Source organism: Dreissena polymorpha, chromosome 1, assembly GCF_020536995.1.
Source record: "Dreissena polymorpha isolate Duluth1 chromosome 1, UMN_Dpol_1.0, whole genome shotgun sequence".
In the NCBI taxonomy this organism is placed as follows: domain Eukaryota; kingdom Metazoa; phylum Mollusca; class Bivalvia; order Myida; family Dreissenidae; genus Dreissena; species Dreissena polymorpha.
In genome coordinates this window covers 169,804,203-170,068,589 of record NC_068355.1, presented here as the reverse complement: position 1 = coordinate 170,068,589, position 264,387 = coordinate 169,804,203, and the positions used below count along the sequence as shown (strand labels likewise).

General features: G+C 34.9%; 3 protein-coding genes and 6 long non-coding RNA genes across 17 annotated transcripts in view; 6 read left to right on the top strand and 3 right to left on the bottom strand.

The window, feature by feature from the left end:
• Nucleotides 1–11,051: 11,051 nt before the first annotated feature.
• On the bottom strand, nucleotides 11,052–123,698 carry LOC127860323 (uncharacterized). Of its 2 annotated transcripts, XR_008039704.1 has the most exons (5): nucleotides 123,624–123,698; nucleotides 117,698–118,502; nucleotides 47,765–47,915; nucleotides 31,124–31,190; nucleotides 11,052–12,317 (listed from the first exon to the last, which is right to left on the bottom strand). It is a non-coding gene; the product is annotated as an uncharacterized LOC127860323 (long non-coding RNA). The 2 variants fall into 2 exon arrangements; XR_008039700.1 differs by lacking the exon at nucleotides 31,124–31,190.
• On the top strand, nucleotides 67,825–73,986 carry LOC127860307 (uncharacterized). Of its 5 annotated transcripts, none has more exons than XR_008039694.1 (4): nucleotides 67,825–69,570; nucleotides 69,779–69,856; nucleotides 69,987–71,094; nucleotides 71,533–73,986. It is a non-coding gene; the product is annotated as an uncharacterized LOC127860307 (long non-coding RNA). The 5 variants fall into 5 exon arrangements; XR_008039693.1 differs by having other exon boundaries at nucleotides 69,779–69,908; XR_008039698.1 differs by having other exon boundaries at nucleotides 67,825–69,466; nucleotides 69,779–71,094.
• Nucleotides 85,562–99,391, bottom strand: LOC127860297 (uncharacterized). 2 transcript variants are annotated; one of them, XR_008039687.1, is made up of 8 exons: nucleotides 99,296–99,391; nucleotides 98,970–99,024; nucleotides 98,280–98,375; nucleotides 92,049–92,385; nucleotides 91,685–91,791; nucleotides 90,850–90,930; nucleotides 88,781–88,825; nucleotides 85,562–86,466 (listed from the first exon to the last, which is right to left on the bottom strand). It is a non-coding gene; the product is annotated as an uncharacterized LOC127860297 (long non-coding RNA). The 2 variants fall into 2 exon arrangements; XR_008039684.1 differs by lacking the exons at nucleotides 85,562–86,466; nucleotides 88,781–88,825; nucleotides 90,850–90,930 and adding an exon at nucleotides 91,252–91,304.
• LOC127860267 (uncharacterized) lies at nucleotides 92,866–96,409 on the top strand. The gene is made up of 5 exons (XR_008039661.1): nucleotides 92,866–93,022; nucleotides 95,043–95,109; nucleotides 95,284–95,476; nucleotides 95,781–95,872; nucleotides 96,209–96,409. It is a non-coding gene; the product is annotated as an uncharacterized LOC127860267 (long non-coding RNA).
• A 9,644-nt stretch (nucleotides 123,699–133,342) lies between the features above and the next one.
• On the top strand, nucleotides 133,343–257,332 carry LOC127860081 (uncharacterized). Its single transcript, XM_052397875.1, has 60 exons — nucleotides 133,343–133,582; nucleotides 139,404–139,440; nucleotides 141,981–142,062; nucleotides 153,035–153,135; nucleotides 154,400–154,615; nucleotides 155,172–155,273; nucleotides 155,707–155,828; nucleotides 156,291–156,501; nucleotides 156,830–156,974; nucleotides 157,589–157,701; nucleotides 158,120–158,265; nucleotides 159,010–159,196; nucleotides 160,280–160,452; nucleotides 161,085–161,229; nucleotides 161,679–161,864; nucleotides 163,887–164,060; nucleotides 167,261–167,458; nucleotides 169,345–169,506; nucleotides 170,998–171,186; nucleotides 176,912–177,112; nucleotides 178,086–178,301; nucleotides 185,063–185,320; nucleotides 185,555–185,806; nucleotides 187,277–187,468; nucleotides 188,025–188,108; nucleotides 189,693–189,850; nucleotides 191,858–192,134; nucleotides 192,466–192,654; nucleotides 193,467–193,655; nucleotides 196,119–196,220; nucleotides 197,091–197,207; nucleotides 198,367–198,502; nucleotides 199,549–199,563; nucleotides 202,169–202,305; nucleotides 202,708–202,824; nucleotides 203,665–203,798; nucleotides 204,552–204,751; nucleotides 205,385–205,518; nucleotides 205,888–206,004; nucleotides 206,472–206,612; nucleotides 207,600–207,777; nucleotides 208,473–208,575; nucleotides 210,859–210,995; nucleotides 218,406–218,423; nucleotides 233,628–233,759; nucleotides 234,715–234,851; nucleotides 239,707–239,841; nucleotides 241,193–241,288; nucleotides 241,957–242,157; nucleotides 242,622–242,853; nucleotides 244,268–244,376; nucleotides 245,175–245,259; nucleotides 246,283–246,444; nucleotides 248,161–248,328; nucleotides 249,135–249,179; nucleotides 250,616–250,808; nucleotides 251,251–251,424; nucleotides 251,957–252,094; nucleotides 254,484–254,694; nucleotides 254,952–257,332. Exons 1-60 carry the CDS (start codon nucleotides 133,517–133,519, stop codon nucleotides 255,537–255,539), a joined length of 9,363 nt encoding a protein of 3,120 aa, XP_052253835.1. The 5' UTR covers nucleotides 133,343–133,516; the 3' UTR covers nucleotides 255,540–257,332.
• Nucleotides 172,392–173,754, top strand: LOC127860332 (uncharacterized). Its single transcript, XR_008039709.1, has 2 exons — nucleotides 172,392–172,812; nucleotides 173,629–173,754. It is a non-coding gene; the product is annotated as an uncharacterized LOC127860332 (long non-coding RNA).
• Nucleotides 223,820–225,912, top strand: LOC127860170 (carbohydrate sulfotransferase 1-like). The gene is made up of 2 exons (XM_052398066.1): nucleotides 223,820–223,968; nucleotides 224,291–225,912. Exon 2 carries the CDS (start codon nucleotides 224,405–224,407, stop codon nucleotides 225,596–225,598), a length of 1,194 nt encoding a protein of 397 aa, XP_052254026.1. The 5' UTR covers nucleotides 223,820–223,968; nucleotides 224,291–224,404; the 3' UTR covers nucleotides 225,599–225,912.
• Nucleotides 230,221–231,308, top strand: LOC127860372 (uncharacterized). Its single transcript, XR_008039731.1, has 3 exons — nucleotides 230,221–230,274; nucleotides 230,593–230,752; nucleotides 231,285–231,308. It is a non-coding gene; the product is annotated as an uncharacterized LOC127860372 (long non-coding RNA).
• Nucleotides 257,333–260,009: 2,677 nt separating the features above from the next.
• LOC127860231 (chromobox protein homolog 1-like) overlaps nucleotides 260,010–264,387 on the bottom strand; it is a 17,182-nt gene continuing 12,804 nt past the window's right edge. For all 3 annotated transcript variants that reach the window (XM_052398172.1, XM_052398166.1, XM_052398181.1), the window contains exon 5: nucleotides 260,010–261,942. In XM_052398172.1, the coding sequence (XP_052254132.1) occupies nucleotides 261,804–261,942 (139 nt within the window). In that variant the 3' untranslated portion in view covers nucleotides 260,010–261,803. The remainder of the gene's footprint in view (nucleotides 261,943–264,387) is intronic.

The window sequence follows — 264,387 nt, the reverse complement described above, 5'->3', positions numbered from 1 at the left end:
GAATGAAGGAATAAAAAGTGCTCTTACATTTGATGTAATCTCTTGCTTTGTATTAACAAAGAATAGTTTTTAGATCACCCGAGTAGATTGTGCTCATGGTGAGCTTTTGTGATCACCTTCTGTCCATTGTGAATCTTCAACATTAACCTTAAGAATACTCTAAGAGTTCACACTTATTGTCCAATCAACATGAGACTTGGTCAGAACATTTGTCCCAATGATATCACGACCACATTCAAAACTGTATAAGTCAAAGATTTTGCCCTTTCAGCATGAAACTATTTAAACATGTGTTCTAATAATATCTCAGCTGCGTTAAACAATTGTTCTGTGTAAAAAGCAAGATCAGACGAGACATTTAATATACAAACCTCACTCATCAAATTTTTTTAACCAATAATTGGTACAGTTCTTTAAAAAGATTATAATTATCATGTTCATTTTAATATCAGTTGAAAAAGAAAAACAAAATTTTTAATTAAGTTCTTCCATTACACATTATTGTAGTGTTCAATTTCTATAAGTAGTAAGTACTTTGGCAGGTGTTTTTATGTCCCCGTGGGCATTTAGAAGGTGGGCATATAGTTATCGCATTTCCATCTGTCTCTCTGTCTGTCTGTCCGTTACACTTTTGAAAAATGCTCATAAATTCTATCGCGTCAGATGTAACCTTGATATTTGGTATGCATGTGTATATGGACAAGGCCTTTCCATACACACACAAATTTTTACCCCTTTGCTCTTGACCTTGAACTTAGGGTCTGCGTATAGGTTTTGAAATCTGTGTTTAGGTTTAAAAAAATGCTCATAACTTCTATGTAGCTTCAGATGTAACCCTCGAGGCCTTTCCATACGCACACAAATTTTGACCTTCAACTTAGGGTCTGCGTTTAGGTTTCGAAATCTGTGTTTAGGTTTCGAAACATGCTCATAACTTCTGTGTCGCTTCACATGTAACCTTTATATTTGATATGCATGTGGATATGGACAAGGCCTTTCCATACGCACACAAACTGAGACCCCTTTGACCTTCATCAAACTTAAGTCATATAGTTTTCGCACCTCTCAAAAACATTTACACAGTTATGCTTTTATGTAGTGACAAAGTCTCAGTTGGGGGCATCCGTGTCGTGTGGACACATTTCTTGTTATATTTTATGACGCATATTTGTACGTATTTTAGAAAACAATATTAATGTCCTGTTGATAAATTAAATTAAATTATAACCATACATACTGATGACATTAATAACCTTTCGGAATCTTAAATACAAGAAATCAAAGAACTGTTAATTTTTTTTATAAATAATTAAAGAACGAATAAAGAAATAACACTACTACTACTACTACTACTACTACTACTACTACGACTACGACTACGACGACGACGACGACGACAACGACGACGACGACTACTACTACTACTACTACTACTACTACTACTACTACTACTACTACTACAACTACTACTACTACTACTACTACTACTACTACTACTACTACTACTACTACTACTACTACTACTACTACTACTACTTCAATACTACTACTACTACTACTACTACTACTACTACTACTACTACTATTACTACCAATACTACTACTACTACTACTTCTACTTCTACTACTACTACTACTACTACTACTACTACTACTACTACTACTACTATTACTACAACTACTACTACTACTACTACTACTACTACTACTACTGCTACTACTGCTACTACTGCTACTTCTTCTACCCAAATTTATAATCGTTATCATTTTTATTATTAGCGTCATAAATTTCAGTATCAGCACTTAGTAATAATTGTCATCCTAGTTATTTGTATCATTGTTTTTCAATAAAGGGCGGACGGACTTACACATGAACAAACCTCCAGTATGTGTAAAAGATGATATTCCTATTATTATTAACCCGTATTACGCATGCAGTTTGAATAGCAAACTAATCGGTGGCGGTTGCTAAAATGGCCCAATGTTTTACTTTAAAAGTAAGCTTGCATACTCTAATGTTGTATTTATAATACCAATATTGAAACACAGAACAGGACCAAAGGAGAATAAATAAAAAATTGTTTAAATCTCATGGAATGGGAGAGTGAAAGGTGTCTCATACATAGCTTTGAAATCGAGAGAGAATTTGAAAATTGAAGAGAAATGCTACCTTGAACAAAGATATTTTATTGTGCCATGATTATCGAAATGCATATTATACGTGAACTCTAATCCAATGATTTTAAACAAAAACAGACATGTACATTCGTTTCGTAATTCGATGTTTCTAGATCAATTCATGTTAGCATTAGACTAGCCAACGATAGCTGTACCAAACCTCGACTATTCTTCTTCTGTAAGTGTGTACATTTATGTATTCAAAATAATAACATCTAAGGAAGAAATCTGCGAAACAAATATCAATCATGACATATCTCTCGAATATAGCAGCACTACTCTTTTTTTTCTTTTTTCGTTTTGCCAAACCACGAACGGTAAACGGGACCAAATTCTTCGCTTCAATTTTTTTAATATTGATTTTTGTAAAATTAAAATTATAACGAAATATGAATAGGGAAATACGTTCCTTGTTTTGTTTTATAATAAGTACAACGAAAAAACGATATCAGAATATAATTTTGTTTTCGTATGTTGTTTTTGTTTCGGTTTTTAGAAAATCGGCATATGAACTAATATGCGTTGATTTTCATGTTTTCTTGCGTCAAATCCCAAACGAAAAACGAAAAGACGGTATATACACGGACATTAGCTGATTTGTGAGATCATTTGGTATAAACCAAACGTCGCCTTTCTTAAGTTATAAATTTGCTTTCAATGTAATATTATAACGAAATGACGTTATATTGATCAAGAAACATATTTATAGGGCAATGTAAACGTCAAAACACGGTAAGACAAAATTAAATATTAAATATACGAATAGATGAACTGGTATCACTTTTACAGTGCATTTCAAGCAGATATTGTATTTCGACTATTCATACAATAATATTAGCCCATTGAAAGCGAAATAAAATTACCGCTTCAGATAAATATTGCGTTACCTTTACTTGCATAGGACACAATTAATGTCCTCATTGATGTTTTAAACACGTAATAATATAACTGTCTTAAGCTTGACAACTGATGATCTTTTAAAATTATAAATTTCATGAATATCAACGTGGATACATCTCAACGTTCAACTATAGCTCACGTGTTCTGCTGTGTGTGTTCTACATCCATACCGATGGAATTAACAACGGGTATTAAATCCCTTTTACATACATTGACATAAAAGTACTGGAGATAGCAACAATAACATGGTGCATATATATTATGACAGTAAATAATACATTTGTCCTGCACATGAAAGTGTGCGAACTGCTACACACATACATTTGGTTGACGCTTGAAATATGAAGAGATCATAATGAAACTTCACCAGAAGAGAAACACTTCTAAACACTTTCGCTGCTTTATTTGAGACAGGTGACCAAACTACTATACAATCCCGCACCCAATGCATAAATAATCAAAACTCAAAGTAATGCATGATAGCGTTCTCAATTCAAACATAAAAAAGCAGACTCTAAACAAGCATACAGTTATTACGAAATAGCAAACATTTGAAACTCCAGAAATTAATTAATATATTATCACTGCATTGAAACTGTCAATGTATACACTCTTTATATTGTAGCAAATTGCAAAAATACTAACTTAACCAGACGTCAAATCACATTAACATTAATTTCGTTGCAAAAACATATTCTTGACCTCGTCAAATGACCCGTGTACAAATTCAAAGACTGTTCAATACTTACAATCAAAATATATACTGTCAAGAATAAATAGTACGAGAAATCTAGTTCTTTAACATGTAGTGGATCTAGTTCTTTAACATGTAGTTGACAATAAAACATATGTTGTAAACAATTTTTATTCCATTAAATATTGACTATACTAGGTGAAAACACTTCGAATAATATGTTAATGTAAATTACATAAAAATGTGAATATTAATTTCAACTGCTCCGCGTGTTTTGTTTGAGGATACATACCTAATCACCGCAAATTATAACCATTTCCATAGGGTATGTGTCTTATCACAAACAAAATGACCTTTTGCTTAACCCGAAAGCCGTTATATGCAAGTGACGTGAAACAATTGCAGATTAATGACATTTGGGGAAGCGTCTATTGCGCAGCCTACACCGGCAGCATTTATTCCGTTCTTAAAGAAGTGTCATGAATATTGCAACCACGTTTGCCGTATTTTCGGTTAGGTTAGGCTAACCCTAACCCTGGCCGAAAAACAGGCTTGATTCACAGAATGAAGGATATATGCATTTAAACATAAATGTCTACAAAGACTGCTCCGCATCTCCTAGACGGAGCACAAGACCAACGAGTACGTCCGGAACATGACTGCAACACGTGTTTGTCCACAAGAGCCCCTAATGGCGACCGTCAAACGACGACAGCTGGCTTTGCTTGGACACGTCACCAGGAATGACTCTCAAATAAGATATGTTCAAGACTGTTCTCCAGGGCACGCTAGATGGAGGTCGATGTCGAGGCCGTCAGAATAAAATGGTGGTGGTGGTGGTGGTGATGGAAGTGGTGATGATGATGATAATGACGAAGACGGTGGTGGCGACGGTGATGATGATGATGATGATGATGATGATGATGATGATGATGATGATGATGAGATCATGATGATGATGAGGGTGGTGGTGATGTTGATGATGATGATGATGATGATGATGGTGATGGTGATGATGATGATGATGATAATGATGATGATGATGATGATGCTAATGATGATGATGATGATGATGATGATGATTATGATGATGATGATGATGATGATGATGATGATGATGATGATGATGATGATGATGATGATGATGATGATGATGATGATGAAGATGATGATGATGCTGCTGATGATGATGATGATGATGATGATGATGATGATGATGATGATGATGATGATGATGATGATGATGATGATGATGATGATGATGGTGATGATGATGATGATGATGATGATGATGATGATGATGATGATGATGATGATTCGCGCCATGTGAAATTCGTATATGCACCACTTGCTCTTAATAAGGCGTCTGACAAGATGACAACCGTATTTCTGTTTCTCTTGATGATAAATGATGTTTTCTGAGATTGCGTAACTAGGAAGAAAGAAAGTATCTTTAGTGATTACAGAATTAAGCAATACCCGTGTTTAGACGAGAATGACATTCTTAAGTATACTGTCGTCTGCATACGATTTAAATGCGTCGTATTTATAGTTTTGTATAACTGTGTAATCAGGAAGCTTTTGAAATTTCAAAAGTCTATTTTTTGACATGTTCACAAAGAATCGTATTGTCCAGCGATGCTTGTATATCACACCGAAAGTGATTAATTACATGATTGTTGCAAAGGCTAGTTTTTTAATGTATTAAGTAGTACTTTATACTTTGTAATAAACGTTTATATATGTTTTGTCAATTAATGAATATACATGCTCCATTTTTTTCTGTGAGAAATTGCCTACCTACAGTATACATGTAGATGTATTTTTCTTACAAATATATAAAACACGTTTATGTGTTTTATGTAAATACAAATGCCGTTCTGATCTTCAAAATAATGTATTTTAAACTTGTTATCATAGACGTTTTCTGGTTATTGCACCTACAACACTTGCAAGATATTCGCACACCCAGGCGATAATCGGCGTCGCTATTTTTTCACAGCCATTAAGGTTTATGTAGAGGCTTCAGTTTGAAAAATGTGGGACCTCTAGAATTGAACTCAAATTTGACTAAACGAAGAGTGCCACATTGAAAATATTTGCTTGAAAGGGTGGTTTTTCTTCAAACTGCTACAAATTTTTTGCAGCAAAATCTTATACCATCGACAAAATCAATCAAAATACAAAGCGATTTTCACACAACAATAGACATTATTTTCACAAATCTGAATGATGTTTATCCAACGTATTTCGGCGGAAAATTATATAACTAGTTAATAATATCGACATTGATGAGGGCAAGTTACGCTTAAATAGCAAAAAACAAAATACGTATCTAGAAATATCAAAACTCGAACACATGTCATTTCATGACGATGGGGGCAGCCATTTGTAGATTAATAAAATTGAAAGAAACATGCTAAAAACTCACTCATCGCGTAATTGACATTCAAAACGGTTGACGATGACAAATGCATTGGATTGTTATCTTTCCGTTGATGTGTGCAAACTGCATGGTCAGACCTCATAAACGCTCCAAAAAATACCTTTGTAAGAAGCATTTCGCCAATGTTTACAATTGTTGTCGAATCACATGTACTTGTATTATTACGCACAAAATAGTACGCTTACAGACTGACAGAAATATCTGTACGAAACTCCGTTCAATTCATCACGGAATACTATTTTATTGATAATATATAATAAAAATTCGCTTCAACAACCTAAATGTAAAAATAATTCTTTTAAACGAAGTTTAAATAACGAAAGTAAAATCAACGGAAGTCGGATGGATATTATGTGAGATGCACTTCGGCTCCAAAAAAACAATACAAATACACTAAAAAAAAGACGTGAGCGGGAAAATTTTCAGCTGGAAAATATTTGAAATGGGGTAAGTGATTATATCTCTGTGTGATCATTTCTGTTATTAAGCGCGATCTCTTCCTGATTAATGTTAAGAGTTGTTTTAGAAGTCGCGACCAACTGTCAAAATAATGATGTGTTTTCTCAGGTATGTGTTTACACATACCAGGTTTTCTTACTACTTCACGTGATTTCGACCGATTTGTAATGCACGTTTTTTCTACGGAGCTCAGCGAGTGCCACGCTTTCAAAATGTGTAGAAGGAATCGATATAAAAATGTATGCCAAAAAGAACCCATTATTCAAAACGGTACAAGGACAGTAGTTGTTAAGGAAGGAAGAAAGAAAAAAAACTATGATACCTAGCTGTGTATTTCTATGTAAAACTATGATTTCTAGAGTCGTCTGCACAAAACTCATAAAATCTTGTTATTGATTTTGATGTTATTGATGAGCAATGTCTCCTTTTATCACAATGATTTCTACCCAGCCAAACCTATTTCTTTATATTTATTTACAATTTTATATGTCGTCTGCAATTTCTTTCAATTTGAGATGGTTTAAAATTGTCCATTTGGTTATAGCAAAATTGTTAAGCCCTTGAAATAGAATGGTAACTCATTTGTTGTTTTCTGACAATAATTTTCTGTGAAATGTTGCTTACTTGACCTTCTGTATGTATATAGCTTTGCATTTATTCAAATTACGATAGTGCATATCCTTCCTAACTTTAGATTGAGATTTTGTAAATTAGTGTCCAAATGTATTGGTTTTAAACAAAAATATGAATAAAGCAAAAAATATTGAATGTCAAAAATGTGTTTATGTTAATCTATCCGTCTTTACCTTTAAAATGATAAATAGTTTGACCATATTGTACCACATTGAATGAAGAAAAACCAAATCAAAGTTTTAATGATTTGTATCCCTCCCATGAACCTTAAATATGAGACAAAGACCGTTTATTGTCGCGGATAATAGACATGCCGATGGATTGAATGTTCCTGTAGAAGCGCGATTGTCCAAGTACAGGTGCAGCGGAATTGATGATAGTCTATTAATTTTGGGGCGGAGCTACGTCTCTTGCCGCCCAATTACCGCCGCCCATTTAAAGCATTCGTTTAACCAATTAAGACTTTCTTTATAAATGTTTTAATGGTGTATGCATGTTAGGCTCATTTGAAAAATGTTGATTGTCCAGATAACACTGATTGTTTGCATGTTTGCAACAGTCATGAGTTTACATGTTATGACCGTGTATCCGTGTGGACCAAACAATATGTGCGCATGCAAATATGATTTACAGGAAAGGATTACAATGGACTGTGAAGGAAGGGGAAATCTTACTTTCCGAAATATGTGTGTTTATTGGAAATGTCATGTAACCCAGCCAGAAAATTCCCCGACCGCTATGGGGATCGAACCCGGGACCTCCCGGTTCCAAATCAGGCAGACACTCTACCGCGTCGCTATAAAAGCTAGCTCATATAGCAAGGCAGTATAAGTTCCCCTTATACCGAACCCTGCAACATACACCCCCTCTAATTATGAAATTCTTCCACGAATTTCTCATTGCCATGGTGGTCGGGGATTTTTCTAGCTGGGTTACATTGATGTCCAACGTAAAAAACCACCATGTGTGTCAGACGTCCCACAGATGTCATGGCAATGAGAAATTCGTGGAAGAATTTCATAATTAGAGGGGGTGTATGTAGCAGGGTTCGGTATAAGGGGAACTTATACTGCCTTGCTATATGAGCTAGCTTTTATAGCGACGCGGTAGAGTGTCTGCCTGATTTGGAACCGGGAGGTCCCGGGTTCGATCCCCATAGCGGTCGGGGAATTTTCTGGCTGGGTTACAGTAACACAACCTTTGCACACCCTTATGTGTTGTAATGAATGCCATTTTTTCTTATGAAATAAATCCATTTTCTTTTATGAACAATTATTTTCTTTCAAAGTTTGTTGTTTTCGGAGAAAAATATAAAATAAGAAATATCTTTAATTAGATGTGATAATCTTCAATATATAAAAATTGTTTACAGGTGTATGGCAAGCGGTTCGACGCATAATCCCAAGAAACTAGGTTTCTCATGAGAACCTAGGTTCTCAGAATGAGAACCTAGGTTCTCAGAATGAAAACCTAGGTTCTCATGAGAACTATGGTTCCCAAACGAAATCTTGGGCTCTCATGAAAACCTAGGTTATCAAAGAGAACGACGCGAAAAGCTGTCGAGAAACTAGGTTCTTCTGAAAACATTGGATATCAAACGAGAACTTAAGTTCTCAGAATGAAAACCTAAGTTCTCATGAAAACCTAAGTTCTCATGAGAACCTAAGTTCTATGTGTCTATGAGAACCTAGGTTCTCATGAAAACCTAGGTTCTCATGAGAAACCTAGTTTCTTGGGATTATACGTCAAACTGCTTGCCATACAGGTGTTATCAAACCAATAAGCAGATACGCTTTAAATCAGTCCAGACTTAAATTAGTTTGATAACACAACAGTTTGTTGTCAGGATTTATTAATCATCTCTTTTACCAAACTATAAGCGGATTAAACTTGATAAGCTTTATCAATTGCCTTTAATTGGTGCTGATTGTCTTGGTGGACGAATAAATGCAGGGAGCAAAATGTCTGGATGCCGTTTGTCCGGATACCAATATTAAAGTATACAATTCCAAAAATAATAACAAGAATTGTGACTAGAAAAGGTTTATTTTTAAGGCATTTGAATTCATTTTGTTTTAAATTTAAGCTTCAAATTTTAATTAATTAAATGTATTTATAAGCTGGACATATGTCTGTTCAAACATAAAACTGATGTTTGTTGCTACCATTCCTGTAGTATCATAAAATGATAGGACAGTAGGACAAACGACACCAGGACAATTGGCTTTGTGCGTCTTTTTGCATTCATGGAAAATTGGCACCTTGTTAATTTGTCTGGAAAATCAACACCCAATTAAATATTCAACCTGGACAATCAGCACCTGATTAATTTTTCAAATTATTTTTGTGTAGAAATATATAGGGGCAAGCAAAATGCATGCCAGCTTTTATTTCGGTTTTTAAATGTATTTTGTATGCACCCATTTAAGAACCAAATATTTTTTTCTGACGACACATTAACCTATTAAAATTTAAAGCCTGAGGTAGCACATGCAGAAATACCAGTAACTCTGTTTGACAAAATCAGAAATGAATTACATTCAATTTTTATTACAAATAAAGCACATGTATGAATCCAGAAAATGTTCATGTACACAAAAATGACCTTCCAATTTCTAACAGCATACCCGTATTCTAAATTTTCTTTAAAAAAGACCATAATGTCAGTTTGTCATATGCTGAAGTTACCATTTTAACTCTTTCAGTGCTAGAACCTTATTTTGAAGACCTTTGCAAACAGTTTGGATCCAGATGAGACGCCACATAATGTAGCGTCTCATCAGGATCCAAACTATTTGCTATTCTATTAGTATTCTTTGAAAAAAAATCAAAGATGCTAATTTTGGAAATTCAGCAGACAACATTTCAGCAGACGACAAATTTCCCAGCATGCAAAGGTGAAAAAGAAAGTCAACTAAAGATGTCAGCAGCAGACTCTTTAAACCAGCACTTAACTGCGCTATTTTTCACAAAAACGTTATCAGTAATTATTGCAATTAAATTAAGCTAACCAAACACATGCATTTCTTGGCGAAAACCCCCCATTAAATTTCATATCCTTTAAAGGCAGTACAATTTTGTTTATACACAAAATTATATAAAAGCAAAAATAAAAAATGTATTGTAATTGAATACATATGGTTGCGTACGTACGGCATGAATGAATTAAGTGATTGTCCGGGGCTGCAAATTATGGTATGTGGGCAGATGAAAAAATAGCAAAAATTAGGAAAAAAAGGTTGGTAGGCAATTGTCTGGGAAGACAAATCATCAGGTGCCAATTGTCTTTATGGACAATAGAATCAGGTTCCAATTGTCCCGGCAGACAAAGAGTTTACTAGTCAAATTAATTATCTTTAATTTTTGTTTTCTTAGTCTCCTATTGTGTAACATTAGAAATATTAGCTAGCACCATTAGTAAAAGGGGGGTTATCCCATAAAGGGTCTAATACAAATGTTTTTTATAACTGATGATTACACTCAAATCTTAATAAATAATTATAACAATGCACATCATACAACCTCATAAGAAATAGCTCTTCTAAGAAATAGATCAATACATAAAATGATTAAAATTAGTATAAGCATAATTCGTATTCCGTAACAAGATAATATATTAAAAAAAACATTTGTATACAAAAACAGCCGTAATCAAATCATACATAAAGTATTTAAACATTATTAAATAAAATAATATTTCTGCTTTGTGGTTAGCAAAACAAATATCATGTTGTTGTTGTTTTTTTTTGTTTTTTTTTATTTATACTTCAATTTTTGTGATTTATAAGTAATTGTAATTTCACATCATATTGCACTTTCACAATTTTACATTACCGTAATATTTATATTTTTGTGTTGTTAAATATATGGCAATTATCCAATCATATGTGATTAGTTTTTTTTCTATCCCTATTGGCAGCATTTTTCAACAATATCTATATTGGCTGCAAAGCTGCATACATTATATATATGTAACCGCTCAATTTTTTGGTATTGATATATTTGTACTCTATAATCATCATTACTTAATCAATAAACTTTTAAAAAGAGAAAATAGGCAAATGTTAATATTAGTCTACATTTAGTTGAAATACTGTCAATTGACTAATATCCCGGAAAAGCACACGTTTAGAAAAACCCACTAATCACCACGGTACATTTTTAACAAAGCTGGTCCATTATATCAACCAATGATAGCTTACTTTGAATCATAACGGTTGATACGATGTGTGATTTTGAAAGGATTATAAATGGGTCAGCTTTATTTGTATCAGCAGATAAGTGGGTTTTTCAAAAAAGTATTTTTTTCCGGGATACATTAGGAGCCAAATGGTATTAGTACAATCAGCAACATGCGTTTTAGTGCTTTCCCAAACAATTGGCACCTTGTGAATGTATTGTCCAGGATAATCTGATTTTATCGTGCTAAAGGACAATCGGCACCGATTATGGACGATTGATTAAGTCTGTCAACACTTTGCTGGACTGATTAAGTCTCATCAGCTAATTGATTTGGTAAAAGAGATCATTGATAAAACACGTCAATTTACTGTTTAAAAAAAATTGTTATGTGTAGGCTGATTAAGCTAATCTGCTTATTAGTTTGATAACACCTGTCAACAATTTATATATATCAAAGATTATCGAAGATAAATATATACTATAAGGCATTTTCTAAACTTATGATTTTTGCCAAAAACAACAAACTTCGTAAGAAAAAAAGTTTTAATTGAAGGACAATGGATTTCTTTCATAAGAAACAAAAGATGTATTTGTCAGAAACACTATGCCTCCTTATGCCACGCTTTTATTATTTTTATTTTTTATTTTTTTACCTTTGACCAGTTGAAAGATTCCCTTTACCTTTCACCACTCAAAATGTGCAGCTCCGTTGATGCACATGCATGCCAAATATTAAGTTGCTATCTTCAATGCATATTTGGCTTGGGGAATGGGTCCGACTATCGGACCTGTAAGATAGGCAGAAAAAGGCCTGGCTGGAGACATCTAAAACAAATTAAAAAGTATCACAAGTTTAATAATCTTTACATATAAATAACATTTCCATATTTGCTTGATTAGTATGGCAATAATTGTGTGGTAACATAAAACTTTCTTCCAATGCCAAGTAGTTTTAAAATGCAATGTGTTTGCAAACCTTAGTGTAACAGGAATATTAATGAGTTATAATGGTTAATATTTTCAGATTACAAATCAAGCGGTTACAGACAAATCAATGTGTATTATTTGTGTTGAGCGTCAATTTTTATGATACAATTTGCTTATAAAAACTCAAGTTATATTTCAGAAATGTTCCGATCAGAGCCCAATTTAGTTTTGCTGCCAGTGGGCAAAAAAATCATTTTTATGTATTCATTGACAAAAAAGTATTTAATGTAAACCAAATGAAAATCCAGATTCAAATCCAGCTCCTGACAAAAATACCATATACTGATGTATTATGTTGATTGACCAACACTTTCATACACAAGTTCTTTTCAAACGCCTGAACACATTTTTGTTATATACTGGAGTTATCAACAGAGTGACACACATTATTTATTTTTCTTAAACTCCAAACTTGTTTTAACAAATACTAGTCTTCGTTGGGCTTTTTACATTCTTGTTTTTGGGTCACCAATAAGAAGAGACCCTTTCTATCTACATTCCTACACATTAACATGTACTTGGATGTAGAAGGGCAAAGAATTGTTCAGAAAAACATCTGCAACCTTATTTATAACTCTTTGATTTAATTGGCGATCGTTTTCAACAATTAAAACCAATGAACATCAACCCTGTATATCTTCAAGATATTTTTTCTTGTTTTACTGATAATTTGGCATCTTGTTTACATTATCAATAGAACCACCTTCCATATGAGGAATTTTTCTTAACTTCCAGAATATAAATATTCTTAACAGTATTTTATCTATTTCCAGATGTCACACATGGAAAGGTCACCCCTGGGAGAAGATGTAGCCATCATGCTCACAGAGCAAAAAGAGTAAGTCTGATACTACTCCATAAATAACAAGCATGTAGTGGGCAAAACAAAAGTTGTTTGATTACACATACATATAGTTCTCAAATAAATAGGTTGGCTATTTAACTTTTGAACAATACAAAAATGTGTGACCACTCAATTAAAAAATCTTCCAAATCAGACTTGTATTAAAAACATCTTCTTTACATTCAAAGTTTATTTTTCTATTATGGCCTACTGAAGAAGAAAAAGATACAAATCTGAACAAGGAATACAAAAACAATGTTGTGCACCAAAATTCAGATTTTTGGGATGAGTTGAAACACAAAACTTGTTATGCCTCTTTGTAAATCCCAAACAAGTCACCAGACCGAAAATAAATATCAGGCAAGTTGAATTGTGATACCGGTACTGCTGGTAGGAAGACGTACCTTGTACATCAATCATATAGCAACCTTATAAATTATAAATGAGCCCTTGTAATAAAATAATCATTTTGGTGCTTTGCTTCCACAAAACTATACATTTTATTTAGTTTTTGTATGTTTGTAATGTGTAATCTGAGATTTTTGGCACAAAAGAAATTTAATGTCATTGTTACTCAATGATGTTAATGACGTTAAAATAGCCTTTTTAAGGCTAATAGTCAATAATGCTGTAATTGGGAATGTTTTCTTCAGCTTTCACTTCTAAAATATTTAGTACCACTTTGTATGTTTGTGCTTTGTAACCTTGAAATTTTTCCGCATTGTAACCAATATGAGGATAATGTGTCCTTTCATTTTAACCCTTTGCATGCTGGGTAATTTGTCATCTGCTAAAATGTTGTCAGCTGAATTTCTAAAATTAGCATTTTCTTTGATTTTTTTCAAAGAATACTATCAGAATTATATAGAAAAGTTTGGATCACGATGAGACGCCACATTCTGTGGCGTTTCATCTGGATCCAAACTGTTTGCAAAAACCTTCAAAATCCGGTTCAAGCACTCAAAGGGCTAATAAAAGAACTTCCCTAATTTTTTTCACATAAATGAACGGTGCGTTTCAAGCACAAATGTGCATTTTGCTGTGCAGCATTTTCCATCAGTTTAGTGACAGGATCATGGATTTACCAACCAAGGTAAGTAATTTTGGGCATTCTTCTTTTTTGTGGTTTTTCCTAAATGCCAATTCTGTAAGAGTATTTTGATTCCATTATCTAATGACAGTGAATGCATGGCAGTAGCACACCTTTGAGGAAGACTGCAATGTGTCCTTGAGTCTTAACCATGTCAAATTATGAAACTATCGGTCAAACATTTTTTGGCCCCTGGTTGAGTGGCACATAGCAGTTGAACTGTCCGTCAGTCTGTCCATCTGTCTGAAACCTTTAACATTGGCCATAGCTTTTGCAATATTGAAGATAGCAACTTGATATTTGGCATGCATGTGTATCTCCTGGAGCTGCACATTTTGAGTGGTGAAAAATCAAGGTCAAGATCAAAGCGGCGCAGTAGGGGGCATTGTGTTTCTCACAAACACATCTCTTGTTATCTCATCAACGAGTATAAATTCATACAATATTATATTTGACGACCATATAAAAACAAATAAACCAAAAATACAAAATGAAAAAACTGTCATCAAAAGCAGAGTTTATTTAAAGATCTTGAAATTTTTAAAAACAATTGTTGCTGACAAATTAAAATCCAATAATATCCATCTACCTGAGCAATCTTGTACCACCAACAGTTATCAGTGTACCTTAAACATCCGCCTTGAATGCTATTAGATATCATATAGCAAAATATTGTAATACAGTTTATGAAAATAGTAATATAAACTTATTTTGGTCAATAAAAAACTCCTTAGAAGTTATTGATAAAATTAAAATTAGAAAATATAAGGTGTCACAAGTAAGTACTTATGATTTTTCTACACTATATACAACGCTCCCTCACATTTGAATAAAATCCAAACTCATTTCACTGATTGAAAAAACATTTGCAAGAGAGAAGTGTTCTTTAATCTTGCTTTAAACTCTAAAATATCTTTTTTTACTAATCAGATATTGGATAAATACATCATCTGGACTTGTCTTGAATTTTGTGAAGCACTTACTTTTCTTCTGGAAAACTTGTCTGTTGAATTTAATGTTAAATATTTCAACAAATTATTGGTGTTCCTATGGGTACTTAAATTGTGCCCTGCTTATTGCTGATCTATTTTTATATTGTTATGAAAGGGATTTTATGTAAGAATTATCAATAACTAAACAACTAGATTTGATTCAACGTTTTAACCTAACAAGTAGATACATTGATGACATACTGAACTTAGATAATCCATACTTTGAACAATATATTCACAATATCTATCCAAAAGAACTAGTCTTAAATAAATCGTGTCAATCAAATATAGATGCTGCATTTTTAGACTTACATCTAACTATTAATAATAATATGATAAAAACAAGTTTATTCGACAAACGGGACGACTTTAACTTTGAAATTGTGAATTTTCCTTTCCTAGATGGTAACATCCCTAAAGGTCCTTCCTATGGTATTTACATTTTGCAGTTGGTACGACACGCTAGAGCATGTTCTTGTGTTGAAGATTTTAATGATCGTAATTGTTTATTAACTAAGAAATTGTTAAAACAAGGTTTTTTGTATCATAACCTTTGGCGTAAATTCGCTAAATTTCACTCACAATATAGTGATTTAATTTCAAAATATAATGTTTCTTTAAAATGGCATTTAACTAATGGAATTTCACAACCATCATTTTATGGAGATGTTTTGAAGCGTGTTCACAAATGTAAATATTTTAAAGCATATGCTAGTAATACACTTTTTAATTTAATGAGCTCCTTTTTATCAAAGGGATAATTGATACTGATGTACTTAAACACACATGCTTGTTAGTGTTTGATTCACTATATCTTTCTTCTTAAAATTTGGGATAATTAATGTAATGACAATTTTATATGTTTGCTTCTATATTGTTTGATAAGCATAGCTGGTTTTATAAGTAAGTCTAGTATACAGTACAGTCGCTTTAATTATATTTAATTTCGTTGATAATTCGATTATTTAGTACAGTACAATAAAGCTTAAATTTGGTACTGGTGACGTCATCGTGTCTTCCCTCCTAAATACGTCATCGCTACGAACAACCAACACTGTTTTACCCCTGCGAAATGTTGTTCTGCAGTTCACAAATAATTTGTGAACAGTTCATGAACTGTTCGTGAACTGAGTTCATGAATTGTTCATGAATAGTTCGTGAACAGAAAATGAGCCATGTCTGTGAAAAGTTCTTGAAATTTTAGTTCATGAACTGTTCATGAACACTAATGGCATGAAGTGTTCATGAAATATTCTTGAAACCTAATGGCATGAAGTGTTCATGAACTATTCTTGAAACCTTATGGCATGAAGTGTTCATGAACTATTCTTGAATCTGTGTGGCATGAAGTGTTCATGAACTTTTCTTGAACCATTATGGCATGAAATGTTCATGAACTATTCATGAACATCAATGTCATGAAGTGTTCTTGAACAGTTCATGAACAACACAATTCTTGAAAAATTCTTCAGGGTTTTGCTGTTCACGAACAGTTCATGAACATTTTCCTTCTATTTTTCAATGGCTCATTTTCTGTTCACGAACTGTAAGTGAATAGTTCATGAACCATAGTTCTTCAAGAGTTCATGAACTGAGGTGGCATGAAGTGTTCATGAACTATTCATGAACAAGAATTTGTCAATTTATGCAAAGGTTATCATAAGTGTTACTAAAGCTCAACAAACAGGTCAGGGTAAGAAGAAACAAGTCTTGTATTAGCACTTAACATATTGATAGCAACATATAACAATAATTTAAATATAACACTAATAACTGAGATACAAGTGGTTTGATAATACTCTTTAAATTTCATAATACAACTTTGCACTATATGTTCATGAATAATTCATGTATTGAAAAGATTATGAATAGTCTCATTTTCAGTTCAAGAATCATTTACTAATCAATGGTTTCCCTGAAATGGTTACACTTACAGTGCCAAAGAACTTGAAATGGAACCAATGGCTGATCAGTTTAGCCGGTAATTTATTAAAGACTTACATTTTCAAATATAACATAAACCATGTGCCTTCCGTTTCAACTTCCTGTGCACACAATATTCTTTCTTTGTAAAAACAGCAATGCAATGTACATTGAGTTCTTGATATCATCTTAAACTGTTCTTGAAATAAGATGTCCTTAAAACGTTCTTAAACTTGTCTTTTAAGTCTTCCAAGAACAATGACAGATCCTTTTAAGAACATATTGGATTCTTAAAAAGTCCATCATACGTTCAAAAACATTGTGTAGACCTGTTTAAGAACATCAGAAGGAAACATGTTGTTCAAAAAAGTTCTTAAAGTGTTCAAGAATAGTTTAAGAATAATTCAAGAACAGGAAAGGTCCTTAAAAAGTTATTGAAGTGTTCCTGAAGGCAGTTCTTGAACAGTTCTTGTACAAATGTTCTTAAAATTCTCTAGAACAGGTCAAGAACTCTAACTTACAGTGGTGAAAGTACTATGCATATTCATACTAACTTCACAGGTTTCACAAATCTACAAGATTTGTATGCTAGACATTTCAATATTACTTTCAAAAATATGTATGAAACATCTAGCAAAAAGGAATTCATGAATTATTCATGATGGATCCTTAAAGTCTGTCTCAGAAAAGTCATTACAAATACTAGTGCATGAAATGTTCATCACTAAGTATTTATGGTTAGATGAAGAACTGTTCATGAACTTTGAAATGTTCAACAATAATTCATAAACAGTTCATGAACATGTCTTAAGAACAGTTCATGTCCAAAAGTTCATGAACCAAGCTCAGGAACTTTTTCAGAACCGTTCATGAACAGTTCTTGATTGGCTTGAAGTGTTCATGAAATAATGAACAACATTTCGCCGGGGTAGCTACATGATAGGTACAATGTACTCCCGTTTATATCGGTCAACTTTATTCATAATTATTTTTTCTCTGATGGTAGTTTCTTGATCAATTTATTTTTAAGCTCCGTTTTATTTATTTTGAATTAGTCACATAAACAATCAAGTAGGTAATTTGGATCTTTTACACCCAATATTGTTGCTTCTTCCTGTAGGTGCGCGATGATGATCTGAAATATTAACTATATGATGCTATATTCTGAAATCTTTTTTGTATAAAGAAGGGATGTAGTTGATGCGTGTTAGTAATTTCATTTCATCATGCCTCAAAAAGTTGTAACTCTGTTGCTCTGGTCTCCTTTCAACCATTGAGTAATAAAATAGTAATTAAATTGAATGCATTTTAATTCCCTTTTATAACTGTTTATTTTGAGTTGCAATGCTATGAGGTTAAATTTTATTTACACTTATATGTTTCATGAATATTGCTGGGCCAAATGTGAGGTTGAGCGCTCATTAACTGGTTTAAACCCCCAATGCTTAGCAATGACCGTTCCAAGGCAGTGACCCCAGCTTTATTCTACTATGTGTATATGTTGTTTCGTTTTGTGCCGTACTGTACCGTTTTGGCAATTGGTTCCTTGCCTTAAATAAAGGCCCACAGAGGTGTGTATGATAGAACTGCAATACTCCTGCAGCTTCTGGAGTTTCACTTCTTTATATTGGGACAGACAGACAGAATGAAAGACAGACAGGCCAAAAACAATATACCCCCTCTTCTTCGAAGAAGGGGGCATGCAAATCTTGTAATTGTGATAATTTTAAATACCTCCATTAGTACTTATATAAATTTAAACATCAATGTGTAATGTTTGATATGATCTGCATCTAAAGAATTTGACAATTAAACATTGAATGTAAGATCAAAATTCATTCAAAAGACTCTCTTAAGCACCCATTTTCAAATTGGCTAACAGGTTAAGCTGACGTTCAAAATGTCCAATGAAAGAGTGAAATATAATAATGGTAGTTACGAACGTTGTCAAAATTAACTCATAATGTTCGGAAATCACAGGACCTGGTAACTGCCTGATACTGCCAAATAATGTTGTGAAAACTGCACGAGGATTGCAGCCTTTGAAAGCAAAAATAACCTGACAATCCTTTATTTCACCATCGGCCTTTAGAGACGTTGTTGTCAATGTCTGGTGAACGGACGTTCTTTCGCAGTGTCTGACAATAAATAACATATTAATCTGGTGAATGTTCATGTTTAGCCATGCTTTATAACAGTCTTTACAGCATCTATTTTAATAGTTTTGATTGACACTTGCCTTTCCATTTCGACAAACAACATGCTGCTAATTTATATAGAACTCTTTTATGAATACTAGTAAAATACAAAATAAGGTGCCTTTTAAGGCTTTGAAACGGACCCTTTAAAACTGTGAATTCTAGTTCTGTCATGGCCATATTTCAATCAGTAAACCATCTAAGTAACTGTTTTCAAATATTGATGCAAATTGATGACCTTTTGGAAAGTGTTATCCTGAAAAATAGCTGCAATTGTTGAGAGTGGCATCAGTTTTGAGATGCTATTGTTTGACATTTTTCTATGAATGCGTAGCTGTAAACATAAAAATTGCTATTCTGTTACTTTCTTATTTCCAAAAGCATAAAACAGGTATGTAATAAATGAAATAACATTTTGACTTGTGTATTATTCAGGTACATGAGGCTGTTGAAAGCATGGTGAACACAGTTGGATATAGTGAGGCATTCTTAAAGAGAAGGCTACAGCATCCTGCCGCTGGTTGAGGACCAAGCAACCAAAGTCGATTTGTATGATTGGCCAGTTATATGAAGCCGCTAATAATACTGAAGACAATTGCTCTCATCAAGCAGTACTGATAGTTGCATATGAGCCATTGCACTCATCAAGCAGTACTGATAGTTCCATATGAGCCATTGCACTCATCAAGCAGTACTGATAGTTTCATATGAGCCATGGCACTCATCAAGCAGTACTTATAGTTCCATATGAGCCATTGCACTCATTAAGCAGTACTGATAGTTCCATATGAGCCATTGCACTCATCAAGCAGTACTGATAGTTCGATATGAGCCATTGCATCATCAAGCAGTACTTATAGTTCCATATGAGCCATTGCATCATCAAGCAGTACTTATAGTTCCATATGAGCCATTGCATCATCAAGCAGTACTGATAGTTCCATGTGAGCCATTGCTCTCATCAAGCAGTACTGATAGTTCAATATGAGCCATTGCACTCATCAAGCAGTACTGATAGTTCAATATGAGCCATTGCATCATCAAGCAGTACTGATAGTTCCATATGAGCCATTGCACTCATCAAGCAGTACTGATAGGTTTCATATGAGCCATTGCACCCCCTGCGAAATGTTGTTCTGCAGTTCATGAATAATTCGTGAACAGTTCATGAACTGTTCGTGAACTGAGTTCATGAATTGTTCACGAATAGTTCGTGAACAGAAAATGAGCCACGTCTGTGAAAAGTTCTTGAAATTTTAGTTCATGAACTGTTCATGAACACTAATGGCATGAAGTGTTCATGAAATATTCTTGAAACCTAATGGCATGAAGTGTTCATGAACTATTCTTGAACCCGTGTGGCATGAAGTGTTCATGAACTATTCTTGAACCATTATGGCATGAAATGTTCATGAACTATTCATGAACATCAATGGCATGAAGTGTTCTTGAACAGTTCATGAACAACACAGTTCTTGAAAAATTCTTCAGGGTTTTGCTGTTCACGAACAGTTCATGAACATTTTCCTTCTATTTTTCAATGGCTCATTTTCTGTTCACGAACTGTAAGTGAATAGTTCATGAACCATAGTTCTTCAAGAGTTCATGAACTGAGGTGGCATGAAGTGTTCATGAACTATTCATGAACAAGAATTTGTCAATTTATGCAAAGGTTATCATAAGTGTTACTAAAGCTCAACAAACAGGTCAGGGTAAGAAGAAACAAGTCTTGTATTAGCACTTAACATATTGATAGCAACATATAACAATAATTTAAATATAACACTTATAACTAAGATACAATTGGTTTGATAATACTCTTTAAATTTCATAATACAACTTTGCACTATATGTTCATGAATAATTCATGTATTGAAAAGATTATGAATAGTCTCATTTTCAGTTCAAGAATCATTTACTAATCAATGGTTTCCCTGAAATGGTTACACTTACAGTGCCAAAGAACTTGAAATGGAACCAATGGCTGATCAGTTCAGCCGGTAAAGACTTACATTTTCAAATATAACATAAACCATGTGCCTTCCGTTTCAACTTCCTGTGCACACAATATTCTTTCTTTGTAAAAACAGCAATGCAATGTACATTGAGTTCTTGATTACATCTTAAACTGTTCTTGAAATAAGATGTCCTTAAAACATTCTTAAACTTGTCTTTTAAGTCTTCCAAGAACAATGACAGATCCTTTTAAGAACATATTGGATTCTTAAAAAGTCCATCATACGTTCAAAAACATTGTGTAGACCTGTTTAAGAACATCAGAAGGAAACATGTTGTTCAAAAAAGTTCTTAAAGTGTTCAAGAATAGTTTAAGAATAATTCAAGAACAGGAAAGGTCCTTTAAAAGTTATAGAAGTGTTCCTGAGGGCAGTTCTTGAACAGTTCTTGTACAAATGTTCTTAAAATTCTCTAGAACAGGTCAAGAACTCTAACTTACAGTGGTGAAAGTACTATGCATATTCATACTAACTTCACAGGTTTCACAAATCTACAAGATTTTTATGCTAGACATTTCAATATTACTTTCAAAAATATGTATGAAACATCTAGCACAAAGGAATTCATGAATTATTCATGATGGATCCTTAAAGTCTGTCTCAGAAAAGTCATTAGAAATACTTGTGCATTAAATGTTCATCACTAAGTATTTATGGTTAGATGAAGAACTGTTCATGAACTTTGAAATGTTCAACAATAATTCATAAACAGTTCATGAACATGTCTTAAGAACAGTTCATGTCCAAAAGTTCATGAACCAAGCTAAGGAACTTTTTCAGAACCGTTCATGAACAGTTCTTGATTGGCTTGAAGTGTTCATGAAATCATGAACAACATTTCGCCGGGGACGCATCAAGCAGTACTGATAGTTCCATGTGAGCGATTGCTCTCATCAAGCAGTACTGATAGTTCCATATGAACCATTGCACTCATCAAGCAGTACTAATAGTTCCATATGAGCCATGGCACTCATCAAGCAGTACTAATAGTTCCATGTGAGCGATTGCTCTCATCAAGCAGTACTGATAGTTCCATATGAACCATTGCACTCATCAAGCAGTACTTATAGTTCCATATGAGCCATTGCACTCATCAAGCAGTACTGATAGTTCCATGTGAGCCATTGCACTCATCAAGCAGTACTGATAGTTCCATATGAGCCATTGCACTCATCAAGCAGTACTGATAGTTTCATATGAGCCATTGCATCATCAAGCAGTACTGATAGTTCCATATGAGCCATTGCACTCATCAAGCAGTACTGATAGTTCCATGTGAGCCATTGCACTCATCAAGCAGTACTGATAGTTCCATATGAGCCATTGCACTCATCAAGCAGTACTGATAGTTTCATATGAGCCATTGCATCATCAAGCAGTACTGATAGTTCCATGTGAGCCATTGCACTCATCAAGCAGTACTGATAGTTCCATATGAGCCATTGCACTCATCAAGCAGTACTGATAGTTCCATATGAGCCATTGCACTCATCAAGCAGTACTGATAGTTCCATATGAACCATTGCACTCATCAAGCAGTACTGATAGTTCAATATGAGCCATTGCACTCATCAAGCAGTACTGATAGTCAATCCACAAAAGCTGCTTGGATCAAAAGATTTATCACTTTGACAATACATGAATTAGTTTGATGCCAAACACATCCGTTAAGGGATTTCCTAACCAATTGAGTTTCCTGGTTTAGATGCAGCTAGAACAGTGCCCGTGCCTGTCCAAGCCAAGGGTTGAAAAATGCTAAGAAACTACTCATATTTATATTATTATTTGAATCATTATAATTACATACACCTCATGCTATGTGTGCTGACTTTTTATATGTAACATATTGCTGCATTCATGTCCTCATGTGTACAAAAACTTAGCATCACTTTGGATTACAAAAGTTAACAAAATGTGTGTTTTTTTTTTTAATCTACGGTCACCTTAATACAAAGTGCTCAGGGTAGGCTTTTGTCGTCACGTGTGTGTGTCATTTTTATACAGAAGTTTGTTTTGCCCCTGCAATAGTACATAACTGGTGTCATTTTGCAATGATGTTTCCACATTTGATTTGGCTTATTTCCACTATATAATGATCAACAGCAATGATAAATGCACTTGGTTCTCTTAGATAGTATGTATACCTGGGAAATCTGTTTCTGTTACTGTATACATGTATAACTAAAGTTTGTTGTTTTTATGATTTATAGCTCATTTGTACAGAGCAACTGTGTAACTTGATAGCTTGATTAATTCACTTGATTAATTATTCCATTTACAAATTCCTATTAATATTATTTTAGATAATATGTCTTAAAGAAAATGAAATCTATTTTTTAATTATTATTTGTGTAAATCAGTTACCATGACAATGTACATATTAGAGCTTTGATGCATCTTTGTTGTTTACATGTTAAGCATGTTGGATATGATTATATATGTGCTCTGTGCATTCCAATATTTGAACATTATGAAGACCAATCAGAATAAAAACCTGGAAAACTGAATTAAGGTTGTTATGTTGATGTAACTAATGTGAGTCGCGTTCTGAGAAAACTGGGCATAATGCTTCTGCATAAAGTGTTGTCTCAGATTAGCCTGTGCAGTCCGCACAGGCTAATCAGATATGACACTTTCCGCCTCAACTGGATTTTCTCAAAGAGACATCATTTAAACAAAAAATTACATAAAATGGAAAAGTGTCGTCCCTGATTAGCCTATGCGGACTGCACAAGCTAATCTGGGATGACAATTAACGCACAAGGATTATGCCCAGTTTTCTCAGAACATGACACATGTTGCCGGATGGTTAACGTGTGGTTCTATCATGGAGGAAAACTCGTTTGGCTGTAATATATTTATAAATTATAATATATATATCATTAATACATCAAAGAAGTGTAGACTCTTTGAATGTAAAGAATGGCATCATATAAATATAGCAATAATAATTACCAATACAAAAATACAAGTTATGCATGATCCGACTGTGATCCTTAAAATACAAGCAATACAAAATACAGTTTAAAGCAACAAACCATGATAGTGAAAAATACTAAAACAAAGTTACCTGTAATATATTTATTAATGATAATATATATCATTAATACATCAAAGAGATGTAGACTCTTTGAATGTGAAGAATCAAATGACTTTAACAATCATTCGATGCATGAGATCACCATTGAACAGTAACCATTGACAATTTTGGTCACATTAATAAATTGCATATTGTTAATTTTTCTCACAATTTTATGGATCTTATTTAATCATTTTCCCATTAATTAAAAAATTTCTCATCCCTGCACAAGGTGATAAACAAAAGCTCACCATGAAAAAATTCTTAAAAAAACTCATAAATTCATTTACGAGTTTGTTTCTATGAATAACTTACATTTAGGCATATTATCGTTAAATCATTGGTTTAAGTATGCAGTTATAAATTCCCAGTTCAGATATTAATGTCTAAAATTTGCCAAATTTATTGTGGTTCAAATAAGTTTTCTAATGGTGTTTAAAGGAACCTAGGGTCCAAGATGTTGTCTTAGTGGTGATCAAACTATATTTGGTCAGATAGTCAGGACACAACATTTACTGTTCTTTTTGCAAACAATCATTATTTAAGTGCAAAACTTACATCTCAATACCAAACAAATGTCTGTGCGTATGTTGGCTACTGACAATAACACGCCAAAAATTAAGAAATAATTTGTGTACATTATAGTTTGTTGTCAAATAACCCACGGCCGATAGTTTAGATGCGTAGGGATTTAATCACGAGAGAGAAACATTTGAAACCACGCATCTAATTTTCGGGTCGTGAGTTATTTAACAACAAAGTATAAAGTACACAAATTATTTTGATTCTAACACGCTTTTACTAAAGATTTATACAATGTATATTATTTTCTGGTGTACTATATAAATGTGAAGTTCCGCCCATAAAAATAGCTTTCGGCTGTTCTGTAGATCAGATCCGCGACTTGTTTCAATGCATTTAAAAAACATATCTTGTTTATATACATTTGGGATCTCTAATGATCTCTGATGTACAATACAATTACTTATGGGTTGTTTCAGAGAGTTGGAGAAGCTTGTACAAGCAACCAGGATGTTAAGCAGGTAGGTTACAGTCTATTAGTTGTTGTTTCATGTAGGTACAGTTAATTTCCTTATTTGACCAGCGTCATAAGAAAATGGATCGTAGGCCATACGCGGCCAGCGTAGATGCAGACCAGCCTGCACTTCTCGGCAATCTTGTCAGGAGCTTCCCAGTCATGCAGCTATTAAGTCATGAAAGGTTTTGCGGACATGGTGGCTCCTGACCAGAATGCATTGATGCGCAGGTTTGTCTGAATATACACTAGCAGCATATAGCATAAAAACAATTTTCTCATGACAATAGTCATATGCATAATTATGTGTCATGCAAATGAATTTAATAATTCAAAATTCGATAAAATGTTGTTTCAATGTCTGTTCAATTTTCTTTTCCCTTCTTTTATAGAATAAACCAAGCAAAAAAAATACCATTCATAAATGAGTGTTGACACATATTGCTCTAAAATATTTGTATTAATTAACCAAACTTACAAAAACACTTCAGCACTTTCTCTACTTAAAATTCCTATCACTCTTAACATATACTAATCAGTATAACCCTAATAGAGTATTTGTACAAATAATTTGATACACTCACTGTACTTTGGAAAGTAAGCCTTTAAAATGACAATGCACCATTCACCCTACCATTAATTGATCATTACAATGATCACAAATAAGGAAAACTAACACAACTATTTACTAAACTTTTCTGAGTTAAATAGACTGATCCTGGAAAAGCATGAGATTAGAAAAATTCCACTAATCACCCTGTACAAACAAAGCTTTTCCATAATATATCAACCAATGATAGTTTACTTTATATAATAACGTTATGATACAGTGTGTGATTTTTTAAGGATTATAAATGGGTCATGTTTATTTGTACCAGCAAATTAGTGGTTAGCGGGGGTACATATATTGATTGAACATTTTTTAAATCTATTTTGGGTCAGTTTTTTTTATTACACTATTTAACTAGTTTATCTAGTAAGATTCCCTTAGTACATGTAGTGGGAAATTATAAATAATAATTTGTAATTTTTACATGTATGTGATTATTACTCACTCATTTCCCATTTAACTATAATTTTGCATTATTAACTTTTAATTCCAATTTTAATTATATATTATTTTCATAGTGTTTCTTTTTAAATATTATTATTTCATGAAATTGAAGCTTAAGTGATATTAGACGCATCTAACAGTTTATAGGTGTCTATTACAACTTTTGTTTATTTGTGGTGTTTTCACTTCATATACACTTATATTTGTTAATGCAGCATCAACATACTAAAACACTATCCCAGAAAGAGAAAAATAATGCGTTTGAATATCAACCGTACTTTCGTTTTGACAACTGACAAAAGGAATGATTCGATGTACGATGTGTATCTAAATTGAGTTTTAGCGCAGATTCGCTCAAACGACACTAAGACACAATTTTTTTAAGGATCATTTCAATTTCCTGCAACGATATCTTTCATACGACACTCTTACACTAACTCCGATCCTAATAAAAGAAAGCCTAGAGGACTGGGTTAGTCATGTTAATTATTGAATATAATATATATTTTTTATAAACAACTGGTAGCAAGATAAGTTGTAGATAATTGGTCAGTTACCACATTTTAACTAACTCTTCTGACCTGTTGACCTATCTATCTATCTATCTATCTATCTATCTATCTATCTATCTATCTATCTATCTATCTATCTATCTATCTATCTATCTATCTATCTATATCTATCTATCTATCTATCTATCTATCTATCTATCTATCTATCTATCTATCTATCTATCTATCTATCTATCTATCTATCTCTCTATCTATCTCTCTATCTCTCTCTATCTATCTCTATCTTATCTCTATCTTATCTCTATCTTATCTCTATCTTATCTCTATCTATCTCTATCTATCTCTATCTTCTCTATCTTCTCTATCTTCTCTATCTTATCTATCTTATCTATCTTATCTATCTATACGCAACACCCTTTTTGCAGTATTATGTGCAGGTACACTTAGGTGAAGTAAATGTGAATGTGCCCTAAAATATTTTCACCATGTTTCATAATTATCTGATTAAAACTCTATTTCAAGTGCCAAAATTAAGAGGTTCTACAATCCATCAAACTTACCATTGGTTGTCAAACTAATATATCATCCAATATTAAATATATATGTACATGTTTCTGCATTGAAATAGTGTTTAATAGATAATAGATTATCACGCTTACAAATAACATTGTCAATAATATGTATACACAGTGAAACAAATTTAAGACTTAAAAAAAATACAATTGACACAATTAATCTGATAATGTTGCCACTTCAGCATGTTTACATTGCATGTTGAACAAAATACTTTTAATAACAAACCATACTCTTGTTTTCCTTTGAAATATATTTGCTGAATATTTCAAAAATATTTGCCACCAAGAAAATGAGTAGCAGGTTTTTGCAAACTATTTGTACAAATTATCTGCAAATATTTTGAAAACATTACTTTTCTCTAAGCAAACAAATAAACAAACAAATGCTGATTATTAAAGGACCACAAAGCTTTTGTGTTTCCAAACAGCAAGAACTTATAATCTGAGGTGTGCTTTACAAGGCAACACCAAAATGTTTAACTAACCTTGCAAAGTGTTTGCAAACGGGTAATGAATGTTAATAAATGGTCAATTTTAAATATTTGCGTAGATGTAGGGAAAAGGGAATTTGACAGTATGGTGCTATGAATAACTGGATTATTTAATTACTTCTCTACAGCTTTTACAAAATTTCAATTTTAGTACAATCATTTAGTTTTTTGTTTTATAATAAGTTCAGTTTTTTTCTGTAAAATTGTTTTTATCAAATGAAAATTCCAGAAACATTTTTTAAATAAAATTAAAACCGCATTGAAATGTCTAAATTTTGCGGACAAACATTTAGGACAAAGTACTTATTGTAAGAAACGGACAACAACTAAAATTCTTGCAAATACAACAACAACACTGATAGTTTACATTAGGTATAAAAATGCTAAATTTTTATAAGTTAAAGAACACATTCACTTTGAGGAATCATATTTTTTAGACTGGATCTGTGCTGTATTTGGATATTTGTTATGGAAACATTTTAAAAAATCATTGCTTTATACATATAGTTGCAGGGTCCTCTTCAAAGCGTGTGCAGTCCTTTTGATTACTTTTTTTACAAATGCCTGGACATGTTCTTTTTTAAAGTGTTTAAATAATGTATTTGCAGAGTATTAAAAAGTACTATCCTGTTACAGGACTGTGAACATCCGATTTATAAATCTGCTGAAAATCTTGAAAGGACTGGTTATTGACTAATTACATTAGCTATCACTTAATATTACACTTCTTTTTAATGTGTGCATTAAAAACAAACGATTGACCATTTAAATGGTAATTAGTTGTGTTCTGACCAATTTTTATTGACAACTTTGTTTCAAAAATGCTCATATCTGCATGCTCTTTTTACAGTTTGTCAGTTTGTCTTATATGTAATATTGTGCTATTGAAAAGCGAAGAATCATCAACAGTTTTAAAACTTAGAAAAACTTTGCACTAGACCAGCTAGAGCAACATTGATATCCAATCAAAACTTCATATTTCATATTGCTTTTGAATTGATACTGATTCTTTACAATAAAATATAAATGAATTTTGTATACCTGTGTCCATTTCTTTTAAATTGAGAGCGTCTTTTACTGCTTGAACATTCATTTTTCGAAATGTCTGTGTACACTTTCTGTCATTTGGCAAGTCTGACAAACTTTTATGAAATTGCATTACATTGTTGTATAAGCATATATGTGTCGCGTTCTAAGAAAACTGGGCATAATGCATCTGCGTAACATGTTGTACCAGATTAGCCTGTGCAGTCTGCACAGGCTAATCAGGGACGACAATTTCTGCTTTTATGGAATTTTTCAATTAAATGATGTCCTTTTTTAACGATAATCCAGTTAAGACGGAAAGTGTTGTCCAGGATTACCCTGTGCGGACTGCAAAGGCTAATCTAGGACGACACTTTACGCACATGCATTATGCCCAGTTTTCTCAGAACACAACTCATATTTGCAAACTGTTGCAAATCAGTGGCTTAACTGTGGTTCTGGTTTCCTTTATGCAGAGTATATTTTGTGAAAATATGGGCTCCAAATGTTTGCAACTTAATGGAAATTAATTGGTATATTTGCATAGTGTTTGCATTGTTCTATCAGCAGGTATTTGCAATTTTGCAAATCTCATTCCATTTTTTTTTTCATGCAGAATATATTCAGCACATATATGCTGTTAATATTACGCAAATACCAGAAAACTACATTCAAAATTACCATTTTGTTTAACTCCAGCTGATCAAGTTTTACTCATTGAAAGATGTCTGTCTACTTTAGAATCTTCATTGATGAGGGGAAGTTATGTAGCCAGCCACTCTGGGGGCAAATAGTTGAGGTATGTATTTGTGTTATTACATGAATTAGTGTATAAAGGCTTAAAGGGGCCTTTTCACAGATTTTGGCATTTTTTTAACTTATTCATTAAATGCTATATATTGATAAATGTAAACATTGGATCATAAAAGCTCCAGTAAAAAATCAAGAAAAAAATTTAAAAAAGGAAAAGAACATTGCCCGGAGCAGGTTTCGAACCAGTGACCCCTGGAGTCCTGCCAGAGTCCTGAAGTAAAAACGCTTTAGCCTACTGAGCTATTCCGCCAAGTACACATTCTTGACGTATTTTATACCTTATATAAGCAATCTTCGTAGTTTCACAAAATTTAACGACAAAAACAGAACTCTCCAAATTATTCAATCGTTCGCGTTGCAATGCTTTATAATTTTTAGGTTTTAAAATCGTCAAAAGATGCATATAATGGCTATATTAGAGCATGGTTAATGTTCAGTATTACTGTTTCCTCACAAATATCATAACTAAAATGAAAACTTACGAATCTGAAACAACTTTTTTCAATTTTGTCAATTTACCAAAGCGTGAAAAGATCCCTTTAATACAAAAAGCATTACCAAACCAATATTTCTCTATGTCAACATAGCATTCATGTACAGATTTTTTTTCCTTTTACTAAAAATTGTTTATTCCAAAATGTAGAATGTGCAAGTCAACCAACTTTTATTATTTCAAAAGGGGATATCATAAGCTTTGAAATCTAGTGAAAAAAGGAAATTAAGTCTTTGGTCATGTATATGCCTACCTCAGGTAACAAACATATCAAGTTATTTTTAAAGGACATATATCTGATTATTTCAAGAAAGAAACCTGAACCAAATACCTTGATGTACATGTTCACACACTTGTTAAGATCTATATATTTGTAGTGTCATCACTTCAGCATCATTATAGCTTCTGAATGAATGTCACATTAATCATATGGATGGACATAACTACAGACACATGTATATATATTGACCATGAAAGAAAATGAGTCTGGTCACATAGCTTACTTGCATTCTTTGTTTTAATTTAGCTATGCAGATCCGCATGCAGCAATCGAGTCCCGTGCTGTTGGCTCTGTGAATAGAAGAGGTAGGCACAAACTCACCTCCTAAAAAATGACCTTATCCGATTGGCTTAGAGTAGTCACATGCTCATGGTGTATTTTCCATACACCCTGAGTAATTTCTTTACAACCTGAGTAATTTCCATACACCTATCAAAGTAAAAAAAATGGCATGCTTGTGTATCTCATGGAGCTGCACATTTTGAGTGGTGAAAGGTCAAGGTCATCCTTCAAGGTCAAATGTAACAAAATAATAATAAAAGAGAAGCATTAGGGGGCATTGTGTTTCTGATAAACACATCTCTTGTTGTTTTGTGTGGCACAATATATTCCATTTTAATTTCGCGCAACAATATCATTCTGTTCAAACGACACATAAACATAAAATTGGTGCATGTACATGTGTTAAATATATTTTACCACAAAAAATAAAAAAGAGCATTTTTTATTGTGTTAAATCTATGTTACCAGAGCACATCTAACATTGAAATTTTGGGCATTGCTATATAAGAACACTGATTATTTATGTTAACTTTATTTTACAAAATATATTACAAAATTTTCATTGATTTTGAGAGTTATAGGCCTTGACCTTGAAGGATAACCTTGACCTTTCACTACTCAAAATGTGCAGCTCCATTAGATACACATGCATTTTCAAATATGAAGTTGCTATCTTCAATATTGCAAAGTTATGACCAAGGTTAAAGTTTTGACAGGTATTGGATTTAAGCAGGTGTAACAAATTAAGCAACAAACTTTGGATTAAACAAAAGTTTTTTTTCAGCATTGTTGTGATTTACCATATAAGCTCTGAGTATAAAAGATAACAACATTATATGGGAAAGGTGATTTAGAGTTTTATATATTCCAGTACTATTATACATTTCAATTTTTTTCAGCTTTTGTAATACTATAATTACATTTTTCATTTATTCACCAGAAAATGGGATAGAATCCCGCAGGGACGACAACAACTTCACCCCTGGACCGTTAAGTAAGTTACAGTCACATGAACATGTCTTCACTTCTTTCATGTTATAACAGACTTGGAGAAGCAAAGGTCACACGAGCTCTTGTGGTTTAAAATTGACATTTTGTGTTGTGTTCTGAGAAAACTGGGCAAAATGCTTGTGCGTAAAGTGTTATCCCAGATTAGCCTGTGAAGTCCACACAGGCTAATCAGGGACGACACTTTCCACCTTTACTAGATTTTCGCTTAGAAGAGACATCATTTAAACCAAAAATTCCATAAAAGCAGAAATTGTCGTCCCTGATTAGCCTGTGCGGACTGCACATTTATTGAATTTTAGCATCAGGTCTGTTAAGTCTATATAGTTACTTTCATAGGGTGACAGCATTAAGTTTTAGTAAGACGGCCAGTGACTATCAAATAAAAAACTAAATACTAATTAGAAAATCAAGACTAGGTAAGTTAAACAATCCAGAAAGCAGTGTATAGTCTTGAAAATAATGACATCATCATACCAAGGCACGTTTATTGTTCACAATGTTTAATAGAATCCTCAAATATATCTTAATGTCCACAATTTATTGTTCCCCTTGAATAAAAAAATGGCCTTGTTAACACGTAAATTATTTTCAATATTAGTCTATAAATGCAAACAATTTTAAACTTTGATACAATATTTAAATACTGGTTATTAAATGCTTTGTGATAACATGTTGCAAATATAAAAAAATCATCTATTGAAACAGTTCTCAGGATGAACGAGAGTGGAGATGGGGATGACATGATAGCACCTGGTAAGAAAACAGGATGTTTTTTTGCCAATTTTTTACATGAATTACTTTGGTATTTAAATCTGTACAATTATTACACTTCAAAGTTGTTGTTGACAAAAACAGGGATATGATCAAATGAAAAATAGAAAGAAAAATGCATCTGTTCAATTAAGCTGGAGCTGACCTACCAAATTATGTCCCTACCTTTGAACCATTGAATGAGATTGTTTAAAAATCGAGTTTGTTAGATGTAAAAAAAACAACGGTGAACCATTAATTTAATAAAAGCACTATTTTTTAGTGCAATTTTACCATCTTTAATTTAGTAATATTGCAGATTTATTACCCCTTTGAAGGATTCATGAACACAGTCAGCAGATATATAGAGAATAACAGGTTACTGCCTGATCTTTTTGAAATATATCAGGCAAGACTTAGAATAATAACGGCCAAGCTTGCTGAACCATTATTTTATTCGTGCTGAGCCTGATATATTACAAAAAGATCAGGCAGTTACTGGTTTGTCTGTTTATCATACCTCTCTCTAATTTTAAAAGAAATAATGAAATAAAATAAAAAGGACGCTGCATTTTTTGCGGGAATGAATGTGATCTTTAACAAATGATTTACAGGGGTTTTCGCTGCCAATTGTTTCTACCACGTTTCTAAGCCTCGCATGATTAACAAAATAGTCTATTTATCCTATTACTTCGCCCCTTTTCCATTAATTATTATCAAATATAACATTTTTTTATGATTTTGTTTTTATGTAAATTGTTTGAAAAACCCGAGTGTGATCTTAAAATAGCGATAGTATAGAGCTTAAGTTTATATGATTTTTGTTATATTATCAATATTCATCTGGTAAAATATATTACATCTTGGTATCGTATTGTTTATTTGTTAAATCTGATGTAATTTTACTAAAAATGATGATTGTATAGATCATACCGAGTAAAATGACTAACATCCAAACATTGACTGATTTAAAAACTTCCTTGTCATCAGCATTTACTTATTCATTTTTAATATTCACTGTTTGTGTTGCTTTCTGTGGTTTAAATGTCATACATCTTGTTAGCAAATTGTTTGTTTTAATGAATCTGATTCATTGCTACAATAAAATATTGCTTATTTATTAAGTCTTAGTAAAATAACACATCAACTGATATAAGAACTTCCTATCAAACATGATATAAAAAATATATCATACAGCGTTATATCTGGCAGATATCAATGTAGCGGTATGATGAATGATTTCATAAACTAAAAGATTGTGTACCAGTTCACAAACAGCCGGATTTAGAAACAGACTAATTAACCTAACTTGAATTCAATACTCTTGTGTATGAATCTTGGTTTCAGTTTAGGTTTCATTTTTCATCGAAGGCCATAGTGTTGACTTTTGCAACATATTAACATTTTGCTGTTGATGAATGACAAGCAATGTTGTTAAGGTTCCTGCACAGCAATGAAGACATTTGACATCTGTTTTGCAAAAAAAGAAGCACCGACATGAGTATTTATGTTTAAATTTACATGGGAAGAGTCTGTTCATTGGGAAATTAAAAAAGGGGTCATGTGTGCAGATTATCCAATCAGAATGCAGCGTTGATATGACAATGAAAGAAGTTGTAAATATTTAACCTTATATATTCTTTCCCAAATAATGACAACAATTGACATGCAGCAATAATTTTACTTGTCTTTTAAAAGCACAACAAAATCACAGGAATAACTGAGCAGGCAGTTTATGTGTACTGTGTTGGTTCTTAAAGTCAGAGCAACATTTCTCATCATATCATGCAGACTCATAAATAAAGTTATGACCAGGATTTAATTTTTTGATTTTCACAAACTCAGAAGAAGATGAGGCTTCATCACCCCGGCCTTCCACACCGCAGGGACAGCCACTAAGATCACAGCAGATTAGCCCGCAAGGGTAAGTATTGAGCAAAAAATAAACTTGACAGTCGTAAGAACAAGTAAGATTTAAAAGACAAAATTTTAGTCTGAGCCCCTTTTATTTAATTCACTAATGTTATATGTCACTAACATACTCCTTGCTTCTTATTTTGGATTGTTACTCATTAAGTTCAACCATTCATAAGTATCACAAAGAAATATTAAACTGTACCACATGTAAATAATAAAATCGGCGGATTCAACTTTTGAAACAATTTGATGAATCCTTAGCTTTTTTCATATTCATGCTCACCCTGTTTTAAAATTTCATAATGTGAAAACTCCCCACCTTTAAAATGCCCTTTCTTAGCTTAAACTATAGACATTGTCTAATAAAACACCTTTCTACTGAGTTTAAGTTAGGATTGAATGTTTAAACACAACCAAACAGACATTTATGAAAAATATGTTCCTCAAATAAAGGACATGTTCAAGATTGTAAGGAAATAGAAGACTTAAAATTAATTGAACATTATGTTGGTGATTATCAAGTAATTTCTTCAAAAATAACATCTAACTAACAATTGGGAAGAGGCTTTAATAGGACACGTAACAAAATGATATATTACAAGTCTTTCCTTTAATGTTGCAAGTTATGAGAAAACTGGACATAATGCATGTGCTTAAAGTGGCGTCCCAGATTAGCCTGTGCAGTCCACACAGGCTAATCAGGGACAACACTTTCTGCCTAAATTGAATTTTTGCTAAGAAGAGACATCATTTAAACAAAAAATTCCATTTAAGCGGAAATTGTCGTCCCTGATTAGCCTGTGCGGAATGCACAGGCTAGTCTGGGATGACAATTTAGGCACAAGCATTTTGCCCAGTTTTCTCAGAATGAGACTCTTATGTTTTACTTTTGGCTTGGGTATTTCATTCATTTTAATTGATCCTTAATATTTTGGCAGAAATGTCAGATGTTTGTAAACTTTACATTCATTTTGAAAAAGTACAACATATGCTAGGAAAAAGTAAATCTATTTGTGTGATAGTACTCATTTCTGCATGTCTTCTTATTGTAGGCAACCCGTGTACCTTGCGCTAGGTGAGATATTAAATTTTGATTTATATTATGAACACGAGATAAGCCTCGCATGATAAACAAAATATTCTATTTATTCTATTACTTCTTCCCTTTTTCCATTAATTATTATCAAATATAACATTTTATTTTATGATTTTGTTCTTCTGTGAATTTTTTGAACAACCCAAGTGTGATCTTAAAATAGCGATACTATACTGAGCTTTAGTTTATTCGATTTTTGTTATACTATCGATATTCATCTGGTAAAATATATTACATCTTGGTATCCAATTGTTTATTTGTTAGATCTGATGTAATTTTACTAAAAATGATGATTGTATAGATCATACTGAGTAAAATGACTAACATCCAAACATCGACTGATTAAAAAACTTCCTTGTCATCAGCATTTACTTATTCATTTTTAATATTTACTGTTTGTGTTGCTTTCTGTGGTTTGAATGTCATACATCTTGTTAGCAAATTGTTTGTTTTAATGAATCTGATTCATTGCTACAATAAAATATTGCTTATTTATTAAGTCTTAGTAAAATAACACATCAACTGATAATTAAGAACTTTCTATCGAACATAATATAAAAAATATATCATACAGCGTTTTATCTGGCAGATATCAATGTAGCTGTATGATGAATGATTTCATAAACTAAAAGATTGTGTACCAGTTCACAAACAACCGGATTTAGAAACAGACTAATTAACCTAACTTGAATTCAATACTCTTGTGTATGAATCTTGGTTTCAGTTTAGGTTTCATTTTTCATCGAAGCCCATAGTGTTGACTTTTGCATCAAACTTACATTTTGCTGTTGATGAATGACAAGCAATGTTGTTAAGGTTCCTGCACAGCAATGAAGGCATTTGACATCTGTTTTGCAAAAAAAAAAAGCACGGACATGAGTAGTTATGTTTAATACATGGGAAGAGTCGGTTCATTGGGAAATGAAAAAGGGGATGATGTGTGCAGATTATCCAATCCGAATGCAGCATTGATATGACAATGAAAGAAGTTGTAAATATTTACTAGTAACCTTATATATTCTTTCCCAAATAATGACAACGATTGACATGCAGCAATAATTTTACTTGCCTTTTAAAAGCACAACAAAATCACAGGAATAACTGAGCAGGCAGTTTATGTGTACTGTGTTGGTTCTTAAAGTCAGAGCAACATTTCTCATCATATCATGCAGACTCATAAATAAAGTTATGACCAGGATTTAATTTTTTGATTTTCACAAACTCAGAAGATGATGAGGCTTCGTCACCCCGGCCTTCCACACCGCAGGGACAGCCACTTAGACGATCACAGCGGATTAGCCCGCAAGGGTAAGTATTGAGCAAAAAATAAACTTGACAGTCGTAAGAACAAGTAAGATTTAAAAGACAAAATTTTAGTCTGAGCCCCTTTTATTTAATTCACTAATGTTATATGTCACTAACATACTCCTTGCTTCTTATTTTGGATTGTTACTGATTAAGTTCAACCATTCATAAGTATCACAAAGAAATATTAAACTGTACCACATGTAAATAATAAAATCGGCGGATTCAACTTTTGAAACAATTTGATGAATCCTTAGCACTTTTCATATTCATGCTCACCCTGTTTTAAAATTTCATAATGTGAAAACTCCCCACCTTTAAAATGCCCTTTCTTAGTTTAAACTATGGACATTGTCTTAGAAAACACCTTTCTACTGAGTTTAAGTTAGGATTGAATGTTTAAACACAACCAAACAGACATTTATGAAAAATATGTTCCTCAAATAAAGGACATGTTCAAGATTGTAAGGAAATAGAAGACTTAAAATTAATTGAACATTATGTTGGTGATTATCAAGTAATTTCTTCAAAAATAACATCTAACAATTGGGAAGAGGCTTTAATAGGACACGTAACAAAATGATATATTACAAGTCTTTCCTTTAATGTTGCAAGTTATGAGAAAACTGGACATAATGCATGTGCTTAAAGTGGCGTCCCAGATTAGCCTGTGCAGTCCACACAGGCTAATCAGGGACAACACTTTCTGCCTAAATTGAATTTTTGCTAAGAAGAGACATCATTTAAACGAAAAATTCCATTAAAGCGGAAATTGTCGTCCCTGATTAGCCTATGCGGAATGCACAGGCTAGTCTGGGATGACAATTTAGGCACAAGCATTTTGCCCAGTTTTCTCAGAATGAGACTCTTATGTTTTACTTTTGGCTTGGGTATTTCATTCATTTTAATTGATCCTTAATATTTTGGCAGAAATGTCAGATGTTTGTAAACTTAACATTCATTTTGAAAAAGTACAACATATGCTAGGAAATAGTACATCTATTTTGTGTGATAGTACTCATTTCTGCATGTCTTCTTATTGTAGGCAGCCTGTGTACAGAGGACAAGGTGAGATATTTAATTTTGATTTATAATATGAACACGAGATAGAATATCTGAATCCCAGTAATATTGTTCAAGAATGTAATATGTTTTTGTTTTTTTATATAGAATTCACAAGTGTCTGGTTTATGTTTGCAAGTTTTAACAAAATCATTGGCCTTCATCTAGCCAATAATTTGTATTAATATTTAATACTTAAACAATGTAATTTGGTTTTCCAACCATGCTTTGTTTTGATTTATTTAAATGTTCCATACTCCCAACCTCTCCATAGCATACACAATTCTTGAAAATTCGGTTGATATTAATCTTTAAGATTGTTTTTTTATTTTATTCAATCTTGTACTGACTTTTTGCCTATGTTTTTTACAGACGGACCTGCACCCAAAAAAAAAAGAAATGCGAAAAGAAAAGCTAGAGATGAGGAAAGTATGTATACAATAACAATATGTAATATTCACATTGTTTAGATTCATACAAAACCACGAAGTCAGTCAGCTAGATTATGAAAAAGTAATAGTCATGAATTATATTAAAACTTTTATTTGCATAATAAGCAGTTTCACAAGTAAATGAAAAAAGGGTTATGGGGGTTCAATATCCAATTAGATGCAGCATTTACATAAAACTTTAAAACTTGCCTAATTTCAAAATGAACACATGATACCTCAGACTGAAATGTTATTATATTATGCAAGTTTTTCCTTGTTGACCTGACCATCATTGCCTACGTATGTATGCCTTTTTGTCTGTCTGTCCCATAGCAAAAACAAATCTTAAACTAAAACAAGGTCTGTTTGTAAAACATGCATGCCCCCCATATGGGCTCTCCGTTGTAGTGACAGCCATTGTGTGAATATGTTTTTTGTCACTGTGACCTTGACCTTTGACCTAGTGACCTGAAAATCAATAGGGGTCATCTGCCAGTCATGATCAATGTACCTATGAAGTTTCATGATCCTAGCCATAAGCGTTCTTGAGTTATCATCCGGACACAATTTTACTATTTCGGTTCATCGTGACCTTGACCTTTGACCTAGTGACCTCAAAATCAATAGGGGTCAATAGGGGTCATCTGCGAGTCATGATCAATCTACCTGTCAAGTTCATGATCCTAGGAATAAGCGTTCTTCAGTTATCATCCGGAAACCATTTTACTATTTCTGGTCATCGTGACCTTGACCTTTGACCTAGTGACCTGAAAATTAATAGGGGTCATCTGCGAGTCATGATCAATCTACCTATCAAGTTTCATGATCCTAGGCCTAAGCGTTCTTGAGTTATCATCCGGAAACCATTTTACTATTTCAGGTCACTGTGACCTTGACCTTTGACCTAGTGACCTGAAAATCAATAGGGGTCATCTGCAAGTCATGATCAATCAACCTGTCAAGTTTCATGATCCTAGGCCTAAGCGTTCTTCAGTTATCATCCGGAAACCATTTTACTATTTTGGGTCACTGTGACCTTGACCTTTGACCTAGTGACCTGAAAATCAATAGGGGTCATCTGCAAGTCATGATCAATCCACATATCAAGTTTCATGATCCTAGGCCCAAGCGTTCTTGAGTTATCATCCAGATACCATTTTACTATTTCGGGTCACCGTGATCTTGACCTTTGACCTAGTGACCTCAAAATCAATAGGGGTCATCTGCGAGTCATGATCAATGTACCTATGAAGTTTCATGATCCTAGGCCCAAGCGTTCTTGAGTTATCGTCTGACAACCACCTGGTGGACGGACCGACAGACCGACCGACAGACCGACAAGAGCAAAGCAATATACCCCCTCTTCTTCAAAGGGGGGAATAAAAGTAAGCTAGAAGCTAAACTTCTTAAAAACTATGTCACATGGTAGGTTCATGTGTCTGCTTACTCTTGTGATTGTCAGACACACAAACATACCTTCCTCAACACAAATGTGATTGTATGGCAAGCTTTGATATTCTGAGTGGTCTAAAAATGAATTTCAGGTATAAAGTATAAAGTATAAATAATTAAGTTTTTATCATTATTTAATTTTTCACAGGTGACGAACTGATGTACTCCCCGCAACCCATGGCCAGGCAGGGTAACCCCGCCAGCCTATCGACCCAGTCGCAGGACCGACGATTAGGCGCAACAAGGGAGGCCTTCAGATGGAAAGAGAGGGCCTATTTTTTGGAGCAGCTGGTATGTATATCAACAGTTTTAAAGTATTGATAAGAGATAACTAGTATGTATATCAACAGTTTTAAAGTATTGATAATGGGAAACTAGTATGTATATCAACAGTTTTAAAGTATTGATAATGGATAACTAGTATGTATATCAACAGTTTTAAAGTATTAATAATGGATAACTAGTATGTATATCAACAGTTTTAAAGTATTGATAAGAGGAAACTGTGTGGCAAGCGGTTTGCTGCATAATCCCAAGAAACTAGGTTCTCATGAGAACTATGGTTCCCAAATAAAATCTTGGGTTCTCATGAAAACCCAGGTTATCAGAGAGAACCTAAGTTCTATGTGTCTATGAGAACCTAGGTTCTCGTGAAAAACCTAGTTCCTCACAAGAACCTAGGTTCTCTAGCGTTCACCAACGTTTTCAAATGAGAACCTAGGTTCTCATGAGAAACATGGTTTCTTGGGATTTCAAAAACCTAGTTTCTCATGAGAACCTAGGTTCTCATGAAAACCTAGGTTGTCATGTGAACCAAGGTTGTCATGAGAAACCTGGTTTCTTGGGATCGCTTGCCATAATACTAGTATGTATATCAACAGTTTTAAAGCATTGATAAGAGGAAACTAGAATTTATATAAACAGTTTAAAAGCATTGATAAGAGGAAACTAAGTATGTATATCAACAGTTTTAAAGTGATAAGGCCAATAAAAAAAAGTTGTGTCCACTAGCGCTCCAAAACATAAGGTAAGGTAGGTCGGTTAGGCATTTTTTTGTTAATGTAATTTTAACTATACTTATTCTTAGTTATCAATTCAAAAAGGATGATTAATCTCCTTACAAAATATCTATCCTTTTTTCTGAATATGATAAAATCCAGCAAACATTAATGAAAACTAAACCTGTAATAAACCAATGGAAGACAGAACCCCAATTCATTTAAGAGAGGCATTATGTGCCATAACAAAAGCTGAGCATTGGCACTTTGGTCAGAGCTTACATTACATAGCTGGAATGATTTTTTGTTTAATTTTTTCAGCTAAATGCAACACTGCAGGAACTGGGGCAATGTGTGGCCCAGTTAAGAGGGGGGATGTCGGAGGAGGTATGAAATACAGATGGTTAGGATGCAGCTCGATCTCTGTTACTGATAGGAGCATACCAATATTTACAACACAAATGTGGCGTGTTCTGAGACAACTAGGCAAAATGCTTGTGCGTAAAGTGTCATCTCCGATAAGCCTGTGCAGTCCCCACAGGCTAATCAGGGACGACACTTTCCGCCTAAACTGGATTTTCGCTAAGAAGAGACATCATTTAAACAAAATATTCCATAAAAGCGGAAATTGTCGTCCCATGTGATTAGCCTGTGCAGATTGCACAGGCTTATCTGGGATGACAATTTACGCACAAGCATTTCGCCCAGTTTTCTCAGAACACGCCACAAATGCACTCACACACCCGCATGGTTTTGAACGACCATATGCTGATTCTTATGGTAAAATAAATTAAAAAATAAATTTTGAAATATGTAATTATAAAAACACGTTTAGAATGCATAGTCCCAGAGATTCCAAAAACAAACATAACAATTTGCTCTGCAGCCTATAGTATCATAATTGTATGATAGGTAAAACAACAAATATCTTTAACAAATATATTTGGGATATATCCTGATTTTTAAATAAAGGAAGAAAATTTGCTTTTCTAAGTTATTAAATAAAAACCAAAGGTTTAAGTATTGTTGTGTTCTTTTTTTCACTTAAAAGTCGCATATCCACCCCATGAAATATTTATCATGAAGTGAATGTATATATAACCACATAATAGTGTTCACAGATTCAAATTCTACTAATATATTGTGATCCCATATGTTTCCTAACGTAGCTTATTATGAATTTATTACTTTATCATCGAAACCTTTGATATTTTATTAAGAAACAGTTTTCTTTCCACACTTTTAAATAACACTATTACATCTGCAAAAATTGGTCTTACGGTATATGCGGCCTGCACACTTGCACATTCTGGTCAAGGGCTACATTTTCTTTATAAAAATGCATGCAAAGTTTTGTGGTATCTCCTGAGTATCCTCCTCAGTATGCATATCCTCAGAAGACTGCACGGATGCACAGGCTGGACTGGAGCTTTGTTGGCTGCATATTGCATTAGTCCTATCTTTGCATGACACAGTTTTTTATTCTAATTGCGTCTTGTAATTGGAATATCGAACCACACTTATTTCCTATAGAAAATTGAAGTCACACTGTGTTATTTATAGCAAACTGGCAAATGTCGGTAGCCTATTTTGGCTTGCAGGAAAGATTTTCAGACAGACTGACCGCATATGTCACACATGTGTGGCTAGATAATTAAATGATTTCCCTTCTATCATGGACACTGCTATTTTCGGTAGTTATGTCCCACAATGCAAAACAAATGGTATTTAAGGATAGGTTTGCATTCATGTTTTTCCCCAAAATTTGTGTATTTTATATCTTGAAAGTAATACTATGTTATCACTAAAAGGCGTTTAATAATAGTACATTCCGTCTTTGCCTGACAATTTACTGACCCTGAGCACTGACCCTGAATGTCTTGGGGATGAAATTTACTGTAATGCGAAATTGTAGCTCACAAATAATGCAGACGCAATTGAGCGTATAAGTATGCCTTAGCTACGGTAGGGCCCTTAACCCATGACTGCCTGCATGGATAACTCCAGTCAAATTTAGCAAACGACAAATGCTTAAAGCGTTTCTGTTCATACTTAACTCAGGTACTATGAAGCAGACCACAGCCTGTAATTATGTAAACAATAGGTTTAAGTAAATTAAGAGCTGGTGGGACATATTATAATATTGGCCAATCTAGTGTTTAACCCTTTGCATGCTGGGTAATTTGTCTTCTGCTAAAATGTCGTCTGCTGAATTTCTAAAATTAGCATTTTCTTCGATTTTTTTCACAGAATACTATCAGAATAGCAAACAGTTTGGGTCTTGATGAGACGCCACATTCTGTGGCGTCTCATCTGGATCCAAACTGTTTGCACAGGCCTTCAAAATTCGGTTCCTGCACTGAAAGGGTTAAATCAGCTTGTGCATGACATTGGTAAGTTTATGACTGATATCTGTACATATTGGCTGCTTTCAGGGCAAATGGTGCTTACTACTTCATTAAAAGTCTGTCAAGTGGGCAAAATTGTTTCTCAATAATTTAACCCTTTGCATGCTGGGAAATTTGTTGTCTGCTAAAATGTCGTCTGCTTAATTGCTAAAATTAGCATTTTCTTCGATTTTTTTTCAAATAATATCAGAATAGCAAATAGTTTGGATCCTGATGAGACGCCACGTTCTGTGGCGTCTCGTCTGGATCCAATCTGTTTGCAAAGGTCTTCAAAATTCGGTTCCCGCACTGAAAGGGTTAAAGAAAACAGATAAAGTATCAGATACACATATCGCAACATGTACATGATTATGGGCTTGTTATTCTTTAGCCTTAAGGCAACTACAATTCTGAAGATGGTTGCCACTGCAGCGACCAATTGTGAAAATAAAGACATATTGTTGTTATTTTGTCTGAGTTATCTCTATAACATAAATAGAAGGATAAACAGTCAGTGACACATCTCGACCTGTGCTCTAAGACACACTCTTTGAAATTTGAATGGGTTGTGTTCATTTCAAACTTGCGATATTAAAAGCTATATCATAAGTTTGAAAACTGAGTTGCTTTTAAGATTATGCAATAGCGAACAAATTCAGTGCCTTCAGAGTCTAGACAGTAATTCTTACTTCCTAGTCAAATAATGAAGCCTTTTGCCAAATGATAAATGGGTCTGTTTTAACAGATTATTATGGAATGTTTTGATAAATGATTCATTTTATTTAGTTATATGACAAACTTTGCATGCAATAAAAATGTTTTTTCCTTTAAAGTAAAATTTCAAATAACTGTGCCACTAGACCCGCATTAAACTTGAAAACTGTCATCCTGGATTTTCTGCCACACCCTTCAATTCCTTTTGTTTTCAACAAGAGCGGATGCATGTGTTGTATATAAGATTAACATGAAAAATTATTCAAACTTTTGAAACTTTTCTTGCAAAATTACCAAATATATATATATATATATATATATACTCACACTTTTCATTATATTTCAGGAGGCCGCAGAGCACCTCCATAGCCTCTTGGAAAAGATGCAGTGCAAACTAGACATACCGGTAAGTACATTTGTAGCAACAATTGCAGCAATTATATTTAATTTCAGTAAGGAGGTTAAGCTACACATGTATTACAAGTTGATCAAGTTTCTTTGTTATTTTGTAAAAGTATCTTCTTTGTGATATAATAAATGTCTCAGAGCAAGAAAGTATTAATACTGAAACAGTTAATTAAAGGGAAAATGCTCCAAAAGCATTCCATTTGAACAGAGTTGAATAAAAAAAGTAATCACACCACATGCATGGTCATGAAATGTGTTTGATCTACATTTCATGATTTTTCTCATGTGTTTTGTCTAAATGTTTCATTTAATGTCAACACAAGATGTTATTTGCAGACTTAATAGTTGAAAGATAACTCAGGATGCTGATTAACCTTTTGCATGCTGGGAAATTTGTCGTCTGCTAAAATATCTTCTGCTGAATTTCTAAAATTAGCATTTTCTTCGAATTTTTTCAAAGAATACTATCAGAATAGCAAACAGTTTGGATCCTGATGAGACGCCACGTTCTGTGGCATCTCATCTGGATCCAAACTGTTTGCAAAGGCCTTCAAAATTCGGTTCCCGCACTGAAAGGGTTAAATATATCATTGTTTCTGTATAAACATTGCATACATGTTCATTTTCAGATGGATGTTTGATACTGCCCCTCATAATCTACTGCCACTGCTACAAGAGATACAAGAGATACCAACTGCTACACCCAACCACCAGAGCCAACATGCCAGTCATTAATAGCCTCCACACCACCATAGTTCATAAGTAATATATAAAAATTGAGAAACTGTTATATGTTATTTAGCCTCTACACTCAAATATTATGACAATGATAAATTTATTTTAAGTTGTATTTATGATTCAACCAGCGAATATCATGTAGTTTACATTTTTTATCCCCCACCAAAGGCAGAGGGATATTGTTTGGCGTTGTCCGTCTGTCCGTCCTTCCCTCCGTCCGTCCGCACTTTTGTGTCTAGAGCCATATCTTCGAAGTGCTTTGGCGGATTCCATTGAAACTTGGTATGAGTATATATATGAATAAGAGGATGATGCATGCCAAATGGCATTGTACACCATCTGTTAATAACGAAGTTATGGCCCTTTGTATGTTGAAAACATGCTTTTTTCTGTGACAAAGCTATAGTTTGGCGGGAGATATCACAAATTCTTCGCATTTACTTGTTGTAAATATATTGTCTCTAAATTAGTTTCAAGGTTTTTACATGGTTAAGTATTTTTCGCCGTTTTACACTCTTTATGACATGTATTTTTTTTTTAAATGCTGCTCACTTTCCAGCCATATAAGCAAGAAAGCTACAAGTGTTTTATTCATATTAATATTCGCTTTAAATCTCGACTTTACTCACTGCATAATTTCTTAGCCGGATGACCTTATTACAACTCCACTTGGAAAATTTGCAGCGAGTAAAGTCAAGATATAAAGCAAATTTTAATATGAAATAAATGCTTATCACTTTCATACTGATATGGCAGGGAGGTGAGTGTCATTTAAAAATTAAACAAGAGAAATAAAGGATATAAATCTGCGAAAAATACCTGTGTTATCATGGACGTTGTCATCTTGACTATCACATGAGTGAACCCCCTTTGTCTTTCATGTTATTCTTCTTAAGTCAGAAGGTGGTCTGTTTTTTTTCATTAGTTCAATACAAGGACACTGAATATTATAAATGTTTTGTTTCTCTTTCATTGGGAAATTATAATTGTCATATGATTTACTTCTTCATACAAATGTGTCCCATGATTTTCTTTAACTTTTTATTTGCACAAACATAAATTACAAGACTAAAATGTACAAGGTATATATAATGTTCCTGATGATATGAAGTGGGGAAAAAATTACCAAAGTTATGCCCCTTTTTTCAAATAAAAATTTCAGTGACATGATTTATAACTACATGTAACAGAAATGGACATGCAATATTTGGGATATTATTCACTACCATAACAGCGTATTAAAGAAGACTGTGTAACAGCATTTCTGGTTTGGATAGAGATCTTGCTATGTTTTTCAATTTTTGGTTTTAAATAGCTATTCCTGGTTAATATGCTTGTGGATTGCTGGTTTTGAATAGCTATTCTTGGTAAATATGCAAGTGGATTTCTGGTTTTGAATATATATTCCTGGTTAATATGCTAGTGGATTACTGGTTTTAAAAAGCTATTCCTGGTTAATATGCTAGCGGATTTTTAGTTTTGAATAGCTATTTCCTGGTTAATATGCCAGTGGATTTCTGGTTTTGAATATCTATTCCTGGTAAATATGCTAGTGGATTTCTGGTTTTAATAAGAGCATTACTTTGAAAAATTGGGAAAATATTTCTGTTTATTTCAGCATGTTTATACTTTCTGGAAAAGTAAATATACTTTTATGGGCAGTAATCATGGTTTAATTGAATTAAAAAACAATGAAAATATTTGTTGTGTGCATGGGAAATGGAAATTCATTACTAGACAACAATCTTATTACTCCTATGCAACTTATCTCAGAAAGGTATAATTAATTAACAATAAAGTAAAAGGTGTCCTATATTCATTTTCAGTCACCCTGTTGTTTTTTGTGTGTGTTTTTTTTTTAAACAAATAATAATACATGTGTTAAAATATTGAATGCTTATATTGGAATACTAAAACAAAAGTTTTTACGGACTTTAACACATTTATAATCCTAACTGTAATTGAGGAAGCAGTCATTCTAGGTCTTAAATTAATTCAATATGCACTATGGGAAAACTTGTGTAATGATCATGACAGACAACTGTTAGTAGCAGTACCGGTATGTGAAAACGTGTCTGTCATTGTTGATATTGACTTTGATTTCCAAGTGCAGAGATTAAAGGCATCCAACTGTTTGCATTTCCAAAATTTAATAATATATATAATTATCTTATAAGTATTCCAGTAAATTTGGCATTAAATATTTAAAACATTAAATGTGGCTATTAATAAAAACTGAACATCAAAATATCTTCAGTACATGTTACAAATTATTATTTAATATCCTACACAGAAGCAATAAGCTGAACTTACTGTAAGCTATGGAATTTGGAAGTCTCTGGTCCCAGTGTGAGTTGAGTATTAGAAAGTCCAGCAGTCCAAGCTGGTCTGTAAGGCACCCTCGCTGTTAGCCCTTTGCATGCTGGGAAATTTATCTTCTGCTAATATGTCGTCTGCTGAATTTCTGAAATGAACAATTTCTTCAATTTTTTAAAGAATACTATCATTATAGCAAACAGTTTGGATCCTGATGAGACGCCACGTTCTGTGGCGTCTCATCTGGATCAAAACGGTTTGCAAAGGCCTTCAAAATTTGGTTCCAGCACTGAAAGAGTTAGGCCGCATGCCCTGACAATCTTACAGCTCTTGAGATTTTCCATGCCTACAAATTTCAAAGGTATACATTTACTTTATTGAAAGTACATGATTTGAAAACAATTATTAAATAGGATTTTTGTTCTTTTGAACTTAATCATCAATTTCATAGTAACCTCAACAAGAAATATCTTTAAAAAAGATATACGGCGTTGATTGTGGTTGGAGTTGGTGAAAGGTTAAGAGTTTAAAGAATGAAATCAAAGATAGCATATGTCTTTTTCTGTGCAGTTCTTAGCTGCATTTCACGCAGTACGGGATATTTACGCGTAGTTTTCGCGATTTATTTTACACAATTACATACTGCTGATCATATATCTATAGATACACAAAAAGAAGAATGGAAGTATAAATTAAAACATGTTAGTCAACCGGCCACACAGGAAGTATCTGTACATATTTTAAATATTAATTTGCTCGTTCTTTGGACAAACCTGTTTAGTGGTGTGTCGGGCATTGCTTTTTGATTTGATTATTAACAGTATCGGGAATCATCTCGCTCATGCTCAATACATTGTTCAATATGGTGGGGTAACTATTGTTGAATTAATCAAACATAATATTTATCATGGTTTTGTTGAAAACACATTAAGAATCTTTTATTGAGGTACCATAATTATATCGGCGAATATCTTCATTTAACATCTGGTCTAAATAAAATCCCAGTACACCTAGTTCACGCGATGCCGTCTGTATTATATAACGATCCCTGTACTATCCGCGAAAACTCACCCTGATACCTTGCGGCTTGGAATGCAATGCTTGGGGTGAGGTCTCTATGTCACGGCTTGAACGACGGCTTGTTTAAAACTTTAAACTTTTACATGTTTAATGTTCAATTTCGAAAACAATCAAATATAGTTTGACCAAAACTAATATCAGGATATCGAAAAACGATACTTTTATGCACTAAAATATACTAGTACCCAGACAGCAATATGTTAATAATAAGTAAATATGAGAACATAGCCTTTAAGTAAAAACACTCTAGCGCTGACAATCCTCTGAATATAAAGGGGCAAACACAAACTGTATTGTTGTCGAGAATTAAGTCTGAAACTGCTCTATTTTAAAAACTTTATCATTAGAGATACAATTGTTTCATGCTGAATACGCAGTTAACATTGTTGCTAAACGAACTGCAGTATCCCTTTTCATACCCAATACTTCCCAAAAAATGTAAGTCGATGTCATAACATATTAATATTAATGTGAAATCTGTTTGTAGATTGCACGTTTCTTCTGCGAACAGTTTCAGGCCCACCGATGGGAAAATTTATATTCTAATAGATTGGTCGCTTACAAAGGTCAGGCTAAGGTGAAAACGCCGAAAAATACCAAGAATTTTTTTAGCGTAATTGCTTGTTCATCCTTAAGTTATTACTCTTTAAAAAATAAAAAGTGGAAATTAGGCTCACACTCAAGACAATAAATCTAAGAGTAATTGCGCAATTATTATCGTAAATAAAAAGCCATGGTCATTGTCATTATAATCATCACCACTGTAAATGTTATTTTTGTCACTGATTCATAATTATTTAGTTTGGTTTTATTATTTTATGTGTTAATTGATTTATCATTCCCACTGGTCTGCATGTTTTACTCATTTGTGGGCATGTGTGGGAGACAAAGCATGTAACATTATTTTTCTATATTTCATGAAAGTCCATTCATATTATGTTGTAACCTTGGTTAGTTAAGGGGCCAGGTGGTCAGTCTGGCTAAAAAAACAACATTTGTGGGCATGTCTGGGAGACAAAGCATGTTTAACATTATTTTTATATATTTCATGAACAGCCACCCTTATTCTGTTGTAACCTTGGTTAGTAAAGGGTCCAGGTGGTCAGTCTGGTTAAGCACACTGTAGCATGTTACTGTTACATGCATGCACTGTTCCAAACTGTGAAATGGTGAATCTACAACCATTGCTACATGGTTATTATTTGAGGCATTGCATTATGGAAGTCATTAATGTGTAAAATTCTAGTTTTCTATTAAAACATATTTGGTACTGCAATCTGAGTCAGATATATTAACATCTTATATATTGTCTTTCTCAGAGTCTGTTGAAGTTTTTTCTTTCAGGTTGATTTTTTATGATAGTGTTATTTTAAGTCATCTGAGCTGTGACTTATAACACTACTTTCTCCTAACAGTAAAGAGACTACAACAACCAATCTCTGTGCATGTTTGTTTCTTGTACTTGAGAGTGGTTAAAAACTACAAAATAATCATATAAATCGAAAGAATAATTTGTAAGATAACAATTAAAATATACATATAGTAACATTATATAATTACTGAAAGAAAATAAATAATAATGAAAGAATAAAAACATATTGTATCACTCCTTATCAGTTCTTGCATATATACAATGTACAAAAGAGCGCATGACATTGTTTACTTAGACTGCGTGGAAGTTTATTTGTTGCTTTCTTGTAGTTGATTAGTGCACAATTACTTAAGTTTGTTCAAAAGCTCTCTGTGCACAATAGTTGAAAGCTTTTTTTTGTCTGAAATCCAATGCAGGAATGTCCTTAAGCGTATGGAGTTCTTGCCATTTGTTTATTTTGATACTAAATATGACTTCTCCTGTATGTATTATATCTAAACTTCAGGAGTAGGTATATCGGATTGCAGGGCACACTCTTGAACAGTAATTGACCTATGTTTATGTTGCCTTTCGAAGTCTTCTTAGTGTTGTTCTAAAGATGCTTTAACCCTTTGCATGCTGGGAAATTTGTCTTCTGCTAAAATGTCGTCTGCTGAATTTCTAAAATTAGCATTTTCTTCGATTTTTTTTCAAAAAATACTATCAGAATAGCAAACAGTTTGGATCCTGATGAGACGCCATGTTCTGTGGCGTCTCATCTGGATCCAAACTGTTTGCAAAGGCCTTCAAAATTCGGTTCCCGCACTGAAAGTGTTAAGACCTTATTGCCCAAATTTCATGTAAGTGTCTATGCATTTTTTTTATTCAATGATATTAAATTAAAAAATTAAATACTGCTTTATCAAATGCTTTATAGATTGTCCTCAAAATGACTTGTACACGTGAAATGCATGTTGAGATTTCATTATTCAAATTAATCATAAAATCCACAGTCAAGAATCAAAACAACATTAGTCCTAAAATTGTTTTATTTTGTTATATGATGGAATAATTTGTGATAAAATATTATTGCTTATGAAATAATTTTGTAACACAAATCATTGAGATAATAGAAAATGTTAACATACAGTTATTTTAATCAAAATCAAGATAAAACATCATTGTTGGGGCATGAAATTATAATTTATATCTAAAACATAGATATTTGTTATTTCCTAACCTGCTCTTGCAACCCCCCCCCCCCATCGGTCAGTCTGTCAGTAGACCAGTTAAATTCCGATCAAAAACTTGTGAACCAATCGACCGATTGATTTAATAGTTCACAAGTACATTGGCCTTGAACAGTAGATGACCCCTATTGAAATTGGAGTCACTAGATCAAAGGTCAAGGTCACAATAAGTGTGAAAATCGTTTCTGTCCAAGCCGCAAAACCCTGTACATTTTGTGACCAGAATGTGCCATGTATGTTGCCATGGTGAGTGTATAGTTTATCATATCCTTCAGCATTACATGTACATAAACCCTATCGTATCGATTTCGGCATAAATTCCTTTTTGTGAATATGCAGATACCCAATAATCCCATATGTGCTGAAACTCTCGAATTTCCCACGACTGTCATCTGCTTTATCAGAGTATGATTGCCTCCTTAAGGCCCGAAGTCAGCAGGCAATGGCTAACATGTAGCACTAGTAGTAGTAGTAGTAGTAGCAGTAGTAGTAGTAGTAGTAGCAGTAGTAGTAGTAGCAGTAGTAGTAGTAGTAGTAGTAGCAGCAGTTGTAGCAGCAGCAGTAGTAGCAGCATTAGAAGCAGAAGTAGTAGCAGCAGCAGTAGTAGTAGTAGTAGTAGCAGCAGCAACAATAGCAGCAGTTGAAGCAGCAGAAGTAGCAGCAGTAGCAGCAGCAGCAGTAGTAGCAGCAGAAGTAGTAGAAGTAGTAGTAGCAGCAGCATTTGTAGTAGCAGTAGTTGTAGTAGTAGTAGCAGTAGTGGCAGCAGTAGGAGTAGCAGTAGTAGCAGAAGTTACTAAGCAGCAGTTGTAGTAATAGTAGTAGCAGCAGCAGCAGTAGCAGAAGCAGAAATAGAAGCACTAGCAGCAGCAGTAACTGCAGCAGTAGTAGCAGCAGCAGCAGTTATAGCAGCAGCAGTGGTATAAGCAGCAGCAGTAGAAGCATCAGTAGTAGCAGCAGTAGTAGCAGCAGCAGTAGCAGCAGTAGCAGCAGAAGTAGTAGCAGCAGTAGCAGCAGCAGTAGTAGCAGTGGTAGCAGTACTAGCGCTCATTTGGTCATTGTTAAGGCGACTTGAAGTCACCCTAAGCGGCTTCAAGTCACCCTACAGTGACAAGCATCGGCTTGAAGTCACCCTAGGGTGACATGAATCACCTTCTAGTCACCCCTGGATGACTTCAAGCCATTTCAGGTCAACAATGACCCAATGGGTCAAGAAGGCGATTCATGTCACCCTAGGGTGACCTCAAGCCAATGCTAGTCACTCTAGGGTGACTTGAAGCCACTTCATGTCACCTAAGGGTGATATGAATCAGCTTGAAGTCACCCTAGGGTGACTTCAAGCCAATGCTAGTCACTCTAGGGTGACTTGAAGCCACTTCATGTCACCTAAGGGTGATAAAAAAAAAAAAGTAGGTGACAGGATTCGGCTTGAAGTCACCCTAGGGTGACATGAAGCAGCTTCTAGTCACCCCCAGGTGACTTCAAGTCATTTCGGGTTGACAACAACCCAATGAGCGCAGCGCATTGGGTCATTGTCGACTTGAAATGGCTTGAAGTCACCCTAAGGCAGGGGTGGCGAAATCTAAAAAAACTATACTTGTCCATGGACAACCATTTAGGAAATTTAACTTGTCCGTTGCTGAACTACACTTGTCCGTTAATTTTTATTTAAATATAAACGCATTTATTTTTATACCTACCATTCTAATCAACCCTAAGGTGTACACCTTCACGATAAAATCATGGCGAGTTACTTAGAAAACTGTTGATGGCAACCGGGTGTAATAATCATGGAAATTGTGCATTTCATGCGTAGTATTGTCAAAACATTTTTTCATCGCTTCAAGCGTCTAAACAAAGACTCGTTGAATTAATTACACACAACTGTAAACATTTTGTTTTATTCTCAAATGAGCATAAGTAAATGTGTAATCCGACAAACACTTCGGAATTTTAAAGACATTCATTGCCATATGCAGCGTAACTATCCGGCTATGCTCGAATTTGTATGAAGTAAACCATGAGAAAAAACTGATGCTAGAATTTAGCGAACATTTGGTATAAATGCATTTTAAATTTTAAGACAAACGTTCAATATTTATGCCCCCCTTCGAAGAAGAGGGGGTATATTGCTTTGCTCATGTCGGTCGATCTGTCGGTCTGTAGGTCGGTCTGTCGGTTTGTCGGTCCGTCCACCAGGTGGTTGTCAGACGATAACTCAAGAACGCTTGGGCCTAGGATCATGAAACTTCATAGGTACATTGATCATGACTCGCAGATGACCCCTATTGATTTTGAGGTCACAAGGTCAAAGGTCAAGGTCACGGTGTTCCGAAATAGTAAAATGGTTTTTGAATGATAACTCAAGAACGCATACGCCTAGGATCATGAAACTTCATGGGTACATTGATCATGACTCGCAGATGACCCCTATTGATTTTGAGATCACTAGGTCAAAGGTCAAGGTCACGGTGACCCGAAATAGTAAAATGGTTTCCGGATGATAACTCAAGAATGCATACGCCTAGGATCATGAAACTTCATGGGTAGATTGATCATGACTCGCAGATGACCCCTATTGATTTTGAGGTCACTAGGTAAAAGGTCAAGGTCACGGTGACCCGAAATAGTAAAATGGTTTTTCGGATGATAACTCAAGAACGCATGTGCCTAGGATCATGAAACTTCACAGGTAGATTGATCATGACTCGCAGATGACCCCTAATGATTTTGAGGTCACAAGGTCAAAGATCAAGGTCACGGTGACCCAAAATAGTAAAATGATTTTCGGATGATAACTCAAGAACGCTTTTGCCTAGGATCATGACACTTCATAGGTACATTGATCGTGACTCGCAGATGACCCCTATTGATTTTCAGGTCACTAGGTCAAAGGTCAAGGTCAGTGACAAAAAACGTATTCACACAATGGCTGCCACTACAACCGACAGCCCATATGGGGGGCATGCATGTTTTACAATCAGCCCTTGTTAGATACAGAATTGACGAACAAACGAATCTGTTCACTGTCTAACAGTCGGGCCGAATAATGAAAATGGGGATGCTCCCGGTTTCAAATAGAATAAGGGAGATCACCGCACAGGAGAGTGCCCGAGTTTTAGCTTGATTTGCTTCGCAAATAGCACTGACAATGTAACCGCGTGTCAACATTCCGTTATGTAAAACTTAATTACAATGTATTTTATTGTATTCCTCGACCCGACTGGTTGTCCACGGACAACTTAATTGAAAAAAATCAGTTGCCCAGACAAGCAAATGTAAGACTCTGGCAACTCGGACATTTGATTTCGCCACCCCTGTCGGGTGACTTCAAGCTGCCTCATGTCACCCAAGGGTGACTTCAAGCCGATTCATGTTACCCTTGGGTGACATGAAGCGGCTTCAAGTCACCATAGAGTGACTAGTATCGGCTTGAAGTCACTCAAGGGTGACATGAATCGCCTTCTAGTCACCCTCGGGTGACTACAAGCCATTTCAGATCAACAATGACCCAATGAGCAGTAGTGGCAGTAGTAGCAGTAGCAGCAGTAGCAGCTTTAGGTGTAGGGCATAAGGTGACGCGATTAGAAGCCCTGATAAAGACAATGATGACAGCGATGGGTCATTTGAGGGTTTCAGCGCATATGGGATATGGGTATCTGTATATTCACAAAAAAAGGTCTGCATGCCAATATCTCTATGATAGGGTTAATATACAATTCATGTATTGCCGAATTATATGATAAACTATAAACACAAAATTGCAACATATATGGCACATTTCAGTCACAAAACAGGGCCCTCAATCGGTAAAATTCACTGCTGAAATTCGGCCGCATTCGTCCACCTGAAAAGTACACTTTTTTCCCCTTTTGGTTGGAAAGTTTTTCCCTATATTTTTTTTTTTTTTTTTTTTTAGAAAGAAGAAAGATGTGTGTCATGATTACTATGTCTCAATTCTATTTTAATTTTATCTTGTCAAATATATTTAATTATGAAACAAGTAATGAATAGTGCAATTATGTACAAATGCAATAATTAGAGAGTAAGAAAAAAAAAGGGGGGAAACGCTGCAAAAATTCCCCCTCATGAGGGCCCTGGGTACCTTCCCCTGATTGCCAGCAAGTGCCCTGCAAAACTTTTAAAACAAATCCCTTTATATCTTGGTTTTGCGGCTTGGTCCCCATTGACTGCTTTATATTTTATTTACAGTGTAGTTAAAAAATTATTTAGTATTTAAAAGTTCCAAAAAAATAGTGCGAGAAAATAAACAAACAAGTCGTATTTAATTGCAACAAACAGCAGAAAACACGTTCCTATACATCAGCATTACACTGTTGAAAAATCCACATAATGTCGGTTCTACAACAAAAACAGTAAATAGGTCACTATTGGCATCAAAATGCTCATTATAACTTTCATTTCGTTACAAGTATACATTATGTGATTTATGGTGCCATTGGGAACCGTGGAACAGTCTGACCAGTTAACACTGCAGTGAACAGGGCACTTTCCTTGAAGGAAGAAAATTTGGCAACAAAGAGGTGTGGCTAACTTTCCAATCATCCAATGATCTTTGGTCAGCTTTTGTATCATGCCACTTGTGTAATTTCCATATTTGTGTGGTTGTGCAAGGTTCCAGGATGTCTGGAACACCGAGTTGTTCCTTTTAAATGTCCATTTGTAAATTGGAGTTATACTACTTGTTTTGCTAAGTACTTGTCTGCTTCTCTTGCTCTGTAAGTTTACCTTACCTTTAATTAAAAATAACTTGAAGAACGCATATACTCTCAATATCGTGTATTTTAATGATTATGTTCTTCACTTTCTTTTATAAGAAGAATGAGGCCAGGGGACCTTTCATACATATTATGACATCAAACACATAATCTCATGTTTAATAAATCCTATAATACACCATCCTACAGTCTATTTCATTCCCTTCTATTTCACTACAAAATCAATAAGCTGTACATGGACATACTCACCTTTATTTGAAATGGACTTTATGTGACTTGATTCTTGCTCTAACCAATAACTGAAGCTCATACCCAAAGTATTAAAGTTTTTTCCGTTTTTTTTTATTGCTTGTTATATGAGAGGCAGGGAATCACATACCAAAATAATTTAAAGTTCACCAAAAAAATTCAAGTTCTTTTTTACTTTCTCTTCTAGTAAATTATGTATGAAGCAATGATGCTCATACCAAAAGAATTCAAGTTCTTGTAGACTTTCTCTTATTGTATGTTACTATATGTATGAGGCAATAAATTGATTTTGGTTCAAATGACTATATGTTAACATTTTCATCATACCAAAACTATTTTAAGTTCTTTCTGTTTTTCCCTAAATGTTCATTATATGTGAGGAGGAAATGAGGCTCTGTTTAATCTAGTTGAACACTGATTAAGTTTCTAATCTGTATTTGTCTACAAAACATGTGCTCTATAAAACTAACTCAAGTTCTCTCCCCTGCATTCTTAACAAGACTGGAGGAGTATTTCCCCTTACATTGTGAATATTAATATTAAGCTGTACAAAGTTAACATTAATTATACTTTCTTTTTTTTTTCTTTCTTTAAAGAAAATTTCTAAGATCAACAACTAAAAAATATCAACATGAATTGATTTATATCAAAATTGATAAATAAAGTAACTTTAAACAAAGATATAAAATTATCTTTTACAATGTAACAGAAAGTCTCTATCAATTTTCAAATGTTGTCAACGTTAACATGCTCTGATTCTAGTCTTTAAAGTTATCATTCTGGTCACTAGTCCATGTTGTCTATCAAATGTTTTATCGTCCTGAAATACAGCAATTGAATTAACCATTTAATTTCTCCATGGCTATTTTCACAATTTGATCAGTCATTTTCCCTGATTGTAGGACTTCCAATAATGTGAAACTGGCAGCTCCCTGTTTGGTCATAATGTTGGCCAATTGTAAAGAGCCAGGGATCCATTTCAACGATTTGACTTCACCTGTCTTAAGTTCTTCCTGAATTGCGGCAATGTCTATTTTCAATCGTTTATTACGAACAAGTCTTGTGGACTGCCTCCATTACACTTCTATTGTCAATGAATACTTGTATGTCAATATCAGTATCTTCTAACCCGAGTATCTTCTTCAACATATGTCTAAAGTAAATACCCGCTTCTAGTCCTTCTTGAAGTCCTAGTGCCTCTGCGGCAATAGTGGAACACACTACTATGCATATTTTATTCGCTTTAGATCTTATGGGACAACAGTGTCCAAATTTATCCATCAACCAAACAATATGTGCTAAGGTGCTCCCACTGCCGTCATTAATGTTCACTAACAAAGCATCAGAAAATACTACTACACAGACTTTACCCTTCAACTTTGAATTTGCATTGTTAATTTCCTTATGGTTTTATTTGCCCTTAACAAGTCTTTTTCAGACCCATTTTAAAGTTTTGTGCTTAATGCAATCATCTCAAACGCCATGTCTGGCCTAGAACCCTGTACAACCCAATTCAGCTGCCCAAATATTTTTCTCAAAACTGTTTGTTCAGACTCATTTATTGGGTCTTGGCTGAGTACAATATGACTTCTACCAGGTTCATGCCACTTGTGTAATTTCCAAGTTTATGTGGCTGTGCAAGGTTCCAGGATGTCTGGAACACTGAGTTGTTCCTTTTAAATGTACATTTGTATACTGGAGTTAAACTACTTGTTCTGCTAAGTGCTTGTCTGCTTCTCTTGCTCTGTTGGTTTACCTTTAATTAAAAATTACTTGAAGAACGCATATACTCTCAATCCTGTGTATTTTAATGTTTATGTTCTTCACTTCTTTTATAAGAAGTATGAGGCAAGGGGACCTTTAATACTTAGTATGACATCAAACACATAATCTCATGTTTAATACATACTATAATACCACATCCTACAGTATATTTCAATCCATTCTATTCACTACAAAATCAATAAGTTGTATAAGGATACTATAACACACCTTTATTTGAAATAAACTTTATTTGACTTGATTCTTGACCTTGCCTATTTTTTTTATAAAGGAGCCGGGGGCAAAGACCTGAAGGAGGACTAGTACCCCTTGCCCGCCCCACTAACAGCCATGACATCAAAGTGCATATCAAAATAATTACCAGCATTATCATATATTTAAACTATATCTGTCCTCTATGCTTCCACCTCTGCTCCCGTCCCTCTTCCAACAATGGGCTGAGACCACTATCACCTATGGACCATTAACATTCTGCTTGGCAAATGCTGGGTTAGCAGAGCCACCCGCAGAAGTTAACCTATCTGACCATCTTTAGACAAAGGAGTGAGACCATTATCCACCTTCCGACCTTAAGCATTTTGCTTTGTGATTCTTCAGAGTTGTCTTCAATAAAATCTTCTGCTGGTGATTGTCGCCCCGGTCACTCCAGCTGCTGACTAAGCACCATCACTCAATGGCCAAGGGGCAAATACATATAGCCCCACCTGCTGCCCCCCCAACCTTTGCCAACCCATCCATCTTTAAACTAAGGCATCAAACATTTCTAGATGGCATCTACTTTAGTGCCAGAAAATAAACAAAAAAGTGGTATTCAATAGCAACCAACAGCAGAAAATACCTTTTTGTAAACCAGCATTTACACTGTTGAAAAATCTCCACTAATATGTGCAGATTTATTTATTCAACACACGCACACAATGTCTGTTCTATAAGAAATTCGAGTTAATGTGTTGCAATTGGCATAAACATGCTTATTATAAATTTCATTTCATTTGAAGTAAACAATATGTGATTGTGCTAAGTACTTTTCTGCTTCTCTTGCTTTGCTAGTTATACTTTAATTAAAAATAACTTGATCAACCCATATACTCTCAACACAATACTTGCCACAATCTCACATTAGCCAAGGAACAAAACATCTCTAGCCACCGTAACTCCATGTTGTTTAAATCAGTTTATTTTACAGGTCATCACTGAGTCTTCACAACTACTTTATGTACTGATCTGCCCCTCTGACCTTTCAGGGGAAAACATTTAATTTTGAGCCAAAGTAGGTCAAATTTACCCTGGCTGCCCAGGTATTCGCCTCCTTTAAGGCTGCTCTAGACATCAACAGTGTCGACCCGAACTTCAGAAGGGTTTTTCCCAGCAGGTTGAGCGCACTAAGTACCACTGTCCTGGGACACTTCAATTATCTTCATAAGGCCATCCCCATGAAAATACTTGTTTGCATCGCTGCTCCAGGTCTGCCCCTGTCGTCCTCCTTGTTGCCACTTCTGTTGCCCCGCTGCTCCCGTACTAATCACCGACATATAAGATCACTTTTTTTTGTACTATTTGGGATGTTGTCTTTTCTAACAAAAATCGTTAAGAGTGCATTAAAAGCAGAATCAAAGGTGCTCATTACAGTCTCTTGTTCCTATTCTGTGTATGAGGGAATGAATCTATTTCAGTCCCTTCAGTCTTCCTTTTATAAGAAGTATGAGGCAAGGGGACCTTCAATACTTATTATGACATCAAACATTATCTCATGTTTAATGAATCCTTTGAAATCACAACCCCATTCTATTTCATTAGATTCTATTTCACTACAAAATCAATAAGCTGTATATGGATACTAACACACCTTTATTTAAAATGAATTTTATTTGACTTGATTCTTGACCTTGCCTATTTTTTTTAATAAAAGAGCCGGGGACCAAGACCTGAAGGAGGACTAGTACCCCTTGCCCGTCCCACTAACAGCCCTGACATCAAAGTGCATATCAAAATAATTACCAGCATTATCATATATTTAAAGTAAATCTGTCCTCTATCCTGCCATCTCTGCTCCCGTCTCTCTCCCGACGATGGGCTGACACCACTATCAGCTACAGACCATAAGCCTTCCGCTTGGCAATTTCTGGGTTAGCAGAGCCACCCGCAGAAGTAAACCTATCCGACCATCTTCGGACAAAGTAGTGAGACCATTATCCACCTTCCTACCATTAGCCTTTTGCTTGGTGGCATCTGCTTTAGCCAAGGGCCAAACATCTTGTTAACCACCATACCTCCTTAGCCAATGGGCTTACATATCTAGCCTCCCTTTCATCCACTGCCTTAATTAAAGTCGAAACCCGATGGCTCAAACTCGCCGGGACCGACACAATTGTTTGAGCCTTCAATAATTCCAGCCATCCGATTTCTAATATACTTTTGTTTTCTACCAGAAGTCTGCAATACATTTGCACCTCCTGTTGAATAGTATTCATACTGCCTTAACTATGTACTACTTTGTTCTACATTCCTCTTTTGAATTAATAAGAACCAAATAAATACTTAATAATGTGATTCAACAATATGAACAACAGTTACACATTCAATCAAACAAATATCATATGGTAAATTATATCAGCACATTTTAACGTAGCACATATACAGGTTCAAGTAACAGCGAATTAAGAAACACACAATAAATCATCAGCACTATTTAGTATTTACACATCAATTAAATATAAAACAGCACTACATTTATAAATTTATGTTGTTGTTTTTTTTAGAATGACATTATGCCAGTCTGGTCTGCACTCCTTAGTGGCCTTCAAGAAACTTTCTATTCCACCTGGATTGGGTACTGGGGCCTTCTCTAGATTGCTCAGCAAGAATATATTTAACTGTTTCATCCATAATAATCTATACAAATTGTTAACTTTTACTCAAAACAATTAACGATTGAGTTATTGACATGTTTGCAACCGATGTGATATCAATAACAGCGTGCCTTTTATCAAAAGGTCCTTATCGATTAACAGTTCTATACGACCCAAAGCGAGTTCGAGCAAACAGAACAAAAGAACACGTGAACACAGTGACTGGGACTGTGAAAACAGTTCGAGCCGTCCGACAAAAATCTATATAAACATATAGCAAAAAAAAACAGTGCTTCAAGGAGAGTTCGAGCCAACTGGAAATTCAAGCAAAGTGAGTTCGAGCCATCTGGTTTCGACGTTATATCACAAAGCCAAAGATGTATGGTCTCCATCTGCCTTGATCACTATTCTTGTTTTCTTATCGCTTTGTTTTCATTATAAACCAAAGATGTAACAATGATATATTTATACTTATATTAGAACAACAAAACTTTACATTTAAATCGCCCTGTTCAGATTTTTTAAGACCGAGCACAGTGGCAAGACATAAAATAAGACTTATACTCCTTCATTCATCTCATCTTCCGCTGTGGTCTCGTCTCTGGGACATAGGTCGCCAGCTTCTTCCAGGCGTCTCGGTTCTGGGCGAGTCTTTTCAGCTGTCCCCACGTTTTGCCCATGTGACCAGCATCTGCATCCAGGTCGCTGCGCCAGGTGTTTCTGGGCCACCCTCTCCTATTCCCTTGGGGGTTCCAGGTGAGTGATTATCTTGTTCTCTTATGCATCGCCAATGTCTCTGAAGGATGTCTTCTTCAACGGGCTACTGCTCTGTTCTTCTCCATAATACTTCGTTGGAATCTTGAGGATCTTACTGAGGAAGTTGTTGATGAAGACCTGTATTTTGTTTATGGTGGTGACAGTGGTTTGCCAAGTCTCAGCTCCATAAAGGAGTATTTGCTTCAGAAAAGTATTGAAGAGCCTTATCTTGGTGATGTGCCAATTGCGCTGGATCCCCAGATGTTCTTCAGCTGCTGGAAGGCTGTTCGTTCTTTACCGATGGGGTTCTGACTTCTTCATCCTTTTCTTCATAGTTGTACAGAATGCTGCTGAGATAGGTGAGGCTCAGTCTACCCTCTCCAGCGTCTCGCCTTGGACTGTGATGGGTGTGTTGTTGGATGCGTTAGTCTTGCCCTTCCCTCTGTTGATGGTGAGGCCCAGTCTAGCTGAGTTGTCCGCAACCATGTTTGTCTTTTCCTGCATCTGTTGTTGGGTGTGGGAGAGAAGTTGGCAAAGTTTAGGTTGTCCAACTGTTGTCCACTGGATTATGTTCCGTTGTATTCTGTTGAGGTCTTCATTACCAAGTCTTTGGCCAGCAAGAACAAGAAAGGACTCTGGTTTTCACTTTGAAGGCGTCGGTGATCTCTGTTGGCCATCTTTCATGGCACTCTGTAGTGTCTCAGAAGTCTCCATGGGGACTCCATGCAATACTCATTACCAGTCTCATTTGTAGACTTTTGACCAAATTGCATATCAAAATAATTACAAGCCAATTTATGATTGAGTCTGAACCAATTACATTGTAAACATAAAGAGTTTAACATTATCTTAAAGCCAAAACAACCCCAGCCATCCATACATAATATACTTAACAGTTACGTAAAAGTTATATATTAATATATTTATTTAAAAAAAAAAACACAATGTGTTGATTTTGTCTTGTCATGATTAACTGCAATTCTATTAGTTTAAATAGTATTTGCCATAAACTTTGAAAGTCATTTTGAGGGCTATCTATGACACATGTGTACAGCATTTTGTTTGAAGTAAGTCAGTTACATACATCAATTTACCAACTAAACATCAATTGGTGAATTACAGACCATTCATAAAAAAAAAACCATGGTATCAAGACAACCAAGTCACATTATTATAAATCCCTAGTATGTTTTCTCAATATGTTGTGCACTTGACTTTTTCATGTCTTGACACCAGTGTTTGTTTACTGCCTGTAACCATTTTACTGTCACTAACAATACAATAACAGTATTTTTCCCATGAAAAAATCACGCACACCGTTTATATCCTTTAGTTCTTTGGAAGGAAAATAAACATAATAGTTTCTGAATTTAGAACAGCAAGTGGGAAAATATATTGTTTATAGTAAAAAAATAATTAGAGCAACTGCAAGCAATTAAATATAATTACCCAAATATAATAAATATTGCATATTGAGAATAATAAATCTTACAATTAATTCATAAAAGCAGAACTAACCAACCAAGCATATGTCTGTATGTTTTCAATGAATGTTGGCTGATGATGAAAATTGTTGTGCAAAAGAATAACACCTACATTGTAGGTATTGCTTGCGCATTACTGAGGCAAACATCTAATATCTATACAGTGCATAATTATCCCTCGCCGGCAGAGGGATATTGTTTTTGCATGGTCCGTACGTCCGTCCTTCCGTCTGTCCGGCACTTTTGTGTCCAGAGCCATATCTTGGAAGTGCTTTGGCAGATTTCATTGAAACTTGGTATGAGTATATATATGGATAAGAGGATGATGCAAGCCAAATGGCATTGTACACCATCTGTTAATAACAGAGTTATAGCACTTTATATATATATATTCTGTGCCAATGGAGCATATAGGGGTATACGTCACGTCTGTGACAAAGCTCTAGTTTGGCGGGGCATATCAATTCAACAAATTTTCTTGTTTATTCTTTAATCCTCTTTCATTCTTGAAACCAATAATGCTTATCATGGCCTTACATGTCGGTAAAGGCTGGTGTGTACACAAGGAGGGATTCGCAACGTGTTCTTATGCCCCTGAAGATGGGCATATAGTGATTGCACTGTCCGTCTGTCTGTCAGTCCGTCCGTCTGTCTGTCTGAAATTCTGTCACACCTTGCGCGTAAGTTTTGTGTTTAGGTTTCGAAAAATGTGGAAAAGGGGACATTAGTCATTGTATGGTGACAAGCCTTGTTGATGATGGTGTTGTTGAAGAGATTTGTTGGGCGTCAAAATAAAACAAATAAAAATAAAAAATATAATAAATAAATAAATAACATTATAAAAACACAAAGAGGCAAATTACATAATTATAGAAGTTGATCATTACTGGCATACATTTCATTTAAATTGAACATTAAGGTCATTTATGATCGCTTTAATTAACAATTAAAATATCTTCACAAGTATATTGTGATGGGCTATTTAAGTTGTATTATTGTGTTGGACTTGACGATTGTTTTTAAAAGGTATGTTCAAGAACATGTAAACTGATAAAGACTGTAAATAAATGCAACCAATCAGCATGTTCCTTAAACTGTTGAAACAGTTTTCATGATTTGGAGAACCAAATTCTCCTAACTGACATACCCAGTTGTGATAATGTTGGTATTGATGATACTTATGTTATGAATGTAATATTGCATTTTTTATTTTTCGGCGTGCAATCTACAAACAGATTTCACATTTGCATTATATGTTATTCCATCGACTTTCATTTTTTGGGAAGTATTTGGTATGAAAAGGGATACTACAGCTCGTTTAGCATCGATGTTTACTGCGTATTCAGCATGAAACAATTGTATCTCTAATGAAAAGGCTTGAGAGATAGAGCAGTTTCATACTTAATTCTCAACATCAATACAGTTTGTGTGTGCCCTTTATATTCAGAGGATTTTCAGCGCCCGAGCGTTTGAACTTAAAGGCTATGTTATCATATTTAGTTATTATTACCATATTGCTGTCTGTGTACTAGTATATTTTAGTTCATAAAAGTATCGTTTTTTGATATCCTGATTTTAGTTTTTGCCAAACCATATTTAATTGTTTTCGAAATTGAACATTAAACATGTAAAAGCATAAAGTTTTAAACAAGCTGTCGTTCAAGCCATTAAATCGTGACCACACTTTTAGCATTGCATTCCAAGCCCCAAGGTATCAGGGTGAGTTCGCGCAGTCAGTACAGGGATCTTTATATAATATAGACGGTATCGCGTGAACTAGGTGTACTGGGATTTTATTTAGACCAGATGTTAAATGAAGATATTCGCCGATATAATTATGGTATCTCAATAAAAGATTCTTAATGTGTTTTCAACAAAACCATGATAAATATTATGTTTGATTAATTCAACAAGAGTTACCCCACCATATTGAACAATGTATTGAGCATGAGCTAGATGATTCCCGATACTGTTAATAATCGAATCAAAAAGCAATGCCTGACAAACCACAAAATAGGTTTGTCCACAGAACGAGCAAATTAATATTTAAAATATGTACAGATACTTCCTGTGTGGCCGGTTGACTAACATGTTTTAATTTAAACTTCCATTCTTCTTTTTTTTTATATCTATAGATATATGATTAGCAGTATGTAATCATGTAAAGTAAAACGTGTAAATATCCCGTACTGCGTGAAATGCAGCTAAAAACTGCACAGAAAAAGATATATGCTAATCTTTGATTTCATTCTTTAAATTCTTTACCTTTCACCAAGTCCAACCACAATTAAACGCCGTATATCTTTTTTAAAGATATTTCTTGTATTTCTTTATAGGATGATGATGATGATGATGATGATGATGATGATGATTATGATGATGCATATGATGATGAAGATAATTAAACAAATAATTTGATTTCTTAATTCGATAGATGATGGTAATGGTGATGATGACAAAGATAATAATAATGATGAAATGAAGGAAACAATGCGGATGATAATAAGACTCCTGATTCATTTCTTGTGTTAAATGGAAAAAAAATGCATTTAATTATTTTTTTCTATTAACAAATGCATAGCAAGTCATAACAACTTGAACAAAGTTGCTGTGAACAAAGTTCACATAATAAAGTACGTAGCCATGTTTTATGGCTTTCAATTTATTTTTCCACAACATAGAAATATAATATTTTTATACAAACATTAAATCTTTTATTAAAGTATGATTTTATAATCAAAATTACAAGATTATTCAGTTTATTTCTTGTTTTATCCCAGTCAAAGAATTATTAACTTATGTTTAGAAAGTCATTAATCAGTTTATAAGTAAAAATACAAATTCCATCAGGTATTTATATTTCAAGTTCTTATTTTATTTTAAAACACAAAGGTCATTACTATTTATTTGTTTATGGTATATCTTATCCAACTTCACCTACTCCATTGCCGTTAATCACAGGCACCACCTCTTTTTTGAGATGCACTCATACACAAGCCAATGATATTTCCAAGGGGTTGCTAATGAATGAAAGTTTTTTTTAAATACATGCAGAAATCTACAAGGTTAATAGGTTTTATATGTTTTTTCAACATATTTCGTATAAGTTTCAAAATCAGACAATTTAGTGCCATTCAACGAAGATTTGTTGAACCACAAAATAAATGTACAGAAACATATAATCACAACCCATTTGGAAATGTTTGGGAAATGTATAAGTTATGACAAGGTGGAGATTTTAAAAGCAAATCTATGTTTTTTCGCCTGTGTTTCCAGCAGTTTTCCACCCAATTAAATCGCTAACAACATCAAATGATTGCTAATAACATAAACAAATTGCTGCATTAACAACAACTAAGTCTTTTTTCCGATCTTAAATATACTTTTGCATTCTTCCAATAGAGATGAAGCCCTTATGCCAAGGAGGTGTCACCAATGCACAATACATGGGTCAACAGTCGTATCATAATATATTATCTCATGACTTTCTGTAATTTGAAAGATAATGTTCCTATTTAATTTAATTTTTTATTTTTCAATGTTAATGCTTGAACCTAAATCTTTACTGAACATACATGTACACACTAGTTATTAAATAGTTGGTTCCTTATGTATTTAAATATTAACATCATCATATTTTCCATTATACAACGTTCGTTTGATCTGAAAAAATTTGGGTTAACGTATTTATACTGAAAAAAAAATCATATTTAAAAGAAACAATATCTATCAAATTAAAGTCATGTGATGATATAATTGTGATACAACTGTCAAAGCATATAGTGCATTGGCACCACCTCCTGTTCTCAGCGCCACCTCCTTGGCATTGGCTCCATCTCTTTTGGAAGAATGCACAAGTACCGATTACATGGGCAATGACAATCGCACATTCTCGGCCCTTTCCGTCAAACATCGGATAAGTACCTCGAAGGAGATAGTATGAATACACATTTTGGAAGCGGTATTGCGGTCTACCTACGCGGGCCTACGCGAATCAAAATTATATAGTAAAAACAAACATGGCCGGTTTTGCGAGTTGTTTACATTTTGCAAAGATGAAAATGGGGATTTTCTATGCTCTGAAGCCAGAGCAAGTACAAACTCTACAGGAATTATGGACGCCGTCGTTGTTATTGTTTTTGTTGTTGTAACATTCTTAGAATGGTATCACGTGGGCGGACTACTTTCAACCCGTATTTCTCCCGAGTCCGATTATGATAATCTGCGAGGGGTACCGAATAGGGCAATGAGCCTATGTTTTTGTTAATGAAGCAACTTGTTTACTTTATAAGCAATCGTTTGATGTTGTAAGCGATTTAATTGGAAGGAAATTTTCTTGTCACACAGGCAAAAATATATTTGCTTTTAAAATCTCCACCTCATCATTATGTATACATTTCCCTCATGTTTCCAATGGGTTGAGATTGTATGATTCTGTACATTTGTAGATGAATTAATCTTTTCCAAATCGCCCTTAATTGACAAATTTCGAAACTTATTCGAAATATGTTGAAAACATGTAAAACCTACTAAACCAGTGAAATTGTCCATGTATTCTTAAAACTTCGGGACGTAAGCGCCACCTCAGAAGTATCATTGGATCGTTTATTAGTGCATTACAAAAAAAGCGGTGGCACCCATGATTATAAATGGCAGTGTACTTATGAAGTCCATTTAAGCACAAATATGGTGCTTGAATTGTTTCCCATATCCCTATTTGGTTTTGTCTGTACATGTATGTCACAAGATCAACCCTTTCAGTGCTGGAACCGAATTTTGGCGTTTCATCAGGATCGCAACTGTTTGCTATTATGATGGTAGTCTTTAAAAAAAAAAACGAAGAAAATGACAGTTTTAAAAATTATGCAGACGGTATTTTAGCAGACGACAAAAATCCCAGCATGCAAATGCTAAATGAATCTATAACAGTAAATGAATCCATAACAGTATTCTCATTTTGATAAGCTTTGATAGATTTGATTGCAGTGCAAAACCTAATATATTTATCAATATAATTTTAATTTATTCATGCTTGAAGGTTTGCTACTAAATGTCGGTTAAATAGTAAGGATCTAACATGAGTTGTGACATTTCTTACAATCTTTTATGAAACAAGTTTAGGAATTAATTTTAAAAAGAAACATTCTTTATAAATGTCTTATACAAAACATGTTGATAAATACAAGTATAATACTTACACCACACAACTATTTAAAGTTTGCCAAGTATATCTGCATTTGATTTGGTGAAGTAAAATAAGCCAATAAGAATGCTATGAAAAAATTATGTTGACAAATATTTTGAAACTTACACCAGTAAAGAAGCTTGAAGTGTCATATGCATTGTGCAATGATGTGTACTTTTAGCTGTTTTACAGATGTGGTCCATGTTGCCCTGCATTATCCCTTTCAGTGCGGGAACCGAATTTTGAAGGCCTTTGCAAACAGTTTGGATCCAGATGAGACGCCACAGAACATGGCGTCTCATCAGGATCCAAACTGTTTGCTATTCTGATAGTATTCTGTGAAAAAAATCGAAGAAAATGCTAATTTTAGAAATTCAGCAGACGACATTTTAGCAGACGACAAATTTCCCAGCATGCAAAGGGTTAATACCAGAATGTGTCATCATAAGCTCATAAATTGCACAAAACCTTAACATTAATACAAATATGTTGCTAATTATATGTTGGGAAATAGCTACACATACACAACATTTACTTTGTGTTGCTTTTTTTTCTTCTTCTACAAAGAACACATTTTGGGTCATCATTTGTTTTATACCTTTATACTAATATATTTAATGAATTCACAATTGAACTTATGGTAAAAAAAGTCACGGTGCAAATTTAAAGGCTGTATGCATTACAGGCATATACATCAGCATAAATTAAAGTTTCATGTTCCTTCATTTAGTTTTCGTATGGTCGAAAATTTCTGTTAAGTAGCGACTTTATTGTTTTTATGATTAAATTTCTTCATGTGGTCATCAGTCTAAGTGTTGGGGATTTCAGTTCAGTCTGAGTATTAGAGGTTTCAGTTCAGTCTAAGTGTTGGGGGTTTCAGTTCAGTCTAAGTGTTGGGGGTTTCAGTTCAGTCTGAGTGTTGGGGGTTTCAGTTCAGTCTGAGTGTTGGGGGTTTCAGTTCAGTCTAAGTGTTGGGGGTTTCAGTTCAGTCTAAGTGTTGGGGGTTTCAGTTCAGTCTGAGTGTTGGGGGTTTCAGTTCAGTCTGAGTGTTGGGGGTTTCAGTTCAGTCTAAGTGTTGGGGGTTTCAGTTCAGTCTGAGTGTTAGAGGTTTCAGTTCAGTCTAAGTGTTCGGGGTTTCAGTTCAGTCTAAGTGTTGGGGGTTTCAGTTTAGTCTGAGTGTTGGGGGTTTCAGTTCAGTCTAAGTGTTGGGGGTTTCAGTTCAGTCTGAGTGTTGGGGGTTTCAGTTCAGTCTAAGTGTTGGGGGTTTCAGTTCAGTCTAAGTGTTGGAGGTTTCAGTTCAGTCTAAGTGTTGGGGGTTTCAGTTCAGTCTAAGTGTTGGGGGTTTCAGTTCAGTCTGAGTGTTGGGGGTTTCAGTTCAATCTGAGTGTTGGGGGTTTCAGTTCAGTCTGAGTGTTGGGGGTTTCAGTTCAGTCTAAGTGTTGGGGGTTTCAGTTCAGTCTGAGTGTTGGGGGTTTCAGTTCAGTCTGAGTGTTAGAGGTTTCAGTTCAGTCTAAGTGTTCGGGGTTTCAGTTCAGTCTAAGTGTTGGGGGTTTCAGTTCAGTCTGAGTGTTGGGAGTTTCAGTTCATTGTGTTGGGGGTTTCAGTTCATTGTGTTGGGGGTTTCAGTTCATTGTGTTGGGGGTTTCAGTTCATTGTGTAGGGGGTTTCAGTTCAGTCTGAGTGTTGGGGGTTTCAGTTCATTGTGTTGGGAGTTTCAGTTCATTGTGTTGGGGGTTTCAGTTCATTGTGTTGGGGGTTTCAGTTCATTGTGTATTATTTTGAAAGGTGTTGATACTAAAAACATAGTGGTTGTTTTTTTTCTTCTTCTAGTTTTCTCTCCGTGATTGATTTCCTATTCTTTAAATTTGTGTATTTATTTTCTTTACAATTATAGATATGAATCATTCACATTTCTTCCCTTTGATATGGCAAGTATTGTAATCCGTTGTCTCTTAACTTTTGTATTTGATATTTGATTCCTGGGCAGCAAAATTTCAATACTGTGTCAACTGTGTGTGTTTTTGTTTGTTTACTACTTATAGTGAACTAGAAAATTTCTATAATGATATCCTTCTATGGTCAATTATTCTGGATATCCCTTTATAAGGCACAATTTGAGTTGTGTTTTGACTTATTAATAAAAAATAAAAATCGTGCAATATTATGAGTATTCAGTGTCCTTGAGATGTTTGTGTCGTTTTAATTCTTTTTGGCCCATAAATGGGGTTGATGGAGGGAACAGAAATTTGGATATGTTAATAATGTTTGGGAGGGAAAGGAATCTGGGATTTGCCAATTAATAACAATTCTTTAGTTTTATCCACAGAACCAAGTAATTTACCAAGTATTATACCTTATAAAAAAATAGTTCTTTTTTCAATTACTCAATCAATAGGTAATTTGATTTATTACATTATCAATCCAAATTTATCAAATTTTTGTCATAGTGTAATTTCATCACTATTTTGGTAATAATTTTTTTTATTATCATATAAAGGCAACTTATTTGTTAATCTGTAACTCAATACTGAGGTAGGATCAGTTAATCTGTAACTCAATACTGAAGTAGGATCAGTTATTTGTTAATCTGTAACTCAATACTGAGGTAGGATCAGTTAATCTGTAACTCAATACTGAAGTAGGATCAGTTATTTGTTAATCTGTACCTCAATACTGAGGAAGGATCAGTTAATCTGTAACTCAATACTGAAGTAGGATCAGTTATTTGTTAATCTGTAACTCAATACTGAGGAAGGATCAGTTAATCTGTAACTCAATACTGAGGAAGGATCAGTTATTTGTTAATCTGTTACTCAATACTGAGGAAGGATCAGTTAATCTGTACCTCAATACTGAAGTAGGATCAGTTATTTGTTAATCTGTAACTCAATACTGAGGAAGGATCAGTTAATCTGTAACTCAATACTGAGGAAGGATCAGTTATTTGTTAATCTGTACCTCAATACTGAGGAAGGATCAGTTATTTGTTAATCTGTACCTCAATACTGAGGAAGGATCAGTTAATCTGTAACTCAATACTGAGGAAGGATCAGTTAATCTGTACCTCAATACTGAGGTAGGATCAGTTATTTGTTAATCTGTACCTCAATACTGAGGTAGGATCAGTTATTTAAGATATTTCACATTGGTGTAGGCTTATAACAACAAGCTTTTATTTCATTTGTTAATTTCTTATACACTACTTATTATCTGATGTTTTGAATATGATAAGAATATTTATTTTTTATGCCCCCGGTAGGATGGCATATAGTGATCGCACTGTCCGTCTGTCTGTCTGAAATTCCATCACACTTTGCATTTAGGTTTTGCGTTTAGGTTTTGCGTGAAGGTTTCGATTTCTTTTCTTTCTTTTTTTTTTCAAAGCAGCGCAGTAGGGGGCATTGTGTTTCTGACAAAAACATCTCTTGTTCAAATAATTTTGGTATTCAATAATTTTATTAATGTGAACATTTAAACTTATTGTTTCATAATTGTTAATTCAGTGTGTGGTGTGGAGGCTGAGTATATTTATTTATAATATTGTTAAGAAACTATGTCAAATCTAAACTTTTTGTGATTTTGTTTGAAAATGTTGGAAATGATAAGAATATTAAGTTTATCAAAACATGTTGGTATTCAATCATTTAAGTAACTCTGTTAATAATTTGGTGGCTCTGGTGTGTTGGGTATAGTTCAGGTTGTATGTACAAATTTAGAAGCTGAGTATATTTATTCATAATATTGTTAAGAAACTATGTCAAATGTAAACTTTTTGTGATTTTGTTTGGAAATGATAAGAATATTAAGTTTATCAAAACATGTTGGTATTCAATCATTTAAGTAACTCTGTTAATAATTTGGTGGCTCTGGTGTGTTGGGTATAGTTTAGGTTTTATGTACAAATTTAGAAGCTGAGTATATTTATTCATAATATTGTTAAGAAACTATGTCAAATGTAAAATTTTTGTGATTTTGCTTGGGAATGTTAGAAATGATAAGAATATTCAATTTTTCAAAACATTTTGGTATTCAATCATTTTAGTAACTCTGTTAATAATTTGGTGGCTCTGGTGTGTTGGGTATAGTTTAGGTTTTATGTACAAATTTAGAAGCTGAGTATATTTATTCATAATATTGTTAAGAAACTATGTCAAATGTAAACTTTTTGTGATTTTGCTTGGGAATGTTAGAAATGATAAGAATATTTAGTTTTTCAAAACATTTTGGTATTCAATCATTTAAGTAACTCTGTTAATAATTTGGTGGCTCTGGTTTGTTGGGTATAGTTTATGTTTTATGTACCAATTTATTTATGAAACTATGTGGAAATTGAGAATGAAGTTGCATTTGTCCCAATTTCTGGATTGAATGGAGACAACATGATTGAATCAACAGATAAGATGCCCTGTTACAAGGGATGGGCCGTTGAGAGGAAGGAAGGCAATGTGTCTTGAAAGACCCTGTTTGAGGCTTTCGCCTTGACCATACTAGAAGCGACTGCTCTGCCACTCCAGGACGCCTACAAAATTGGAGGTATTGTAACAGTGCCAAGTGGGGACAGGTATCCTCAAGCCCGGCATGGTGGTCACATTCTCCCCTGCCAACATCACCACTGATGTTGGATTCAATGTCAACAACATCTCTGTCAAGGAAATCAGAACAGGAAACGTCACTGGCGACTCCAAGAACGTATTTTTTGCTTACCAAACACTTTTTGTATATAAATTGTTACAGCATTTTTTGTTATGTCTTTCATGTAAATATATTTTGCTTGTCTTGTGATGTAGATGTCAGAGATACCATGGTAAGAAATCTTGTTGGCCTGAACCACCATAGAGATTTCTTCCATGGTATCTCTGACATTTACATTGCAGACATTTTTTGTTATGTGTAAAGTCAGTTTGTATTTTGTTTGTCTTGTGATGTAAATGTCAGAGATACCATGGTAAGAAATCTTGTTGGCCTGAACCACCATAGAGATTTCTTCCATGGTATCTCTGACATTTACATTGCAGACATTTTTTGTTATGTGTAAAGTCAGTTTGTATTTTGTTTGTCTTGTGATGTAGATGTCAGAGATACCATGGTAAGAAATCTTGTTGGCCTGACCAACCATAGAGATTTCTTCCATGATATCTCTGACATTTAAATTGCAGACATTTTTTGTTATGTGTTAAGTCAGTTTGTATTTTGCTTGTCTTGTGATGTAGATGTCAGAGATACCATGGTAAGAAATCTTGTTGGCCTGACCAACCATAGAGATTTCTTTCATGATATCTCTGACATTTACATCGCAGACTTTATAACTTACTGACTATAAAACATTTGTCAAAAGCTTAACTCTTTTTTTTATATCTTTAAACTTTAACACCAACAACAAATTGACTCATTTATTTATTTTTTGCAAATTAGACATCTCCCATTATTCAAATCATTATGTAGAAAAAAGTACCTGTTTTTTTTTGTTTTTTTTTAATTAAGCTGTGGGTTTTTACAAGTTGTAATTTTTTTTTGGTATGAAATAAAAGATTTTGACAAAAAACAGCTTTGTTCTTATTTTCATTGGAAAAATTATTCCAACAAATAAACTGCTTTATTATCCTGTGGTCTAGCTAAGAAATCAGTGGTACAAAAGAAGCCTTACTTCTTACATGCAGATGTATGACTACATTGTAACTCCAATTTAACCCTTTGCATGCTGGGAAATCTGTCATCTTCTAAAATGTCGTCTGCTGAATTTCTAAAATCATAATTTTCTTCATTTTTTTCAAAGACCACTATCAGAATAGCAAAGAGTTTGGATCCTGATGAGACGCCACGTTGTTTGACATCTCATCTGGATCCAAACTGTTTGCAAAGGCCTTCAAAACTCGGTTCAAGCACTGAAAGAGTTAATGGATCAGGGGATTCAAGGCATGAAACTGGTTATACACTTGTTTTAAACTGACTGTGTTATTACTTCAGTGCAAATATATTGCCATGATGTGCTGACATATTGTCAGGTGCAAATACATACGGAATATTACGCTAGTCAATTGTTCCAAGAATTTGTATCACTCGAGTGGCTTGTGTGATGACGTATCACACGAGAGGCGGAGTCTCGAGTGTGATGCGAAATAGCACAAGCCACGAGAGTGATACAAACTCTTGGAACAATTGACTAGCGTAATATTCCTTTTATTATATACAACAACTAACGAAAACAGTTAACAAATGTATTTTTTACTTTAACAAAACAATGACTAAAACGGTATGCCATAGTTTATTTAAGACATGTATGAATACAGTTTATGTAAATTAACGTGTAAACACAGGTTTCCGACACGCTTACCTTATTGCCATCGTTAATCCAATTTTTATAACAATTAAGTTGACAACTTTAATCCGATTTGCAAAAACGTTAAAACGATATGCACTTCCACTTCTAACTTTCATGTCTTTATCGAAACTTACTTTAAACCACACTATTTTATTGTATTCCTATCGAAATATACATTTATGCATGATAAACACACACTCCAAAATACGTTTTTAACACATAGTTTACTGTTAAAAAACACCACGTCCATAATGTCCTTACAGAGTTCAGATAAAACTATTGTGTTTTGTCACAGAAATGATGTCACACAGTGTACTTCGTAATATATTTCGTAATGTAAAATATTTCTATTTTCGGTGCGTGTAATGTGACGTCATTAAATGGGTCAAAGCAGTCCGTCTAGTATGGTAATACGGAATTGGAAACAGCGAGTAGCGTAATACGGGATTTTTCATTTCAACGATTGATACAACCTGTATTTTGTTAAAAACATTAAACAGGTATATAATAAATGCATATAAGCCTAAGCCTTTAAATATCTGGATAAATACTCCCTTTCTAGTTAATATGTATATATTCTTTATTTATCTGATAATCCTATATAATCACAACTTCAAAATAAAAATAATCTACCTGGCCAATACTGACCATAAGTGTATTTAAGAATTTTATAAACACAAACATATACCATTTTTCAGAAGTGCAAAATTGTAAAATGAATTATGGGATGGGGTATTTCTAATTAAACATGTGCAATTCAGGTAACATGATTTGCACACATCGGGCAACCCTCAGATAAAAAATTATAACAACCAATTGAAAAGTTGATTTTATTATAATTAAATGCAACATGTAGAAATTATTTTCTGAAACCAGGTGAAAGTCAATTCTGCATACGATATTAAAACCTGCATTTGAATGTTTCTTAATTGTCTGAATTTGATTTCCCTTTGCTGGTTATGTTAACACTTGCATTTGAGCATACTTTTTAAAAATAAATATTGTTTACACATTTGAATGAGATGAAACCGAGTAAAAGTGAATTTACAGTTACATTTAAGCAAACTATATTAAAATATTGTTTACAAATAAGAATGAAATGAAACATGACTACATAAACTTGTAAAAAGCTGTCAATGATCAAACGAACGATAGCATATAAATAGTAACACCGTAAGAATGTAAAACACTCATAATTAAACACATGCTTTTTTTATCTCCTTTATTTGCCTCAAACAATAGTTAATCACACTTTGACTGTCAAATGCCCCAGTGCAAGTTAACTCTTTTAGTTCTGGAACTGACTTTTGAAGGCCTTTGCAAACAGTTTGGATCCAGATGCGAGGCCACAGAACGTAGCGTCTCATCGGGATCCAAACTGTTTGATATTCTGAAAGTATTCTTTAAAACAAATCGAAGAAATTGCTAATTTTAGAAATTCAGCAGACAATATTTGAGCAGCCAACAAATTTCCCAGCATGCAAAGGGTTAATCAATTATAATATGGCAACAATCAATCACAGCGATTGGCGCCTCCATGTTTGAATTCCAGAAAACATGTGCAACGGAAATGGAAGGTAATAGGAAAAAGAGATTTGTTTGTCAGAAACACAATGCCCCCTTCTGCACCGCTTTGAAGCCATAAATTTGACCTTCAACCTTGAAGGATGACCTTGACCTTTCACCACTCAAAATGCGCAGCTCCATGAGGATACTCATGCATGCCAAATATCAAGTTGCTACCTTCAATATTTTAAAAGTTATGACTAATGTTAAAGTTTTCGGAAGGACAGAGAGACTGACTGATGGACAGTTCATAAACTATATGCCACCCTTCGGGGGGCATAAAAAAGGAACTAAGAAACACCTGTGTTATATTGGACTCAACATTTTATCTGATTGATTTACATGTCATTGGATTTACTGTGTAATTGCCTTAAAATGCTTTTAATGGTAAATAAGAATAATGTTTAAGGAATACATTTTCATAAATTATTATTTTATTAAAAAAGAAAATTAATATATAATTATTGGACATATTGGACTGCATGTGATAGGCCTTCCAAAACATTTTAGAAAACAGCTGAGCACTTAAGACTTACAAGCCCAGTACAATGTACATGTCATGTCATTCGTATGTAATACTTTCCTTATAAATAAAACAATAGATAATTAAACAACAACATTGTTAACATGACACACTTTCTGTGCATTATGTCTTACTATGAGTCTGAATTGAATCTTTTCCGAGCCTAAATAAATGAATTTTATTTAACTATTTATCATCCACAGTCGCCAATTTTTATTTAAATGTTTAATTGCACTGAATTGTTTCAAGCTTAAAAAAGTTAGCTGCCCAGCCGGACTACCAACTTTTGAAATATAGTTGCCCGGGCCAAAATCTACTCACCCTGGGCTCACGGCGAACCACTAATTTCCATCCCTGCATGCATTTTTGTGTTGTTTCAAATTAGTGACACAGTCAAACTCAAAATTCTTTTTTAGCAATATTAATGAAACAAAATGAGAAATAGATAAATTGTTATCCCATGATGATCAACTCATTAATGAAATTACACCCTATCTGATAGAGGTTGTTAACTTTTAACCGTGCTGTTTACAGCAAACAAGCTCAATTTATCAGTGTCATGTAACAAGGTGCTTCAAGCCTTTTTCTTTTGTCAACTTATGAAAGGTTAGAAAAAATGCAAAAAATGATGGGATAAATTGACTACAAGCAGGGAATTATGGCATGTTGCAATACCAACACCCCTTTTTTATCCAGCTTGATCTAGCTCCAAGAATTAAGAAATTTCAAAATTGGAATTCTCTATGGCAGCAATGATGATAGAAAAGTTCAAAGGCACAGGACTCAGGAAAAAGTGGATAACTGAGCATGAACTTAAGTATTGCATCATCAAATTTCATGGTGATTACTAATTTATAGTTACAAATAAATCACTAGAGAAATGTGGAAAAAGTTTCCTTCACAAATGCAAAACATTATATGCAGAAAAATGGCCAGACTGACAGACAAACTGAATGAGTGACAGTCCAATATAACCCCTCTTAAATCTTTGTTTACAGGGCTATAAATATGTGTAGACTTAAAAACAAACTCAACAAGATGTGTTTGTGAAACACTATGTCCCCCTATATGATGTTTGACCTTGTAGGATGACCTTGACCTTGTGAAGGATGACCTTGACCTTTCACCACTCAAAATGTGCAGCTCCATGAGATACACATGCATGCCAAATATCAAATTGCTATCTTCAATATTGCAAAAGTATTCATAAAATAAGCAATTTGGGCCACATATATTTGACCTCTGACCTTGAAGGATGACCTTGACCTTGACCTTTCACCACTTAAAATGTGCAGCTCCATGAAATGCACATGCATGCCAAATATCAAGTTGCTATCTTCAATATTGCAAAAGTATTTATAAAATAAGCGATTTGGGCCACATATATTTGACCTCTGACCTTGAAGGATGACCTTGACCTTGACCTTTCACCACTCAAAATGTGCAGCTCCATGAGATACACATGTATGCCAAATATCAAGTTGCTATCTTCAATATTGCAAAAGTATTCATAAAATGAGCGATTTTGGCCACATATATTTGACCTTTGACCTTGAAGAATGACCTTGACCTTGACCTTTCACCACTCAAAATGTGCAGCTTCATAAGATACACATGCATGCCAAATATGAAGTTGCTATCTTCAATATAGCAAAAGTTATTGCAAAATGTTAAAGTTGGCGCAAACAGACCAACAGACAGACAGACAGGGCAAAAACAATATGTCCCCCACTACTATAGTGGGGGACATAAGATTAAACCTATTTATTTTAGTTTGATTGCATTGAAAGCCTAAGGCTTATTTGAAACGCACTTGAGTCTGTTACCTGGGACTAGAACCAGTACTTGGTGTCTTTGAGGGAGATCGAAAGAAACGCTCCCACTATGGGGATTGAACCTGTGACCTCCCGATCGCTGGGCGGACACAATATCCACATACGTTAAGACTCTTAACCCTTTGCATGCTGGGAAATTTGTCGTCTGCTAAAATGTTGTCTGCTAAATTTCTAAAATTAGCATTTTCTTCGATTTTTTTCAAAGAATACTATCAGAATAGCAAACAGTTTGGATCCTGATGAGACGCCACGTTTTGTGGCGTCTCATCTGGATCCAAACTGTTTGCACAGGCCTTCAAAATTCGGTTCCCGCACTGAAAGAGTTAATCTTGTCAGTCCTCATATTTAAGCCCTAGCTTGTCAAAGTTGTCACAAATAGGTAATGATTAGCAAGATTTTAATATAACAAGATCATGAACATTCCAAATGTGCAGCTTCAATGAACTTCAAGGATAAGTGAATGCAGGGTTGAATGTTGTATGCAGGATTACTTTGTTGTAAAAGTTTGTGACTGTTGATATACAGAGGCACATACATCCTTGGTGTATAAATGATGTGAAGCTAAAACTAACCACAGATCTAGACACTAATTTTACATAAGTTTTGATTAATCTGAGTCTGAGAGCTTCAGGTACTCAGCTTCTATGCTTCAGCCTGCAGGAGTCCTGTAACAATTTCTAATAGTTTACTTACCAAAACCTTTGGTCAGTAATTTGATCTTACACTAAATGTTAATCCATCAGAATTACACACACTTGTGACAATAGTCTCCCATGTTGACTGCTAAATGCAATAGGAACATGAAAATCATGAGATTTAAATGCTGATGAATTTAAATGAAGACTGGCAGATAATTATAATAGAAATTACCTGGAGCGTTAAAGGGATGTTTTTGTAAACCTGATCAGACCGTAATTACTTCGAGTTTTGGGCCACTCTCAATTTTCTGACACCCTCTTTTTTGGCCACAATAATAAATGTTTGTGACTCTAAATTGTCGGGCATTCAGGTTTCCATCCATAATTAATGACTCAAAAGTTTTGGACAGTAGATTTAATAGCGCTATTTTACCAGAGTTTGACCCTGTTTTTGCTTATCTGATGTCACATTGATCATGTGGTTTACTACCAGATTAGTTTAAACATTTTAATTTTAGCTTAATTGCATCGAAAGGCTTAGGCTTAAAATGAAAAGCTCTCGAGTCCGTTTCCTGGAACTAGAACCAGTACTTGATGTCTTTGAGGGAAATCTGAAGAGCGCTCTCACTATGGGGATTTAACCCATGACCTCTCGATGGCTAAGCGGACACCATATCCATAACGCCACGGCCACCTTATTAATTATTATTATTACGAATGGATTAAGATGATAAAACCCGGCGGAAGAATACTCATGTGCAATTGACCATTATATTTGCCTTAATGGGTGAATGACCATGTTAAACGGTAACAAACAATGGTTTCACACCAGAAAGATAACTGTGACTAATACTAAACATTTGAAACGTAGTGCACCCTATTGTGAGTTATACAAACAATTAAAGGTGTAAGACAACAACTCTATGCGTTCATTACAGCTTCATACTTGAGTATCGGTAAAACAATGCTCGACTTTGAACCCGTTGGTCATTAGCCTTGGAATAACTTACTGTAAAAAAAAAATTAAGCATATGAAATTTAAAAAAAAATCATAAAGTGCAAACATATTTAAACGTTAATTATACTATACAGCATGGTATTTTACAAGCACATGATATTAGTTGTTGATACAATGGGCGCTATATATATTGCCTACCTGTATCAGATTTTTAATGCAATATATATAGTGTCTCTAAATTTTCGGACACCTATTTTTTTTATCATTATTTGTTTCTTAATTTTTGGACACGTTTTTTTTAAATTTCTTTTAAGTGTCAAAAAACTATGAGTAATTAAAGTAATTCTAAATTGTAAAGTACAACAAAACAAGATAAATAAAAATATTGAAAAAAAACCAACTAGATATATGTCACAGACAAGGACAAATCCACTACATATTCTACGTCAGACAAGAAGACTAAGGCCCAAAACTGGTCGAATTCAGAATCTGCCAAGCATTAAGAGGAGTTTAACACACATTGTTCTCCATAAATATTTTATAGTAGAAAACTAGACAGAGGTCCATAATTCTGCCAAAACTTTACTGAACCGCCTAAATATTCAGGTCATTCAACAGTGAAAGTTTGATCTAGATCCAACCAGTAGAGGGTTGTTCAGTTGGCAGTATTGCTAGGTCGTTATCCCACCAATTCATTTGCACACATTTTCATGTAGACAAAAGGCTTATTGCCATTAACAAAAAGTGTAACATAAAAAATATCTTTAATAATACATATTAATATCTAATTATTTGACTTAAAGTCATACCTCATAATGGTTAAACTTATGCATTTATCAATGATAATATTGTTGTTTACTCCTGCATCTCATTAATTCACAAAATCTGCCAGTTCATATTACGTTCTATGAAAGATATTTCTTGATAATGATAGTTAGCTGTAAATGTGGCAATTAAATAACCGTTTTGCCAAAATAAACAATCACTTATTTGAGCAAGAAACAAACCAGCTTTTAAAGAGGAGTTGAAAACAAAAGCGTCAAGCCACTATATGTTGGAAAAAACAGAGGAGGGACCACAATTCTACCAAAAATTTTCACCGCCCCAAATCCTTTTTTCTACAATCATATGCATATTAAGGGCATTTGCACTTAGTGGCAAATGGGGTCAGCTGACCCCCCCCCCCCCCCCCCTAGAACATCAGCGAACAATATATTTTTTTTTGAAATATTGAAAACTCCTAACTTGTTAAATTATGATTCCTGAATTGAATGTGGGTCAGAATGACCCCTGATTAGTTTCACACGAACATAAACTCCCATCCACATGAAAACAAATCATGGATGCGGTTATTGCACAATTTATTAACTCAAAAACTATAGTTTTAAACATGATTCATTCATGCGAAATCGAGGGGAGATTTCAATCAATTAACATTTATTCAGTCCCTGAATAGGAAGTGAAGGCGACAAGAGTCTCTGCAGAATGTCTCGATTTTTTTGTATGAACATATTCTTGTCAGTGTTGATCCGATCCCTGTGAAACCTCATCATGCATTATCCTGAGAGCCAGTCGTCGGTCATGGTGGGTCTTGTCCCAGCCAGCTAAATGATCATTCCACCATACAAGTGGTGGGAATTCGGGTTAGTAATATGATCATCACCTCACGCATGGCTGGAAACAAAACCATTTTGTGTAACAAGTCAACAAAATCTTTCTCATTTTGTTCGACAGATTCCTTTTAGCTCATGTCATACCATGAAATTGCGCCTTGTTCAAAATTATCAATTGGATAAAATTTGTTGATTGTTCTGACTGTTCCGTTCGATCTGACCGATCGTAATTGATTTTTTTGTGTGGTTCGGATGGAGTTGATATTACATGAACACAGGCATATTAGATTCTGAAAATCAGTCCATGTATGCAATATAAATTGTGCGTTGATAGCACGTTAACAATTCTATATAAATATGATGACACTGAACGTTTGATAAACTTTGCCAATGAATAACTATTATGTTATAAAATTGAGGTATGGCAGGATATGACTAAGTTAGTGAAAAAAACAAAACAATGTGACAGATAAATTTTACTATGGATCCAATGGGATTTGAACACACAAATTCTTGCTTATGAGTTAAGTGCAGTTACCACTGGGCTGATGCACACCATGTTATTAGGCGTATTTGTACTTTACACAACTACACAATTGAACTGTTTTGCTTAAACAATAAAGGTAAAATAAGGATTATGACATACTTAAATTAACAGTAACAGTAATTGGTTCTATGACTGCCTATTATATGCAAGAACATTTGTATGTGTTGTTATAGTTTACAGACAAAAATGGTAGAAACAGATGTAATAACTCTGAGCTCCTTGATGGGTAACTCACAACTGACTATTCATAGAATCACACAGATAACCTCAATACAAGTATCTCATGACTGCATGCTTTAACAAGACAATAAGAGTTGTGTCCCTTAGAATACAATACACAACAGTGAAGTTAAAAATTAGGTAAAATGCAAGACATTTCTCGCAGTTAAAGGGAAGCAACCTCAATAATTTTGTGTGACCACTTTTCATATGCTAAAGCTAAAATGAGTGTATTCCCCAGGAACTTTAAAACAACTGACCAAACTGAATTTTGATAAACATTCTGACAATGTTTTGTGTAAAAACATGTTGTTCGATGCCTTGAAAAAAGAGGAAATCAAGAACAAGGATGCCATATTTGAATAAATATACTTGTACATTTATGTCTGCAATTATCTTAGCCTAGTGATTATTTTTTTAATATAATTATTATTAAAATGTAAAACATTATTTGTGTATTTTATGTTTTGTCGATTCAACCCAAAGAAAATGAGACAATTTACATTATAGAAACAACAACTACTAGGATGTTATACAAACAACACAATGATTATGTATTCCCATCATACAAAATAACGGAGTATTAAAATCAACTGTTGCTGTCCTCTTGTTTTGTCTTCTTTATTCAATGTATAAAGGAATATGCAAACAAACGATTTATTGATCAGATGAGAATTAAATACATGTGAAAATGATGTTGGTAAACATATTGAAAAATAATTCTCACTAACCGGTATTTGAGGAGCAACGAACAAAATTTGTGTTGCATAATACAGATTTAAACCTGTAAGTTTGGACAGTTTAAACAATGAAAGGGATTTCATTATATTGGCCAATTCTAACACAACCAAATTCACCATGCTATACAATCAAATCATATTTGTAAACTGCTAAAAGTAGTGTATGTTTATAAAAATAATTGCTGAAAATATATATATAATTACATCCTGATATTTGCACTTATACTGTTATGTCAGATACACAGTTATATGATGAGTTCAATTTTAGATCAATGCTTAATAATATAGAAAAAAAGTGAAGATACATATCATTTTTCCTAAGATGCGATGCACAGTTATTGTTATTTAACAAATAATTGCAACAATCTGGTGATATTTTGTATTTCTGATCTAAATGTGAATGGTATTGGCACCATATTTTTTGATTATACCAAGCATTTTTTTATGTTAAAAAACACACTTTACTAGTGTATTACTACACATAAGATTATAGTTTTGCTTAATATTTGTACACATCTTGTCAAAAGTAGACAGTAAGTGTATTTTATTAGTGAACTTAAGTGCTTGTTTTTTTTCATGAAATACGCTTAATATTAAAGCGCATTTCCAGTGCCTTTTAAGCAGATTTTTTCAAGCACATTTATACACATGAGTGTATTTGAAACGTCAATGAAATAAGGAATATTGCATCATATAAAATGAACTGAAGAAAAATAGGTTGCATTAACTCTTTCTATAACACCAATAACCATCAATATGTAAGAATTTAGAAATTATATTGATATGAATATATAACGTTGAAAGACATGGGCTTAATAATATGTTAGGTCAAAAAGCATCTTCCACATTATATAATGACATGAAATATCACAGATAGCTACCATCAGAGATAATAATACATATATTTATGGTTCATACTCTATCACAATTTATCACACTTATTGGGTCAATATTAAATTATATTTAGTTAAAGATATAAAAGTGCACTGGATTACCCGTAAAAGTTTGACAAAAAATCATACAAAACTTATATCCAACAGGGTCCAAAGCCGTCACATGAAGATATACATATATAAGTGATGCAACAGTATACCATAAATACGTCATAAATGATGGAAGAAAGTGACAACGGTCTTACAATGTCATATGATCATATTATAGTGTTAATAAAAAAATCTTGTTGTTAAATAAGAAAACATGTTGTATGATGATGAAATTTACATGATTGCACAAAAAACAGTTTAAAAATGCATAAAAATATGGTTTACAGTTTAAAAATGTATTACATTATGGTTTACAGATCTAAAAGTGATAAAAAAGCTTACAATATAGATACCCTTGTTTCTGAACTTTTCTCATTTCTTATAATAAATGCTTCTTAGCAAGTTTTTAGAGCGTATTCTTAGACTATGTACATCATTTATTTTTTTGTCAAGTTATTCCAGTCTTTTATTGCATTATGGTAAAAAGATTTGGAAGTAAAAGTATCAACTGGATGTACGTGATAATCACCCTTATTGTATCTAGTCCCGTACGAGTGGATACTTACATTTAGTGAAGTTGTTGTGCATATGACTGGGTGCTATATTGTTTCGAAATCTTATAATACATGATTAAGTCACAATTGTTAACATCTATTTTCAATATTCAAAAATTTAAGATCCTTAAAATCTGCAATACGAAGTGATGTTCTACAATGGTAGTAATAAATAATACATACCACTTTGTTTTGAGCTACCTGCAGTTTTTTTTTTATAGTTTGTGTAAGACCACAGAACTAGGAAGATGATGCGTAGTCTAGATGGCATTCACAGAACCAGGAAGATGATGCGTAGTCTAGATGGCATTCACAGAACCAGGAAGATGATGCGTAGTCTAGATGGCATTCACAGCACCAGGAAGATGATGCGTAGTCTAGATGGCATTGTATTAAGGAATTACAAAGAGTCTTCCTAAGGGACTTATTTAAAAAAACTTTGCTGACGATATAACAATTTAATTCTTGAATTAACTTTACTTAAAGTACTATCTTAAATAGATGTTCCTGACAAATCTGTATCTAGAAATGAACCGAGATATTTTAAAACTGTAATTGTAGATGTTATTTCCTGGTCATGTGCGAGTGATGACATGAATAAGTAAAATTTAGGACTTTGCTTAACTTTCTCTTGGATCCAAAAAGAATAATTCTGTTTTCCCCAAGATGCAAAGAAAGTATGTTATCAATAAGCAATTTACTACAATTTGCTAGTTCTTTGCCTAGAACCTGACTGATATAAGATGGATCTTTGTGAGAGAACAAAATGGCACTATCGTCTGCATAAAAAATAAGTTTGCAAAACAAACTCATGCTTGTGCTCATATCATTTACATATTCCAGGAACAAAAAAGGCCCAAAAATAACTGCCCTGTGAGAAACCGCACACAACCAACCGAAAGTCAGACTTTGCATCATTAACTTGAACAGACAGTCCTATCAGACAAATATGAGTGGAACTACTCCATCGACTCCACGCCCATCTCCAGGAGCTTTTGACAAATGATATCATGATCCATGGTGTCGAAAGCCTTCTGGAGGTCAAGCATAATCATACCCGTGAACATACTCCTAGAGGTCTGTGCATGTGATCTGTAAGATGGATAAGGCATGTGTCGGTACAGTACCTCCCCCTAAACCCACTCTAATATTTGTACAAAATGTTGTTTTTGATGAAAAAAGACTCCAACTGGTTGCATACGGCGCTAAAAAAAATTCAGTTTCTTTGTTTGAGGCCCAAGGCCTTAAATGTCTTTGTTTGCCTAAAATATAACAATCTACAAAGCACTAGAAAGTTTTAGAACATAACAATTTGAAAAAATTCAATAACACTGTGGTTCTTATATCACATTTCCATATTCACACATTTAAATTTTTACAAGGTCATACACTTATTTATGCACTTAACAGAATCAGTGCAAAGCACCCCTCATCTTTTGTTCCAGCATGGCTTGTCCACATGGAAGTGTCTGGAAATAACATCTGAAATATCAAAAGACATAAAAATAAAACAAATATCCAACAAAATAATACAAACATGTGTATTTGAGACATGATTCTTTAAATTGTGAATTGTTCTGTAAATTATGGGGGTGGGGGAATTGCCACATGGAATAAAAATATCACTCTTTTGTGAATCTTATTTTCTGGTTTAAACTAGTTATCCTTGTTTTTTAGTACAAATAATCTTCCTATTATTGTTTGTAATACAAACAAATTGATTCATTACTTTAGTTGAAGTTCATTACTAATAATTGTGTCTTGTTCTGCAATTGGCAGTCCGATACGAGGCAGCGCCATAGTTGTTATTTCCCCCCTTGAAAGAGCATTCTGTCCTCATGGCTTTTGCAATGGACTTTGGCAACCTTGCCTTGAATTTGATAACACTGGGAACTATTTTCTGAAAGAATGGTGACAACAAACTTAATGAGACTGTTCATCTGTCACATTAAGCATTATTATTTTGCAAGAAAAGAACAAACAGTTATTGCATTAGAGATATAGGAGGTTTTTGTGTGACGTCACAAGAGGGGTTTTCCGTTACTAAAAATAGATTGGCCGTCAACTTCTCGATCGCGGCCTATTATATTGTATCAGAGTAAAGGTCGTCGGAAGACTTAATACTTACAATTTCTCAAAACAAAACTATAAATACCGTATTCTTTTTTAAGTAAGACTTAAATAAATGATATTTCAAAAATTATAAAACATATAATAATTTGAATATTATTATAAGTGGTGTGGATGCGATAGTGTTATTTTTCATCAGAGATTGAAATTTAGTGTAAGGGGTGTATTGAATCAGTCATAAAACAAAGCCCTTAAATAGCTCAATACATTTCAATCTTGAAATGTTGTTTTAATTTTCTTTTACATTGAATGAATTTTCGTTTCGTTTACATTGAATGAAAATATTAATAATTTAAGCATTCCAATTGAAAAAACACCTGCATATTTTGCAAATTGAACTGTCTTTGCATGTACATGTATATTGAAAACTCGTCTCTAGTGATAATGAGCGATACAAATCTAGCATTTTATGATACCTTAAATCTACACATTTAATTTATATTACGCAAGTATTTTATATCCGTATATAATGACCAAACGTGATTGCTTGTTTTCATGATGATGTTTCGAACACTGCTGCAGTAACGCACGATCTTTACACATTATAGCAGAGTTTACATTTGCAGGTACCCGTTAAATACGTCAATTGTGTAGAAGTAAATTTGTAAAATATTTTAAATGTATAGTTATTAAACACTTTATTGTTATGTTTAAACTGGCTAATATATATACTTAATAGTTCCTAGCTGTTAATCCATTTCGGACAAATGTATATTTTTTAAATATGTTCAAATATTTTATTAAAGCAACTGTTAAGTTTTTGACTTAATATGCTAAGAGATGACATGGAGGTATCATAAGTTGTGTTTTATGACCAGACACATGTGGTTTATGCAGAGGCCCCATACAGAGTCATACAAGTATAGGTCCCTGGGTTTATAACACACTGTTTTCTGAGTAATTGTCTGGACATTATATACGATCACATCGAGATAATCGGTTTGTGATAAACAAAGGGGCAATTAAACACTGGGTTAAAAATGCTGAAACAAAGAGTGTCAAAACTGGTGTGAACAATAAAATAAAAGCATTTACATTTATCAAGAGGATTATGTTAATCTGTAACAAGGTAAGTTTTTACAGACAAATCGGTTCAAATCAGTTTCTATATGTTGATTACATAAATTAATCAATTTGTTGTTTGTTTTCGTCCTTATTTGTGTTCGTTCATTGGATTTAATTTAATCTGAAAGAATTTCAAGTTCTGAGTATTTTTTGTTCTTCAAAAGGGTCGCGAATATGATTGTAACCTAATCACGATGCAGTGTCTTCACATGCAAACAATAGCAGAATGGCCGCAGTTTTGACGGCCAAAATTTGAGCATGCGCAAACGTGACGTCATTATCGGAATCCCCAAAACCTCCTATTAATTTTGAGGGTGAACACAACAGAAACACCTTTTTTCTTACATACTACATGTAATAGGTTCACAGGACACAAGTTAAGCATTCAGATCTGATATAAGTTTTGTGCTATCCTAAATATATTGTGCAGACTTCTACTAGACTACTTACTATCCCAGAGTTTTGAATACTTGATTACATCAAATGGTCTTTTCTTAATCAAAAGTGTATAAGAGTACTGTAATAGTAATGGACTTCATTTTCTAGTTCTATTCATGAACTAACAAAGCTGATCTATAATTAGTGTACTTAGTTCGAATACTTCTGTGGATTCCTGATTGACAGTAACTGTTTCCCTCTGCACAATCTGAAAAAATCCACCATAAGAAAATTTCACCAAGTGGAATCTCTTATTAGAGAACAGCAATACTGTAAAAAAACAAATTAAGTTTAATATAAATAATAATTTAAAAGATAAAAAAGAACATTTCAAAATACAATATTCCTCACAGAATAAAGATGTTCTGTACAAGTTCTTTAACTAAGATTGAACCCATTTTTGATGCAAGCTGCTGAAATCCAGATCACAACATGAACATGTTCAGTATAGAATAAACAAGAAATAAAAAAGACATACAGCATTGATTGTGGTTGGATTTGGTGAAAGGTAAAGATTTTAATAAATGAGATCAAAGATAGTGTATGTCTTTTTCCATGCAGTTCTCAGCTGCATCACATGCAGAACAGGATGTTACACGGAGTTTTTGCGGCTTATTTTACATTATTACATATTGCGTATCATATATCTATAGATACAAAACAGAAAATTAAAAGAAGAATTGAAGTGAAATTAAAACATATATTAAGTCAACATGCCATACGCAAAGTATCAGTACATATTTTAAGTATTTATAAGCCCGTTCTTCTAACAAATCTGTTTTCGTGATGTATCGGGCAGTGCTATTTGATTTGATTAATAACAGTATCAGGAATCATCGCGCTCGTGCTTAACAAAATGGTTAAATGATGCTTGTTAAATTAACCAAAAATAATATTTATCATGATATTGTTGAGCCACATTAAGAATTTTTTATTGACATACCATAATTATATCGCTGAATATCTTCATTTAACATATTTCTGGTCTAAATACAATTCTAGTAACCTAGCAAACTCGATAGCATCTATATAATATAACGATCCGTTTACTGACCGCGAACTAACCTTGATACCTTGCCGGTTGGAATGCAATGCATTAAAGTGAGGTAACGATTCCACATCTGGAAAGACGGCTTGTTTAAAACTTTGTACTTTAACATGTTTAATGTTCAATTTAGAAAACAATTAAAAATGGTTTGGCCAAAAATGAATATCAGGATAGAGAAACACGATAATTTAATGAACTAAAATATACTAGTACACAGACAGCAATATGATAGTAAATACTCAATATGAGAACATAGCCTTTAAGTACAAATGCTCTTGCACTGACAATCCTCTGAATATAAAGGGGCACATAAAACTGTATTGATGTCACTCAAAACTATATTGATGTCACGAGTTGAGAGTAAAACTGTTCTATGGGGGGGGGGGGGGGGGGCAAATTAAACTCAAATCAGCCAATGGCATCAATTGAGTGTTTTCATTTGTATCTAGCTGCAGGAAATTTTATTTGAATTTGATTGGAAACTTACACAGGTAATGTTAAGGTAAAAACCTAGGTTGGACAGCTACGCAAAAAAAAAAGGTCAAATCCCATATCAGGCCTTATTGCAGGGTTCCCGGCTTTTTGTATGAACAAAATTCCCTGATTTTTCCCTGATTGAAAATAAAAATTCCTGGATCATGATTTCCACCTATTTCTTGTTTAAGACACCCTTAATAAATAGCATTTGCGGACAATAACATGTATTATATTTCTACACAAGTTGGAAAAGTCTGACCAAACGAAATTCCCTGATTTTTCCCGAATTCCCTGACTTTTCCCTGACTGGAAAAAGTGAGTCTTTTTTCCAGGTTTTCCCTGATTTCCAGGTTGGCTGGGAACCCTGTATTGGCAGTGAAATGTAGGGAAAATGTTTGACCATCTGGGCGGTCACTATAATTCCATAAGTGTGATTTTCTATTCAGTATTAGTAAACATCAGTTAAAGTAGGGTACCTACTTCCAATATTTGTTTTACCCTTCTAGCTCTGGAACCGAATTTTAAAGGCCTTTGCAAACAGTTTGGATCCAGATGAGACGCAACAGAACGTGGCGTCTCATCAGGATCCAAACTGTTTGCTATTCTGATAGTGTTCTTTGAAAAAAAAACCACAAGAAAATGCTAATTAGGACAAATATCCCAGCATGCAAAGGGTTAAAGTGTTCAGACAAATGACAAATTCTTACATTTCCGGAGCTTTGGGTTTGTACCATCAGAAGTTTTCCCACTGGAGGCTTTTCATAATCCTTGCGATTGATGGCTTAGAACTGTTATAAAAATAAATCAGTAAACTTGATCATATATTAAATAGTTCTGCACTTACACATATTGTCAGCATAATAAACTCTGTTATTGTATTAATCAACTTTTTTTACAATTTCTTCCAATTAAAGGGAAGCAACCCCAACAACTTTGTGTGACCACTTTTGGTATGTTAAAGCTAAAATTATTAAACTCACCGGGAACTTAAAAAAACACCTGACCAAAATGAATGTTGATTAACATTCTGAATATTTGAAATATTAAGTATGTGCTTATTTAATTATTAAAGCAGATATTTACTTGTGTGATTTTTCAAGACTGCAAGTCTGTTTTCTAGCTTTTCAACCACATGGGAGCATTGCTGGCACCCAGACTTAGTCTAAAGAGAAAAGATAATTTGTATTATCCTTAATAATAACATTTCGGGACAAAACATATTGTTTTGTGTAACTACAGCTAAGTGACTAACACCCTGGTACTTCTCGGTTGCCGGTCGGCTATGTTCAAGGGAAAATAACTTGGGAATGTGCAGATGACTTGAGATTTTCTTTATCCTTAAACACATGCATGTCATGATGGTAAAATGTTCGAGGTTACAATTGCTTGAGAAAAATGTATGCGGATTGATCCACAAACTCGTACCATTTATGTAAATGCACTTTAAAAAAAACCCACAAACTCCCAACAAACAGCCTCTCTTATTGCTTTTTATAAAAATGTGAAATATAGCTTTCACATTTCTTTATTAGTCGATGGTACCTGTTCAGTTTCCAATGGCCTGTTTACCATAGACAATAGGATTCATTGACACTGACAGGCGTTGTAGGACAGGTAGGCAGGAAACCAAAATCATTCATCACTGGTTCCTGGAAACATAGAAAACCATGCTATTTATTTTTTTTTTTAAATATCAGAACAATAGCAATATGTTGGAGCTAAGCATGATACAAAAACATTCCCATGTACACACTTTTGTTTCCATTTTTAAATGAAACTTGGAACGATTACAAAGATTTAAAAACAATAATCAAATAAACACGAATTGGTCTTTACACAATGGTTTGTTTTTTTGACTTTTTGGCAGTAAAAAAACTGAAAACAAATCAAGATAAATGTGCCTTACATCAGCCTGCCACAGACATTGAGTCACCCTCAAGTTCTGACTGGGAGTCTGGTCAGGGGAAACAATGTTTGCCAGGATGGAAGCCGTGGAAAGCCTGGGTGACTTAAAGGCAGCTGTGGCTGCATGGAACGAATGCATGGGTCCCTTTAAGGCCAAAACCTTGGGAGTCTGGAATTAGGTTATTGTGAAGTTACAGTAACCATTGATGTAGGTGTCTCTCAATAGGAAGCTGGCATTGCCTGTAAGGAGGAAATCTTGAAGACCAAAGCTGTGGGTGTCTCAAAAGCTGTCTTTGCCATTTCCCTTCTATTCTTTGGAATCTGCATGGCTTGTTTAACTGAAGTAATCATTTTATTAAAATAGTATAATAAAAATGTCAAAACTAAAGGTTTATAGGTAAATTTTGGTTTGACAAAGCACATGTCAACAAGCAAATTCGTTGAATTGATATCCTCCACCAAACTAGGGCTTTGTCACAGACATGACGTTTACCCCCACATGCTGCATTGAAACAGAATATATACAAAGGGCCATAACTCCGTTACCAGCAGATGGTGTACAGTACCATTTGGCCCGCGTCATCCTCTTTATATATATATATATGTGACGTCGTCAGCAGAAATCAGTACAAACGCGGTCGACGTTATTTTACGCTACGCGTGATTGAAGCGCGGCGTTATTAAAATGGAAATAAAGTTATAATTATATTATGAAAAACCTATTGAAACTTGAGATATATGCATATTTTCGAAGAATGAAATGCCCCCGAGCTCTGATCGACAATGTACACTTATAATTTTTTATTTGGTTGGAAGTAACCGTTGCTTTGTTGAGCGACCTCTACTAAAAATGGCGTGTCGTAATTAGCCTACGCATTGACATTGTTCACCGTTTGTTTGCGAGTTCCTTTGGAATAAATTGTCAATCAATCCTGACAATTATTTCTTCAATTGAAGGATCGTAGTATAAATCAGGTAAGATATTTTAATAAAATTGACAATCATTAATTTTGGTAAACAATGGTCCTATTTAGATAACATTGAAAATGAAACTGTTAACCCGGAAGTAAAATACTTCGCTACGAAAACTTGGTTGTTGGTTACAAAATGTAATGGCGCACTTATTTAAATTGTAAATATGTCACACGAAATTTCAGCAAGCACGATCCCATATGAAATCTCACAGGGCCAGGATGATATTTTTTATTGAAGATTTGAATTTGGTTGACAACTTTACATTATTTTTTTGCAAAACAGACCATCAAGCATTATACATGATAATATTACAAGCCATGTATTAAAACTATTAAAATGAAAATGTGCCCTCTTCAGATTCTGATGAAGACATTAACTATGAGTCAAACTGTTCAGAAACAGAATTATCAGGATTCAACGCTAAATGAGACAGATGGAGTGTCTGTCCCTATTGAGAATACCTTGTTTGATTTAAACAATTAAAGGAACAAGAAAAGCAAAACAAATTCCAAATTCTAACATGTGGCTGTTATTTATTTCATAACAAACTGTGCAGCGATGCAGTGATTTTTTTTGCCAGAAATTTCAGCCGATATTCGGCTGCTTCCCAATTGCAAAAAATGACGTTTTTTCCCAAAAATTTGATTAAAATTTCCCAAAAAAAGACAAAATTTTCCCAATAAAGCCAATAAGATTACAATGTAATTTAGCAATAATTTCGAACGAGTGCCGATCGAGTTGCCGAGTCGTCGCCGAAAAACAACTGACTTACGTATTTTTCGCGAATTTAGCCGAATACGATTTTACTTTGCTTTACACATCTCTCTCTATATTGCGGAGGATACCGACGATAGTCGATGTATCCCGATTGTAAACGCCTGTTTTTACACACGCCCAAGATGGCGGCAAGCAGACGAGAAATTTGCGATGCGCGGCGAAAATGATAAATAACATTTAAATTAACAACGGATATCATATGGTTATTATGGAATAATTTAATGAGTGTGTCAATTAACGCAAAATATAACGTTTGAGATAAAAACAACAAATATTTATTACAAATCTTCACAGTGAATGTGCATCACGGAAATCAGTGTTGGGAAATTGGAGTTAGTCTACCGTTACTCACAAAGTTAATGCATTTAAGATGAGTATCGTTCGAAAATGGAAATAGACAAACATGATATGATTTATATGTTAGTGGATCTGTGTAAAATCAGATTCATATGCATATTCTGCTTTATTATGTTTGTCACGCTTTACAGTTTACTGAAATAGCATTGAAGTGCAAGATGTTGAAAGGTAAAGAAATGAAATAAATTATTTTAACTCCATATAATACATCATTAACATAGCAAGACCACTAAAGCGTTTTTTTTTTATAAATATGTGTTAATGTTTTCACCATATGATATTTAATTTAAAAGAATACTGAATTAAATTCTTACTATTAAAGAGGTTATGATAAAATGGTATATTTAAGAATCTCTATAGATTATTGCAAGTTCAATATGAATGTGGAAGGATATTAACTTAACATTGTCTTCATTGTAAGAACACATTAAATTAGTACTTTATAATATAAAAATGCTGTCAAACATACTTTAATAATTTTAATTCTGTTTTTATAATCATATTTATAATGTTTCCCAATTTCATGGTTTATTGCGCTATTTTTCCCAATTTCATGGTTTATTGCGCTAATTTTCCCAATCCAAAAGGCACAGGCTGTAAGAAAAAAAAGCAAAAAAAATCACTGCGATGTCATTGACTTTCAACAAGCAATCTCTTTTAGACAATACTGCCATGAACTCACTCGTGATAAATTGGATTTAGTTATAAAAGCCCACTTGATAACGCTCAGACTTTTACGAAACTCCTAAAGACACTCAATTATTATGATTATTATTAATGATGATTATTATTATTGCATTATTTTGTTATATTGCTATGAAGTTAAGTGAAAGATATTTATCTTTTCAATCTTGACAATTGTTTTAAAAACTTAAATATATCTTAGGTTGGACCAAACTACTTCAAGACTGCGAAAAAATGTGAAGTCGTTGGTGTTTGCTGTGAAGGTACAGGTAGGTGTGATTATTAATTTCTAGATCAGTAACATGTCCCGTATTGTTCTTAAATATGCAAAAATGTGTTGGTGTGACTGTCATTATTTTAGGTGAAATATGAAATACATATTTCTGTATCAAATAACAATTATAGTCAGTTTGCTCTTATTTTCATTTCTTGTTCTTTTGCAGAAAAACAGATGTTTTACTTGGCGAATGAGGGTGAATCACCCGGGAAAGGCGCCAACACTGTTGTTAGCTATGTGCATTACTAGCTTCATCACTATGGCCTAGGGGAGGAAGAGGCAGTTTTCTACTTTGACAACTGCTGGACAAAATAAGAACAACTGTGTACTTTGGTATGCATTGTGGAGAGTTAGTGTTGGTAAGAATTTTTACTTATGCATACAATGTTATTGCATGAAAACTTGGTATCATTTTTGCATCTTAAAGGATAAAATTTTAGAAAAAAAATAAAATCACTCATTATTTACATATAATTATGTTAAAATAGATTTCATATTAATCTATGGAATATTTGATATTAAAAATGTTTGGGAATGCTTTTTGTTTGGTTAACAAATAGGTAAGAAGGGCTTAGAATAGACATAATATTTGTGTTTAAGTTTTATTAGTTTTTTTACAGATTGTGAAAATGATATGTTAATATTCTTTCCATTTTCAATTAGGGCTGCACACTCGAATGAGATACTCGATGATGGTGACTGCGGCCACATCAAGTTCTAGCCTGATTGGCATTTTGGATTATGGAAGTCAAAGTGTAGGTTTATTCATCAGTAGATAATGATTTACCATCTGATAATCTTAGTATACATAATGCAATGAGCACTGGCAAAATTATTACTTCCGGTATTCATAAGAAATGTTTTTGATACATGGACTTTTTCCCATCTTTGTGAAATGGCCTTTGGCCCCTCATTTTGTGAAAAAATGAGTTGAGAACTGTTCTAAATTGTGAAACAATAGTTAAGTTAAATAGTTAAATTGTGAACATTTGAGTCACAGGCTTATCAAATGTTTGAAAAACTGCCATTCTCTAAGAAGGAAATAAAGCTCTGCAATATTTAACCAATGTTCATGCCTCACACTTTTCCAGACTTTGTGATGCAGAGACCATCGAGGCTGTTGCTGAGACTGTATCCACCTCCTCACGATCTGGACTTAATGTGCCGCACATAATTGGTGATTTGGAGAAGCCTGTGCACCTATACGATCGGAAAACATTTCTTGCCCAGTTGTTCATACCCTTGAAGAACATTTGAAAGTACCAACATTTCCTCATTGATGCAGCTACCTGTCCCAAGCCGAAGTAAAACAAAACAAAACTGTCTGTGTAACTCAGAAGTTGCAAAAAACATGTGCCCTGTCCTATCTTTGTTTGTTTTAAGGTTGAAAATTGTATGATCCTGTTTGTCAAATAGCCTTAGATTATTTGTTTTGATTACCAAGTTATATGTTATTGTTTACCATATAAACTGTTCATTGGTGAACTTTTCAGTAACAATTACTAGTGTGAAAATTTTAATATTAAATTGGCCTGTGGCATGGTATTTTCTAAATTGAAACTTATGATGTGATGCTATTAATGTAAAATGTCATGTCTTGAAACATGTTTTATAAAGTTTGTCAAAACATTTAGCCATATGTCCATCATGTGTGTTCATTTATTATGACAGGTGGTAATATATAAGTTTTTTTGAAGCTCATCATACCCATGATTGCGAAACCCATTTACATGTAAAATAAGAATGATGGTTGCTATGGAAACATTATTTTGGCATTTACTTATTTGTTGATTGAATTAATTCTATTTATATGATAATGGTATTATCTTTATTTTAACTGATTTATAGAAGGTATCTTTTAATGCCTTAACAATAATACATGTTCATCTTTAATTTTTCTGAATTAGAAGTACATGTTGTTGTTATTTGTGTTTATTTATGGCGGTTTTACTATGTGGGTTTCGTAAACAAATTGTAGTTAAATTGTTTGGTCAAATATTGTTGTTCTTTTTCATGTTTGATATGTATGGGAAAGGATTTACTAATAAAATTAGTTTTTTTTTTGCTGTTCAAAACAGTAAAAATGGATATTTTATCTATTTGTTCCCATGGTAACCATGGTTACCATCAGCAAAATGTCTGATCATTAACATTTTTACCAGCATATATGTATGGCACTATTAAATTACATGTATGGCGTTTATATTGTGCAAAGTCTTAAATAGATTGAAACCAATACACTGTAAAATATGTGGATCTTTTCTAAAAAAAGGACATGTTGCACTTTAACTCAACCTATTTTCTTAGATTCTTTTTGTTACTATGTATTAAATAAACACCATGTTGAAATAAAGATCATTGACTATAAGCAGTTTTATCATATATTTGACAAAAACGTAAATATTAAGTTTTTTTCCTGATATTTAAACAATTATAATGAAATTAATGTATTTTATGTAAATTCGTTACCATAGCAACCGCTGTATTCAAATGATTGCTTTTGTTCGCACATAAAATGTAAAAATCATGGTCAGTGTAGCTAATGCATTGAATCTATGTGTGAATGCTATACGGTAAATACATGTATACTGTATTTACAAAAGAGTTTGTTGTCAATGTCAATCTATATAGAAAACCATTATTTAGCTATAAGATCTGTAAAGGGTGCTTGTGTTCAAAACTCAATATCTCAAAAACTATTATAGAAAGAAACCTAAAATTTTGGATTTGACTTATGCTTGCATTCATCTTTTACAAAATGACAAAAAACGAAAATGTGATTTTTCCTCGTTTGTACTGATTTCTGTAGCCTATGACACATATATATATATATATATATATATATACTCATACAAAGTTTCAATGAAATCTGCCAAAGCAATTACACGATATAGCTCTGGACACGAAAGTGCCGGACGGACGGGTGGACAAGGCCAAAACAATATCCCTCTGCCTTTGGTGGGGTATAACAAACGCATTTTTAACAAAACAAACCTTCTTTTGTTTCTTCATTGCTTACTTATTCTTAAGATAAATAATACATGCACTGATTACTCTACTTTTCCATTAAGGAAAAATTAGAACATTTATGTTGACACTTGTTCATTAGCACTATTCTGCTGACTTTTCAAAGAAAAATGTGCAACATCAAATATTAGATACCAAGAGGGTCCTTTGAATGGTTCTCTTCTAAAACTTAAGAAGACTATAGACGATTGCTCATCCTCCTCTTTCTTACTTTCTTGGGCTTATCCAGATCTGCAAAAAAAATAATTTGACAATGTGTAACTATTTGAGGATGAATGTTTATGTTTTGTATATGCTCAAAAATTTGACTAAAGAACAGGAGTTGGTTTTGCTTTATTAGCACTATATTCCCATGTGTTCCTTAAGAGTTTGAAGATTTTTTGTGTAACAATTTAATGGTCTTAATGGTCAGGTGTTTCATGAACAATAAATTGATTTATTATATTAAACCAACTTCCCATTCTTTATTTATGCTCTGAAAAAAATCTCTGCAACAATCTCCACCCTAAACTTCTAGCAATAATACGTCTTTTGTCATGGAACAACGGGTCACATGTTTCATTTTAAGAAGGAAATGGAATTCGATTATATTTATACTCATAATTCAATTAATGCACAAATTCATTAAGTATTCACTTTTGAAATATCATCGATCTTTTACTATTTTTTCTAATTATATTCCAATTATTATTATTTCAAAAAGAAGTAAATTTTTATTTTTATATTTTCAGCAATTCATAATACTGCAATGTGTCTGCTTTCTTGAGAAGTTTATAACTGTTTGGGGTACAATTCCATGAAGTTAAAATAAAAGCAAAATCTTACTTTGGAAATCAATCGTCATCAAGACTGAGCTTCTTGTTCAGCATTGCCCTGTCATCTAAAATGTGACGAAAAGATTCGCGTTACAAAGAATAATAAACAGAATAATGATGAGTTTTTGTATGTTTACAAACTGTTATGTTTATGTGCTTGATATGGAAGGCTTATCCCAAAAACTCTGCATCCTGAAAAGGTGTGATTCAAAATTACCAGACCAATGAAAAAACAGGGTTAAATAATGTCTTAAATTGATAAAAACATGTCTTGTTTGATAACAAATAAAATATTGAAAAAAGGCAATGTTTTGCGGATTGATTTCTTAGCCTTACCGGATATCTTGTAGATCTGGGCGCTGTTCACCTTGCCTCAAAATTTCACTTTCATAGCTTCGCCTACGACACACTATTTGATTTTTTTCCTTTGGCAAACAATGGTGTTTACAGATGACGGTAAACATAGAATCCTCCCAATACAGACTGGCGAACATCATGAATGTTAAAAAACTCTGACCTTTGACTTTGTTTACTGTATTTACTTCACGGTTCAAATACACAATGGCACCTATCATTATGTCACGTGCTGATTTCGACCCTCATCATGTAGTAAGGTTTTGTGGGTATTTGGACCAAAAAAAAAACTTGGTTGGCTGCGGCAAATCTGGCAAATAGCTGAGCAATGTCCAAATGAAAGTGAACCAATCAAAGCATTGGTAAAACCAGCATCATCCACCGTGAATTTTTTTTCAAATTGAAATTAGTTTAAAGGGACTAGTTTATCAAAATGAAAAAAAATCAACTTTTTGTCACAGATTCAAGAAACAAGAAATTGTCGGAGAGGGGTGATGCTCCCTAAAGTTATTTTTGTCACAATATTGCAAAATAAATCCAGATAAAAGGAAACATCTTGAGGGGCATAACTTTGAACAAAATAATACGATGGATGGTTTAGCAACTTAAAAATTTCAAAGGGTCATTATAAACTCTCTAATAAATCATCTATCCAGAACCCACTAATAACATCAGCAGCAGCGCATGTGACCTCAAGGTAGTTAAGCTTCCCATAAAGCTTCATTGAATTCCAGTCAGTAGTTAGGGAGAAAGAGCCTGGACAAGATTTGCACTATATGTACAGTTTATAGAAAATTTCAAAGGGCCATAACTCTGTGACAAATCATCCGACCATAACCGGCTGATAATATGTACATCTCCTGTTGGTAGTGAAGCTTCCCATAAAGCTTCATCGAATTCCCGTACTAAGTTGTTGAGAAATAGCTCAGAAAAGAATTGCACTATATGCACAATGAAAAATTTCAAAGGGCCATAACTCTGTGAAAAATCATCCGACCATAACCAGCTGATAATATGCACATCACCTCTTGGTAGTGAAGCTTACCATAAAGTTTCATTGAATTCCTGTTAGTTGCTGAGAAATAGCTATGACAAGAATAATTGCACTATACAGTACAGCTCACGCAAAATAAAATTCCGCATTCCGCAGAGTTTGGCGACATCAAATGTACGCTAGTCGACTTGGCATCAACCATCTGGCCGCCGAGTGGCCGCGTTTGTGCGCAGAGTCATTCCGCATCTCAACTCCGCGAAACGCAAAACACCTCGGCATGATGCAGAGGAAATTGGTGATATGACGCCGAGCCGCTCGGCGAACAATGTTATTAACTTTAATTTATCTTGGATAGAAACTGATTCCCAGTTTTGCATCATTATATTTATTTAATGTAGAGAAACTATGTTCCAAAAAAATACACTAAATAATACATTGAAATGTTCGTTATTTGAATTGTCATCATCTTTCCAAATTATCTCACTGTATTCTTTACCGCATACATGCGACTTCTCCCGTTTCTATCCATTACCCGATAAACCCGTTTATGCGTCTTCCATTTGTAAAAGCAAATTCTGGTAAATTTTAAAGAAACAAATGCTTAAGAATTTCATTCAAACAAATGTTCAACATTTGTCTGAAGTATCAAATGGATATCGGCATATGATTCTATTTTAAGATTTGATGAAATAAGTGCCCTATCAGGACAGGGGTATTACCACATGCGTAAGTCACATGACGCGGTGTGCGCGCGTCGTGTACATTTCATGATCTATTACAAATTCTAGTCTCAAATAAATATTGCACGTGATTTCATGAATTCTTTTGTCCGGCTAAAAAACACAGGGTAATTGGCGTGGGTATATTCATTTCTTAATAAAAACTTCGGAGTGCAGACAGCAGTGGGATCTTTTAATTTCGATTCAGAGTTTCATAGTGCATTTCAAATAAAGTACCGAAGCATCTCGCGAATTATTTGGCATTGACATTTACTCTAAATAAAATAAAATTCAAACACGCTGTATCGTTAGCGTTACGCTCTGCAAGTTCCTTAATTATTGAAACAATTGTTATAATGTATACTGATTGCACAAAAAAGCGTCATGTAAAAGTCATATTCTTTTGAACCGACTAATTAACTTAATTTATCTTTAGATTGTATGCAGCATCTACAAGTCATTGTAAATGTTTTAATTTAAATAGTCAAATTTATTTTTATTTTGTGTCGTCTGTGTACATTGGTTTTGTTCTCATTTGTGTTTAGCAATTCTTATAAAAATAAATATTGTTATTTAAGATGTTTAAAGCAAGTCTCGTTTCCGATATAATATACAGGAATTAACTGTGTAAGCTACTTCAATCTGTTTACTGGCCTATAAAATCATTGTTTTTGTAAGACAACACGTGCTTATCTTAAATTTGGGTTTCGTAATACACAGGATATTGGATGTTCAGGGCTTGATTGGGCAATAAAACAAAACCGCAGTCGGTGGTTTTCAGTAGAACTTTTGTACTGACCACCATAATAATTAAAACTTCACGTGCTTATCTAACATTTAGCAATAAAAAAGACGGATCTTACCCACTTTGTGCTTGTTTGAGCCATAAAACACAATTCCGATGGCTTTTTCAGTAGCACACGTGATCAGAATCTAACAAGTTCGAGTAATAAAGCACATAGATAATGATCTGAAAACTGCATGGAATCTGAAATGAAACATATTTGGTCTAGTTTGTAACCTTTCCACTTATAAGCAAGTGATATAAATATAATTTTATTTAACAATTTAAAGGAAGAAATTTTGGGGAGCAAAAGGATTGTCAATAATTTTATGATTAAATTGCATTTGGTGGAGACGAGTTGACGAGTCACGTCACTCGCACCTGCATAATAAGGTGAATTATTAAGCGCAAGTAGAAACTGTACAACATTGTAGTTTATAATCACAATAATTCACATCATTACATATTTATCCTTATCGATGTCTGAATAAGTTTATAGTATTTAAAATGTATTTGAAACGTTAATGATGTTGTAACAAAGTGTTCAAGAATATGATGCGCTCGGTGTTTACACTTTTCAATAGTTAGAAAGATCTTTCTTAAAGATTTGCTACCATGTTTTGTACAAGAGAAACAATTCGAAACGAACTTGGTTTAGAAATAGTGTTTAGTGCTCCAATAAGGATGAAATAAGGATTAAAATAAACATTATATATATTGCTCTTGTGCGCTCAAGTTCAACATACAATGTACATGTATAAAACATAACTTGAACTTGTTATTTCTACGTTTTGTCGTGATACAATTGTTTCAAGAAGCAAGACACCCTCGTTTGCAAATATAGACAATCCCAGAAATCAATACCTCCCGGATTACCCGCCCCTGAATACTCTCGCGCGCCTCCAAAACGGTACTGGAGAAAAAAAACATGGACCTATATATGTTTGTATAGGTCTCTTCGCAAAACAATGAAGCGAAACGGTTTCATCCAATATATTTGAAGATTTAAAAAGTTTCTGTTATCGATCTGACAACCACATAATAGTTCGTTTTTTTTTTAAATATAAGTTATTACCAATATGTAATTAGTAGAAATAAGGTTCATCTGCATTCTTATAAGAGTAATCAAACACAGCATGGACAAAAAAATTGGACCTATTTGTGTAGGTCATTAATATTCCGTAATTAACGTAGAAATAAATCACTTATTTTTTTTGTGTTTTATTTTTTAATTGTAAATTTATACCGTATTACGAAAATTTAATAAAGACATACGTATAGTAAATATAGAGAACACAATTGGACTATTTGAGTTTATTTAAGGCTCATTATTTTTCATGTTGAACATTTTAATCGTGAATTAAGATGATATTAAGAAAATGTAATAAATAATGAAATCAGTTAGTTAAGTAAATATTGAGAACAGCCCAAACAACGTTTATTTCAGGCAATAAACTTTGATTTTACATGTAAAATGTTATTTAAACAAGGGCTGTTTGTAAAACATGCATGCCCCCTATATGGGCTAAAAGTTGTAGTGGCAGCCATTGTGTGAATACGTTTTTTGTCACGGTGAACAATGGTGGTGTTGGTGGTGGTGTTGGTGGTGGTGGTGGTGGTGGTGGTGGTGGTGGAGGTGGGTGGTGGTGGTGCTGCTGCTGCTGCTGGTGGTGCTGATGGTGCTGGTGGTGAAGTATGAAGTTCGTGATCCCAGGCCTAAGCATTCTTGAGTTATCATCCAGAAACCATTTCCTATTTCCAGTCACTGTGACCTTGACCTGTGACCTTGACCTTTGACATAGTGACCTGGAAATCAAAAGGGGTCATCTGCCGGTCATGACCAAAGTCCCTATGAAGTTTCCTGATCCCAGACCTAAGTGTTCTTGAGTTATCTTCCGGAAACCATTTTCCTATTTCCAGTCACTGTGACCTTGACCTGTGACCTTTGACCTAGTGACCTCAAAATCAAAAGGGGTTATCTGCCAGTTATGACCAATGTCCCTATGAAGTTTCATGATCCCAGGCATAAGCTTTCTTGAGTTATCCCGAAACCATTTTCCTATTTCCAGTCAACCATTTTACTGCTTTAAGTCACTGTGACCTTGACCTTTGACCTAGTGACCTGAAAATCAAAAGGGGTCATCTGCCGGCCATGACCAAAGTCCCTATGAAGTTTCGTGATCCCAGGCATAAGTGTTCTCGAGTTATCATCCGGAAACCATTTTCCTATTTCCAATAACTGTGACCTTGACCTGTGACCTTGACCTTTGACCTAGTGACCTCAAAATCTATTCTATTTTAAGATTTGATGAAATAAGTGCCCTATCAGGACAGGGGTATTCCCACATGCGTAAGTCACATGACGCGGTGTGCGCGCGTCGTGTACATTTCATGATCTATTACAAATTCTAGTCTCAAATAAATATTGCACGTGATTTCATGAATTCTTTTGTCCGGCTAAAAAAACACAGGGTAATTGGCGTGGGTATATTCATTTCTCAATAAAAACTTCGGAGTGCAGACAGCAGTGGGATCTTTTAATTTCGATTCAGAGTTTCATAGTGCATTTCAAATGAAGTACCAAAGCATCTCGCGAATTATTTGGCATTGACATTTACTCTAAATAAAATAAAATTCAAACACGCTGTATCGTTAGCGTTACGCTCTGCAAGTTCCTTAATTATTGAAACAATTGTTATAATGTATACTGATTGCACAAAAAAGCGTCGTGTAAAAGTCATATTCTTTTGAAACGACTAATTAACTTAATTTATCTTTAGATTGTATGCAACATCTACAATTCATTGTAAATGTTTTAATTTAAATTGTCAAATATATTTTTATTTTGTGTCGTCTGTGTACATTGGTTTTGTTCTCATTTGTGTTTAGCAATTCTTATAAAAATAAATATTGTTATTTAAGATGTTTAAAGCAAGTCTCGTTTCTGATATAATATACAGGAAACTGTGTAAGCTACTTCGATCTGTTTACTGGCCTATAAAATCACTGTTTTTGTAAGACAACACGTGCTTATCTTAAATTTGGGTTTCGTAATACACAGGATATTGGATGTTCAGGGCTTGATTGGGCAATAAAACAAAACCGCAGTCGGTGGTTTTCAGTAGAACTTTTGTACTGACCACCATAATAATTAAAACTTCACGTGCTTATCTAACATTTAGCAATAAAAAAGACGGATCTTACCCACTTTGTGCTTGTTTGAGCCATAAAACACAATTCCGATGGCTTTTTCAGTAGCACACGTGATCAGAATCTAACAAGTTCGAGTAATAAAGCACATAGATAATGATCTGAAAACTGCATGGAATCTGAAATGAAACATATTTGGTCTAGTTTGTAACCTTTCCACTTATGAGCAAGTGATATAAATATAATTTTATTTAACAATTTAAAGGAAGAAATTTTGGGGAGCAAAAGGATTGTCAATAATTTTATGATTAAATTGCATTTGGTGGAGACGAGTTGACGAGTCACGTCACTCGCACCTGCATAGTAAGGTGAATTATTAAGCGCAAGTAGAAACTGTACAACATTGTAGTTTATAATCACAATAATTCACATCATTACATATTTATCCTTATCGATGTCTGAATAAGTTTATAGTATTTAAAATGTATTTGAAACGTTAATGATGTTGTAACAAAGTGTTCAAGAATATGATGCGCTTGGTGTTTACACTTTTCAATAGTTAGAAAGATCTTTCTTAAAGATTTGCTACCATGTTTTGTACAAGAGAAACAATTCGAAACGAACTTGGTTTAGAAATAGTGTTTAGTGCTCCAATAAGGATGAAATAAGGATTAAAATAAACATTATATATATTGCTCTCGTGCGCTCAAGTTCAACATACAATGTACATGTATAAAACATAACTTGAACTTGTTATTTCTACGTTTTGTCGTGATACAATTGTTTCAAGAAGCAAGACACCCTCGTTTGAAAATATAGACAATCCCAGAAATCAATACCTCCCGGATTACCCGCCCCTGAATACTCTCGCGCGCCTCTAAAACGGTACTGGAAAAAAAAAAAACATGGACCTATATATGTTTGTATAGGTCCCTTCGCAAAACAATGAAGCGAAACGGTTTCATCCAATATATTTGAAGATTTAAAAAGTTTCTGTTATCGATCTGACAACCACATAATAGTTCTTTTTTTTTTAAATATAAGTTATTACCAATATGTAATTAGTAGAAATAAGGTTCATCTGCATTCTTATAAGAGTAATCAAACAAAGCATGGACAAAAAAAGTGGACCTATTTGTGTAGGTCATTAATATTCCGTAATTAACGTAGAAATAAATCACTTATTTTTTTCGTGTTTTATTTTTTAATCGTAAATTTATACCGTATTACGAAAATTTAATAAAGACATACGTATAGTAAATATAGAGAACACAATTGGACTATTTGAGTTTATTTAAGGCTCATTATTTTTCATGTTGAACATTTTAATCGTGAATTAAGATGATATTAAGAAAATGTAATAAATAATGAAATCAGTTAGTTAAGTAAATATTGAGAACAGCCCAAACAACGTTTATTTTAGGCAATAAACTTTGATTTTACATGTAAAATGTTATTTAAACAAGGGCTGTTTGTAAAACATGCATGCCCCCTATATGGGCTAAAAGTTGTAGCGGCAGCCATTGTGTGAATACGTTTTTTGTCACTGTGAACAATGGTGGTGTTGGTGGTGGTGTTGGTGGTGGTGGTGGTGGTGGTGGTGGAGGTGGGTGGTGGTGGTGCTGCTGCTGCTGGTGGTGCTGATGGTGCTGGTGGTGAAGTATGAAGTTTGTGATCCCAGGCCTAAGCATTCTTGAGTTATCATCCAGAAACCATTTTCCTATTTCCAGTCACTGTGACCTTGACCTGTGACCTTGACCTTTGACCTAGTGACCTGGAAATCAAAAGGGCTCATCTGCCGGTCATGACCAAAGTCCCTATGAAGTTTCGTGATCCCAGACCTAAGTGTTCTTGAGTTATCTTCCGGAAACCATTTTCCTATTTCCAGTCACTGTGACCTTGACCTTTGACCTTTGACCTAGTGACCTCAAAATCAAAAGGGGTTATCTGCCAGTTATGACCAATGTCCCTATGAAGTTTCATGATCCCAGGCATAAGCTTTCTTGAGTTATCATCCCGAAACCATTTTCCTATTTCCAGTCAACCATTTTACTGCTTTAAGTCACTGTGACCTTGACCTTTGACCTAGTGACCTGAAAATCAAAAGGGGTCATCTGCCGGCCATGACCAAAGTCCCTATGAAGTTTCGTGATCCCAGGCATAAGTGTTCTCGAGTTATCATCCGGAAACCATTTTCCTATTTCCAATAACTGTGACCTTGACCTGTGACCTTGACCTTTGACCTAGTGACCTCAAAATCAATCGGGGTTATCTGCCAGTCATGACCAATGTCCCTATGAAGTTTCATGATCCAAGGCGTAATCGTACTTGAGTTATCATCCGGAAATCATTTTCCTATTTCCAGTCAACCATTTTACTGCTTCAGGTCACTGTGACCTTGACCTTTGACCTAGTGACCTGAAAATCAATAGGGGTCATCTGCTGGTCATTACCAATGTCCCTATGAAATTTCATGATCCCAGGCGTAAGCGTTCTTGAGTTATCATCCGGAAACCATTTTCCTATTTCCAGTAACCATGACCTTGACCTGTGACCTTGAACTTTGACCTAGTGACCTCAAAATTAATAGGGGTCATCTGCAAGTCATGATCAATGATTCTATGAAGTTTCATGATCCAAGGCGTAAGTGTACTTGAGTTATCGTCCGGAAATCATTTTCCTATTTCCAGTCAACCATTTTACTGCTTCAGGTCACTGTGACCTTGACCTTTGACCTAGTGACCTGAAAATCAATAGGGGTCATCTGCTGGTCATTAACAATGTCCCTATGAAATTTCATGATCCCAGGCGTAAGCGTTCTTGAGTTATCATCCGGAAACCATTTTCCTATTTCCAGTAACCGTGACCTTGACCTGTGACCTTGAACTTTGACCTAGTGACCTCAAAATAAATAGGGGTCATCTGCAAGTCATGATCAATGATTCTATGAAGTTTCATGATCCTAGGCCAGAGCGTTCTTGAGTTGTCATCTGGAAACCACCTGGTGGACGAACCGACCGACAGACCGACATGTGCAAAGCAATATATCCCCTCTTCTTCGAAGGGGGGCATAATAATAATGTAAGAAAGTTATAGACAAAACGTGATATGTCCTTTTCAATAAAAAAAGTATGACATGTCCTGACATCTTACACAGTTTTGTAAACGAAAAATTTCGGTACTTGTTCATTTAAAATCACAAAATTCATTTCCGGCTAGATATGTTTGTATAAGCTTGAAAGCGACTTTTAAATAAAGGATTGCTAAAAACCACTTTAGTTTTAGACTAACCTAGATACATAATTTTAATTTAAAAAAATATATTCCCTACCTGAAATCTTACAGAGTTTCGCTAATAAATATTTCCGGACCAATTTTAGAATCACAAACTTTATTCTGGATATAGATTTGTATATTACCTTTAAAATGACACTTTCAAGGGAAATATTAATAGCCAAATTGTAACTGTTTAGACAAACAAAGATATGTACTATTCAATAAAAAAAGTCGTCCTCTGTCTTTAATCTTACAACGTTTCTTAATGAATATCTCCAGAAAGTATAGAAAGTACGGCATTTAATAAGAAACGATATAGGCTTAAACAAAGGCAGATATCAATATAATTGTCTACCTCGACCTTAAAATTATCAAATTAATATCAAAGGTCTATTAAAAAAATTTGGTCTGCATGGATGTTTCCAATCTTTGTATATTGATAGATCTTTGTTAATATCTCCGGCAATATTTACGCTAAAATCACAACGTTTACTTCAGACTTTAGATATTTCTATACCTTTATATTTATCATTGAATAATTTTATTCCATAAAGAAATAACAACATTTTATACAAATTATGCTGAAAGGTATGCTTAAAAATGCCAACTCGGCCTTAAACATTATGTGTTGTCACTGAATTTTGTTGCAGAGACACATATTTTATGAATCTATCGTGTATATTTTTAATTTAAATTACATTGATTTACGATGTGATACATATCGACACTTGGTTTCATGTTTCACTTGTTTTCAATCCTAATGTGCGAAGTCATTAAGTACTGTTTATTGGAATAAAGTGGGTGTACACTATGATAACGTTGCAATCTGTCAAATTATTCAGTACTGTTTTCAATCCCGGGTTAGGTAATAGCCAATATGGCGGCGCCCATATTATCGATTCTGGGATTGTCTATACACTCCGGTGTTAAATACCCCCTTTTGTTGAGCGCAAACCGATGATATCGTTATGATCAGATGCTGTAAAGACAGTTACCCGGTACACCATGTACTTACAAACAACATGGTGTCATATACCACGTGTGGTAGACATGTTTTGTCCTCGACCAGCAATAGGCAGACAATTTATTAAGTAATGTATTGCCAAACATACTAAATTAATTAATACATGTAAAAATCAAAAGCCATTTGGCCAAAATAGATTATCATAAACTACTTGTTGCATAGATTTTAGCCAATTCAATCACATGTGTTTCATGTCTATATAAAAATTGTTCAAGTATTAAGCGGGTAAATTAAAACTCCATCGTTACATATTGAAAATAAGTTGTCGTTTTTAATTGTTTATTTATTCATTGTACAAGAAATAAAGCTACTAATTTATATGTTTGCTTTGTTTGTTAAAATATGGAATTTGTCTGTTTTTAGTCTTGATCACTTTTACGCTGATGCTAATAACAACAAACTTTTAGGAATGAATAAAATTAATTTATTGAAAATAGCGTCACCAAACATGATACGGAACATTATTTATGGGTTAATGTTTATTTCGGAGTCTCCCAACAATTTATTTACTAGCGCGCTCGGTTGGTCATTTTCGGCTCGGGTACTTCTTTTAAGTACCCCGTGTACACTTAAGTAAATTAATACTACAATGTACGGGCACGAGAAATTCTGTTCATACATGTAGCATGAATGTAAACTCTTGAAAATAGTGCATGATGCGTATTATTTTCCCACGTGCAACGAAATTAGCAAAACAAAAAACGATATCCTATTATCTGTGCTACATTGTTTTTATATTGCAATGTACATGTAAATGCTCACGCTTTACATGCGGAAAACGTGATAACACTTTATATATGTTTGCGCGATTTCTAGCAGAACCAAAGATTTGCATGACAAGCGAATTTAATTGTAACTAGGCAAAAGCGTTCTTGAGTTATCATCATTTTACTATTTCGGGTCACCGTGACCTTGACCTAATTGACCTTGTGACCTCAAAATCAATAGGGGTCATCTGCGAGTCATGACCAATCTACCTATGAAGTTTCATGATCCTAGGCATATGCGTTCTTGAGTTATCATCCGAAAACCATTTTACTATTTCGGGTCACCGTGACCTTGACCTTTGACCTAGTGACCTCAAAATCAATAGGGGTCATCTGCGAGTCATGATCAATCTACCCATGAAGTTTCATGATCCTAGGCGTATGCATTCTTGAGTTATCATCAGGAAACCATTATACTATTTTGGGTCACCGTGACCTTGACCTTTGACCTAGTGACCTCAAAATCAATACAGGTCATCTGCGAGTCGTGATCAATCTACCCATGAAGTTTCATGATCCTAGGCATATGCCTTCTTGAGTTATTATCCAAAAACAATTTTACTATTTCGGGTCACCGTGACCTTGACCTTTGACCTATTGACCTCAAAATCATTAGGGGTCATATGCGAGTCATGATCAATGTACCTATGAAGTTTCATGATCCTAGGCATAAGCGTTCTTGAGTTATCATCTGACAACCACCTGGTGGACGGACCGACAGACCGACAGACAGACCGACATGAGCAAAGCAATATACCCCCTCTTCTTCGAAGGGGGGCATAAAAATAATAATAATGTGTGCGACATTTTTACAATGTTATTTTGATTACCACATTCATGCCACTTTTAACGTCTCTATCTATTACGGGATGATTCCGTTTATCAAGACTTCCACCGCGGTATTCCCACTGAGCAATTTGTATATCACCTGAAGTCTTTTTCTAAAAATTGGTATGAAGTGAAAGTTCTTTATTTCAAATAAACTTACATTTGTATTTTCATCAAAACTAATAAAGTCAACATTATTTATATTTTGTGTCGCCTGTGTATGTTGGTTTGGTTCTCAAATGCATTATAGCTTAGGAAAATTAATAACGTTTTTTTTCGACGTTTAAAGCAAGTCTAGTTTCCAAAATCATCTACGGGATTTAACTATGTAAGCTTAAACTCAATATAGGTCAAGTAACTGACATACAAAATCATTGTTTTGACAGATGAGATCCGATGGGAACTTTATTAAATGTATGCAGATATTAAAAAATGTTAACAATCTCACACAAGTAAACATTCCAGCGTATTTTCAGTGTATGTTTCTATCTTTCGATAACATGTGTTATAGATTAGTATACAATGAATATTTGTTAATATTTATACTCGGCGAATCGCCTCATGTTCAGACGCGGCGTGACTCCGCGAATCGATGCCGAGGCAGAAACAGCCGTGGCGTCTCTCCGCGAATTTTTGCAGAGTGCCTCGGCATCAAGTCGAGTTAATACTCATTTCTGACGCGTTGAAAATTCGTAAAAAGAAGAATCTGTCCATGGTGTAGCCGCGGACATTGTTGGTTTTGCGTGAGCTGTACTGTATGTACAACGGAAAATTTCAAAGGGCCATTTCTCTGTGAAAAAATCATCCGACCAGAACCAGCTGATAATATGAACATCTCCTCTCGGTTGTGAAGCTTCCTATAAAGTTTCATTGAATTCCGGTCATAAGTTGCTGAGAAATAGTCCGGACAAGAATTGCACAATATGAACAGTTAATGGAAAATTTCAAAGGGCAATAACTCTGTGAAAAATCATCCGACCAGAACCGGCTGATAATATGCACATCTCCTCTTGGTAGTGAAGCTTCCCATAAAGTTTCATCGAATTCCGGTCATTAGTTGCTGAAAAATAGCCCGGACAAATTTCCGGACGGACACACGCACGGAAGGACATACAAAGCGGCGACTATATGCTCCCCCAAAACATTTAGGGGAGCATAATAAATGAACACTTTACATCAGTGTGCAAAATAACACTAATGCCGCAGACTTATACCTAAAATACACTTTCGTTTACCTAGTGACCTGAAAATCAATAGGGGTCATCTGCGAGTCATGATCAATCTACCTATAAAGTTTCATGATCCTAGGCCTATTAGCGTTCTTGAGTTATCATCTGGAAACCATTTTACTATTTCGGGTCACTGTGACCTTGACCTTTGACCTAGTGACCTCAAAATCAATAGGGGTCATCTGCGAGTCATGATCAATGTACCTATGAAGTTTCATGATCTTAGGCCCAAGCGTTCTTGAGTTATCATCAGGAAACCACCTGGTGGACGGACCGACAGACAGACCGACCAACATGTGCAAAGCAATATACCCCCTCTTCTTCGAATTTGGGCATTAAAGGTATATATTTTACCTAAGGGGACCTAAAAATTCCTAATTAAATGTTTCGAACAATATTTTTATTTTTTATAAATTTCAACATTTAGTTCATCTCCCACACAGCTCTATGAAGTTGAACCTTAGTTTTTATAATTTTAAAAATCTTTTTCATATCAATTTTAAAGTATGTGTTAGCAAAAACCAACAACACAGTCAACACTGATTTCCAAATTTTTGTCAAAACACATGATTTTTCCAATTCCAATCACCAATGAACGAAGAAAAACGGAAAAATTATCACAAAATCTTAATATTAAGGTTTCCTGCTCGGGTGAGCTGTATAAAATATTCTTAATATTACCTGGCTATTTTACGTTCATGTTTGTAATTCATTGAAAGACACGATCGCGAAAATCAATTATTTGTTTTTGTGCAGACAACACGATGTCTGGTTCTTAAGAAATTGATAAAATTATAAAGTGTCTCAGACGCGAAACGATTTAAAAATTTGATTGCTTGTGTTATCCTGATATTTTGTTACAACATGTGGATGGTTATACTAAGTATAAAATAAATGGCAACCCATTAAAAGACTGATGGTCAGGTCAACACATAATGTAGTCTTATTAAGACTCAACGATAAACTTTGAATTACACACACGTACGCACGCACACACACACACACGTGAAGACGGATGGATAAGTGGTTTCGGCGCTAAGCTTGTACTTCATGGTTCAGTGGTTTGAGCCCTGGTGAAGTTAACTTTTTTTTCTCTTTTTTGTTGTTTTTTTTTCCCTTTTATTCTTGTTTTTATATTGGAGCTCTTTTAAGTTCTGATGTTTATATTTATAAATTTTAAGCATTTAATGACAAACTTCAAAACATGCCAAAATCTGTGAACAAGTCCCTTAAAAACGATTAAGAATAGCTGCCTTAAAAATTACAGCCTCAAATACTATACAATTGGCAATTATTATAACAGTTTTATAAACAACAACGCCATTCAATAAATAAGGTGAGGAGTGATGTCACGCGCTTAGGTTACACTCTGCACACTGGTTGGCAAAATGTGGTGTTTTTCATATATGGGTGTAGCTGGGTGCAAGATATAGAGGATATTTGTTGGATTCGGTGGATTATCGATTTTAATTCACGAGTGATCATAGAAAATAATATTTTCACGAGTGGCGTAGCCACCAGTGAAAAAATATATTTTATATGATCACGAGTGAATTAAAATCGATAATCCACCGAACCCAACAAATTTTCTTTTTTTATTTAATGCTTTCCGGTGGTTTATAGAGAAATATCAGTGAATTAAAACTGATAATTTCACTGTTTCAAACAGTGAAAATTATCAGTGAGAATTATCGATAATTTTCATTGTTTACTGTGAAATGACGTCATTTTTTTGACGAAATGACGTCATTATCCCAGCAAAATTCGTTAGTTAAACTCTTGAACAATGTATATAAACTGTGAAAAATGCATTAAATAAAAAGAAAATTTGTTGGATTCGGTGGATTATCGACTTTAATTCACTCGTGATCATAGAAAACATATATTTTCACTCGTGGCTGCGCCACTCGTGAAAATATTATTTTTCTATGATCACTCGTGAATTAAAATCGATAATCCACCGGATCCAACAAATATCCTCTATATTTTATGCTTAAGGAGCTAACTTCCCTATCTTATAATCACAACTCAGATGTCCTGAATTGACTTCTGGTGACTTTTATAGATTGTAAATCGCATTTATATGTACTGACATACCAAATATCTACCAATAAATGTTTAAGCAATAAAACAATGTTTAAGAGTTTGCGTCTTTAAATGGGTTAATGTTGTAAAAACAAATTTATAAACGCATATTTAAAACTTTTACACCACAAAATACTACTAAATAACTGAAATAACATACTGCCGGATACGCACTTGTTGAACAGTGCAGCATCCAGCCAGCTTTTCAAAATAGAGGGAAGCTTCCCCCAAAAGGGCCCATTTCAGGCATAATTTTGGAAAATAGGGCACTTGGTTATACATATACTTAAGTATTAATACTTTGGTTATACTATATACTAATGAATTGCACACATTAGTGCATTTGTTGATTACACCAATAGTATGCTATTCCTCATTTTGTGTAATGAAATAATATATATATTTCTATTCTAGTGTTTGTATTAACTTACATTATGTAGGTATGAAGAATGATATGGCTGTACCATCGCTTATATTATCATGAAGCTGAACAGGATTAAAAATATCTAACTTTTATTTTGGATAACCAAAAACAGTTTTAAGACATAATCATTAGTATGAGAAAGAGAATGAAAATCAAGATGAAGACACAATGAAGATCTGAAGACAATCAGAAATATACACTTATTATAATACCTTGATAATTATTTTATATTGAATAAATAAATACATTATACATCTAGTAGTCAGAAACCTGACAAATAACACAAAGTAGGTAAGGACACAATAACAATCACATCCAGGAGTGCAACATAGCCTTATAACCCTTTGTCGTCTGCTAAAATGGTTTCTGCTGAATTTCTAAAATTAGCATTTTCTTTGATTTTTTTCAAAGATTACTATCAGAATAGCAAACAGTTTGGATCCTGATGAGACGCCACGTTCTGTGGCGTCTCATCTGGATCCAAACTCAGAGCTCCAGTCTTAACTTGTGAAAGTCTTAACGTTACTACCAGATTTTCAAAAAGAAATTCTTAACTATGAAATTTTATTCTCAACGTTACTTCTTAGTTTTGGAAAATAATTCTTAACTTTTCTAAATGACCTAAAAGTAAATAATAATGGGTATTTTTATGCATAAAAATCAAAATAAACATACATGCAACTTGATTAAAACAAGTTCAACAGTGTCTTTTCAGTATTATACTTTCACATTCATACTTGTTAGGAATTAATGCAGTAGTCAAAACAACAGAACACATGTGGAATATCAATCAAATAATGAGACAGAATAACTAATAAAAGCACACAACACGTTATCGGTATTACGAAAATTGCATTGACAACTAATTCACGGTCGCAAGTATAGACTGGGGGACATAAAAAGAAAATTATAATAATCTCAAATGAGATTAAAAGCACATGCACATTCGTGCATTTATATAAAAATTGTGATGTTATCAAATTGCTTTCAACAAGCCTACATGACCGAACGTTAATCATAATTTAAATTTGCCTTGGGCATTAAGACAAAATCTTGACAGCACCGTGTGCGTCCGAAATACTCAGCAGATTTGAAAGTCTTTGGCCACAGTACAAATGCTTGACGTAAATAAATTCAGTTCAATCAGGTTGTTTGCGCCTTCATAGTGTCTAATTTTCACAAAGTTCATCAAACAATACGCCCGCATGCTAACACTCTGAGATGGTAACAGCTTGATGTCATGGCTTACAGCGCATGACACCCATGGCAATGTCTTTACCCTGCGGCATTAACTCTCGAGTTACTTACACAGGTGAAAAAAGCTTTAAGCAGTTTATGACGATAGTCGAGTACCCCACTGTGAGATTGTGTAATTTACAACAGTTGAGTGACTGGGTTTTGGGAAATGATGAAAGAATGTAACTAACCAAAAGGGCATTTCACAGAAAAATAGAGGGGCGCTTTTTCAAGTAACAATAAAGGTGACGAATCCAATTATTATGCATGGTCTAATTTTTACCGGGTTTCAGTTACTCTTGCATAAAAAATGATAAAAACACAGCCTAGGTGCAACATTGTCAAGAATTATGGAAGATATGCCCGTTTCATAATTTGAAGAAATGTTTACATTTTGCAATTTCCGTACATTTTCGCTATCTCCGATGTTCCTCGGCTTCTTTCGTAGATTACGCATATACTGATGACATAGTATAAACAACACAATCTTTGCGTAAACAAAGAAAGACAACATGTATGTTATGTTATGTTCGATATAGATTAACGCTTCACTGACCACAGTGATTGCTGAACAAAGTGTGATAATATAAAATCTTCTGTGTCACGATAGAGATTAACGCTTCACTGACCACAGTATTTCGCTGAACGAATTTTGATTATAGAAAAGCTACTGTGTCACATTAGGCATGATTTATATTAAGAAAGCTTTATTCTAAAGAAAATATGACTAAAGAATACAGTTCAAGCACAATATTTACTCCTGTAGTGTTTTTGTATACTGTAGACAACTCACCCTGATTTATACATGTTTTAAACCACCTAGAACAAGCAATTAATATGCATCTTGTTGTTTGCTACACTGGTAGAAATGTACTCTGTACACAATTTGTACTTAAGTTCACACTATGGTAATCTTGCAAAAATGTATCTATAAATATATATACATATTTAAAATTGGGGGAAAAAGTATTCGAAAATTTACATCCGAAATACATGCACCAATTTTCCAGGTCCAAATCACAACATTGTCGGGAAATTTGAGCAAAAAGCAAGACACCTAAAACGATCAATCATGTCACCTTTACTTTAGTCAGTATATTACTAACAAAAACTCAAATTTCTGCCAAATTTTGACGATTCATGTGTTTCAGAAATTCGTGAACACATCGTTCTTTATTGTCCGGAATTTAACATACTCTATAAATTGAATTGTGGGGTTTCCCTGGGAGCCTCGATTTGACATCCAATCAGTACAGGGATATCCCCTTGAACATATGTAAATCATGTGATGCGATGTGAGCGCTTCGAGCACTTTTCTTATTTAACCAATCGTCAATTCACTCTAAATTTAGATTGATGCAATATGTTACAAATTATTTTCTGAAAATCAGTCAAAAACAAAAGTTAATTTATGTGAAACATTGATGCGTATTGGTCAGCATCAAATTTGTTTGATGAACAAAATAGGTGATTAAACAGGTTTTATACAAAATACCTACAAAATATAAAACCATAATTTATATGATTTTTATCCAAAATGGCTGGAAAAAACCCTGCCCATATAATGCTTTTGTTGATGAAAATTCTTCCCTATTTGGAAGATTTCGTGACTCGAAAAATCCCCATTTTGCTAAGTACTTTTCCCCAAATAGACAGAAAAAGGGCTAAACATGCAAGACTTAAACAAAAAAGAAGCATGAATAAAAGACATTGAAAACAAATACAAACAAAACAAAATATTGAGAAAACATAAATAACAAAACCAAACAACAATCAGATGGACATCACTTTAGGTAAAAAAAACAAATACAACACACACAAAAAATACAAGCAACAAAAGCACAACAAGATTTTAAAGTCTGACCTACTTTTTGTGAGGGCACCCAATAACGTCTTCTTTGCCTAAAACTTCATAGGAGTAGCAAATAGCACTGATGTGAGTCGTAGTTCATTTTTGTTCGATAGAAGTTGATGAGTGATACAAACAAGTCCACTTTTATATTAGCTCAGAGTTGTTAAAAATAATTTAAAATGGTTCACATATGTTCATAGTTTTTCAATGTGGTTCTGAGATGATACATGAAGATGTTTATTGTAGTTCATATTTTGTACAGTCATTGTTCACAGTTGCTCATAACCATTTATTGTAGCACATAGTAATTATACTAAAACATTGTAGTTCAGAGTCATTTACACACCAACACGGTGGCTATGTCCGTCATCTCGTGGATTAGAATCATAAGATTGTCACAGCGTAACTTTCTGACTCCCCATAGTCAGCACTGTCTCTTGAATAAACCTACAATGGCGCCTTGTTGTTCTCTCCATGGTTCAGATTATTGAGTATGCTCACCCCCTGTAGTTTCATGAGCTCCTAGAGGTTGTTGAACTTGGTTGTATGCGGTATCGTTTATATCATCAGCCAATAGATGTTAAGGAAAGCGCAGACAAGGGCCTTTAATGTTCCCATAGTGACTTAACTATTTGTCATATTCTGAGGGGCGTCACAGGCAGCCTCCCACTGGACAGCATGCATATGGTAGTTCTTTTCTGCATGACGTGTTAACGCCTAACAAACGACTCATTTGCACGGAACCTTGACCCACTTTGCTGATCCAAATTTTGCTCATGCAGGTCTTTTCCTGTGCCTTATGCACAATGAGCACAACATGCCTGAAACGTGATGAAATTCAGTTAACTTCAGTATGAAAACGGAAACACATAAATATTCATGTATTTTAAATTTTAACAGATGCAATTGTAAATAAAAATTATTGCAGTAAACAAGCTATTACTTGAATGTGTCATCTAAAATACTCCTCGAAACAAGGCAAATAGTGTCAGGGTTTTCTTTGGCCCATTTTTATAGCCGAAAAACAGCTATATTCCCAATCCCAAAAAGTATACTTTTTTCCCAAAATGTGCTTTTTTCAGGGTTTTTTGGGGGTTGTAGGGGAAGGGGCCTTTAGCCCTTAGGTTGGAGAAATTTCACGCGCGATTTTCCACTTTAGGGGAAATTTCAAGCGCCATTTTCCACTTTAGGGGAAAAATCATGCGCATTTTTTCCTTAATAGGGGAAATATTTTAAGGGTCTTACTTTTACTGTTAATTGGGTTTAAAAAAAAGACATCAATATTTGTGGTTAATTTACATGTTATTACACAATTTAACAGAGGCATTTCCCTTGATCATCTTGGCTGGGACAGACTATGACTGACTTTGTCAAAGTGATCACTTCATGACAGGGACTAACTGTGGCCGACTGTGCCAGACTGAGTTGACCTTGACAGGGACTGGCTGTGACAGTTTCAGACCGTTCAGGAACAGACTGCTGCAGTGGACTTACTTTTGTGAAGAAAGCTGAAATAACCGCGTTATTCGCAATTTTTGGGGGCTTTTTTCCGGTAATTTCGCCAGTTATGCGACATTTTGCCTTTTTTGGTGACATTTAACGTAAAGTGAGTTGACAGTTATCGCAAATCGGCCAAGGGAGGTAATCATTGTCGTAACATTTATACAGTACAGAACGGCGTGTATGGGTTGGGAACCATAATTGGACGGGTACCAAACGGTGTTTTGTACGATTTTGAGCGAATTTGCTGTAAAATTCAATCGTTTTGAACTGTTTTATGAAGGGGAAAAGCTTACGCTTGGGGAATTTTTCGGTCCGGAAAGGGGAAAAAAGTAGCCTAGATTGCTTGGGGAAGACGCCGATATTCGGCGTCTGTTATATAAGGTAAAAAAACCTGGTCTTATGCTCATTTTATCTCAATTTTAATTAAATAACATCTTACAAAGTATATAATAATATAAAAATGATTTTTTTTTTTAATTTGAATTATTATAAAGCGTTCTATCAAATAAGTATATCCCAAATCAGAGGACTTTTGCGCGAAAATAGACGACTACTGAATTTATTTTCCCAATTTCTTAAAAACGCAGCTTAAATTCTTAATTCCAAAGCCATGGATTATCTTCCTTAAAAGTAGAGAAAAAACCCTGAGTGTTAATGTATCAATGCATTCAATTTAAATCATACAGCGAGGTCGTCAGTTCCAAATCACTTACAAAGTTATCAATGTATATTTTTTAAACAGCGACCGAGATTGATTTCAAATAAAGGGTATTTTTCAGATAATTTCAACCTCGATCCTTCGCTCACCTTGATTTTCAGTTAGTTTCTAAATATAAATGTGTAATTATGTTTTTCCTCGATCGTACAGTTTCTCCATTTCCGGTTAATATTCTCCAATAGTGAATCACGTGACAGCAGGTGCTTTTTTTATAACAGGGATTGTCTCAAAACAAACTTTAACCGTCAAAATCGTTTATTAATCATTAAAAAAAAAAAAAACATAACCTGATTGGTATGTTATCACAGAACTTGTGATAACAGTCACATATTAATTATACTTAAAATATAAACAACATAACCGGATTGGTATGTAATCACAGAACTTGTAATAACAATCACATATTTATCATTCTAAAAATATAAACAACATAACCTGATTGGTATGTAATCACAGAATTTGTAAAAACAATCACAATGAAGAAAACAAAAATATACAATAAAGAAAACAAAAGCAAATGGACCCTTTTAAGAGAAACCCCAGAGCAGTGCATCTGCATATATTGTTATCTCAGATTAGCCTGTGTCACTATCCACAGAGGCTGATATGTGATTAATGAAGAGGGTAATGTTCCAAATCCGATTAAGCCTTTGTGGGCTGCACAGGCTGATCCTAGATAACAATTTATGCAGATGCACCTGGTTTTTTCGTGAAATGGTCATTTGATGAGCTGTTCTCTACAGACCTGAAAGAAATGGCACTTTCTGGTACCAATGGCAGTGAAAAATAAATAAAAAGCATTCATGTTTTGAAACAATTGCTTCCATGGACTATTTTGTTTCTTGTCAAAAAACAATATTCCAACTTCAAAAGGGGACCTAATTTTGCTAAAATACTGGTCAGAGTACCAATTTATGTATAATGTAGGGTCATCATGTAGGATTATATGCTAATTCCAATAATATTGGAATAGGCATACAATCTTACATGATGACCCTACATATATTGGTTAATTTTGTGTGAGCAACAAAGAAATAAAATAAAAATTAAATAAACTTAAATGTCTAAGTAAAAAGAGGATCATACTGGTAATTCAGCCAAAATATTGATCAGAGTTACACAGTTGGGCATATGACCTAAAAGTATAACCATGAAACTAACTGGTTGAATATTTTATAAACAAAAGAAGGCAGCAAAAATCACCCATGCTTTTAATTTATGCTTTTGGTGTGGTTTCAATTGACAGATCCATAGCAGAACCTTCTGGCGATTTTTCCAGAAGCAAACACAGCTTGCTTTAAAGCAACCCTTGATATCAGAGTGATTAATCACATTATAACAAGGCAACACAACACCACCCCCTTCTTCATTTGGGGCTGGCCATGGTGGAAAACTTGGCCAAATACCATGGTTGACCATGGCCAAATACCATGGTAGACCATGGCCATATACCATGGTTTACCATGGTCAAAGACTGTGTGGTGCCATTTAACAAAACGTGGTTTGCGATGGTCTACCATGGTCAATTATGACCATGGTCTACCATGGTAGACCATAGTCATATGGCCTTCCTTTTGTAAAACGGCACCACGGTCTTAGGTGGTCATGGTTTTGACAGAAAAAGGCTGATGATAAATGCTGGAATTTCTGCAGGAATTTCCTAGAGAATTCCAGGAAAAAGGTCAGGCTTGATAGTTCTGTTTTTTATTTACCAAAATTAGAAATAATAGGCAGTTTGACATTAATAATTATCTTTTTGGCATTGAACACTTGTGTAGAAAGGCTCTTACTTTAAGGGAATATTGTGTGTCCAGGGCCATTGAATTACTGAAAGAACTTAAAGATAAAATTCAACATTGTAATAAAATCATTTGAATTGCTGACACTTCATCAACATGTTAGCGAACAGTTAATGAGTATGAAATGATTGGTTATGCTTCTGATTATGTTGATGACAAAAACATTCATAAAGCAGATGAAAAAGTGAAACAATGTAGCAAAAATTGGGAAACATAGGTGAACACAGTGCCAAAGAAGTTAAAATGGAACAAATGGCTGATCAGTTTAGCCGGTAATTTATTAAAGACTTACATTTCCAAACAAAACATAAACCATGTGTCTTCATTCAGCTTGCCCATTACAACTTCCTGTGCACACACTATTCTTCCTTTGTAAAAACAGCAATGACCATGTCCAACCATGGTCTGTCTTTTTTCACCATTGCCGACCATGGTTCACCATGGTCACCATTGCCGACCATGGTCCATTTTTGTGTGTGACCATGTTCAACCATGGTCTGTCTTTTGTCACCATTGCCAACCCACAGGTGGAAGTAACGTACCCTGGATAGTATTTTTTTTATTTATTTTTTTTGTAGCCCAATATATTCAAATAAATATATAAAATCATGTTTAATGAGAAAAAAATTGACAAAGAGCCATGACAAAAAAATACCCACCCTCTGATATTGGAATCATAACAAGGTCATTAACTAGAATTTATCATAGACCTGTCTTCGCTGGCCGCAAAAATGTCAAAAGTAGCTTTAATCAAAAGCAATCCATTGATCCTCCTATGGGCAATTGGACAACCTTTCAAAAAAAGTTAACTTCAAAAATATCTGTCCAGCCGTTAACTCACAGTCGGTCAAAAAACGAGCAATATTTCGAGTCCGTTTGTCAACCCAAATAAATCTTCTACAGACTTTCAAACAATATTTTTGAGTTTTTGCCCCTTAATCGATAGCTCGCGTCCTATTCCTTTGAAACAACGATTCCCCTTCTTTCCGTAATGTGTGTTAGTGTTATTGTAGTCTTCACGATGTTACCCAAGCGTCAGCTAGGTTCAGAGAGAGAGAAATGACTGACCACCCGCGCTTACATGTGTATATACCCCGAGAATTACTGGGCGATTCCAGTATACGGGCCAGTCTTTGTAGAATGAACAGGGAGATCAACTTTTATGACCATGGTTTTACAACAATCAACTTCCAGATTTGGGGTCACAAGCCTTCAAGAAAACAGTAATTTGGCTGGCAGCATTTTCGCTACAATATAACTCTGTACAATAATTCAAATTAAAAGATCAAAATCATATAACTCATTATTTTGTACTTTGTTTCATGTAATTGAAATAAAATTTTGATAAAATAATCATTACACTTCTAAAAAGAAAAAAAAAATGAAATTGGGAGTTTTTTCCAAATTTTGGGGAAAAAGCATACCTTTTGCCATTGTGAAGTTGAGTGAACAAAGCCGTTATTGGGCTATAAAATAGGGCCAAAAAAACACACTGTAATATAATTGTATTCTTCTCATATGAATTTATAGAAATAATTATAGTAAATTAGTTTTCCCAAAGGAGTGGACTTTGCACACGAACAAATTCCCAATCAAGAAATTGCGTTTTTTCCCTAAAATGGCCAAGAAAAGCGCATGGACTAATCAATGCGCAAACCGGACAGACCTTCTTCACTTAGATTCCTTATCTGGACCGTTTAACTAGTAATGATGTATTTGGTTTAACCGTAAACTTGTCACAGTATAACCGTGTGGCCAGTAAAGTAAATGGGTTACTTTAAGTTTGACAATGATTCAGAAGTTAACGGTACACTCCACGCTTAGTTTAACCTTAATTTTAACAATTGCAATTCACGATAGAGACATAAAATTGTAAAATTGCAATCATGTGTGTACATTGAAACTGAAAGATCGTATCACACCTATTTGATTTCCTCATTGTGCGAACGTTTATTAAATTAGATGAATAACTGTACTTCGGCGTTCTTTTCTAACCGCCATTTTGTTTTGGAATTACTGTTGCATCGTGGGTATCACAATGATGGTTACACAACAGTAATCAGAGCACACGAATCACAGAACGTTGTTTATTATATATTATACAATAACCGAAAAGCACCAAATAGCACCGAAAGGCACCGAAAAGCACCGAAAAGCACTCAATTTCTCTCTATATATATGCAATATATTGTTTCTAGTGTGTGTTAACGAGTTTAATTAGTAATAAATGGTTATATGATTGTATGTTTATACTACATTGTGCCCAAAATGGTAAATATCGGCAATTACCGACCGAAAAGCACTTCATGTGAAGACCGAAAAGCACTCAATTTCTCGCTATATATATGAATATTTGCGTTTCTATTGTGTGTAAACGGATTAAATTAGTTATAAATGGTTATATTTCATGCATATTTATACTGCCTTGGGTTTATTATGAGGTATTAATGCCCAAAATTGGATAAATATCGGCAATATACCGACCGAAAAGCACTTCATGTGAAGACCGAAAAGCACTCAATTTCTCGCTATATATATATAATATTTGCGTTGCCATTGTGTGTAAACGGTTTAAATTAGTTATAAATGGTAATATTTCATGCATATTTATACTACCTTGTGTTTATTATGAGGTATTAAAGCGGGTATATACGATTTTTTATATGTGTTTAATTGTATTATATTGATAGAATATGTTATAATTACACAAAATAGGCAAGACAAATTATACATTAAAGCCGAATTTCATAAAATACAGCGAAGACAAATTAGCGGCCCGCGCCGATTGTGACGTACATATTTTCCTACAATAACCGAAGCATTCGTCTTTGTATTAGGATTGGAGTTAGTGTTCGTGTGTCGTATGAATAGATATCGTTGCAGGAATTCAAATAAACCGTTAAACTAAGTTTAGATTCACATCGTACATGTATGATATACATGCTGGCGAATTCGGCTGTACAGCCGTTTTCAATTTCAGAAATAAATATCTTGCTTATTTCGCATTTTTCGACACATGTTCTTCTTAACTTTTATTTTAATTTATATTGAAATATATATATAATACGTTTTTTACACATTTTTTATAAATTCATAAATATTTGACAAAATCGTATATACCCGCTTTAATGCCCAAAATTGGATTAATATCGGCAATATACCGACCGAAAAGCACTTCATGTGAAGACCGAAAAGCACTCAATTTCTCGCTATATATATAATATTTGCGTTCCTATTGTGTGTAAACGGTTCAAATTAGTTATAAATGGTCATATTTCATGCATATTTATACTACCTTGTGTTTATTATGAGGTATTAATGCCCAAATTAGGATAAATATCGGCAATATACCGACCGAAAAGCACTTCATGTGAAGACCGAAAAGCACTCAATTTGTCGCTATATATATGAATATTTGCGTTTCTATTGTGTGTAAACGGATTAAATTAGTTATAAATGGTTATATTTCATGTATATTTTTACGTCCTTGTGTTTATAATGAGGTATTAATGCCCAAATTTGGATAAATATCGGCAATATACCGACCGAAAAGCACTTCATGTGAAGACCGAAAAGCACTCAATTTCTCGCTATATATATGAATATTTGCGTTTCTAATGTGTGTAAACGGATTAAATTAAGTATAAATGGTTATATTTCATGCATATTTATACTTCCTTGTGTTTATAATGAGGTATTAATGCCCAAAATTGGATAAATATCGGCAATATACCGACCGAAAAGCACTTCATGTGAAGACCGAAAAGCACTCAATTTCTCGCTATATATATAATATTTGCGTTTCTATTGTAAGTAAACGGCTTAAATTAGTTATAAATGGTTATATTTCATGCATATGTATACTACCTTGTGTTTATTTTGAGGTATTAATGCCCAAATTTGGATAAATATCGGCAATATACCGACCGAAAAGCACTTCATGTGAAGACCGAAAAGCACTCAATTTCTCGCTATATATATATAATATTTGCGTTGCCATTGTGCGTAAACGGTTTAAATTAGTTATAAATGGTAATATTTCATGCATATTTATACTACCTTGTGTTTATTATGAGGTATTAATGCCCAAAATTGGATTAATATCGGCAATATACCGACCGAAAAGCACTTCATGTGAAGGCCGAAAAGCACTCAATTTCTCGCTATATATATAATATTTGCGTTCCTATTGTGTGTAAACGGTTCAAATTAGTTATAAATGGTCATATTTCATGCATATTTATACTACCTTGTGTTTATAATGAGGTATTAATGTCCATATACCGACCGAAAAGCACTTCATGTGAAGACCGAAAAGCACTCAATTTCTCGCTATATATATAATATTTGCGTTTCTATTGTGTGTAAACGGCTTAAATTAGTTATAAATGGTTATATTTCATGCATATTTATACGTCCTTGTGTTTATCATGAGGTATTAATGCCCAAAATTGGATAAATATCGGCAATATACCGACCGAAAAGCACTTCATGTGAAGACCGAAAAGCACTCAATTTCTCGCTATATAGCCAAATTAATCTCAATTTGATCCGTACGGTGATCAGCTGTTGATGCAAAATTCTATAACAATAATTGAATACATTACAGTGTAATATGTTGCAAAGATTACATTACATGATGCATTTTAAATAAGCCTTACCATACTTGTCAATCAAAAGTGCAAGCATCACGCGTCCCGAATGCTCTACTTGCCATTCTTTACGCTTAAACCAGTCGTATTTTTGTGCCTTTCATTTACTGAGCCCATTGACAATGCGTTGCAATGCAATTTAACGATAATTGCGCTGCGCACCTATTTTTCCTGCCCAAAAAGTACAAATAAAGCCAGCGTTTTAGTATGACTACCTTGAGCGATCGAAATCATCTTTTCATATTTGAAGTCGAAATACCATATCAAAATTCCCACAGGTGTGTGCATTCATTATACCGAAATAATATTTTATCAAAATCATATTCAGTAAATGTTTCCAGTGTAAACGCAAAATACATTTACATAGAAAACAAAACATTGTTTACGTATATTCCTTAAATTAAACAGCACAGAGCTCTGTTGGCAAAAAAGGCTATCGGATAATGATCTGGCGAACTCTGTGGGTATTATTCATTAAGATTTTAAAGTGATTTCGCCATTAATGGGACATGTAATTCTGAGAGGTGTGTATTTTAGACGAAATTATCGCATTTAGTTGTACAAGTTAAATTTCAAGGATTTGAAAGCTTTGTGTACAGGGCTCACGGTATTTGTGTAAAGTTAATGTCACTTTCCGGTCATGGAATGTGAACGATATATTAGAAATGCAATGTGTGTGCAAAAATACTGGGGACTTTGGGTGCAAAGTGGCTAAGACACATCTATTAGCAATGTTAGGACCTTTTTCCGTGATTTATGTCCCCAATAACTACCCCGACAGTTCAACGAAAAAAAGGATAAACAATCGACCAATATGCTTCAAGTAAGGAAATCCTGAATATGGCATGCTGTCTACTACATTAATCATTCAACTTTATATATTCTGGATAGATACGGCGAACATACCGATTATGCCTGGACTACTTTCGAATCCATGTCCTGGGTAGGGTCGTTAAACAATATACAAAAACATGTATTTGGATTTACGAATATGTGAACGTTTTATCAATGTTAACGTATAGCAGGGACCTAAACAAACAAAGGGGTGTGACACTTCAATGAACCGTTTGTATAGGTCACTGGTATGATCTGGTATGAGTGAAGATACTTTAATGATGAATGAATGAAAAGGTATTTTACATCTATGAGTCAGTAGTGTTATTGCGTTTGTTTTGCACTCGTGTCTTCTTTTGTTTTGTTGTGAGACCTAAAAAAATTGAACTATGTTCAATCGGCCTTTATCTCCTTTTAAACATGTTCAGTTTAAGCCACACCAACGATATTCCAAAAGACTGGAAGCAGGCCAACATTGTACCGATCTTCAAAAAAGGAGACAGAACAAAACCGTCAAATTATAGACCTGTTAGTCTAACAGCAGTCGTCTCAAAAATGCTTGAACATATAGTTGTCTCTCAAATTATGAAACATCTAGACATTAACAACATACTTCATGAAAACCAACACGGGTTCCGCACTAAAAGATCTTGCGAGACACAATTACTACTGACAACTGATGACATTTCCAAATATATGAACCAAGGCCTCCAGATAGACATAGCGATACTCGATTTTGCTAAAGCATTCGACAAAGTCCCTCATCGTAGACTAGCCGAAAAAAATGTCCTTTTATGGCAAACGTAACAACACCTTGTCATGGGTGAGCAATTTTTTTAATGACCGATTACAGCAATTTGTTATAGATGGCGAATCTTCTAACCTATCCAAGGTAACTTCAGGCGTGCCGCAGGGAACCGTTCAAGAACCAACATTATTACTTTGGTTCATAAACGACATTGCCACAAACATTTCTTCGTCTAATCGTCTATTTGCCGACGACTGTGTTGTATATACACCAATAAGATCCAAAGATGATCATTGTCTACTTCAGAACGACTTAAACACCCTAGTCAATTGGAGTACTACTTGGCAAATGCAATTTAACATCGACAAATGTGCAATCATGAATATAACTACAAAGAGAAACATCTCAAAATTTGACTATACAATGCAAGGAACGTCACTTGAAATTGTTAAAAACCACCCCTACTTGGGAGTTGAACTCGACGGAAAACTGAAATTTAACCTTCACATCGACAACATCACCTCAAAGGCCTCTAGTGCCTTAGGTGTCTTGAAACGCAATCTAAGACATTGTCCTAGACAAGTCAAAGAACGCGCCTACCACACACTAGTGAGACCGAAATCGGAGTACAGCTCTACAATTTGGAACCCTCAGCAAAAAAAGCAAGTTTCACAAATTGAACAAATCCAACGTAATGCCGCCAGATTCGTACTTGGAAAACCGTTTAATTACCAGAACCCTAGTAGTGTAACATCACTGGCCCAGGAGTTGAATTGGCCTTCTTTGGAAAAACGAAGATAAAAGGCTGACTAAGTACCTATGTACAAAGACCTATAGATAACACAGATTGGAAACTCTCATCTTCGCGATAGCGATATGCGATAATATCTAATGGCGGACGCGGGTCACGTGACATTTATTTTGGAGATGCCGGTGTACCTGTAGATTCTTCCCTGTTCCAGCTACTGTCGGCCATTTTGTTATAAACAGGGACCTATACATTGTATAGGTCCCTGTTATAAAGCAATCAATTATTCTTCGTAATTAGTCGTTAATATTTGTTGTCGTAGGGTATTCTGAGCATGATCTGGTAGTTTATATTATATTGATATTGTTATTAACAATCTTAATGTGTTAATTAGCGTTTTTAGCGCTCGGTTGTCAGTTTGCAGAGCAATGAATGTCTGAAAGCGCAACGTTACGAACTTCGCGTCGTGAGCAAAGTCGGTCGCCGAAAAAAGACATATTGAATATTTTTTGTGTGAATAAAAATAAGTATTTATTTTCTGTGTTGATAATTCTTTAGGTTTTGGTAGTTGTTATTCTAATTAATTATTAATTTATCGGAATTTGAAAGAGAACACTGGATTCGTTCATTTTCGATAATTTTTGAAAAATTGAAAGGCCCGAAGCATTTTTTTTAAACATCTTCATTAAGCATCACATATTGATAACGTAAGATTTTTATGCTAGGTGAGATGTTAATCTATGTATGATTTATAAAAAGTAGACGAAAATAAGGTATTTTAAAGGATTTTGCCTTTGTACAATTTGTACTATTTTATACTGTTATTCCATTCAATCATTTTTCACGCCTGTCGCCAAAGTGGTTTGTTTCTTTTTGACAAACTTTTCTAGTTCTCATCCCATATCGTTGAAGTAAGATTTTTATGCTAGGCAAGATGTTAATCTAAGTATAGATTTTAACAAACCAGAAGAAAATAATCAATGTATAGTATTTGGCCTTAAACAATGTCGGTACAATTTTAAGCTCTTTTCTTCTGTTGTACAAGATTGCTGTCAAACGTGTTTTTGTTCTTTTTGATAAACTTTTTCATTTTTCATCCCAAATAGATTAAATCAGATTTTTATGCTTGGTGATATGTTAATCTAGGTATGAATAAACTAAACTGGAGGAAAATGTTCATATTAAAGGATTTTGGCCTTGTACAAAGATGGTACAATTTTAAGCTCTTTTACCCTATTATACACACATGTCGTCAACGGTGCTTTGGTTCATTCGTCATTATTCACCTCAAATCGAAGAAATAAGATTTTTATTCTGGGTAATATGTTTATCTTGGTATGAATAAAAACAAGATGAAAGTACAATGTATGGGTTTAAATTCTCATTTAATATCTTTTATTAGTAATACCAGTTTTCCTGTCAATGTTACACATGCAAGTTAATATACAAACATATTTTAACAGATAGCTGTGAGATTACTATTTAAACACAAACAAAAGCTGTGAGATGACTATAATTCGCCGGTCGCGGCCACTGATCACAGAATTAAAATCAATCAACAACGCAAACTGATAATTGAAGTTAGGATCCCTTCTTTTAATTAATTCTCAAGAATAAAGGATATCTTATCTATAGGTCTTTGCTATGTATAAAATTGTGCACAACCTAGTTGCAGTTCCAACATCAATTCTGCCTGTTCTATCAGCTCGACACGAGATGAAATTTATTCCTTATCACTGTAAGATAAATGCTTATCAACATTCTTTCATCCCGCGAGTTATTGTCCCGTTGAATCGGCTACCTGATCAAGTGCTTCAGCTAGATACAGTGGACATTTAAATTAAGGCTGCTCTTCAGCCGGCAGTGGTGGTGTAATCGGCTATCAATAACAATGTAAAGTGTACATACATGTTGAACATTATAAGTCACATTTTATTTTTGGGAGCATTTGACCCCCGCACCTGTACATTCACCCGTACCTTCACTCGATGTCTAATAGGATTTTGTGAAGTATCTCATCGAAGTCAAAGCTGGCATGTAACCTATTGAATCAAGCGTCCGGTTTCATTGATAACTTAGTAAAAAATCGCCCTATATTTGATTTTTAAGCAATTCTCCGTCCCATCGATTTACAAATGGCGGACATTGGCGTTCAAGGGAGGCAATAAGCTATTGTCCAAAAACAAAGCCGAACAGTAAGCGGTGCGATTGTCGATATTTATCAAATGCGCGCGCTCCCTCCTTTTCCCTTAGCCGCGCAATTTATTTAAGACATTAATACAAAAACTATACAACAACTAAGCGCTTTTAAATATAGATCTAGCGAATCGGCTGTCGAATGATTGAAAAATGCGACATAAACTTGTAGAAAACAGAAATAACCCTAACTACTGTATTTGTGGAATTGAATGATAAACGACGAAATCCAGAAGGCGCTGGAAGAGGGTATAAAGATGATTTATTTTAAGGACTTATACGCCGCTCGAGTAACGTGTTTTAGGTAAACAGCTACAAATATGCTACGACACTAAGGACGAAGTCGGACATATGGACGGAAGGAGGAACTCTCCCATCGAACCATCAAACCAACTTATTGGCAGGTCGCTGTGGCGTAGAGGGTATGGTGTCCGCTTCGCGACCGGGAGGTCACGGATTCGACCCGGATTAGGGATGCGTTCGTTATATCTCACCAAATACGCACAATACTGGTTCTACCCAGGAAATCGATTCGAGAGCGTTTCAAAAAAATTAAGCTTTCGGTGCAATTGAGTTTAAATAAATAGGTTTAATCTAACCCACCAACAATCAATCAATTATCTACCAATCAATCAACCAGGCAATCAGGCAATTAATTATACCCATTTTGTGATATTCAAATGTACACTCATCATGTACACAGTTGCTCAAGTGGTTCCTCGTGTCCCGTGCAACCAAGCAGGGACCTATACAAACAGGTCCATGGGGCAACTAACTAGGATCGGAAATTAAAGTAGCACGTACAGTTACAATATTTTTCGTCTCTGAACTAGTGCATGTGTCGTAGCATATTTGTAGCTGGTTAACTGAAACATGTTATTCGAGCGGCGTATAAGTCCTTAAAATAAATCATCTATATATCCTTTTCGAGCGCCTTCTGGTTTTCGTCGTTTATCATTCAATTCCACAAATACAGTAATAAAGGAAAGCATTGTATACCCATCGATTTAACTACCGGAAGCTGTGGTTGTGCAACCGGCATTTCAGAACGCGTCCAGTGTGATTCTCGAACCTTCGACCTTTCCCTTCGTAAGCGAAAGCTCTTACCACGAGGCCACGGATTTTCGCATCAATTCCAAGTCCGTACATATGCACGAAATTATTTCATAAATCAAACTCGTGCGCTCGTCTGTCGTAACTTTACAACTACAAATAATTTTTGTATTTTCTCATTTATCCCGGATGATTTTTTTTTTTCAAAGATATGTCGCACCTTATCTGCAAATAATTAACCACAGAACTGACAATGCACTTATTATTTACATTCGGAATTCTTGTTTTATCGCGTGCGCCGATCAACAAACCAATAGTCTATTGTTTCGTAAACAATGAGCAAGCAATACCAGCCCATGCCCTCTTTTGTAATACTAGCTGTTGAAGAATATTTACTGTATTTAAACTAAAATTTTGCGGGTGATATTTTTTGAGTCTAAATAATTATAAGATTATAGCCGTGCCTTGATATAATATTTGAAGTTTGCTCTATTCCTCTACCAAGCGAAAAGAAATGTTTTATTACAATGCAATATATACTATTTGCACATCTGTCTGTACATTTTGTTGTTTTAATGCTGTTGTCCCTAAAGAGACTTGTTCACAGAACAGAACAGAAAATACCGTTTATTAAGACGTATACAAATGTACATCGTCTAAATACATGAAAAATAATACAAAATATTGTCATGTGTCTATATATTACACGTATGGGTTATAACAAAATGTAATCTAACAATTTGAGACAAAGTATAATTAACAAAGTAGTACGACTTTATATTACCACAGTATAATAGCTATCATTTCACGGGCAGTAAGGAAATACTTAGTTTTCGTTGTCAATTTTATTTGTTTATATGCCTGCATTTATGAACAGTGTCATTACAAATTGTAACGTGTGAATGTAAAATCAATTCGATTGTACTAAAACATACAGGTAATTTCTAGAAAAACCAAACAATTAACAGAAACATATTAACACAATTCTTAAATATAAAATTAAAGCAATACGGGCAACCGAACACGATTAATTGAATCAGCCTTGAAATCAATAACAGAAACGTCCGTTGTTCTTATTACATTTATGCACAGAGGCAATTTAACTCATCAATAATTTAACGAAACAAGACAATAAAACTTAAAAACAAAAATCGATCGCAAAGTTTAACCAATTTACAGTAACACGATTGCGGACTCTAACTCGGGTATATATGTTCAGAGCGCAGTGGCACTGTCTTCTTTTAAGTAACCGTAATTAGGTTTTAATTGCTGAGTACAGCTAGAATTTACGAGTCATGGGACTTGTTAATTGGTTGCTGACACTAAGGGATAGAGAAAGCTCATAGCGACATTGTTTACGTAGAAACTGCATTTGGACTTTTATTATTGGGTTTAATTCTTTTTTCGTCTGTTTTATTCGAAACAATAAAAGGTATTAAATTACTATTTATGACAGACACACGCGGAGTGACATTCATTGGATTGATATATGTATTGAATTTACTGTTTGATCGACTACTTTCGGTATGAGTTACAACTGAACCAGGAACACATGGGAATCTAGTGATATTAACGTGTAATAAAATGGTCCCATTTAAAATGGAATTATTTACAGTGTATATTGTACTCGGAATCGTTTTCAAACAAGTGGTATGTAGTTTTGTAGAAGTTTGCTATATAGATATATCGCGAAGTTTCAGACTGTGTTTTATGCAGTTTCTAATACAAATGAAACAGTTTAATGTAGGATTAATTTTATTTACACGCGAAAAAGTTCAATGGGAAACCATCATGTTAATAAAAGGTCCAAATAAAATGTACAACTATGAAATGCCGAATGAAACATGTTTGGAAAGTTTAGCGACAAGCTATGTTTATCAGATCCACATGGAATACTTACCTTTTAGTTACTTTTAAAAACCTTTCTTGCATTTGATCATAATTATTTTGGAAACAAATTGAGAATTTTAATGTTGCGAGCAAGACGAGACTACGGTGTAACATAAAGTAAGGCAAATGGAACACCTAGCAAGACCAACCATCTATAACTTTCGATGTTGCAAACGCGTACAAAACGACTTTCCTATGTGGTATAAATTGAACATCGAATCAAATCGACAAGGCCTTGCACACTTATTTGGTCAATTATTCAAATATAGAGAAATAATTTGAAGTATCTGATTTGGTTAACAGTATCTACAATTTGGATTGTTATCTCTCACCAGCGTGTGTTACACAGACACGAATTATGTTCTGTTGTTGGTAAATACCACGGACCTACAGTTATTTTCATTAAGAACCGTCCCTACATATATGAGTCGCGTTCTGAGAAAACTGGGCATAATGCATAATGCATGTGCGTAAAGTGTCGTCCCAGATCAGCCTGTGCATTCCGCAAATGCTAATCTGGAACGACACTTTCCCCTTTATGACATTTTTCGTTTAAATGAAGTCTCTTCTTAGCAAAAATCCAATTTAGGCGGAAAGTGTCGTTCATGATAAGCCTGTGCAGACTGCAAATGCCAATCTGGGACGACACTTTACGCACATGCATTATGCCCGGTTTTCTCAGGACACGACTCATATTATATTCCAAAATATAGCAATATTGCAATTCAGGTGACGGATGCACAACTATATTATATATTATAAAATATAATACATTATTTTAAAGTTGTTAAATGAAGTTTAACAACTCGTATGAATATGAACTTATTTATCACTTTGCCCGTAATTTAGCCATTTTAATTTATGGTATACTCAAATTGATCAACACATTTGAGTCCTTAACATAGCATTTAAGTTGCGATTATTAAAAGGTAAGATATTCACATGGCATAGTTACTAACCAGTTCAAGAAACGACCCCACAACCACCACAAGCAAACCTTTCAAACAATGTTACATATCATTCTTTTCAGTCTATGCATGTATGGGAAACCCGTAGTAATAATAACAATTTAAAAATTATTAATTGAATACATCTTATACTAGACTAACACACATCAAGGTACAACTTTAATAGGAAATAATGTTTATTTGATTGGCTTATAAACAAAACGTGTAGCATTTTGAGTGCATTTTTACCATATCTTTTCATAGTCACATCTGCATTTCGAGTTGTAAATACAAATAACACCACCACCACCACCAACAACAACAACAACAACATTGATATTTAGGTAATAAAACTTTCCAAATTCTTATTACTAACACACGTTTCCAACAAAAGTCAACATTTATTTTAAAATATGCGGGTGGCTAAATTTATAGGAACTGCGTTACCTAAAGAGAAGAAGTATAAAAATCATATCATTGAAAGCCATTTTATTAAAATTGTTGGTATCGGCTTACATAAAACGACATATATATTATGCAACGATCAAGTGATTCAATGTGTTTGTATTTTCTTCCCTATGTGTGTTATTACAAAAAAAATCAGCGTTCGTATTTCTGTTTTTAAACTTTGTTGCTGAGCAATGTGCGTGACAACGTCCTTCTATGCGTGTTTCATCTTGAATTACGACGAAACAAATAAAACAGGCTTGCTGCCAAAGTCACAAAAACAGTAAAGGGCGACGTTAAACATACTTTTTAACAAACCGATATTTTTTTTTAAACAATTATCAAAACACGATTAAAAAGAACAGTGCATAGGGGTGGGATAGCTTGAAGTTAACAAAATTATTATAAATGCCTTTGTACGAGTGTATTTAAAGAATTCAGATTATCCACATTTACGTGCTTACCAAATATAATCATGCATACAGTTCATGTTTGTCATGATTGACGCTATAACAGGTTAAAGATAAGACCTTTGTCCTGTGAAAAGACCAAAACTTTCGGATACTAACACAATTAATCAGCCAATAATAGAACATATTTCGACCTTTAATGAACGAATTCGCTTGTCTTACCATAATATACATCTTTCATTTTGTTGTGAGGGTCGATTTGCAACTACGTTACAGTGAGTTAAAAAGAAAATGACACACTGGAGTAAATTGCATTTTGTATGGAAAGCGAATTGGTTCATAACTAGAATGTATTTTAATATGCAAGTTACGCAACATAAGTAATTTAATATCTTTTTAAAACTTTGTCTAAATAAATAAAGTTTGTATGATTTTGTTCAACAAGGGATCTTTGCTGTACTGTATGCTCGTAAAAGCAAACACAAAAGCAAATACGGTTCTGGTATATATTGTTACTCGTAATCATGAATTCGTAATTATGTTTATTGAACGTGTCCAAGTCTGTCGTGATGGCTGAATGTGTGACACATTAAATAGTTGAATGTTTGAGATCTACTGACAATAGCGCTTTGAGTCACAGAGCTCTGTAGGTTTTATTTAACTCGATGGACGCATTGTCTACAAAAGGTATATCAACGCCTATCCGATGCTTTTTATTGATACGGTTGTTTATTTTAACAACACAGCTATTGAACCAATCATTTTTTTTTTAAATAAATACATCAATTATAATCGTCCTGGTATTTCTTTTTAGATTTTTTAAGAATGGTGGTCACAATTGTAATGCTTTTTCATGCATAAACTATGTAATTTGTGTTAGAATTGTTTTTTTATAATATCTTGATGCGGCGTACTTATTTATTGCTATAAATTTAATCGTGACCGTATAAAGCACACATTTAAATGCATGCATTCAAGAGCACTATAAAGCAGTATTCATGTCCTCATAACGGGATGAACAGGGCACACACTTTAGAGAAGATATACGAGATAAAAGACGTAAACTGATTCCATTTAATAACTTTTTGACGCATTTCATGGAAAACCATTATGTCAATGTAGAAATACGATATGCCGAAGAGTTTGCCGTTTAAAATAAAATCAACATGTAAATACAAACGGTTGATTTGTGTGTCTCCTATACTAAATGTATTATACATAAACTATTAACTCAATTTCATTTGATTATTTCTTATAGTTTCATTAATATAGAATTATGAAATAGTCCACATAAAGCATACGTTTTTCTTAATGTATGTATTAAGACCCTTCTAGCACTATTTCAAAAAGTGCATATACAAGGGTGAGTCTAAGAAGATATATATATATATATATATATATATATATATATATATATATATATATATATATATATATATATATATATACTGCAGTATATATATTTGATAGTGAATTTTTTTTTCTCAGAAAAGTTAATTTTTCGTTATAATATGATTATTTATCATTCAAAATGATGTTTTCACTAATTAATATCATAGCCACACGCTAACCACCTGTGATCAATGACACACCTTGAAAGACACACACTACACATGATTTAGGTTATTTCCCAATCATTGTGATGATTGTTTTTTGTATCCGTGTGAATAATTTCAAAAGAACAATATACCTCCTATTGTATAATTATTTCACTGATGTCTGCTCTTAATTTATTGACAATAGTATTATTAAGCAGCGTTGTGCAAAAATGGGTACTATGCCACATGCGGCTGGAGAAACTCCATATCAGACTGCGCATTCGCGAAGTCTGGTAATGAGATACCATGTCCGCTACAAAATATCGCATGGTTTCCTGGTCTCATTAGTAGACATTATTTCTCTATCCATAAGAAATGCATAGACATATCTGGAGCGACACTGTTCATATATGTCATAAGGCCCATTTTCGCATGAGCGGCTTGTTTGAGCATCGATTTTGAACGGTTCGTTCTTAGTATTTACACGGAAAAATAACTGATTTAATATAGCGTCGCAGCATAATTTTTGCCATATGGGACCAGTGCAACAGGCTTATTAGGAGCTACTCTGTAAAGCGGACAGGGTAGCTCCTAACCAGTTTCCGCGAATGCGCAGCCTGGTCCGAAGCTACGCTGGCATTAGACCATTTTCGCATGACGCGGCCCAATGATGTTCTTTCCGATAAGCCATATTAATACAGCCTTTATGATGATTTTCTCTTTAAAATTTAATGACATCGTGATATTAAAAGCATGAGCGATGCTTGGCTCAATATATTTTACATAAAACGCAGTCGACACAATTGCATGTCTGGATACGTAACGTAACCAATGCTTTATTGTTTACATTTGTGTGTATGACTCTTTATGTCTGGTATTTAAGAACATCAACTTTCAGCTACGTAACTTACACAAAGGAAATGTTAAAAGACACCCAAAGAGAAAATCGAAACGTTTGGTGTGTTTTGTGTTCGATAGTTAGGTACATTCTGAATTTAAAAGCAGCGTGTCACGCAAGGAAACTTATTGAGCGCTTTGCTAATACCTTCCTATAACGTCGAATGAACACTAATAAAATCGAAGTCACACACTTGTTAAAAATATAGGCCGACGCTGCGTTTTCAATGAAAGTGCATTTTAGCATATATCTACAACCGAAGTATATGCCGCAGATGATGATATGATTGTAACAAACAGTAACATATTTCACGACAGCACGTTGCCACATTGACAGCTGAGCGACTACAGGATGTCATAAACTGAACAACGTCATTTTATGTTCATACTGTTCAATTATTCATGGCATCGTTTCGGTTTATGTCAGTGCCATTATAATCCCAGTCGGCAGGATATCAAATAAATTTTAGCAAAGCGTATACCCCGGTACGACCAGTTTGAGAGAAAAAGATCGGCAATGCGATCTTTTAAGTTTCAACTTGTTGAAGGAAATACTGGTCAGTTCGTCCATATATTTGGTTAGAAAACAAAACAAAACAAGAAAGACACATAAGGGTTTTCCGGCATGTCAGTTGTTTTAGGTGTTTCGGGACTGTAAGACGTGTGATCCGTCCCTTCAAAGGCCATTGCATCGAGACTGATATTTACATGGCAAGCGTACAAAGGGACCTATACAAACATAAGCTTGCATAGGTGCTTGGCAAGCGTTATTCATATTATTGATGCTAGTTTTATTCCTCGCCACGTATATAATATAGATGTTTCGTTTTACGTTTTCAAATTTTTGTAAATTACATCATGATCGTTTATTAATATGTCAATAATATCGCAAGGGAAATTTTGTAGAACTTATGGTGTAACCATTTTTCCGATATGTAAGGATACATTTTATATATTTGTTTCAATGTTATTATTGGCTTTTGAAATAAGAAAAATGTTGAAAGTAAAGTATAGTTATGTTGCTATATGCATTTATGGCGGAAGCATTTACAACCTGCCAATTCGTATTTTACAACAAATGTTCTTATGAAAATAAATGTACACGAGCAAATTTAAAACCAAATATAAACCGACGTGGAATCGTTGCTTTGTATTCTGTTAACGTGAATATAGTTGCAGTATTGTACACTAAGCATAAAATTTATTTTTGCATGTTAATCTTGTTTTGTTTCAAAGTGGGTATGTGTGCGGGAAAAAAAGTCTGCATGTAATTAAAATCGACAAATGCCCATACTGAAAAGTTACCGCCCCTATTACTAAATTCGACGTTCTTTTATTTCAGGCTGCTCAAGCGTTAACAACGAAGTGTCCGAACAATGGTAAGTCAGCGTTCTTTTTGTTGGAATTCGAAATTAGATATGGCTTATCATCATGACATGTATCGTAATATCCGTCGTTAATGGGCCATAATCATGTGAGTTCTTGATTGAATTGCCTCAGGCTCAAAGGTAATAGCTGCACTGTTTTTTTTATTGCTTTGAGCTTTTATGTCTTATGAGTAGATACGTACACTCACTACTGTACTGTACAGCTCAAAGGTCAAAGGCAAAAAACATGTAAAAGATATTTCCAATGGATGTCTATAAAATTGAGTTCAATCAACCTTATAGTTCTTTAGCTTTTTTGCATTTATATTCTGTTCATTGAGTTTTCAGAAACAGAACATTGTTTGGCTGATTAATGCTGCATAATAACATTAACAACTAATTATAAAAAAATCCATAAAATTCCATTGAAAATCAGCATGAACTGAATGATCAGTACTAGTGAAAAAAACAACAACTTAGAAATAAATCAAGATCGTGTTTAATATTTGAATTACAAGGTCAATAACACAATCAATTGAAATTAAATTGTGTAAATAAAAGGTAAATTTGATATTAAATAACAATATTAATAACTTAATCCCTATTTTGAGCACTAAAACTTCAACCGACTGCTTAGATGCATCGAAAGCGGGCACTCGAGGATATGTCTATTAAGTTAAAAACATGTTAAACATGTAGTTACTGACATATTTTGAGGAATTAAAATGTTAAAGGGTCGGTTGGCATATTTTCACGGACAGTTCTTTAGCAGATCATTTCGTGGACAATGGAATTTATGTTCCTGATTATCGGAAAATTTTTTAACAGATATAGCACACTATTTTTAGTGAAATAGATACAAAAAATTGGCTGTTGAACACTGTTATAGACGATAGTAGTCGGTAAATACTTAACAATTTCTGTACAGAGCAAAATTAAAAAACAATATCCAACAAATTTGCTATTTTTTTATATTTAATCACAGTAATTACCCCACATGATGGAATAGCAAACACCTTGGTAAGAACTTCAATAGTCAAAATATAAATAAATGCATTTCAATTAGAAGATAAAACTTGGATATCAGAGTTACCAATTTGCAGAGAGTCTACGTTATCCGATGTGCCCTTGATTTGGAATCAAAGTGTCCACAATATCATGCATACCACCTTTTATGACATGCTCTATCTTCTTTCATTTTCAGGTGTTTATTTTCCTTTTTGAGACCCGCGGAATTATGGCCCCTTTCCCTAGACAAATTTTTCCCCTCTAACAGAGATTTTCCCAAAAACAATGATATCTAAAAAAACAACACTTTTTTAAAAAACTTTAATTATATAAGTTAAACTGATCCAGTGTAGAAGATAGAAACAAATATTGCATAATTAAATTATCTGTTGCCTTTAATTTGTTTTAAAAAGAGTAAAATATCTTAAATTGATTATTTAAGACTTTCCTTATTTTCGCCAAAATCCGGCGTTTCACGTGATTTTTTTCCCCTCAAAAAAGGCCAGGCCCTTTCCCCAAAATCAGATAAAAACACCATATAATATATAATTAAGTACTATCAAAATGTATTTAAAGCACAGTAATAACCGTCATAACTCTAAGTTTTCTGACACCTAAAAATAATTTTAAAAATTTGATACGAAAAATATACAAAATAACAGGTGTAAGAAAAATTAAGAGACAAAAATTTCAGTGTCTGAAAATTATAATTATATTGAAATAAATGCAATAAATCAATGTACAATTATTGTTATCTTGTGATTTACTCTTCTTTTTCTGCTTGAAAAAATAAATACAACTTCACAGCTTTGCTTTATACTCTTGCCTGAAATGATATAGAACAAAGTGTAAAAACAGAAAACATGCTGATTCCTTAATGGGAGGACACTGTTTCAAATGCTGTTGGGTGAAGCCATTACTTTTTACCAATATACATTGTTATTTACCCAATTACGCGAATGTAATGGTCCATCACCCCCAGGCATGAATCTGCCAGGTTTTATGACCTTAATCCTGTTGTAAAAATCCATGATCGAAGTGTCACAAGATAAGCGTTAAACAGGTTCCAAGTCTGTAGCGCTGTTAAATATACTGTCCGAAAATTAAGAGACATTAATTATAGACGAAAACTCGTATGTCTGAAAATTACGAGTGATGAAAAATAATTATTTTTGGTAAAACATTTGGTGTCCGAAATTTTATAGTAATAACGGTACTCTTCATGCTAGAATAGCAAGAAATGTGTACAGATCATCCAGTAATGCTGTTTTCTGATGGAATTTCTCTTTTTTTGGCAAAAATTTACCATTCTTCATTGCAATGCTTTCTTCACAATATAAGCGGTTATAAAATGTATGAACTCCACCATGTACCCTGTCTCAAACAATTTTCATTAAGGATATAAATGTTAAAAAACTATTGAACTAAATGTTGGCGTGTGGCTTTTGTTTGAAGTGCCATCTGTTATTGAAGTACCTGTATGACCAGCATGTAACATGAAAAGTAACAGAAGTTGATTGAATATATGCTGTTTCATTTTTCAGAATGGACAAAAATTAAAGAGCGGTGCTACCTTCCAGTTCAGTTCTCTCATAGCTGGTTGAGGAGCTATAATTTTTGTCAAAAGTAAGCTGGTTTCGTATACGTTTGATTACAAGTACTTTACAGGATGGTAATCAATTATTTATCAAAATATTTGCCAAAACAAGCTTGTTATGAAAACAGAAGCTGACAATGACAAGTGTTCTTTATTCATGACATTTATTATGCTCCCCCCAAATTTTTTTTAGGGGGGAGCATATAGTCGCCGCTTCGTCTTTCCGTCTGTCTGTCCGTGTGTCCGTCCTTTGCACAATTTTTGTCCAGGCTATTTCTCAGCAACTATAATGACCGGAATTCAATGAAACTTTATGAGAAGCTTCACCACCAAGAGGAGATGTGCATATTATCAGCCGGTTCTGGTCGGATGATTTTTCACAGAGTTATGGCCCTTTGAATTTTCCATTAACTGTACATATAGTGCAATTCTTGTCCGGGCTATTTTTCAGCAACTAATGACCGGAATTCAATGAAACGTTATGGGAAGCTTCACTACCAACAGGAGATGTGCACATTATCAGCAGGTTCTGGTCGGATGATTTTTCACAGAGTTATGGCCCTTTGAAATTTTCCATTTACTGTACATATAGTGCAATTCTTGTCCGGGCTATTTCTCAGCAACTAATGACTGCAATTCAATGAAACTTTATGGGAAGCTTCACTACCAAGAGGAGATGTGCATATTATCATATTATCAGCCAGTTCTGGTCGGATAATTTTTCACAGAGTTATGGCCCTTTGAAATTTTCCATTAACTGTACATGTAGTGCAATTCTTGTCCGGGCTATTTCTCAGCAACTAATGACCGGAATTCAATGAAACTTTATGGGAAGCTTCACTACCAAGAGGAGATGTGCATATTATCAGCGGGTTCTGGTCCGATGATTTTTCACCGAGTTATGGCCCTTTGAAATTTTCCATTGTACATATAGTGCAATTCTTGTCCGAGCTATTTCTCAGCAACTTATTACGGGAATTCAATGAAACTTTATGGGAAGCTTCACTACCAACAGGAGATGTGCATATTATCAGCCGGTTATGGTTAGATGATTTTTCACAGAGTTATTGCCCTTTGAAATTTTCCATTGTACATATAGTGCAATTCTTGTCTGAGCTATTTCTCAGCAACTTATCACGGGAATTCAATGACATTTTATGGGAAGCTTCACTACCAACAGGAGATGTGTATATTATCAGCCGGTTATGGTCAGATGATTTTTCACAGAGTTATGGTCCTTTGAATTTTTCTATAAACTGTACATATAGTGCAATTTTTGTCCGGGCTATTTCTCCCCTACTATTGACTGGACTTCAATGAAGCTTTATGGGAAGCTTAACTACCTTGAGGAGATGCACATGTTATTAGTGGGTTCTAGTTAGATGATTTATTTAGAAAGTTATGGCCCTTTGAAATTTTTAAGTTGCTAAACCATCCATCGTATTATTTTGTCCAAAGTTATGCCCCTCAAGACGATTCCTTTTATCTGAATATATAGTTCAATATTGTGACAAAAAACAATTTAGGGAGCATCACCCGTCTCCGACGGTTTCTTGTTTTTTCTAATTTGTAATTCACAATAGTTACCTTAAAAATTAGTTGAAAGTTTCAAATTCGTATTTCATTACCTTTAAGATTGAAAAGATGTAAAAAACATTAACCTTTTTTTTGGAAAAATACAGTGCTACTGGTACTTTTCTAGCAGTGTTTCACCAAAATGGACCATTCACTGAATTTTCTGTCCATTTGTCAATCTGTCCAACTGCATGACTTTAAAACCCTGAAAATTGATTTTTAATAAACTTAAAACAGAACCGGCTGCTTCAAATATAATGAGGTTTATTCTGTCTTACTGAATTACGTATTAAGCATTTTGATATTAAAATAGACATTTTCACGGGATTTTTATGGTGGTATTTTTTGTGTTATTCATGTACCTTAAAAAAAGCAATAAAAATTATTGTTGTGTTTCATCCCAGTCAATCAAAATAATTTGGGTTGGGATTGGTCATGAAATTATTTATATACTCATTCTATCACAACCTCTTATTCAAAGAAAGCAGCTGTTTGTTTTCGGCATGAAATGTGAGTATGAGTTCACCACTCAGATCAGCTAAATTTGCCCTGGAAAAGTTTGAGAAATTCACTGATAAATGTTAAATACCAAACTAGAAAAGGCGCAGCAGAGGCCGATGCGTATACCCACGCTGCATGTTTGACCCAGGGGCGCCTCAGGGTTGGTAATGGGGCCATGAATAGTTGAGATTGACCGTATGGTCATAAGAAAAGTTCAGTATCAATTAGAAGTCGTGTAGAAATGAAGAAGTTATAGTTAAAGGCAATTTTGGGTGGGTGTGGCCTATGTGGGTGGGGTGCCCCAGGGTTGGTTATGGGGCCATGCATAGTTGAGATTGACCGTATTGTCATAATAGAAGTTCAGTATCAATTAGAAGTGAATCGTGTAGAAATGAAAAAGTTATAGTAAAAGGCAATTTTGGGTGGGTGTGGCAGGGTTGGTAATGGGGCCATGCATAGTTGAGATTGACCATATTGTCATAAGAGAGGTTTCAGTATCAATTTGAAGTGAATCGGTGTAGAAATGAAGAAATTATAGTAAAAGGCAATTTTGAGTGGGTGTGGTCTATGTCGGCGGGGTGCCCCAGGGTTTGTAATGGGGCCATGCATAGTTGAGATTGACCGTATTGTCATAAAGAGATGTTCAGTATCAATTTGAAGGAAATCGGTGTAGAAATGAAGAAGTTAATGTAAAATAACATAAAAAAATGAGTGAAAATCTCTGAACCGGCCCCACCCCAACCCCCATAACTTTTGACCCAGGGGTCAGATCAAAATTCCAAATAGTGTAGGGTCGCACATATGCTCATAGCTACCTTATGTGTAAGTTTCAAGGTTCTACTGCTTATAGTGTAGGAGGAGATAGTGGCCAGGACGGACTGACGGACAGACGGCGGAGATAACCACAATATCCCCACACTTTTCAATCAAAGTACTGACAGTACTGGTTTGACGATGCTTTTGAGAGGATGGATATAAAAGCATCAAGTTAAGTTTATCTACATCACCACAATCACCACAATTGTGTATGTTGGTACGAAAAAAAAAATTGGTACACAAATTTTGCGAAAAAAAATTTGGGTATGAAAACAAATTTGGGTACGAAAAAATATTTGGGAACAAAAAAATTGGGACCGAAATTTTTTTGGGTACGAACAAAAAATTGGGGATGAAAAAAAAATTGGGTACGAAAAAAAATTGGGTACGAAAAATTTTAGGTACGGAAAAAAAATTGGGGGAACGGGAAAGTAGTACCTGTGGGGAACTTGACCCACACTCGCACATTTTCGGCCCTTTCCGTGAAACATCAGATAAGTTCCTCGAAGGCAATAGTATGAATACACATTTCGGAAGCGGTTATGCGGTCCTACCTACGCGCGTCAAAATGTAAGCGAAATATGTACACAAATCTGTCAGGAATGATTGAATTAACGAAGAAAATCGTATATTGATGTAAGTTTTTTTAAAGAAATGTGCAGAAAATATATTAAACAAGAGCTGTGTTTGTGAAACACAATGCCCCCTGCTGCGCAGCTTTGAAGCCATATATTTTACCTTTGACCTTGAAGGATGACCTTGACCTTTCAACACTCAAAATGTGCAGCTCCATGACATACACATGCATGCCGAATATGGAGTTGCTATCTTCAATATTGCATAATTTGACCTTTGACCTTGACCTTGAAGGATGACCTTGACCTTTCACCAATCAATATGTGCAGCTGTATGAGATACGCATGCACGCCAATATTGAAAAAGTTATGGCCAATGTTAAAGTTTTCGGACAGACAGACAGACGCTTTATATTTGACATTTGACCTTGAAGGATGACCTTCACCTTTCACAACTGAAAATGTGCAGCTCCATGAGATGCACATGTATGCCAAATATCAAGTTGCTATGTTTAATATTAAAAAAGTTATGGCCATTAAAGTTTTTGGACGGACAGACTGACACACTGACTGACACACTGACTGACTGACAGTTCAACTGATATAGGCCACCCTACCGGGGGCATAAAAAGCAATGGTGATATTTTTCTCAGCCACATAATTGTTAAAGGGATCTTTTCACGATTTGGTAAATTGACAAAATTGAAAAAAGTTGTTTCAGATTCGCAAATTTTCGTTTTTGTTATGATATTTGTGATGAAACAGTATAATTGAACATTTACCATGGTCTAATAGAGCCATTATATGCATCTTTTGGCGATTTAAAAACCTAAAATTTATAAAGCGTTGCAACGCGGAACGATTGAATAATTTGGAAAGTTCTGTTGTTGTCGTTTAAATTTGTGAAACTACGAAGATTGCTTATATAGGGTATAAAATATGCACTTCTGTATGCTTGGCAGGATAGATCAGTAGGCTAATGCGTTTTTACTCCAGGATTCCGGGGGTCACTGGTTCGAGTCCTGACGCAGGCTACTTTTTTCCGTTTTTAAATTTTATTTTTGATTTTTTACTGCAGCTTTTAAAATCCAATGTTTACATGTATCAATATAAAGCATTTAATGACAAACTTCAAAACATGCCAAAATCTGTGAAAAGGCCCCTTTAATAGTTTGATATCACAAAATGAAAGTGAAAGTAGAACTGTCAAAAATGACAACCTGTCAACGTGTTGTTTTTGCTGGCACGAGAGGGCGATTACACTCAATGTGTTAACATTTTGACCATAGGCTTTGTCAATGACCTTTATAGAATGGGTAGCTTTGATATTATTTATTGCTATCATGTAACTGCATGATTGTGTATATGTTTACAATACACTAAGCATAAATAATGATATAAATATACTGATTGAGCTTATAATAATCTGAGAACTATAGCCAGGTCAATTAAGGACTTAAAACACAATTTTGTGTCCTGATTTCATGAAGAAATTACCATGCATGTCCTAGATTTCAAATTCAAGGCCCTGGTGTGACACATTGGTAGCATTACCGTTAAACTGTTACCAGGCTTATGAAATTAGTTTTTATTGAACTATCTAAGGAAATCTAAATCAGGCACTGATTTTTCTTGTTTTAATACAGTCATAGATCAGTTGTGGCCTCTGGGTAATGACCAATTTTTGCTTAGGTACTTGTCACACCCTTAAAACTTTCCACACGTCTATAGTAGCAAATCTGAATTTAGGTGATCTTCAATGCTACATTTAAACTTTAGCTCTGTTACAAGAGTGCTGGTAAAGTCCAGTCACATATTTAAATCTAGGCCATGTCAAAATCAAAGTGTCAAAGACAAATGAAAGATGCGTTCATTAATTAATGTCCAGTTGTTTACTACTGCTGTAAGTTTTTATATAATATGACTGATGAACATCATGTGAGAGAAAATTCACATTATCATTGTATATCAGGTTTAGCAGCCTTTTAGATAACAAAGTATGCTAGTTTTCAATGTCGCTTCTGGGGATCAAACCCGTAGGGCTTTTAGGAAGATTCTGAAATTTTCGATCCCTCGAGAGCAACCAAACCAAAATTTAAGTCAAATATTGCCGACTCGTTTTTTTGAGTCGGTTCATGAGGGATAATGGAGCTTGATTGGTCATTGTCGGCTCTGGTACTACTTACATGTACCCCGGGTACTCTTAAATATACTTACATGTACACTGGGTACTCTAAGTATACTTACATGTACCCCAGGTACGGTAAATAAACGTAATTGTACTAGGTCCATATTAGACTGTACCCGAGTTGTATTCGCGCCCAAAATCCGACGTTGTAAAACGCGCAACCGATTATCTTAAACACACTTCTCTTCAAAAAACACTGCATCAACATGCTTTTTGAGTATGTGTTCCGATAATATAGAGGCCATTCTACAGAAATTTGACATAAATGTGTATATATAATTATTACAAAAAAATAGTCAACAACGACTGATTTAGGGTTAAATTTCCCGGGTACATTTTAGTATATTTACCGTACCCGGGATACATGTAAGTATACTTAAGAGTACCCGGGGTACATGTACGTAGTACCCGAGCCGACAATGAACAATCGAGCAATACTGGAAGGTGCAACATCTCTCACGCCCCCTAGCATCGCCTTTAGCAGTATTCAATTCTCAACAGGAAAGTGCTGGAGTCATTGATCCCGAGGGACAAGAAAAACAATTGATTAATGTTTGAAATAAATAATTTGATTAATGACAATTCTATTATTTGAGCCAGGTCACAGGAAAAGCGCAGTCAAATCAGTATCCAATTAAATTATTTTTTATTGTTAGAAAAACGCTTTTAAGCAAACAGCTTTCAAGCGACTGCAGGCTGATCTAGATCCAAAATGGCCACAATCGCCTTAATGTCTCTTTTACTGTGACACAGTTCATTTAACTTTAAAATGATAAAAAGTACTAACACTAAGAAAGAGTACAAACCAGTAAAGAGTTTGAAATCAATGTTGAATTTCAGGACAGCTTGGTGATCTGCAAATCCCCGACGAAATGTTGATATCGGGTATCATAGTCATTCAATAAGTCGCAAAATGCTCGAATACAATTTATAAAGCACAATGTGACTTATATTGATAACTAAAAATACCAGTAAGCCAGTTTTGCCGTGTCAAGCTGTTACGATCCAGAAAGTCCTTCATTCACATCGAGTATATATCCTTCGAATTCCAACTATTGTTGTCATAAGCGGAGATTTATTGAATAAATAATTCATATATCCTAAATGCACTTCTAAATTGCGAAACAAGCCAATTAATGCAGTAAGAAAGTTTTGAATCGAGACTCTCATGGGGGCGGCCATTGTTGAATGTTGAAACAAGAACGACAACTCTGCTAGGAGAATGTTATCAATGACGAGCAATCTCCTACGCAGTGGCAAATGCAAAAAGGAAGTAACTGAAAAATCGAGTTATCTCAATCGGACTGGCTCGGTCTTTTACATAGGTCGCCATTGTGAATTTATTTTTGATGGTTATCATACTGTTCCAGCATTGTCAAAAAGCGTGGGGATAACAAACAAAATACTCCATGTTGAATGTATAAAAGACACATGTCGATACTTACGTCCAGATGCAATTCTTTTCCATTTCACTAGACTATAGTGAATAATTATTTTTATGCCCCCTTTCGAAGAAAAGGGGGCATATAGTGATTGGACTGTGTGTCTGACTGTCTGTCTGTGCGTCTGTCTGTCTGTCTTTCCGTCACACTTTGCGTTTAGGTTTCGAAAAATGCTCATAACTTCTATGTCCCTTGAGATATAACCTTCATATTTGGTATGCATGTGTGTATGGACAAGGCCTTTCCATACGCACACATTTTTTTACCCCTGTGACCTTGACCTTGAACTTAGGGTCCGCGTTTAGGTTTCGAAATCTGCGTTAAGGTTTTGATAAAAGCTCATAATTTCTATGTCCCTTGAGATATAACCTTCATATTTGGTATGCATGTGTATATGGACAAGGCCTTTCCATACGCCCAAACATTTTTACCCCTGTGACCTTGACCTTGAACTTAGGGTACATGTTAAGGTTTCGAAATCTGCGTTTAGGTTTCGAAAAATGCTCATAACTTCTATATCCCTTGAGATATAACCTTCATATTTGGTATGCATGTGTATATGGACAAGGCCTTTCCATACGCACAAAAATTTTGACCCCTGTGACCTTGACCTTGAACTTAGGGTTCCCGTTAAGGTTTCGAAATCTGCGTTTAGGTTTTGAAAAATGCTCATAACTTCTATGTTCCTTGAGATATAACCTTCATATTTGGTATGCATGTGTATATGGACAAGGCCTTTCGATACGCACACAAATATTGACCCCTGTGACCTTGACCTTGAACTTAGGGATCGCGTTAAGGTTTGCAAAATCTGTGTTTAGGTTTCGAAAAAAGCTCATAACTTCTATCAAGCGTTTATAGGGGGCATAAGTCATCCTATGGTGACAGATCTTGTTGTTAACACTAAATTGACTTTTGAGCAAAATTTGCTTTAGCAATTTAAATAATATCTCCACTAAGACGGTGGATGCAGAATCTCAATGGAACGAGGAAACCAGAGAAATGTACATATTACATGATCCCTTTGGAATTTGCAAAGCATTAACATAGACATGAAATTTTTGAAGATACATATCAGAACAAGTTTATTTTATAGAGAAAAAGTTTTAAGGATGAACCTTTTACATTTTGGGACCAATAAATGATGGGAATCAAGCGTTTTTGAGCTCACCTGAGCACAATGTGCTCATGGTGAGCTTTTGTGATCGCCTTTTGTCCGTTGTGCGTTGTCCGTTGTGCGACGTCAACATTTGCCTTTTTCACTCTCAAGAGGCCACATTATTGTCCAATCTTCATGAAATTTGGTCAGAAGATTGGTTTCAATGATATTTTGGATGAGTTCAAAAATGGTTACGTTTGATTGAAAAACATGGCCGCCAAGGGGCAGGGCATTTTTCCTTATATGGCTTTATAAGGCTATAGTAAAATCTTGTTAACACTCTAGAAGCCACATTTATAGTCCGATCTTCATGAAACTCAGTCAGAAGATTCATCCCAATAATATCTTGGCAATTAAAAAAATGATGCCGGTTGTTTGAAAAACATGGCCACCATGGGGGCGGGGCTATTTTCCTTATATGGCTATAGTTAAACCTTGTTAACACTCTAGAGGCCACATTTATTTTCCGATCATCATGAAACTTTGTCAGAAGATTGGTCTCAATGATATCTTGGATTAGTTTGAAAATGGTTTGGTTGCTTTAAAAACATGGCCGCCAGGGGCGGGGCATTTTTCCTTATATTGATTTATATGGCTATAGTAAAACCTTATTAACACTCAAGAGGCCACATTTATTGGCCAATGTTCATGAAATTTGGTCAGAAGATTGGTCTCAATGATATCTTGGATGAGTTCGAAAATAATTATGATTGCTTGAAAAAAATGGCTTCCAAGGGGCGGGGCATTTTTCCTTATATGGCTATAGTAAAATCTTGTTAACACTCTAGAGGCCACATTTACTGTCCGATCTTCATGAAACTTGGTCAGAAAATTCATCCCGATAATATCTTGGAAGAGTTCAAAAATGATGCTGGTTGGTTGAAAAACATGGCTGCCAGGGGGCAGGGCATTTTTCCTTATATGGCTATAGTAAAACCTTGTTAACACTCTAGAGGCCACATTTATTTTCCGATCTTCGTGAAGTTTGGTCAGAAGATTTGTCCCAATAATATCTTGTTATTTCAGGTGAGCAACTTTGGGTCTTTCAGGCCCTCTTGTTTTTATTTTCAGATTTGGTTGAAGTCTATTTTTTTCAAACAGCGCATTGCTATGATAGTGATAATTTTATCCAAATGAAATGAACTGGTTTACAATTAAAATAGTCTATATATTACCTTTATTAGATTATAATGAAAAAAGTCAATCATATATTTAATTTGTGTGTTGATTTATATAGTAATACTCCAATACAAAGTCCTTCTGATATGACATTATTTCTAATATTAATTCAATAAAATTATGGTTTAATGGAAAATGTCTTCTGTTCTATGGACATTTAGAATGACATTAGCAAGTGAATATTATTTTCACAAATTTTCTCAAATACCTAATCAATCTCAGAGTAACTCTTCAGTTTTCATTGTTGACAACAACAGGAAATATTTACAGCTTAGTCGCTCAAATTTAACGAAATTGTGATATTAACCCTTTATCACTTAGATACATATTTTCACAAATGTGTAGTCCCTTTGAAAGTTAAATTTAATTTTAGACCTTTCTTACTAGATTCAAGTTTTAAAGGCTTCAACTCCAAACCTTAGATACTGATGAGCAGCAAACAGCATAAAACCTGAACAAACTGTGAGTTACTCGCATGCTGTTCTGATTTTTATGCTATTTGCACATAGCCATTTTCACTTTGCTTCTAAGTGGGATAGAGTTAATATACTATTATGTGCAGTTGGAATAAGGCATCAATCTTTGAATAAATTGAGTTTTTTTTTCAACAATTCATTACAACTTATTTATTTATTATATTTTTTTTTTAATTATAAATAAAACATACACTTATATTAGTAATTGAATTTTTTAAATAGTAAAAAATGAAATCGTGTTCATGCGCATCTATGACGGCAGTTGATACATTCACTCAAAATGATAACAATACAATCAATGTTAATGAAAAGCTCATGATGAAGTGATTTTGATGCTATAAGTAAGGACAGAATATTAAAAAAATACATTCAGAACATACAAATTAACAGTTTTGTTTTAGAAAATAACCACAATGATGTCCATTCAAAACTTAAAATGGCTTTGTAATTATTGAAAAGAAATATTGACATAATACTGTGTGTGAATATATGCACAGAACAAAAACAATGAGTATTGATTTTTCTGACTTAAGAGTTTGAATCAAGTAGACATACACATAGTTTGGCCACATTGAGCAATTAAAAAATTCTTTAAATCATGTATTGGAAATAATCAAAATTATTTTAACAATGGAAATTACTGGTATATTTAACAATACTCAGCGGTTGACTGAAAGCGTTATGTTCACAAGTGTTATTAATGAAATTTGTGTACCAAAAAAGAGAATACATTGTAGAACTTTATTTTTTGTTGACATACTATATTGATTAGGAATGCTAATTTTTGTGTATTGTGTCTAGTCCTTGTAGTCTAACATATTAACAATGTTTAGAGCAAATATTGTATTTGTTTGTAATTACTATACAACTGTTTTATAATTCTAAGAGGTCAATAATAGTATGTGCATCTTTGAAACATGATTGACTTGATGTATAAAAGAAATCCAAAGTGGGTAATATTGACAAGTTTGTTGATATACCGAACCATTGCAAAAAATTATACACAATTTGGTTGTTGTATTCCACTTTGAAATATTTTTGTTTGTTGCCCACTGCAATCATACACAGAAATACTAATTGTTATTTTCAGGTTTGGTGCGAGACTAGTGGAACCAGCAGGCTACAGTTTGACATCAGAGATACACCAACTTGTAAAAAACAAATTTCAAGGCCAATCTGCTTTCTGGACAGGTATTAAAATAAGCTCCTGTCATATGCATGCCCAAATAAAATGCTGTTGGTGTTTTGAATAATATATGGGATTGGCCTAAGTTGATGAATACACATAATAATTGGTACCGGGTACTTAAATAATTTTACAACAAATGTTAATTTAAAGCCACAGACCCTACAGTAGATTTCCATACAAAATATATTTTAAAGTGCCTGTATCCTCTGAAGCTTGATGTCAATGGATTATGCAATGTGGGTGGTAAAGGTTTATGGAGATTTTCTCAGAGGCATCATCATGTATCTCATAAGGAACAGGGGGCCGTTTCATAAAAGAAAGTACGACAATGTTAACTTACGAGAAAATTTTGTAATCTTAATAAGTAGACGAACTAGCTCGCTATGCTCGTCAAATATATACGGCACTAGAGATGTTGATGTTAGTAATTAAGTACTGAAAATTTATACAATGTTTATTAAAACGGTCCCCAGGGGTTTCATTCTCTTTGAAGGTAGGTGGATGATTTCCAAATGAAGAAGGGGAATGTTAGTTTATTTTTAGTAAATCTTTCAAAAATAGAGTTGCTAAATATTTTAATGAGAACAGCAGGGTGATTTACCTGCCTCACAGATCTTTATGTTACCCCTTAAATGATATTTGTTGTTTTCATTGCATTTTGGTTCATGAATAAGATGCTCATTAGAAGCAGTTTGTGGCAAATGTTATTTTCAGTAAATATTTCTCTGCCTGCTGCTTTTAATATGCTCATGATTTGAAGTGATTCTTACATTGTTTGGATTTTATTTTCTATAAATAATCTATTTCAAAAATGACCTCTAAGGAAGTGTAAAATTAGAATGACATTTTCATATTTTTAAACATTTTCCGCTGAGAAGTAAAGTGAAAATTGCTTTATACAAATGGCAAAACAAGAACAGCCAGCAAGCAACTCTCAGTTTGTCAAGGTTTTATGCTTTTTGCTGCGCATCCATATCTCGGGTATGGAAATGAAGCACTTCAAACTTTAATCTAGTAAGAAAGGTGTTAAAGTTAATTTAATTGCCTAATGGACTATACACGTGTCACAGAGCGTTTCTGAGTGGTAAAGGGTTAAATTGTATTAATTCATGTGTGTAAAGTATCGTCCCAGATTAGCCTGTGTAGTCTGCTTAGGCCAATCAGGGACAACAATCTCCTCCTAAACTGGATTTTCATTAAGAAGATATTTCATTGAAACGAAAAATTTCAAAAACGAGGAAAGAATGTCTGTATTTTTAATTGCAGGCTACAACAGGATAAACAGCAGTTCAGCGGCCGATCACGAAGGATATTGGAGCAATGGACAGAAGACGACTCAGGAGGTCGGAGTCTGGGGTCAAGATGAACCCAAGGTTTCCAATGGCAACTGTGCCCGAGTCTCCCTGGCAACCGCACGGTGGCACATGACCAAATGTGACAGCATCATACCATTTGTGTGTGAGATTGACCCTTGCCCGGCAGGTTTGTTTCTTTAAACCTATTTTTTTAGCACAATTTCATTGAAAAACTTAGGCTTATTGAAATGCTATCTAGTCTGTTGCCTTGGTAGTACCAATGCTTGGTGTCTTTTAGGAAAATATCAAATATTGCTCCCACAGTGAGGTTCAAACCGGATATCATATCCACTACTCCACAATTGACTAGCATTATGTTTGTTGAAACAAGATAAGAAAACAACAAAGAAAACAACAACAACAAAACAAATTCATGAAATAATTTTTTAAAGAAAAATATTGCTTGATACAGAAATAACACAGACTGTAGAATATAATATGTTTTCCCTAATTGAACAAAACTGCTATTACTTGTTAGATCATTAGATTAAATTTAACAATAATGTAAGAACAAACAATTATGTAAAGCTCACAAGCATTCAAAGGTAACTAATCATATACCAAAACCTGTATTTAGCAATAAAAGAAACAGTTATTGGGTACATATTACAAGTTTTAATATGGTTAGTCCCAGACTGTATATAACATAGTTTCAAATGCTCAATTCTTTTCTATTACAACAGGAACCCGTGACACATTCATGTGCAATGGTCGCTGCCTGGGTACTAGCCTCGTGTGTGATGGCAAAGATGACTGCGGGAACAATGCTGATGAGGAGAATTGCCGTAAACTTTCTTATAAACTATTTGCAGCATAGCCAGTCTGTTTTTAGTCAGATACAGTGGTTTATTAATTTGCACAAAGGGGTTTGTTATTGTAAAAAGGAGTGACATTCAGGTAATGCATGTGCTTATAACCCGCAGCTTAGTTATCACAGGTCACACTGTTAAATTGCTAATAAAACCCCTTGTTCTACCTAAATATTTGGGCACAGCATCATTTAATGGGAATTTGATTATGATTAGGAAACATCATATAAATTGTAGTCACTTAAACTCAATGTTTAGGCAAACAAACATAAATTGTTTTATAGTTTAATATTTAATCATTGTTATGCATAGTCATTGTTTTTATACGTTATGTTTATGTTTAGAAATTATTTTCACTTTTAGTGTACTACCCAGCATAAATACTAACAAGTTTAATCATATATTTAAGCTTCACAATCAACGTATGCAGTCAGAGGTGGAAGTGGAGATTTGAGTCAAGTCAACTACACTGACAATGCAAACATGATGTGGGTCATAACATCAGAGTCTGGAACCAGGATTAATGTTCAGGTGGGTGGAAACCTCTATGCAGAGATTTAACTGGTTTTGAGAATCATTATTGTTAAATCATAAGTTTTAAGATCAAATCATGTGATTAGTGTCACAAAAAACAGTATTATTATAACTAATTGATTTCCCTACAAGTTTCAGAGGAGGAGAGAAAGTTTGATTCAAGTTGTATAAGTGCAAGGCTTACCAATATCAAACTCTTTATTCAATTAAATGCAGAATGCTTTGTGACCAACCTGTGGTGTGTATTGCATGTAACGACCATGTCCCTGCCTAAAAGGTGAAGGTCACACTTAGATTAATAGGTCAAATTTTTACATAAGTGATGTCCTGAGACAATCAAGTAATGTGGGATCATCTTTTCCTTATAATGACCACATGTCTTGTTTAACCAGTTGTTATTTTGATGAAAAGTTTCAGTGGCTTATCTGTAATACTGAATCTCTATATTGTATATTACAGTTCCTCTCCTTTAACACGGAAGCAGACACAGATTTCCTAGAATTCTGGGACGGGGGCCCCACTCTAAGCACCAGCCGTCTTGCGACTCGTGTCTCAGGAATCCCGGACACCCAGACTCTTGGGTTCATCAGCAGTTACAACTTCCTCATCGTCAAGTTTGTCACTGATCAGACCACGAGAAAATCCGGCTTCAGCTTGAAGTGGACAACAAGTATGGCTTTGTCAATGAATTGTTTTTTATGTATCAACTATCTTTAATTTTTAATAACTTATATACAAAACTTCCAAATATTTTTGTATGTGTTAGCTTGTAATTTTATCCTTGTTTGTATGCCTGTCATTTGGTTTGTCTGTCTGTCTGATTGTTGTTATCTATTATTTTTTTCAAAAGAGATAATAATTATAAGTTAAATGTTCTTTTTTTTTAATTTGAAAGGGTAATATTGGCTAGCAAAGCATAATAATAATTACACAATAGAAACCATTTATTTGAATTCTAAATACATTTACATTTTTATTACCAATTCCTCTGTTTTCAGATTATACATGTTCCTACAGTACGGCTACTGGATCCTACTACTCCAATACTGGTATTGAGTACAGTACCTTAAATCTGACATCCTTGCAGAATGCCACCAGATGCAAGGATATATGTAACACTGCAGCCACATGCCTGGGATTTGCGTAAGATCTGATGTCATAGTATGCACGTTAAAATTATCACATACTAATTTGATTCTTTCAGGAACTGTGCTAAACTAGTACTTGATCTTACAGATAACAACACTTAATTGTTTGAGTTTATATCAACATCAATTTTGATACATTATAACACATACACCTTTTTTCAATCCAACATTAATGTATATTGAAATTGATAATTTTAATAATATTAGCTCTTATGTTTCAAGTACATCATACACAATTGTTTGCTGCCTCTGCATGCAGGGAATGACCTCCTTTTTTGTTGCAGTAACTGCCTCTTTCCCAATGTAAAAAAATACATGGTTTTCCCAAATGACTTCCCAATTGACGGTTTCCCAAAAAATAATCAAGTAAAATGTGACATTTACTATTCAGCTATATAGTTTAATCTAAGTAAATATAATATTGAAAACACTTGTTATCTGGTTTTGAGTATTTGGTATTAAATAATCCAATACTCAAATTTCCGACTTTTAGTCAAAACAACACAATTTTTGTCATTCAAAAGGACTTCAGCCCCATTCCAAAATGGTGGGGGAAAAATCAAGGAATTATCATACCATTTCAGCCCAACCCCTCTGTATTTGTTTCAGTTATCGGGCCAGTTCCAATCCCAAAGTGTGCCACTTGATCAATCTGCAACCAATCCTGACATCTGCCCTGGAGTACACAGTGTTCATGAAAACATGTCCACCTGGCTCTACTAGTAAGGTTGAGATATGTTGGACAGTAGAAAAAAAAAGGAATAAAGTCACAAAATTGCAAAAGGGAGCAAAATGGGGGGGGGGGGGGGTAGTTTTTAAGAATTTACTGTGTATAGCGTATGCTGCATTGGGTACACAGTTTCTTATGTTGAGTATGTCAAGTTTCAAGTGGAAATAAAAAATTATGTTCTATGACCACATTATTGCTTAATAAAAGAGCTGATATGATATTTTGCCACGAAAGTCAGGCTGGCTGATCAGCCTTTGTGGGATATATATGTGGGTATCCTTTTGACTTTGCAGGACATTTTGCTTTTCAAGGGACGAATATGCAAACTTTTATTGCAAGTGTATATGAATTTGTTGCTTTTGAGAAAAATCTTTGGTCTTTACTCAATCATGTTTTTCCCATCTTTCTAGGCTCCATGCCGATGCTCAACTCCGTCTTGACTGCCACATCGTCACCAAAGCAACTGACCACTCCACTCTACCCAAACCCATATGTGGGGAATTTGGAGCTGGAGTACATGATTCGTACTGATGGAAATAATCTCATCACATTGCAGGTTAGTTCAAACCTATTTATTTTACCTTAAATCAATAAAAAACCTAAGGGTTATTGAAAGGCTCTTGGGTCAGTTTCCTGAGGAAAACCAGTACTCGGTGTCTTTCGGGGAGATTTAAAAAATGAACCTACAGTTGGGATCAAACCCATGACCTATAGGTCACTAGATAGACACTATATCCGCTACACCATGATGGCATTTCTGGTTATGGAATATGCCAACAACTTTCTTGCGGTACAAATTGCTAAAGATATTTTAAGTCTGTCATAAGTTCATTGTAAGTTCCCTAGTTTTAAATTGTAACTCAATGTCATATGTACATACCACTGTATTATATTTTAGTAATTGAAGAGGTTTTATATGACAAATCAATGTCATAAGTGCATACCACTGTATTTTATTTTAGTGTTTGTAGAAGTTTTGAATGGCAAAACAATGTCGTGCATACCACTGTATTATATTTAACCCATATATGCCTAGCGTCTAGAAAAAAGGCCTTGGCAAACAGCATAGACCCAGATGAGACGCCGCATCATGCAGCGTCTCATCAGGGTCTGCACTGTTTGCTAAAAGGAATTTCTGTAAGAATTGTTCTAAATATAGAAATAAATATACTACACATCCCTAATTTTGGAAATAAATTGATCCAATTTAGAAAGATGGGAGAGTCCACTAGGCATAAATGGGTTAAGTATTTGTGAAGGTCCCAAATGTTGACTGCTCACTAAATCCTTATCACTGCAGATCCTACAAGTGAACCTTTGCTGCAATGACTACATCCATGTGTATGACAAGGGTCATGACCTTCTGGCGACCTTGGAGTCAAACTCGAGTCCTGGCTTCATCCTCTCCACTAGCAATGTGGTGTATGTGAGGATGGACCTGCACACACACTGGAAGTGCTCTGGTGCACTCATACAGTATACAAAAGGTGGGATAGTTTAATATTAACTTATTTATTTGAGCTCAATTGCATGGAAAGCTTAATGCTTATTGTAATGCTCTATATTCCATTTTTTGGGTAAAACCAGTATTTCATGTCTACGAAAAAGATCAAAAGAAAGCTCCTACTGATGGGATCAAACCAATGACCTTCCGATCGCTAGGCGGGAACTATCCATTATGCCACGGCAACCTGATAAAAAAGTTTAACTCAACTTAGATAAGATTTGAGTTTCTGCTCAACTGAGTATTGAAAATGTCTGGCAGCTCACAAGCAATCTCAAATCTCAGCGTTGAAAATATTTACATATGCATCCTCAATCTCAGAGTTGTGCTAAACTCAAAACAAAAAATCTTATGGGATCACCAAATTGAGCATGATGGACAAATCGATCTAAATAAAATGTTAAAACACTCAACGTTTAGTCCGAGTATTGATATAAGTACATTGTATGTTCATAATAAAAGGCCTTTGCCTCTACCTTCCTATAGGTATCTAGGTTTGTCCATGATTCAGATATTATGGGTTGAGGGGTGGGGGTGTGTGAATGCATTGTTTACTAATTGATTGATTTCTGTAACTGATTGTCTGTGGCATATTTTGAATTGCCTAGCATTTTGGAAAAACTGTCTCAATTAAATAAATAACATATGTAGCATTTTTTTCAATCTTCTTAAAACTTTATTAATTCTAAAAATATATTCATAGCCGTTGATAAGACACTATTTTGTAGTCATTTGCTTAAAAACGTGACAAACTTAAGCATATTTTGTGTTGTCTTAAAAGTCATTTAAACGATTGGTTCTTTGCAGTAGATAGATAGTAGAGGTACCGTAGACAACCTCTTGTTCCATTCTTTTAAGGACTCTCTCCTTCAGTAGGTTCTATGCATTAAGATAATGACATACAAACATCAACATTAGAGCTTATACTATTGAATACAAACATCAACATTAGAGCTTATACTATTGATTAAGTGTCATAAGATTTATATTGTCTTAGAATAACTTAAAATACTAAAGAACAAAAAGAAAAAAGACAGTGAACACAGTATGGCATGCTGAATTTCAGGCTGCAATGTCAGCCAGACTGGCAGTGGAGAGTTATCCTCCCCTGGTTACAGTACACCCAAGAGTTATCCACCCCTGTCATCGTGCCAGTGGAGAATCAACGCCCCGTCCGCTGACCGCAGTGTCACAGTGATCTTCAATGATTTCCAGCTCCATACCTCTGACAAGCTAATGGTAACCTCAATATTTTTGTGAACCCTTTACCTCTGATACACACATTGACCTATTTGTAGTCCTTTACAAAATCAAATTAAATTGAATACTTGTTTTGATACATTCAAATTGTCAAGGCTTCATTTCAAAAGCTATAATAATGATGAGCAGCAAATGGCTTAAAACCTGAACAGACTGCAAGTTTCACACAGGTTGTTCTGGTTTTATTCTGGTTGTACAAAACGTTATATTTAGAAATCTTACATGAAGATCTTGCTTAGGAGTGCATATGGAATGGGTGGGGCAAGGTCACAGAAGATAAATAGATAAATGGCTTATGCCCAAATAATTCAACTCTTGAATTGAACTTCTGTAACTGTACTTAGTTCCTATCTGAAGTCTTTGGTTAGAATTGTATGTTGGGCAGTGTGGTCATTGTCACTATTACTAAAAATATGAAAAAGAAACTTGAAGTATGGCTTTTAATTTATAACAGAAAAAAACTATCTAAGCATTAGAAAAATTTGGTTATCATGGAATGTCCATGTTTATTGTGTCTGCTTTGAAATTGTATTATAATTCATCCATATTTAAAGAACTTAACATAATTTTCAATAAACAAAAACGCACATTAAATCCCAATTTTGTCTCAGGTGACATATTCCAATGGCAGCCATTTTGAGTACACTGGTACCAGTCTGCGTGGTAGATCTTTGACCTCTAACTCTCATCTTCTGGTCACCATGACTACAAGTTCCCTATACACTGATGTCGGTTTTAAAGCTACATTTTCACCAGGTAAACGAATATGTTGAAGTAAGTGTATAATACTTGTTATATATGTTGTTGGTTTTAAAGCTACATTCTCACCAGGTAAATAAATATGTTGCCATTAGTTTAAAATACATGTTTAAATTAAAATTCACTACATTATTTAACTAAAGCTACTTTTAAAAATAATATGACCTTTATTATGACCTTTATTTGACCAATAATAACATCCATGTCTAGTTGATTTCATTGGAAGATTATGATTGATGTGTCTTTGTGTACTTGAATGTATCCTACTAGTTGTAGAATGGTTTGAAGAAGTGTAAGCCGTTCTTAGAAGAGTTGTATAAATTCACAAAGACACTAACAAAATGTTCTATTTATCCTACAAAAAAGTATTCTATTTATCCTTCAAAACATAAAAATGTTATGAATCTTTATTAAGAGAAAATGTTTTGACACTGTTTCACCTTCAGGCTGCCCCAGTCTTGTGTCTAATGCCTACACACTGGACATGATGACATCCAACTACGGAGACACCGTGCTTGTTTCCTGTGCGGACGGATACACCTTCACGGGAAAGTTTGCTGGTTTACCTTCTGTGAACTTGACTTGCCTGTCTGGAGGTCATTGGAGCGAGCCCTCCCTGCCTGTCTGTCAACGTAAGTACCATGTGCAGAATTGCCTGTGTAATTTTGTACATAGAAGAAGAAAACATCTCCTTTTATTTTGTTGATCAGAAATTGTTGATAAATTATGTTTTTGACACATTTTTGCAAAGTCTTGTGTTTAGACAATCATTTGTGTTCATTTGATGATTTATGTTCAGTTTATAAATACATACAATCTATGTCCATTTGGCTGTTCATGTTCATTTTTAACAAGGTTTTCCGAAGGAAAAAAATGGTTATTAGATTGGCGAATTTCGTCGGGCTGGCAAATGTCGGCGGCAGCTTGTCCAGGCCATAACGTTGTTGTTCATTGTGAGATTTTGAAATCATTTGGCACATTTGTTCACCATCATTGGATGGTGTGTCACGCGAAATAATTACGTTGATATCTCTAAGGTCAAGGTCACACTTTGAGTTCAAAGGTAAAATTGGCCATAAATGAGCTTGTCTGGGTCATAACTATGTCGTTCATTGTGGGATTTTAAAATTACTTGGTACATTTGTTCACAATCATTGGACGGTGTGTTATGCGAAAGAACTACGTCAATATCTCCAAGGTCAAGGTCACACTTGGAGTTCAAAAGTAAAAAATGACCATAAGTGAGCTTGTCCGAACCATAACTATGTCATTCATTGTGAGATTTTAAAATGACTCTGTACATCAATTTTGTTCACAGTCATTGAAGGCGTCTCATGCAAATGAATTCAAGAGTTCAAAGGTCAAAATGGCCATAACTGATAATAGCATAATAATTCATAAAAATCGCCATAAATTAGCTTCTGTTGTTTTGTGAAGACAGCATGCAAAATATTCTGTGTCAATTCAGCATGTGGGGTTATACGTTACGTCTGTGACAAAGCGCTAGTTATAAATATATTTTTGTTGATAGACTGGTTTTGTGACAATTTTGTCCCTGTATGATTCAAGTGCAGTCAAGGATTTATGTACATTTGGTGCTTCAATTTCAGTTGCTGATTCATGTAAAGCCAGTGTTTCATATTCTGTTGATGATTGATGTTCAGTTGGCCGTTATGTTTATTTTATGATTCATGGTGTGTCAGTGATTAATGTTCAGTAAGTTATTCATGTTCAGTCGGTGATTCATGTTCAGTTGATGATGCATGTACATTTGATTATCCATGTTCAGTTTTGCATTCATGTTTTGTTAATGAATAATTTTCATTTGTTGATTCATAAACATAAACATAAAGTTGATGATATATGTTCAGGCTGTGATTCATGTTCAGTGGTATACAAATTCATTTTCAGTTGATGATTCATGATTTACGACCATTCAAGTTCAATTATATTTCACAATGTTTTGCAGATAATTGAATAAAAAAGTTATGCAGTGTATTTTGCTGCAGCACAATGGTTTTGATGTGATTTGAAGTATATTTAAATAGACTATGCTTTTGTTTTACTATGACACAGGGCTGTCTTCTGACCAATAATGGCCCCAAGGCTACTCTTGGCAGATGGTTTTTAGTTCCATTCACATGGTGGCGATGAATGACAAGACTGTTTTTGAATTCTGTGCTAGTTCATCATATATGATAAAATAAAGTCTTGTGTTTCTACACTAAGGCATCCTTGTAATGAAAACTGCCTTTAAGGCTAAACTACTAGAAAGGGGGGGTTATTTTTCACAAGAAGTGTTTTGCTTTATCAATAAAGCAGACTTGTCCCTTTGGTATGTAATTTTAAGGGTCACAATTTTAGAGACAACCATCCACATTTTAGTTACTTTAGTAAAATTAAAAACTACATTTGCACGCAGTTTTTTGGAGAAGGGTTAAAGAGCCTTTGTATACAAATCTTCTTTAACACATATTTTATAGGCCTTTGTAATTCTGCGTTGACAAATGATGTGAAATACAGTTACTTTGCCTTTTAAAAATTAGTGTGTATTTGTTTATATTGTGGCTTAAACAGTTGCTGAGCTCAGCTTTTAAAACACAGTTGTATTTCGCTGGTATACTGGCATTTATATACTATTGAATATTTTACAGAGGGGTTCTGTGGGTTTCCACCACTTATCTCCAATGGCTACATTGTGTCTTCAACTGGAATTTATGGAGGGGACAAAACCACTTACAAATGCAAGAATGGTTACCTCATGAATGGGGCTGCTGTTATCACCTGTCAGGAAAACAACGTTTGGCAGACTCAGCCGCAATGTACAGGTGAACTTTGCATTTTTTAAATTTATCAATTATTTGAACCTCGCCCAAGCACAAAGTGCTCATGGTGAGTCAATGTGATTGGCCTTTGGTTGGCATACAGTATTAGTATCGTGCGTTGTCTGTTGTCAATTTTCGGCTCCTTATCAACCTGTAGGCCACATTTCTCATCAAATTTTGCTAAAACTTGCTGGGAATTTATGTCTTCAAAACTTGCTGGGAATTTATATCTTAAAAATATGAAGGCCTAGTTGGAATCTGGATCATGTGTGTCCACGAAGTAGTTTACGAGCTCAAATCTTAGAAAAACATTGTTATCATTGTAGAGGCTTTGTTTATGACTCAGTCTAAATGAAAATTTGTCAGATTGTTAATCTTGACCATATTCAGGCTGAAATTGAATCACAATAATCAATAATGTGCATCCAAAACACTAGATCACCAGGTCAAAACTTTGGAAGACCTTGTTCTCACTGTAGAATCCACATGTATGAATGAATCTTGATGAAATTTGTCAGAATGTTTATCTTCACAATATCTAGTCCATATTTGAATCTGGGTCGAGTGTGTTAGAAAACTAGGTCATAACATCTACTCTTATAAAAACCATGTTTTATTTATACAAAACCACATTTTTGACTCTTTTGAATCAAAAATGGTCAGAATATTTATCTTACATTATATTCTAGCAGGGTTTGAATGTGTTTCATATGCAGCCAACAATTAACCAGTTGCCACCTGTCACTCAAATTTTCCGATCAGCCAATCAGATATTGATTTTTCACACACCTCTCAGCATTGCTTATCTGGCCGCCATTTTGTCAGACAAACAAAGCGTGTCATACATATGGAATCGACGTAATTTTTAAGGGTTAACACAGATTTTATATAAAATGCCTGATCATTACTGTTTGATCATTATTCAAAATTGTAAGTTCTTTACATTCTTTATAAAAGGTCATTATTTTACCTTTATTTTTTGAACATTTGAACAAGTAATGAGAAAACAAACACAATAAATAGTTTGACCACAACAGTAGTGTGTTCTATAAAACGTGTTCAACCGTTTGATGCACAATATTATTAAGCAGTTTGGGCCACATAATAATTGCCACACTTGCTTATTAATAATCTCATAGTAATAGTCAATAATTTATAAATGACAGTACATGTATGTTGCGCGGATCTTATAATGAAGGAACATTAAGGCATTGTTAGGTACTGTACACAAGAAAAGAAAACTATTTAATTACTTGAATAATTTCCAGTTATATATTTATTTTCTGTGGATCAAAAACAAGGGAAATCTTTATAAATTGTAAACTTAAATATTGTTTTAACTAAAGTAAAAACAACAAAAGTGATTTTAATGCGGCTTAGCCAGCTTTAGCGACTTCATGTCTAAAATGTATGGCTTATAATACAACAACAACAACATTTCTTATACAACATATATTGATACGGGGGAAAAATGTAAACATTGCAATGAACATATAAGGTCAATCTTAATATAAATAAACAGATGCATAACATGCTTAATATATTCCATTTGAATGTTGGGGAACAGCACCGCAATACCAATATTTCATTTTTAAATAGTGAAATGTAACTGGTTTTCATTAAAAATACATGAAATAAAATGCATATCAGACTTATTAATCTGTTTATGATACCACGAAATTAGGCCTATATTAAATTATTGTTACAATCAAAACTTAATTTGTATCTAAATAAAAAGAATCGGTTTCTTTTTAAAGATAACACAATAAAACAAAGATCTAAACATTTTTAATAAACAAAAAACCCATGATGATATAGATGTGTCATTTGCATTTAATAAAAATATTTTCAAAAGAAATAATTATATATGAATAGCCACAGGATTCACTGTAAGGCTGTTTAATGCAAGTTCAAAATCAATATGAAATAAATGTTCATTTTTACAACGGATTTTTATTCAACTCCCTATAATATGTATATGAAAGTCAGTCTGTCGTTTACTCATTTATTTTGATTACGCCATTTCTCTCTAAAGCATTTATGATTGCATTAAAGTTTTACAAAGCAGTTTAGTTTTGTGTGCGGCTTTAACAGTTTATATTTTAGAAAATAGCATGATACATCATTACAAATATAGTATTTCACTCACCTAATCTGCTATCATTGCGATATGCTTGTCAGAGTTTTCTAATCACTAGACCACGTGACTATGTGGGCAGAGCATCGATAATTTGGCGACTGGTCAATTAGGTCACCAGGTCAAATATTATTAAAAAAAAATCACTGTAGAGGCCACGGAAATGACTTTATCTTGATGAAACTTTCTCAAAATATTTTTCTTGAAAATATCAAGGCCAAATTTGCATCCTTGTTCTTTTGCCCCCGTAAACTAGATCACCAGGTCAAATTTAAGTGAAAAAAACGTATAACAGCTGTAGAAGCCACATTTATGACTCAATCCTGACATAATTTTCATCTTTACAATATTTTGGTGGACTTTGAATCTGTGTCACATTCATTCCAAAAAATAGTTCCCTGATGAAATCTTAGCAAATCATATGACCAATATAGAAGACAAATTTATAACTCAGACTTGGTTACACATTATAATACCTAGGCCAAGTTTGTATCTCACAGACCATCTTTCCAATTAGTGTTTCATTCTTTAAAATAACAGATACATAGTTATTAAAAAACCCCAGATGCTCTGAATTCTTTATTTTCATGCTTGAAAAGAAGAAGTGATAATGTTTGCCTGTATAAATCTGAGAATTTGAGCCCATTCTGATTAGAACTTGACCACTGACTGGCTTACTGGGCTTGTGCTACTTTCAATCACAGTAGATGTTGAAGGAAAATTAATGTGCTCTTCACATAACAACCTCCTTAACTGTTTTTTTTAGCTCTGAGATGGCCCACATGTGTTCTTGTTTTGGGAGAATTGTACTAAATGCATGTGTAGCCTGTGCTAATCAGGTAGACACTTTCCACCTAGACTGGATTTTTGCTAAGAGGAGACTTCCCTTAAATGAAAAATACCATAAATAATAAAGTGTTATCACTGATTAGCCTGTGCAGACTGCACAGATTAATCTGGAACAACATTTTACAAACATGCATTTAGCCCAGTTTTCTCAGAACAAGGTTGGTACGACTAATATTTGGATAAAAAATGTTGTGTTTTTTTCTACTCTATATTTTAGCTGCGAGATGCCCTGATTTGAATGCCACTGCTATTGGCGTGGATAGTATTGACACAACTACAAGTACCGGTATGCGAGGTACCCAGGGGAGTGTGGTGAGAGTCTCATGTAGTGCTTACCGCGAGGTCCTTGGCCCACAACTCCTGCAGTGCAACAACGGCAGCTGGGACTACACCACACAAGCCCCAGTGTGTACTGGTGAGTTATGCAACTGTTAGGTTGAAGGTTACACTTAGATGTCAAATATCACATTTGATCATTTCTCAGTTGTAATTTTTCAATATATGGATTGATTTTAAAGTTACGTAGCACAAATAAAATACATTATACGACAAAGTGTCTCTTGTAAGACACGTCCCCCAACCTCAATCGTCATTGTCACACTTAGAGTTCAATGGTCAAAGTTGAAAAAAGGAATGTTGAAGCAACTGTATCTTATAGACATGGTTGTCTTGTTTGTTTTGGGTCACACAGGCCAATCCATCAAACCCACTTTCCATTTTCTGTTTTAATGAAGTTTCTGCTTAACAATAATTTATTGCAGGGGCTTTATACATGTGTATTAGGTATATTTTATCAAAGAAACACATTTTAGAATAAAAATAAATGATAAGATGTGATTGAAAGTTATATAACCTTTTTTGATGCTTAACTGTCAGTGTTTATTTTGAAGTCATATCTTAAGCCCAAACTTGTTATGCTACCGTAGATTTCCACGTATAGCCCGCTCCCGTGTATAGCGTGCAGGCTTTTTTTTTAATGCAAAAATGGAGAACAAAATATTTAAAGACAATAAAACCACCAAATCGGACCGAAAATGGCTGCCATGTTACTATTGCACAATCCAATAATCCGGGGCATTGGAAAGCTTAATTAAGCATTCAAAATAGGAAGCATCAATATGATTAGGAGCACGGGTTGCATAGCACTATACTTTTCTGACAATTTTGTAATTTTCTAGCAAAAGATTAACAGTCCACGTTCATTTCGTGAAAAACTTGAGAAAATAAGAATTAGTGTACATCGTGTGATTTTTCCTCGGGGAAAGCATGGGCATTACCGGTAAATTTGAATGTCGCATGGGAGACAGGGATACAGTTGTTGAGGTACACCACTGTTGAACATTCAATATTTATACACATGTTGCAATTGCATATCTTCACGTTCTCAAGTGTCAATTAGTGTCTCAAATGTCAATTAGCGTCTTAACAAGTCGTGGCACATATTACTCAATAACATCTGCCAATTACGAAGTGCAAAATGACCCCCTTTCACACCTACTGTTACCCGCAAAAAAGACCTCGTTAGCACCTACCCTTGCCTGCTCTCCGAAATGTCGACTGCTCTCCGGAATGTTGACAACAATCCCATCGGAATTCATCAATAAAGAAGTGTAAAAACACAAACAAAGAAATGTCCGCAAGTTTATTCAAACAAATGTATTTTTGACCAAAACTTTTTCTACCGCATTCATATCTACCAGTAGCGACTTCTTGTTGTTTCGACAATGGCCCCTCAGTCTATACGATTATAGGGTGGTAGTTTTCTGGAAAAAAACATGGCGGCTATTTTGATTATTTACGATTACACAACATATTTTTTACCAATTTAGCAGCCAGAATAGCGTTGTATCAATGTATAGCGCGCACCAGCTTTTTAATTTTAATTTTGGAGGTAAAACACTGCGCGCTATACGTGGAAACCTATGGTATATAAGGTAACATTACTGTAAAGTGTTTTTACAGTCCCAATTTCTTTTAGTTTAATTGTTCAATGGTAGTTCAAAGTGGTATCGTCTATGATACATTGGAACTGCCCTCTGGGAAAAGGAGGCATAATGCTTGTACGTAAGTGTTGTCCCAGATTAGCCTGTGCAGCTCACACAGGCTAATCAGGGAAATACTTTGTCATTTTATGGTAGATTGTTTAAAGAAAGTCTTTTCTTAGCAAAAATCCAATTAAGGTGTAATTTGTTGTCCCTGATAAGGCTACGCAGACTGCACAGGCTAAGCTGGAACGACACTTTGCACACATGCAATAAGTCCCATCTTCCCAGTGCGAGACTCATTTATTCTGATTCACAGACTTGAGATGCGAGACACCAGTGATCGCCAATGCCTACCTGGCTCCCACTGGGATCCTGATAAAGGACCAGATCATCAATGTCACGTGTAAGGAGGGGTACAAGCTTGTGGGCAACAGCACCTTTCGTTGCGGGGTGACCAACGTTCTGCCAATGTGTGCACGTAAGTTGAAAGAAAGGATACCCATACATGGTATGATGGATATTACACACATGTTTTTGACCAATAATTCTGTTTTGAAAATGTGGTCTATGCTGTACCTGCTAACAATTATTTTCAGTCATTTTAAGCTCTACTGGCTGAAGGCCTGAAGAGCTTGTGTCATGGCGTGGTTTCCGTCGTCCGTCCATACGTGCGTGCGAAAGACTTTTTCTTATTTACGCAATAAAGTCCACAGTTTTCATCCGATTCTATTCAAACTTGTTCAGTGTCTTTATATTAATGAGGACTCAAACCCTATTGAAAATGGGTTACATCAGATTAAAAAGTCCAGAATTATCTCCCCTTGAATTTGAGAAAATTGTAAAATAAGCTTGTTTACGCAATAAGGTCTAAGGTTTATATCCAATTATTTCTCAACTTGTACAGTGTCTTTATCTGAATGATGAGTCAAACCCTATTGAAAATGAGCAATATCGGAGTTATAAGCCCAGAATTATCTCCCCTTGAATTTGAGAAAAAAAATGAAAATTCATTTTCTTATGTGATTAAGTTCATAATTTTCATTCAATTCTTGGCAAACTTGCACAGTGTCTTTTTATCAATGAGGACTCAAGCCCTTTTTTAGAAAGAGCAATATCGAAGCAATAAGTCCAGAATGACTTCCCCTTGAATATGAGAAAATTTTGAAATCCCGCTTGTTTACGCAATTCCACACTTTTCATCCAATTATTTCCAAATTTGCACAGTATCTTTATATCAATGAGAACTTGAACCCTATTGAATATGAACGTATCGGAGAAATAAGTACACAATAATCTCCCCTTGAATTTGAGAAATTTTCCCTGTTTGCGCGATTAAGTACACAGTTTTCATTTTATTCTTTCAAAACTTGCACAGTGTTTATAGCAGTAGAGCGATTCAGGCCCTCATGGGCCACTTGTATCATTTTTTGCATCCAATTTCTTTACTATTTATGAAATTTATGTGAATTTATCCTCTTTCCTAACTTTTAAATTTAAGAATAAAATACTGTCGATGTTTTAATGTATTATAATAACCTTTCAATTTAATTCCTGATTTTAGGAACAACCAAAAAGTGTCCCCTGCTGGTCGAATGTGTTTGCTGTTACTCCATATTTTAATCTTACTGTTCTTGAACAGTTAATAGTAGCAGAAAACATGTTAAATGCTTAGCACATGATTATTGTTTTGCTGCTATTGACTCTACTCTCCCTCGGCTGCTCAAGCACTGTCATTGACAATTAAAATAATAAGAACCCAATGGGAAATGTCAACAGGTTAAAGGCACTCAAAATTTACTATAGAACTAGTAACTGGAACTTAATGTAATATTCTTGATTTAATTACAGAACATGACCATGAACATTTACTATGGAAGGAGTAACTGGAACTATATACATTTGTATAATATTATTGATTTACTTTCAGAACAAGGCTATGAAAATTTACTATAGATTGATTTACTTTCAGAACAAGAGTGTACACTGCCCAGCTCAGCAGTTGTCTCCCTTACTAGCCCCAGTAGGACGGTATACCAGTTTGGCGATAATGTGAGGGTGGCCTGCTCAGATGGTTACGTACTTGATAACTTCCACACCACCAACATGAGTATCTCGTGTCTTAGTACTGGACAGTGGAATATTGTGCCCATGTGCAGAAGTGCGTACTTATTTTGTTATTTTGCATGCAATTATGTAAGTGAATTTAATACGATTGTTATGTACCTTGGAGTCTTAATTATGAAATTACATTTGAACACTTTTGTAAATGTCTAAGTGCGTACATTTTGTTATTTCACCTGCAATTAAGTGAACTTGATATGACCAATATGTACCTTATTGTCTCACTTGTGGATTATAAAAATGAAACTTCTGTGAATGTCTTAGATTTATGATGCAATTTCTATTTATGTTAGACTTAAGTTAATATTCCCTTAGTAGTCTTGTTATTACCATCCCAGAGACTGTATTAACATAGTTCCTTATGAAAATCTCAACTTAGGTTGTAATTTAGATTAAATATTCTTTTTAGCTCACCTGAGCGATAGCTCAGGGTGAGCTATTGTGATCACTCAGCGTCCGGCGTCCGTCCGTCCGTCTGTAAACAATTTGTAAACATCTTCTTCTACTAAACCATTGAGCCAATTTCAACTTAATTTCATGTGGAGCATCCCTAGGTCATGGGACAAAAGAATTGTTAAAAAAAATTTGATCACATAACCAAGATGGCCGCCATGACCATATATGGTAAAAACCTTAAAAAATCTTCTTGTCAGAAACCGCTCATCAGATTTTCAAAAAATTTCACAGGGATGACCTTTGAAGGCTCCCCTGAAAAAGTTGTTCAAAGAAATTTGATACGTCAAAAAACATGGCCGCAGGAGCTCGTTGAACTTTGCATGTTTATTCGTTTTTGCCTATTTTGTGAAAACTTTCAAAAATCTTCCACATTTTTTGTCCGATCCTTTCCAAATTTGCACAGTGTCTTTATATCAATGAGGACACGAACCCTACAAAAAATGAGCATTATTGGTCCATGAAGTACAGAATTACCTCCCCTTGAATAGAGAAAATGGTGTTTATGCAATAAAGTCCAAATTTTTCATCCAATTCTTTCCAAACTTGTTTATATATCAGATTAAAGAGAATAAAATTTTCTTTATTATGGTTTTTCTTTCATGAAAATCCATAAAGGATAAGTGTTATTAATCGTTGCTTAATTAATGAACAATGCGAATTATCGGTATTGATTTTTTCCTGACATGCCGTCCCAGATATTAACCGCTTTCAGCTGTAGACTGTGCATCAATACATCGCCGTGTTATTGACCTGAAAAATTCATATGCAGTCGGCATTAGCACCGGTCATCGAGACAAATCACTGATGTGAAAACAAATTGTACATCTTAGAGGATTAAATAAACAATTACATCTGATTAAAGATTAAAGATTGCTGCCGATTTAAATCAATTTGAGTACTTTTTGCGTATATTTGATGCCGAATGGGAAGCTGTGTTTAGACTTAAGTTGAGAAAAATTGCAACGAGATACTTGCCTGTTGGTAGCTTAAGAAACTTCAGCGTACAGTTTATAATGGGTGGCCATTCCCAGCTGTAGTCTACGGGCGGGTAGTGAACTGGTTGAGAAAAGTGGAAGCTTGTGGAAAAGCGGTTTGAGAAGTTTGTAAGAAAACCCTGAATTATCAGTCTTGTGGGAAGAAGGCATTGCGTCTCCACGCAGAGGGCCCTTATCACATAAAGAATATAAGAACCATCAAGACCAACCAGGTAGGGTTTTTATTTTTTTAAACTAACACCCCGAATTTGGTTGTATTTTCTGTTGCTAAAGTTTACTGTTTAGGTTGTTTTGCATCAAAAATCGGCAAGATAGATCTAGCAAATTTGCCAATTTTTTTTTATTAATAACGTATGATTCATTGATTGTGAGCTTTTAAAACATTTTGACCTTTGAATAAAGCATAAATCAGGAAAAGAATTTTAACAGTAATTGAAAATACGATCAAATACGCCTTTTTTGCTGACTGGGACAGGTCTTTTTTAGTTAAGTAAAATGTTTTATTGTCCCCAACATATGAGCCCAGCAGCAAGAAATGTTTTTTTTTTACTTTTTGTAAAACAAATATGGGCAACCTACCGTAATCCAAATTCGCCGACACCTTAATTCGACGATGTTCTATTTTTATCGATTAAATGGATTATTATTGTCTTGGAATCATTTCAAAGTAATACAGCCGAGTTTAAAATTATTATTTTGTGCTATTAAACATTCATTATTTCTTAAATTATTTGCTAAATATTGCTTCATGTAACCGTTACATCGTCAAATTTGGGTCACACCAGGATACAATTATTTAGCATTCAAACAACGATTGGGATAAAAACTAGGGGAACCCATGCTGAAATTTCAATTTTAACTGTTTAGCAGAAGCCACCATACCCAATTTTCTTCGGTGTATGTGGAGGCTTCTGGCAGCATGATTCTGTGAATATAAATGGTGACATTTGATTCTGCATTAATTAAACATGTATTATTGACTTTTTTAAAGTATGTGTGAAAAATATAATTTGTAACCACTGTTACAGGTTTTATCTGGTTCTTCAAAAGCAACACCTGCAGTCGAGTCCATGCCAGACAGAGGGTGCATGTGAATGAATTGCCTTTTGACTAAGTTTTGTGTGTTCCTTATCAAATACATGAAGATTTTTAAATATATGTGTATGTTGTTTTTTTAAGAAAATAGAATCACCAGAACAGGTACAGACACCCTTTAAATGTGTCGAATCCAGGAGCTTCTGGGGGCCTCTGGCCCCCTTGTCCCCTGGACCCACCGAGGGCCCTGCGGCCCCCTGGCCCCCAGCTTTAAGTTCAGGATTTTCAAAATATCCAACTTTGACCCCTGCAAATGCTTTGCTAAAACTTTGGCTACAGTTTCTAAAATTTGGCTACACAAAATTCCATTTGGCTAAAATGTTGGCCACAGAAATTTTTGGGCAAGAGGAGCCCTGTTTGGATTGTATTTGGGTCATCTGGGGTCAGCAACTAGGCACTAGGTCAAATAATAGAAAAACCTTGTGTAGACTATAGAGGTAACAGTTTTCATCAGATTTTATTGAAATATAGTCAGAATGTTTGTCTTGTTAAAATCTGGATTGGGATTGACTTTGGGTCATCTAGGGTAAAAAACTAGGTCAGATTAAAAAAACAAACTTTTGTAGACAGTAGAGGTCACAGTTTTCATTAAATCTTTATGAAATTTGGCCAGAATATTAATCTTGATGAAATCTGGGTTGGGATTGTATTAGGGTCATCTGGGGTCAAAAACTAGGTCAAATCATAGAAAAACTTTGTGAAGACAATAGAGGTCATAGTTTTCATATGATCTTAATGAAATATGGTCAGAATGTTTATCTTGATAATATCTGATTTTGGATCGTATATGGGTCATCTGGGGTCAAAAATTAGGTCACCGGGCAAATTCTAGTAAAACCTTGTGTAGATGAAAGAGGTCACAGTTTTCATCACGTCTTAATGAAATTTTTTCAGAATGTATTAATTAATAAAATTTGGCTTGGGAATGTATATGGGTCTAATAAAATTTAAGTTCATGAAGCAAGGTTAGTCAGGTGAGCGATTCAGGGCCATCATGGCCCTCTTGTTAAATTACAATGCTTGCAAAAGAATACACTACAACATATTTGAGCAAAATGTATTTGTTTTAAACATTTTAATATGAAAAGAGGTGCGCACTGAATAACTACATACTTTCGTAATTTTATGAATTCAAGAAGTTAATTTTACTTGAGGCGTTTGTTAAATAATAACCCTGTAATATTTGAAGTTTTGCAGTGGTTTTAGTGTAAGAATTGTAATGTCACATTTGTAAGTTCCATAATGATGCCTGTGTTTCAATGCAATATTCAATGTTTTGATCTCTTCACTCAAGTTATAAAAACAGAGACATATTAGTAAGACGTGTCTGAACCAATAAACCAGATTCTTTAGTAACCAAATTTTATCGGAAATAGACTCTCAGTCAGTTACTATTTTTTATTATATATTGAGGCCATCTTTTGTTATGAGTAAGTTTTTAGCTCATCTATTTTTTGAAAAAAAATTATGAGCTATTGTCATCACCTTGGCGTCGGCGTCGGCGTCTGCGTCGGCGTCGGCGTCGGCGTCGGCGTCCGGTTAAGTTTTGCGTTTAGGTCCACTTTTCTCAGAAAGTATCAATGCTATTGCATTCAAACTTGGTACACTTACTTACTATCATGAGGGGACTGGGCAGGCAAAGTTAGATAACTCTGGCGTGCATTTTGACTGAATTATGTGCCCTTTTTATACTTAGAAAATTGAAAATTTTGGTTAAGTTTTGCGTTTAGGTCCACTTTTTTCAGAAAGTATCAATGCTATTGCATTCAAACTTGGTACACTTACTTACTATCATGAGGGGACTGGGCACGCAAAGTTAGATAACTCTGGCGTGCATTTTGACAGAATTATGTGCCCTTTTTATACTTAAAAAATTGAAAATTTTGGTTAAGTTTTGTGTTAAGGTCCATTTTATTCCTTAAGTATCAAAGCTATTGCTTTCATACTTGCAACACTTACTAACTACCGTAAGGGGACTGTGCAGGCAAAGTTATGTAACTCTGACTGGCATTTGGACGGAATTATGGGCCCTTTATACTTAGAAAATTGAAAGTTTGGTTAAGTTTTGTGTTTTGGTCCACTTTACCCCTAAAGTATCATAGATATTGCTATCATACTTGGAACACTCGCAAACTATCATAAGGGTACAGTAAAAGGACAAGTTGCATAACTCTGGATGTTATTTTTACGGAATTATGGCCCTTTTTTGACTTAGTAACTTTGAATATATGGTTAAATTTTGTGTTTCGATCCACTTTACTTCTTAAGTATCAAGGCTATTGCTTTCAAACTTCAAATACTTTCATGCTATCATGAGGTTACTGTACCTAGCAAGTTGAATTTTACCTTGACCTTTGAATGACCTTGACTCTCAAGGTCAAATTATTAAATTTCTCTAAAATTGCCATAACTTCTTTATTTATGATTAGATTTGATTGATACTTTGACAAAACTACTCTTACCTGACATACCACAATAGACTCCACCCAAACCATCGCCCGTGCCCCCCCCCCCCCAACCCCCCCCCCCTATTTTTTTTTTTTTTTTTTTTTTTTTTTTCAAGATCATCTCACAAATGACCACCACACCCTCACACTATACCCCCCCACCCCACCCCCTCCCCAATTTTTTTTTTAAACGGTTAAAAAAACAAAACTATTTATTTTGATTATTTTATGTTTGAAATACCGTCCAACCATCGCACCCAAGAATCCCCCCCCACCCCCCCCCCTCCCCCCACCCGAATCCCCCCCCCCCCCCCCCCCCTATTTTTTTTTTTTTTTTTTTTTTTTTAAGATCATCTCACAAATTACCACCACACTCTCACACTATACCCCCCCACCTCACCCCCCCCCCCCCCATTTTTTTTTATGAAACGGTTTAAAAAACACAAATATTTATTTTTATTATTTTATGTTTGAAATACCGTCCAACCATCGCACCCAAGAATCCCAATCCCCACCCCCCCACCCCCACCCCCCCCCCCCCCCCCCCGATTTTTTTTTTCCTTTTTTTCGCATTTTTGGAAGAAAATGTAATAAATGTCCACACCCCCACACAATGCACCGCTCTTCACTCCACCCCTCCCTCCTTTGTGATTGAAAATGAGAGTCCCTTCACCTTTAAAAAGAAAATAGATGAGCGGTCTGCACCCGCAAGGCGGTGCTCTTGTTAATCAAAAGCACAGCCTACGGTTTGTAATATTGAATGTTGCAGGGATGGACTGCCGTCTACCACCTCAAGTGAAGGGAAGCATATATAACCCTGCTCCCCCCTGTGTGCAGCATAATTGTGCCTTCGAGTTTTCTTGCAGTCCCATGTATGAGCTACAGGGGGAAAGTTACGATAAGAATAACACTGTGCGCTGTGGTGCAGAAACGTTTGGAGTTTGGGGCTTTGGAAAGCTGCACTGTTTAGGTTGGGCAAGATAGTTTATTTGCGAACTAGTATTGATCATTAGTTTATAAGAGACTCAACAAAACGCTTTTGCAACAAAGGTACTCTCTATGACGTGTGTTAGTCTTTGAAAATCTAAATACATTAAAAGTCTTTCTTACTAGAATCAAGATTTAAAGACTTTGGTTCCAAACCTAAGATACTGCTGAACAGCAAACAGCATACAAACGTAAACAGTCTGTGAGTTTCTGAAAGGCTGTTCTAGTTTTATGCTGGTTTGATATAGCCATTTTCACTTTGCTTTTGAGCAGGAAAGCTTCCAACATTTTAAGAATGGTATTTTTGACATCAGTGGTTGAGACTGTGAACTTGTGAGAACAAAATCTTATTTTTAAAATGCATTAATGAATTGACATTTAGTTATCAAATATAATGACCATGAAGAATCAATGAATGAATTAATGAGCATTTATATCATAGTCTGTACTAAACCAATTGTTTATTTTTTCAAAGTAAAAGTTTAAAAAATCCATTGATTCACAAAGACTCATGGTTTTAAATGTTGCAATGGTATACTTTATATGGTTCAAGCCTCCGAACCAGAAAGTCCTGAGTGCAATTTCCAATCAGGAAGCATTTATATGATCTTTACATGCAAAGGCACCAAAGTAAACACAGTCAATACTGTCTCTATGAGCGTATGACCTTTGTTGCTATTGAGGTAAAATAATTTTTGTATGTTTATCTACTGTGAAGGAGTTAATTTGCCATGGCAAAGTTGATATGGTGACTGCCTAGTAACAGGGAGGCCATTGGTTTGATCCCCATTGTTGGAGCATTGTTAAGATCTCGCCAAAGACACCATGTACTGGTTCTACCCAGGAAACGGACTTGAGAGTGTTTAAATAGGCCTTAGCCTATAAATAGATTAAAACTAAACCAAACCACCTCAGTTTCTGTTTCCAACACAATTTCACACCATCTCATTTCACAGGTGGTCAGTGTCCAGACCCGGGCTACCCTGCTGATGGTCATCTTGTGGGCGACAGTTTCCTGGAAGGGGCAAGAGTGACCTTCGCCTGTGACAAACCTGGGTACGAACCCTGGGAGACCGTGGGAGGGGTACAGCAGCCCTCATCGGGGATGACTTGTGTGTATAGATCAGATAATAAAAGCATGGTCTGGAAGGGAGTTGTGCCAACATGTATTGGTAAGGATCTCTAGATTTTTACCAAAAAAAATCTTTCTCATTATGAAATTATGAAATCACGTTTTATCTTTTTATTTAAAAAATGGTTGTATAATGCGAACAACTTAGCAAAATGACTTTTTTCAGTTTTGTTAAAATAATAGCTTTATAAAGCCAACAATAAACCCTTTCTCGCTCCGAAGCAAAGTGTAAATGGCTATGTGCAAACAGCATAAAACCAGAACAGCCTGCGAGTAACTCACAGCCTGTTCAGGTTTTATGCTTTTTGCTGCTCATCAGTATCTAAGGGTTGGAAATGAAGCCTTTAAAACTTGAATAAAGTAAGGAAGGACTTTAATTAAATTTAACTTTCTAAAGGATTACACATTCGTCAAAATACGTATCTAAGTGGTAAAAGGTTAAGCTTGCTGGTGATTTGGGAGTTGGAGGGCAGATACTTATTCAGGAGTATTTCTTTGTCCAGTTATTCATTTTATTCAGCATGGATGGATTTTAAAATTTATTAGTACGTGATGATGCATGTCAAACAGCAATTGAAGTGCAAGTAAAAGGTTCTTAGGGTCAAGGTCACAGTTTGAGATCAAATAAAGAAATCAAATCTAAACACATTTTGTGTGGAGCATAACTTTGTCCATCATGGATGAACTTTAAAAACACTAGGCAGAAATGACAAGAATTGTCAGGATCAGGGTACAAGTTGAAAGGTTTATACCTTGTCCAGGTCATAACTTTGTCCTGTGTTAGTGAATTTTCAAATAACTTGGCAGAAGTGGTGCACTTTACAATATGTTAAACAATTTACATTCTTATCTGACTGAGTATTGCACAAAAACACATGACCTTATGTTAAGGTCAAAATTCATGATTAAAAGTCAAAACTTAGCAAAACTAATATGTGTTAATGACTTGGCAGAATTTACAACTATACTAATTTGAGATGCATGTGCAAGACTCAAGTCCCTTGGTCAAAGGTTAAGAACAAAGTCAAGGTCATTGGTAAGCGAAGAGAAAGCAGGATTTACCTGAAAGAAAAAAACAAACACACTTTATTGATTGATCTATCTTTGTGACCATTACAGTGTTTGTTAAATTTAGTCTGCAACCTGTCATAATGTTTAAGTGATCCAATGAGCTCATATAGCAGCTTGACAATTGTGAACTGACAAAGTCAGCTAAACATTTCTTTTATAGTCATAAGTACATTATTTTGTTTCATGTGTGTGTTTCAGTTGTTTCATAAGAAGAGAATATATTTAAACCCATTTATTTTAGCTCGATTGCATCGAAAGCCTCAGGCTTATAGAAACGCTATTGAGTCCGTTTCCTGGGTCTATAACTAGTACTTGGGGTCTTTGGGGAAGATCTAGAGAAAGCTCTCTGAGTGGTGATTGAGCCCGTGACCTCAGGATCGTTAGGTGGATTCCATGTCCATTACGCCATGGATAACTTAAAAAGAAAATATATTGAGAATTGCATGTGTAATTGTTAATGATCATTCTCAAAATTTACGTTTATTCCTAAGTTTATATTGCAGTAAAAAAAATTGCAATCCATATTTATTCACAAATAATTTGAATTAATTGGATCTATCTTTTGCAATTATCTTAAGTTCTAATTGCTGAAACCATTATATGACATGACAGATCAATTATCATTTCTTAAAAATATTTTATCTTGAAAGCCAAAAAGAGCTATCAGCTTTCACATTACATATGGACCATGCTCTGTGAAAAGGGGATTGAAATTCATTTGCATATAGTGTCATCCCAGATTAGCCTGTGCAGTCTGCACCGGCTAATTAGGGACAACACTTTTCACTTAAACTAGATTTTTGCTAAGAAGAGACTTTTTTTAAAACAAAAAATATCATAAAAGCGGAATGTGTTGTCCCTGATTAGCCTGTGCGAACTGCACAGGCTAATCTGAGACAACACTTTACGCACATGTATTAAACCCCTTTTTTACAGAGCACAGCCCATATACAGATGGAAGCTTCTGGCTTATTTGAGGAGTAAAATTGTGTATTTAATCCAATTGAACGCAAGCAGAAGTTATATCTTTAGTATTCAGATTGGCAGCCATACTACTTATACAGAGACATATGAGCCTTTCTCTGGGACAATGTGCATGTATGGTCACAAGTCCCTGCCTGGTCCACAATGTGCATGCATGGTCACAAGTCCCTGCCTGGTCCACAATGTACATGTATGGTCACAAGTCCCTGCGTGGTCCACAATGTACATGTATGGTCACAAGTCCCTGCCTGGTCCACAATGTACATGTATGGTCACAAGTCCCTGCCTGGTCCACAATGAACATGTATGGTCACAAGTCCCTGCCTGGTCCACAATGTACATGTATGGTCACAAGTCCCTGCCTGGTCCACAATGTGCACGCATGGTCAAAAGTTCCTGCCTGGTCCACAATGTGCACGCATGGTCACAAGTCCCTGCCTGGTCCACAATATGCATGTATGGTCACAAGTCCCTGTCTGGTCCACAATGTGCATGTATGGTCACAAGTCCCTGCCTGGTCCACAATGTGCACGCATGGTCACAAGTCCCTGCCTGGTCCACAATGTGCACGCATGGTCACAAGTCCCTGCCTGGTCCACAATATGCACGCATGGTCACAAGTCTCTGCCTGGTCCACAATATGCACACATGGTCACAAGTCCCTGCCTGGTCCACAATGTGCACGCATGGTCACAAGTCCCTGCCTGGTCCACAATATGCATGCATGGTCACAAGTCCCTGCCTGGTCCACAATGTGCACGCATGGTCACAAGTCCCTGCCTGGTCCACAATGTGCACATATGGTCACAAGTCCCTGCCTGGTCCACAATATGCACGCATGGTCATAAGTCCCTGCCTGGTTCACAATGTGCATGCATGGTCACAAGTCCCTGCCTGGTCCACAATATGCACGCATGGTCACAAGTCCCTGCCTGGTCCACAATGTGCATGCGTGGTCACAAGTCCCTGCCTGGTCCACAATGTGCACGCATGGTCACAAGTCCTTGCCTGGTCCACAATGTGCATGCGTGGTCACAAGTCCCTGCCTGGTCCACAATGTACACGCATGGTCACAAGTCCCTGCCTGGTCCACAATATGCACGCATGGTCACAAGTCCCTGCCTGGTCCACAATATGCACGCATGGTCACAAGTCCCTGCCTGGTCCACAATGTACACACATGGTCACAAGTCCCTGCCTGGTCCACAATATGCACGCATGGTCACAAGTCCCTGCCTGGTCCACAATGTGCATGCGTGGTCACAAGTCCCTGCCTGGTCCACAATGTACACGCATGGTCACAAGTCCCTGCCTGGTCCACAATATGCACGCATGGTCACAAGTCCCTGCCTGGTCCACAATATGCACGCATGGTCACAAGTCCCTGCCTGGTCCACAATGTACACACATGGTCACAAGTCCCTGCCTGGTCCACAATATGCACGCATGGTCACAAGTCCCTGCCTGGTCCACAATGTGCATGAATGGTCACAAGTCCCTGCCTGGTCCACAATGTACACGCATGGTCACAAGTCCCAGCCTGGTCCACAATGTACACGCATGGTCACAAGTCCCTGCCTGGTCCACAATGTGCATGCGTGGTCACAAGTCCCTGCCTGGTCCACAATGTACACGCATGGTCACAAGTCCCTGCCTGGTCCACAATGTGCATGGGTGGTCACAAGTCCCTGCCTGGTCCACAATGTGCATGCATGGTCACAAGTCCCTGACTGGTCCACAATATGCACGCATGGTCACAAGTCCCTTCCTGGTCCACAATGTGCACGCATGGTCACAAGTCCCTGCCTGGTCCACAATGTGCATGCATGGTCACAAGTCCCTGCCTGGTCCACAATGTGCACGCATCGTCACAAGTCCCTGCCTGGTCCACAATGTGCACACATGGTCCCAAATCCCTGCCTGGTCCACAATGTGCACGAATGGTCATTAGTCCTTGCCTGGTCCACAATGTGCACGCATGGTCACAAGTTTCTGCCTGGTCCACAATGTGTACGCATGGTCGCAAGTCCCTGCCTGGTCCACAATGTGCACGCATGGTCGCAAGTCCCTGCCTGGTCCACAATGTGCACGCATGGTCACAAGTCCCTGCCTGGTCCACAATGTGCACGCATGGTCACAAGTCCCTGCCTGGTCCACAATGTGCACGCATGGTCACAAGTCTCTGCCTGGTCTACAATGTGCATGCATGGTCACAAGTCCCTGCCTGGTCCACAATGTGCACGCATGGTCACAAGTCCCTGCCTGGTCTACAATGTGCATGCATGGTCACAAGTCCCTGCCTGGTCCACAATGTGCACGCATGGTCACAAGTCCCTGCCTGGTCTACAATGTGCATGCATGGTCACAAGTCCCTGCCTGGTCCACAATGTGCACGCATGGTCACAAGTCCCTGCCTGGTCCACAATGTGCACGCATGGTCACAAGTCCCTGCCTGGTCCACAATGTACACGCATGGTCACAAGTCCCTGCCTGGTCCACAATGTGCACGCGTGGTCACAAGTTCCTGTCTGGTCCACAATATGCACACGTGGTCACAAGTCCCTGCCTGGTCCACAATGTGCATGTATGGTAACTAGTCCCTGCCTGGTCCACAATGTGCACGCATGGTCACAAGTCCCTGCCTGGTCTACAATGTGCACGCATGGTCACAAGTCCCTGCCTGGTCGACAATGTGCACGCATGGTCACAAGTCCCTGCGTGGTCCACAATGTACATGCATGGTCACAAGTCTCTGCCTGGTCCACAATGTGCACGCATGTTCACAAGTCCCTGCCTGGTCCACAATGTGCAGGCATGGTAACAAGTCCCTGTCTGGTCCACAATGTGCAGGCATGGTAACAAGTCCCTGTCTGGTCCACAATATGCACACGTGGTCACAAGTTCCCGCCTGGTCCACAATGTGCATGTATGGTCACAAGTCCCTGCCTGGTCCACAATATGCACGCATGGTCACAAGTCCCTGCCTGGTCCACAATGTGCATGCGTGGTCACAAGTCCCTGCCTGGTCCACAATGTGCATGCATGGTCACAAATCCCTGTCTGGTCCACAATATGCACACGTGGTCACAAGTCCCTGCCTGGTCCACAATGTGCATGTATGGTCACAAGTCCCTGTCTGGTCCACAATATTCACACGTGGTCACAAGTCCCTGCCTGGTCCACAATGTGCATGTATGGTCAAAAGTCCCTGCCTGGTCCACAATGTTCATGCATGGTCACAAGTCCCTGCCTGGTCCACAATGTGCATGCATGGTCACAAGTCCCTGCCTGGTCCACAATGTTCATGCATGGTCACAAGTCCCTGCCTGGTCCACAATGTGCATGCATGGTCACAAGTCCCTGCCTGGTCCACAATGTGCATGCATGGTCACAAGTCCCCGCCTGGTCCACAATATGCAAACGTGGTCACAAGTCCCTGCCTGGTCCACAATGTGCATGCGTGGTCACAAGTCCCTGCCTGGTCCACAATGTGCATGCATGGTCACAAGTCCCTGTCTGGTCCACTATGTGCATGCATGGTCACAAGTCCCTGCCTGGTCCACAATGTTCATGCATGGTCACAAGTCCCTGCCTGGTCCACAATATGCACACGTGGTCACAAGTCCCTGCCTGGTCCACAATGTGCATGCGTGGTCACAAGTCCCTGCCTGGTCCACAATGTGCATGCATGGTCACAAGTCCCTGTCTGGTCCACAATATGCACACGTGGTCACAAGTCCCTGCCTGGTACACAATGTCCACGCATGGTCACAAGTCCCTGCCTGGTCCACAATGTGCATGCATGGTCACAAGTCCCTGCCTGGTCCACAATGTTCATGCATGGTCACAAGTCCCGGCCTGGTCCACAAAATGCACGCATGGTCACAAGTCCCTGTCTGGTCCACAATGTGCATGCATGGTCACAAGTCCCTGCCTGGTCCACAATGTTCATGCATGGTCACAAGTCCCGGCCTGGTCCACAAAATGCGCGCATGGTCACAAGTCCCTTCCTGGTCCACAATGTGCATGCATGGTCACAAGTTCCTGTCTGGTCCACAAAATGCGCGCATGGTCACAAGTCCCTTCCTGGTCCACAAAATGCGCGCATGGTCACAAGTCCCTGCCTGGTCCACAATGTACATGCATGGTCACAAGTCCCTGTCTGGTCCACAATGTGCATGCATGGTCACAAGTCCCTGCCTGGTCCACAATGTTCATGCATGGTCACAAGTCCCTGCCTGGTCCACAATGTGCACGCATGGTCACAAGTCCCTGCCTGGTCCACAATGTGCACGCATGGTCACAAGTCCCTTCCTGGTCCACAATGTGCATGTATGGGCACAAGTCCCTGCCTGGTCCACAATGTTCATGCATGGTCATAAGTCCCTGCCTGGTCCACAATGTTTAAGTTAGCCTCGTTCTTGGAAACATTGGCTTACCAGTAATGCATTGGCATATAGTGTCGTTTGAGATTATCTTAATTAGTCAGCACAGGCTAACCAGGCACAAATCTTTGCGCTTTTATGTTGTTGTTGTTTTTATTTAAAGGAGGACTCTTCTTAAGGAAGAATCCAGTCTAGGTGGAAAGTGTCGTCACCATTTAGCCTGTGCACTGGCTTATCTGGAACAACACTTTATTCATATGCATTAAAACCCATTTTTCCAGAGCGAAGCTGGTTTTAAAGATGAAGTTTTGGTGCTTTATTTGAAATGAAGTCAAATCAGCAATTTTGAATTAAATTTCAGACAGAGAACCACCCAAAATTTACAACTGTGGTGACAATGGTGGACTTGAAATTTCAACAGAAAATCTGGAACCAACCACTTATTTAGGAAGACCCAATCCTCCGTTTGCGTTAGACAACAATGCAGTTAAGACTTGGACAGTGTCAGAAACAAATTTCCGTTTTTCTCAACCGGTCAGCAAGGCTGGTGTTGTGACCTACACAGCTGTTGACTTTGCAGGCAACGCGACGTACTGCCTACTAAGAGTGACCATTCCAAGTATGCATGAAATGTAGTCATTGTACTGTAATGGGTAACAATAACAACTTTGTTTTAATGTAAGAAAAAAAAATATTCTAAATTCTCCCTCATTTTGACGAAATATTGTACGCTCTACATAAATGTTTTATATTGGTGCTATAAGAAGTCACTTAATATAAGTTTTTGAAAATCATTTAAAAATAATATGGAAGTTAAGTGTGAATAAACATAAAATATGTGTTTGTTTTCCAGAGTCCATTGAGTGCCAGAATGATAAAATTTCGGAACTGCCAGCTGTGACAGGCACAATTCAGCTTTCTGGTGATGACCCCAGTTATTTTCAGAGGAAGGTTTTTGGTGGTTTAAATGTTACATTTAAGCCACAATCTGTTTCTTTTGATGCTGTTAGCAGTTCTTTATACACAGCTCAGGAAATTATGGTGACTTCTAGAAGTTCCTCTGGAAACTTGCTGGATACCTGCACACTTCAGTTTCGCGTCAAAGGTAAGCCCAAAATAAAACATAGAAGCTGGTCTCCCTTCTAGCCTGTTTCCATTGCTGCTGACCATGTGGGTTTTTGGTCCAAAAATTTGAAGGCTGTGAAATTGGGCATTTACTTTTGATAGGTCTCAAGTTTTTTTTTATTTCAAACTGGCAGTGTTGATGTTTGCAGGCTGTTAAATTAGTTTAAATAATTTTATAATCCATCTTATATTGTATCTTATATCTGTATTGTATGTTGGACCTTCTTGTAGACACTTATTTCATTGTATATGGGACCAAAATTTAAAGAAACCATAGTTCCTTTATATAATATAATTATAAACCAATTGTCCCCATTATTGAAAAATTGATGTGTATAATAAAAACCAAGTTTATATCATCTTTTGTATTTAAGGTATTTGACGCTACTGTTTATAATGCAACTAATTAACATTGTTGCATTGTTGCCCAACTTTCCCCCATCATAAAATGAAGTCTGTCTTTCTGTATGTCTGTATGTCTGTCTGTCTGTGCGTACACTTTTCAATGTGCAGCATTCAAACATGCAGACTTTGTTTCTTATGATGTTGAGCATGTGCAATTTGTATCATTCTATGTTAAAAATTACAAAGGTTTTGGGCTTTTTTCAAGTAAGACATTCAGGTATGTCCTGATACATTATTAAAACATTTGCGTAGTATTTATTTAGTCACTATTGTGGCAAATTCTAGTTTTGGTAGCAGTCTCATTATCCATGTACTTAGTACAAAGATTATATCAAGTTCACATTTTAAGTTCAAAGTTAGAATTCACAATTACATGTAGTTTATTGGGGCTATATCATCGGTCATGGATGTGTTTTTTATGCTCCCCCAAATTTTTTTGGGGGGGAGCATATAGTCGCCGCTTCGTCTTTCCGTGCGTGTGTCCGTCCGTCCGTGCACTATTCTTGTCCGGGCTATTTCTCAGCAACTAATAACCGTAAATCAATGAAACTTTATGGGAAGCTTCACTACCAACAGGAGATGTGCATATTATCAGCCGGTTATGGTCGGATGATTTTTCACAGAGTTATGGCCCTTTGATATTTTCTATAAACTGTACATAAAGTGCAATTCTTGTCCCCCGAACTAATAGACGTTTCCTTTTATCTGAATATATAGTGCAATATTGTGACAAAAAAAAACTTTGGGAGCATCACCCGTCTCGACGGTTTCTTGTTTTAAATTGTTTTGATACAAAATAATTTTTGGAGGAAGATTGCATGTAACTATAATGAACAAGATTCATAGGTAAAAGGTTGTATTATGCAGAGAATGTAAAGTGACATTTTGCATGTCTTGCTTTAGAATGCGTGATTGTCTCTTGTTGGTTTGCGTTACTAACTGCAAAACCATAGCACTTTATCTTGTATAGGCACATTAGCAAACATTAACATCAAAAGCCACAATATGATAAACGAAAAAAAAAATTACATACTTTATTTTGCAGCACCTAGTTGTGCCCAGTGGCAGTTAAAGGTACCAAATGGTAACTTTAGTTGCTCAAGTATCACTGGCGGCATTGAATGCCAGGTCTTTTGCAATGCTGGATTTTACTTCATGGAAGCCTATGCGACCAGCATCATCAGCATAAACTGCACCTCCAACACAGGCCTATGGAATCGGGACCCACCAGTGTGTGGTAAGAAAATACTAGTTAAATTCTTTCATTTTATTATGACAAATGATTTCGTTATGTGACCTTGCATTTTTATGTCACCTATATATTTCTTTACATTTCTAATTTCAATATTATTGTTATTATTATTAACATTTAGCTTCATGTTACTAATCAAAAATTTACAATAGTTATGCTGTTGTTTTCAACATGATTTAAGACAAGTACTAAATATGCAAATCTTAAAATTGATATGAAGTTGTTAGCTATCGATCTTTATAAGATCCCTAATAGATAATTATCTTTCATGTTCATTTTGAAGTTCATGGACGACAAATAATTTGAATTGATAAACCACAATTTAAATGATACAAAGGCTAATTTAGCTCAGTGTGCATTGGTTGAAACCCAAAAATACAGATTATTACATTGAGACAAGGGGTAGTTAGATTTGTCTTGTGAAAAAAAAGAGCATGGCAAATATGCATTTTATCACAACAAACTGACTTTTTAGTATTTTTGTCCTCTAAATTTAATAAATTTTGTTCCATTCTTTGTCTTTCATGACTTGATCTTTCAGCATCTTCTACTGAACAGCATTTGATCTATGTGGCGATGTTCAGCTATAAGTATATGGTTGCCAGTGGTGTCACAGATGCTAAAAGTAAGCATTTAATTTGTTGTTAGCTCAATTTTTTTTAAAGAAAAGGCAAGCTAGTATACTCGCCTCTTTGTCATTATCATGGCCTCAGTTTGTTTTTCTGTAATGAAACTTGTTGTAATGTAGGCCCATCTTAATCTTACAAATGTGTATATGAACTTAATAGGCAGGTTCATGTTTGGTAAGCTGGTTTCTCAGTAATGGCTGGAGGGATCTTATTTAAACTTATACAATATATTTACCATTTTAAAATAAATCATTGGCCAAATTTGATAACTCAGTTTGACATGTGTTAACATTTGGGGCCTTTTAACACTGAGAAATTTATTTATGCAGATTAAATTTTTATCGGTAGGCTCATTTCTAGGGTTTGCCTATGGGATTTTATTTTAACAGTTAACTTAAAGCATTTGTTCCTTATATCTTAATGGGACCCATTGACCAATGTTGATAAAAATTGTCATAATTTCATTGTTACACGAAGTCGCAAAATTGTTTCCAACTAAGAACTAAAAAAAAATGGAGGTGTTGTTTTGAAACTTAGTAATAAATACTCAATATTCAAAACTAACTTGCCAAAGGGGTTGATGGGGTTAAGGTCAAGGTCAGAATTAGTAATAGAACCATGTTTTATGCACAATAAGTAAGGAACAAATTGAGCAATCATAATGAAGCTTCATACACGTATTCCATATATCAAGACCTTGTTTGCTTATAGTAGAGTGGGTTCAATGTCACTGTTACTTAATATAGAAATATTGATGCCCTCAGTAACTCGAAACGAATTTTGTAACAAAACTTCATACTTAGATACTTTTAGTCAAGATTGCTTGAAGACTGAGTGAGTGAAGGTCTATATGACTGGAGGGATTTTTTGCAAATTAAAAAAAATGCTCACTTTCTTGATAGTTATCAAAACTTACTTTTCTCCGTCTATACAAACAGTTTGTTCTAGACAAATAATAGCAGAAACTCTGACAAGCACATTAGAAAGTTGTGAGCTGCCCTACCACAGTTCATGTTACATTTCATAATTTTAAGGAGATATATCTTGATGGTTTTAGTGTAAAAACATATTATAGTATACTATGACATGTACAAGCATGGCATAGTAAAACAAAGGTAGAAGCAAAGATGCATCTTTATTTAAGAATTTTATTATAAACAATAAGACATAAATACAAGTGTTCTCCTTTCCTTTTTTCTTTTATAGCAGTACTGATGGGCATTGGGAATAGGTTAAGTGAACTCCTGTAATTGAATTGGATTTTCTTTAGGAAGAAATTGATTAATGATTATCTTAAACGTGGATACTATGACGTATGCAATGGTTTAGTTTGATAATTTGGTATTTAAATGTGGTCATACAATCAGTTTCATGATTTACATCATAGATTTGCCTTCCTTTGTATAAAATCATGTATTAGTTGTAGCAACTAATTTAAGGTTTTTTATAATAGAAAAAATAATCAATATCTTACATGAGAATGGGTCCTTTAAATGCACTCTGTTATATTAAAGAAAAGATAACTGTGTGTGTGTGTCTAAGATTTGCATTTGTTCACATAATTCTAACTCGCATTTCAGGCTGCACAGATGCATATTCAAGGAATGTTCGTCAACAGTTGGAGATTTTTGCAAACAACATGGAGTCTGTCTGTAACACAAACCTGCCATACCCTGGCAACGAGTTAACACTTTCCTTGAGGAAGCTTATACCAGACTTTAACTTGGGCACAATTAGAGTGAGTTATTCTACTGTACAAAATAATATAAGTATTAATATGTCTTCTGCAATTATATATGTCCCATCTATCACTTTTTCACCAACGAGAAAATCATACCATGATTGTGTCAATTCTTCAGGCAATTCTTTCATTTCATTATTGAACAGGATTCGATGAGTGGCAATGTAAGTTTTCTATTTGTGGTGAATAGATCCCTTGTTTGAGTAATGTCTTCACACATTTTGGCAAGAAACTGTGCAATAGTTGTTATACATAGTTTATAGATGTTTTACCTCATATTTCAAGCAAGTTACGGTACTGGTACTTTGGAATGGATTTCTGGCATTTTATTCCACTTGATTGTTCATTATTTTCTAAATATGTTCTTTCTACATAATGAAAGAACAAATGTACAAAGTAACTGTTGTTTAACTGTTGTTGAAAATTACTCATTGTAATACACTTAAATTCCACAAGAATTACCTGTAGGTTGATATTTGGTTCCTGTAGGTTGATATTTGGTTCCAAGCTTATGTAGTCATATTACTATTGAAGGGATTTGTTTCTTAAAAATTAGTTTCAAAGCTCATAAAAATGAGATTGGGTCGTATGAGGCAATCAGGAGGTGGGTATTTGATCCCTACAATAGTTACATGATTACATAGAATTCTAACTGAATTCCGGTACTGACTGTTTAGGGCAATTCTATCACGCCATGCTATTTACCTCAATCCTGTAATGTGGTGGTCTCTGGAAAAGTATATCATAGTATCTAGCAAATACTTCCAAATCTGACTGTTAAACAAGCCCCATTTTAATTGCCAGTGCCATGAAAACCTTTATTTCAGAAAAGGTTCCCAATTCCCATTTCCTCATTGTTGAATGTTGTTTTAATGGGCCATTTAACTTTGCAGAAGCACAGTTAAAAAGACAAGGTCATTTATCAAAGCATCGTTTATGAACAATTTAATGAGTCTAATAGCTCCTGACTGTCCTTTTCAAGGTTCAGCTTAGCACCACCTGTAAATTTTGCAATTTAAAACAGAAACCTGCCTTGTTCAGCCATGCTCCATGTCTAATTGATATAACAGTTAATTTCTGGCGCAAAGTCAATTATTAAAAGAGATGTCACTTCTCCATCATGGAAGTCAAGTGCAAAGTTAATATGTCTCCTGCAAAGTTATTATCCACATTGCCCTCACGGCTGAGTGCTGGAAATAATGGGACAACTAGAATTTATTGGTTGATATTTTTACAGAATAGTTATTATTTGAGTGATTTTAATAGCCATGAATGAGAAGATTTACAAAAAAAATATTTAAGCATTTGTCATGGTTTATTTTGTGTCACTGTAGATGTTTGTAGTTTCTAAGCACATAGATTGGTTGGTCCATTTAAAGAAAACCAGTAATTGATTTAAATCTTAGTTCTATTGTTAATTAACCTCTCAAGCAAACAATTTTTACTTATTGGCCATCAATGGTCTCTCATCATCAATTTGCTGCAAAAAGAGACCCAGAAAGATTGATTCAGCAAAATAAAAAGTATTGTTTTATAGACTTAGACATGTTCTTGCAAATTTTCTCAATTTTGCTTACTTATTGTCAGTAAATAATGATAAGGAGACAATATATTGGGTATAATTTTGTTCTCTTATTTGAATTTGATAAGAAAATTGAAAAATATTCCTGTTTGAAACCACTTAACAGATCCATTTTGTTTAATGCATTTCTGGCGTTGTATGGTTATACATGTATAGGGGACAACCTTGTTATCAGAATCCACTTGCTGCATTTAAATAAATCACATAATTGATCATTGGCTCTGCCAAATACCTTAAAATCTTGTTGTTTGTTATTGTCTATTGTCCATGATATGTGACTTAAAATGCCTTGGATTATTCTGTATCCACTTTGATTCATATAACTGAGAGGAGAAACAAGGGATCATTTTGGCATCTATCTATGATATTACCTCCCTTCTTTCTCCTGTGTTGTGCTTATTTGATAACTGGTTTCATTTCAGTTGAGCATTAATTTTGAATTCCTTATGGTGGCAATAAATGAGTCATTGAATAATACCCAAGCTGTCAAATCACAATGTGCTCAGCATATTCAAACTGTGCTGAACTCCCAAGAGAGGATGCAGGGTCAGCCGATTGCTAACTTGTCAGCCATTCAAGGATCGGATTTCACATGTGGTGCAGGGACATTCGACCTGTCAACCAATAGTGTTGTGGATAACTTTGCATGTGAAGGGAACAGACAATATGGAAGAACTTCAGACAGTAAAAATGTGTGCTGTAAGTGTGCATATATTTAAACAATCTTGATGTTTCCCTCATTTGTATAAACAAAATAAACAACATGAAGCTTTGGCATGTTAGCAATGCTTTTTTTGTGATTTTCAATGTCCATGAATTGTTGTCAAGTTTTCTTTTCTGTTTGTCTGCTTTTACTGGCAGTTTGTATGATGTGAATTGCGATTTTTTTTAACCTGTCTATCAATTATTGCCAAGTTTTCTTTTTCCTTTTTTTAAATGACAATTTTTATGTGAATTGTTTCTATAATCATAAAAGTCCGTAAATGTTGTGTTGTTAACAAATCTTACAATGCCACGATGATCCTTCTAGTGGAGTGCCCCCTCGGCTATTACTATGAGCATACTAGCGGTACAGCCACTGCAACCCATCGATGTCTTATGTGCCCTTCCGGTACTTATGGTATCACAACAGCCAATGGGACCGAATGTGCCGCCTGCCCGGATGGTTTGAACCCCAGTCTCAGAGGCCAGACTGAAATCTCTTCCTGCTATCTCAAAGGTTGGTCATTCTAATTTTCAACATATAATTTTTGTGACCATGATATGCGCTTACATATATTTTGAATAAAAACCATGCCATCGTTAATTTACTGTAGAGTCAATTACAAATATTCCATCAGCGACTTTATCGCCCTGCTGTTTAAATTGTATTAAATATATCAGAATTTAATGTTAGACATGTTCAGAAATACATAAGAAATTTAGGTGTGTTTATGTACACATGGCAACATTACAACTGAAATATTGTGACATTTTCACTGAACTTTTATTGGTATAATCTATTTGCTAGTTTTGTTGTCTGATATTGTTTTGGTGTTGTCCGTCCATCCGTCCGTCCGTCCATCCGTCTGTCCATCCGTCTGTCTGTCTGGCACTTTTGTGTCCGGAGCCATATCTTGGAAGTGCTTTGGGGGATTTCTTTGAAACTTAATTTGAGTATATATATGGATAAGAGGATGATGCAAGCCAAATGGCATTGTACACCATCGGATAATAATGGAGTTATGGCCCTTTGTATCTTGAAAAAATGCTTTTTTGTGTGTCCGGAGCCATTTTTTGGAAGTGCTTTGACGGATTTCATTGAAACTTGGTATGAGTATATATATGGATAAGAGGATGATGCACGTTGGCATTGTCCATCCGTCCAGAAAACTTTTGTGTCCAGAAGTATAATGGCGGGGGATATCAATTCAACGAATTTGCTCGTTTCCCCTACATTTTTACATAAATAAATTTGGTGCACGTTCTACATGGTTGTGCCTTATACACTGTTATATATGGTACATTTCCACACAAGTTTTACATGTTTAGGTCAATGTGGCCGCGGTGAGTTTTCCAAGGACGGTCTAGCGCCATGCAAGAAGTGCCCCAAGGGCTACTTCAGTGCTGGAATACTTGCTCGAACCTGCCACCAGTGTGACTCCAACCAGGTCACCCTGCAGGTTGGATCCTACTCCAGCACTGATTGTCTTACACTGAGCAAGGTTGAGGAATTGACGAGTAAGTTTACAGGGGTGTCTTTATTTTCACATACTGCATTTAAGGTGCAATATAGTTTCATTCCTTCACCATGTGGTTTGTTTATTCAGATATCAATGTCAATTGCCCAATGACGCTGGCAGCAAAAGCGGGGTCACTTCTAGTGTTATTACATATGTTTGGTACTGATAAGTGATCTAACATAAAAAAGCAGAAATGACATATAATTGGGGTCTGAGACCATTAAAACATACAGGAAAGCAATCTGGTATTGAAAATGTGTGCAATAAAGTGGGTTGATAATACAATCAGGATTGTCTTTGAGAGTGGTTTGGTGTATTGACATATAATTCTCCTGTCTAGCTAGTTATTGCTTGCTAAGAGTTTGCCCGTCAGTGATGCAACTGTTTATCTTGATGAACACCACTTAACAAGAAATCTCTGAAAAGAAGATTAACTATAAATTGTATCTTGCTGTAAGACATATAAATTTGAAGATGTAGTAAAAAGTGTGTGTTTAGATCATTTTTAGCTTGGCGTTTTCGGAGAAAACCCGAGGTATTGTCATAGCCAGCTCGTCGTCTGCCGTCCGCCATCCGCGTCGTGCTAAAACCTTAACATTGGCTCCAAAATCAAAGTGCTTCCACCTACAACTTTGAAACTTCATAGGTACAATGTAGATGCACCTTGATGAGTTCTACACGCCACACTCATTTTTGGGTCACTAGGTCAAAGGTCAAGGGGACTGTGACCTCTAATATAAAACTTTAACAAAGGCTCTAAAATCAAAGTGCTTCCACCTACAACTTTGAAACTTAATATGTAGATGCACCTTGATGAGTTCTACATGCCACACCCATTTTTGGGTCACTAGGTCAAAGGTCAAGATCACTGTGACCTTTAATATAAAACTTTAACAGTGGCTCTAAAATCAAAGTGCTTCCACCTACAACTTTGAAACTTTATATGTAGATGCACCTTGATGAGTTCTACATGCCTCACCCATTTTTGGGTCACTAGGTCAAAGGTCAAGGTCACTGTGGTCTCTAATATAAAACTTTAACATTGGCTCTAAAATCAAAGTGCTTCCACCTACAACTTTGAAACTTCATATGTAGATGCACCTTGATGAGTTCTACATGCCACACCCATTTTTGGGTCTATAGGTCAAAGGTCAAGGTCATCGTAACCTCTAAAAAAATAAAATCTGACAAGCACCCGTAGCCGAGCGTGGCAACCGTTATGCGGTGCTCTTGTATTAGTTTGTTTGTGTAGTGTTTGTTTAAATGGAAAGGGAACTGTTATGATATAAAATTCATTAAAGGATTTGATTAACACATTACGTTTAATATTGCACATTATTTCTAAGCAAAAATAACATAAATATAGAGAATAATAGGTTAGTGTTGATTATAGATCAGGTTTATCATGCGAGGCTTAGAAAACAAAAAGCAAGAGCCTTGGCGAGTGCTTTTTCGTTTTCCTGCCAAGCATGATAAACCTGATCTATAATCAACACTTACCTATTATTCTATTTATCCCACTTTTTATTTTGTAAACCTTTTTATTTAAACAAAATTTGTTTGACTTGATAATTTCGATGGATTTATGACGTCATTTCGTCGAAATATTGATGTCAGGACTGCCGTTGATTATAGATGATATTTAATCAATGGGGCTTTCATCAACCGAAATTGCTGTAAAAGTGGGATAAATAGAGAATACTAGGTCGGTGCCGAATAAAGCAAAGTTTATTTTGCGAGGCTTAGAAAATTTGAACCACGAGCCTTGGCGAGTGTTCAGATATTCGTGCCGAGCAAAATAAACTTTGTTTATTCAGCACCGACCTAGTATTCGATTTATCCCATCAATTTTCTTAGTCGTAAATTCTTTCTTTAAAAATAGAACAGGAAAATCAAACTACATGGAAAATCCCAAAGTTATTTTAAGCAAACATTGTTTCATTATTTTAATCGTGCCGAGCCTAATACATTACAAAAAGATCAGTAACTAACCTGTTTTTCTGTTTATCATACCTCTACTACCCCGATTTTTAAGAAAAAATGAAAAAAACACACTAAACAACTGCAGCTTTAGCGTGAAAGAACATGCATTGTGTCGTATGACGTGTTAATAATGACGTCACGAGTACGCGCACTTAATATTTGTAAATAATGTTTTTTGCTTTTTGAGTTGCATTATTTGTTAAAAATATATTACATCTTCTATCAAATTGTTTGTTTTGTTGAATCTGATTCGATTTTACTAAAAATGATTACTTTATAGTTGATTCCGAGTAATATGACCATTCTCCGCCGCGCATGACAGCTATATTTCAGCACTGCCGAAATAGAGGAAAGTTTATTCCACAGTGGTTTATTTCGACAATGCACGTCTGATGATGGGATAAAAAAATGTACATATTCTCTGCGATGATAAATCAGTTGATTGTCACCTCAATTTAAGTTAACATTGATTTTTCAGATGAGACATTGAAAAATGAATCACCATGCCATCCCAATCCTTGCCTAAACAATGGTTCCTGCTCCTATGTGCGTAGTGACTACTTCTGCTCGTGCAAGCCAGGTAAGTAACAAGCATCTGATCACAAAGTACTAGGGTGAGCTATTAAGGTCAGTCACTTTCAGACATCCAGTGTCCAGCGCTCGTAGGATGTTGTCCCAATCCAACATTTACCTTGAATTTTTTTCTCTCTGTAACAATTTGGTGGTATTGGTTCAAATTAGGCACGAGTGTTTCTTTACAAATAGGATAACCTTGGTAACTTATGTCATATGAATTTCACATGTCGCATTAAATGTTGTGTGTTGCTTTCTGGTGATTTGGGGCAACAGTTTGCAATGCAGGATATGCATGCCCATTTATGTCTTTTGCTATTAAAATTATTGTTTGCTGTTGAAAACTGTTGGAGTCACGTTGAATGGTATTTGCAGAGCTCCTTGAATTCAATTAAACAGTTTACAATTGCACAATATTTGATGGTATAATGTTGTGAAGGGTATGTTGTTGTTGCATGTCCAGTTGAATCACTGGTGCAGCATTATTAGTGCGTCATGTTAACACTCTGGAATAGTCTGTTTGGACCTTATGTGCTGAGTGCCTAACAGGTGTAGACTGTTCATGACTTACCATACATTGGATATTTTCTGCAGTAGTTATATGAAATTTTATAGATTATACTTACAAGTAATGCTGTTAAAAATATATATAAGCACAAAAAGTGTTGAATCTTTTACAGCAGCTGTCAATCAATTTGATAAAAAAAACATTCCTATACCACAAGGAAAATTATTTGTCCCAATTATCATATCATTAAATTTTTGCTGCCTTTTGATGCCAGTGTACTACTTCGAGAAAAATGTACGTCTTTCTAAAATGAAATTGTTTGGTATTATAATGGGCAATTCACACTTCTATGTTATTTTGTTTTCCAAGGCTATACTGGGGACACTTGCCAATCAGAGTTCAATGCCTGTACAAGCAATCCGTGTAAAAATGGAGGCAGGTGTGTGGTGGACCTTGCAGATCCAACGAAATACCTGTGTACCTGTGGTAAGTAAAATAAATATAAAATAGTGTGTAATAAAATATTTTTATTCAATATGCTGTTCATTAAATTGGGGTAAAGAGTTGGGATGATACATTTCAACTCCAATAATGCGGTCAACAGACCATAGGCCAGGAACATGCCTTATAAACAGAACCGCATTATATGATTGATGCTCATAATGTGCAATGTATTTTGCTAAGTTGTAATATTTTTCTCCAATAAATTTATATAAACCATACCATATTGATATCTGCACACATACTGGCTGTTACGAATATATAGATATCCAATAATCCCATATACAGTTGTTGAGATGGTATTTAATGTAAGTATTATGATCTACTGGTAATTATCATGTCTTATTACATACCTTACAATAAGTACTGACAACATTATGTTGGTATAATTCTGAAACAGATTTGAAAATGCCAGGCACACACAAAATTGTGCCAAGAGAGCTTTTCTCCTTCTTGTTGTGCCAGATACACGAGGTTGGTATCTGGAACTCTATCTATTTAGCGTGCCATCATGAACTGCAAATGATGGTCAGGAAAAGTCAAAATTGCCACCAAGGATTGTATGCTTTTAGTTATAGCAGAATTTTCTTTTTGTATTAGATGGCAATGTAATGATAATGACGATGTAATACATGAAATACATGTATACAAGTATCTATTATCCATGACATGTTAATTTTACACTACTTTTGTTGATGATATGTTACAAATATGTGCGTCAACTTGTTTACTTTTTATATATTGTTACCAGGTATAAATGAAAGGTAATGCACATATGGCGTCTCATTCAGTGACAGTGTTTTGGGCGTACTTTTTAAATAGAAATAACATTTTCAAACATCTTCAGAATATAATTAACTGTGCTCAATTATGAAGTTGTTACACTCTAAAGGTATGTAATACATAAGGTAACTATGACAACTGCTTTAGTTTGCCATGGGTCCATGTTGGGCCTTGTTGGCACACCTTGAGAGGCATTGGTCCGTGGATTGAAGTCCTTGGGCCAATACTGCTGAATGTGTGCCTATACAGGGCCATGGCATATCATATAGCCATATTATAACCTATTTATTACATGCGAGGATGAGGATTTAAAGAGTCACAAGAATCAAACAAAGAAGGCATTACTTTTTTCTGTTATCAGAACCTGAATTTTCTGGTGCCAACTGTGAGGCGGATCTCTATGGCTGTGCCCCCTACAACTGCAGAAATAATGGCACCTGTCACAACTCCCGCAACAACCATGTGTGCATATGTCCCTCCAACTCAGGATATACAGGGTAAATAGTTTTAGTATGATTGATCTATTTATGTTTTTGAAATAATACACTCATTTTGTTTGATTTCAAATATCAATATGCCTAGATATTGTAATCCTGCTATCTTTTTTTGCTGCAGTTATTTTATTGCTAGGTATTTTAAAATTCGTAACTTAGATGTGAGTGTTATAGTACTTGATCTAATTGACAATTGTTTGGCACCTTTTACTCTCTAAACATTAACTTAAAAAGGAATGAAGGCCAGTCAAGGACCTCTTGATATTAAGTTGTGTTCTATTAAGAAATATTTGTCATTTATTGGTAAATAACAACAATTTGATGTTACATTGTTTATTGTTCAATAGTTCAATACTAAACAAACTTTGAGCCTTGATGTGAAGAAATTAAACTGCTCTGACATTAATGTGGACATTATTAAAATCTTAAAATGATGTGTTTAGAATGTAATTGTGTGTGATTGAAATAAGAATTATACAATTATTATTATGATAATTAGTTTGGCAATGCTAAGTTTGCATTATGTTTATATGAAGATCAGAATGTATCATAATGGAATCTAATTTAAATTCTTAAATGGTACATAAGAAAGCGATATAGGATCTGACACAAGTTGTTCTTGTATGCCATATTTTATGAAAAAAATGTAGCAATTTCGTAAATAAGCAAGCCTTTAGCAAGTCAGCTAGATGATCTAACACATTTTCTTCTCTAATTTAATAAGTCATGGTATATAATGAAAACATGTGCAAGTCTTTTCCAGCATTTGCTTTTAAAGAAGCTAAGAAAATTAATAAGTATGATAACATATTTATAATGGTTATTTTACATATTTATACATGACATACTATGATGTCTGCTTTGTGTTGAACAATAGTGGCAACAATTGCTGCATATAATGCTGACTGATTTACAGGAAAAACATTGATGCCTAGCAGTTGAAACGTTTTATGTTCTCAGGCCTTTTTACTAAAAAACCCAACAGCAATATAAAAAATAGTTGAAAATAAATTATAAATCTTGTTTTTATTTTTTTGAAAACATTACAGCTATGGTCGTCTTTAGTAAGTTCTTCTGATAATATATCCTCTTTCTTTGTTGTAAATGTATTTCCCCAAAAATATATGTTCCATGTTCCTGTAACTCTAGTGCTAAAGGAAAGTACTAATGCCTTTCTTTAGTGCTTCCCTTTTATGTCAGGCAAGCAATTCATCTTCACCTATTCACCACTTGATTTTCTTTTCAGCATGCTATGTTAATATTTTATCATGATATGTTTAAACCAGAATTTTTATGTAGAAAAATCATACTTAATTAAAATTTGTGTTTAAATAACATAAGTTAAAATATCTTTATTTAATGATACTTAATTTTAAATGAATTAATTTCATGTAAAGGAAGTTAACAATAATCATGTTCTGTTAAACACTGCACTCTCTGCTTTCTCTTTGTCAGCTACAGTTAATTACCTCTATTAATCTTACACTTCATATAAAAATATATACAGTCTAAAATAAATTTACACTTTAATTACTTCCATTTATACATGCAACCTCATTCCAACCTTCTTTTGCCAAAATGGCAATTTAAATGTTGTAACCACAAATTGTAACCTTGATCCCATTCTTGTATTTTGTGTGATACAGCCCTGTCAAGTAAGTGAATAGCCTTCGGGATTACAGAGGTTTTACAAACAATAGTTAACATAGCCATTGTTTTTAGCCGGTGTCACACATTCCCAAATGGCACTTATGTGATTTTGCTGGGAACTGATACGAAAAAGAAGTCAGTAGCAAACATACCAGTTCGCCTGTTGTATAAATTGAGCCATATCCAGCCATATAGTCTAGAAAAAACCCAAATGGCAAATTTTCGTACCACTTTTAGAGAGGGAAATCATGTGTTAAACAAGATTACAATCTCATTGCCTTGACAGGTATTTTTCTTATAAAAATACCTGTGTCAACATGGACATCACCATCTTGTTTGTCTTGTGATAAGCCGCATTGAGTTTATTTCCTTCAACTTATGAGTGGTTTGACTTATGACTGAGTTTTTACGGTACTCATACAAGGAAATAGGGACACTCACAACATTCCCAGAAAGGGAATATTGGGACATATCTGGTAATTTGTTTGTGTATAATATTAACATTCAGTATTTCCCATTCAAGTTTGTAAATGTGTGACTACCACATTACAGTTTATGTGAGGGATAGTTTATATATTGTATTGGTGATGGAGTGATGTAGACACCTGGTGAAGTGGAATTGATCGGTATTATTCCCTTTAGAGAATTACATGAAGAAAAAGTTTATTTAAAATGCCATTTGTGCTTCTCTTAGAACATTAAATTTCGTAATTAATCATCATCTTAAAGGAATACTGGTTACATCAAAATAATACGTTGTTTGTTTCTACGTATTTTTTGCAAATCATTAGTGTTTTATTTTCCTGATGTGTTGTCTTTGTCATTCATAGATAGTCTGTAGATGTAGAAACCTGTTATTTTCTAATAAATGCCATCTGGGCCCTTTTATCTTCTAACAATTTGTATATATGTGCATGTATAAACCAAAACTTCATCTATTTTGTTCTCACCTGTCTTCAAGCTAAACAATAATCAGAAAAAATGCATGTTAAACATTACACATTAATTTGTATAGCAAAACTTAAATAAAACAATTCACACATTCAATATACTTGTTTTAGTAAGTAGACAGACTGTTCTTGACATACTCAGTAATTTGTGGGTGTTTTATTTTAACCCTATCCCGCTCAGAGAGTGGTTAGTTCAGTTGGTAGAAGGCTGGACTACAAATCAGAGTTCAGGTACGATCCCTGTCCGCGCCACACAACTTGTGTGTGGATTGGTCAGAGTTCAGGTACGATCCCTGACCGTGCCATACAACTTGTGTGTGGATTGGTCAGAGTTCAAGTATGATCCCTGACCGCGCCATACAACTTGTGTGTGGATTGGTCAGAGTTCAGGTACGATCCCTGACCGCGCCATACAACTTGTGTGTGGATTGGTCAGAGTTCAGGTACGATCCCTGACGGCGCCATACAACTTGTGTGTGGATTGGTCAGAGTTCATGTATGATCCCTGACCGCGCCATACAACATGTGCCAGGGTTGGTAATGAAATCCTTTATACAGTATCAGTATGGCAGTTGTCAGTTACTGGCATAAGTATGCGCACATAGTACTGGTCCAGCAGCTAACCCAGGATAAGGGTGTGCTGATAAACTGATCACCACTATATCAATAAGGCTGTTGAAAAGGGATAAAATTTCAAATTAAAAAAAATAAAAAATTGTTTTTTTATTCTTTTTATTTGTTGATATACAAAACTTAATGATGGTGCTTGTACGGATGATCGTTATCTTATGTGGTAGTTTCAGCACATGTAAGACATACATTTTATAGGTTTTGTACTTCTGAAAAATGTATAAATCTTATTTAATGGGCTATTTTTTAAATTAATAACTTTCATTGCTAAATCTTGCTGAAAGTAATAGAACACATAATTTATAAATACATGTAAATCACAAAAACATTCATAAAATAAAATAGCGGCGGATTTTATTATTTCTGGTTGTTTCACATAGGAAGCATTATGGAAACAGGTGGTATGCTGATAATCTATTCTATTATTAACCTTTTCCAGTGGGACTTGTGAGAATTTGCGAGACCCATGTCTAGATGCCCCGTGTGTGAATGGATTCTGCAAACAGCATCACACGTTCTACAGGTCATGTGTATGCCATACAGGATACACCGGCCTTAACTGCGAAAGTGACATCAGTAAGTTATATGTTTTCAAAAAGCCACTGAAACTTATTACGGGTCTTGGCTTAAAACAAAAAGAGTCACCTGTTGTCAATATACACTTGTCTTCTTATACTTAATTTAAAGCTGTGGGAAAACAGGGACAACAATTTCAGCTTAAATGGAACTTTTTGTTTAAAGGAAGCCTTTTTTAAACAAAAACCAGTCTAGGCAAATATTGTCATCCCTGATAAGCTTCTGTGGACCTCACCAGGCTAATCTGGGAGGACACTTTTTGCACATGCATTAAGCCTGGTATTCCCCGATTGCGGCTTATTTCCGTTTTAGTGATCAATCTTGTTGCCATAACATGTTGGTAACTAGATTAATCATGTGAATGTTTTTGCTAGGACTTCTAATTCCTGCCTCCACTTTCAGATGATTGCCTGCAAAACCCATGTCAGAATAATGCCACGTGCGTAGACCTGGTGAATGGTCTGGCTTGTGTTTGTTTGGATGGGTATTATGGGGACTACTGTCAGTTTCGCAAAGCTTGTAAGTATAAGTCTGGACTATTGTTTGTATGCCCCCACAAAGTGTCAGGAATTCCATACAATACACTTGTTTAGCAGCATGTACGTATGTGTGTACATCTTGAAATTTTGTGCACTCCTCTCTTCTTTACATGCTGGATGGATTTCTCTCTAACTGTCACAGCTGAATGACCTAAATGTGAAGGTTATTAATGTTAAGGAATCTTTGCTTCAACTTGGCCCAATAATGGTCAAATGGTCTATTGTAGAATATATGCTTCTTTTGATTTTGTGGGCTCAACCCATCTAAAACATCTTGCTAGATTTTGCTTTATCTTTCACAGCTGTATAATCTTCATATTTTGGTGAATGTACAGTAAGATATATCTGCTGCAAACAATTTGACAGAATAATTACCCTTGCTCAAATTGACTTTGGTCATTAAGGTCCACACGCATTTTATTCAACCCTTTCAGTGCCCACACCGAATTTTGAAGGCCTTTGCAAACAGTTTGGATCCAGATGAGACGCCACAGAACGTGGCGTCTCATCAGGATCCAAACTGTTTGCTATTCTGATAGTATTATTGAAAAAAAAATCGAAGAAAATGCTAATTTTAGAAATTCAGCAGACGACATTTTAGGAGACGACAAATTTCCCAGCATGCAAAGGGTTAAGATATTTTTTTAATTCCTAAGTGTTTTAGTATAAATATAAGAACTGGTAACATAAATCGCCTTTAAAAAATGTTTCTTATGCATGCAGTTTCCAATTTCCTTTTTTTTCAAAATATAGTAAATGAAATATTGATGTAAAAGTTGTAAGTTAACTTAGATTAACATTTTGCTCTGAATAATTTCAGGCGATGTTAGTTGTACCTCTATTGGCCAGCTGAACTGTCAAACGTGTGTAATGAACAACACACAGCAGTGTACAAATGTGGGCAACAGCTTCACATGTGGGTGCAAGCCTGGCTTCAAGGGAACGTCTTGTGAGGTAATATCAAATGTTAAAAAGGGCGATTTATTGTCTAAGAATTTACCTTGTCTTGTAGTTAATATATAACATTTTGCCTTTTTAAAATAGCACTTTTTTAGTGCAAGACACATTTGATGTTCTTAGTCACAATCAGAGTCTTGGTTTAAAAATATAGCAAATTATCCAATTAACATCTTTTATACAAACACGATATATTTTACTTTGTGAAATATTAAATCTCGTTACTATAATTAACAAGACTGAAGAAGATTTGTTGTCTTTGTGTGTTTAAAGTTATTTATTTTATTTATTGCATCCAAAGCCTCCGACTTACTGAAAAGCTCTATAGTCCATTTCCTAGGCCTAAAACCAGCAATTGGTGTTTTGGGAGAGATCTAAAGAATTCTCCCTTAGTAGGGATCAAACCTCTCGATTGCTAGGTTGACACCATATCCATTATGACACTGCAACCTTTTTATTAGTCTTGGTTACTTTATTTTTAACTCTATAAATGGATGTTTTAATAAAATAATAATTTGTTGCATTTGTAAGAAATTATAAAGAAGATTATTTTTTTTGTTTATCTCTTAACTTCATTTTTTTTAATTTATTTTTTATTGACCCTTTGCATATGAGTGCATTTAAGTCCATTTAAAAAGGGCTGTGTACATGTACCTTTGAAATATGTAATCTACATAATTGCAATTTTCATCTTGATCTATTATTGAATTTTGATGTAACCACAGTGTTTATTCTATTTCTTATTCACAGATCGCTATAAACGATTGTAACTCGTTTCCATGCCAACACGGGGGCACCTGCCAGTCCAGTTTGGCCACTGGCTACATCTGCACATGCCCTGACCCTTGGACTGGCTTGAACTGTGAGTCTATGGTCAACAAGTGTCCCAGCGGCACCACTTGCTTCAACGGAGGGACTTGTTTCAGTACAACCACTGGATATGTGTGCAGGTTTGAAAGTTGATTACTAATTGGTAGTTATTTCTGTATGTAATTTGCATTTTTAAAATCTTGATATTTTTCTTTAATTTGTCTCTTATTATGGCAAAGTTTCAAGTATTTTGGAATGAGGAAAACTGTTTGAAATAAACAATAAATTCAGAGTAAGTATGGATATCTGTAGAGCTTGGCATAATATATTGACCGGGGATGTCTGTTAGCACTGTCCGTATTTCCCTGCATTGTCCCGATATGATAGCTATACATGTTTTTATATTTATATCATTTTCTGTCATTTATTTAGATCATTTTATGCTCATCAGTCCACTTGGATTGTGTAAAATTGATAATTGTGTTTACTGTTTGCCAATTTATTTCATATAATCAAGTTTGTGTGCAGTTAAGTAAACATTTGAGTCAAGCCCTGCCGTCCGCACGGGCTAATCAAGGATGTCACTTTCTGCCCAAACTGGATTTTCATCAAGAAGAGTCATCCTTCAACAACAAATACAATAAAGTCGAAAGTGAAATCCCTGATTAGTCTGTGCAGACTGCACGGGCTAATCTGGGACAACACTTTAAGCACATGCATTAGGCTCCCTTTGCTTTGACAATTCTAACGCCAGCTTCCTTCACCACTTCCAGCTGCCCGAGCGCGTTCATTGGAGCCTCCTGCAATGTGTCATATGATCTCTGTGAGAGAACAGAGGCTTGTGTTGGAAATAACAGTACTTGCTCCATCGAGGCTAATGGCAACTTTAAGTGCAACTGTCAGGATGGTAAACTGCTGTTGCTTTCTCTCTTAAAATTTAGTGAATTATAATAATTACGTAGCTAAAATTGTGTGTTATTTGGGTAAAGTTTAGATTGCCTTGCTTCTTTTTGGACACAAAAGAAAAGAGAACATTAATTAGATATTCTATTTCTTTTCTAAATCAGTAACTGCATAACTTTAGTGATTTTCTTATATTTATTACAAACCCGTGTTCTTTCTTTGTATGTAAATTCATTAATGCTCCTTTTTACCACTGAATTAATAAAATGAATTAATTTTTATTGCCAAAAGGAACCAAACTCTTTGTATTATATGTAGTTTTTATACCATACATTACCTTTTTCCTCCATTTTGTTTCCATCACTGTTTGCAGGCAGGGCAGGAACCAACTGCCAAGAGACGGTAACCAGTTGCACAGCAGACACTTGCCACAATGGGGCCACATGTTCCATCAGTTCTACTGGACAAGTTGTGTGTAAATGTGTTCTAGGTACAGACAACTGTTGGATAAAGTTAAAAGACCAGAGCATATTTTAAACAACAATTTGTATTGGAAAATCTGTCTTAATTTTAAAACCCAATTATGTATCTGTAAAAAGTTTTACATGTACTCCACATGAATACAGGTTAAAATCAGAGGCTACAAAGTACTAAATCAAAATCACTTATACATCTGGTCACATGTCAGACTTAGATATTGAATTGCTGTCTTAGATTTATTGATTCTATTTGTTTTTGTATTTGACATTTTCAGCTTAAAGAAATTTTTGAGTGCATCAAAATAAATATTGATGTAAATTTATTTATTATTAAGTGGCATTTTTGCTGTTGCTGAAATTCATTTTCCTATGGTATATCTTGCTTTCAAGCTTTTTTTGCTTACTGATCCGTGATTAAAGTAAAATTAATTATTTTCAAAATGAAAGTTTAGCTAAAACTTTAGTAAATTGTGTACAGGTTTTTCGGGCGCATATTGCGACAAAAACGATGACAACTGTGTACCAAACCCGTGCGGCTCTAATCAGCAGTGTGTAGACGGAGTGAACTCCCATACTTGCGTGTGTAAAGCTGGGTACCGAGGAGACTTTTGCTCTAAAAGTTGGTACCAGTCATAAATGGTTTCACAAATGTCAATTATTAATGCAATATGATCTAGCCATAGCACATTGACATGTTTTGGATTTTCTAAACTGCTCATGGTTAGTTCTGAAAGTCAGATCATAATTATGGGTCAAAGTTGCCATAAAACAGTTTAACCTTACGTAGGTTACCTCAGGTCACCGCAGGTCTTTGGAACCTCTGTAGGGGCCTCTTCTTTGTCCTCACTGGTTACTAATCTCAACGTGTTACTTCCCGTTATTATTATGTTCTATTCACATTTATAGTCCTGCATCATAGGATGATTACTCCAATATTTGTCTTCTTTTAAATGTGTCAGTGATTTTGGCTGTAAGGACCACACTTGGTAAGATATTCCACAGGTTTACAATATAGCTTGAGAAAAAGTTTTTGAGAAGGTCACGTGTACTTACCGGTATAAGTTATAAAGGATGACTTCTAGTTGTGTTATTGTTAAAATTATAACAAACTAAATTTGTTACTGGACTATAGATCCGTCCTTTATCATGCAATTTTAAAATAACTTAAAAAAGTCACAAATTACTTTCATAGGGAGACGGCAAGTCATGTATTACTCAGCTTCCTACCTAAAAGGTCAAGGTCACATATGATATAATACATTATTAGAGCTTTGAGACAAAATTTGAATGTGAAGGCTATCTGCGCCCTATGAACACATGTCTTGTTGTTATTTTCCAAGACAAAAAAACATTTAATCATTTAAATAAAGATTTTGTAAAAAATATTTGTTTGCTATTAACCTGTTAGCCCATTAAAATCTTTATATAAAGACTAGAAAATGTGTACTTACCAAGACTGGCACACCTGATTATGTGCTAAATGAGTAGAGTACAGATAACGTTAAACATTAAAATGACCAGCTTCTCACATTACTAGTTGATGCACTGAGTCTGAAAAAAGTATGCTCAATGGTCCCAATCAACATATTGTTCTTGCCTATTACAGCTACCAGTGATTTTGACTACGTGATTCAGCCATCAGTCATGTGCCGTGATGATGTCTCCATTGCTAGCTATGGGGACGGTAACACCCTGATTAACTCTCTCACTGTGGCATTCTGGGTGAGATTCACCGTGAACAACCCTCAGGCTGTCATCCTTAATGTGTTTGGATCCGACATTGAGTAAGTTTAAACTTCAGATTTTCATGTGTGTTAAAAGATCCAAAGATGGTATGTTCTTCTCAAAGGATCTAGACGATGTGTTGGTTTAGTTTGAAATTTTCTCCGTGTATAAATCCATATTAAAGACATATCTGTAGTCAGTAAACATTCTTTCCTTTGGCAAGCTAAGCTGATCCAAACTAATTAATCAGTACTAAGTGCAAAATGTGTGCAAGGACAAGGCAATTTCCCTACTTAAATCAGAGATGAGGCAAAGGTGGTGATAAAAAGACATGGTTTTAAATGAAACTGGCCATGGTATGATGCCATTAAAATATACTGTTGCATAAGGCAGGACTTCCTGAGTCAATGGTGCATGTTGGCTTTTGTGTTTAATTTTTGGAAAAGAGCAATCGTTTTCGAAGCATTAAAAGTCCATTTTTCTGTTGTTGTTCAGCAGAATTTTAACATTCAATTGCTAATTGCTATCCATAGTTAATATTTGTTGTAAATTAAAAGTTAAGAATTAAAAAATAAGTGGTACTTGATATGTCATGCTCCAAAAGAAATTCTTAATTCTTTAAATCCTGTTTTTTTTTCTATATAAAACACTTACTTACATTATTTGCTACTAAAATTTCAGACACATTGTAAACTTGAAGATTAAAGGTTGGAGAGACAGACGTCGAATCTGAAATTATATCTTGAATTTTTAGGGCAACCAGTATTCCAGAATCTCCAACATTTCAACTGCAGATTGCAGCCACATATGTGCAGAAAAATACACCAGGCAGTGGTAGAAGGAAGAGAGCTGTAGAGGTAATGGTCTGCAGAAAAATATACCAGGCAGTGGTAGAAGAAAGAGAGCTGTAGAGGTAATGGTCTGCAGAAAAATATACCAGGCAGTGGTAGAAGAAAGAGAGCTGTAGAGGTAATAGTCTGCAGAAAAATATACTAGGCAGTGGTAGAAGAAAGAGAGCTGTAGAGGTAATGGTCAGCAGAAAAATATACCAGGCAGTGGTAGAAGAAAGAGAGCTGTAGAGGTAATGGTCTGTAGAAAAATATACCAGGCAGTGGTAGAAAAAAGAGAGCTGTAGAGATAATGGTCTGTAGAAAAATATACCAGGCAGTGGTAGAAGAAAGAGAGCTGTAGAGGTAATGGTCTGCAGAAAAATATACCAGGCAGTGGTAGAAGAAAGAGAGCTGTAGAGGTAATGGTCTGTAGAAAAATATACCAGGCAGTGGTAGCAGAAAGAGAGCTGACAAGGTAATGGTCTGCAGAAAAATATACCAGGCAGTGGTAGAAAAAAGAGAGCTGTTGAGGTAAAGGTCTGCAGAAAAATATACCAGGCAGTGGTAGAAAAAAGAGAGCTGTTGAGGTAACGGTCTGCTGAAAAATATACCAGGCAGTGGTAGAAAAAAGAGAGCTGTAAAGGTAATGGTCTGCAGAAAAATATACCAGGCAGTGGTAGAAGAAAGAAAGCTGTAGAGGTAATGGTCTGCAGAAAAATATACCAGGCAGTGGTAGAAAAAAGAGAGCTGTAGAGGTAATGGTCTGCAGAAAAATATACCAGGCAGTGGTAGAAAAAAGACAGCTGTAGAGGTAATGGTCTGTAGAAAAATATACCAGGCAGTGGTAGATGAAAGAGAGCTGTAGAGGTAATGGCCTGCAGAACAATATACCAGGCAGTGGTAGAAGAAAGAGAACTGTAGAGGTAATGGTCTGCAGAAAAATATACCAGGCAGTGGTAGAAGGAAGAGAGCTGTAGAGGTAATGGTCTGCAGAAAAATATACCAGGCAGTGGTAGAAAAAAGAGAGCTGTAGAGGTAATGGTCTGCAGAAAAATATACCAGGCAGTGGTAGAAGAAAGAGAGCTGTAGAGGTAATGGTCTGCAGAAAAATATACCAGGCAGTGGTAGAAGAAAGAGAGCTGTAGAGGTAATGGTCTGCAGAAAAATATACCAGGCAGTGGTAAAAAAAAGAGAGCTGTAGAGGTAATGGTTTGCAGAAAAATATACCAGGCAGTGGTAGGAGAAAGAGAGCTGTAGAGGTAATGGTCTGCAGAAAAATATACCAGGCAGTGGTAGAAGAAAGAGAGCTGTAGAGGTAATGGTCTGCAGAAAAATATACTAGGCAGTGGTAGAAGAAAGAGAGCTGTAGAGGTAATGGTCTGCAGAAAAAATATACCAGGCAGTGGTAGAAGAAAGAGAGCTGTAGAGGTAATGGTCTGCAGAAAAATATACCAGGCAGTGGTAGAAAAAAGAGAGCTGTAGAGGTAATGGTCTGTAGAAAAATATACCAGGCAGTGGTAGAAAAAAGAGAGCTGTAGAGGTAATGGTCTGCAGAAAATATACCAGGCAGTGGTAGAAAAAAGAGAGCTGTAGAGGTAATGGTCTGCAGAAAAATATACAAGGCAGTGGTAGAAGAAAGAGAGCTGAAGAGGTAATGGCCTGCAGAACAATATACCAGGCAGTGGTAGAAGAAAGAGAGCTGTAGAGGTAATGGTCTGTAGAAAAATATACCAGGCAGTGGTAGAAGAAAGAGAGCTGTAGAGGTAATGGTCTGCAGAAAAATATACCAGGCAGCGGTAGAAGGAAGAGACCTGTAGAGGTAATGGTATGCAGAAAAATATACCAGGCAGTGGTAGAAGAAAGAGAGCTGTAAAGGTAATGGTCTGCAGGAAAATATACCAGGCAGTGGTAGAAGCAAGAAAGCTGTAGAGGTAATGGTCTGCAGAAAAATATACCAGGCAGTGGTAGAAGAAAGAGAGCTGTAGAGGTAATGGTTTGCAGAAAAATATACCAGGCAGTGGTAGAAGAAAGAGAGCTGTAGAGGTAATGGTTTGCAGAAAAATATACCAGGCAGAGGTAGAAAAAAGAGAGCTGTTGAGGTAATGGTCTGTAGAAAAATATACCAGGCAGTGGTAGAAGAAAGAGAGCTGTAGAGGTAATGGTCTGTAGAAAATTTGTGAATTACATATCTCAGGTGATAGATTAGTAAATGGCAGTCATTTCTCTGCCATTCTCAAATGTGCAAATGGCCTCAAATTTGTTTATAGAGTTTTTTACACTATTTCTTTATAAATTCTTTCATTTTTCCAGACCATTTTTTACAAAACACCAATTGTGGATGGCTACTGGCACCACATTATGGTCGGCTGGAACAGGCAGAATCAAGAGCTCAGTGTGTATGTGGACAGCAATATACAGGAGCAGATGTTTATCAGCCTTACCAATAGGTGAGAGCTTTCATCTCTCTCTTGTTAATGCTTTGTATGGTGGTTTGAAATATATTGTTTGTAAACCCACGCAAAGTGAGGTGACTTTTCTACAAATATATATGCATAAACTTAGTATTCAAATTGTTAACATCTATTCGAATAGAGTAGCTATGATATGTTGATAGAATTATTATAAAATGGATAGAGCAACAATAAATCTTTTTTATTACATATTAGTCGTAAATGGCATCGCAAATTATATTTCATGCGAATGTGTGATCTAGTGACACAATTAATATATAAGGATATGTCAAATTAGACAAGAGTACCAAACTGTCACAAGATACGCCCGTTTGAAGGTTTTGGACATCATCTAGACACAACTTCTGACCAAATTTGGTGAAGATCAGAGGAAAACTACTTCAATTAGAGAGCGGACATCATGCTAAATGCTTGAAATGCACTAAGTGACCTCATGACCTAGTTTTTGACCCTGCATCACCCATATTTGACCTTGACCTAAATATCATGTACACACAACTTCTGACCAAATTTGGTGAAGATTGGATAAAAACTACTTCAATTAGAGAGCAGACACCATGCTAAATGCTTGAAATCCACTAAGTGACCTCGTGACCTAGTTTTTGACCCTGCATGACCCATATTTGAACTTGAACTAGATATCATTTAGATACAACTTCTAATCAAATTAGGTGAAGATTGGATGAAAACTTCTTCAATTAGAGAGCGGACACCATGCTAAATCCTTGAAAAGCACTTGGTGACTCCATGACCTAGTTTTTGACCCGGCATAAACCATATTTAAACTTGACCTAGATATTGTCTAGATACAACTTCTGACCAAATTTGGTGAAGATCGGATGAAAACTACTTCAATTAGAGAGCAGATACCATGCTAAATCCTTGAAATGCACTTAGTTACCCCATGACCTAGTTTTTGACCCGGCATGGACCATATTCGGACTTGACCTAGATATTGTCTAGATACAACTTCTGACCAAATTGGGTGAAGATCGGATGAAAACTTCTTCAGTTAGAGAGCGGAAACCATGCTTAATCCTTGAAATGCACTTAGTGACCCCGTGACCTAGTTTTTGACCCGGCATGACCCATTTTCGAATTTGACCTAGATATTGTCTAGATACAACTTCTGATCAAGTTTGGTGAAGACCGGATGAAAACTATTTGAAATAGAAAGCGGAAACTGCTGTGGACGCCGACCAACCGCCCGCCCGCCACCTGCAAAGGGTGAAACTATAATACATCCCGTTTTGAAAAACAGGCGTATAAAAATTAGACTTAGCAGGCTGACATGGCATATATGCTGTTGATACACCCTTTTGAGGCATGGACTTGTCCATTTGCCTGGCATATACATGCCACTGAATGCATCATGTTTCTTACTGATGATCCTGTTAGACTTATAACTAAATCACTCATCAGGCCACATAATTTTTTTATTTTCTGTGTTATGGATTGAACAACTGGTCTGTGCTCAAGGAAGGTGGTCATGACAAATTTTAAGACTTGAGATTAAACAAATAAATATTTCACAGTTCTACTTTGTTTTCTTGTTATTGGTTTACCTTTATGATAATTTCAATGGGAATAATTATATGCTATTAACCTAAATTGTTATCCTAAAACAATTTTTATGCCCCTGGTAGGGTGGCATATAGCAGTTGAACTGTCCATCAGTCAGTTTGTCAGTATGTCAGTATGTGTGTATGTCAGTATGTGTGTATGTTTGTATGTCAGTCTGTCCGTCCGTCCGAAAAAAACTTTAACATTGGCCATAACTTTTTCACTATTGAAGATAGCAACTTGATATTTGGCATGCATGTGTATAACATGGAGCTGAACATTTTGAGTGGTGAAAGGTGAAGGTCAAGGTCATCCTTCAAAGTCAAATGTCAAATATATGGCGTTTGTCCGTCCGAAAACTTTAACATTGGCCATAACTTTTTCAATATTGAAGATAGCAACTTGATATTTGGCATGCATGTGTATCTCATGAAGTTGCGCATTTTGAGTGGTGGAAGTTCAAGGTCAAGGTCATCCTTCAAGGTCAAAGGTAAAAATAAAATATAAAAAAATCAAAGCGGCGTTCTCATGAAGCTGCACATTTTGAGTGGTGGAAGTTCAAGGTCAAGGTCATCCTTCAAGGTCTTCCTTCAAGGTCAAAGGTAAAAAATAAAAATAAATTCAAAGCGGCATTCTCATGAAGCTACACATTTTGAAGGGTGGAAGTTCAAGGTCAAGGTCATCCTTCAAAGTCAAAGTCATCCTTCAAGGTCAAGGGTAAAAAAAAATAATTCAAAGCAGCGTTATCATGAAGCTGCACATTTTGAGTGGTGGAAGTTCAAGGTCAAGGCCATCTTTCAAGGTCATCCCTCAAGGTCAAAGGTCAAAAAAAAATTAAAAATCAAAGCGGCGTTCTCATGAAGCTGCACATTTTGAGTGGTGGAAGTTCATGGTCAAGGCCATCCTTCAAGGTCAAAGGTAAAAAAAAAATTCAAAGCGGCGCAATAGGGGGCATTGTGTTTCTGACAAACACATCTCTTGTTAGTTTTAGTTTTTCAAGCATCATGATACAGGTTATTAGTATTCTTTTGATTCTATTGAAACTTTGTGCTTGCCACTTGGCAAGCATTTCAATAAATTATTGGATTTATTATAAACTTTTGTTTAGTTTTGTTTTATTACATTTATACATATTTTTAGTATAATTAATTCATATCATTTTCATTGGAATTTGTAGATGCATGTAGTTGTATATTCTGCACAATCTGTCATTTTCAATTTAAGCTTAATGGAATTGCTGGCTTTCATCTTGCTTCAGTATACATGACAATAGATGATTTTCAAATTTCCAATTTTACCTGATTGAAATAGTACCTGTTGTATTGAAACTGTCACCTTAGTTCAGTTACAAAAGCTGATCACAGTTTTAATTGGCATTTTATTACATTAGTATTCTTTCTACAGTGACACATTCAATTAGCCCATTTATCCTCTTATGTCAAAATTCCCTTTGGCAAACACCATGCAAGGTCAATTGTGACAATTTAATGTTAACAAAATAGCATCATATCCAATTTGATATGTAGATAACATGTTTAATCAAATCTGTCATTTTGACACCTCATGAAGAAACCTTGTATACAAGTGAAGTATATTATATATGTAAAATATAGAATTAAGCTTTACTTATCTACACTTGACTTTGGGTTTCTCTTTGATATGTTTAACTTTATTAAGCGCTATGAGAACATTTATATAAACAAACTTTAATTGCACAAAACAAAGAAGACTGTGTTTCTGAACTGCAAAATCTAAGAATAATTGCTATTATTGCTGTAAACTGAGTACTTAATAAGAAAATAAATAAAAGAATTGTCACTTTGTGAGTTGCATTAACACGCTTTTCAAACAACAAACTGCATTTCAAACACCAATCATTGACATATTATGCTGCTTTTTTACAAAATACATATCACAGTGATGCCACACTTCTTGTTGACATGAACACACATCAATGTGATATCACATTGCTCTCTTGCACAAATACATATCTCTGTGATAAAATGCTGTTGACTTCATAAACATAATTTATATCACTTTGATCTTATGTTGCTAATTGACATAAATACACATCACTGTGATATTATACTGCCCATTGACATTAATATGCATCACTGTGATATCATACTGCCCATTGACATAAATACACATCACTGAGATATCATACTGCCCATTGACATAAATACACATCTCTGTGATATCATACTGCCCATTGACATAAATACACGTCACTGTGATATCATGCTGCCCATTGACATAAATACACATCACTGTGATATCATACTGCCCATTGACATAAATATGCATCTCTGTGATATCATGCTGCTCTTTGATATAAATATGCATCACTGTGATATCATGCTGCTCTTTGATATAAATATGCATCACTGTGATATCATGTTGCTCTTTGATATAAATACACATCACTGTGATATCATGCTGCTCTTTGATATAAATATGCATCACTGTGATATCATCCTGCTCTTTGATATAAATACACATCACTGTGATATCATGCTGCCCATTGACATAAATACACATCACTGTGATATCATGCTGCTTTTTGACATAAATACACATCACTGTGATATCATGCTGCTCTTTGATATAAATGCAAATCATGGTGATAGCATGCTGCTCTTTGATATAAATACACATCACTGTGATATCATGCTGCTTTTTGACATAAATACACATCGCTGTGATATCATTCTGCTCTTTGATATAAATACACATCACTGTGATAGCATGCTGCTCTTTGACATAAATACACATCACTGTGATATCATGCTGCTTTTTTTCATAAATACACATCACTGTGATGTCATGCTGCTCTTTGATATAAATACACATCACTGTGATAGCATGCTGCTCTTTGATATAAATGCACATCACTGTGATATCATGCTTCTTTTTCACATAAATAAACATCACTGTGATATCATGCTGCTCTTTGATATAAATACACATCACTGTGATAGCATGCTGCTCTTTGATATAAATACACATCACTGTGATATGCTGCTTTTTTATATAAATACACATCACTTTGATATCATGCTTCTTTTTGACATAAATACACATCACTGTGATATCATGCTGCATGTTTATATAAATACACATCACTGTGATATCATGCTGCTTTTTGACATAAATCAGGGCCGTACCCAGGAAATTGTGATGGGGGGGGGGGGGGGGGGCAAACGGGGAGGGTGCTGGAGTGGTTTCCCCTCCCTAAGAGATTTTTTTTATTAGGCACTGTTCAAGGTGAATTTTAATGCATATAGAAACATTATTTTTTGCTATAAATTTATGGATATATAACTTTTAAATCAGCACCTTCTTTATGAAGTCCAAAGCTTTAACCATTAGGGGCCGTCCATAAAGTATGTCACGCTTCAGGTGGGGGGAGGGTGAGTAAGAAAGTGTGACAGTTTGTGACATCAGGCTATGTGTGATGTCACACATTTATTTAAAAAAATGTCTTTTTAATTTATTATTTCTTTAGAAAAATTTAAAAATAATTATCAAAAATTTGTGAAACATTTGAATTAGTTTAATGTCAAAATTAGACCAATTGCGTATCTCCTGAATGTGTTGTTCGAATGAATAATAGGCAACTTGGCTGGGCCGGCGTATTCAATAGGCACAACCTCCACGCAGATTTCAACTACTGTTCCATTTTTAGTTAGTAAAGGGTTGAAAGAAAATCTAAATTATCATTTCGTTTTTATTAGAGGTTAACACGTGGATAAATATACATACTATGCATGGTAACAACCCTTCAGTCATAAAAACCTTTAATGTGAAAGTTCTTTTACTGGTAAGTGAAATTTTAATACGGTTTAATAGTGAATTGTGTTTTAGATTAAATTTGAATTAGGTTTTAATAAAAAAAAAATATGTTAGAAAGTGTGACTTTCTGACGTACTTTAGGGGGGGGGGGCAAAGATTTTGTAACAGTTTGTGACATGTGGGAGGGGGGGGGGGGGTAAAAATGGTAAAAAAAAGCATGACATGCTTTATCGACGGCCCCTTGGTGTGAAATTCACACACATGTTTAAAGCTTTAGATTTCAGAAATGTATGACACTTTATGAAAAAGGAAAAGCAAACTTTTAAACTAAAAAAACCTGTATGAAATGTAACATAAAGTATGACTGAAGAGGAGGTTTGATTTCAAAGAGAAAATACTGTTATGGTTATATGTGATAGCATGCTGCTCTTTGATATAAATACAAATCACTGTGATATCATGCTGCTTTTTTACATAAATACACATCACTGTGATATCATGCTGCTCTTTGACATAAATACAATTCACTGTAATATCCTGCTCTTTGATATAAATACACATCACTGTGATATCATGCTGCTTTTTGACATAAATACACATCACTGTGATATCATGCTGCTCTTTGATATAAATACACATCACTGTGATATCATGCTGCTCTTTGATATAAATACACATTACTGTGATATCATGCTGCTCTTTGACATAAATACACATCACTGTGATATCATGCTGCTCTTTGATATAAATAGACAATCCCAGAAATCGAAACCTCCCGGATTACCCGCCCCTGAATGCTCTTGCGCGCCTCCAAAACGGTACTGAAGAAATAAACATGGACCTATATATGTGTGTATAGGTCCCTACGCAAAACAAGGAAGCGAAATTTATTTCTGGCTAGTTATTTTTGTATTAGCTTGAGAGCGATTTTTAAATAAAAGATTGCTAAAAACCACTTTAGTTTTAGACTAAACTAGATACATAATTTTAATTAAAAAAAAAATCTCTACCTGAAAATCTTACAAAGTTTCGATAACAAAGATTTACGAAACAATTTTTGAAACACAAACTTCATTTCGGCTATAGATTTGTATATTACCTTTAAAATGACACTTACAAGGGAAATATTGATAGTGAAATGGTAACTGTTTAGACAAACAAAGAGATGTATTATTCAATTAAAGAAGTCGTCCTAAGTCTTTAATCTTACAACGTTTATTTAATGAATATCTCCGGAAAGTATAGAAAGTACGACATTTAATAAGAAATAATATAGGCTTAAACAAAGGCAGATATCAATTAAATGTCTACATCGATCTTAAATCTATCTAATTAATATCAAAGATATATCCAAAAAATATGGTGTGAATGGATGTTTCCAATCTTTATATATTGATAGATCTTTGTTAATATCTCCGGCACTATTTACGCTAAAATCACAACGTTTACTTCACACTTTAGATATTTCTATACCTTTATAATTATGCTTGAATAGCTTTATTCCATAAAGAAATAATTAAATTTTATACAAAGGCATTATGCTGAAAGGTATGCTTAAAAATGCCAACTCGGCCTTAAACACTGAATATTGTTGCATAGACACATATTTTATGAATCTATCGTGTATATTTTTAATTTAAATTATGTTGATTTAAGATGTGATACATATCGGCACTTGGTTTCATGTTTCACTTGTTTTCAATCCTGATGTGCGAAGTCATAAAGTACTGTTTATTGGAATAAAGCGGGTGTACACTATGATAACGTTGTAATCTGTTTTTTGACATAAATACACATCACTGTGATAGCCTTCTGCTCTTTGATATTGATACACATCACTTGCATATAATGCTTCCCTTGACATAAGATGCCCAGCACTCTGATATACTTTGTAAATTGTCAAATATGCTTATTTTTCTGATCTAAATGATATGTAATAAGCATAATGCCCTCTTTTAAATTTTGTTATCACTGCATTTTCATTTATTTTAGTCTTGTACGTTTTCTGTTTTTTTCCATTGATTGCAGTTCAGGAAATATGAAGATGTAAGTTTTTTACTAAGGACTTCTGAAGCCTGTACACGTACATCAAGTACAGTGTTTACTGGAGAATCCCCAATATATTCAAACTTGCTAACATGCATGCCTAATCATAGCCTTTGCTTATTCTTTTACATGTTGTGCTTATAAGCTTAATAAGGCTTTTCGATAAAACTATTTTGTCTCACTCATATATCAGATAGAGCAGTTTCACAATTCACCTTTGTATTGTAGTTACGAGTTACAAAAGTGCTAGGCTGACAGAACATTTTTATACTGCCTTAAAACAGGGAGTGAATATTTGCAGCTTTGTTTGTCGACACAAATTCTGATTGTGATTGAATTAAGTTTGTGTGGTTAAAAACTCATTTCCCTTATGGTCTTATCCGCCCTACTTCATTTCCATCGGTACGGCCATTTTTACTGAGCTCAGTCACGATTTTAGTTAGCTGCAAGATCTCAAATAATTATCAAAATTTGATTAAATTTATATTAAGCATAAGTATAGGCTTGACATCCTAATATTAGATCGTTTTGGTCCAATAATTTATCATTGAGTTATAGCCATCTGTTTATTAATGTCACTTTTTGCTTCTGTGCATTATCTTCAAGGGACACTAATGATCGTTTTTTGATGATGAAATATGCATATTCCTATATGATGAACTGGCACATCAGATCATCCCAGTCCAATCATTTTTCTGGGAGTTATTGCCCTTTTACCATGTTTGATATCCGATACAAATGATCCAAATTTTATGACATATGCATCATTCCTATCAGGTTGACATGCATATATTTTTAGATTGTTCTGTTCCAATAATTTTTCAGGAAGTAATTGCACTTTTATTTTCGTTATGAATTTTTGTGATGAATTTTATATTTCTTTGTCAGATCACTGGAACTACTGATTCTGTATTTGATGAAACTTAACATGCAATATACCAAATGGGTGGACATGCGCATATTGCCTTGTCATTCAGTTTCAGTGAGTTTTCTAAGAGTTTGTTCCCCTTAAAAAATAATTTGTGTTTTTTTTAAACAAAAAAAACCCCATACAGTCATACACTAACATTAACCTTATAATCAGGAACCATCCATCAGTTTCACGTATATTGTTGTTTCATTTATTTAATATCTATTTTCTTTCCTGGTGAGTTAAATTAAATGTTGTTGTGTGCAATATAATGCATTACATATTAACTCTGGCACAGGACATGTACATGTTATTTATGCTTATAACTTGAAAACAATCAAATGGATCTTTCGCTTTTTTGTTGCTTTCTTTTGATTGCTTCACATTAAATCGTTACTGATAACATTATGGTCATTTACATAATACGGACAACAAGTGTAATATAGGCACATTTAATAGGGCACATTTAATAGGGCACATTTAAGTACAATATAAGTCATAGCACTTAAACAATCCAGCATGCGCATGAATGTATTGTAGATTAAGTTGTGTCTATCATTTTTAGTGCTGTACATATTGTTGGTAATTTCAAATGTATTTTTTTTTCCTAAATGGTTAGGTTAATTTATTTCAAACACAGCCTGCTTTTTAGCTAAACTTTCAATAAATAAGAAAAGCTGTTCTGCTTGTTTCGGCAAAGGCGCTTGTGCTAAGTTAAAGTTTTATAGTAGGGCAATTGTTCCTGAGGAAAAACTTCCTGGATTTAATTCAAATCCCATCTTAAAAGGCACATTTAAACCAAATTAGATAACTTATTATCCAAATTTTGAATAATAATGACTGTTCAATGACATTATGATATCTGTTTTGGGAATCAGAAAAGTGCTTTTCATGAAAAAACACTTTGACATCAACCTTGGCTTCTGCTATATAAGCAGTTCACCTTTACAAAAATAGACATGAACTCCAAATTCAAAAAGGTCAACCACGCTGTTCCCTGACAACTCTTGCTTTTGAAGATGCTTACATGTCACTTCATTTAAATGGCCTCTTCTTGTCTCGAATTTATTCAGCTTAAAGCAATAGTTTTTCTTTACCTAAAATGTAATCTCTAGCATCATCTATTGTGTAAAAGAAATAGTTTTGCTTCGCAGCCTTTGAAGAGATTTTTTTTTTCAATGATTCATTTAGTCTTGTAAAATATTTCAGAATGAATAGTTTTATGATTTTCAGTATTGTATTGTGAATTTTCATGTTCTTTTATATAAGTATAATGTTTGTCTGTTTTAAATTGCATTATCATGCATGGGTGCATGTTATGAATTTATTGTATATTTTTACCTTTTGTACTATTTTGTATTTTTTGCTTCTGTTATATTATGCAACTTATACTTAACCTAACAAATAACTATTTATTTCTAGAATTGCTCTTCAAAATATATTCAGAATTAGCTATTGTATTGATAACATCCTTCACAGCTTGTTCAAAAGACTGTCTTTATAAGGATTTACCTTCTAATTAATTCAAATTGTTGACATCTTTAGTCATACTTTATATTTAATCTGTCAATTGTTGTTTTAAGTCAGCCTGCCCTTTAGGCTATTGTTAACTACATATGTTGCGAGAACCCCGTAGGAATAATCAAGTAATCAAGAATGCGTCTCTGTTTCTGCTTTTATTTCCTTCAACTATATTATGACGATAAGGATTGACGATTCTCTACAATAAATGAAATTAACAATAAAAAATAAAATGAATAATAAGATTATAGTACAACAGATATGCTATTCAAAGTAAAATATAATAGCATACACTCATTAGAATAAAAGGTTTCATAAATGACAATTTGAAACATTTTCAATAAATATCGAAATTCATAATAATTATTTAAGTTCGCTACATCTTAATATATTATACAATATTTATTACATAGCATTAATTCATTGATAATAAATATTATAAATACCGAATATGGTATTCCCCATTTAACGGACCTCGCAAAGCAAATAATGTTTCTTTAAAAAAGTATATGATGTAAAACGGTGAAGCGTGAACGTGCAATGTCGCGGAAAAATATTTTACTTGATGGCGTCATAAAATGACGCGCCTTTAAACAATTTAAGATTTAAAATTAAATCACATTAATGATTTTAACAACATATCTTGCCAATCACAATCATCTGCATTATTTAATGTTTATTTCAGAAATAATCCTTTGTAAATTGTTGCAGTCTTTTGCATATTTAGGTCACAGAAGCTAAAATATAACTAGGAATTGATTAAGTTGCCATAAATGTACAAAATGTGCATTATTGTCGCATTTCATCCCATGTTTGCTACTATCTTGTAAAGCATGCATTAATAAAGCAGTTAAAGTCACACATTAAACTTATAATATTTGGCCGTTATATACTGCATGGATTAAAAGTACTCAATTAAATGATGAACACTCTTTATCATATGTAGAGAAAATATTGTAATGGTTCTAATGCAGTGAATGTTTTTCACATGCTGCATAACATATATCGTCATTATGATATATTTTACACCAAAAAGAACATGTTATAATCAAATGATACTTCAAACTTTCTTGAACAAATGTCTTTCTATTTTTGATAATTTTATTTACTACAATTCAGTCCTGGTAAGGACATAATGTTGTGAAGATGTAAGCAGAAGTTATTTTAATTAACTGCAAATTAATTTGCATGTGCAATGAACACAATTTTGACTTATTGCATACAAATCACAAATGTTTGAATCTTCAACCAATTCAGGAACAGTGGAGGTTACCAATGTAGGCATAAGTCAATTCTCCACCCAGAGATTTGACTCCTTTGGAGCAAAGATTAATTTACGCTGTCTTACCTTACACATTGCTACTTGTGGAGTCGGTTTCCTTCTTTGCTTAATATGGAGCCTAGAAATGAAGAGTACAATGAGGCAATATTTTGTTGGTGTAGTCTATAGAGGTATAAAATAGATTTAAGAGGATTTGCCACCTTGGCAAATTTGGGAATCTTGCCTAATTTGCATATACTGATTAATTTCAATCTTATTATTTTTAATGGTGTTCATTTGTTATTTACCATTCTTGATGTATTATGAAAAAAGGTTTATTATGGTCAAGGATGGAACATTTCATTGTGTAGCTTTGCAATAAGCTGTCCAATGGTTTTCTCAAACTTAAAGATCTAATTGTTTTTTTTTTGTTAAATATTTGTAATAAAGCATACAATTACAAATAACATGTTATATAAACATAGAAAAAAAAGTTTTTTAAATCAGTCAACATTTTTACGTCCCCCAGTCTATACTGTATATATACAGTATATATTGTTTTTGCCCTGTCTGTTTGTTGGTTTGTTTGTGTCAAACTTTAACATTGGCCATGACTTTTGCAATATTGAAGATAGCAACTTGATATTTGGCATACATGTCTATCTCATGGAGCTACACATTTTGAGCGGTGAAATGTTAAGGTCAAGGACATCCTTCAAGGTCAAAGGTCAAATATATGTTGCATCAAACTTAAACATTGGCCATAACTTTTGCAATATTACAGATAGCAACTTGATATTTGGCATGCATGTGTATCTCATGGAGCTGTATATTTTGAGTGGTGAAAAGTCAAGGTCATTCTTCAAGGTCATTGGTCAAATATATGGGGGACATAGTGTTTCACAAACACATTTTGTTTTGTTTTGTGTTTGTTGTTGTTATTTTCTACGATTAAAATCCCATAAAACCACCAACACAAATTTAGCAGACTGGAATCTTAAAGGGGAAATGATTAAGGGAAGATAATCATACACGAATAATTAGGAAACACAGTATAAAATATTGTTGTCTGAACTTTGATGAACTTTCCCTAATTACTTGGTGTTAAACCAGATAATCATTGTTGTTTTGAGCACTTGATATTGAACATCACCGCAAAACATTTTTAACATTCTCATTCTGTTAAAAAAACTGCATTCCAAAAAATATCCTGACAAGTTTTGAAAAGAAAATTTATTTTAAAAAATTGGAACGATGTAAATAAATGTATAGAATGAGGAATAAATCACAACCACCAACTGTTACAATAGATTTATATAATATAATATATAAATGTGAATTTGTATGGATATAAGTCACTTTCATGTGCAATAAGAATGAGACTTATAAACAATTTTCATCCTAATGCATGTACCAGTAACAATATTATAGCATACAGGTTTAAAAGTTATAAAAATCCATCCACTGATTGTAACAACCAAACTGCAACAAAATAAATTATTTCAATTTTTTAAATTACATTAATTTTAATAGTGAAAGAATTTTAATACATGTGCAAATATTTACCTCAGTTTGAAAACTGTTATAAACTCATGTATAAGCATGGGCCAGATTACCTATAGCTTGACCACATGTCCAATTGCAGCTCTTCAGGGATTAATCAAAACTCTATTACAGTACTATTGGTTTTTTGTGTCACAAAAAGTTTAGGATATGCCTTGTATGTACCTGCAAAGTAGCCTCTAGGTTTTCATTCATTGGTAATAACAAACCAGTATGAATGGCTTAGACAGGTCTACTGTTCTTCATTGTGTGTTTGGAAAATAAATTGTGGTTCATCTTGGGTGTTACAGGTAAGAAACAGATTTTACTTTATGGAATTTGATTAAATTTGTTTTAAGTTCAGATTAAAAGAAACTTCTGTTTTATTCTAAAAGAATGGATTATTCTAAAAGTATGCCATTTTTAATGTTTCAGCTTTGATCTAAACATAAAACATGTATACTTACAATAACTGTAAATAAATGCAAATCATGTAAAAATAAAAATAAATATTTAAAAGCAAGTGGTTTTATCTTTAATTCAATCATTTCCTCATGTGCTTGTATTACATATATTTACAAACGGTATTCTATCTTTCAAAGATAACTTTTGTTCATCTATTTTGCGTTACAGAGTTGTCCTGATGAAAACACACAGATCCATGTGACGTAGCAAGAGAATTGATCTTTAAAGAGCAAGTTGAAAGTAGCAAGGCTATTCCGAGACAACTGCTTGGTGCCAGCAAAGATGGGTATTCTAGCAAAGATATGCAGGAACAGAAGACATGTATACGCATGTCTTGCAGTCATAGCTGTCCTGATTATCTTATTTAATAAAATGGACTTTGCCAGGCAACACCAGACCAGCCTGGCCATTGAATTTGGTCTCGATCCATTTGTTTTTTTTCAACCGGACCCTACAAAGCCTACAAAAGTGATAGTTCTGGCCTACATGCACACAGGCTCCTCGTATACGGCCACTGTACTGGAGCAACATCCGGGGTCATTCTGGGAGAGTGAGCGGCTGCATTACCTTCATGAGTCATCTATGGGCAAGAATGCCAGGCATGGTCGAACAATACAGTTCCTCAACGGCACTAGGAGGGATTTATTCACGGACGATTATGTGGAACTAGCGGCATACACTGTGCACAATCTTGTTAATTGTCACCATTGGAACCTCGATATTGGGACGCTGGACTTTTACTCCAATCCCATTACCATGAAACACTTTGAGAAATCCCATGATTACTTTCTCTGCATAGCAAACGGGAAAGTTTCTGAGGAATTCGTGCAAGATAGGATACTTCCTGTTGAAAGGATAAATTCTGCACAGATAGAAAAATGTTATCCTCGCTTAGTAGAGCAGTGTCGCAAATCATCTTTGGGTGTTTATAAATTCATACATCTTGAAATGAGATCAGTTGAACTGCTGTTGAAAAGGTATGAGTCCAGCAATCTTAAAATTATTCACTTGGTAAGAGACCCAAGAGCAATGCTGGATTCCCATGTAAGAAAAAATGAAATGGGCATTGCTGACAATTTAACCAATTTTGAAGATCGAGCTAAATTGATTTGTGGACAAATGATGGAGGATTCGATCATCGGAGATGAACTGAAACAACAATATCCCGGTAAAATCTTGTCTCTAAGATACGAAGACATGCTCGACCAACCCATTACAAAAGTTAAGGAAATGTATGATTTTATAAGGATTCCATTGTCAGAGTCAGTAAAAAAATTTGTCAAAGAGTCTACGCATTCGACAGAGTTTCCATCTTGGCGAAGGCATATTGCATTAGAGCATTTGTTACTTACTGAGAGACATTGTCAGACCCTTTTAGCAAGACTGGGGTATGTCCGTCTAAAAGACATTGAAACTGTTCGAAATACTAGAGTAGCGGATCACACAAGTTATACAACATACAAAGAGTGCGAATAAACCTGTCAGTGGTGTTCATATGTGCTTAAAAAATTATACCATGTAAATGTGTAGGAATATGTGTACCAGAATTATATATGCATCCGAACAACAGACAAAAGAAAGTTGATGCAAAGTTTTTTAGCCATATTTTGATATGCAAATATTATTACTCTTGACTACAAAGCCAGCTATATTTGATTATTTTGGATTTATGGCTATTAATAATTCCTTATGTTTTTCCAGCATTAAATTGCAATTGTGTATTAACAAATTGTTTGTGTATTGTTTTAAAGACCACATTTTTTCAATGAAAAATAAATTATGCTCCTATATTTCGCGTTACAGTTCGTCTTCCTCTTCAATCTTTTGCGCTAAACAACAAAGTAGGAGTCGTTTCTTCAAAACTTGCTTATCAAAATCAAACCACAAAATAAAATGGACATTTTGTGACAGACCCATAGGAAAGTGTTGTCACAATTTTTTCCAAGTCTGAGATTCAAACTATTAGTTTTAGGTAGATCACACCTTTGAATGTAACTTGATGGCATTGATTACAACCAGATGACATGGAATATAACTATATAGCATTGAATATAACTAGTTGGCATTAAATATAACTAGATGGCATTGAATATAACTAGTTGGCATTGAATATAACTAGATGGCATTGAATGTAACAATATACCGGTAGCATTGAATATAACTGCTTTGCATTTAATGTAACTAGATGGCATTGCATATAACTAGATGGCATTGATTATAACTAGATAGCTTTGAATATATCTAGTCTGCATTGAATGTAGCTAAATAGCATTGAATAATAACTACTTGGAATTAAATGTAACTACATGTGTAGTTGGCATTGAATAGAACTAGATGGCATTTAATGTCACTAGATAGCATTTGATGTTACTAATTTACATTGAATGTACCTAGATGACATTGAATGTAACTAGATGGAATTGAAAAATGAATACATTGCATTAAATATAACTAGATGGTATTCCAAATTACTAGATGGCATGGAATATAACGAGATGGCATTCAATTTAACTACATGTTTAATATAACTAGATGGCATTACAAATGACTAGATGGAATAAAATGTAATATGTTGACATTAAATATAAAAAGAGGCAATTTAATGAAATTAACTAGATGGCATTTAAAATTACTAAATGGCATTGAATTTAATCAGATGGCGTTGAATATACCTAGATGGCATTTAATGTAAGTAGATGGCATTTAATATTACTAAATGGCATTGGATTTTATTAGATGGCATTTAATATAACTAGATGGCATTGAATGTTACTTAATGGCATTGAATATAAGTAAACAGTATTGAATAAAATGTATTCGCTCAGTATGGTCAGCTACCATGTCTGCTAAACGTTTAAGAACTGTGATATATCATTTTGATTTCAGTTCTTTCAGTCCTATTACCTTGGTATTCTGCATACAATATAAAAGTTTAAAATACAATTACCTGATAATTAAGGATTCTCAGACATTCCAAGCTGCTTACCCTAAATCTTTGTTTCCATATTTATTCATACAGGATTTCAACAGATTTTGAAAACCAGGAGTCAAATGACCACATTGCCTGAAATGTTGAGGGTCAAATTAAATTTTCAGGGGTCAAAATACTGATGTCAAGATTTGTTTGTTCCCGCATACTTGTTTAGTACTTTGATTATGTTCTTTTTATACACAATTATGCAATACTATGCTGACAGCTGACATTGTATGATATTAACTATTTGCAAGGGTTAGCTTCTTTGACACATTTGCATAAAAAAGTGAATAATTTGAAGGAGTCAAAAAGTCTGAAAATCCCAGAATGATTTGCATCAAAAACCCGGATTCTGCTTCAATTGAAATCCCTGTTTTATACACATTTAATTACAAAAATCACTTTTATAAACCTAAATATTGATAAAGCAGACTTTTTGGTAAATATTTAAACATTAATGCCTTATAATCGTAAGGGTGTAACAAGTGGAATATAGACAATATAAGCACACATGAGTTGTTATCTCCCCTCAGAAAACCAGGAAATATACCAGTCTTTAGTCTTATTTAATTTCAAAAATAACTTCTAAAATATATCTGCAGATGGAAAAAAACAAAGTTTGTGCATAGAAATTTTCTATGATTTATCCTTGATAGAAAAATAGTAAAAACATTTTAGTTTTACCGCCCGAATTTTAAGTTCAGGGAACATACATTTGCACATTGATTAAATATATATTTATATACAGCTATCATTAACTTCTTGCAAGTATGATTAACATGCAGTACATGTACATTGTTGGTAAACGTAAGCAGTCCAAAAATATTTTAAATTGGTTACTCATACTTCTCACGTATGCACGAATATTCAGAATAACATTATTTCTGAAGTGATTTGTTAAATTGAGCAAATGTATGTTTAAATATGTGAAAATGATGTGAAAATGATGGAAAGTTCATCATATTGTAACAAACATTTTTTTATACGTACCTTAACATTTCATGTAGGAATTACTAAAAAAGCATTGGAATTTAAAACGCATTTTATAGCACGGGGGTCAATGTCACCTGACAAATAAATTGACTTGTTGCCACTTTTTATCCCCGTCATAGGCAAAGGTAATATTGTTTTGGCAATGTCTGTCCGTACTTCTGTCCTTCCATCTGAAGCACTTTTGTGTCAGGAGCTATATCTCAAAACTGTTAGGGCCCATTTCATTGAAAATAAGTATTAGTGTTTATATGGATAAGAGAATGATTCACATCAAATGCTGTCAAAATCCATCACCAAATCATGAAGTTATAGCCCTTTTTGGCTTGAAAATATGCATAATTTTATGTCATGAGATAGATTACTGCATATATGGAAAGAAGGATGATGCACGTCAAATTGGGACAGAAACCACTTGTAAATAATGGCCCTTTTTGAGCTGAAAAACCCTTTTTATAATGGATTGTTTCTGTCTAAAGTTGTATCTAAAATAACAAATGAGCCACAGCCATGAAACTTACAACAATTGTTGTCAATCATCTGGGGCTAAGTCATATGCGAGCCCTATGTTCCTAGAGGTAAGGACAAGGTCACACATTGAGGTCAAATATAACAAATTTAATGACTTTTTCATAATTAAGCCATTACACCACTATGCATCAAGGTTTTCTGTAATAATATTCTACAATTGTTCCTCTTGATTTGGCTGTATGTCACAGGTAAGACTCAGGTCTAGGGTCATGGTCAAGGTCACACACTGAGGTCAAATGTAACACATTTTGATAAAATATGCCTTATTTTTGCATTTCTATCATAGATCAATGGATTTTAAATGCAGTGATGAAATTGTTCATCATTTTCAGGCAGTGATGCATATGCAAGACCCATATCCCAATATGAAAGGTCAAGGTCACACAAATTTCATTGCACATCGCCTTTTAAAGCAGATTTATCAAAGTTTCTTCCTTTAAAAATATGTTTTTGTATGCTTCTATACACTTTTTTTGTAGATTTTATTAACACTTGACAATATGATAACTTTTAAGTATATACCGGGCTAGCTGATTGAGGCCCAATAATTGTCCTTTCGCACCACTTAATAATACCACCTTTTAATAGCATCATTTGTTACTTGAAAACATTCTGCTTTATTTCCATTTGTTTAATGCAGAGTTTTATAGTAGAACTGCTTTTATAGGTTTAATTAAAACTTCATTTAAGTGTATCAATGACTGTTTTATACAGAGTTTTAAATAGCACAGATTTGGTGAGGGATATCAACTAAACAGATTTGTTTGTTTTATTTAAAAAGAAAATGTCATTTAGTGTATTTACTTACAACACTCTACTATTTGGAAAAGTCTTAAATAAATATACTAGGAAGTGTTTGTATACTATGGCTTACAAATGTGTATGTTGTTTAGCACATTTATGATAAATATGTTATTGATCTTTTTTTGACTGAATTTCTCACATAAACTCACATAAATTCTCAATACAAATGTATGCAAGTTATATGATTCGCCTCCTTACCTGAGTATGCTCCCAATTTGTAAGCATGCTCAAAAATGAAATTCTTCCTGTAATATAACAGCATAATTATACAACCTAATGAGACAGTTTTTGAAATGAGTACAACATATGCTGCATAAATTAGCCTGCTCTGGGAAAATAGGGCTTAATGCATGTTTGTTACAGTATCGTCCCAGATAAGGGACAATTCTTTGTGCTTTAATGGTTTTTTTTTGTTAAAAGGCAGTCTCCAGGTTTAGGTGGAAAGTGTTGTCCCTGATTAGTCTATGTGGACTGCAAAGGCTGAACTGGGAGAGAAAGTGTTGTCCCTGATTAGTCTATGTGGACTGCAAAGGCTGAACTGGGAGAGAAAGTGTTGTCCCTGATTAGTCTCTGTGGACTGCAAAGGCTGAACTGAGAGAGAAAGTGTTGTCCCTGTTGTCCTTTGTGTGGACTGCAAAGGTTGAACTGGGAGAGAAAGTGTTGTCCCTGTTGTCCTTTTTGTGGGCTGCAAAGGTTGAACTGGGAGAGAAAGTGTTGTCCCTGATTAGTCCATGTGGACTGCAAAGGTTGAACTGGGAGAGAAAGTGTTGTCCCTGTTGTCCTTTGTGTGGGCTGCAAAGGTTGAACTGGGAGAGAAAGTGTTGTCCCTGATTAGTCTATGTGGACTGCAAAGGTTGAACTGGGAGAGAAAGAGTTGTCCCTGATTAGTTTGTGTGGACTGCAAAGGTTGAACTGGGAGAGAAAGTGTTGTCCCTGATTAGTCTGTGTGGACTGCAAAGGTTGAACTGGGAGAGAAAGTGTTGTCCCTGATTAGTCTCTGTGGACTGCAAAGGTTGAACTGGGAGAGAAAGTGTTGTCCCTGATTAGTTTGTGTGGACTGCAAAGGCTGAACTGGGAGAGAAAGTGTTGTCCCTGATTAGTCTCTGTGGACTGCAAAGGTTGAACTGGGAGAGAAAGTGTTGTCCCTGATTAGTCCATGTGGACTGCAAAGGTTGAACTGGGAGAGAAAGTGTTGTCCCTGATTAGTCTGTGTGGACTGCAAAGGTTGAACTGGGAGAGAAAGTGTTGTCCCTGATTAGTCTGTGTGGACTGCAAAGGCTGAACTGGGAGAGAAAGTGTTGTCCCTGTTGTCCTTTGTGTGGACTGCAAAGGTTGAACTGGGAGAGAAAGTGTTGTCCCTGATTAGTTTGTGTGGACTGCAAAGGCTGAACTGGGAGAGAAAGTGTTGTCCCTGATTAGTCTCTGTGGACTGCAAAGGTTGAACTGGGAGAGAAAGTGTTGTCCCTGTTGTCCTTTGTGTGGACTGCAAAGGTTGAACTGGGAGAGAAAGTGTTGTCCCTGTTGTCCTTTGTGTGGACTGCAAAGGTTGAACTGGGAGAGAAAGTGTTGTCCCTGATTAGTCCATGTGGACTGCAAAGGTTGAACTGGGAGAGAAAGTGTTGTCCCTGATTAGTCCATGTGGACTGCAAAGGCTGAACTGGGAGAGAAAGTGTTGTCCCTGATTAGTCTCTGTGGACTGCAAAGGCTGAACTGGGAGAGAAAGTGTTGTCCCTGATTAGTCTGTGTGAACTGCAAAGGTTGAACTGGGAGAGAAAGTGTTGTCCCTGATTAGTCTCTGTGGACTGCAAAGGTTGAACTGGGAGAGAAAGTGTTGTCCCTGATTAGTTTGTGTGGACTGCAAAGGTTGAACTGGGAGAGAAAGTGTTGTCCCTGATTAGTCTCTGTGGACTGCAAAGGTTGAACTGGGAGAGAAAGTGTTGTCCCTGATTAGTCTCTGTGGACTGCAAAGGCTGAACTGGGAGAGAAAGTGTTGTCCCTGATTAGTCTCTGTTGACTGCAAAGGTTGAACTGGGAGAGAAAGTGTTGTCCCTGTTGTCCTTTGTGTGGGCTGCAAAGGTTGAACTGGGAGAGAAAGTGTTGTCCCTGATTAGTCTCTGTGGACTGCAAAGGATGAACTGGGAGAGAAAGTGTTGTCCCTGATTAGTCTCTGTGGACTGCAAAGGCTGAACTGGGAGAGAAAGTGTTGTCCCTGATTAGTCTCTGTGGACTGCAAAGGTTGAACTGGGAGAGAAAGTGTTGTCCCTTATTAGTCTCTGTGGACTGCAAAACCTGAACTGGGAGAGAAAGTGTTGTCCCTGATTAGTCTCTGTGGACTGCAAAGGTTGAACTGGGAGAGAAAGTGTTGTCCCTGATTAGTCTCTGCGTACTGCAAAGGTTGAACTGGGAGAGAAAGTGTTGTCCCTGATTAGTCTCTGTGGACTGCAAAGGTTGAACTGGGAGAGAAAGTGTTGTCCCTGATTAGTCTATGTGGACTGCAAAGGTTGAACTGAGAGAGAAAGTGTTGTCCCTGTTGTCCTTTGTGTGGACTGCAAAGGCTGAACTGGGAGAGAAAGTGTTGTCCCTGATTAGTCTCTGTGGACTGCAAAGGTTGAACTGGGAGAGAAAGTGTTGTCCCTGGTTAGTCTCTGTGGACTGCAAAGGCTGAACTGGGAGAGAAAGTGTTGTCCCTGATTAGTCTCTGTGGACTGCAAAGGCTGAACTGGGAGAGAAAGTGTTATCCCTGATTAGTCTCTGTGGACTGCAAAGGTTGAACTGGGAGAGAAAGTGTTGTCCCTGGTTAGTCTCTGTGGACTGCAAAGGCTGAACTGGGAGAGAAAGTGTTGTCCCTGTTGTCCTTTGTGTGGGCTGCAAAGGTTGAACTGGGAGAGAAAGTGTTATCCCTGATTAGTCTCTGTGGACTGCAAAGGTTGAACTGGGAGAGGAAGTGTTGTCCCTGATTAGTCTCTGTGGACTGCAAAGGTTGAACTGGGAGAGAAAGTGTTGTCCCTGTTGTCCTTTGTGTGGGCTGCAAAGGTTGAACTGGGAGAGAAAGTGTTGTCCCTGTTGTCCTTTGTGTGGGCTGCAAAGGTTGAACTGGGAGAGAAAGTGTTGTCCCTGATTAGTCTCTGTGGACTGCAAAGGCTGAACTGAGAGAGAAAGTGTTGTCCCTGTTTTCCTTTGTGTGGACTGCAAAGGTTGAACTGGGAGAGCAAGTGTTGTCCCTGATTAGTCTCTGTGGACTGCAAAGGTTGAACTGGGAGAGAAAGTGTTGTCCCAGATTAGTCTATGTGGACTGCAAAGGCTGAACTGGGAGAGAAAGTGTTGTCCCTGTTGTCCTTTGTGTGGACTGCAAAGGTTGAACTGGGAGAGAAAGTGTTGTCCCTGTTGTCCTTTGTGTGGGCTGCAAAGGTTGAACTGGGAGAGAAAGTGTTGTCCCTGTTGTCCTTTGTGTGGACTGCAAAGGTTGAACTGGGAGAGAAAGTGTTGTCCCTGTTGTCCTTTGTGTGGACTGCAAAGGTTGAACTGGGAGAGAAAGTGTTGTCCCTGATTAGTTTGTGTGGACTGCAAAGGTTGAACTGGGAGAGAAAGTGTTGTCCCTGATTAGTTTGTGTGGACTGCAAAGGCTAAACTGAGAGAATACTCTACACACATGCATTTATCTTGTTTTCATAGAGTGAGGTTCCAATGCTTAGTGACTTTCTGCCTATTCAAACTTATGCATGATACGTTTTATACCCTGCTACATACTGTTATGAAACGTACTTGTACAAAAAAAGCCTTTCTGTTTCAAGTCATCTTTTTATATGAAAGCTTGCATTTTGAATTTAGGTGCTTGACATGATTTGGCCAATGATTTAAATGCATTTATACCTTTTGAAACAACCTATCAGCATAGTTCTATCGTAGTCATGGTCACACAAATTGTTGATAGATATTGATGCATGTCTATAATATTGTTGTGGCTCTAATTTTGAACATACTTGTATATGATTTGCATTTTTCCTATCGCAGAAGATGAAAACTGGTTCTTTGCAGTACATTTTTATGTAACAAATACCTGAATTCCAACCTGTTGATCATACGATTAAATTATTTTTACCACTTGATCATTTAACATACTTTACAATCATCCGATATCACGTCGTACACATTTCACGTGTTAAATCAGCGTGTGTTTAGCAGTAATCACTTTGAATATGTTTACAGGGGATTTGTTGTGTTTGGTGACTTTGACCCAGTGACTGGTACCAGTCGACCACAGACGAGCTTTGAGGGGCGTATATCACGACTTGTTGTCAGCAACGATGCATCCGTTAATGTCCAGAACTTGTATAAAAGGTAGTCAATTTATTTAGTGCTAAATTCTTAAAAACATGAGCTCTCACATTGCCCGCAGCTTAAATAATAGATCTTGAAAACACAATTATTTAATTGAAAATTTATGTTTTGTAACAATTATATATATATATATTAGAAGTTTTTGTATAAAGTTATCTGTTCATGTTCCTCATGTAATCTTTTATACCTCTATCACACTTCATCATCCCATGAATTTATACATTTAATGATTTCTAATCATCAATAAACAATTGGCAATATATCTTTTCAACATGTTATGTAAAAATGATTTAGTTAATATTCTGTTAACGACACATGTGCAATGTGCTTGATTTATAGGCCACACCCTTATATCAGATAAGAATTGCAGAAAATATGACAAACAAATAGGGTGAGAATAAAAAAGAGACGATCAAATAAATGTTTGGGATTCTTGAATTCATGACAGATTGTTAGGGATTTCATGGTTAATAGGCAACATTTCCTCCAAAGAAGTAATTAATACAGAACAAATATGTAAGAAATACAGAAGAAATAAGCATTCTTGTAAAATATAAATGAGCCTTGCTGTAGGCAAACAGTGTTCAATGCATGTACATAGTGGTGTCACAGATTAGCCTGTGAAGTCTGCACAGGCTAATAAGGGACACTACTTTTTGCTTTGATTGTAGATTTCATTTAAAGAAAGTCATTTTTACTTAAAATCCAGTTCAGACCGAAAGTGTTGTCCCTTATAAGCCTGTGTGGACTTTACAGGCTAATCTGGGACGACACTTTCCACTTTTATCATAGTTTTTGTAAAAAGAAAGTATCTTTTAAGCTAAAATCCATTTCCTGTGAAAAGTGTTGTCCCTTATAAGCTGGTGTGGACTGCACAAGCTAATCTGGACTACTCTACACACATGCATTAAGACCTGTTTTCTCAGAACGCTGCTCAAATTGATTTGTTCGTCAGGACTGCCGCACCCACCAACATCCTTCGGCAAGAACGTAGCCTGATGTTGATGTACCCAGTAGATTATAACAGTGAACTGAGGCTCAATTTTGAGAGGTGCCTTCCTGGGGACAATGCCTGCCATACTTTTGCCAAAGGTACATCCCATAGCTTTTAATTAATGTTTCTTGTTGTTTTTTTGCTTTTTGATTTGTTGTCATTTTTTAACCCTCGAGGGCATGGGGCTTAGGCCCTTTGGATAGGGAGAAGTCAAGCAATTTTAACATCCTATAGCTTTTAAGGATTTTTTTCTTTGTTTTAATGATTTTTAGAAAGTTAAACAAGAATATGGTCAGTATTATTTTTCATTCAATTTTCAAATGTTGTCAGTGTTTTTTTACCCTTATGGGCATGGGGCTGGGGACTGTTGGATTGGGAAAGCTCTGATAATTTTTACTGCATATGGGATATTTGTGTTGGTTGTTTTTACTAATGAGCACTCTAAAATTGGGAATACAAGTGTTATCAATAACATATTTACTAAGGTTAAACTCATAGAGCTGAATACAGAGATGAAATTGATGATGCATTTGTTTTCTTGGAAAATTTTAATTGAACATTGTGGGCTGTAATTTGGGAAAATGAATACTTTTTGAAAATGGGACCAAAGCAGAAAGATGACCAAAATAACAAACCACACTGACTCCATATATTATTGTTTACTTATCTTTTTAGCTCACCTGATTGCTCAGGTGAGCTTTTGTGACCGGTCTTTGTCCGTCGTATGTCTGTCCGTCTGTTAAAATTTGTTCGTAAACACTCTAGAGGCCACATTTATTTCCAATCTTCATGAAACTTGGTCAGAAGCTTCCTTCAAATGAAATCTCGGTCGAGTTCGAAACTGGGTCGTGCCAGGTCAAAAACTAGGTCACTAGGTCAAAAAAAGAAAAAACTTGTAAACACTGTAGAAGTCACATTTCATGCCCAATCTTCATGTAACTTTGTCAAAATGTTTTTCTTAATGATATGTTGGTTGAGTTCAAAAGTGGTTCCGGTCCGTTGAAAAACATGGCCGCCAGTGGGCGGGGCAGTTTTCCTTATTTGGCTATAGAGAAACCTTGTAAACACTCTGGAAGTCACAATTTTTGCCCAATCATCATGAAAGTTGGTCAAAACATTGGTTTTATTGATTTCTCGGACGAGTTCGAAAATGGTCCAGATCGGTGAAAAAAAATGGCCGCCAGTGGGCGGGGCATTTTTCTCTATATGTATATAGTGAAAACATGTCAACACTCTAGAAGTCACATTTTTGGCTCAATTTTCATGAAATTTTGTCAGAACTTTTGTTTCCTAAGTACGTGAGTTAAGTTTGAAAATGGTTCCGGTCTGTTGAAAAACATGGTTGCCAGGGGGACATGGCAGTTTTCCTTATATTTATATAGTAAAAAGGCTTGCAAACAATCATGAATTAATGTCATGTAACATGTGAGACAACTCTTCTAAATATTGCATTTAAGAATACAGTAGTTACTCCCCTTTGATTATTAATGTTTTCATAATAATACAGTGTAGTTGTGTTTCATTTATGTGTTAATTGTTATTCGAGGTTGGATGTTTTTGAGCCCCCTTTCGAAGAAAAGGGGGCATATAGTGATCGGACTGTCCGTCCGTCTGTCTGTCTGTCTGTCTGTCTGTCCTTCTTTCCGTCACACTTTGCATTTAGGTTTCCAAAAATGCTCATAACTTCTATGTCCCTTGAGATATAACTTTCATATTTGGTATGCATGTGTATATGGACACGGCCTTTCCTTACGCACACATTTTTTTAGCCCTTTGACCTTGACCTTGAACTTAGGGTCCGCGTTTAGGTTTCAAAATCTGCGTTTAGGTTTCGAAAAATGCTCATAACTTCTATGTCCCTTGAGATATAACATTTATATTTGGTATGCATGTGTATATGGACAAGGCCTTTCCATACACACAAATTTTTTTACCCCTGTGACCTTGACCTTGAACTTAGGGTCCGCGTTTAGGTTTCGAAATCTGTGTTTAGGTTTCGAAAAATGCTCATAACTTCTATGTCCCTTGAGATATAACCTTCATATTTGGTATGCATGTGTATATGGACAAGGCATTTCCATACGCACACAATTTTTAACCCCTGTGACCTTGACCTTGAACTTAGGGTCCGCGTTTAGGTTTCGAAATCTGCGTTAAGGTTTCGAAAAATGCTCATAACTTCTATGTCCCTTGAGATATAACCTTCATATTTGGTATGCATGTGTATATGGACAAGACCTTTCTATCTAAATCTGCGTTTAGGTTTCTAAAAATGCTCATAACTTCTATGTCCCTTGAGATATAACCTTCATATTTGGTATGCATGTGTATATGGACAAGGCCTTTCCAAATGCACAATTTTTTTTACCCCTGTGACCTTGACCTTGAAATAGGATCCGCGTTTAGGTTTCAAAATCTGCGTTTAGGTTTCGAAAAATGCTCATAACTTCTATGTCCCTTGAGATATAACCTTCATATTTGGTATGCATGTGTATATGGACAAGGCCTTTCCATACGCACACTTTTTTTTTCCCCTGTGACCTTGACCTTGAACTTAGGGTCCACGTTTAGGTTTCGAAATCTGCGTTAGGTTTCGAAAAATGCTCATAACTTCTATGTCCCTTGAGATATAACCTTCATATTTGGTATGCATGTGTATATGGACAAGGCCTTTCCATACGCACACAAATTTTGACCCCTGTGACCTTGACCTTGAACTTAGGTTCCGCATTTAGGTTTCGAAATCTGCGTTTAGGTTTTGAAAAATGCTTTAACTTCTATCAAAGCGTTTATAGGGGGCATTTGTCATCCTATGGTGACAGCTCTTGTTTTTAGCTCACCTGATAGCTCAGGTGAGCTTTTGTGACTGGTCTTTGTCCGTTGTCCGTCCGTCCACATTTGTTCGTAAACACTCTAGAGGCCACATTTATTTCCGATCTTCATGATCGATCGAGTTTGAAACTGGGTCATGTTGGGTCAAAAACTAGGTCACTAGGTCAAAAAAAAAGAAAAAGCTTGTAAACACATTTAGAAGTCACATTTAATGCCCAATCTTCATGTAACTTCGTCTATATGTCTGTGTTAATGATATGTTGGTTGAGTTCAAATGTGGTTCCTGTCCATTGAAAAACATGGCCGCCAGTGGGCGGGGCAGTTTTCCTTAAATGGCTATAGAGAAACCTTGTAAACACTCTAGAAGTCACAATTTTTGCCCAATCATCATGAAAGTTAATCAAAACATTGGTTTTATTGATATGTCGGACGAGTTAGAAAATGGTCCAGATCGGTGAAAAAACATGGCCGCCAGTGGGCGGGGCATTTTTCTCTATATGTATATAGTGAAAACATGTGAACACTCTAGAAGTCCCATTTTTTGCCCAATTTTCATGAAATTTGGTCAGAACATTTGTTTCCTTGATACGAGAGTTGAGTTGGAAAGTGGTTCCGGTCAGTTGAATAACATGGCTGCCAGGGGGGGGGGCAGTTTTCTTATATTTATATAGTTAAAAAATCATCAATCATCATGAAACTTGGTGAATAGATTTGTTTTATATACATCTCAGATGAGTTTGCAAATGGTCCCGATGGGTCAATAAACATGGCTGCCAGGGGGGTGGGGCAGTTTTCCTTATGTGACTATATAGAGAGAAAGCTTGTGATCGAACACTATAGAAGTCACATTTTTTGCCTAATCATCGTGAAACTTAGTCAATACATTGGTTTTATTGATTTCTTGGACAAGTTGGAAAATGGCTCAGATTGGTGAAACACACTTTTTAGCTCACCTGATTGCTCAGGTGAGGTTTTAGGATTGGTCTTTGTCCGCTGTCCGTCCACATTTGGTTTGTAAACACTCTAGCATTCACATTTCTCAAGCATTCTTTATCAAAGTTGCTGAAAGATCTCAGTCAAGTTTGATGATGAGCAAAATCACATAATTAATGCCATAATTATTGCCCTTAGATTGTCCAAATTTTCATTATATTATACAAAATCCTTGTAAGCAAAGTTTGATGTTTGGGGGGTCAACTCAAAATATAGGTCACCATTTCAAATCTTACAAAAACAAAAACACTCCCTACGCCAGAGTTTTGGTTCAATAATGATGAAACTTGACCAGGATGTTTGTCTGGTCAATATCTAGGTCATGTTTGACATTAGGTAAAGATTGAATGAACCGACTCCTCTCATGTGAGCGAACTAGGGCCATCTTGGCCCTCTTGTTTTAAAATTCTTATTTCATAAAATATAATGAATTTTTAAGGCTAATGTGTTGCCCACATTAAATGTTGCAAAAGTGCAATCCGTCTCCGAATTTAACGCGCTAATTTTTAGTAAGCCATTACAATGAAATAGCTCCATTCTGTCCATTGAAAGTTTGTGGAGTCATGTTGCTTCTCAACAATTTTTTTTGCTGTTTTGTCAACCAGCAGTTGAACAATAACAGATCTGGTTTCTCATTTTCAATACTGGTTAATTGTCTTATGAAATACAAATTAAATACAGGATATTTGTTGGATTTTGTGGAATATCGATTTTAATTCATGAGTGATCATACAAAATAATAGGAATCCAACAAAGTTTTATTTTTATTTTATGCTTACCAATGATTATTTTTGTATTAACTGGTAAACTGGAGAATTACGCTTAAACAATGGCGTCATAACATAAACAAACAACATCATTTCACAGTTAAACAATGAAAATTATCAATGATTGTTGCTGTTAATTTTCACTGTACGAAACAGTGAATTATTAGTTTTAAATAGCTGATCTTTCTTTATAAACCACTGGAAAGCATAAAATAAAGAATTATCTTTTCTAAAGCGATACTTTCTTGACCAAATGTAATAAGTGCCAAATAAAATGTTTGCCAGTTGAAGGTAGACCGTAGACCATAATCATTTAATTTGTGTGTGATATTTTGGATTTAACAAATTTGAAACTATTTAGGTGTACGGCTGCCAACGGTGACTAGTTGCCCTGACGACATATTGACAATCACCAGCCAATTGGAGGCTCCCACATGGGCAACACCCACATTCAACGGCAGCGAAATATCACCACCTCTCTCGAATGTTCAAGCTGGTAGGTGTTTCAAAGTTTTGAATGGATTGATTTGGGTTCAAGAAGAGTTTTTATGTCCCCCACTATAGTAGTGGGGGACATATTGTTTTTGCCCTGTCTGTTGGTTGGTTGGTTGGTTGGTCTGTCTGTCTGTCTGCCAACTTTAACATTTTGCAATAACTTTTGCTATATTGAAGATAGCAACTTCATATTTGGCATGCATGTGTATCTCATGAAGCTGCACATTTTGAGTGGTGAAAGGTCAAGGTCATCCTTCAAGGTCAAAGGTCAAATATATGTGGCCAAAATCGCTCATTTTATGAATACTTTTGCAATATTGAAGATAGCAACTTGATATTTGGCATGCATGTGTATCTCATGGAGCTGCACATTTTGAGTGGTGAAAGGTCAAGGTCAAGGTCATCCTTCAAGGTCAGAGGGCAAATATATGTGGCCCAAATCGCTTATTTTATGAATACTTTTGCGATATTGAAGATAGCAACGTGATATTTGGCATGCATGTGTATCTCATGGAGCTGCACATTTTGAGTGGTGAAAGGTCAAGGTCATTCTTCAAGGTCAGAGGTCAAATATATGTGGCCCAAATCGCTTATTTTATGAATACTTTTGCGATATTGAAGATAGCAACTTGATATTTGGCATGCATGTGTATCTCATGGAGCTGCACATTTTGAGTGGTGAAAGGTCAAGGTCATCCTTCAAGGTCAAATATATGGGTCAAAATTGCGCATGTTATGTCACTTCTGCAATATTGAAGCTAGCAATTTTATATTTGAAATGCGTGTGTATCTCAAGGAGCTGCACATTTCGAGTGGTGAAAGGTCAAAGTCAAGGTCATCCTACAAGGTCAAACATCATATAGGGGGACATTGTGTTTCACAAACACATCTTGTTCTTACTGTATTTTAAATTGTTGGATTATGTTGGAGTGTTAAAGAATTTAAATTCATGAATGGGGTAATTTTGGAGTTTTTTTGTTTTGATGTATTATATTTTATTTCATGAATGTTTATACGTTATGATACTTAATGTGTCAAAGAGTCGGGGAATATTTGTTACTATATGTCACTATGAAGCATAATGTTATACACTTGAACTTCTTTCATGTGATTCCTTCAGTGTGGGTTTAGGTACAATTCATACACACTTTATTTTTAATAATATAAAAAACACAGTCTATTGCTCTACAATATTTATGGTAGTATTTGTAACAATTATAGAAAAAGCAAAAAAAAACATCTTCTTATATTTAGTTTTGTTGCTTACCTGAGCACAACATGATCATGATGAGCTTTTTTATTTACTTTTTTCTGATTGGTCCATTTGTATGTAATTTCATGTTTAATTTCAGACACCCAGCTTGACTGGGGCGTGCATGGTATTGTGTATGCAGCCTTTGACACTCTCAGTAATGCTGCAGTGTGTACTTTCAGGCTGTACAACAGAGGTATGCTCCATTCTTTCTTCAACAATTTCGCTGACACAATTGTATAAAAATTAATACAAAATTTTGCTATGATACTTTAACAGAATTAACTTAGTCTGCTAAGGTAAAAGAATATTAAACTTAAACTTCTAAGGTCATGTCAATGCAGAATAATATTTTGTCATGCAATATGCATGACGAGCATACCTATCAGGATCATTTCTCTTACAGAAAAAATATAATATAAATGATTTCTATTGCCTGGGTCTAGAAAATATTTTAAAAATGAGTATTTCATTTTCCTTGTGTTTGAATCTTTCCCATGTCATATTGCCTCTAGCAACTTTTTCAAACATGAGTATTTAATTTTTCTTGGGTTTGAATAATTCTGTATGCCATATTGCCTTTAGAAACTATTTTAAAAATGAGTGTTAAACATTCCTTGCATTTGAATCATTCCGTATGCCATATTGCCTCTAGCTACTATTTCAAACATGAGTATTTTAATTTCCCTTGCGTTTGAATTATTCCGTATGCCATATTGCCTCTTGAAACTATTTCCAAAATGAGTATTTAATTTCCCTTGCATTTGAAGTCCATATTCCAAATTGCCTCTAGAAACTATTTTAAAAATGAGAATTAGACATCCCTTGCGTTGGAATCATTTCCACTGCTGTATTGTCTCCTAGGATCTACATGCAACAGCACCACCACCCCCAGTCTGCCAAACAACTGTGACCAGTCGGTTCCAAACATAATACGATGTCCCAACCACTGTGTGCCAGACTTGTATCTTGCTGGTGTCAACACGCTCTATCGGTCCTGCAGCATGTATGGAATGTGGGACGAGGCTTTCAAATACACCAAGTACATCTACCCCACATGTACAGGTAAGAGACACTTTAAGGTTTTAGAAAATTTTATTTAGAGTTGAAACAATTTTACCATATGGTCCTATGGATTCATCTCTAGTAAAAAGAATTGGAAAGTATGGTAGCAACAATGATGAAATTACACCAAACCCATTATAAGGATAATTTATATAATAAACCTTGAATAATTATAAATATGTATAAAATAGAAATAAGCTTGTTACATAAGGACAATTATACTGGCTGCAGTTTAATTATCACTATTTTAAAAGCATTGTTGCATCTATAATATGCTTGATACATTTTGAATACATTTTGTATATAAAATTTGCTTTCTATTAGCTTTTTTACGATAAAAACTTGACTTGACTCATCTTTGTTAATCAATACAGATGAACTAGTTTTATAATTGAATAGCATTGCTGTATTGCTCCATATGAGGTGTGCTCTTACTGATTTTGAACTCTAATATCTTGATATAGGTTCAAGCGCACTAACACAAAAGGTGACACTGTCGCTATTGGCAACCCCCAGTGTCCCATGCAGCCCCACTGTGTTGGCTGGTTACCGGTCCGCTGCTCTAAATGCATTGAGCGGGAGCCTGAACCGAGCTAACCAGCTATGTGGAGGTGCCTGCATCCTGGCATTCAACAATGCAATCACGTGTGATGGGACGAATCAAGTGACGATTGAGATGGATTTTGGATACTTAAAGTGGGTAGCTTTTGATTTGTGGTAGTACTTTTTAATTACAACTATATGCCCGAAAGTTTCAAGAGAGCATATGTTAGAGTCTTTTGGTCAGTTTAATGGCAGGATGATTTGTCTGCATATGAAGTTTGTGGAGCAAACTATTTCCATATTTCTTAATCTATAAAATTCAAATATAAAAATGTTATCACCATGAAGTTTAGATGTTCAAGATACATGTACTTTGTTCTTGCCCGATGATCCTCATGTTCCTGAGTTATGTGCCCTTGAATATTGTCATGGGCATGGCAGCAGTATAACATTCATAAGTTTGTTGAGCAAACAACTCCCACATCACTCAAGGGATCCTGATATTAGTAATATTACCTTTAAGTGTAGTTGAGAAAGACACATTGTTTTCATGCTCAATGCTCATTCCTGAGTTATGTTCCCTTTAACATAGGCAGGAGCTAAAGTATGATTTTCTTCAAATTTTCACACCAAAATTATCTGCAAAGGCTAAAATACATACAGTATTGTCAAGGTTTCAAGATGGCATTTATTATGTTTTAGGAGTTATTATTGCTCTTTGTTGAAAATTACATATGAAACCTTTTAGAAGCAAATAATACAATTGAACATTCTTACTGTATCCTTCCGACAAAAATGCATCTGTGGCAGAGGTACACTGTCTATGACAGCTTCTTGCTCATCCACAGTCAACCAATCATTCCTGTGTTATTTTTACCTTTAAGATAGCTAACAAATTGGCATGGACATTTTAGTCATGTTTGTGATAAAACTCACGATTTTTCCACAACCTTATATACACAATGGATTTAGAATAGTTGAATGTTTTCTTTTTCCTCATAAAATTATTTTGTGACACAAAATTTGGATGACATTGATATTGATTAAATATTGACGTCTTCCTTGCTATTGGTAAGACTGCATGACCTTATCACTGAGTAAAATTACTTATTAATATTTTTAATCCTAAACATTTCATTTTTAGCTCGGCTGTTTTTGGAGAAAACCCGAGGTATTGTCATTGCCAGCTTGTATCGTGTCGTCCGCTGTCTGCATCGTCCTAAAACCTTAACATTTTGTTAACCGTTTGAACATTGGCTCTAAAATCAAAGTGCTTCCACCTACAACTTTGAAACTTCATATGTAACTGCACCTTGATAAGTTCTGCACGCCACACCCATTTTTGGGTCACTAGGTCTAAGGTCAAGGTGACTGTGACCTCTTAAAAAAATAAAATCTGACAAGCTTTCATTTATTGAAAACTGCACCCGCAGCCGAGCGTTGGCACCCGTTATGCGGTGCTCTTGTTATATTTGTATTATACAATTTGTAAATTATTATGCAAGCTGATTGCAATGATACAGATATAGTGATCGTACTTTAAACTTTTTTGCTTTCCATGATACAGATCACAAATGAGCTTCAACAACAGTGCCTATTCACCAGAAGACATCCTGCGTATCGCTGTGGGTGACCTCAAAGCATTTACATATATTGACCCAAATAACAATTCTACAGTAAGTAAGTTTATACATTAAGCTTATTTTAACTCTATATTTATAATTAAATACTAATATTTTTGGTATTTTTTGTGCTCAATGTTCTGTTCAAATGTTTAATACTTTGAGATGTGATTATATGGAAACTTCATTTTACGTATGCAAGTATGAGAAAGTTAAGGAAGCTAAAATAGACATACAATTATCAGATGCTTTAGAATTGAATGCACTGTGGTGTAGAACATATCGACCGTGCTCTGTGAAAAGGGGGTTTAATGCATGTGCGCAAAGTTTCGACCCATATTAGTCTGTGCAGGCCGCACAGGGTAATCAGGGACAACACTATCCACCTACACTGGATTTTTGCTAAGAAGAGACTTTCTGTAAACGAAAAATACAATAAAAGCTGAAAGAGTCGTCCAAGATAAGCCTGTGCAGACTGCATAGGCTAATCTGGGACGACACTTTACGCAAATGCATTAAAACTCCTTTTCACAGAGCGGTTTTGCCTTGCTTTTATTGTATGGAAAGTTTTACGTGGTGTCAAACAACACTGAACAGTTTTATTCCGAAAATAGACACAATAGTATCATAGTAACCTGTTTACCTCTGGTCTTCAACATGGTATTGTCAATTGTGCCCTGACATTATTGAGGTCATTCAAAAGGTCAAGTAGATGTAGAGAGGGTTTGGGACCTCAATTTGAACAGGATGTGTACAGTAGCAAGAACAGAAACTACAATTGTGTAAGTATCAAATGAAAATACCATACAGAATTTCGTCATTGACCTATTGTTGTCATGGTGACCATTACAGACTGTGACCCCTGACCTGACAACCTTCTCTGTATCAGCTGTGGAGGAATGTGGGTCTGGGTTGATGGTAGCCTCTGGCCAATGTGGTATGTATACAGCAAAGGATTAACAATAGCACTTGTCTTGTCTGACAATATTTGTATGCGCATTTGTTTGAGTTGAAGTAATGTTTACAAATGTATGAGTTTTTGAAATATTTTTGAATACTGGTATGTGCCATCTGGTTTTTACATTGGTTTGTTGAAATCACGAAAATGTGTTAACATATTTAATGTTTTCACTGTACTGATGGTAGTTTTGTAATAATTTTATAATGAAGTCCATTTATTTTAAGAACAGTATTTAATGGAAAAACAAGAAAAGGCAACAAAATAAAATGTCCCTAAAACACTTCCTTATGCATCAAAATAATAAATTTCACATAAATGAAAAATAACCATTCAGTCTGTGCAGAAGTCCCAAAACCAAAAATTGCTGCAAGGTTTGGTAATCTCTTAACTCTTACATGCCTAATGTCAATATACTTACACTAAATTACAAATATGTACTTACCAGACTTTTTTTCAGCCAGTATTTTTTATTATTATGCCCCCCTTCGAAGAAGAGGGGGTATATTGTTTTGAACATGTCGGTCGGTCTGTCGATCCGTCGGTCGGTCCGTCCACCAGATGGTTTCCGGATGATAACTCAAGAACGCTTAGGCCTAGGATCATGAAACTTCATAGGTACATTGATCATGACTAGCAGATGGCCCCTATTGATTTTCATTTCATACATTTCATTCAGTTTAAATGGCTTTGTTCAAGTGCTGACGGACTTTTTAAGAGACTATTCATTAAACCTTTGCCGCTCAGAAGCAGCATAAAAAAGGCTATACGCAACCAGCTTAAAACCAGAAGAGTCTGCGAGTAACTGGCAGTCTGCTGTGGTTTAATGCTGTTTGCAGCTCCTCAGTATCTTTGGGTTGGAAATAAAGCCTGTAAAACTTGAATCTGGGGATATAGGTCTTAAAAATTTAATTTTTTTTTTCTAAGAGACACCAAATGCATCAAAATGTGTTTCTTAGTGGTAAAGGGTTAAGTTATAACTCCCTTCCCAAACAAATTCAGTGGGCTGCGGGCCAGGCACTGAGTACAGCTCAGGCATCAAGACGTGTGTCCGATGCTCAGTGGGTCAGTACAAGGAGGGGTCACAGGGAGACTTGTGTGTACCCTGCCAGCCCGGCCTCACCACAGAGGGCACGGGGGCTTCCTCTGTCAACTACTGCGAAGGTGAGCTTACAATAAATGTTTACCATTATTCATATATGTAGAGAAATACATTCCTCTGTGAAGATTCCTCTGTCAAATAATGCAAAGGCGAGCTTTCAAAGAATGTTCACCTAATGAGCCTTGTTCTGGGAAACTTGGCTACATGCTTGTGTGTAAAGTGTTGTCCCTGATTAGCCTGTGCAGTCCACACAGGCTTATCTGAGGGACAACACTTTCTGATAACATTGGGTGTTTGTTAAGAAGATACTTCCTGGGAATGAAAAAGCGGAAAGTGTGCTCCCTGATAAGCCTGTGTGGACTGCACAGGCTAATCGGTGAAAACACTTTACGCACATGCATTAAGACCCATTTTTCCAGGATGAGGCGCAATTATTCATATATGTAGAGAAATAATGCAGTTTCTTCTGTACTGTAGTTAGAAATTACTGAGTTTCTGAAAAATTGTAACAACCTTTTTATCTGTTATAGTTGCCAAATTCAACAATTGTGGTGCTTCAATGACATTTATCATTATTGTGAGCTTGTGTATATAGATACACGTGATTCCAAACCAATGAGCCAAAGCCTTTAAGATCTGTCATTCTAAGTTAAAACGAGTAGCAGTGTATTTGTTCTTTACTATGGGTACTTAAGAGAACCAGGTTGCCTGTTGAAATGGGGCTTTTTCCTGAAACCTGCTCTGAATCTGACTTTAAACCCTTGTTGGGGCAAAAGTGAAAATCACATGATAATTACAAAAACCATTGTGATATGAATCGCCAAAAAGAGCTCACAAATAATCCTATTTAAGGCACTAAGATTAAAAACTAACAGTTTATATTATAACACAAATTAATGTAGAAATTAAAAAGAATGATGACTGACTAAAAGCCTCCTCTGACACCAAAGGTGTTTATAAATAAATAACCCAAGACACAACATTACATAGTAAACATGATAATCATATGTTTGACTTCTCAAAACTACTTTAAAATTATAAGAGAATTCATGCTTTAAATAAAAGGATAACACATTTCCATTGCTGTATTTCAATTTACAATTTAAAAAGCCGTGACCTGGAATCATCACATAGAGCAGCCTTAGGCATTTAAGGACTTAAAACCCATTAAAAAACTGCCGCACTGAATGTTCATCTATTAGTTTTAACTATTAGCCATGTTTTATGTGGGATGCTATGGTATTCAGTGTTTTGAGTTACTAAGACACTGGGTCAATTAATTTAATGTTAAAATTCAGCCATTCAAAGTTTTATGGAGAGTTGAATCTTTATTTTTGCTTTCCTGTAGTTTAGTTAATATTTATATATGATTTTGAACATGCATGAACAAGCTGACAAGATTTAATTTCTGTCTTATGATTTGTATTAAAGGACTTTTTATTAAATTCACATATATTAGTTTGCTTTTTCTTCATATATCATTCTATATTATCATTTGTTTTTTCTTCATATATCATTCTATATTATCAATGATTGACCAAACCATAAAACGTTTAAGTTCTGCATTGGGATTTTTTTTTTATTCACATAAAAGTTTTTTTTCTTTGATGTATTATTAATCTTTTTTTTAATCATAGAAAATTGCAAGGTGGGAACTTGTGGGTACTTACTTTAACACATTCAACAGTTCTTGTAGTTTTTCATTTCATAGAAGTGCAGGGTGTGTTCCTACTTCAACACATCAAATCTTATTTATTGTTTACTTTTTTGTTTCATAGAAAAGTGCAGGGTGGGTACATACTTCAACACATCCAACCTGGTCCGGACCTGTGTTGAGTGCCCAGTGGGGTTCTACCAGGACGAGGTGGGACAGTTCACATGCAAACCATGCACTAAACCCCTCACTACTGGGATACTGGGGGCTGTTAGCTCCACCGACTGCAAACGTGAGTTCTCTTGTGTAGATATGATCTGCTCTGAGACAACTGGGTTTAATGCATGTGAGTCATGTCCCATATTAGCCTGTGCAGTCCTGACAAACTAATCAAGGAAGACACCTTTCGCCTACACTGGATTTTTGCTATGAGAAGACTCGATTTAGCTGAAAAATAAAATAAAAGCATAAACTGTGAACCCTGATTAGCCTGTGAATACTTTATGCATTTAACCCTGTTTTCACAGAGCTAGGGCCTTATAATTTTTGTCAACATATCTGTTGCGGTTTTATCGCAATGAGGCGTGTTGTGCGAAAAATGGGCTGTTAAAGAAATGACTGCATTCACAATAATACTCACGCACTCCATATGAAAGTTTAAAAACCTTTTTGCAGGTTTAATTGGGACAACACATTCCACTTTTATAGTATTTTCAAATTCATTAAGTTTCTTTTAGACATAAATTCTCTCTAGTCAGAAAGTGCCACATTGAAATTGCCATTTTCGTAAAAACAAAAACACTGATATCAATGACTCCATAACAGCAGTAATGCAACCTTATGAGATACAAAGGTCCTTTATGAGACCTTTTTCATGATGAATATACATGTACCAGTATGTAACATCATGAATTATTAAGAAAAAGTTGTACTGTTTATCCTATAGGGTTTACGTTAAGAAGACTCTTTATATTATACTAAGCATTCACTGAAAATGATTTGTTTGAGGATTGTTTAAAATAAAACAAAAGTGATCCAATTTTTTTTTAAAATTGTGCTTTAAGTAAATGTTATTGTATTGTTGTGGATTTCTTTCAGCGACATCTGCATTTACCACCACGCCAGCCCCTAACATTGACCCCCGTAAGTTTGATATACATTCTCACTTACTATATGTGCATCTGGATGGAATTAAAATCAATTAAATTTATTGTATATGCATATGTCTTGCTGTTGTATTTTTGTAAAAAGTAAAATTTTCTCCAAGTGATAAATCTGCTACACAATTATGTTACATGTAAAATGTTCTCATACTTAAAACAAAGTAATTGCTTTATTTGGTCTTTTGTTCCTCAAAATATTTGTCTGCTTAAATATGAAACTTGACACATGTATTAATCAATATGCAAATTTGTTCCTGGGCATATGGAGCACTTCTGTTTTCGCATCAGCAGTAATTGTCCAATTTAAGCAAAAAACAACCCAAAGAAGACAAATTTGTTTATGTGTAACACCTTAACCAACTCTTAACTAAAACAGTATTTTTATTTGACCTCGTGTCTTAGTATTTTTTGCCAGAGTGTGCCTACCTATTATCTTCCTTAGTTAATTATGCAATTTAAAAAAGATATTACATGCTAGTTAATATGTTTGTGTAGTTTCGAGTCCTATGTTTTATTTACCATTTATCCTACAAGTACAAATTACTTGATAATGTTACAATATCATTAAAAAAGTAATCTCAAACACAAGTGAAACAAACATTCATATGATTTTTGCACATGTTGAAAACTGTAAAGAAAGATTGAACATGACATTTGATATGCACTTAAAATGTTGCTAATGTACAATTATCAAAGGTTTGTCAAAATAAAGGTATAAACTTATTTTCTTATAAACCATTATTCATGTATTACCCTATGATTTAAATTGCATTTTGCTGAAAATTAAACTGTATTTATGTCAATACTATAAATAACGTTCTATTAATTCTAATAATTTCATAAAGCATACAGTGCAGAAATATCTATTGTTCTCTAACTATCAAAATCATTGTTTCAATATTTTGATGCTTTATAATAAAAACGAAGAAAGCGTTAATTGCATGAGTAAACAATTTGCATATTGTTCAAGGAACATGTAAACAATGACAAAACATAAATGGGAAATGTATACAAATTTCAAAATGTTTATGGTTCATGTAAACTAGTTGCGAGTTAATGGTACATGTCAAAACAAGAAAAATGTTCATTAAAATGTTAACTACTTTCAAAAGGCTGATGGCCCATGTAAATTAGTTCCAAGTTTGTGATTCATTCTTAATAAATGTGAACAAGTTGCAGAATGTTAATAAAACATGTTAAGCACAGCTGATGCAAAATGTGGTACTAGGTAGTATGTGGTAACTCGTGGCAGACTGTAGTATGTGTAAACTAGCTGCAATTGGTTGCATGATGTGTTAAATAGTTGCAAACCTTTTTAAAGTACATGTAAACTCTTTCCAAATTACTTGTAGTCAACGTTACTAGTTGCAATATGTTTAATGTTCATCCCACATGATGCGTACATATTGTTTTAAGCGGTTGCCGGCGAGTCTTCTGAAGGCACGAGTCTGGGGACTGGTGAGATAGTTGCCATAGTGATAGGGGTGCTGCTGTTTGTGCTCATCATCATCCTCATTCTGTGCTTCTGCTGTCTACGGGATATCCTCCCTTGCTTCAAAAAGAAACCACTTATCTCCCCTGCCATTAAAGATGGATACCATGCTCAAAAGTATGAACATTGAATTTTGTGGTGACGCGATTTAAAAAAATTGGGTATCTGTTTCTATTTGAACAACTTTATAACATAATTTTTCCTTTACATGTATGGCTGTTTTGGTAAACATGGTGTCTTTTTTATATGATTTTAAGTCTTTTGATGTTAAGACTGAAGAAAAGATAATCATTGATTAAGGTTTGATAAAAATTACTTTATTAAGACTAAAAAAGCCTTAACCATGATAGTTGGCAAGTGGTTTAAGATTTCTTATAGAAAACAATTAAACTCCAAAAACTATAATGATATAAGAAATTCTGTAAATAAAATGAAAATAATTTTCAATGTAACTTTTCACAATTGGAAACAGGGAATTGTCAATTTTGAATCACTGATATATCTCTTTAAAACACAGGAAAGCAAAAAATAAAACATGTAACGACAATTCTCCATCCAGGTATGGTCAGCCTGAGATGCAGTTCATTAACTACAATCTGAAAGAGGCCAGAGAGAGGAATGGCAAGTCAGTGGACAAGTTCCCCATCATGGAACCCCAGATGTCTGACGAGACTGGGTCTGTGAGGACTGACATCTCAGTGCACATACCTCAGAAACAAAACGGCAGCTGGCGGTAGTAGTTTTGTTTAAACCTTTTTATTTAACTCAATTGCATTGAAAGCCTTAATTTTATTGTCAACGCTCCCGAATACATTTACAGGGTAGAATGAGTACTTAGTCTCTTTTGAGGAGTCCTAAAGTGTGTTGCAGTGGGGTTAGAACGCATAACTTCTCAGCTTCTAGATGTACACCATATCCATAACTCCTATTGTTGTACAACTGTCTTGAGCTCATGGCAAATGATATTAAAATGCCTTAAATATATAATGCACTTATTCAAATGAAAGACTTTATTTGATTGTTCACAATGCATAGTAATATATGGCAAATCTTAAAAAAAATTCTCTTGTAATACAGTATTTATACATTACACTAGATTGTTAACTTACAGATGAAAAACGTTCATTGGGCTTACACGAACATTTTAAAATAAGAGCTTTCAAAGTATTAAGTGTTCAGCCATATTCAAGTATTAACATTCAACTTTACAACACCCGACTTCTTGTAAGAAAATAATATCTGTCAACATTCCACTGTTTTTGCAGTGTTTTGAAAAAGTCTCATTACTTAAATGGTGGGGACAGTGTCACCTTGTCGTTGCCCAATTCTGCGCGGGCCAACCCTGTCATGACCTCGTCACCGCGGGCATCAGAGCACCTGGAGGATGAGGAGAACATGTACAAGTAAGCTTCTCTATGACAATGATGTGTCACTGATCTAGTTATTGAAAAAAATGTTGTATGTTTGTTCCATGAAAACAAAAATGTATATATAATGTTAATAAGTTAATGTATTGTTTATGCATTATTGAATTTAATTATGCATTAATTATATTCAATATATGCAAGAACACAATGATGGTATGTTCTTACAGCCATTCATACATGTTACATAGACATGTATTTAACTATCTGGTGGTGAAATGGCAATGTCTGGGATATATTTCAATGGCTACATGAGTAGTGAAACAAACAAAAAAGCCTACATTTTAAATAAGTTATTTCATATCTGCTAGACACTTTAACAGTTAATGTCATTAATAATCTGTGCACAAGTTGTGAGTCAATAGCACTGCCTAAAAATCAAGGTCACCATTTCAAGGTCAACAGATTCTTGACTGGTGATGTAGCTGTCTTCTGGTTTGCCTTTTACTTTTTTACGGGTTAAGTGTAGCAGTTCATGAATTCCATGATGCTGATGTGTTTGTTACTTAATTGGCCATGGCATTTCTATCCAGAAGTTGTACTACACTTGGGTCACTTAATGCATTAATTTGATTACATTATTATAGCAGACGGCGTCACAATACCAAGTTGAGGTAACAGTGTGTCTTTATTAAAAAATACATGCCATTCAAATTTATGATGTGATGAGATGTGAAGATAGATAACTTCTGTTTTTGCACGTGTTTTTCACTTTGCATTTGCTTTTATTTCAGAGACATGTTTTGCAATGATGGGTCTGGGTTTCTTTTGTCTAAAGCACCAATTCTATGTGGAATATCCGTATCATCTTCTTTAAGTTGAAGCTACGGGATGTTTTTGTTTAGGGTTTCTATTACCTTTGCTGTTGTTTCATTCATACTTGCTCTCTTGTTATCATGTATTCCTTATATCATGATGTTGCTTGGTCTGCTATACTTGTCTAGTTCCTATACCCTTGGCGTTAGTTACATGAAACATCACTAAAATGTTAAACATATTGAGATAATGTGCAGAAGGAATGAGTCAGTCATTTTGGATCAAGGTCACATTTTATTATCAAATGTTGACCTTCCATTTTTTTTACTCTCCATATCTCCTATGCACATTTAAAGATATAAATAAAACTTGGCCACACTGTTCAGGTTATTTAGACATTTTGTAAAAGGATTGAGCCAGTCATGCTAGGCTCAAGATCAATATCAAGGTTGCACTTGAAGGTTATGCTTCAAGGTTGAATTTTTTAGTCTCTATGTTTGTGTTTGCTTTGCATATTCTATACACTTTGATAAGTATACATTTTGTAACTTAGCTACAATGTTAAGGTCACTTGTTCAAGTTTTAGACAGCATTGGTTACCATGCTGGCTCAGTAAATCACACTGCCTCAAGGTCAAGTAGAAGGCATAGGTAAATCATGCTTGCTCAAGGTCACTTATACAGTTTACAGAAGTTATAGGTTAATCACGTTGGCATAAGGTGACTTGTACAATTTGTAGAAGGCATTTGTAAATCACACTGACTCAAGGTCACTTATACAATATGTAGAAGGCATAGGTAAATCAGGCTGTCTCAAGGTCACTTATACAATTTGTAGAAGGCATAGGTAAATCAGGCTGTCTCAAGGTCACTTATACAATTTGTAGAAGGCATAGGTAAATCAAGCTGGCTCAAGATCAAAGTCAATAATTTAGCCTTCAATGATTCTCTCCCTCATATCTTGCAAACCCATTGAAAAGTCCACAAGTCATTAGTCAGTCGTGCAGGCTCAAATGAAAAGTAATCACTTCAAGGCCGAAATAATTTTGGGGAGGATACAGCTTTACGTTTTATTTCATTGTTGTGTAGTACAAATATGATTACATACTTAAAAAGGCACTGTTTTAAGAATGCAGTTGTAATTTACCTCCAATTATACTGTATCCACTAATAATGACTGTTTTCACAATTTTTCCATTTCAATTTTAATATTTTATGACCACTGTAAAAACATGACTACCCAATCCCAAGGTCAATTCATCTTCTATTAGTAATATTCATGTTCTTCATGTTCATAGACTTTCTGTTTAGTTTGCCTTTGTGACTTGAGTGACAGCATGTTTGAAAGAATTTCAAGCAGAAGGTTAATCTGCAGATTAATTTAAATGTTGTTCTTTTCATTGTTTAATATTATCCATTATCAGATGCAAATATAATTTATGTAATCGATTAAATTTGGAAAATATAAATTGATTTACTTTGAAAAAAATCTCAACTGTGATAACCCCTAATGTTTGAAGGCTATACTGTATACACAGAGCCTTCCTACTGGTTGTTGCATTTACCAAACTAATGGCTTGAAATTGTATCACTCCATATTTTTCCTCCCCTAGTCAACCAAAGAAGTCGAGAAAGAAGCGCAAGTCCAAATCTGGTGAGCGCAGGTCCCGTCGCCATAGAGGTGAGAAAGATGAAATGGAGACGACTGAGATGAGAATTTCCATGCCCAAAGCCCTGGCCCCATTGCCACAGAAACTAAAGTCTACCCCGCCTAGCAACACTGTACTGAGGCCGTCTTCTGCACTTGAGCAAAGCAGAACCCAGGTTGGTTGTTCTGTAGTTTTTTTTTACTGCAAACAAAATTTATGCTTGTTTTTGTTAGTTTATTTGGAGAGTTCTCTGCTTTTTAAAAGTATTTTATTAAAGTCATGGAAGTCACTTAACATAACACTTTTACACCACTGCACCAAATTGAATGTATACGTGCATATTATAGATCCGTGTAACTACATTCTTCCTAATGTAATGCACTCTTGTTGTATGCGGCATTTATGGGTATCATTATTGTATGATCATTTCAGATTGGACCAGAACAGTATTCTGCTTTCTTGCGTCAGTCCCCTGAAAAGCAAGAACGTGAGCCATGGTCATCGCACAGGTCAAAAGATGGTGACAGGTCAAGGTCACATGACGAGCCAGAGAAGAGGTCATCTCGCCACTCTCAAAGGTCACGTGACGAAGGTAGGTCAAGATCATATGATGATGTCCTTGAAGAACAGTATGAGGAGAAAACCTCCCCAAAGAGGTCCAAAAAAAAGTCAAGGAGGCAAAGGGAAGAGGAAGAGCCAAGATTAAGTTCCTCAAGAGATTACAAGGGAGACACACAGGAAATGCGCATGTCAACAGAAGGAGACAGGTCAAGGTCACATGATGAACAAGAGAAGAGGTCATTCCGCGACTCTCAAAGGTCACGTGACCAAAGAAGGTCAAAATCATACGATGATGACGATGAACAGTTTGAAGAGAAAGGGACGTCCAAGAAGTCCAAGAATCAAAGGGAGGAGGAGCCAAGATTGAGCTACTCAGGAAATTATTTTGGTGAACCTGAAGTGCAGGCTCCCTTCAACATCAGGAGGATCCAAGTGGAGTCAGACGATGATTTAGCATAAGAATTGTTCTGCTTTAGGTTGTCTGAAGTGTAGTTGCCATATCAGTTTGCATTTTTTACCATGTGCATAGATTTACTTTTGAGTAAAGTGTCGAAAAAATACATTGTTTATGCCCTTAGTATTTTAAAGTGGGAGGCATATTTTGATTGTCTTGTCAAGCCGTCCTTTAGTGACAGGTTAAGTAGATTTCATCCAATAACAGTAACTTGCTACACAATTATCACCTAATCTCTTATGTTTTACCCTGACCCATTTGGGCTTGGAATAATTGAAATGGGCTATTTCTTAGTTAACTAAATATTTGTGTTTTGTCATGCACTATAATTTATTTGTAACAATCAGATTTTTTTTGTTTCTTTATTTTTTTTAATATAATATTACCGGTATATAGTTTTGGGTAAAATGGATTTTATTTATAAGTGTTTGTTTGTCTGTATGTCTCATTCTTTTAGACAATGTTAACTCTTTGTTTTGTTATGTTTTGATTTACAACTAACAGTACTTGTTAAGTTTAGTTCTTTTTTTTGTGTTAGTAGGTACTTATTTTATAATTGTTATTTGTACTTTTGTGATATACCTTATATGTGATATTTGGTCATATTTGTTACCATATCTGCACGAGGGACTTACAACTGAAGTCTAGAATAAGCAAAGCATGTATAACATTTTTGGCTTTCTGTGGAGTAGTCCACTATTACAATAAACATTGGTTATATGGTGATTTGTGTTATTAATGATATTCTAGCAATATGTACTAATTAAATTACACAAGATGCACCTGCGGAGAGGCAGAAATATGGTTTAAAAAGGCTTTTCTGAATAAGCTTTGTTTGATATGCACCTCAGAATCAGGTGAATACCATGGCATTCAATATGGGAATACATATAAACATAATGACTTGTACGTAAAACGATTACAGTAAAACAGTATTTTATTTTATAATTTGTGGAATCAACTGTCTCATCAAACAGTTCAAGAACCAAATTGGTATTAAATACTGTTCAAACTGAATAATAGCAGTGAGTAATTAAGCTCTTGTTTGGCAATAGGAATGAATTTCTTTGCATGCAATTGATCTTTTGTAGAAAACTATTCAGGTGTTAAACGCCATTAAGTCCTATAATCTTGTGGGTTCACATAATTTTTAGGTGGGGATGGAAAATATTCTTTTTTAGAAAAAAGTTGTGGTATGTTTTGGTATTAATTGTTTTCATTTTGAATTTATATCATAACCCATGTAATAGAATGTATTGCATTTCATCTGATACACATAGACAATTTTTTCCTAAAAAAATAAATATTAATTTTGCCATTGAAACACACTAGGTCAGTGAAAGAAAGGTAAAATTATGGCTCTCACAGCAGCGTATTAATATTGGAACACTTATGCTGACCTTGACCTATTTGGATATGTTCTAAACTCTATAACTACAAATAAAACCATCATGGCTCGAATATCCACAAACTTTTCGTATACAGATTATTGAATGAGTGCATATAGAGTTTGTAGTAAAATTTATTTTGAAAATGTATAAAATTCTTTGATGTGTAAACAAATTTTCAATGGAATTTTTTTCATGAAACAAGTTTTATTTTATGCTTTTATGTAAATAAACAATTATTACCTTTTAACGTTGTTAAGATTTGAGCACTGGGTTCAGTCTTAAATATCTGCTTTATATGTACCCTGTATATTGTTTTGATATTAATTGGTTTGATAATTGCTGAAAGTTATGTATTTTATTTTATAGATGTACTTATGTCTTAGATTCGTAATTAAATATAAAATGACCATGATTCTGTGATTTTTATAGCAAATTTGTTGCAAGTACATTAGTTGTATTGATTTTGTAACCTGATTTAAATGTAGTTTAAAATTAGTCCCCTACCGTCGAAACAGGAGAGGGACTAATGGTTTGCACTCTGTGCGTCTGTCACACTTTTTTGGATTCTGGGATAACTTTAAGTTCTTCATATTTTTTCATGAAACTTGCAACATGGACAGATGGCGATATGGAGATTATGCATGTCATTTCATTATGTTCCTACATCAAGAATTTTGGTTGCTATGGCAACATATAGACTAGAAATATTCATTATTGCTGAAAATGGTGGATCCCACGATAACTTTAAAAGTTCTTCATATTTGTTCATGAAACTTGAAACATGGATCGATGGCAATATGGAGATAATGCATGTCATTTCATTGCTACGTCAAGTATTCTGGTTGCTATGGCAACAAATAAACTACAAATATTGCTGAAACCGGTGGGGGACTTTTATTGCTTGGCAAGAGTCTTGTTATACTAGAGTCTTGGCACAATGTTAATATGTAAAAGAAAATAGTTCTCACTCACCGTCATTAAGGTTTGGAAATAATGTGTAATGTTGGTGTCCAGCCAGCTTGTGCTACTCCCTATGAAGATTTAATAATGGTTCACATATGTGCTCGTTTGATTTGTAACTGGGTAATTCATGAAATTGAAAATAATGACAACACCACAAAGAATAAACTTTAAAAGGGGCTCCAAAACCACTAGTATGACATTTTTCGCCCTTTTTGACGTTCTTGCAGGTCTATTCACTGGCATGTTGGCTTCTTTCCAACCCAATAGAACAAAACATGAACCGGCCAGAAAAAAACAAACAGACACTCATGTGACAATTATGTTGGCTCTACTTAGTTCTAGCAGGTTATCATGTTTGCTTTTTTTAAAACCTGCTTAAGAGTCAAACACGAGAAATTAAAAATATATCCATCAAACAAAGAAATGTCCATAATACAACAATGACAGAAGAAGCCTTTTTTTGTCGTTAAAGCTTGGTTTTGTGTCTTATTTTATGGAACTTTTAGGTTTTCAAACTGTAATGGCCTATTCCATGGTCTGTTTCAAAGTTTATGTCCATACTTTGCTATAGATCTACTGATATTTGAAGAACCTTCGGTGATGAAATGATAACCAACACGCAGGATTGCCATGTTCATCTTGGCTGTGACGCTTATATGTACGAGTGTCCGACAATCCACCTTGTCCTATTTCACAAGTAACCATGGCTACAAATGGCCTGGGCTGTGATGGTGTTAGTTATTGCTCTACGTTATCAATGTGACAATTTTGTGCCATATATAATCCAAGGGGTAGTCCCATTTATAGCTAGCAACCCTTGCTTTATTTGTAATCTGTCCAGATTAGACATGCGCCGAAATAGACACGCATACAGGACGATTCCAAGTTACCATGAGCAATTCAGGTGTAGGTGAAATAAATAGGTCAAACTATTCTTGAAATGCTATCACCATGGAGCATCTTTACTGGACCTTATATTAAATCATTAAAGCGAGAGTATACGATTTTGTCAAATATTTATTAATTTATATAAAATGTGAAAAAAACCTATGAAACATATATTTTAATATAAATTAAAATATAAGTTAAGAAGAACAGGTGTCGATAAATGCGAAATAAGCCAGATATTTAATTCTGAAATCAAAAAAAGCTGTACAGTCGAATTCGCCAGCATGTATATCATGCATGTACGATGTCAATCTAAATTTAGTTTAACGGTAATTTTAAATTTCTGCAACGATATCTATTCATATGGCACACGAACACCAACAAAAAAGACAAATGCTTCGGTTATTATAGGAATATATGTACAAATTATCTTCGTCACTTTTGGCTTGGGGCGCTAATTTGTCTTTGCTGCATTTTATGAAATTCGTCTTCAATGTATAATTTTTCTTGCCTATTTTGTGTTATTGTAACATATTTTATTAATATATTAAAACTTAACGCCTATAAAAAAAATGGTATATTCTCGCTTTAAAGGGGCCTTTTCACGTTTTGGTAAATTGACAAAATTTTTAAAAGTTGTTTCAGTTTTGCAAATTTTGGTTTTAGTTATATTTGTGGGGAAACAGTAATACTGAACATTTACCAAGCTCTAAAATAGCCAATATATGCATCTTTTGTCGATTTAAAAACCTGAAAATTATATGCAATGCGAAATTTCAACGCGAAACGATTGAATAATTTGGAGAGTTCTGTTGTTATATTTTGTGAAACTACGCAGATTGCATATATAAAGTATAAAACACTTTCCACATTGCGTGAGCGCGGATGGCCGAGTGGTCTAAATGGTTTATACTTTTACTTCAGGGGTCAGTGGTTCGAACCCAGTTGTGGATTACTTGTTTTTTTCTTTTTAAATTTTATTCTCGATTTTTCACTGGAGCTTTTTATTTCCAATGTTTAAAATTATCCATATAAACATTAATGACAAACTTTAAAACATGCAAACATCTGTGAAAAGGCCCCTTTATAAGTTGTAATATAGCATTTAAAGAAACCTGTATTCTTGAACCGTAATCAGACCATGCACAGAGGCCATTTAACGGCACTGTAGTATAGTATATGTCTGCTGAATTTCAAAGCCAAAAAAGGCACTGACAATTAAACAACTATTCCTACATTTAGTACTCAAATTTATTACATTATCAACCACTCGAACTGCTGTCTCACACAGTTAAACATACATTTACCAAGATAAAATATTACTACAAAAACTACACTATTAATACTAAGTATAATTTGACAACACCTAACTTTAATGTCGTACACAATTATTGCATGTGATTCTCAAATTAAAAAGTATATACATGCAAACAATTTAAGGGTATTACGTATTTGATGGTAAATTTGCGTTATCGACATATAATCATTTACCAATAATTAAAATAGTTAATTATAAACTAAAGTAAGTGAAAGAAACGGTAGACAAACGAGTATAACCACAATCTAGTTACCCTGTTCTTAATTAATCATGCAGTGTGATTTGCTTCAATTCCAAAGTTCATAACCAGTTTAAACACAGTAATTTCACCATCCACTTTTTTCGAAAAACAAGGAATGAATATAGCACTTTCCAAGTCAAAGAGTTGAATGTAATAAACTATTTTTATAAGTATATAACATTTCATGCTCGCATAATTATGTTTCACGTTTATTTTACTTGATTCAAAATTATTTTTTTTAGAGAAATACCGTACTATCATTTGCAAAAAAATGAAAGTCTAAGATACTTCTTTATTTGCATGATTTCCTCATCATTTGACAAACATTCAAACAGCATAACACACTACAACACAGATCTAAACATAATGATTATTAAGTTTTGACAAAAGAAGAACACAATGCACATACATGCAATCAAATTAATTTTAATACCTATAGGGAGGGGGTGACTTAATTATTCCATTACAAGAGATCTGTCAAACAAACTTGAAATTTACTAAAGAACGGACAAATGCATGAATGAATAAGCAAATACACAAGAGAAATAGTGGAAGCAGATATGAAGTGACAAAATGATTTGTACAATGAAACGATTTGATAAAAATCTGCATTAAAAGATATTTCAACATGTTGGCATATGCATTCTAAAATTACATTCAAGAAATATGCATCAAAGTTATAAGTGATTGATAGGATATCCACAATAACAATTCAATTTAGATGTTACCTGATATAGTATGAACGTATCATCTAAATCACATACCTGTAAATAACCTGTTAACCGTAACTCACCTGAGTGAAAATGTCATGTGTAAACACTTAAATTATGTAAACCCAATTAAAATGAAACTAAAGAATTACGAACACTGTTAATTAACCAGTGTGTTTAGAAGACAATTTCTATTCCTGGTAGCAATCAATTCTCCAAAAAGTATGAGCCTTTCTCTGCTTAAAGTCGTGCTTTATGCATGTCGGTGGGGTCTGCTGATGATGGATACCATTTTCTACTTTCAAGGATCTTTTTCGTTCAAAAGAAGTCACATCTAAACAAAAATCCAGTCTTGGCAGAAAGTATGGGCGCTGACTTGACAGGCTAACTTATGACAACCTTTTAAGAAATAACCAGTTTTACCAGAGCATAGCTAAATTATGTGCACGTTTTGTGACTTTCATTCATGTTTGTTAATCAATTATTCCATAATTCTGTTAAAGCTCAAATCAAAGTCACAAACAAAACACTTTGGCTAAAAGGGTTGTGGAAGTACTAACAATAGTTTTGAACTGAAAATTTGTCATTCTTGTTCATATAGTATACTAATGTCAGCTAAGAGCAAACTAAAGTATTCCTACAGAGTTCAAAATGCTCAAAGTCCAAACATTCACTACAGCACATTTTTAGTTCAAGGAACAGTTAGGAAATTTGGTACCACACACAAAATTTAAACCACATGGCTGAACGTGACAGAATTATGATTTTTCGTCGTCATCGTCGTTATCATTGTGTGTATGCCAGGTGAGTCTTTCTTCATAAAACGCAATGACGATCTGTGGGCACTTCACATTGGCCTGACGAGCTGGCACCAAGTCTGCCTCATCACTGTCTTTCCTACAATAAACAGATATGTTTTCATTTGGTTTGGTCATCATGTTTTTTTTTTCAATCTTAAATTGGAAATTTTATGCAGTCATTTTGGGAAATAATGTTCTTTTTGAGATTAAGGCTGAATTTAGTTCCCAGATTTGACAATATTTTTGCCAAGGCCAGTTAAACTTTTGTCACCGCAATGATTAAGCAAGTCTTAGTGGATCTAAGTTCCTCTACTAGTACACATGCTCATTAAAATTAATACACTACTTGCAACAAGGTTTGGGAAACATTTCACATAAATTATCTAATACATAACCCCTGCACAAATTGACAGGAAATTATAAGGACCTATAAAAGGGCTATTTGGGGTAAATGAACAATATGTACCTTTAAGAAAGACTACAGGGAGTAACAAAAAAGCCCACTGTATTAATGCCCATTTTATTAATGTTTAAAACAATATTAAAGCCTGAAATATTAATAATACACAATATTTAAAGTGATATTATGGGCATCTAACAGTTTATAGGTGTCTATGATAGTCTATCGCAACAGTTGTTTATTTTTGGTGTTTTCACTTCATATACACTTATATTTGTTTATGCAGCATCAACATACTAAAACAATATACCAGAAAGAGAAAAATAATGCATTTGAATATCAACCGTACTTTGTTTTAGTGCAGATTCTTTCATACGACACAAAGACACATTTTTGTTTAACGGACCATTTCGGCTTACAGGACTGGGTGGGTCACGTAAGAATATCGAATATAAAATATATTTTTAATAAACAACTTGTAACAAGACGAGTTGCAGATAATTTATCAGTAACCACATTTAAACTAACTCATTTTTTAAAAATCCATCTTCAATGAATACATGAATAGAACAAGAGCACTGCCTTGCGGTGCAGACCGCTCATCTATTTTTCTTTTTAAAGGTGTGGGGACCTATCTCAATTTCTATCACAAAGGATGGATGGAGGGGTGGAGTGGAGAGGGGTGTATAGTGTTGGTATGTGGTCATTTATTACATTATCTTCCAAAAATGCAAAAAAATATTATAAATTTTTTTTTTGGGGGGGGGGGGGGGGGCATTCTTGGGTGGGATGGTTGGACGGTATTTCAAAAATAAAATAATAAAAATAAATATTTGTGTTTTTTAACCATGTTTGAAACAAGGGCTGTTTGTAAAACATGCATGCCCCCCATATGGGCTCTCCGTTGTAGTGACAGCCATTGTGAATATGTTTTTTGTCACTGTGACCTTGACCTTTGACCTAGTGACCTGAAAATCAATAGGGGTCATCTGCCAGTCATGATCAATGTACCTATGAAGTTTCATGATCCAAGCCATAAGCGTTCTTGAGTTATCATCCGGAAACCATTTTACTATTTCAGGTCACCCTGACCTTGATCTTTGACCTAGTGACCTGAAAATCAATAGGGGTCATCTGCGAGTCATGATCAATTTACCTATCAAGTTTCATGATCCTAGGAATAAGCTTTCTTCAGTTATCATCCGGAAACCATTTTACTATTTCGGATAACCGTCAACTTGACCATTGACCTAGTAACCTAAAAATCGATAGGGGTCATCTGCAAGTCATGATCAATGTACCTATGAAGTTTCATGATCCTAGGCACAAGCGTTCTTGAGTTATCATCCGGAAACCATTTTACTATTTCAGGCCACCATGACCTTGACCTTTGATATAGTGACCTGAAAATCAATAGGGGTCAACTGCAAGTCATGATCAATGTACCTATGAAGTTTAATGATCGTAGCCATTAGCGTTCTTGAGTTATCATCCGAAATCATTTTACTATTTCAGGTCACCATGACATTGACCTTTGATATAGTGACCTGAAAATCAATAGGGGTCAACTGCGAGTCATCATCAATGTACCTATGAAGTTTCATGATCCTAGGCATAAGCGTTCTTGAGTTATCATCCGGAAACCATTTTAATATTTCGGGTCACCGTGACCTTGACCTTGTGACCTGAAAATCAATAGGGGTCATCTGCGAGTCATGATCAATGTACCTATGAAGTTTCATGATCCTAGGCATAAGCGTTCTTGAGTTATCATCCGGAAACCATTTTACTTTTTCGGGCCATCGTGACCTTGACCTTTGACCTAGTGGCCTGAAAATCAATAGGGGTCATCTGCCAGCCATTATTAATCTACCTATGAAGTTTCATGATCCTAAGCATAAGCGTTCTTGAGTTATCATCCGGAAACCATTTTACTATTTCAGGTCACTGTGACCTTGACCTTTGACCTGAAAATCAATAGGGGTCATCTGCGAGTCATGATCAATCTACCTATCAAGTTTCATGATCCTAGGCCTAAGCGATCTTGAGTTATCATCCAGAAACCATTTTACTATTTCGGGTCACTGTGACCTTGACCTTTGACCTGAAAATCAATAGGGGTCATCTGCGAGTCATGATCAA

Bases quoted from the DNA above. Each gene is read 5' to 3' on its own strand.
- LOC127860170 (XM_052398066.1), top strand. From the start codon at position 224,405: ATGGGTATTCTAGCAAAGATATGCAGGAACAGAAGACATGTATACGCA.
- LOC127860081 (XM_052397875.1), top strand. From the start codon at position 133,517: ATGGTCCCATTTAAAATGGAATTATTTACAGTGTATATTGTACTCGGA. The intron at 242,854-244,267 runs GTGGGTAGCTTT...TCCATGATACAG, and splicing joins ATGGATTTTGGATACTTAAA to ATCACAAATGAGCTTCAACA. The intron at 246,445-248,160 runs GTGAGCTTACAA...TTTGTTTCATAG, and splicing joins CTCTGTCAACTACTGCGAAG to AAAAGTGCAGGGTGGGTACA.